We start from the raw sequence: 239,680 nt of genomic DNA on the forward strand, positions 1-239,680 counted from the left end.
CTATCTATCTATCTATCTATCTATCTATCTATCTATCTATCTATCTAGTTCTCTATCATCTAGTGTGTGTGTGTGTGTGTGTGTGTGTGTGTGTGTGTGTGTGTGTGTTGCAGAGCAGGGGGCACATGCTGTGGTCCATGTATGGAGGACAAAGGACAACTTTGCCAGAGTTGGTTCTCTCTTGGAGTTGGTTCTGCCCTGTGGGTTCCGGGGTTCCATCTCAGGTTGTCAGGCTTGGTGGCAAGTATCTTTTCTTGCTGAGCAATCTCACTGGCCCTTGTGGGGGGAAAAAAGCTTAAAAATTTAAAAGCATTTTACCCTTTTAAGAATTTTATTAACATCTTCCAATGGCAGGATATGTTGTGGGTGTGACAAGGAATTAGACAAGGAAGAGAGAAAGATACTAGAAGCCAAAACTTCAAGGTGTGGGCAGTAATATGGACCATGGGATATGCAAAGGGTGGAGAGTGGAAGTCATTGAGGAATCCCATTTCAGAATGCATGCCCTGTAACTCTGGAAGAGCTATAGTCCTTCTGTCAAAAAAAAAAATGCAGAACACTCTCAACCTTCAGAGAGAATGTCTCCAGCTAGAATCCTAACTATTGGTTGAGTAAAAAGAAATAAATAGCTAGCACTCTAGCCTTGGGAATTTGTCCTTTGCCTCTGCATTTTCCTTCATGGGTTTCCTCTACAACACCCAGGGCTCCTGGGGCTCCTTGGCTCATTGAGGGCTTTGGTCCAGTCTTGCTAGAGCACCTCCCCAGTGTTTTGGAAACAGGTGGGTCAGAATTGGCTCAAACCAACATGACTAATGAAGAACGTTACCAGGGTTTGGTCAGCTTTCTGTAGCCATGAAGACAAGAGTCATTGTCTGTCCTTGCTAAGAATCTGGCATGGGCCAAGTTTATTCTCAACACATGTTGCTAGGATTTTCATGTAGCAATCAGTAACTCGGACAATAGCTCATTCAGGGGCACCCTTGAGTGTGTTAGCTATTTATTTATTTATTTTTACTCAACCAATAGTTCATATGGACAAAAGTAAAACCAAAGTATGAAATTACCCATAGTTATAGCACCTTGAATGGCTTCTTGATTCCCTTGGAGAATGACTAACTAACAAGAAGGCCTGTGTAACTTTGTGTCTGGCCTTCTTGTTTGTTTCCCAGCCTTCGCCCTCCGTTCTCCCTGCTCTGCTCTTGGACAGCCTGGACCTTAGAAATTCAAATGTTCAACACACTCTTTTGTGCACAGGGTCTTTGCCTCAGGAAAGAGAACTTAAACTGAGCCTCTTCCTTCCTGTCAGGTAGCTCTGCCTTTCTTTCCCTTGAGGTATTTGATTTGAATACCACATAATTTAAAGATGATGTTTCTGACCTTGATTAGGCTTAATCCTAATCAAGACAGCATTCTTTAGAAAAATTTGAGGTTCCCTTTGGGGTACTAATACCAGTTGCTTTGCTAGAAATGAAAAAAAAAATAATTTTTATATGTGTGTCATATTATTGTATTGTTTCACACATATAATCTATTATGTTTAGCTCAGAATAAATAATTTGGTTTTTCTTTTGTTTGGCCTCATCCTCTTAATCCTCTTAATCCAGGCATGCACTGCTGTCCAGTACAGAATTTCTTTTCTTTTTTTTTTTTTAGTTTTTTTTTTTTTTTTGTGTGTGTGTGTGTGTGTGTGTGTGTGTGTGTGTGTGTGTGTGTGTTTCAAGACAGGGTTTCTCTGGCTGTCCTGAACTCCCTTTGTAGAGCAGGCTGGTCTCGAACTCACATAGATTTGCCTGCCTATGCCTCCTTCGTGCTGGATTAAAGGTATGTGCCACCACACCTGACTCAGAATTTATTTATGTTAGCCAAATGGGCCAATTAAGGTTTTTCTTGACATATAAATACATTTTAAAATGTGCGTATGTATATATACATATATATGACCATTATTTATCCATTAGAAGAATAAAAGAGGCTGGACAGATGACTCAGCAGTAAAGAACACTGGCTACTTTTCTAGAGAACACAGGTTTGATTCTCAGCACTCACATAGCAGCTCAGAACTATATCTAACCCCAGTTCCAGTGGGTCCAATGCCCATGTCTGACCTCTAAAGGTACCAGGTACACACAACGCACAGACATACATGTTGGCAAAACATTCATACCATAAGTTTTTTTTTTTTTTTAAAGAATGAAATAAAACTTGACATGATGAGTTTAAGGGCAGCCTGGTCTACAAAGCAGGTTCCAGACAACCAGGAACCAAGATCAACACCTCACACAGAGAAAGCTTTTCTCTAAAACCCCAGATGAACAATGACAACAACCAAAAACTTTGGCATGGTGTGGTATGCTGTAAGCCTAGCGTCCAAGAGTCTGTGGACAGCCTAGTTGTGTGATGAGAACTTGTTCACTACCCTTCAAAAATTAAAAACAAAGAAAAAATTAATAAAATCTTGTCATTTATAGCAACATGGATGGAACTGGAGGCCATGCTGTTAAGTGAAATGAGCCAGCCGGAGGAAGATAAGAACATGTGTTTTCCTTCATAGTGCAGAAGCTAAACTCATTGCCAAGTTTATTTTGTGATTCTTTGATTCCTGTGGTTGTTCTTCCTAGATTTTCAACCAGGGCAGGGACAATGTATGATGTCACTTTGCCTTTGTTTCTCCAGTTAATCAACATTTGTCAGCTATAAGATAAAGTGAATAAATGACAACATTGGATAAAGGAAAGATGAAGGCAGAAAATGAACTCCTTTTTGAGTCATTACAAAGGGAAGCATTATTTGAATATAGAAATCATTTGTTTAGGGAGAAAAGAAGGTTGACCACTACGATACCCAATTTATTCACGCAATAACACAGGACGTTTTTTTGTTTTTTGTTTTTTTTTTTTTTTTTTGTGGGGAAGAGAGGGAAAATCCCATAACCAAGCAAGCCTCACATACAAAATGATAGATGTCTATTATGTATTTTTTTCCCTTCTCTGTATTTTTCTTAATGGAAGCAAATGGAACTTTCCAAATATCACTGTATGATTGGAAAAAGTGAAGTGCTCTGTAGTGCCATTTGGGGGGGAAGGAGGGGGCAGACAGACAAGGAAAAGATTCTGAAAAGGGTTTATGTTTTCTAATGGAAATCAGATGTGGGGCTCATTTACATTGCTCCCATAGAGTGCCTCATTCTCTCCATTAGAGGTTGTGTCCACCTAGGATGTCCGGAGCCCCTCTTAGATAGGCATTCTCTTTGCACTCTGGGTTTCTTTATACCTCAGCAATTTGCCCCCTCCAGTTCACAGGAGAGCTGAAAGGACGTTCCTTTCAGGGCAAGCCTCAAGACAACTTTGAATCTGAGCCTGCCTGAGAAAGATTTCTCTTACAAGCTAAATGTTACATTTCCACTCAACAGAAAGGTACTGCTGTGTGGCCATAAAAAGCTGGCCAAAACCCTGTCACCTTTTGCAGTTAGTCATGTTATTTTTGGTTCGTGCCAACATGGAGAACAGCTGTGACTCAACAGAACCGCTGAAGCAAGAATTCGGAGTTGAAAGACCTCAGCCCCAGAAAGCACTTTTTTTCCCCCTTGTGGGTCATTACGCAATGTGCCTTGTTGCTTACCTTTCCGGGTCTTCCCTGCATACACACGAGCTGGGCTGTCATTTGGCAGATGAAATCTCTGAGTTACGTCAACATCTTCCTCCGACCCCACTACAGGCTCAGGCCGGGAGCTTTCCTTCTTGGATGTTTATTTTACGTAAGTAGTGACTGCCTTTTCAGGCTTCGAGAAAAAAAAAAAAAAAATCTGTGTTGATCTATTTCTCTCTCAAATAAACCCAAAATAGGACAGGGGTTGATTTAAATGTTTGCACCTTCCCACGTGATAATGACGGTAGCTCCGTCAACTGCTTCTATGTCTGTTTTGGCTTTCCCCGGTTGATGTTCCTAAAATGAGTCTACAAGTTTAGACCTTACCAAATGGAAAGCAGGCCTGGGCTTCAGCAGGGAATCTTTTCCTGTGTTTAGTAACGTTGTAAACATCGTTTGGATTTTTTTCTTTCATTTTACTGTTATTTACTTATGTACTGCAATGCTGGGGGTAGAACCTGGGCCTTGTGCGTGTTGGGCAAGCGCTCTACCACTGAGGTGTATCCTCGCTCCTCTCTCATTTTATTATTTTACTGCTTAAATTTGAGAAATAAATACATCGTCTTTCCCATCCAAGGGCACATGGGAGGAGGTACAGAAAAAAAAACAAAACTGTACATGTGTACTAAGTATAGTTTTTTTGTTTTGTTTTGTTTTTTATGTGTAGTGCCTGTGGATACCAGAAGAGGGTGTCAGATCCCCTGGATGTGAAGTTAACAGTTGTGAGCTGCCATGTGGGTGCTGGAAATTAAACCAGGGCCCTCTGGAAGAGCAGTAAGTGCTCTTAACCATTGAGCCATCTCTCCAACCACCTAAGTATAGTCATGTTTGTTTTTTTTTTTTTTTTTTTTTTTTTTTCCCAAGACAGGGTTTCTCTATGTAACCATGGCTGACCTTGATTCGCTTTGTAGACCAGGCTGGCCTCGAACTCGCAGTGATCCTCCTGCCTCTGCTTCTGGGAGTGCTGGGATTAAAGGTGGCGCCACCACATTTTAACATAGTTTTTTTTTTTAAGCTTAATGATTAAAGCTAAAAATTCTAAGTGGTGCTGCACGCCTGTAATTCTAGCACTGAAAGGTAGAGGCTGGAGGAGCAGCAATCCAAGGCCACCTGTGGTTTTGTAGTTCAAGGCCAGCTTGGGGCCACAAAAGACCCTATCTCTGAAAGAAAGAGAGAGAAGGGGTGGGGAGCCACACTCATTCATTGAATGGTTTACAGGGCAATACTTCTGGTTAACTTCTCTCTGGGAAAACAGAAGGAGTTTGTGTCTGGTAATTTTGCTCATTGCCACTGAGACGTCCATCCTAACATCATGGCAAGTGGAAATATGGAGCCAATCTGGACCTTTTTTTTTTTTTTTTTTTCCTGCTGCAGTTTAGTTTTTAAACGCCCTCCAAAGGCCCCTGTTCTAAAGGTTTCCAAGCCAATACACTACTGAGAGGTGGTTGGTACCTTCAAGAGGCAGAGCCCGGGGGGAGGAAGTTAGGTCATTGGGGATGCACTCTTGAAAGGGACACTGAGAGTCAAGTGTCGTGGTGTCTTGCCTGCTGGTGACCATAAGGCAAGTAGCCTTCTCCTCCATGCGCTCCTGCTATGATAGGTTGTGTTTTCAGAGGCTTGCAGCAGCAGCATGAGGCAGTTGTGGACTGGAGTCTCTGAGACCGTGAGCCAAAGTCAACCATTCAACCTTATCTGTTGATTACCTTAGGTATTTTGTCACAGTGATGGAAAACTGACCAGCACTTTTTCAGATGCAAAGGATTTTGTCCTAAAGGAAAATGTACTATATTGTGCCCTTTGGCTGTGGTAGAGAGCTACCTCTCTAAGGCACATGTGTGAATCCCTCAGGAACCCTACTCAGATCTTTACTGAAAGGGAAAGGTACTCTGCGAGGGGAATGTCTCTTTGTGGACTGGGCTAGAAACTGGTTTTTCAGCCCAGGACAGCAGCTATGTGCCCTTAATTGACACTGAAGGGACATATGTTTCCTTTCGTATTCCCCCCCACCCCCGTTTTTTTGTTTTGTTTTGAGACAGGGTTTCTCTGTGTATCCCTGGCTGTCCTGGAACTCACTCTGTAGATCAGGCTGGCTTCAAACTAAGAGAGATTCACCTGCCTCTGGCTCCCAAGTGCTGGGATTAAAGGTGTGAGCCACCATTTGCTCAGCTTGTGCTGTTGTCTTATTTAACAAATTCTCACCTCAAAAAAAAAAAAAAAAACTGAACTACAATAACAATAATAAAAAGATTTACCTTTATTTGTGTGTGCATCTGCACGTAATTTGTGTGCGCACAGAGGCCAGACGCGGGTGTCAGTTCCCTGGAGCTGGAGTTACAGGCAGCCACCAGATGGGAGTGCTGGGAACTGAAGGGTTTCAAGCACTCCTAACCACTGGGACATCTCTCCAGCCCCTGAACTGCAGTTTTTTGAGGGAGACACTGCAGAGACCTTGAAGGTTCATCACCTTATTTGTAGAGGAAGAAAGAAGCGCAGAGGGGGTCAAGGAAATTGTCTAAGGTCACATGGTGGATTCATGGCAAAACTGGGTTTGCATCTAGACTGAATATTTCCTTTGAATCACTCTGCTATTAAGAACAAATTAGTTCAAAGAAATGACTGCTCCAAAGAATTTGGATTCTTCAATCCTAAAAAAATTATTTCAATCACCAAATGTCAGGAGCTAACACTGAAACCATCTGCAAACAATAGGGATTTTGGAGTAAATGGAAACTGTGTTTATTTAAAGAAAAAAAAAAAGCTTCCTCTGCTCTTACGTGTGTAATGATTTTTAGATTATTTTTAAATTGTTGACGTTTAGTTTGGGAAAGCAATTAACCTTGAAAGACATGTTAATAAACTAAGATTTTATTTGTTGAGTTTCTTTAAACAGATGGACATCAAAATGTTATCTGTGAAAAGGATCCATTTGTTCCTGGTACATATGAGCTCAGTAAATATTTGTTGGATTATTGAATAAAAATTGCAGTGTATTTGACTGTAGAAATATTAATAAGATGTCTAAAACATGGAGTTTAGAAAAACAGCCAGTCATAAATTAGCATACCATGTGACCATCTATCTATCTTCTATCTATCTATCTATCTATCTATCTATCTATCTATCTATCTATCTATCTATCTAATTTCTTTTTTCAGACAAGGTCTACTCCAGACTGACCTGAGACTCGTTCACTCTGTAGCCCAGACTGATCTTGAGCTCATAGTAATCCTTCAGCCTCCTGAATGCTGAGCTGAGCTGAGCTTACAGGCTGAGCTATCATTACTGTCTTGATTCCTTTTATATGAAGCACAAAACCGGGCAGACTTACTCCTACTCCGACTGTTAGAAGTCAAGATACTGGCCATTCATGGGATAAGTTTCTAGAAGTTGTTAGGAGTTGCTGGATGGGGACTTGAGGGGCTATCCATGTTTTTCTTGATCTAGGTGCTGGTTATTTATGAAGATTCAGTTTGTGAAAATGTATTGAGTTTTGAGTGTCATATATATATATATATAATTTCATAATAAGAACAGAAAGAGTTAACATAAAGCTATTTAATGCTTAGGAAAAATTCCTATATCATTTACAGAATGATATCAGGGTGGGGTTTTTTACTTTCTATAAATGCTAAGCTTTTGCAGCGTTCAGGCTGTCACTGACTAGATGGAACTTGGAATGCCTCGTGGCTTTTGCAGCTCCCTCTGTAGACCCCTGACAGGTTTATCACATTTTTGACAGTTACGAAGCATGTGTTAGACATTAGGATGATACATGACAAAGCTGGGGTGCCTGTGCATGCGGGCTCTATAAACTGAAAATGCCTTGGCAGAAAATAAACCGCGGTGTCGCTCAGTTGACCTGTGCTGCCAGTTTTATGGAAGCACTTTTAGCGTGATTCACTAAACATGTGGAGGGATAACATTTCCAAATTGGCAAACTGGTTTTGGAAAGTCACATCCAAATGACCACCTATTTAGAAGGAATGTTTAGCCTTGCACATATTAATTTGTGTTCAGTAGAAGCATCAAGCCCCTTTTTAGAGGGAAATAGCTGATACCTAGATTATCAGAGGCTGAGCTGAAAACCTCTCTTGGGTAGAGGGTTTTTAAAAAATATTTATTTATTATTTATACATTATTTTGGCTGTATGTGTGCCTGTAGACCAGAAGGGGGCACCAGATCTCATTATAGATGGTTATGAGCCACCATGTGGTTGCTGGGAATTGAACTCAGGACCTTTGGAAGAACAGCCAGTGCTCTTAACCTCTGAGACATCCCTCCAGGCCTCTTGGGTAGAGTTGTATCCATTTCCTACATCATCTGTTCTCCAGAAAAGGCCAGTGTGTTTTTAAGAAGCAGACAATTTCAAAAGACTGCCAAGGAAACAGGACCTGGCGTTTTCTGAAAATGCACTGCACTTTGGAGAACTGGTTATATTTTCTTTCTTTCTTTTTTTTTTTTCCCAATGTGCACTAGTAAGGATGTTGGATCCACTGGAACTGGAGTTACAGACAGTTGTGAGCTTGGAGCTAGCTATCTTTTTAGTGTAGCCATAACAAAGGAATCCTTTTGTCTGGGAATCGTGTTCACTCAGCGTTTGATGGCCCATGTCTTGCATGAATCAACAAAAGTTAAGATGTAGGTGGGTTCACATTCCAATGGGAGGCTTTCAATAAATGGATCCAATCATTGCATAAATAAACACCCTCTCCCAAAACAGATTCCTTCTGGATCTGTCCTCAGTGGAATGTGTACACTTCAAATGGAAGTGCCTGCTCTCTGTGTTTTTGCAGGAAACAGTCAGCTGGCCTATTTCTTTTTAAGAAATGCTAATGAGTGAAAGCCAGTGCCATGTGATGTTCATAACTAGATTTATTTAGCATGTTACAGGGAACAGCCTTTGTAATATTTTCCTTCTCAATCCTCCTAGTAATTCTCTCACTACTAGTTAGGTATAATTATTCTCTCCCTAAAGGAGAAAAAAATATTAAACATTTTCTTTTAAAAAAAAAGTTTGCAAATAATTTTTATTGCAGAACATTCATTATCCCTTCCCAGCCTTCTCCCCCACCCTCCCCATGGCACTGGGGATGGACCTCAAGGTCTTAGCATATTAGGCAAATAGTCTACCCACTGAGATTTACTGCCTCTATCAACTTTTTATTTGACAGATATCTGTTGAGCATCTTCTGGGAGTCTCAGAGGATGCTGGGTTCTAGGGAGAATGCACATGGTCCTTCTTGACAATTATGAAGTTGTTTGCCAGACAGAGGGCACACAAATAATAAATACAGTGGTCTGCTGGTATCCAAAGGGAGTTGGTACGAAGACTCCCCTTAGACACCAGATCCCTCCATACACAAAAGCCTTCTGTAAAATGGTGTAGTATTTTCAGAGAACCTACACATATTCTCTGGTGTATTGAAACTATCTCTCGTGACTTATCATACCTAATACAACCTATATTGTATTGCCTAGGGAATAATGACAAGAAAGATGTCTGTACATGTTTGGTACAGATGCAGGGTTTTTCCTGAATGTTTTTGATTTGCAGGTGGTTAAATCCATAGGTGGAGGACTGACAGGTACAGGGCATGGTTAAACTATGCTAAATACTAACAGGAAAACTGAAGAGGGCACTGTGAGCAATTGTTCCTGGGGAGTTACCTAGAGTCAGGGAAAGCTTTTTGGAGAAAGTGACATAGAAGCATTAAGGCAGGGCTTGGGGTGGTAAAGAGTTTTGGTGGGGGAAAGAGGATTATTCCAGAAGGAAAAAATAGAGTGAAGAAAAAAAACCCCACAAATCAAACAGTCCCCAAAGTTGGCTACTGAGACCCTCAAGAGGTGGAAGCAGCCTAAGGATAACAAGCCCACAGTGAATGACAGGGCGTGGCAGGTTTTTGAGGGGTGAAGGTTGGTAGTGTTTTAGGAGACTGCTGGAAGAAGGGATACAACTGAGATTTCAAGACAGTCATGGCTGCTGATAGAAGAATGGGTGTTCCAGAAAGAGGAGAGGCCACGGACCAGAAAAAGAGATAGGATACAGGCAGAAGAGGAGGACCATTCAAGTCGTGAGGCAAGAGTGTTTCAAGAACAGGGATGAGGGCGTGTGTGTTAGTTCCTCTGAGGAATCTGCAGAGCTCTTGGCTTTCACAAGCTAGGGCGAATTTTGGCCTACAAGGGGGGAGGTAGAAGCCAGTCTGTATAAAGAGATAGCAGGTGCTCTTTTCCCACTCTTTCTGGGAAAAGGAAAAGATGGAGAGGATGCTTGCCCGACTGTTCTGTGCTCTGGATGTCTGTGTCCCCACTGAATATTAGAATCCCCGTTCCTGAAGTAACATATTAAGAGATGAAGCTACTTGGGAAACAGTTAGTCTCTGGGATGGTGCCCTCGTGAATCGTGTTAGTGCCTTTATGGAAGAAGCTTGTTTATCCTTTCCACCATGTGAGGACACAACAAGAACATCTATGAACCAGAAATCCCTCACCAGACACAGAATGCCCCTCTCCTTTGGAGGGAGAGTTCCGTGATGGTGGTGGCACGTGTGTGAGGAAAACGACACTCAGGAACACAGAAAAACAACAGCAACAATAACAACAAAACCAAAATACAAACACCCCTTCCCCGCCTCCCCCAAAGACCTGAGCTGTCACAACATATGGCCAGAACACACATGGAAGGAAGCCTTCGTGTGAATTCACTCTGCCTCTTTGGTAGGAGAGGCATGCCATGACTGTACTATGGGATGAGGGAGAGGGTGTGTCCTTAGTCCTGGTGTAAGAGGATGGAGGCATTTCCTCCCAGCGCTTCATCCTGGAAAGAGCAAGACAAACAGCACAAAACACAAGTATACGTGAATTTAACACGTACAGGATTAGAGCAGTCAGGAAAATATATTTGGAAGAAGAAGAAGACGCAAATAATTCCATTGCTCGAAAGTCACTGTGGGTGAGCCCACTCCTGGATTTCTCAGGTGGAGAACGTCACTAAACTGCACAACCAAACAACACAGCGAGCATTCGTAATCTTTTACAAACCTGGAATAGAATATTTCATCACCGATGAATGGGTTCTTCCATGATACCATCCCAAACATGATATCCATTTAAATGTTAGGGTTATGACAAGATGAGGGACAAAGCATAAAAAGTAGAGACTTTAAAAAGGTAAATAAATAAGGGATTATCACATCAAAGCATCCATCAGTGGACAGACCAAGTGCCACTTGCAAGTAGTCATGTTGATGGATTTCCAGGGCTTTTTTTTTTTTTTTTTTCTCTCTGAATACCGTATTTAAAAGGCAGATGGCCAAGAATCAAGAAACATCCACTCTCCTCATGGCAGTGAACTGGTTTTCTTCCTCTTATAGCTGCTTCCTTCTCCTGGTGCTAGGCTCCCAAGCTTTATTGGGGCAGAACGAGAAGATCTCGCTGGGGAACAATGATGTTCTGTGAGATTAGCTTTGTGGAACATTATTACGAGATTTTTAACTACTGTTTATTCAAGCTGGGGACTGAACACTGGGTTTGGGGTCCTCCTTCAAAGTATTAAGCATTTGATGAAGACATTGGAGGATTGAACCAAATGGACTCTTAAGCCACTAAACCTTTCTCATCTCTGTTAAGAGATGGAAGATGGGCCTTTGGAAGCACACATTTAAGTGCATAGATTTGAGAAAAAAGCCTGTAGGGTTTTACATATTGATCTTATGGAACAGAGACCAGAGTGGAATAATTAACTTGATTTCTTTTGGTTTGGATTTTTAATTTGCTTCTATTGCCGTGTGATGACTTACTCTACGATTAGCATCTTGGAACACACAGGCTTTCTATGTCATGGTTTCTGAGGGTGAAGAATCTGAGAGCATCTCAGCCGAGAGTCCTGAACTCCTCAACACATGAGTTCCCTGTCAAACTGCCAGCTCTGTTACAAACTCGTCTGCAGGCTTCATTGAGGTAGGATCCTTTCTGAGCTCCCTTGTGTGGTTGCTTGCAGGCTTTAGTTCTTCTTGGGCTGTGGGACTAAGGCTTGTTAGCCAGAGGCCCTCCTCTGTTCCTCCACTGATAGGCTCCTCCACAAGACAGTCCCTAACATGGTAGATGGTTTTCCTCAGAGCAAATGGGTGGGATGAGGGGAAGCTCTGTTTTAGTTTTGCTTTTTGTGTTTTTCGTAACCAAATCACAAGAGGAATTCCTTTCTTTGTGTTAGAGGTGACTTGCAGGAATGATGGAGATCAGCTACAGACATTTTTTTTTTTTTTTTCTGGCTGTTTAACCTCATACTTCACTGTTTCTTGTGTTTTCTCTTCAGTACCTGGTATCATTCAATAATGTGGTCTCAAGTTCTTAAAGAAAACAGATGATAGCATTATCTTTTATCTTCTGTACTAGCCCAGACAGGACAGGATGGTGAAACAGTTCATCCCAGCATGAAGAATGGCACACAGCTTAAAACTTAGGAATTACTTAATTATGGAATTTCCAGCTTAATGCTGTCTACTGTGGTTGAGGACCGCTAAGTGAAATGACAGGAGAATGTCAGAAAGGGAATAATGTACACTTTCATGTACGTAGATTTTGGTTTTAAGAGTGAGATTGTTTTTTCCTTTTTCAGTTTGCGTGTGTGCGTGACAGAGCACAATGAGGGTCGTTAGGTAACTTTGTAAAGGTTGGTACCCTCCTTCTACCCTCACATGGGCTCTAGCGATCAAACTGAGGTTGCCAGGTTTGTGTGGCAAGTGTCTTTGCCCCCTCACTGACCTGTTCTTGATTTAGATGGGATCTTAAACTTGCAGTTCTTCTGCCTCGGCCTTCTGAGGGCTGGGATTGTGGGTATCCATCACTGTGATTTAGGAAATTAGTTGAGCCTGTAAATGCCTCTAATCTGTGGACTGGTTCTGCTGCTCACTTGGGGATCCTGCTGGAATATCCCTGAGGGACCTCCGACTAAATGCCTGCAACAGAACTTCTGTTTTTGCCCTTTCCCCTAACTTATTTTACTGTAGACTTCCCCTACCACCAAGCCACCTCTCATTTTCCTGCCCTCTTCCTTGCTCTCTTTACCCCTCTGCCACCAGTTCATTGCTGAGCGTCTGGCTTTTATACTATGCACAACAGCCAATTAAATAGCTAAAAATTATGTGTTAGACCGCATTCTGCCTAGCAAAACCTTCTGGGTGCCCTCCCTCCGTCCTTTGGAAATTCCAGTCTCTCAGACTCATGTGTCCCCAGATTGTCCTTCCAAGCTTGGATCATGACTTACTGTCACTACTTACCGTACTTCCTGTCATCTGTCACCTCCAGGAGCTCCGAAGAATGCCAGGGTCCCCACCACAGTTCTCCCTGGGCCTTTGAACATCCTGTTCCTTCCCATTTGAAATTCTTTTCCTTCTGTCTCTTGCAGTGGCCAGCTCGTGCATTTACTCCAAAATTATTAGTTACATTCCTTTTGTTCAGTTATGGCCTACCCTGTGAGACTGGAAGCTGCTTAAGGAGGGAGATCAAACCTGCCTTGTTCTCAGTGGTCAACCTAGCACCAGTTACTCAGCGTGTTCATTATCAGAAGAAACAACCTTCAGCCATGCTCTAAGCCTCAGCTTAAATCTATCCCTCTCTCTGGGCAGTGGTGGCACAGGCTTTTAATCCCAGCACTGGGGAGGCAGAGGCAGGCAGGGCTCCGTGAGCTCGAGGCCAGTCTGGTCTACAGAGTGAGTTCTAGGACAGCCAGGCCTACACAGAGAAACCCTGTCTTGAAAAGCCAACAAAAAAAATTCTGCCTTTCCCACAATTTTTGTATCCAGTGAAACCTTCCCAGATTCCTCTGGGCTCACCTGGACATTTCTTGGCCTATGCACACTCACTGTAGCAGCTGCTCTGAGGTCTTGCTTGCTCTTCATCCTTGTCGTCAGCAGGCCGTATACTCATGGACCGGGGTGGTTGCCTTCTTTATGCTGTCTGGTACTGACACGTGTGTGCCTGGGGATGTTCTGAGACGGTACGTGTTCACCACCCTGCCCCAGCTGTGGGGTGAGAGGGAAGATGGCAGCTATTTTCCTGGCTCAGGCACAAAACCTGGTTCCCTGGCTCCTCTGCCAGCCTCCTCCCCCTGGGATCTGTAGTAACCTGAAGTGACATTGGCACCTCTCTGGGAAGCACTCCTTCAAGGCCTTGAGATTTTGCTGAAGGAAACATGCTCACAGCAGGGAGGACAACAGCTTTCTGGCAAAGGCTGTTCACTGAGTCTGTCCGCTCAAAGGTAAGTAGAGAAAAATGACACAGGGCAGAGGACCGACGAGGTAGTTAGACTAACAGGCTAACCCTGAGCCAGCACTTCCCTGAACTGGGGAGTGATAACATCTTCATTTTATTAGCTGAATACAAACAGCTTTTTCTTTCCCCTCAGTTCCCAGCTAAGGGCACGGGCAGATGCCACGATTCATTTAGCAGAGTGTGCCCTGTCCTGCTGGCATTGCCGGGAAGTCCTCTCTCCTGCCTGTGCCGGGGAGGCGGGGATGGAAGGCAGGTGTGAGTGTCCGTCCAGAGGGTGTGTGAAGGAATCTGCTTCCCATGCCAGGAGATTTGGTTCTGGTGAGGGATGTGAAGGAAAATTATGAGAACAAGTGTCCTATTCACAGGCTAGGAAAATAAATGTTTTACTAATCCTTAAATAACATTTTACTCTGAGGTGTATTGGCAAATTTTAGTTTTATTTCTGTAGGAAAGTCTCATTTTTAGAAGTGTGATTTGTACACATTTAGGTAGCAGAAGTGAGTGTTAAAATTAGTTTCTATCATCCTGTTGTAATGTCCGCATAGAAAGAGGGTAATGTGAGTTAAAAGTCCTGACATTCTTGTAGTGTTTACCAAATAATTCAGTAGTTGTCATCACAGACTGAAGCTTATTTTAAGCATTATAAACAGATGTGCTCATCCATGTTTTAATGTTATCTTTTTGTTAGGAGCAGAGGATGATGAAGGAGACATCCATATGTTTTCTTTCCCCACCCAAGGCCTTACCCAAGAAAATTCCATCATTGAACAAATATTTATTGAGCACCTTACTGTGTTCCAGGCACTGTTCGAAGTACTAGGAAACAACAGAGCCTATAGTCTGGGCTTAGGTGAGAGTGGGGGGAAGCGGGTTTCTTCTCTGCAAGGGTCAGGGTGGACCTTGGGAGAGACAGAGAAGGTGGCTTGCTGGTTACCTGTTCTGTTTGCTCAGTTTACTTGTTAGTAAAGTCAGTCTTACCAGCCTCCCTATAAAGATTGGGAAATCATGCCATATAAAAGCCAAACAGGTTAGTGCTCAAGCAGCCACTGGGGACCACAGCCAGCAATGAGTACACCTTTATTGCTATCAAGCCACATGGGGTTCAGTGGGGGCTTGTGGGAGAGTTCACCAAGCATTTTGAACAGCAGGGATTTCATCTTGGTGATCTGGAATTCATGCAGGTCGCAGGAGACCATGTCAAGGAGCATGACACCAACCAGAAGGACCTTCTGTTCTTTACCTGCCTGATCCCAGGTCCTGTGGTTACCACAGTCTGGGAGGGGCTAACTGTTGTACAGACAGGCTGGGGGAGGCCTGGGGAGACCAACCCTATGGATTAAACCTGGGACCACCACTGGAGACTTGCATCCAAGTCTTTGGGACTTGATTCATGGTAGCCACCCATGGATAGCATGGAGAAGATCAGCTTGTGCTTTCAGCCTGAGGAACTGGCAGGTTGCCATAATTTTTCTATCCCCCAACCCCACCCCATCCCCATAGGCAGGACAACAGAACCTAACTATTTCTGAAACCCCCTTATAACTTAGTGTCTCAGTTACTGTTCTGCTGCTGTGAAGAAACATCAAGACCAAGGCAACTTATAGAAGAAGGCATTTTGTTGGGGTTTGCTTACAGTTCCTGAAGGTGAATCCATGATCAATATAGCCGGGAGTGTAGAGGCAGGCAGGCAGGCAGGCAGGGTGCCGGAGCAGTAGCTGAGAGCTCTTATCCTATCCACAGGCAGCAAACAGAGAGAGCTAGACTGTCGGGGGGTGGGGGAGTGTTGGAGAGCCCACCACAGTGACACACCTTCTCCAACAAGCCCACAACTCCTAACCCTTCACAAACAGTCCATAAGCTGAGAACTGAATATTCAAATAGATGAGCCTATGGAGGCCAATCTCATCCAAACCACCACACTCAGCAAGAAACTCTTAGAGCTGTGAGTGCTCCCTGTGTGTATATTACACACACACACACACACACACACACACACAGACTTTTTTTTTGGCTGTCCTGGACTCACTTTGTAGACCAGGCTGGCCTCAAACTCACAGAGATATGTCTGCCTCTACCTCCCTGAGTTCTGAGATTACAGGTGTGTACTTCCAGACCTGGCTAACAGTGAAATATTTATCATTCAGTGCTTAAAAACAAACAAACAAACAAACAAACAAACAAAAAAACAGGGCTGGAGAGATGGCTCAGCGGTTAAGAGCACTGGCTGCTCTTCCAGAGGTCCTAACTTCAATTCCCAGCAACCACATGGTGGCTCACAACCATCTATAATGAGATCTAGTGTCCTCTTCTGGCATGCAGCAGAACATTGTATACATAATAAATAAATCTTTAAACAAACAAACAAACAAAACAAATACAAAACACCAACAAAAATGGGGCACAGAGCAAACTGAAGTACACTTCATCATCCTGAGTTAAAGAACCCAGCCTGAAAAGCCTGAAGAGTTTGTTATTCCAACTCTGCATGATCCTGAAAAATGCGAAACCATGAAGACAGTAAAAACAGACAAAACAACAATTTTGGCGATATTCGTGAGGGGATGAGTGGAGCACAGGAGTCCTGATGGGGAAAACCCCTGTCATGTGAGGATACGGTGGTGGGTTTCTGCCTCTGCATTTGGAGGTAGACCACCAAGAATGAGTGATGTCACTGTGGATTTTCAGTAACAACGATGTGTCAAGGTTTATCAGCTGTAACGAATGTATCACTCTTGTAGGGAGCTCAAGGGGGACTAAGGAGGGCATGTGGGAAACTTTTGTATCTTTCAGTTTTGGGGTAAACCTGAAAATACCCTACAGTTTTTTTTTTTTTAGACAAATTGACAACAGCATAGAAATCAAGCAGATGTAAAAATTACCCCACATCATCTGAATCAAGGAGTTTTCAACTAGTTGTCACAGACAAAACACTTGCGTTGTCAGTTACACATTCTGAAACAGATGAAGAGTCACAAGTCTTGGCAACAGAAAGAGTAGTTTCTCTTTTTAATTTTATACTATTGCAGAAACAAATTAAAATTTGCCAATTAGGCTGAAGGGCAGAGGGTGTGGTCAAGAGGACCAGATCTTTGGAGGTACCAGTGGAATCCATCTGTTTGGATAACCTGGAGAAACTAGGAAATGGAAATCAGTAGAACCCTAGAGACCTGTGGAACAATCATGAAAGATGTGACATTTTGTTGTCTATTCCCAGAAAGAAGAGAAATGTCTCTAATTTCCTTCTTCTTCCTCCTCTTTTTCTTCCTCTTCTCCTCCTTCTCCTCCTCCCCATCCCTTTTTCATCCCCCCTCCCTCCTTCTTTTATTCTGACAGGAACACAGGTATCCCAGATGGGCCTTGAACTCTCTGTGTAGATAAGAATGACCTTGAATTGATATTCTTCCCTCTACTCCCTGGTACTGGGTTTATAGGCTTGCATTGTCAGGTTGCTTATGTGGTTCTGGGATCAAATCCTGGGTTTTGGGTATACTTGGATAGCACTCTACTTACTTAGTTACAAACCTCGGGATCCACTTATGTCTGCATCGTTCCCACCCCCCAAGTCTGGCAATATAGCTAAGGCTAGCTTTATTTGTGATCCTTCTGTCTCAGCAGGGGTTACAGGTATATGCCATCATTCCAAACTTGCCTCCACACGTCTCAACACATGTCTGCATATTTAGGAAGCTGAGGAAAATCCCCCATAAAATAAACCCAAATAAATTCACTCAAAGACCTAATTAAACTACTGAAAACTAAAAACAGAGAGATCGTCTTGAATGAAGACAGGGAGGAACATACGTTATTTTCAGGGAAAAACCCTTGCAAGGACAATAGATAATCATCCGAAACTATGGTGGAAGCGGCACAGAATGCTGCAGATGCTGAGAGAAATGAGCTGTCTACTGTCTGTCCATGAACGTGCTGGTTAGTTTTTAAATGTCAGCTTGACACAACCTAGATTCACTCGAGCAGTCTCAGTTGAGGGGTTGCCTAGATCAGGTTGCTCTGAGGGAGACTGCCTTGACTGTTAATTGATGTAGGAGGATAAAGCCCCCTTCGGGCGGCACCATTCCCTACCCTCCGAACTGTGCAAGAGTGAAAAGAGCAAGCTGAGCAAAAGAAAAGGGGCAAGCAGACAAGATGAACACATTTGTTCCTCTCTGCTCTCCAATGGATGGGGTTTATTAGCTGCTTGAGTTTCTGCCTGACCTCTTTGAAATGATGGGGAATGAATGACCTGGAATTAGGAACCAAATTAGGCCTTTCTTCCCTGAATTGCTTCTTGTTCAGATAGTTTATCATAGCCACAGAAATGATTTCAGGGCAATAAGGGGTGGCAGAAAAACAAAGTATAGTCCCTTTTGAATGGGAGTGATCCAGGAATTTCTCATATACCTAAAGCCTTAGATGTTTGTATTTTGTCTTGGTTCCTGACAGGAACTAACTAAAGGGAGAAAGGCTTTCTTTTGGCTTGTGGTTTGAGGAGATATGGTCCATCATAGAGGAAACATGGAATGCTGTTTGTGTATTATCTACGCACACCCTCAGGCATGTTTTTAATTACCCGTAGATTAATACGTGCTGCAATGTAAATACAGGTATTGTTTAGTAGGAAATAAAGGCAAAAGAAATCTGTATATGCCTGGTGCAGATGAGATCTGGCTTTTAATATTTTGGGCCTGTGGTGGGCTGAATCTGGGGATGCAAAGCTTGCAAATAGGAGAGCCAACTGTAATTCTCAAAGGGAAACCCACAGTTTATTGCAAGCAGGCTTATCCTTAAAGAATGACTGGAGTCTCAGCATCTGTTTCGAGGTGCTGCTGGGTCAAGCCTCTCAGAGGACAACTCTGCTTGACTCCCGTCTGCAAGCATAGCAGAGTATAGTGTCAGGCTTGCTTCTCTCCCATGAGGCAGGTTTTGGGTAGGCCAGGCACTGGTTGAACCTTTCCTCCATCTCTGTTATATCTGCCCTGTCTTTATCCCTGAACGTCTTGTAAGCAGGGAGAATTTTGAATTGAAGCTTTTGTGGCTATGTTGGTGTCTCTCTCAATCTGCTAGGAGACTTGTCTCATTGGACAGTGCTCTTTTCCATTTCTACGACCTCTTCTACTCTGAGTCTCTGCTGGAGTCCCTCTCATATCCCCCCAGGAGCCTACTCTGATTTAGGTCTCAACCAAATATTGGGCCAGGCATTGTGGAAAAGTGGGGGGAAGGACCCAGAGTGATAGGAGCTTCACAAGAAGACCAACAGAGCCCACTAACCAGGGCCCAGAGGGGCTTGCTGAGACTGCAGCACCAACCAAGGACCTTGCATGGACCGGACCTATCCCCCATACAAAGATGTACCCGGTGGGCAGCTCAGGTCTCATGTGGGTTCCCTAATAAGGGGAGCAGGGATTCTATTTGGCATGAACTCTCTTGCCAGCTTTTCAATCACTTCCCCCTGGAGGGGCTGCCTGGCCAGGCCACAGGGGAAGAGGACACACTCAGCCCTGATATGACTTGATGAGCTGGGGTGGGTGGGAAGGGGGTCGACCCTATGCTGAGGAATAGGGGAGGGGTAAGAGGGAGGTGGAGGGAAAGGGTGGGACTGGGAGGTGAGGAGGGATGAGGCTAAGACCAAGATGTAAAGTGAATAAATTAATTAATTAATAAATCGATTTAAAAAGAATGACTGGAGGAAGATCATCCATGGGAAGCAAATAATAAAAGATTTGCAGACATCAGGAAGGAGGAAGGAAAACCAAAAGGAGCAGAGTTCTTGTGCACCAGAGAGTGATGTTTTTCTCACGGGTTTTAGAAATTTCGTTTGATGATGACCACGAAGGTTATACTTTTGTTACCTTTAGAGTATTACTTGTAAGAAAGTGAAATGATGAAATTCAAAAACAGGAAGGTGAAGGGGTCTAGAATCTAGCCATTCTCAACCTGTGGGTTGTGACCCATTCCGGGGCTGCCTATCAGATATCTTGCAAATCAAATATTTCCATTAAGTTCCACACAGTAGCAAAATTACAGTTACAAAGTAACAACAAAAATAATTTTGTGGTTGGGGGTCTCCCCAACATGTGGGACTGTATTAAAGGGCTGGAGCATTAGGAAGGTTGAGACCAGTGGGATACAAATGTGTGGATACAGTGAGCTACAGCTGTGCCTCCTGCACAGCTGAAGGTATTAATCACTCTTAGTAAGTGGTGTAAAGGCTTAGTGATACAGTCTGTATTGTTTTTTTTTTTTTTTTTTTCAGCAAAGGAAAAAGCAAAACCTGTCAGTTCTCAGATTAAAGCCACAGGAATACTTTTTCTCTTCTTTTTTAAAAGCTTTTATCTGGGTTTTATAAAAGTTAATCTCAGCACTTAATCACAGAAGGCTGAGACAGAAAAAGAGCTGTGAGTTTGAGGCCAGCCTGGTTTACATAGTCTGTGTCAAACCAGCCTGAGCTACAGAGTGAGACCCTGTCACAAACAAACAAACAAACAAACAAAGCAAAAACGAGCTCAGTATCCTTAAAAAGACTTTTATTTTTATTTCTTTTAAGTGTGTGTAGGTGTGTGTCTCTGCATGTAGTTACCTGAAGGTGGCCTTGGAAGCCTGAGGCGTCAGGTCACCTGGAACTCGAGTTAGAGAACACAAGTCATCTTACGTGGGTGCTGGGAACAGGGCTCAGGTCCTCTGGAGGAGCAGCAAGGGCTCTTAGTGACTGAACCACCTCTCCAGTCCCTGATATAGTTTAGACCTTTCAGAAACTGTTAACTTTCCGGTAATAAGTTCGTGTGTGGGTCTCCTGTGATTGTATTATCCTACATTATTTATACTGTATTTATCATATCCCATAAGCCAGTACGAATATAGTGTTATTAACTCTATCCTTTAATTCTATCAGCTTTCCCTTAATCCTCTCTCGCTCCCTTCCTCTCTCTCTTTCTGCTATGCTCTCCCATCCAGGATCCCACTGGAGCTTTTAATTTGTTTTGTAACTTTGAGGTGAGGTCTTGTTTGATTGTCTTGAAGTCGTGCTTGCATGGCAAACTTCTGTGTGTTCGGGGCCTATTTTGTACTCCAGGGGCCGATGTACAGCGTGGTTGCATTCTCTTTCCAGCTCCTTAGCATGACAATAACCTTTAGGGACCTTGATTTTAGCCTTCAGCAAATTTATCTATCACCCCAGGTTCTGTACAAGGAGTAGGGGTTGCAATGACTTGTTTTTGTATGAGGACAGCACATCTACTCGGCATAGGGCTCTGTCTTCAGAATCTGTCCGGACCCATGTCCTTTTCCCTGCATTCTCTGCTTCCTCCCAAGGGTTTCCGAGAGCCACTGTCCTCTCCCTCCTGATCATAAACAAGAGGTTCCTTGCTCATCTTCCTCGCCCTTCCCCCGAGAACATTCTACTCTATTCTTAGCCCAGTGGCCCAAGAGATCCTGCTCACAGTAGTTCCTGTCTGCTCAAAGCCACCCAATGACCTTTGCAGCTCACTTATTTGATGCTGTTGCTTTATTTTCAATCAAAACTTTTTTCCTGTGTACGGAAAAGTGTGTTACCATGTGCAAAATCCTCCTGTAGTTAAGAAAATTGACCTTATCTGTAAGTCTTCCTCCCAGGTGAAAAAATGAATCAACAGTCGGGGGAGCCCTGCTGGCTTGGTTCCATGCCATCGTTCCTCTCGTGATTTTTTTTCTTTTTTTGAAAGGGAGCTATTCAACTGACTTCTAGATTCATTCAACTGTGTTTGAATTTTGTAAAAACCAATGATAAGGATGTGTTCTTTCTCACCTGTATGTTGGCGAGATGTGTCTATGTGTTATGTCATCTCAATGTTTTTACTTTCACATTTATTTATTTGTGAAAGCTGACATCCTTCCCAGGATGTCCATACTCCTGCACCATGTTGGTATACTGATTTTCTGACAGAATTTTCTGCTGCTGTTCCTTCTGATGTCCCCTACTGTAGCCTCATGAGCCTTCTTGCTCTTTCTTTTTCAAGCTCGAGAGGCATATCCCTGCCATGAGGCCTTGGCACACACGGCTTCCACCACTGAAAGCCCCTCCTCAAGATACCCTCCTAAGGGGTTTCATTTACTTTACCAGGGCATCCATAAAGCCGCTTTCCTGAGCATCCATATGCTTCCAGCCCTTTCCCTGTCTACACATCCTCCATATTACTTAGCATCCAAATAAATACATGGGTCTTTGCTTGTTTGTTTTCGTTTTGATGCTGAAATATGATCCATTTGGTGGCTAAGAACAATAAACACTTTCTTCTCATGGGTCTGAGGATGTAAGGTCTGGTTCATGTGGATCCTTTCTCTGTGGAAAGATCCCAGTGTGCTGAGGACAAGAGGTTCCTGTCCTGGACTCTCATCTGTAGGCTCTGACCAGTAATCTACTTGTAAATTTGTCTGGGTTGTCGACAAGATTAGGAATCAAGGCCGGGGTTGCTCTTTACTTAGCACCTGTCAGCTGTGCTCCTAACATTCCCTAACTTGTTGCCACTTCACCTTCAAAGCTGGCGAGACTAGCCAAGTTCTCTCTTGGTCTGTTCCTTTCTATCGGTGTCTTCTCTTTTTAAGGACTCCTGTGATTATATTGGGCCCCTTGGATAACCAGGACCATCTTTAGGCCACCTGTTAAACAACTTCAACTCTATCTTCAAAGCCCCCTTTGTAACACACTTCGAAACACTGTTTTTGTAGATGTAGCACCTGGAGAAAAATTCCCAGCAAGTTTGTGGTACATAGCTGATCCCACTGTAGTTTATTTTGTCAGATTCCCCCATTGGGACTGTAGGTGGGCACAGGTCTCTGACTGGCATCTCCAATTTAGGACACTGCCCACCACATAGCAGACATTTTAATATTTGTCAAATGATTGAGTGACTTGATAGCTGGGCGTGTAGTGTTGATCTTCTTTCAAAGCTGAAAGTCAATGATATAGATTTTTATTGATCTTTCTTTCTTTTTTTTCTTTCTTTCTTTTAGACAGAAAGATGATATAGATTTTTATTGATCTTTCTTTCTTTTTTTTCTTTCTTTCTTTTAGACAGGGCTCACTGTGTGGCCCAGGCTGGTTTGGAACTCAAGACCATCCTGAACAGCCTCCCAGTGCTGGGATTGCAGCTACCTATCCTGTACCATGCCCCATGTGACTTTCCTTCTAACCTGAGTTTATTCAGTGTGGTGTTTTTGCTGGCCCCCACATGTCACCAGTATGGTTTTGCTGCTTAAGAGGATTGGTAGCACAGTATGCCATATTTTCATGTAGCCTGTTAGTAGAGACAGAGACACACTTGAAATACAGGATCATAAAATGCCAGGAAACCCAGAAGTTGACAGTTCAAGGAACCCCTGCTCTACCCAACCAAACACATGTCTAGTGCTTTCTCAGAATACACCTTCTAGGGCATACTAAACCTAGAAATGCAAATGTGGTATTGTTTGGCTCAATTTAAAGAAAAAAATGTGACTTCATTTACACAAGCCAGTTAGCCAATGAGAAACTCAGAACTGACTTAACAAACTGACTGGATTCCACTAATACTTCAGTGTTCTGTTTGGGTTCGAGGAGCTCGAGATCTGAGTGCGTGTGAAAAGTGAAATTCAACAAATAACAGATTTACTGTCTGAGTTACAGTGTGGAAAAAAAAAATCTCTGGAAACAGATTTATATATTAGTTTTTCACTTTGCCACCAGATGTCCTCCGAGTAGGAAAATGTGATGGTCTGAATGACATTTTGAAGTGTGAATGCCCAGCATTTTTGAATAGACAGTGAGGGGAGAGTATGAGGGAACGTACATGTGGCCGCAGACTTTGGGATGAGACACATATTTTGAAGTTTGCCTTACAGGTGTAGCTTTCAGAAGCAATATTTATTTAACACTCAAACATTCGCTTCTTGTACTCAGCAAACATTTACTTAACATAGTTCCTTTTCACTTAATCCCAACCTGGTATTTTTAAAATGTGAGTGAGTTATTATATTTTGGAATTAAACTCCTTCAACCTTGTGCTAATTATAATGATGAGAGTTTAGTATTTCAAGTGGAGTTCTCCAAGGACTCAAGGAGGGCAGAACTTAGGTTTTTAAACACAGCCACGTATGATAGGACTTTTTATGTTGGATTCTGAAGGCAACAACTTTCAGCTTTAGGAAAGGCAGTGAATGGAACTGATGTGATTTAATACAAAATCAAAGAGTACCCTTGTAGTGGCTTTTAAAATTTTTTTATTTTTTATAATAATTACAGTTTATTCACTTTGTATCCCAGCTGTAGTCCCTTCTCCATCCTCTTCCAATCCCACCCTCCCTCCCTCCCTCTTCTTCTCCTCTGCCCCTCCTGCAGTCCAATAATGGGGGGGTCCTCCTCCCCTTCCATCTGACCCTAGTCTATCAGGTCTCATCAGAATGGCTTCATTGTCTTCCTCTGTGGACTGGTAAGGCTGCTCCCCACTCAGGTGGAGATGATCTAAGAGCCAGCCCATGAGTTCATGTCAGAGATGGTCCCTGTTCCTATTATTTTTGTCAAGACAGGGTTTCTCCGTGTAGCCCTGGCTGTCCTGGAAATCTGTCTGTAGATCAGACTGGCCTCCAACCACTTGTAGTATATTGTTATGGATGTCATTCATGGGGAAGAACAGAGTATTTAGCATATTAAGTGAATAGGTGGTATCATTTCGAAATGAGAATATTTGGCATAGTAAATTAATAAGCAGCATCTTTTCAAATCAGAAATTATCAGGCCAAGCATGTTGCAAACATCTAATGTGCTCCGTAATATACAAGGCACAATTTTGAAAATCGGCATTTTTTGAGTATTTTCTGTGATTTACTCCGCCCCAGTGGGGATTCCCGCCCTGTCCCTAGTATCCCTGAACGTGTGGAACAAATTTGTGCTTTATGGTGAGGCCGTCTTCACTTCTTCATGAAATGGGGCAAGGGTGGGACAGACAACCTGTTCCCAGAGACTGAGGCCATCTGCATGAAATGTCAGCCAAGCAGCCAGATGTTTGCTATGGGTTGGCGCTCACATTTGGCTTCTTGACGGGAATTCCTCCTCTTTCCCCCATATGCCTGAGAGATGCTCAGAGAGAACTTAGTGAAGCCTGTCTGTGTTTACTGAGGGGGGGGGGCAGTAATATTTTGGTGTCCTGCAGGGGGCGAAGTGACTCGTGATTTTCTCCAAGCGTTCATGGATTCCAGCGAGCTCAGGGAGACCTGCTCAAGTCCCTTCAACTCCATCCTGCACCCGCTGAAATCACACGTGTGCGTGCTTTTTGTAGTCCCCCTGTCCCGAGACCTCCGGGAGATGGAGTCTCTGATGGGATGTGTCCAGGGAAGCAGGGAGTGGGAGGAACACAGATCTTGTAAGGTTCCTTTTCTCCCCTGAGCTCCAGAGAGAAGCTGTGGCCCCCATCTGAAGTCACTGCAGTTTTAGGATTATACCACTTTGTTCATCCCCACGTTCGTGTCCTATGGGGCACCCTTAGGGTTTATTTGTTCATTTGTTTATTTATTTTTCACAGGTTTCAGTGCTGTCTTTACTGCCCTTGTGACTTGAGCTTCTTTTATCCCCCATACGGCTGGCCAGACCTCTTAGAAAGAAGGTGAGGCTGCGTCTGTGCAAGAAGGACGGCCTTAGCTTGAAGCTTATGTGCCCTTGTTGGACTTCAGGCCTTCTGAGCAGAGCTCCTAGCCTCTTGGGCAGCACAGCAGCGATTCGTAGACAGAAGAAACGGTGGATGCCTTTGATTTCTCTGGCCTCCTACTCCAACTATGGATGACCTAAAATATTTTGGACCGTGTAAACTAAAACTGAAAGTAGGCGAAGTTTTTGTTTCTCAATCCTTACATTCTCGCCAAGTGAAAGACTCCAATGTTTCACGCACAGCTGCTTCTACCATCCACAGATGAGCAGGCCTCTGAGTATAGAAGAAAATGAACTCGCGTCTGTGTTGGTAGAAGGTGGTGTTGGAAGCAGTCCCAGTTTGGTTCAAGGATCGAAGCAACCTGTGTTTGGCGACCTCTTTATTATCCTGGCTGTTTTCTATACTTCCCAGGCCTCTGCCCTCATTGAGATTACCACCGTCTTGACGTTTTACCGGGCGCTCTGTAACTTACATTGTATTTCAGTACAATGCCAATTGCCAACTGACCAACTGCATTGAGAGAGCAGCAAGAACACGGGGAAGGCTTTGGTGGTGACACTAGCAGACTGGGGCCTCTCTCGTTTTTGTTTTTTTAGTTTAAGAAGCCAAATGCAGCCCAAATGAAGAGATACGTTGAAACACCCTACTGAAAACCTCCAGGCCTCTGATCTTGCTTGTCCTCCGCCCTCTCTGCAGCTAGTGTGTGTGCAGGGTGTGTCTTAACTTACAGCAGCTGCCTCTGAGAGCCACGTGTCTGCTAAACGCCTACATTCCATCAATAAGAGAAACCAAGAAGGGAAGGAGAAAACTGTCACATTATTGTCTCCTTCGGTAACGGTACGGATTAAATAGCAGTGTTTGCTTTTATTTAGCAGAGAAAAGTTTAGATGGGGGTCGCGACCAGATCTTCCTCCCCAGAAATGACCTCTTTGCCTTTCTTACCCGCCCAAGCAAACTCCTGGTGCCTCCAAGAATTCTGTGTGCTGGAAACCTACGCGCGGCGGCGGAGGCGAGGCCTCGGGAGGAGAGAGGGTGAAAGAAGGGGGTGGGCCTATGCAAATAGCCCTCAAGCGTCGCCTCTCCATTGGTCGATAGCCTGTCTGTTACCGAGGAGGGCGGGGCGTCCCCGGGCTTGAGTGCAGTACCTGAGCTAGACGCGCAGCAGAAAGCCCACGTTGGCGGTGGCCGGGAGCGCAGCGCGCAGAGGCGGGAGACTGCGAATTCCCGAGCCGACGCCGCAGCCTCCGCTCCGCGCTCGGCTCCTCTCCTTTCCCATCGCCTCGGAGAGCGGGATCCTCCGGGTACCCTAGGAGACGGCCGAGCGAGGAAAGCTCGATCCCGGCCGTCTCCACTCTGGGAGGCGCGCGGAGATTCCGAGGGGGAGCGACGGTGCCCGAGGGCGGAGGGGCACTGAGTTTCGGGCCGGAGAGAAGTTGAAGCCGGGAGGAGGAGGAGGAGATCGGCTGCTCAGGACGCGGGGTCGCCACAGCCCGGGACCCTCCGCGGAGCAGACTTCACGACCGTCCTCCAAGCCAGGAGGGGCGTGCGCAGGGATGGTGGCCGGCATCGCCCCCATCTCCTGAACTGTCGCCAGCGTCCTGCGAGGGCACAGGGCAGTGCACGCGTGCAGACGGCGAGTGACCGCGCCGTGACCCGCTCGGGGGCGCCAGCTGCAGCGCGGTCCTGCCGATTAGGGACACACCTGGCCCAAGCCGCGCGCGCGCGCCCGCCCCCGGAGACCTGCCGCCGCCCCGCCGCCGCCTCTCCTCCTCCCGGGCTCGTGCTGGTGCTGGTGCTGGTGGTGGTGGGGGCGCCACGGATGACCATGAGAGATAAGGACTGAGCACCAGGAACGGGAAAGAGAGGCCGCCGAGAGGTGGCGGGGGCCGCCCGCTCCGAGGGCCACAGCTCCGCCGCTCGACGCCTCCCGGGGCCCGCGGGGGGCCCTCCGGGCCGGGCGGGGATGCCCGGGCTGGGGCGGAGGGCGCAGTGGCTGTGCTGGTGGTGGGGGTTGCTGTGCAGCTGCGGCCCCCCGCCGCTCCGGCCGCCCCTGTCGCTCGCCTCGGCGGCCGCCTCCGCCGCCGCCGGGGGGCAGCTGCTGGGAACCGGCGGGAGCCCGGGGCGCCCGGAGCAGCCGCCGGCGCCGCCGCAGTCGTCTCCCTCGGGCTTCCTGTACCGGCGCCTCAAGACCCACGAGAAGCGGGAGATGCAGAAGGAGATCCTGTCGGTGCTGGGGCTCCCGCACAGGCCGCGGCCCCTGCACGGCCTCCCGCAGCCGCAGCCCCCCGCGCTCCCGCAGCAGCAGCAGCAGCAGCAGCAGGCGGCCCGCGAGGAGCCCCCTCCGGGGCGCTTGAAGTCCGCTCCGCTCTTCATGCTGGATCTCTACAACGCCCTGTCCGCCGCCGCCGACGACGACGAGGATGGAGCGGCCGGGGGGGACCCGCGGGGGCCCGGGCCCCACGGAGGGGCCAGCTCGTCCCGCTTCGGACAGCCGGCTCCCGGCGCCGCGCACTCCCTGAACCGCAAGGGCCTCCTGGCCCCGGGAGCCGGTGGCGGCGCGTCCCCACTGACCAGCGCGCAGGACAGCGCTTTCCTCAACGATGCCGACATGGTCATGAGCTTTGTGAACCTGGGTAAGGATTGGGGGGTTTAGGGGTCACGCGGGGGACAGGTCCCTCCTCCTCGGCCCCTCGGGGCTCAGGGTGGTGGCGGGCGGCGGCGGAGGGCGCGCGCGGCAGGGGTGCGGGGCGGCCGGCGCGCCTGCCACCTGCGCGGCCGGGTGCGCTCCGCTGCAGCCGGAGAGGGGCTGGGGCGCGCCGGGGTGCCCGAGGCTGCCTTCCTGGGGGTGGGGATGGGGCTCGGGACGCTTTGCCTGTATTCTTATTTCTGCCAAGCTCGGGCCACCCCAACTCCGTTCTGGCCCTAGGGTGGCCATCGTTAGTTCAGGTATGGCCCTCTGCTGCACTCTTTTCCCCTCTGAACTGTCCTCCTTGGCCCCCTGGACGCTTGGAGTTTCGGTGAACCCACCGTGACGATCAGGGAACCCACCGGCAGTTGGGAAGTTTTGAGAACTTGATGTGAGTGCTCTATGGGAAACTCGCGGGTCTTTGAGGAAGGAAGGCTTTGGTGGCCGAGGAAGGTCCCGCAGGACTGTGGAAGGTGTGACGGTCCCAGCCAGGCGGGGCTTGCGTCAGCGCGAGGCGAGATTCCAGCGCAACTGGGGTAATCCACCCAGTGCCTGAGCTCTCAGTGCCCTTGGCCATTGTCCCAAAAGGTTGACCCTTTAATCAAGGCTGCCCAAGCCTCTGGGGGAGAGAGAAAAGGGTGTGGGGTAGGGGCCAGGGCTGGCCGCCGAGCCCTACTGAACTCCGTTGCCAGGCAACAGAATGGAAAGTCGAGGGCGGCTAAATTGGGCTCGGCCACAAATGTTTTGTGGCAAACCCCGGACAGAGTCACGTCCCCCTCCTCCCTCCCTACCCCCCGAAGTTTTCTCTCATCTGTAAACACAAAAGGGGGTAAGGAGGACTGCCGAGTCACTGCTTCCGATCCCTGCTTGTCTTTATTCATAAACTCCGTATAGACTCGGAGGCACGTCCCCAGTGAATAGATCTGCGGAAGTAGACACACCCAGCGTGGCTGCAGCCGCTCCGCTCCTGGGTCTCTGTCCCCAGGGAGACCCATGCCTGTCCCCAGGCCCCAGAACGGTTAGCATGCGCTTGCCAGACGGAGGGCTGCAAGGCCTGTCAGAGGCTTCCTTCGTTTTTTCGAGGCAGGAGTTACAGAAATGATGACCCAGGGTTAAATACCTGAGTTCTAGGATTCTTAGTTCCGCCGGGTGGAGGCTGTGTGCAGAGGGTAGCAATCCACCGGAGCAGGAAGGTGTGGAGGCAGAATGACCAGCATCCAAGCAGCGCTGAAATCCTCCTGGGAAATTCATGAAACAGACTCTCACAGGGAGTGGAGTCTCAGGGCCTGCCAACCTGGCTACTTGCACTGCCAGGGTGGGGGGATCTGATTGGACAAGAATTCTCACAGTGTATTGGAATCGAGTTCAAGGCTGAACCATCTCCAGGGAGCATTCTAAGGAAACTGTTTCACATGCCAGTCACTAAAACTTGGTGATAATGGGGTGGTCAGGGGGCTAGAGAGCCAGTATTGCTTGTGTTGTTCTAACATGTCTGATTCTTTTGATTTCATAGGCCCCAGCCATGGCTGATCTTAGTGCCACTTTGGGCCTATAAAGTACTAGGATGCTGGGGCTGGTCCTACTCAGACCCACAGAGAGAGAGAGAGAGAGAGAGAGAATCTTGTGGGTGAGCTCAGACATCTGTGCCACCACAGTAAAGGTGTCTGAAAGAAATCATTGTGTCATATCTGGAAGAGAGAAAAGCCAAAGGCTTCTTCATGCTGTGCCACACCAGAATGACCTGCAGGCTTTTCAGAACCCCTGGCAGCACTCCATTTCAGTTCAGTCAGCACGTGGAGGTTTGGGCAGAATTCAGAATATATATATATATATATTTATATTTATAAGTGGTGCCCAATGATTCTAGGGTTCAGAAACCATTGTTTTTTGATGGTAACTGAAATATAAAGATCTGGTTTGAGGCAGATTTGTTAAGAGTGTGTGTGTGTGTGTGTGTGTGTGTGTGTGTGTGACTTCCAAATTCCTCTCTTCCCTTGCTTTTCTGACCTTCCGTGGTCTACAAGTGCACACAGTTTCCTACACACACACTGTTTGAAGGTGGTTGACAACTAATTTTGTTATGGCTATATTGTTTAGCATCCTATCTCCCTAGATATATGGTACTCCCTAACTCTCTCTCTTTCTCCCCCTCCAGAATTCTTTCCTCCTCCTTGTCCTTTTCCCTCCTTCTCTTCTATCCTGTCTTTCCTTTTAGAGACAGGGCTATGCTGTGTAGCCCAAGCTGAGATGAAGCTGGAAAACCTCCTGCCTAAAATTCCAGAGTACTGGAATTACGGGCACACGTGACCATATCTGAATTTATTTATTTATTTTATAAACGATGCTTTTAAATACAGAAAGTTCCAAGGGAGCACACCAGTATAGGACAAGTGGATTCCTAGACAGTCTGACATGGAACTGAAGGATACTCTTTGTCCCAAGCCCATTATATCCTATCATAGGGTGCCTGCAGGGAGGAGAAAACCTCTTCACAGGGAGAATCCCAGCAAGAAGCGTTACCACCTGCCAATAAAGGCAGTTGCATTCCTCTTACTCTGTGTAGCAGTGGGGAAGATGAGAATTCACCAGAGGCTAGAAGGTGATAAAATCTGATGAGCATGGCTGTGGACACAGGGAGAGTTCACCTGAAGAGAAAGGGTCTGGAAGCTCAGAAGTGTGGATGTCCTAAGGAGGCTATGAGGATTCTGCTCATTTTCCCTTTAGTGTCGACGTCATGTTGACTGATGTAGTACATCTGTAGACTCATCTGTTAAAGAACCCGTAAAAAGACAACACCGTGTTTGCACGTTATCCCTGCACTAAGAAGGTTTTACGCATTAGAAGCAGAAGGGAAAGTTACCGCCTCTGTAAACATGCCTCTTCCCTGGCACTGGAGGAAAATTTGCTCATGAAATACATTTGAAACACCCTAACTTTGTCAGCCAGCCCGACTATCAGGAAGTATGAATCAACAGGATGAGTCTCTCATAGCCTGAACGCTGGTCATTCGGTTCCACCTCATTGTTGATGTTGACTGTTTAAAATCCTGTCTTGGGAACAGGCTGGGATGTGAGGGGCTGTCTGTGTCAGCTGAGTGCCTGGGTGAGCTTGTGAACTTACATCAAATCAGGGCCACGGATGTCACCTGCTATTCATTTTTTCCTACTGCTTAAAATGTCTTGACAGTCTGCTATGTAAGCCTGCCAATTTGGTGACCTTGGAGAGATACCCTGACACATCCTTTAGGTCTTAGGTTAAAATTCCACCCTCCTCCCAAAGCCTTCTTACTTCTTAGCCTCTGCTCTACTGTCTCCTTTATCATCACAGCGCCCTGGTCCTTTCCTTCCTTGTGCTGATCACACGGAATTTCTCTCTCTGCCTATCCCTGTTTTTAAAATTGCTTACTCATTGTGTATGTAGCGTTTAGGAGGTCAGCCTTCAAAGGCTGAAACCACATGCTAGCCTCACAAAATGCTGAGACACTGAAGGCACTTCAGAAAGAGTGAACTGAGGAAAATAAACAATATCCTATATTTTAAATTCTCACTCCAATTATTTAGAAAAGGTATTCTTGGTTTTTGCTTAGTAAAATGCTTGGAGATATTTAGGACACTGAGGCATTTCATGTAAATAAATGTTTTATTAGTAGGCCTTTTAAATTCAGTTATCCACATGTGTATTAATTTGTAATATCTTTACATGTGTGAGAGTAGAAACTGCCTCTTTAAATCTCTGTACTTCAGGCTTATCCTGAATTAATAAGGTGTTGATCTCCAGATGCTAGGATTAAATGAAATAAAAAGCTCACATGCTCAGTAAGGGAATCAGTAAGTGTTAGTACAAGAAACAAGAAACTTATTGTACTAAAAATATTGGCAATCTTCTCAACAGAATTACTCTTGGGAAACATAAATTAGAAGAAAAATGGAATACTCCCTACTTGTATTTGTAACCAGAGACACTCTACTGTCTTGCTCTCATAAACAGAGGATCAGTGCTACAGTTTTTCATTTGGGATGCTTGTACTTAGAAAGATTTTTTTTTTTTTTAACAGAAAATAAATTTGTTGCCTGTAAGCTCTCCTCAGCAAAAGGCGCTGGGAGAGTGTGAAAGAGCCTGGTCCAGGGAAGAGGTAGATGTGTTCCCCGAAGAGTTTTAAATGTGAAATTCAGTGGCTTTTCAACAGAGAAGCCGAACAAAGTGTTCTTCAGCCAAGATCAAAGGGCAAGCAGATACGATTGTTTAGCGCTCAGATGGGGCTTCCTCTGGTTGTCCTTCTAAGAATGGGTATAAATCCTTTTTTAAACGTGCTGAATCATGCTTAGTTCCTCTGTTTAAGAGCTTGAATCTGATCAGAAGGCTTTCCCCGGGGCTGTGGGAATCTCTGTGGTAAGTGGAAAAAAAAAAAAAAAGGTGATGTTCAGCATTTCCTTTACAAGTCAGGATTGCGTTTCATCTGGGTGTCTTCAAGAGTCCAGCTGCTTTATGTGCTGGATTTCGTTTTCTAGTGCTAGGCATAGAAGGCAGGGCCCAACACTTGCTAAACCCGCACGCTGCCACTGAGCTCCACCCAGCCTGGGGCAGTATGGCTATGGGTGGTGGCTGTGAACAGTTGCTGTTGAGGATAGGGGAAGACACTCCAATGATAACCGCTCCATTTGTCACACCCTGAGCTTACTGGAGAAGAGTTAGGGAAGGACTTTGGAGAGTGAGTCTCCCTTCTGCTAACTTTGTCACACATCAGTCCTGCCTTCTTCCATCCAAGTCAGAAGAGGCCCTGTTATTCTACAGGATTCGTATTTTATAACTTGATGTAAAGTTATTGTTTTCTCTTTTTAAATACCATTTTCAGCTCCCCCTCCCCCCCTTGCTCTCTCTCTTTCCTGGGTTTCATCTGTTTCACCATTTGTTGGCTTCCAGCAATGGAAAGAAAGTAGGCAATATTTTAAGGGGGTGATTTTTTGTTTCTGATTAGAAGCTGCCGTGAATATCTAGTTTAAAGCAGTAGAAATCAATACAGGCGTGTGATGCTGGTAGGCAATTTACAAGGGCCCACGCAAGTAAACAGCTGTTACACATTAAGTGTCCCACCCTCCAGAGGCCGCAGTACAGCCCAACCCCTTGCTGCCAATCCAGCCCAGCTTCCCAGGCCCCAGGCTGTCACCCTGGAGCTGAGGAGGGGAGTGGCTGGGGCTGGTGTCTTTCTTTCCTGTCACTATCAAAGCACCAGTGAGTGGTGTTCTGTTGTCCCTGTCTCCCTCTCTCACCACTGAAACAGCTGACTTCACCTCATTCAGACACATGGTTCTGTCCTCAAACCCCCAGCTTCCTGTCGACACTCACCTGTGGCCCATCTCTTGTGCACCTGGAACTTGTGAGCCAGGAAACAAATGCGGTCTCACCTGGACTATGAGAAGAGTGACAGCTGGATTAAGGGGGAGAGGAGAGGAAACTACCATTTTAGTAATTTAGTCACTGAACAACCAGTGCTATCAAACTCTCAAGTGTTGGAGCACTTCAGAAATTCTCAGGGTCTAAGTTCCACCTGCTGTCTCTTTCTATTAACATTAGAAATGGACCCTGAGTTGTGGGATCTTTTTGGATTGATTGGTTGCTTGCTATTTGTTTGAGAAAAGGTCTCTCTATGGAATCCATTCTGGCCTCAAACTCTTTTGTTTTTTCCAGACAGGGTATCTCTGTGTAGCCTTGGCTGTCCTGCACTCTACACTTTGTCCTGGTCTACACTTTGTAGACCAGGCTGTCCTGGAACTCACAGAGATCCGTCTGCCTCTGCCTCTGCCTCCCTGAGTGCTAGGATCACAGGCATTCGCCACTCTGCCCAGCTAATTCTGGCCTCAAACTCTTTATTCTCCTGTTTCTGCTTCCTGATTGCTGGGAGGATTACGAGCACTTGCCACCACACCTACATAATCACACTGATGTTTATAGGTTCTTAAATTAGTTACAAGTTTTGCAGATGTTCTGTAAGATGTTTGTTTAACATAAATATATGGTCCACTATGCACCCTATGACTAAAAGTTAAGATTCACAGCATGATTTGGAAACCATTCACAACGTGTTTTTTTTTTTTTTTTTTTTTTTTTTCCTGAGGAAACATGTCTTGTAACAGATGACTGGCTCTTGAGTTTATTGAGTACCCTCGCTTGGGATTACTGGTAACTTATTGTTAAGTGAAGAATTTAGAGCTTGGAAAGCTCTCACTCGCTACCTGGTCTCCCGTGCTGGTAATTTCATTTGTTAGATTTATTCTGCAGCATTTCCTCTGTGTTGTTGATAGACGTCAAAGTTAGGAGGAAATTCCAAGAATCCATTCCTGGGGCACTGGAGCAGGAGGGCTGTGGGGCAGAGGGACTAGATGATGGAGAAATGCGAAAGACATCCTGAAGCACTCTTCCAGCTAAGTGGTGAGGGAGGCAACAATCTGGATTCTTTTCATGGCCAGTAACATTTTCTCTTGGATCTCTGCTTTTTGGAAAAAAAAAAAAAAAAGTTAAGTATGCCTATAAATGCGTCTTGTGTGGTATGCTGCAGGACTGTTGACCTCCAACAAAGAATTGTTTTCTTTCAGAAACTGAGTTGAAAACCATGCTGCCCTTAGCGACATTGTTCCCTGATAGGCACCAGGAGATCCTCTTCCTGCCCTTCCCAACTCCATTCTCCCCAGCTCAGGCCCATAATGGAATTGGTATCTAAATTACATCAGGTAATTCCTTGATGGCTCCCCACAGCCTAGTTGTGTCAAACACAATCCCAGATGCCCCTGGGTTGAAGAGTCTCCTTCTGACATTTCTGCTCTTGGTTCTGAGAGGGAGCGTGCCTTCCTGACTTTCAAGTTCAAGGCCGGCAGCATACGCCCTTGATGACCGATCCTGCTAGATAGCTTGGGCCTGCCCTCGCCCTGAACTGTCTGTGCTCCCCAGTGCCCGTTTTATGTTCAGATTGTTTTCTCATCACTGGGAGCTGTGTCTGGGAGGGGGAGAGTGGACTCAGGGCAGGCAGGGACAGTGTCCCCGCCTGGACCCACTCGGAGCTGACCTTTGCTATCTGCCGTGGTCCTGATTATCACTCTTACCACTTACCCTTTCACCTTGTCCAGAATGTGACTTCCAGCCCGAAACATCTGCGCCCGTTGATTGTTGTTCCCGTGTTTACAGTCTTGTTGGTTTCCTGTTCACGAACGTGGGCTGGGAAAAATATTCCAACTTGTGTCTCAGAAGAGGAGGAGCTTAGCTCTATCATTGGTGCAAACTGTGCAGATGAGGCCGGGGGATATTTTTACAAATTGGCTTTGCTTACTCTCCAAGACCAGTTATTTTTTTTCCCCTCCCTTTTAAAAAAGTCTGTGAATTGCATTTAAATTGTCCAAAGGCTGACTTTTTTTTCCAACTACAAAATGACAAATTTTTACTTGACTTAATTTTTCTTCCAGATTTTATTTGTACTTTCCCATATCAGAGTAAGTTAACAACAGAGGCAGTATGCTAAAAAGAAATCATTTATATAATATATAATATATGTAATATATAATATATGTAATATATATATGAGAGCAGAAATTCTCTCTGTATTCCCTGCCCCACCACTTGTACACCTCCTCAGGGACATCCCTCATCAGGAGTAGTCCATTTGTTATCACGGGGGACACAGCATCATTACCTAGCACCCACAGTTTACATTTGGGCTCACTCCTGTGGTGTACATTCTGTGAGTTTGGACAAATGTATAATGTTTGTCCACCATCCCAGCGTCACACAGAACAGCTCATTGCCCTCTATCGAGAAGCTGTCCATGTAATGGGTAAGAAAAACGCCATGGGTATATCCAAATTCAAACTATGCCTTTTGGGGATAAGAACAATAAAATAACTTTGTTGAATACTAGTTTGTCTCCACAGCCCCACCCTGGTGCTGGACAAAAACTTTTGATTGTGTATGACAAGTCGGGTCTTAGAGTGTTTTTTTACGTGTTGACAACAAATCTATCAGAAATCTTTCTTCTCTTTTTTAAAATCCAGGAGCTATCCACTCTCTCCCCCCCCCCCCCCCCCCCCCCCCCCCCCCGCATACTTTCACTGAGGTGTCTGTCACCATAGTACCTAGACAGTCCCTCAGGCAGAGAGAGATGTGAGTGATTAAATTTCTCCCTGGCTTGTGCTCTGTTTGATCCGTGCTCGGCAGGATTTGAAGGGGTAAAATAGAGAGTCCTGAAGAGTGAGCAGGAATTACTGGAATTTTATGCTTGTAAATTATTGAAATTGGTTAGGGGAGGGGGTAAATATTTTTCCTTCCTTTCTGAAAATTTATTTTAAAACAATGTGAATTTGGGATTCAAAAAATTTCTCCCTAAGCCCTCCCTCCTAACAAAACAAAACAAAACAAAACAAAACAAAACAAAACAAAACAAAACAAAACAAAACTATATTGGACATAGAGGTGAGATCACAGCCCACCTTGGGACTACTTATGCTGTAGTGAATCTAAATTAACCGAGGCTCCATACTTCCAAGGGCTTTGTAAATAATACATGGAGAAGGCTCTTTGGCCTTTAACTGTCTTCTGTGAAGAAGGGCTATACAGATTACTGGTAAATAAATGAGAAAATATGACAACACTAACACGAAACATGGCAAGTCTGAAGAGTGGCATTGAATTCACAGCAGTTTGTCCGAGGTGTGTCAGGTTGAGTATTCTCATATGAACACTCATCATAGGCAGGGGTATTTTCTAATTGAATTATAGCCAAATTACCCACCCCTTATTTCCCATTTTACCTTTCACCTGCATAGAGGAAACCTCCTTAAAGAAGGAAGTGCTTGGGGCCATGGTTGTATAGTTTGGTTCAAGGAATTCACCTGTAGTTCCCCTAACATATGGTTGAGGGTGTGTTCTGGGTGATAGGATAGATACTTGAACAAAAAGAGAAACGAAGCAAAAGATTGTGGGGGAACTGTAAAAAGGTGGCAAGGAACCTTCAGCTGAAAACAAGCAAACAAAACAGAACGATGTTTCCCTCAGAGGACCGTGGAACAGGCGCTTCGTTTTTATGGAGTTTGTAATGGGCAGGGCTCTCTTAATACCAGCCTTGGGGACTCCTATAAATTTGGCCCTTAGTTACATTCGATTCATGAAAGTTATTTGATCCCATTGTTACATAGACACACATGTGTCACTGGTATGAATGTGGTAACATTGTGACCAGGATGTAGGTGATATTTAGTGGATTTTAGTTTTTGGTCTGTGTTGCCTCTCTCCCTCTCCCCCTTCCTCCCTCCCCTCTCCACCCCCTTCTTTCTCTTGGTTTTTCCAGACAGGGTTTCTCTGTGTAGGCTTGGCTCTCTTGGGCTGAGGCTGGCCTTGAATTCAGGAAGATCTACCCGCCTCTGCCTCCCAGTGTTGGAATTACAGGTGTGAGCCACTGCCCCCTTTTCTCTTTTGAATGTATGTTCTTTCCCCATAGTGTGGTGCATTTGCCCTTGATCCAATAAGGCACGTAACATACATTTCCCTAGAGCTTTGCAAGTCACTGCCAACTATTACAGTTAAGTTGTTGGTTTCCTGAGGGTGCTAAAGGTATCTAGATAGCCTTTTTCTTACAGATTAGAAGAGCCCTTGGTAAAGACTTTGGAGAGATGAGTTTAGACTCTAGTCTCTAAAGTATCCTTTTTTATTTTTTTTCCTATCTAGTTGAAGCCACTTAATCAAATGTTTACGGTTCTTCCCTTGTCTGTATAAATATTGGGCTAGATCAGCATTTTCCAAAAAGTATTCCACAAGAGAGTCCTTCTCCAAAATGATCTGTGAAAAAAAAAGGATCGTGGAGGTACTTAATGTTCCTCCCCCTGAGATGTATGTGCCTGTCAGGGTATGAAGCTGTGACCAGGCTAACAGTGAATCAGCTTACTAATGTCATTGTTGTTGAGCCTGCTTTTGTTACATAACCCTTTCCCCATGAAAGTTCCTTTGTGTCAGACCAAAGCTACTTACTGCCATGCCCATTCCTGGCCCTTCCTAAATATTAGGTTGAGGAGGACAGAGACCCCTTGAGGCTCCATTTCCAACTGTCCCTGCCCTTCTGGGACTTTAGCTCCAAGCAGGCTTCCTTGTGGGTGACCTGTGGACTTCCTTTCCTCCTCCTGAAGGAAGTGAATACCTACTGTTGCCTGTCTGTTGGTTCCATTCTATGGTCTTAGCTTCCCCACTCCCATGCCACCATCTCTTTTTATTAGATCCCTGTATTCGTTAGGGTTTTATTGCTTTGAAGAGACACCACGACCACGACAACTCTTAAAAAGGAAAATATTTAAATGGGGCTAACTTTTAGGTTCCGAGGTTTAGTCTGTTATTGTCATGGCAAGAAACATGGTGGTATGTAGGCAGATGTGGTGCTGGAGAAGGAGCTGAGAGTTCTACATCTGGATCAGCAGGCATCAGGGTATGACTGAGATACACTTTCTCCAACAATGTCATTCCTACTTCAACTAGGCCACACCTTGACATAGCGCTCTCCCTGTGAGTCTGTGGGGGCCATTTTCTTTCACACCACCACAATCCTCCTTGATTGCTTTTCCATTGTTATTAAAAAATACCTCAAACAACTTAACAGAAGGCTATACATGCGTGTGTGCGTGCGTGTGTGTGCGTGCGTGCGTGCGTGTGTGTGTGTGTGTGTGTGTGTGTGTGTGTATTTAGCATATATTTTCAGAGGTTTTGCTCTGTGGTGACTAGACTTGTTTTGTGGCCTGTGTCCAGGAAGGCCACCCTATCAACGAGGCTATGGTAGAACAAAGCCAATTACCTTCTGATGGTAAGAAAGATGAGAAAGGCAGAGTCTAGGCTGAATGAGGGCAAGAGTTCAGGATTAAAATATACCCTTCTAAGGTATACCCTGAGACCCACTTTCTCCAATTAACCTTCATCTTTTCCAGTTTCTTCCACCTCCCAATAGTCTGCTCAGTTGTGAACCCTTCAGTTGATTAGCCCTTTGAGGTAGAGCCCTATCTATCCCACTGCTAAATATTGCTGTATTGAGGACGCTTTTCAACACAGCCTTTGGGGGGCATCCCAGGTTCTAGTTTAATAACCTTGTGTTAGTTTCTCTTACTGTAACAGACGATTTGAGATGATAAATTTCCAAAGAAAACAGGTCTATCATTGTGGAGGTTCAAATCCGCAGTCAGTTGTCTCCCTTGCCTTTGGGTCTGTGGTGAGCCCACACACCATGATGGAAGTGTGTGGTAGAAAACTATTCACCCTGTGGCCAGGACCCAAATGAGAGGATGAGGAAGGTCCTCCTAGCCCTACTAATGTTCTCCTCCCATGGACCTAAAACCTTCCCACCAGGCTCTGCCTCTTAAAGGTTTTACCATCTTCCAATGGCTCCAAGCTGAATTCTATAACCTCTAAAGCATGGGCTACTGGGAACATTTTAGTTCCAAGCTATTACACACCCTAATAGCTTTTCTTAAAAAGAAAACGTGTGTGTGTGGGGGTGGGGGGAGGTAGAGGCTTATATGTGATTTGTGTATTTCTGTCCATGAGTGTGGGCCTGCATATACCATGGCACACATATAGAGGACAGAGAATAACCCCAAGTCTCCTTGGGCCATGCCAAGCCAGGTGGATTCTGAGAACTCTGTTTTTACCCCCATCTCACCATAGGATCGACAGACTTGCAGACACGTGCTACCATATCCGGCTTTGTGTGGTATGTGGGGATCCTGATTGGGTCCTTATGCTTGCGCCTAGAACTGTTCCCACTGAGTCATCTCTCTGGCTCCCCAATGGCTCTTACAGTTCAGAAATCTTATACTAGTCTAGAACCCACCTTGTTGGAGGGTTGTTCCCTAAGGTGTTCCCCTGAAATATTCTCCCCCAAAACAGCTCTATTGAGACAAAGCCAACTTTAGCATAGAAGGTACCAGAGAAATTGTCACTACAGTCATAAAGAATAATAAGTTTTGAGCTACTCCAAGTGATTATCCACCTAAGGGCATCGAATGACCAATCCTTACACATGAGAAGTCATGCTCAAAACCCCATCATTCATCTATGCCTTTTCACTTGCTTTTGTCTAGAGCATGTTAGCTACCCATATGTGTGAAATGTGTTGAAGATGTTTGTGAATGTGTTGAAGATGGTTCTTCAGGGAACCATGGGCTTGGGTCTCCATGGGCTTGGGTCTGTGTGGGATCAAGCTGGCTTTTTACAACTGTGGTTGGCCTTAGGTCCGATATTTCACTTTTTCTATTTATGTTTGAAAATAATGATAAAAGTAGGCGCATTTCTTTTTAAAACTTGAGAACAAACATCTGGGGTACTTTGGGGTTGTTAGTGACCCTGTCAGCATCTTGTTTCTAAAGGGCTGAGTTTAAAAGATTGGATCCTGCTGGAAAACGGCACAAAGATGCTTCTATGGGTTTCTGTTTTAAATTCGGGCAATTTAGGGAGGGCACAAGTCCAAAAACTTTAAGAAAGCAGGCTCCAATCAACTCTCAACTTTCTCCTCATGCTCACCCTTCTCCAAGGGTTCTGGAAGCACAAGCAGATACTGCTGCTTTTGGTTTTTGTGAAACAATATGAATAATTGTATTTTGTTATGATCTGTTGCTTTACAGAATAACTGACACTACTTTTTATCCCATTATCTCAGTAAGGCTGAAATTTAGGCTTTATCAGTTGTGCATGCACACAGAGTAAGGCAAGAGTTTGGAAGACTCGGTAGAAAATGATACATAAGGCAATGTTAACCATCATGTCCAAATAGCATTAAGCCCTATTGTGCGCGCACGCGTGTGTCATGTGTGAATGCACAGTGCAGAGATCAGAGGTTGACTCTGAGTGTTTTCTATTGTTCTCCACCATATTTATTTATTTATTTATTTTAGAGATCAATTTCTAATTTTATTTTATTTTGTAGAGGAATTTTAATCCAGCAACATGACTGCTCTGGCAAGGGATCACATCCAGAGATCTTCTAGGTCTATGTAATATGGCTGGAACACAGACACACCCTTAGTACACACCTTTAATCCCAAACAATTAAGGTAAGGCTAGTTTATAGAAGGAAGCAGTTATGTTTGTAAGGAACCCTCTAATTGAGGGGCAGAAAAAGTGATGAATCAGAGAAAGATTTGACAGAATGAGTCAGAGATGGGATATGCCCAACTCTTACAAGTAGAGGACAGAAAAGAGAGGGTACTTAGGAGCAGTGCAGGGAGAGAGAGAGTTTTTGCTGAGAGCTTTTTACCTGGACAGTTTTACAGAGACAGATGGCAGAGAGAACAAGCTAGACACAGGTAGAGACAGAACGAGCCACAGAATGAGAAGGAGCCAGAAGATGAAGATATATTGCCAGAATTAGTTTGAGGCCAGGCAGAGCAATTCAGACAGAAGCCAAGAGAATTCGATTTGAACCAGTTTGGTGAAGAGCTTGGGCCAGAACAGCTGAGTTGAACCACTCAGAGAGAGTTCAGAAAGAGCTAGAAAGGCTTGAAAATGGCTCTCATCTGAGTAAATAAAAACACCATTTACATTATTTAAATTTTGAGGTGTTGGGGATCAAACTAAGGGCACATGCTGGTCAAGGGTTCTACCACCAAGCTATATCCCCAATTTTTTCTTTACATAGAACATATAAAGCTATGGCAATATGAACTATGCAGTGTGACAAATACCTTAGAAAATCAGTCAAAACCAATACAAAAGTTAAAATGTAGAGGATGAGTCATTTGTTAAATAATTTATTTAAAATAGCATTGAATCAGTTAACAACATAACCTGTAAAGCCTCCTCGGCAAAGTTGGCACAGGTGAATCTGGCCAGGGAGTGAGTTCTTTGGATGGAGACTTTTTTCTGGTTCTTCCTCAGATCATGGTAAATTGAATGCAGAGCTCAGTCCTGTGGTTCTTAGACGTTCCAATCCAAAAATTCACAGGATTGCAAAAGTTAAGTATTTCTGGAATGACGTTCATTTGTGGCCATTAGACATAGAGACTCATTTGTTTGTTTTTGTTTTGTTTTTCTTCCTTACAGTGTGGGATAGCCTCAACCTTACTTGTTAAGAGTTTTTCATTGAGTTTGGAGCTTGCTGTATCAGTTAGACTGGCTGGCTAGTGAGCTCTGGAGACCTACGTGTCCCTCCCCGCCACCCCGCACTCCTGGTGGTGCTGCCCTTACCTTTGACACTTGACTTTTGTCACATGGGTGCTGGAGATTTGAACTTGGGCCCTCATGTTTGGACAGTGAGCACTTTGCCAACTGAGGCAACTCTGCAGCATCATGCTTTTTGAGGAGGAGAGGGACAGAGTCTCGCTCTATAGTTAGTGCTGGCCTTGATCTCATGATCCTGATGCCTTAGACTCTCTCGTGTCGGGATTGCAGGTATGTTCTCCATGCCCGGTTCATGGATTGGTTGTAGATTTTACTTGACACCCCCACTCGCCTGCCTTTCAGGGAGGCGGCATATCCCCTGCAACCTGGTTTCTGTCCAGTTGTTTGGCTGATATTGCCTTATTGATGGCAACTAATGGCTTTCCTGAGTTCCCATCCTCTTCACAAGACCCGCTGGCCTTGGTGCTCTATTCTGTTCTGCTGTGTAGCTTGCTGCAATTTTGGACATTTCTGAAACGTAACAGAGATTCTACAAGAGCCACAGGCAGAAGAACTACATACTGGGCCCAGAGAAGGGAGGGGGGAGAGGAAGGTCATACCTGGGTGCAGGAGTGAAGAGGAGGTGCCGCTATGTCCTGTGATGGTCACTATGACCTACCATGGAGGCTGTGGCAGTCAGTGTGTCCAAAAAGCTGATGTCAGCATCAGAGAGGTCTCCTTCCTTTGCCTTGGCATGCAGATAAGTATATACTGAAGACATTCCTCACCCTTCTCTACTGACCCATCTCTTCTGGGAATAACCTAAGATGCTCCTGTGCCAGAATCATACAGTTTAGCATTTCTCATAACTGTGTTAGTACAAGGACGACATCGTTCTGTTTAGCAGATAGTAATAGCCGTGGGCCCATATTTTTTGCGAAATTCATGAAAAATTAATTACTAGAAAAGTGACAGAGAAAAGCCAAATATGAACACCAGCAAGCCTCAGTTCTGAATTATTAGATTCCATTTCTATAAAGTTATTAGTCAGATTGCCATCGAGCTGTCTACATGCTCTCCATTTCTGTCCAGATCTCAGGGGCAGGCCAGTAATGGAGAGCTAGGAATCACCACACACGCTGTGATGTGTAGCTTCTTACATTTGCCCTTGACTTGGGTGGCGAGCATGCGATTTTGCATGATAGCAAACTCCTGGCGATGATTGCCAAGTAAGGGGTGAGAACCGCAGTTTTCAGGTTTAAGTCTAATCTGCCCTCACTTCCACATCTACCCTACTGCCAGGCTCACTGTTTCAGATTCAGAAATCTCTCACTCCCATCATCTGCCCATCCTCTTTCCATTGTTTCTCAACCTCTCCAGATGAAGCCTTTATGGTCCTTGGCTTGACTTCTGCCCTGGCCTCCCTGCTGCTAATCCTTCCCTGCATCCCCGCCAGCTCAGCTTCTCTGTAGCACAGATGTGATCTGCTTCGCCCTCCAGCACCTTCATTGGATCCTTATGGTCCACTGAAGGAAGCCAAAACTCTGGCTCCCCAACGACCCCATCTGTTTCTCCTCCACTCACTGGTCTGTCTTTGCAAACACTCTCCCGTTCGCTCACCCTGCTCCGTGACGTTGCCCGCCTACAATGCACAGCTATCTGCTTTCACACTCTCAGTTCTACCCGGTTCTTTAAACCCAGCTCAGATGCCACCTTCGCCCAGAGGCATCTCTGAAGTTCCCATATCTCTATGCCAAGATTCTTTAGGAGAACTTTGGCTCCAAAAGAAAGAGGACTTTCTTAGTGCAGGGAACCACTGGATGGCAATCAAACTCAGATTCCTGCTGATGGATGAGGAGCTGGCAGCCCAGAGTTCTTGTCTCTGCCACTCATCCGTGGCATGAACTCTTCCAATTCCTTCAAGACTGACTCCTGATGACCACCCTCTAAGTTTTGTTTGTTTTGTGGTTGCTGGGAATCAAGCTCAGGGCCTCAGGCATACGAGACCAGTGGTCTATCACTGAACTAAATCGCCAGCCCTTTCCTCTGTTTCATTCCTCTTTGGCACACCTCTCTTTCGACATTCCTAGCATGGGGGTGACTGAGTTGACACCTGTGAATGCTAATTTAGAGGTTAGGCTCTCTAACAGTGCAGTGGTGTGCACCGTGCTCTTTTCTCTCTTTGCTAATAAAACCAAACTTTTGAGTGGCAAAATTATAAACTGAGAAGCACTATGTTTAGAGAGGGGAAGTGCTTGCTTGTTAGGTTCCGTGCACAGCAATTGCTATGAAAAAGAGAAGTTGCCTTCCTTTTTTTTTTTTTTTTTTTTTTTTTTTTCCTGTGTGTATATTCACTAACTTTCTACATGGTTGAAACAACGATCTCCAGGAAGAAGAAATGCTATTTTCCTTCTAACTGATATCATTATGAGTTTAGTTAAGTATTCATAGGAATCGGAGGTTGCCACCAAGACGCAGATTAAATTCCCATCTTGTGCCAGGCGGAAAGCTCTCTCTCGAGCAGGCATGGCTCCTGCAGGTGTAGATACAAATACTTATCTTGTCAGCCTCAGCTTTAGGCTCGCTTGGCTTGTGCTGTGAAGGTGTTAGACGTCCTGTTTACGTAAGGGGTTGAGGGATGACATAATGTCTATTGAAGCAGAGTCACTTAGCTCCCCACCAGGCAGCAGGGAACATTTAAAAACTGAAAGCAGATCAAAGCCTTGAGCAGGGTTGAGATGCCCCGATGGGGGGGGGGGGGAGTGTGGTCTCTTGGTTGGGTGCCTGAAACAGACGTACATTATTGCCTCAGTGTTATTTCCAGACTGTTGGTGAAATGAATCGGGCGGAGTTAGAGCTCGGAGAAGCCAATCCAGAGAGACTGCTTCAGCGAGTGTGAGGATGTCCAAATAGGTTGGGGGAAAAACAAATGTCAAATGAGAGTAAGTGCACGCAAGATGTGGTGTTTCCCTTTTTATAGGCTGTTATAAAGTGTTTAAAATTAAACAACTTTTCAGTACTTAAATTATCTCTAATGAGACAGGTAGGTCTTGAGGGGGGGGCGTTTCCCTTTTCCTTTTGTCTCACTTAACCCTTTCCTCTGTCTACGAGAGTCTGTACGGTGTAAACACGTTCATCTCTAGGACAGGCATTAGCCTTAGGATACAGAAAAAGAAGAGGGAGGGAGGGAGATGGCCTTGACTCAGTGGTAGATCCAGATGCCTTCCGCGTTTGAATTGATGGGAGTGGGGTGGAAAGAAAGCACGAAAGCAGTTTCTTTCTCATGGTTGTCAGTCCTATCTTGACTCTTTTAATTGGTTTTCGTGCCAGGCATGGGACCCAGAACTTTGTTAGCCAAGTCTGTGCTCTGCTACTGAGCTACAATCCCTGCCTATCGGGCATTTCACGCTTTTAGAATGTGTGATAACATTGAGGGAAGCTTCTGAATGGTTTGTACTCCCTCTGCCCTCTCACCCCAAATCATTAGTTTTGTGTTTTGTGTTTGATTTTTAAGTTTTTACACCCTGAAACACATGCTGATGGGTGGTGTTGCGTCATTCACAGTTTTCAAGGTTTACTTGTCTTGGCCTCTGACATACATGTGGCTTTTTCTAGCTGGCAGGCTCTTATTAGAACCATTTATCTTGTGTCTGTAGGATGCAATCTAGCCGCAGCACCCTTCAGTGTTAGAGGATGCGGGGTGGTCCCTTCTAGGACAAAAGGATCCATCATCCCTTTGACCTTTTAACCCAGTCCTGAAGAAATCAAACTGGTGCTCCACCGTGGTGCTCTATCTGCAACCCCTTCAGGCTAATTTAAATGCTCGTTCCTCATCAAAGTGCTGCCTGCTTTCATTCAGCATTCTGCTTTCACAGCACTTTAGGAGTTTCAGGTCTGGCTCACAGAAAGTTGAACTCAGGATTGAAGCCTATCCTGAGGTGCCACCTAATGAAACTGACCACACAGACCCCTGGGATAGCCCTGCTGACACTACCAAAAATAAAGTATGTCACCAGAGCATTTCACGGGCATGAGGGAGTTCTTTCCATGATTCTCTAAGGTCACCTCGAGGATATGCTTTTTCCTATTGGACGCAAACTTGTTTTACCAAACTCTTACCTAGGTGCTCTTTGTTTACTACTCCGTAATAAATTCCTGGCTTCCTTCGTAGCGACTCCTGCAAATGTGGGGCTTCCACAGTTGTTTGGAGGGACAAAATTCTGAGTTGGCGTGCATCTTTCCACTTTTCCCAGCACACACACACACACACACACACACATATGTGCTGGGGAAAAAAAAATATATATATATATACATATATATGTATTTCTCTCTCTCTCTCTCTCTCTCTCTCTCTCTGTGTGTGTGTGTGTGTGTGTGTGTGTGTGAAAAGTTTCAAGAAATGCTTTATAGCCTGGCACTTAGGTTCTACAGTCACCTGTGGCTACACCTGTCCTAATCTGTTCAGTTATGCTTCTATTCATGTCAAACCCACCCTTTACTTTTGATGCATTTTAAAATAAATTTATAGGCATCAGTATAGTGCCATGTCAGAACCGCTCCTTGTGTGTCATTAAAATTCAGTGCTTACACGGAATGCCTGTTTTTTTGTTTGCCATTTGGTGAATTTTAATATATACATACACCTGTGCAACCCATACTCTCATTAAGATACACATCGCTACCAGCATCTAGAAAGTTCCTTGAGGCCACTTGCTGTTTTGGGTGTGGCTGGTTTAAAGGGTTCCCTCAGAATTTAGGGTTTTACTTCCCTGACTCTCCCTTCCGGGGACTTTTTCTTTGTGGGGGTGGCCTGTGTATATCCTGTGGTTATTTCAGGCAGGACTGTGACTCTCCTGTTAATGAGCCATCTGGGGTCCGCCTGGGCCTGGTTTTACCCAGAAGTCAAAAGGAAAAGGAAACCCCTCCCACTCCTAAGTACCAACCCAAGGATATGACAGCTTTTGATCAGCCTCTAGAGCAGGGCTTCTCAGCCTGTGGGTGATGACCCCTTTGGGGTTCCAACGATCCTTTCACAGGGGCTCAGAGAAAACAGATATTTCCATTATGATTCATAACAGTAGCAAACGTATGGTAACAAAGTAGCAACAAAAGTAATGTTATGGTTGAGGGGTCACCATGACATGAGGAATTGTATTAAAATGCTTTTAATTTCTTTTACAGTTTGTGAGTCTAATGTCTCGTAGGATCCATGATGGTTTGACTTCAAAGTTTTCTACTTTATCCTGGTGCAAAAGCCATTCATATCTGTAGAAGTCATACTTGGGATTTTGATTTTGGATTATTAGTGGCAATGGCAGGCCTCTGCTCCTCCCCCATTTATGGTCTTAAGAGCTGACAACCTACAACTCCATAGTGTGCTGTGATGCTCAGCTGAAAGACCTGGGAGGTGGCATGTATTCAGTGCATTTTCAGCTTGTGATTTTTTTTTAAACTTAAGATATATTTATCAGATGTGTGTATCAATCATCATCAGTCAATGAGGAACGCAGTATTAGACATTGTTATGGCAAAGCTCACACTCCAGAAGATAGTAACAGTGTTTCCTAGCCAAATGGAACCACAGTTCTAGTATGAAGAGAAGATTTCTCAAGTTCATGGAGTGTCTTCTGTGTTGTATATGACAGTTTTATTCTGGTTTGTGTATTCCGATCTTACTGGGTTAGCCCTAGCTATGGTAGGGACAGATCAAGTTGAGGATGCAAAATGCAGGGAATAAATCACTGGCTTGAGAGAGGGAGGCAGAAAAGGTGAACTGACTCTGATTTCAGAAACACATGTTGGTGTTTACTGAGGTAAGATGTGCCAGGAGCATCCAGGGGGGTGTGGTTATTTACGGGGAGGTGCATGTGACAGGCTGAGTCTAGAAAAAAAAAAGATGGGTTTCTTAGATAAGGGCAAAGGGGGAAGGCTGCTTCAGGAATGCATCAGGGACCTTGGCACTGGTGATTCAGGAATGGCAAGCAGTCTCAGGGGCCTGGTTCCCAAGGTGAGCTGTTGATGGTGGTGGCATGAGGCAGGTCGGGGAGAGATTGCAGAGGCAAGCTCAGGCAAGTTGGGCGCTCTGGAAGCAAGCCTGAGCATTCAAGGTTTTGTTTTGTTGGCAGTGAGAAACTATTTACGACCCCTCAGAAAGCCTGAGAAATGGTGGCTGCGTGGCTGTGGAAGATGTTTCTGGAAGCAAAAAGGGGAGAGCCAGGAAATGGGGACATTAGCTAGGGTATTTTTGCAGTTCCCTAGGTTGCTTCCCAGATCCATCCCCAGTTTAAACTTTATTTGCGAGGTCTGATTGTGTCTTTTTGAAGTCTTAAAATCATTTGCATTTTAACTTTCTTGTTTAAAAACATTCTAAAACATTTAGAGTGTTTTAATCAAGTAGGTGAAAGCAGGTGATAAATTTGTGGCTAATACCCAGGAGACTGTAACTTGTGGAAATAGTTCTTGTTCCAGTAACTAGTATCTGTTGAGCTCTGATTAAACAGACCTGCCTTCTTGGAACTCGTCCCTTCATTTCTCCTTACTATTAAAAACACCCATTTGGGAGCTGGTTGCTTAGAATTGGCATCTGCGGTCTAGGTGCAGAGACGATTCCCATCGTGAATCTAATTGGCCCACAAGGAGACTTGAGGGATCTGGGACTCTTCCACAGGCTGCTAATTGGCTGAACTGAAGTTCAGCCTCATTTTCTGCCTGGCTTGTCCCCATCCTGTTCCCCAGCCCACACCTACCCTAGGTATGGTGAAAGCCTGGTACTGTCTCCAAGGGCTGGGATCCACCTGTTCCAGCTGAAGTAAGGTGTTGTGAAATGACAACTGAGAAGATTCATTTATACCTCCCCAATTAATCACACCTTCAATTAATCCCATGAAGGTTTTGTTTGTAGGCTGCGGTTCCCAAACCTTCATTACTATGGCATACAAAAATAAGGACAACCACATATGTAGGAAATGGTGTAGAGAAATCTAGATATTTATGTTGCCATTGACATACCTGAGAAAATCAATGTAGGGGGAGCAGAGATTTATTTTGGTTCATGCTCAGTCTTAGAGGCTTCATTCAGTGGTTGCCTGGGCTCATTGCTTTGGCTCTGAGGTAAGGCATGTCACGGCAGCTGAAGCAAGTGGCAGAGACTGCTCGCTTCACTTCATGGCCACAAGGAAGTAGAAGGAAGAAAAACAGGAAGGGACTGGTGACAGGATACAGCTTTCCCATGGCACCTTCCTAGTAGGCCTTACTTCCTGCTTTCTATCTCCTTCCAAAGATGCAGTCATGTGACTTCCAAGAAGGGATACTAAACTCAAAGCTCTCATGGTCCCATCACTTTCCAAAGCCTTGCCTCTGAACATCGCTGCAGGGAAGCAAGCTTTCAACATTTGTGTCTCTCAGCAGGACACCCCATATTCCCAACAACTGAGGTACTTGTTTCTGTAAGCAGGATTTTCAGCCTCTTTTTTTCCACTCCTGGTGTCAGTATCTGTGACTGTATTACTTTACATGGCAAAACAAATTATGATTACTCAACAGCTGACCTCAAAATCAGGGATGGTTTTTCCAAACTATCCTTCCCAGGGGTCTTATAGACAGAGGAAGACAAAAGGGTCAGGTTCCATGAAAGATGGAGAAGGCATAGGCTGTGGAAAACTATAACTTCGAGAAGCTGGGAATAGTCTTGAGCTGGCAGCTAGCAAAGACAGGGGTCACCAGGGGCTCAATAAATGAGCTAGGAAATGGATTTCCCCCCTCCCCACAGCAGCCCAGAGAGGATGGAGTACAATGATTGTCTGACCTCTTGACTTTGGTCCAGTAGACCTGTTGGGCTTCTCTCTTACAGAACTGAGAGAGGATAAATTTGTGTCACTGTGAGTTGCTAAGTTTGTGAAGGCAGCAGTGAAAAATGAGTAGTGGTGTTATCAGCACGGAGTATATTCTCTTGGCATCACTTCATTATTAGAGAAAGCTGGTAGATGTTTCTGGGTGGTGGTGGGGTGGGGTGGGGCACAGCAGTTGTTGGAGTGAAGGTGCTTGAATTAGCCTGTGCACTAGGGTTTGAATAAGCTGCTGCCATGGTCTGCTATCAGCCATGGTCAACCACCATGTTTTCAACACCAGTATTGGCTGTGAGCTCTTGGGTAGCTTCTCCTTTGATCTGTTTGCCAAGTCCTCAAAGACACCGGAAACTTGTGTCCTGAAAACTGCAGGATAAGATTTTGTTGCCAGCGATCCTGCTTTTGCAGGAACATTCCAGGAGGCATGGGCTCTGGTGACTTCATGTGCCACGTTGGCACCTAATGGTATACTATTCGGTGCTGAGAATGCCATTCTGTAACCCACGTGGGAAATGCCAAAGAGATGAACACAAAAGTCCCATGTTTTCATCTGCACCAGTACTCAGGGGCTGGATGAACATGTGGTCATTGGGAAGGTGGGGAAGAATATGATGGGCAGTGCCTTGTGCTGGGTCCAGCTGTGCTAAAATTCAGTAAGGTCATCATTATTGCCTGGAACCTGCTACTATGTTTGATTCCATTGTATCTTGTTCTTTCTGTATGTTTTTAGTCACTTTTTAGATTAGAATTTTAGTTAGCACAAAAAGAAATGATCTCGTTGTGACATTCCAATCCATAAATCATTTATTTTGCAATTTTCTGCGTCCCCCCCCCCCCCCCCCCCCCTCCTGCCTGTCGTGTCTTAATAACCAGGTCACTCCTTCCATTGCTCTGGAGGGCTCCGCCCTGCTCCTGGTGCTTCTCTTTTCGTTTTCATCCTTGCTGTGGTCCTTTCGATTACTGACTTTGAAGTTTAGCTAGGATTGCCAAATGAAAGTGATGATTATGAGATATAAAGACTAAATAAAAGCCAGGATGTGAACGTGGCTCTTAAGGTGGTGTGGCTTAAGGCGAGTTGCTTTCTCTGGCCTTCCACTTATTACCCACAGAATGGAAAATGCATGTAGTTTTCAAGGCAGCTGTCAAGACTGAAATACTGCACGTAGTCAGGAGTAATGGTGCATGCCTGTTGTGCCAACACTTACAAGGCTAAGGCAGATGGGCCCCGAGTTCAAGGTTAGTCTGGGTACACAGTGAGATCCTGCCTTAACCCCTTCACTTCCTAAAAGGAAAGATATTACATGTAGGGAGGTTATCACAAGGCATAGTGTATTTTAAGCACTCAGTAGTGGTAAAGTATTGTTAGACTTGTTTGTAACCAAGTCTTCATGCTCCTTGCCTGTTTACATTACTGAGCACATCATCATCTTGTGCTCAGGGTGGGGACGAGTCCAACAGAAAACCGGAAAACCTCAAGTGGTTCCTGTTTGTCTTAAAGTTCTGGAAGACTTACACATTTTGTAATTTCTGGAATGTGAGCAGATAATGAAAGACACTTATAAGTTCAAGGGCTATGTCAGTGTGTGTGGTAAAACAGAGCAGAATGTTTGGGCTGCCCTAGCTGTGGGTACCAGGAAGACCCTGTGAACTAGGTCAGAGGCTACAGTGGGCATAAGCCCGGGTGGAGATGTTCGCATTACTGAGCTAACTGGAGTGGAGCCACCAGGATGCGCTGCTAATGTTTGAAGAGCCAGCATGTACTGAAAACCGTTCCAGTGGCCTGGAAGTTTGGAATTCCACACTCCCACAATCCCACGGTCCTATGGCGTTCTTGCATCTTGCAGTGTCTCTATGACTGTAAGAGTGCTGCTGTGTTTTCATTCAGGATGCCTCCACCTTGGAATCAATTGAGAAGGAACTTAAAACAGTCCTGAGGCTGCCAGTGTTCCTGAATGTTCTTTTAGACGATCAGCAATCCTAGAAAGACCTGAAAAACCTCTAATACTGTTGAGTATCCCTTGTCGAGGACACTTGTAATGGCGAGTGCTTTGGACTACCCCATAAACACAGTGGGGTAGTTTGAATATATGCCCAAGTAAAAATACAAAATTTATTAGTTTTTCATACACACCTATGCACACACACTGAAGGTTGTTATTTATTTCTCTTTTTTCTTTCAAGATAGGGTCTTGATATATAACCAGACTGGCCTCAAGCTTCTAATCCCCCTGCCTCTGCCTTCCCCACATGCAGTTGCAGTATTTGAAATGATTTTTGTGTGGGGAAGCAAATTACGTGATGTACAGTTTCCCTCATATGGTCTCCTATTACTGCCTACAGGTTTTGAAATTTCAGTCTTGGTGTGCAGCTCAGTAGTAGAGAAGTTTCTAGCATGCTTTGGCTCTCCATTCAACCTTCAGTCTTTCCTGCCCTACACACACACATACACACATACACACACACACACCAAAAAATAAACACGGGGGTGGGGGGAGGGACAAAAGGGATATTGAGTTTTCAGAGTATTAATACTCAGCCCAAACCACAATTTGTATTCTCACATTGTCACATTTCAGTATAGGGGTCTAGAATTTTCTGTTCCTGTTCATCTCCTGTGTGCTTTATCTATGCAAGGCAACCACTGAGGACTCAGCGCAGCTCCGTCTTCATCGGAGTGATGTAATTCTTTTTCTTCTTTCTTCTTTCTTTTTTTTTTTAAACTTAAATAGGGGCCAGTATGCTTTTATTAATGACACACGTAATCTGACCATTTCTAGAATAGAAGGGACAAAATAGATCATTGTTTTGTTAGCGGAGATATATGGGGTTTTTTTCTTAACTTTTGACATTCTTGTACATCTCTACAATGAAATATGATCACAGGTACCCTGTATGGTGAGCTCACAGCAGCTGTGAGATCAAGCTAGCCAAAATCCCCCGTAGACAGTGTGATCCGCTGTGATGGCGATTTCTTGTGCCCTGTAGACCCCGATGCTCGGCTGCCACTGTCTGAGAAACCCGGTAGATTTTTCTAACCAGCTTTTGCCTAGCCTGCTGAAGACTGAGGCTTGCTGGATGACAAACTTCTGCCGGTTTGCAGACCTCTCCTTATCATCTGAGCTGCCTGCATCTGCCTACAAGATGGTGGATTTTGTCAGCTTGGATGGAGGCCTGCCTGGGCATGACTGAGGCCTGTCGTTACACGTGTCTCTGAGGGTGTTTCCAGAGCTGTGTCTCAGTAATGCCCCGGGAGAGGAAAGTTGCTCCGAATGTGGTGGGTAGCAGCACCCATGGGCTAGGCCCCCAAACTGAGGGAAAAGGGGGAAAGTGGGCTGAACCCCCAAGATGATCCTGTTTCCCACTTCCTGAATGCGGGTACAAATGACCAGCAGCCTCTTGCTCACGCATCCATTCTTTCCCCGCCACAGCAGACTTTGCCCCCTCAAAATGAGCCAGAATAATCCTTCTCTGAAGTTGCTTCTTGTAGGCATTTGAGTATAGCAATAAAAACCCTACAATTAATGTGCCTATCTTAACCACGTCTTATTTTTTCGGAACCTTTCCTGTTCGCTCTCATTTCTACATCTGCTTAATGTTTGTGTTACTTTCATATTGCTGTGACTCTACAATAGTCTTTCTGCATTTTCTACAGGGAAACCCCAAAGACCATGATCATTTTCAACACCCCAAGCATGCATAAAATGAAAATGAGGAAAGAGTTAGTTCAGCTCACAATCTCAGGGGCTTCAGTTCTAGTCAGTTAGCTCTTGCCTTGGGGTGTATGAGGCAGCATGTTCATCTCATGGCTACTTGGAAGTTGAAAAGAGAGGGGAAGGGGGCCAGGGGCCCAGCACTCATTATTATAAAAAGGCACACCCCATCTATGTAACTTTTTCCACTAGGCCTCACTTCTTTTTGTTGTTTAAACTTTTTATTTCAATTATTATTATTATTATTATTATTATTTTTACAAACTTTCATAAAAATTGCAAATAATCCTACCTACATACAAATTAACCAGAGTCAAAGCCTATTCATTTCCATAGGTGTCTATACAGGGATAGAAAAGGCATTTGGAACAGAAAATGTGGAGCTTCATGTTCGACTTATACTTTTACTACCAAATATGTTTGTTTTGAGACAGTATCTCCTTGGCTGTCCACTCCAGGCTGGCCTCAAACTCAGAGATCTTGTCTGCCTTTGCCCCACCATTGCTGGGATTAAAGGGGGTTATATTACCAAGCTTAGCTTCCTGTCTATTTTTTATGCATTCATCCCCCACAGAAAATACTTATGTCAAAGCCAGAAAGAATTAGAACAACACCACCTTTCTAACATCTTCACAACTCATGTCAAATACCTGCACTGAGTTTTCCCTCATCCCCTAACATGTTGCCTTTCTTGTCCTCATTCCTACATGCCACACCGTGTTGTATATGTGGATAGAGTATAACATGTGATTAAAAACAATTAAAGTATAATTGCATCATTTCCACCCTCCAACTCCTCCCACGCGCCCCTCCTCAAATTCAGGACCTTTTGTTCTTTATTTTGTTATACATATGCATGTTGAAAAAAATATATACATTTGAAAGCATACAAATACACACACACTTATAAATAAATACAATGCCGAGTTACATTAGTGTATGTATATATACATATACATATATATATATACGTGTTTCATTATCTCCTAAACCTCTGACACATGGACCTTTTGGAGAACATTTCAGATTCAAACCATAGCCACCAGTTTAAATATTTAATATGCCCTGTTCTGGTTAAATCCTGAGGAACTACTATTTGCCAGCTGCCTGGATGGGTCTCAATGATACCCATTGATTCTTGGAGAATTCGGTTTAGAGGGGAGAGAGGGGTTGCTTGCTCAGTCGAAGGACTTTCGCGCTGCAGCAGGTACCAGCACAGAAATATACTTGGTCAGGCATCAATTCAGAAATGATAAGGGCAGGATGAGGAAGCAGAGGGGTTCTGAAACTGAAAGTTGAGCTTTTTTTGAGTTTCTAAAAAGTCTCATAATGCAGTGATTGAGCTTGGGATTCCCACAGTAGCTTTTATAACAATAACTTTCTTATTTTTTTTGGACAGTTCATGTGTGTTTTACCTGCCTTTTTAAAATTTAATGAACTGTAAAATATAGTGGCCTTGACTAGGTATATTTGAGATTTTTTTTCCTGGTGGGTTCTGAAACATGAATTCTTTATTATTATTATTATTATTTTTAGTCAAAAGCCTCTTTGACTTTTCATTCCCTCATTTTAAGAATACAAAGCGAACATTCTTTATTTGAAAGATTAAAAATGGCAATTTTTAAAAAAAAAATAACTTGGCTACTGTTTCTTTTCAAGTCTGGTTTCCATGGGCATCAAATACTTTGAGGTGAAGTGTCAGGTAACCTCCTCGCTCGGCCCTGCTTCTGCCCCACTTCTGAGCTGCCCCAGGCCTGAGTTCCCTCCACCTTGCTTCTCCCCTGAGCTGCCTTCGCTGTGAGGGTGGAGGAGCCACCATGGGAAGCTGCTGGGAGCCTGGAGGAGGGCTGACGGCTCAGCTCGCAACCTACTTCTTGCTGGCTGGGAGCCAGGGCTGTGACTGTTGCTGGATTACTCTCTCCTCAGCCACATTAAGCTCCGGCCTTTGATGTAGCTGAAAGGCAGACTGGACCAAGTGGCACTGCCTCCCTCCCTCCCACTGCTCCCTAGGTGGAAGCCAACACCATAAAAATGAAGATTTTACCAAGAGCGCTTGCTGGACTGACTACCTGCAGGCTTGGCCAGTCACACTGCCAAATTGGTCAAAGAAGAGACTGGCTTGAGAACCGCAGAGTCCGTCCCTTTGGCCAAGACGCAGAGCTCAGATCAGCCTCGTGAGGCTCCCTAACTAAAATATAGTAGACACAGTGAACATTTTAATTGGAAACTTCCAACTCTCTCTCAAGAAACGAACTTCTGGCAACTTCAGCATTTCTGTACTTACCTGCCACTTCTAGAAAAAGCGCTTTTGTTTTAAATGCTGTGAGCAGAATGGCAAGTATTTCAGAGTATATGTTTGGTTGACACATATTCTTTGTCTTGCATCCTTGGGAAGGCTGGAAGGATCTGGCACTCTGGACTGCATAGATAGATTATTAAATCACGTTTACAGGTCTCTGTGGAGCAATCACAGAGCATGCTAAGGGCTTTACTGGTCACAGCATTAGGCGTGGCTTCTGTCCAGCAGGGTTACTTCAGAGACAGTTACTGAGGAGCTGGCTACCAGAAGGGACCCAGGCTTCTCCTTTGAAAGATGCAAGTTTTCTTTTCAACCCTATAAAGCTAGAGTATAATGTCAGACGTTTTTCTTGGTTACTCAAGTGAGCCTGCTTTTCAAGAGGACTCATGTGGATCCCTGAGCAGCCGACGGCAATGCAGTGACGCACGGGACTTGGTAGTGATTGAAGCACCACTTCAAACGTCACATTCATCACCTCACCTAAGGCCCCACCTCGGGCCTCAGGGTGGCCGTCATATACCCCAGCAGTTTAGACACTCCCACGCACGTAATGCTTAGCACTTGACAAAGACATTGTAAGAATCTGGGCTGGGATATTTCATAGCTTTCTGCTTTGTTGAGAAACTCTTCACCTTTCTACACCGTCTAACTCCTTGGTCAACTTCTGAAACTGAGGTCTGTGACCCCACGTGGGGTCGAGGAACTCGATGCGGGAGTCACGGAAGCGTTGACAAGGATGAAGAGTCTCTGGAAGTGCAGTAAGGATCAGCTTAACTTTAAACCAAATGTGTACCGAGACTGAGGGATCCCTGGCAGTGTCCGCCCATGTCGCCTCGCAGGACTTCACGGCAGGCCTGGTTTTGAACATACAGCGCTCCCGATGGTGTGCTGCAGGTGCCTGCCCAACATGGGCGAAGCCGCCAGAAACCTGGGCACGTAGCAGCTCACGTTCTTGGCTGCCTTCTGGCATGAGTTGCAGTGCCTTTACCGTGCACTAAGTTTTCCAGTTGTAAGGATTTAATGATAGGAAACGAAAACTTAATATTTTCCTGCCACCTATCCTCAGCATGTTCACATCAAATCAGTGCATATAGCTTTGAGGTATACTGTGTTAGAATGCTTGATTTGAAAAACTATCTGCTCTCTGTGTTGCTGACCCAGGATTCACTTAAAGAAGTGAAATCTCTTTTGGCCAGACATTAGGAAGAGTTTCCAACAGTTTCTGAAACAGCCGTAAACACATTTTTGTCGTTTTGTACCATGTGTTTATGTGAAACATCATTCTCAAATACAATCAAAATATAATTATGAAATCAAAATATTGATATTTTGACAAAAAAGCTCTGCGTTCTTTGCATTATTCAGCCAAAGAGTTCTTTATTTGAATTCTTGAGAGTTTAAAATAGCACACAAAGTATTAGATATTATTCTGGCATTTTTCAAACAAAGTATGTTTTACTACTAAAACACACCCCCCGCCATCCTCTCCCCCACCTCCCTGCTCAAGATTTAGTTTTTTATGTAAAAACAAAGGCTTCCATCTCATATGTACGCAAATTGCTTTCATCTTCTGTAAATGATAAAGGCATGTGCATACTAAAGACTTAATGTTTAATTTGTATGCCTAACCCAGTCTTAGAAGTACCAGCCCTGACCCTGAACAAGCACCTGGGTCCATTCATGGGAACGGATTCTCCGTGCCTACAAACCTTTTTTAACAGCTCTCCAAGTGCAGTTACAGCAGGCAATTGAGGCTCAACGTGAGTTTTGCTGGGTCAAGCCATGTTCAAAGCATGGCCAATCCTGGTGGACAAATCTGCAAGTAGAGCTATCTGATGTCCTGAATATGTGTGTTTTCATCATGGGATTCAATGTGAGACACCTTTACCTTCCATGGGATCACCTTGCCAGCTAGCCCTAGTTTTGTTTCGTTTTTCCTTTTAAGAGAATAGTTGAGGTACTACATAGTTTTCACACAAGGAGTGTACAGCTTCTAAAAAGTGCTTGTACTCATGGGTGAACATCGTGCTAGGAGTTGGCACAGTGGAGTAGAGGAAGCTGCCGGTGAACAAGGGCAGGCTGTGGGCATGGTTCTGCATACAGCCGTGCTTGCAGGCCTACGGTGGCTATTGGAACGCAGACTCAGAATAGCAAAACAGAATAACTACACGGGGCACAACATGTATGTTTTTCCCACTGTCCCACTTCATACTTTCTTCTCTACCGATTGGGCACTTTCTGTGGGAATAAAGGACTGCCCAGAGTGTTAACCTCTGGGCATAATAAACAGCTCCATGCAGCCCGAGAGACCAGGACAAGAGTCAGCTCTGGTGGGTGATGCAACCGAAGCAGGCAAGCGCAGACTCAGCCCCGCTTCCCGTTACAGATGGTGAGAGCACTACCGATCTAAAAGAAAAAAAATTCTTTCTGGTCCGAGTCCAAAGTAGATTTAGATATTATAAAAGCTTTCAGAGCATTTTAAGCAACAGTAATTAAAACTAGTCCAGGCCTCAGTCGGACACCTGCTATTTAATTGATCCAGTGGTCACTGGTGATTTCTGTTCTCTCTGAAGTGAGTCGCTTTGCTCCAGCTACCCACTAACCTTTTCCCAGCACTTTCTGGGATGGAGGGGATGGGACACAAGAGAAAGTATGTATATATTAGTGGTTCCTAGTTAGTGCATCTACCAAGCAGTCTTCGTGAATGAGCACAGCCTGTGGAGCTGCAGCAACTGTGCCACAGGGATCCAGTTAGAGTTACAGAATATAGAGCATTCTCCTTGCCTCCCATGTGACTGTCACTCCTTGCCATTTGTGGGTTTGTAGGAGCGTCACTTCAGCCTCCCGCTCTCTTGTCCCTGCCTTCCCTGGGCCCATTTCTATGTCTCCTTTCATAAAAGGATCTTTATGATATTGGATTAAGGGTCCATCCCCATTTTAATATGGCCTCATCTTTAACAGATTATATCAGTGAAGACACTGTTTTCAAGCCATGCCATGCTCTTATGTTCTGGAGAGGACATGAATCACAGAAGGACACTATTCAGCCCAGCACATATGGTGCCTGTGAGTTCCAGCCTCCATCTGATCCTTTGATAAGGAAACCTCTCATGCTGAAACGAGACTTGCTTCAGATACGTGTCCTGCTTCTTTTCCAGCCCTCTCCTCCCGTGTCTCCACACCCTGCCCAGTAATCGGTCAGTGCTTTCTGTATTACACAATGTACCCTAGGCTCCATCTCCCCACAGCAGGAATGTCTGATTTTTGCAGGCCCCCAGCTATCCCTGAACTTCAGAGCAGGGTGGATATCGCATCTAGCATTCCTCTCTTTTTTCTCTTCATGGCCCTTAGTCATAATTGCTGGTCGCCTCCTTAACCCCGCCAACGTAGACACTGTCAGAAGTTCACCCACGTTAGAACCCTGCCTCAGATGATGCGTACGGGGTTTTTCTTGGTGGTGCCCTCCCCAGCTCTGACTCCACTTCTAGATCAAAGCCTCAGAATAATGAATTATGCCAAATTATACTCCTGCTGGTGGAGAAGGGCACCGTTGCGCAGGAATAGAACCAGGTAGGTAAGATGCCATTTTCATGAATGGTTCATTCTCTACTGTGCCAAGGTACGGTTCAGCCTATCATAGTCTGCACAAGATCCAGACTCTGTCCCTCCTTTGTCACCCCGACCCCCTTTCCTTTTTATCTGGTGCTGGGATGAAGCCCAGGACTCCTACTACTGAGCCACACCCCAGCCCCAGGGTCTAGTGTCTTTGTGAAGTTGCTGAGAATATGGGTTCAGGCTGAGTAGCCACCACTCTTAGATAAGCAACATGCCAGTTCTGCAGGCAGAACTGTGTGAATAAATAAAGATCCCCCTGCAAGGATACGACAGCTAGCAGTCCCAGGAATAGAGTACAAATTTTGACTTAATATTCAACACCAGACACTTTCTTGAAGACTAAAGACATTCGGCCAGGAATGGTGACACACACCTTAAGTCCCAGCACTTGAGAGGCAGAGATAGGAGGATCTCTGAGTTCGAGGCCAGCCTGATCTACAGAGCAAGTTCCAGGCCAGCCAGGGCTACACAGAGAAACCCTGTCTTGAAACAAAATAAAACAAAAATGGGACAAGAACAACAACAACCAAAACCTAGAGACATTCATCCAGGCTTCTACCAGGTCCATATAGGACCTTAGTAGATCCATGTTTTAGTCCGTGTTCTTCCCTGTGTTTCTCACAGCCTGAGAGCTCTGAGAAGCCAGGGTTCTTCTTACTCCTGTTTGTATATGTCATGTCTACCACAGTGCTGGAACAGCGCCCTCAGAATTCTCTTCTGAATGGCTTAAGCGGTGCCAAGAAGGCTTGCCTTGGTTGTCTTTCTGGTGCTGGTCTGGAGACTCGAAATTTAACGAGCCAATAGACAGTCCTTGCAGTTTTGTATTCTGCTCCATGTGAGTGTGCTTGAGAGTTGTGATACCATCAAGTCAGATCAGGAGCTCAGCGTCCCTGGGAAGACAAAACCAACCGGGCCGTCTTTGAATGGCTATGAGGAGATCTATGAAGGTATGGTGAAACCAATGTGCCTGATACTGTGGGCATTTAGCACACTTTCCACTCACCGACTGTATACGAACTGAAATCCCAAGCGCACTGGTTGGCCTGGTTTTGTCGTTACGAACTGGTGGCCTAAGAGTCACCTGACATTTTGAGGTCGCACTTGCCTCATCAGTGAAGCATATACTCTTCAGGGACCTTCTGCCTCTGACCTCCGGTCTAGCTTCCGCTCTGAGTTCTAAGTAATGGATACATGTAGGACTAAACAGATTGTTCATTCTATTTTATCTTTTTTTTTTTTTTTTTTTTTTGCAGTGCTGGGGATTGGTACCGGTGGCTCAGTGTTGCTAAGTGAGCACTGTATTACCGATCTTCTTCTTTATTTTAGAGACAAGGTCTTGCTATGTTGGCCAGGATGCACCTGACTCTCTGGGCCCCGGGACATGTCTTGCCTCTGCCTCCCAAACAGCTGCCTCTGTAGGCATGTGCTCCCATCCCTGGCTCAAATCAGATTTCAGAGACTTTCATGGCAGGGGACATGTTACCTGTGTATGTTTGCAATGTCAGCATTTAGAAGAACTGCAGCAGGAGGATCTCAAATTTGAGGCCAGCCCATGCTACATTGAAAGTTTTAGGCCATCATGGGCTACATAATAAAACTGTTTCAAAAAAAGAAAATCTGAAATACTCATTTTTTTTTTTTTTTGAGATAGGGTGTTATAGGGCCTGGTACTCACTGTATAGCCCAGGCTAGCCTTGGCTTTGGGCACTCCTGCCTCAGCTTCTAAAGTGCTGGGATTTGAGATGTTCACCACACCTCTCAGCTTTCAATTAATTTTTTTTAAATGAGACCTTAAAAATATCTGGTACGATAAACTCATGACATTGAAACATAGCGTAGAAAGGTAACTTATTTTGACCCATTTCTAGAATATCCCTGTCAATCTGCACATGGATGAGAAGAAATATCAGAGAGGAAGAGCTGTTTCCACCTTGACTTTGTCGCTGGGTGGCTTTGGGCGAGTTGCCTAACTGTCCTGGACTGCGTGACTTCACATGCTGAAGGGGGGGACTGGTGGATACGATGAGAATGAAAATCAAGGCTTTGGGCATTTCAACGAGTTCTCTGGACAGTGTGGTGAAATGCTGTAAGGTCATACAGTCATGAAGCTCTGGCTAAGACTTCCAGCATTCATCACATGAAGCCTGGCACGGGGGTGAATACGTGGATCCCGGCACTGGAGAGACGGATAGGAGGATCACGTGGGCTGGCTGACCAAACAGTCTAGCCAGCTAATGAGATCCATGTTTGTGAGAGACCCTGCCTCTCAAAAAGTAAGTTAGGGGGCAATCAAGGAAGACACACATACACATACACTCGTACACAGACTTACACATGCACGCGTGCACAAATGGTTCTCTGAAGTAAATACTGCCGCCTCGTGGTGCCTCCCAGATGCCTTTGCTTTGCCCAGTGCTGCAGTGGGTAGAATGTTTTCAGTTAACTTGTCAGACAGGAGCCTCTGTATCTGTACATTTGTCTTCTCATGATTAACCTGCTCCCTGCCCAGTCTGAACAGCAATGACACATCTTGCTTGAAATGTGGATTTGCCTCACATGGAATAGAAAGCTCCAGTACGATACAGTGCTCTCTTCAAGGCTCAGACTTTGTCCTCTAATTTCGTACTTTTCTATGTAACGCTTCGACAGCACTGTCTTTGGTTGCTTATATACACAGCTGTGTCATTAGACTGTGCTGGAGTTTATGAGTCAGATTGCTGTTACCAACATGTTTATGAAATCACTTCTGAAGTCATGTATTTGCATCATGTACAACCTGTTTGACAATCAAAACATTCTGACCTTCTGCTCTTGGCTGGTCATGATAGTAAGTTTCCAGTCAAATGTTCCACCATCATTGGGCAGTGGATAGGAGGAGCACCATTTATTATCTTAGCATAGAATTCTGAGTGTATCTGTTTCTTTAAGGCTGAGGACATGTGTTATCTTGTAATGGCCTCAGTGTGGTCAATTAACAGCACAGACATTTTGCAGTACAGCTAGGGGACTGCAGATACAGGTCCAGTTATCTTTGCTATTTCATGGAATTCCCAGTTCTTGAAGAGATGATTAAATAGTAAGTTGAGCACACTGCCTGTCTGGGGCTGTCTCTCACTGTCTTAGATGTGTTTTCACACTGGCCCTTGGCCAACCTTCAGCCTCAAATGGGAGCTACTTCATTCTTGACATCTTCATAGTCAGCTTCCTGTTTCTGCAAGTCTTAGTGTCCTGTTTGTACCCCCTTCATCACCCGATTCTTATTTGTTCACTTTTCATTTGTCTGTAACGTTTTTTTTTTTTGGGGGGGGTGAGGCCTGTGTCTTGCTTAGCTTGGGTTTGTCACAGAAAGAAGCTTCTCTCTTTAGATGAGGCTGTCTATGTGTCACTGTTATTTTTCCAAGGAAACATCCAGGTCCAGCCTTTGCCTCAGTAATGAACTCTCTCACACCTGCTATTGCTAAGACATGCTGTGGTTGAGTTAAACTTTTTTGCAGTAAACATTGCCCTCCTAGAGTTTTACAGTCTATGGGGAGGGGGGGTGATAATAAATGCAAAAGAAAAATGGACGACATCATGTTCTAAAGGCTAGCTAGTAAAACAGTCAATAAATTCTACAGAAATGTAGACCTCAGTCTTGCTTCACAGCTTCCTGGCTTTTTCTAGCTCCGAGCATGGAGGCATTTGTTCTCAGGTTCTGGTGTACTTAGGAAATGCGACAGTGTGCATGTCCCACTGTGTCTGTCCACATGTTTTAAGTATTTTTCCAGTGGCCCTACAGGTTGAACATCCCCTAATCTGAAAATCAGAAATCCAAATTCTTCCAAAATCCAAAATGTTTTGAACATCCACATGGAGACACACAAGTGGAAAATTCCATACGTGGCCTGGTGTGAAAGACAGGGTCAAAACAAAGGCACACTGAAGACACTGTATAATTGTGCCTTCAGAAATGTGTATCCAGTGTACAGGAAACATCATAAATAAGTCTCCTGTGTAGACCTGGGTCTCGTTCCCTATATATACAGTCTGCAAATGTTGCAAAACTGGGAAAAATCTAAACTTGGAAATATCTCTGGTCCCAACCATTTTGGATAAGGCACACTCAACCTGTAATTTGTTGCTTGCACATCCACACAGTCACGTTTCTCCTTTAGAAGAAATAGGAAGCTGGCTGGATCTTAAGCGCTGGCTTGGTGAAGGAGCCACGTGTGACACAGGAGTACAAGCAGTTCAAGTGCACGTTGAGCTTAGGGCATCCCGGGAGCCTTCTACACTGTCATTCAGTGTGACTGTGCGGTTTAGACCCTGTATTCTGCCTGGCCCCTGAACTGCTATGACTCTGCAACATCCCACACTCTGCTCAGCAAAGACACTGAGAACCCTGCAAGCCTTGGATACACAAGTTCAATTTTCAGAAGCCTGTGTGTTGAAGTACAAACTGTGCATGAGTTTTGAACTTGGATAAAGTTTTCCAGTGTGTGTGTGTGTGTGTGTGTGTGTGTGTGTGTGTGTGTGTGGTGTGTGTGTCTGTGTTCAGTCTCTGGTGGTTGTGGCCAGTTCCAAGGGAGGGATAGCACAAAAGTATAAGATATGCTTTTATTTTACAAGAAGTCTCTTAGCATTCTTTAAAAAAAAAAAAAAACCCAAAGTTGTCAATGCCTTTAATTCCAGCATTTAGGAGGCAGAGGCTGGTGGATCTACCTCTGAGTTGGAGGCCAATCTAATCTACAGAGCAAGTTCCAGGACAGCCAAGGCTACACAGAAAAATCCTGTTTCAAAAAAAAAAAAAAAAAAAAAGGCATTAAACAAAACAAAACAAAAACCCCAAAGTTAAGCTTTTTGTTTTTGTGAAGAATCATAATCCTCTTACTGTTTTTATTTTAAAGCATTGGGGAGAAGGCGTCCTCATGGGAATCCGAAATACCAAAACCAAAAGAAAACACGAGTATTTTTCCAAACAGAGACTCCAGGGAAGCAGCCCCATTTTCTTCAGGTCCTTGCCTTTTCCCCTCATCCTTATGCCACTTGAAATGATAGAGGGTGATTGGCTTCATGCACAAAGCTCTTTGCCTCCAGGAATCATGCGTGGGCTATAAAAGCGTGGTTTGTGTTCACGGACATACATGTTCGCTCCTGCTGGGCTGTCTCCAGTGTGTGAGAAGTGGGTAGACCATCAACAGTAAACAAAGGACAGGTGTGGACGGTGACCATGGGTGTGGCCCTTGGCCCTGCTGAAAGGAAAAAAAAAAAAAAAGTCTGTCTATAGCATTTTAAGTAAATACTGCCAGATTCCTAAACACGGCAGCCTTCTGTCTGTCCGCCCTCTTTGGCTCTCGCTGATGGCAAGTTATAACCGGGCTACATAGACCAATATATTGTGTAGTCTAGAGGGGGAAATGCCAAAAGAGAAACTCAGCTGGATCAAGCCAGTGCTTTTTGTGCTCATTTCTAGGCCTGTAAACAAACAGCTGCTGAGTGAAGGCCGGTCCTCAGAAATGGTGAAAAACAGCCCTGCCCTGCCAGGGCGCTCACAGCGGGAGAGTGTTGTTCCAGGACTTCAGGGGCACCGGCAAGGCTCCACAGTCCATGTGTCTTCCCTGCCTTCCAGTGCAAGCTGGGTGTGAGCGGGGCCAGTTCTGTGTGTCCAGCTGAGGCAGATGGAGGGGTCAGAATGATGAGTGTGGAAAGGCTTTTGGGAAAAAAGAGTCTCAAATTACATCTGCCTTCTTCATTTTAAACTTTTTTTTTTTTTCATACAAGACTGCAGCTGCCTTTTTCTGGAGGTGAAGGGAGAACTTTTTCTCCTTCCTACTTACTCTCATTTTAGAATAATCTAGAATTTTGAGTAAGAAAATCATGAACCAAGCGGCTTGTGTGCGATGTCAGCCCCTGCTTAGAATAAGTTTTGGGTCTTCTGTTTCGTTCCTTTTTCTGCTGCTAAAATGTAGTATATTGTATGTTTTATGTGACATTTCTGGTATGATCTTGATAACATACAAGGATCATACTGGTAGGCTTTGTGCATTGACAGCTGGTGACCTTGGCAGGTGATGGATGGAGGCTTCCATTTTTGCCTTCATTTATTTAACAGACATTTATGAAGTACTTAATTAAAAGAGATAGTTGATTCTATGGCCTTATCTGTTCTCAGTATTTCAAAGCTTGTGTTCAATTTGAAAAACCCCGTCTTGAACGCCCTTCCCCCATTGAGTTTTGTCTTTTTTTTTTTTTGGTCATCTTCCTTTCTGTTCCCCTCTTGTGATATAATTTCTGTATGCTAACATACAGAAATGATAAGTGATGGAAAGAATACTTGGCCTGATGTGGTCATTATACCTTGTAAAATGTATTGAAACATCTCAGTGCTCTGGCGTGGACAACCCTTGAGACTTGAAGGCTTTGATATCCCTAATCATTAGTTTATTTCATCTCCACCTGCCATTGGTTAAAATAGTTGGCTGCCCTGAAGGATGCTAATGAGCTCAAGGTCGTGGGGTCATTTTCTGAAAGTTCAAGTTTCTCAGAGAAGGAGCTCTTTGTTTCTTTGACCATTCTTGTCACCTGCTGCCTCATGATGATGATGATGATGATGATGATGATGATGATGATGATGATGATGGTGGTGGTGGTGGTGGTGGTGATGAAATAGTGATTATTGCAAGGCTGGGGACAGAAATAGGACCATGTGCATGTTCATCAAAGCTTCCATCACTGAGCAATGAATGCTTTGTCCCCTTCCTTATGCAGTCAGGGTTGTGCTGTGTTGCCAGGCTGCTCTTCAACTCTTAGTCAAGCAGTTATCCATCCTTAGCCTCATGAGGAGCTAGGAGTATGTGCTTGTTCCCAAGGCCCATCTTGCCTCCTCACCTCAGGAAAGAAGAACAATGTAACAGTATTGTGCTAACACCAATATTCACCACCATAGTCTAAGGAAACACAAGACGTAGAACGTGGCCGCTCCTGGCTTGGTTCAGTTAGGTTAACTTGACGAATGCAGTCACAGGGGCCACTCGTGTCACGCCAGCCAACATGTACTTCTTACAGTGTGTTGACAGCATCTGCTAAGAACGAACATTGATTCTGGGGTTTCTCTGTTAACTCCTCAGCTTAACTTCACCTTTAGTGAAGTGGATAGCAGTTAGAACAAATTACCAGAGACTTTATGGCTAAGACACGCAAGTGTATTCCCTTTCAGTGCGGTTAGACGCGAGTTCATCAGTCTTAGCACATTAAGATCAAGGTCGCAGCAGGTTCTATCTTCCTGGAGGCCGGGGAAGAATCCATATCCCATGCATTTTTCCCACCTCCTACAAGTCACTTGTATCCCTTGGTTGGTAGTTCATGGCCCCGTTGTTTATGTTCAGAGCTAGCAGTGTAGGACTGGAGATGTAGCTTATGGGTAGAACACTCGCCTCAAATGCCTGAGGCCCACAGTTCAACCCCCATTACCAGAAAACAAAACAAAACAAAACAAAAACCAATCCCGCAGTGGGTATCTTCAAACCTCCCTGACTCTTTTCACTCTACCTTGCTCATCACATCCCCTTCGCAGACTCTCCTGTCTCTCCCTTTCCCTTGCAAGAGCCCATGTGTTAACTGGGTTCACCGGGTAACCTAGACAGTGCTGCATCTCGTCCGTCCTTCATTTAACTGGGGTGGTTTGAAGTCTGTCTGGTTTTTCTAGGTAACCTACTCACAGGTTCCAGGGACTAGGATGAAGACATCTTTGTGGAAGAAGCCCTGCCACAGTAGACTTGACATTTTTCTGGTTCCCACCACTTCTAAGGGGGGGGGGGCAGTCTTTCTGTATTTAGTATTTTAGCAAGTTTTAGAAAGACGCTGTGGAACAGAGTTCCTCAACCTTCCTAATGCTGCGGACCCCTAATCCAGCACATCATGTGGTAACCCTCAATGATAAAATTACTTTTGTTGCCATTTCATAATGTAATTTTGCTACTGTTATGAATCGTAATGTAAATGTCTAATAGGCAAATGATCTTGGACAACCCCTGTAAAAGGGTTGTTTGCTACCCAAAGAAGTTATGACCCACAGGTTGAGAAACACTGCTGTGGACTTTTTGAAATTTATATCATGTCTGTAGATTTTCTGAGTGTTTTTTTTTTTTAATCTATCCTTAATAAGTTAAATCAAATGTATTTTTAGAAATCATGAATTAGAAGATAGGTAGTCATAGGCTGATATTTATCAGGATTACCTGAATGATAAAATAAATTTAATGCATAGTTTGAAGGTATCTCCTCTATAACCTCATGGCCTAGGTAAGGACATTCTGGTCATCATTCCTTCTTCTAGGCTACTTTACTACTGTATTTCATAAATAGTTAAAAATAAGTCCAAGAAGGCTGGTCATGGTAGTACAATCTATAATGTGAGCTCTTGGTTGGTGGAGGCTGGAGGATCTACAGTTTCAAGGTTGTCTTCTGCTACATAAAGAATCTGAGGTCGGCCTGGGCTACACAAGACTGTCTCAAAAAACAAAAAGTCAAAAGAAAAATTATTATCTTCAGCTATTGTTTGGATACCACAGACTAGATAATTTCATAAGCACGAGTAGAGGCTTACTTTGCTCCCAGATCTGGAGGCTGGGAAGTTCAAGGTCAGCCATCTTGCTCCCTCATAACTTGGCAAAGGATGAAAAGAATATGGAGTATAGAGGGGACAGGCATAAACCCAACGTATTCTCTTAGGACCCCCATAATCTGATCAGCTTTCGAGGGCCCCACTTCTTAATACTTTTACTTTGGTAATTAAATTTTAACATGAGTTTTGGAGGAGACATCCCGGCCATGGCAAAAATATTCAGATAATTGGGAAAAAAAATACTGTAGGACACGAGCCAACAGGTATGGAACATCATAATATTTTGAAGATACTTCAGTGCCTCTTGTGCTTATTGTAGAAGGTAGCAAAAACATTTCAAGTAGGTCATTCATTCTGTTTGGGGAGAGTATGTCTCCGAGTTTTTAAGCTTCTTTTGGCACAGAGCAGCTTTTCCTAAACTGCCTGATCATCAGAGAACCTGGTACTTTTGCAAAATGTAGATTTCTGAGCCCCACCCTGGAGATTTGGGTCCAGTAGGTGCGGGGGTGGACGCGGAGGAAACTCAGTTCTTAGCTATTTTTCCTCCCAGATACAAAGCTGTCTTTTTCTGTATTTATTATCCTAGGTGAAAACTTAATACAGTGGGCTCATTCAGGCCAGAGACAATCCTGACTCAGGAAGTGGCTGGCAAGCCTCTTGCCCCTGGCACCGAGCCGTAGTTATTTCAGCTTCCCGATCTGATCACTGCGGCCTCCTTAAAGGCTCCACCTGAGTCTGTCTCGATGTTTGCTCTGTCCTTTGAAGCTTGGTTTCTTGCCTTTTTAGTAAGCCTCATCCTCTATTGAGAGCCGATTCCTCTTCATCAATCAGTTCCTTGTGCTGCTCAAAGAAGCCATAAAGGTAAATAGGCCTTTGGTGATGTGGCAGGTACGTGTTTGGGGACGGGAGACATTCTGAAGTGAAGTCCCTATTAGGTCTCTGCCTCTATTAATGATACTGTGACCTTCCCAAAGGTCTTTCATCTTCTTTCCTGCTCTTAAGTGGAGCAGGAGGCTAGAAGGGGCTAGAGTTGGAGGTTTGTGTTTCCCAAGGCTGATGAGGCTTCCTTGGAGTACATCTTTCTGTGGGCACCCTTACAGCCCAGCAGCACTTGTACTTGTCAAAATGGTCCCCTTTCCTACCCCTGGTTGGAAACTGAAGGGAATTCTGTTTTCTTACTTGCTGTGAGGACTCCTCCGGTCCCTGGAGGCAGAGTTGCCAAAAGTGCTATCGCCATGGCTGGTGTCCCTGATTTTTCCCCCACAAGACTTCTCTACAGGGATCCTCAAGCAACCCATCAGTTTCCCAAACCCAGCACTGGCTCCTGAGGCATTTTCTGCTGGGTCCCTTCTGGTCTGGTAAGTTGTTCTCTTCCACACTCAGCCAACGGTCCCCTCAGTTTGGCCTCCGTGTGCACCAGTGTGTCCATTTCCTGGAAACCTGGGCAGGGTTGTTGAATTTTCGGTTTGTTCAGCTTAGAGCGTGTTAAGACGGTGTGAGTACAAGGGTGTCACACATTGGACAGAGTCACTGAACTGACCGGTGTCACTTGAGTTTTACACTTCGCCTAGTCAGGCCTGACTGCCCTGGGTTCCGTTACTTTGCCACCTGCTCCTGAGCAGAGACAGGACTCCAGCCTGGATGAGGGCCCCCGGCTTTCTCAACACACGTGTACTGCATTCCATTTTGTCCTGGTCTTGTTGACTGTAGCAGTTCCTCTGGAAATGAGTCACCTCAGCCTGTCTGACATCACCTTGTCACTTCACCAGTTCACCTGTCTGGGGACCCGAGGAATCTTTCCTAGTTATTTATTCCCTCAGCAGGAATGTCGGTCACATCCCGCCTTAGTCTGAGGGATTAAAAAAAAATTCTCTGTTCCTTGAATTCCCTCTATGCTTTATTTGTATGTTTCATTGTGGTTCGTCAAACTCTGTGGTTACTTGAATACTTTTCTACCGTGTCGTACACTATAAACCCAGGAGGTCAGAGATGGAAACCTCATGGTTGTGTTGTCCAGTGTCCAGAGAAGAACACTGCCATCAGTGCACAGTGCACGGCAGCTTTCCTTGGTGCTGGGGTGGGAGTGCGCTTCGTCCCACTCACCCCAAACCAAAAGTCGCAAAGCATGCGATGCGTTAGCATGGTGGAACAGAATGCAAAGCAAACCACGAGTCCCACGAAGCTTCTGAATTAAGAATGGAGCGAGCTTAAGAGCAAAGGGATTGGGCTAGCTGGTGGGAGGGATCCAGCGGTCCTTGCTGGCTGGCAAGCTTGTTGCCCGTCAGATGGGCATCCTGAAAGCTGTTTTAAGCCAGTGGTTCCCAGAGTTCGTTGCATACTTCACTTCACGGGGCTTTAAAGAGTGTCCTGCAGTTTCCCAGCTTCAGTTTTGATGTCTGGGTGTGGGAGCTCCGCATCTTGAAGAGATTTCCAGGGGATCCTCTGTGTGCAGCGGAGCTCAGAGCCTCCCACCAGCGGTGTCTACACAGCAGATGTGCTGAGCAGTGGTTGAGCTCAACACAGGTGTGTTCAGAGGGCCTTGCCCTTATTAACCCTTTGTGGGGCGGTGCTTTCTGCATTTTCTAGGTTTTCAATTTGGAAGTTGAGAGACCTAACCAGTGCGTTCCAGACAAGCGTGGAAATATCTGCATGCTTGGTCATTCTGAGGGAGTTTTAGGATGTCAAGGAGATACAAATACTTGCAAAAGAGTTATTGATGTCAGTTGTGAATTGTGATTAGCGATTCTTTAAAGAAGCGTTGAGTTTCCTTTGATTTCTGAGGTTTATCATCGTAGATATTTAGGAAAATTTTAAGTCCCCCCCCCACTTGGTCTCTCATGTCTTCAAGGACACCACTGAAACCACCTGAAAACAGTAACTTATATATATGCAGATTTTCTACCGTAAATCATGGTTGCGCCCTGCAGTAAACCCTTACTGGTTCTCTATGAGTATCTTAGAATCTTGAGGTATAATCAGATGAATTTGTTTTACATTTTTTCCATGTTTCTTGAGTTTTGGCATGGGGTTGCATATCTATTTATGGAGTCAAAATGTGCTTGGGAGCTTTCTGCTTTGTTGTTGTTTAATGCCATGGACTAGTCTAAACAACACAATATAAGACTTATTTAAAATAGCAAAATAAGCCACATCCTGTTTTGAAGCAGTTGAGCATGCTCTGAATTGAACCATTATCTAAGTACTTATTCAGTGGTGTGAGTGCAGCTGACATCATGGTTGAATATCATGGTTGAACACTGGGTCCTGGTACTTTGTTCAAATTATATCAAGGGGCGGGGAATCCCATGAGGAGCCATGGAAACTACATGTAACAATTGATTCTTCTCTCTGGGCCTTGTGGTCCACTGAGTGAGGTTGGAGGATTCTTAGGAACTTTTTTTCCCCTTGTTTCTTTCATCTGTCATCTAGGTCCAAGACATAGGTTAGAGCTGGGGTTAAAAAAAATCCCAAAGGGAGATACTCTGGGTTGTGGATATAAATGTAAGACTTCATGTCATTACTTTCAGCTTCCTGTAGATTTTATGGTATTATCCACATTCTTTCCTAGTAATTCCCCTTTGCTTTCTGAACCTTGTTGGTTAAATGTATCCCCAAGGTGCTTGCAGACATATATACTGTGGATCCCATTCTAGATTGGATCTTTCAGAAATTCTATGTCAGGGGTTGGGGGAATGTGTGGTGGCCAAGTTACCCGAGTTGACCCCCTGTTGTGAGGGGAGCTTGGAAAACCTTGTCTTGGTGGAAATAAGTTAAAATCCATTATAGTTGTGCTGTTAAATCTTGTCTAGGATCCGTGGGGGTGCTTAAAGCCCAATGTCCTGGCCTCCCCTGCTAAGTGAATTCATCCCTGGAAAGGAGCCTTGGGCATCAGGATTTTCAGTGTGTTCTGCCAGCGTTGAGACATTGACTTCAAGCATTCCTGAGACCCAGCTGATATTCTTTGAGATGACTGACGATTCTTTGGCTCATTGGAAGATTGAGACCGAGTATAACGGAGCATGATGTGCCTTTGTGTAACATGAATGACACCGAACTTTTTCATTCTGTTCTGATTTTTATGGTACTTCATTGTCCTTTTGGATCTAATTCTACTTAAAAATCCTACTGGTCAACCATTTTAGACCTTAGCAGAGAAACAGATGTGTACCCGACAGATAGTAAATGCTCAATATACACTAATCATTGCTGGTAGATTCCAGATGTCATCCAGGCCCATCCAGCTCTCTGGGCTCGAGGCCTGATTGTGTGGGATTGTTCTTCCGTGCCCTGGAGACAGCTGCCAAGTCAGTGTTGTGGGTTCTGCTGGCCTTTGCTTCCGGGTTGTCTCCTGTACACAGCTGGCTTTGATGTACAAGCAAGCGTCCCTCCCATGCCTAGACCTTCCCCATAATTCTGTCTTTTGTAGCACTTCTGCGGTACCACTTCTTTATCCTATCCTTTTTTCGGGTGAGGAAACTGAGGCAGAGAAATTTTAGAACGTTTCCTGAGATCTGGCGGCGGGTGTGTGATGGACCAGGACACTGAGCAAAGTCACCCAGTTCTGAAATTTGCTGAGTCCTCTACCGCTACACTGTGAGTAGTCAGTTTTTCTGAAGAGGAGCCCAGCATGGGAAAGGATGTCACCTGGGGGGGGAGGGGCGGAGCAGAGCAAACAGTAGTAGCAGTCTGCAACTGAATATCCACTGGTCCTTTTTCTCACACCTCTTTTGCTGTCATGTGATCCAGGGACATGCCGCTTGGTCTGGGTTCCTGTCTCCTGCTGAGCTCGCCCCTGGGAACACCACACACTCTGTCCTCTGAGTGTGCAGAGGACTTTTTCTTTGACTCTGTGCCCAGGCGCATCTGGACCAGGCTCATCTAGCAGGACGGCTTCTAGCTAACCAAGATGACTTGCCTGTCCTCCTGGACACTCCAAGCCCAGGATCACTACCTTTCCCATTCGCAGGTAGCACTGTATTGGTTAGGGATGGTTTTCTCTGGTGAATCCATGAAAACTTGTACCATGGTTTTGAAGGTCCACAGTCTGACATTGGCCTTGGGCTTACTGGCTAATAACGGAATTACAATGACAGAAGGCAACAGACAGCTCCAGTTACATGTGGGAACTTTCCCTCCATGTAGGTGACGCTGAAACAAGCCACATTCCAAACTTAGTGCTGGCTTGTTGACATACAGTGAGGATGATAGCTAGCAGAGAGACGAAGCCCTTATGTCCTTTTGCCAATATGTCCTCTCCCTGGGCACTACTGCCACAGAGCCATATTACAAGGGGAAAGTGGTTACACAACGCAGGAAGCAGAATACTAGAGTGAGTTAGAGCCTTCAAAATCTGACTTTTGTTCTAAAGTTCTGAAGCTGTCTTCCCTTATTCTGGATAGTGCTTCAGTAGGACCTGTGTCTGAACTTACCTGTGGATCCTGCCTTTTGTTCTCCCTCCCTTCCTTCCTCCCTAATGAGACAGGGCTTCCTTGGATGGCCTACAGTCATCTAGAGCCCACACTCTTGTTTTCCACAGCTTCCCAAGTGCTGGGATTATAGGCATGAGCCACCTCGCCTGGCTTTGGGTCTTATTTTCTAAGGCCTGGTGGCTAACAGGTGACAGGAACACCCCCTTCCCCAGCTGATTACCACATTCTTAGGTTCTGTCTTTCCATGTTTTGTGAAACACTTGATCTGATTACTCCCATGCCTTGCAGGCCTGGGAGCTAATCTGTCTCTTTATGGTGGCTTAACTTGTCTTAATTGGATTCATTATGGGTTGATTTCCAAAATTTAATTTTCCAAGGGCAATTTTATCTCCAGATTCTCAGAGGAGATTTCTCCCTATAGTCCCCCATGATATAGTCAGGAAAATAATGGAAGAGAAAAACATAGAAGTACTTAGTACATTCTGTCTCCAAAGGACTTTGGCTAACTGGTGCCATTTCTGTAGTGTCTGTGTGTGAGAGCTCCCCAGTGTGCATGTAAAGCCCTGGCATGGTCCCCCCTCTCTCCTGCTTCTCTGCACACGTGTGGACACGGCCCAGGAAAACCAGGTTTATGCTTGATTGCGGTGTTTCAGGCAAAGCCGGAGGAGATCCCATATTCCAGGAGGGATTTCAGGGGGGAACGGGAGACCAGAGAACATCTGGAATCAATTGTGTTCACTCACCACAATACACTTTCCTAGAGAAGGTGGCTGGAGAAACTCCATGGGATAGCAGTAGAGTGGGGCTCACTGTAGAGAACATCCTTCAGACAGGACTGGAATAGGGAGGTTGGGAGGCCATACTGAACACCACGGAGAAGTGACACCAAAATGCAAGGAGGTAGGATGTTGGCGCTAAAACAGAGGCAAGCTCAGTTTCGTCTGCTTTACTTACAGTGTAAACCTTTTGCAAGTAAACAGGCACATGATGGCAAAAACCTCAGTCAAAGCACGAGGAGAAATACCCGAGTCCCTACTGTGAACCTGGACTACTTGGAACTTGACCTCTCTCTCACTTGATCTGTTAGCGCCCCTGGGTGCTGCTGTACCATTTAGAAGACCACAGCCCTCTGTGCTAAAGGTGTTTGTATGTGAAATGTTCCCAGCAGGCTCCTGTGTTTGAACACTTGACCTTCAGCTACTGGTGCTGTCTCGGGGGTTGTGGAACCTTGAGGAGGTAGAGCCTCACTGGATGACATGGGCTGCTGGAGGTGGGCCTTGAGGGTGATAGCCCAGCTCTGCCTTGCCTCTGTCCCTCTCTCTACTTTCTGTTGTGCTGAGTTGGTGAGGAGTGAGGGTTGCAACTTCCGCTCCCGTGGAGCTGCCTGCCACCATACCCACTCCAGCCATGTGGGACTGTATCCTCTCAAACCATGAGCCAAAATGAACATGCCTTAATTGTAGATGTGAGAGTGAGCACACACACACGTGTGTGTGTGTGTGTGTGTGTGTGTGTGTGTGTGTGTATTCGTGCGCAGACCAGAGATTGATGTTCTTCTGTATCTTCTTTTATCTCTCACTGAATCTGGAGCCGCTCATTGATTTGACTGGGCTGGCTGGCTGGCTGGCCAGTGACCTCAAGGGATTTGCCTGTTTTCATTCCCCCAGCACTAGGGTTACAGATTCCCCACCTGTGTACATTTCCAGCTTTTACGTGACTACTGGAGGCTTGTACGATGGCACTTCACCCACTGAGCCATCTCCCCAGGCCCCCTTAACTGGCTTCTTGTCCACTGTTCTGACACAGTAAGGAGAAGAGTACCCAACATAGGACTCTCCTGGAGATTCCCTAGGCTCTCAGTGGCAGAGCATGATTGGATATCTTTGACTGAAATCTTGGGTCCTTTCATTGCATCAGCAGTGAGCAGAAGGGTCAGTTTCAGCTCACGTCGTCAAGGAAGACAGACTACAGAGAGAGCAGCCAGTCTGTCTTCCTTAAGAGCAGTGTCGGGGAGGAATCTGTCCAGAGGGTGTGGGGACAGAGGGAATGTATAATGGGTGGACTCGGCTGATTCTCCCACAAGGCAGCGGATGCATTTGCTATTCTATGGATATTTTAATAATAACTTGCGGGCCGGGCTTGCCCTGGATTTTATCCTCTAGAGCAGGGATGATTCAGAGCAAGGCTGGCCCTCTTGCTGCCTGTGAGGACAGTGGCTGGTCCTTCCCTTCGATGTTGCTCCACCCCCCTGCTGTGCTTTGCATTATTCAGGCCCAGCTGCATCCAGCCTCAGCTCTTGGTGTGGTTCTCATTTCCCTACTTGGCTGTGCCTATAGACACCTTGAATTTGGAATCGCCTCAGGAGGCGGGAGCAAGGAAGGTGTGTGGGAGTGTGCATTTGCTGGTAGTGCTGTCTTCTAAGCCCAGCATGGTCTACCTGGTCCACTAGCAGCTTCTCATTTCCCTGGCTGTGCCAAAGACGATGTGTGGGCCTGGGGCCAGGGCTACAACACTGGATTCCAGATTGTCCAGCATTGTAGTAACAGTTCTTTTAAGAAAGCCACTTCTGGAATGTTGTTTTAAGGCGGTGGTTCTCAACATGTGGGTCACAACCCCTTTCACTCACATATCAGACATCCTGCATATCAGATATTTACATTACAAGTCATAACAGCAAAATTACAGTTACGATGCAGCAATGAAGATAATTTTATGGTTGGGGGTCACCACAGCATGAGGAACTGTATTAAAGGGTTGCAGTGTTAGGAAGGTTGAGAGCCACTGTTTTAGAGCATCATGATTGAGGACCATCCTCTGACACTTATCATGGCTTAATAAGCACCCAGTTACCCAAATTAATTTTTTATGATACTAGAGATCTGATCATCAAGTTTTTTGGATCTTTCTCAGCTACTATGGAGAACCAAGGGGGAGCTACTTACAGTTTTCTCGGCAATTTAATACCCTGAGATAAGAGTAAAAAGTTTTCTGGACAGTCCACAGAACTTACTAAAGAAGGGAAGGGAAAGAAACTGTGCATCAGGATAGTCAGTTCCTACCATTGCATCTTTGGGGAGTTTTTTTTAAATTATGCAATAGTAATAGAGAGAACCCCCAAACTTCAATAGTGTGCTGCCAATACAGAAATGTAAAGAGGAGATTGTAGCCTTGCCTCAAGTAATTCATGATTTATGTATGGGGGGGGGGAGTAATGCATAAGACAAATACATTCAAATTTATATATATGTATGTTTATATATAAAAATCTTTTCAAGTTGCTAGGTTAGGTTTTGGCAATGCCATCCTTGAACCCAGGGCCTCGTATGTACCAGGTAAATGCTTTGCCACTGAGCTACAACCCCATGCACGTGGTTGGGTTTTATTACCTGCATCTGCAACCTGATATAGATGAGTCAGTACATGTTGGCCCCCGAATACTTTCACTGTCTGGACTGCAAAACAAGCAGAATGCTTACTCTCACAGAACTATTTCAACCATCTCTCTGCTTCTCCCCTGCTTTCTTCCAATATGATAGCACACACAAGCTCACTCACATGCATAAACACACATACAAATATGCAAACATACAACATATAACATATATACAAGTTTATAAGAAATAAGTTTGTTTATTTTTGTTGATTTTTGATTTTTTTTTTTGAGACATGGTCTTTCTACACAGCCCTGGCTGTTCTAGAACTTACTGTGTAGACCAGGCTGGCCTTGAACTCAGAGATCCACCTTCCTTTGCCTCTTAAGAGCACCACCACACCTGGCTAAGTTTAGATTTAAAAAAGGTTTGGGATCACATGTTTAAAATAGTTGAATTCACTGTGTGGGTGAATTGGTAGCATATCCATGATTTATGGAAGCAAAGCTGAAGCTTCTTACCAGAAGAAAATCCCTCCCAGATACTGGAAACAAAAAATAGAATCTGATATTGAAGACCCTTCATTTATGCTATGGTGGGCGTCTGGGTCCTTTGTCTCCTTCAAGCCCCATTAGCACACCTGTTCTTAGCAGCAATGCATCTTAGTTTTACCTGTAGACAGAGAGGGGGCGGCAGCCAATGTAACCATTTAGCACCAGTGCCAATGTCCTGGTAGTGATGAGTAATTCTAACAAGACTCGAAAACTTGGTGGCTTTGTGGGCTGCATAGAACCCTGATGTTGTTCTCTCTCTCTCTGCTGGATGCTTGGACAACCTGAAAGAATGCAAGCATACGCATCCAAGAATTTCTTGAAATGGTTTCACAACATTCATGAGAAAGCTTAAGCAGCAGGTTGAAGGCTTGCGCAAAGCCCGGGCCAACTGGTATCTTAGGGAACATACTGGGCTCTTCCTGCTCCACAGAAGTCCCGGCTCCAACAGCTTCATTCTGTGAGTCATTTAGCAAATCCTGGCTTCAGTATAGACTGATGGAGGACAAGGTGGATCAATCTGGAGTTCCTTCTAGCTTTAGATGTTTCTGTCTGTATTTATCTTTGACTGTCGAGTCTGCTATCCTGGTGGCATGGGCTGTCTACCTCCTTCTTGGGCAGGTAAATAAGGTAGCTGCATTGCACATCGTAGGTGTGTGTGTGTGTGTGTGTGTGTGTGTGTGTGTGTGTATGTGTATGCCTGCTGAATTCAGGTTGTTTTCTGTGCCATTTCTTCTCCTTCCTCCAACTGATGACAGAAGGGTTCTTATGGAGTTCAAGTGCAGGCTGTACTTTAGCAGTGTTTAAGTTGGCATAATTCCACTGTGTTGTCCCCAAAGAATAATGTGCAGGGTGTCCTGTGTGCATCCTCCTGATCCTCAGAGCACATTTATTCCTTGTCACTGTTGTGAGATCCCTGGAAAGAACCCGCTCTATAATGAGCTCTTACCAGCATCGCTGGAGGGCCCACTTAGAATTAGGTTTACAGTATGGAATGTTGCAGTGTTTCAAGGCTGCTTGGTGCTTTTGTTCACTTGCTTATTCCTTTTTTTCCATATTCAACATGTAACTGTCATGTTTTAATTCTGGGTGTAGTGCTAGAGCTCCAGAAAGAGGCAAATCCCTGGGGCCCAAAGCTCTCACCTGTAATCCCAGCATTTGGAAGGCTGAGGTAGAAAGTCAAGAGTTCTAGGCCTGCCTAGGCTATACAGTCAGACCTTGTCTCACAAAACTAAAAAGCTGGTGGTGGGGAGGAGAACAATTGAAAAAGACTACTGCTTTTTTGTGTGGGGAAAAGACACACTCTGGGTATGGAGGGAGCCCTGCCAAGCTATTTCTGTAGCTGGATGGGGCAATGGTGAACAGCAGGGAGGAAGAGGAGTGGATGAATGTGAGACATTTAAGAGGGAAGGGGGAAGGGTGTGGTGGCAGATAAAGTTTGAAGGGGCCCGTGAGAAGGAAGTGTGGAGTCTTTCTTAAAGAGTGTGTTCTTCCCAGAGACTGGGGACCCTGGACGCCTGTGCACCAGGCCATTGAGGAAGACTGTTGTTCATGCTCACGTTGGGTTGGAAGCATCTTTGAGTCGCTGGGGTGGAGCTGTCTGTCACTATGGCATTGGTGATAGACTTCTGGAGGTCTAAAGAGCAAAGCAGGGGGAGAGAGTGGCACTTGGTGCCATCATTGTGGGCAGAAAATGGAAGCAGAGGGCATGGAGGTAAAGGCAGGGTAAGTGGGTGGAGTAGGGTGAAAGCTCAGGACCACGCCAGGACGGAGGTGGGGGATCAGGAATGCTGAAGAGGCACGTCAAGGGACAGGGAAGACGTAGTTTTCAGTATGGTAGTCAGGTTCAGCTATACAACTTGAACACCCCTTACCAGAAATATTTGGACCAGAAGTATTTTGGCTTTGGGGATTTTATGAAATTTTGGAAGACTCACATATATATATATTGGGGAACCTTGAGTGTGAGACCCAAGTCTAAACACAAAATTTAATTTGTTTATATACATTGCCCAAAGATTGTATCATAAAATAGTGTGTGTGTGTGTGTGTGTGTGTGTGTGTATACTGTATATGCATGTTCATGTGGGGATGCGTGTGCATGGAGACCAGAGATCAGCATTAGGTGTCTTCTTCAATCATTCCTCACTTTAGTTTCTGAGACAAGATCTTTCACTGAACCCATGTTTAATGGAGGTGTTGATTCAGCTATGCTGGCTGGCCACAGTTCCAGGGATTCCCGTGTGTCCCTGTCCCCCAGAACTGGGGTTAGGGCACAGCTCTGATTCTGGCGTTTATGTTAGTGCTGGGGATGTGAACTCAGGGTCTCATGCGTTCACAGTTGCACTTTACTCACTAAGCCACCTCTCAGCTCTGTGTTGCGCAGTATTTTGTTTTTTTAAAGAATGGTTCATGAAACCTAGCTTGTATACACATACGTATTTTGACTGTGACCTACCACATGGGATCAGGCATTGTCCCTTGTTATGACCTAAAAAATTCTTGATTATGGAGCATCTTTAATGTTTGGACCCAGGGCATACTACCTATATGAGAACTTTGAAAGTATGGGAACTTGACATTAGTTATGGAACTTGGCATCCTGGAGGCTATTCGGTGGTTATTGGGAGCCTTTAGTGGAGAGAGCTGGGGCAAATTGGCATGGGGTAGTGTCCTGGCTAGTCTCATGTCAAACTTGACAGAAGTTAAGAGTCATCAGAGAGGGAGCCTCAACTGAAAAAATAAGTTTCTGGTGTATCTTCTTGGATCTCTTCTGCTTAAAGCCTAAGTCCTTCTTTATTTCTTTAGTGTTGGTTTCTGTCAATAAACCTGTTACTAGAGCTCAGTGGGTCCATGTATGTGTCTGTGCTCATGTCACCTGAAGGTGATGTGTTCTTCTTATCATATGTGCTATTAGAAAATGATGCTCTTCCAGAGGACCCTAGTTCAATTCCCAACACCCACATGGCAGCTCACAACCGTCTTTAACTCTAATGTATTCCCTCACACAGGCATACACGCAGGCAAAACACCAATGCACATAAAATAAAAATAATGATTAAAAAAATGAGATTTTCCTTTTTTCTTCAAATTTGGTGACCATTTGGATCAGATGTGATGTCATACACCCTTGATCTCAGCACTCAGGAGGCAGAGGCAAGAGGAACCCTGAGTTGGAGACCAGCCTGGTCTACAAAGTGAGTTCTAGGATATCCTGGGTTACAGAGAAACCCTGTCTTGGAAAACAAAACAAAATAAAACAAAGGCTTTAAATTTATGTCTCAAACTTACGTATTTTTCCCAGAATGCCTTTTATTAAAAAAAAAAAATTATAGCTGAGCGTGGTGCCACATTGCCTGTGATCCCAGCCCTCAGGGAGGCAAAGGCAGACTGATCTCTATGAGTTTGAGGCCAGCCTGGTCTACAAAGTGAGTCCACGACAGCCATTTGTCTTGAAAAATGAAAAATAAAATAAAATAAAAAAGAAAATATTATGCTCCTAGTGACATCTACTTTTCTTTCTTTTTTTTTTTTTTTCTTTTGTAAAATCCTTCAGACTTTAACTTGCAGAACGTTCAAGTAAAAAAGATGTAGTAAGTTGCTCTTGGTTTGCACTGGAGGTCATTCCACTCCTCAGTTGGATGCTAACCCAGAGTTTTAGGAGCAGCAAGGGAAATGGGGGAGGTGTTTGGGGGGGTTGTCCCAGAACAGCTTGGCTACTTCCTACTCTGGGGTGGAAGAACTGTCACGTGATTACTTTCTTTTTCCCGGGACTCCAGGGTGTCCCGTGGAAATTGAGTGCTGGAGTGCACTCTTTACTCCAGGAAGGGGGAGCCCCCCAGGCCCTTCTCTCCACTTTGTAAGTCTAACACATATGGAATATCCCTTATCCACATGCTTGGGGCCAGATGTGCTTCAACTTCTGGGTTGTTTCCAATGCTGGAGTATTGACATCAATATAATGAGCTATCTTGGGGATGAGACCCAAGTCTAAACAGAAAATTCAATTACGTTTTGTATACACCTGATATACATAGCCTGTTAGTGATGTATGCAGTATTTTAAATAGTTCTGTGCGTGAGACAAAGTTTCACGGCGTGGAATTTTCTACTTGTGATATCATGTCAACACTCACAGCTCTGGATTTTGCAGTGTTTCAGACTAGGAATGCTCAACTGTGCTTACAAACCAAGAAACGTTGTCATGGTGACAAGAAATGTAGGTCAGTCCTAGAGAAAACCGATCCCCACCCCCATGCCAAACACCTGCCTAGGTAGCTTGAGGGGGTCAGTTGAGGTTTATGGGTGCAGCGCTGTGCCAGCTAGGTTTTTTTTTTTTTTTTTCTGGAGTGACCCTCTCTCAGCAACTATGACATAGTTGTGGTTATGACAGACAGATGTGGTTTCCCCATTGATGCTGCTGGAAGGAAAAGAGGGTACCATATCTACTCAGAAGTGACGGTGTAAACACATACACCATTGCTGACATTCATTCATTCATTCTGAAGGCTCCTGTCCTGGCTTATTTTCTCCTGTATCATAACTGGCATTCCTGCTATTAGCTGTCTCGGCGAACAAGAGGTTTTGAGTGTGTGGAGTTCAAATTGCCAGGTACTTAGAAAGATAGGTTGTCTTACTATACAGTGCCTGCCCTTTTCTGCTGGGCTAGACTGCGCCAGCGAGAGGGTCCTGCTGATTTCACACACAGAGCTGTCTTTTGCTTTCAACTCCATCTTAAGTGACTAAAGAAATAAATGGAGGCCATGGGGCAGGATGATATTCCTTTACTGTCTTCTCATGACCTACCTGGCCTACTGGTGGCAGGACTGTGAGGACAATATTAACTTTCGGTTATGTCTTTTGCCTTTCAAAAAAAAAAAAAAAAAGGCTATTTATGGAGGGGGAGGGGAGGATGTGGCTGGAAAAAAAAACAAACAAAACACTTGTACATAGAACAGCTGTTAAGCAAATCTCCACACACGGAGATCAAGAGAACGTGAAGAAATATGCCCTTCTGAGGACCCTTTTAGCAACTTGGAACCTCCTCCGGAGAATAAATACAGCCAATGCTACAAGTTTCTGGTAACTTAGTTACTGAAAAATACATCAAACTACTTAGATCCTTAAAGCTTGATTGAAAACAAACGAACCAACAATTCTGATTTCTATGGTAGTGATGTACAATGTACAGGGAGCGAAAGGAGCTGCTGGATGCGTCTTTGCTCTTTGATTACCTGTGTGCCCCCAAAGAGTGTCAAAAAAAAATGCTCAAGGCAGAAGTTGAGGCTCTCCCAGCAGAGGGATTCAGTTCTCCAGACTCCATGTGCGATGAGAAAAGATCATCAGGCTCTCCTCCCTCTTCCTCCCTGTGGCCAGCTCTGGTGGGCACAGCGACAGCGTGCCAGAGACTCACCCCTCTTGTACCCTATCAGGGACACCTGGGACAGTTTAGAGCCTGAGGAATCTTGGGTGGGCTGGGGTCTCATTGCTGAAGTCCAAAGTTCCTGTAAAGCTTCACTCACGGTCACACTCAAGAGAATTCTTGTCGTGTGGTACAGATGTTTTATAGTTTATTTCCAAACAGCTGTTTTCCCCCTCCCCCCACACCCCGTCTTTAGTCTGTTTTTCTTTTCTTTCTCTCCCTTCCCCTCCCCCACCAATAAAAATCCTTCGGGAAACCGTTCAGCTCACATCCTTGGCGAAGCGCTTCGGAGAAGCTCTCAGGTTCGCTGTCGTGGTATTCTCCCACCAGCACCTGTTACTAGGAGCCTCCACTTCAGCAGGTCACTGCCCGATGAGCCACCCCCTCCTGCAGTCTTGAGAGACAGGGTAGACATCGGTGATCACAGAGAGCTGCAGTCTTGACTGAAGAAGGTAGGAAAGCGCATGCGTGCACAAGCACGCACGCACGCACGCACGCACAGGCGTGCGGGTGATTGGTGCTGGGTTTAACAGAAGCAGTTTTTTTTTGTTTTTGTTTTCGAGACAGGGTTTTTCTCTGTAGCCCTGGCTCTCCTGGGTTTGCTTTGTGGACCAGGCTAGCCTTGAACTCACAGAGATACTCCTGCCTCTGCCTCGCTGAGTGCTAGGATTATAGGTGTTCGCCACCAAGCCCGGCAGGGAAGCAGTTTCTTAAGGGTACCCCAGTTTGGTCAGCCTTTGCCAGCAGCTAGCTGTCAGTGTCCATGACCTTTAGAGATAGGAACAGGAGGAGGAATTACAGAGCCACAGATAATCCTTAAATCTTGTTAACAGTTTTCACATCCATGGCCGGCCTAGGATCCTTTTCTCCAGAGCTGCCCTGTGGAGCTAGTTTAAACGCACCCTACACTTGTTTCCGCCCCACTAATCCTCTGCTGAAATGGTAGTGGGGGCCGGGAGGGCGGCAGAAGAACAAGTCCAATCAGGGGAGGAGAGATGGAAAAAGGTAGAGAAAAGCCTTCCTGGGAGAACTTGTCTATCAACTCTTAGAACGGGGGAAGTGTGTCTGCGTGTCCCTTCGCCGGTTAGACAAGTACAAGCTGACCATCTGTGCCGCAAACGTGCGTGGAGCAGCACCAGAATGAGTCAGCGGCCGAGACGGAGTTACACCTCGCAAGCAGCTATCAAGTATTTAGGGATGAAGTGCCGCAAAGCCACGAGAGTGAAAACAATCTATAAAGGCGGCTTTGGCCAGCTCTCAAAAATCTTAGACAGTTGCAACACAGTCCCTGGCCCCGATGCTGGATTTTTCCCATTCATGATCTTTTTTTTTTTTTTTTTTTTGACAGATGAATTGTTGCAGACTGTGAAAAAGCTCTGCAAGGAATCTGTTCTGTTTCTCTCTCCGAGCAGGGCTCTGTCTGCTTGCAGCCTTCCGGCTAGCAAACCCAGGTGCCCCTGTGCTCTGAGTCATAAGCCACTTGGCCGCTGCTCAGCCTTAGCTGCTCAGCCTAGAGAGGCCTAGGTCACACTGAGGGCCGGTGTGTGCCTGGGTTAGGCTGGAGTGAGCCCTCCGTTTGCTAAATCCTGGACACTGGTATAAGTCTTCTGGAATTTGTATTTCTTAATTCCTATGGAATGCTTATTACTTTCATTATAGCAGTAAGATTTTTTTTTTTTAACTCAGAAGCCCACAAAATGACTTGCCCTTGACATTTCCCTTCCAAAGCTAGCCTTCCTTTTTGCTGATAAGTGAGTTCACATTTGTATCTGGCAAGATTGGATTGCTGGCTGGTAGATTTTGTTACTGTTTTGTTTTATTTGTTTTTGAGACAGAAACCCACCCCGTGAGCCCAGCCTGGCCTTAACGCCCATGCCTCCTGCCTCAGCCTTCCAGTCTAGGGGTACAGATGTAAACCACTGCACCCTGCTTTTTTAGATTTTTAAAAAAGTGTTTTTGTTTTTGTTTTTTTGTTTGTTTTGTTTTCTGTACAGTGGTGTATTTGTGTATGCCTCTCTCAGTACTGGAGAAACTGAGGCAGGGGAATTCTGAGTCCCAGATTAACCGAGGCAACACGATGAGATCCCCATCTCAAAAAAGAAGTTTAAAACCAAGCCATTTTTTGACGTAATGGGCACCCAGCCTGGAATAGTTTTAAATGTATGGCTTTAGACCACATACAATAAATGTGCCCTGTTACAGAGCCCACAAACGAGTGACTGGGGTGTGATTGCGAGGATGGTCCAGTCTCCTAGAATGGGCAGTCTTTGCATACCTCTGGAACTTATTTCTTGAATCACTGGAGTAAAATGAAGGTTTTGAAATCTCTTTCCAGAGGCTTAATCAGTTAACTTTCACACCCTAAGGTATTCTTTTGCAACTGCTTTGTAGCAGCTGGCAACAGACCTCAAATTATAGCCATACCTCAAGCAAAACAAAACAAAACAAAACAAAAACTCACCCCAGGTACCCAACATTAGAAGAATCAGGTCTGTTTAGATTAGTGCTCTGTCACCGTAATGAATACTCAAAAGACAAAGCGGCACTGGCCACACTCTGGATGTTTTAGTTCATAGTTGGTTGGTTCTGTTATGTGGGGTCTGAGGTAACAGTGAGGTAAGGACCACACTGGGAAACAAAACCACGCACTTCACAGCCCAGGCTTATAAATGAGGAGTGGGGCAGGGCTGGGATCCCTAATTCTCTTTGAGGGCTTGTTCTCCTGACCCGAAGACTTCCTGCTAGGCCCTTCCTCTTAAAGAATTCACAGTCATTGCTACCATGGAGACCACAAGAGTTTTAGAGTGACACTGAAGATATGCGCCATAGCAGGGTCATAGATCAGCATCCTCAGATGGACTTCAGACAGTAAGTAACTTCCGTGTCAAAGGTGTGTGCTGTTGTATACCGATGCAAAATGGAGAAGCAATTGGCTACTTTCAGTGCATTTGTTGAACAATTATAAACCCTTTTATGTTTTTAAGCCACTAACTGAAGATTAAAGATAAGTAAACTTGGATAGTTTCAAGGTTGTATGTGACACCCCATGACCCTTAACATTGCAAATTATGGATGATGGTATAGTTAGTCTTCATTCTAGAAAAAAAAAAGGTCAGGAATGGTTATTTTGCTTTGAATTTAAATAAACATATATATATATGATACCCCAACCAACAATATTCTGTATGAAATTCTGTATTAAAATTTAATATATGTGTACATGGAAAGGGAGAGGCAGTGAGGACCTGATAGTATTTGTTCCATGGAAGAAATGATATCCCCTGACAACCCTTGTTACAGCTTATCTTTATCTCTGTTTGTTTTCAGAAGACATGCTCTGTGCTTTGTCCTTGGGAGCTCTTCCTTGGGACCGTGTTCTTAGGTTACTGTTTAGATTTAGCACTCACAACTCTCCCCGATGGATTTGTTGGCGTATCCTTGATGATTGATTGTCTATGTTTAAAGTGTCCAGTTTGATTTGATGTATTCACAAGGAAATGTTACATGAAGCATTTACCAAGGTCAAGTACCTTACCCATCACTTGACCTTCCTCCTTTTGTGTGGTCACTCACAATCTACCTTCTTAGTAGATCTCAAGAGTGTGGTACCTCTTACTAACCATTGTCACCATGGTGCGTTAGGTCAGAAGGCTTGAGCAACTGAGCACTTTACAGAGCCGAGACTTGTGCGTCCTGGTCCGCATCTCCCCTCTGTCCTGTCATCAACCAAGGTTGTTAGGGAATGTCTCCATGACGAAAAGTTCCAGGAATAGGTGTTTAGCCTTTGTGGAAGAGTTGCTCTGACCCATCTTGTGGGGAGAATGTGAGACCAACAACATGAGGGCAGAAGTTCAAAGTCTCTGCTCCCAAGGCCGCTACTTAGGGGTGTCATTATTTGAGCCCCAACACGGGAAAAGTGTTCACCTTGACACTGAACTTCTGGAAACATAGTCAACTTTTAGAAACCGCCTACACTCATGTCCGCGCCATGATGTCATTGTAAATACCTACCCCATCATGAATCCCAGCTGTGGAGGGAAAACTTCTTCACGTGTTGTGAAAGATAAAACCTCTTCTATTTGATGACTCACGAAAGGCAGCCTGTAGATGGGGAGACAGTGGAAGGGGGATGAGCCTCATGAGACCTTGGTTCACATGGATGTGTGCATTGAAACTGTGTGGATGATGTTGAGATACAGACAAGCGGACAGGATAGGATGGCAAATGCCTCTAGTCTCCTGGGAATGGGCTGCTTGCTCCTAAGCAGCCAGTTCATGTTCTGCCCACCATACATGGGGCACAGTCTTTGCTGCCTTCCTTTGGGAGACTCCTGGAGACAGCCCCTTCCTGTCCTTTTACAAATGGCCTTTCTGTCTTGTCAAGATGAAGGAGGTTCTTGGGAGCCTTTGAGCCCGAACAACCCACAGCAAGCCCATGGAATCTGGTTGCCTTGCACACTCCTCACCTGCTCAGGAACAGCACTGTGGGACTAGAGAGAATCCTGAGTGTCAGACCATATCCCTGTCTCTCTGCCCCTTCCGCTTTGTGAGAATTTATCTAACGTGTGGTGGGGAGTGCAAGTCGACAGTTACCATTTGGCGCCCATTGTGTTTCTCGGGATATCAGTAGTACAGACAGAATTGAATGGGACACAAACCACCAGCTTCTGTTCCCACCATTGCCATCAGAGAATTCTCACTGTGTCAGCCCAATCCTACCCCACCCCTGCCTGCCTCACAAATCCACCCATCTCTTTCCACTTTCATGTTCAAATACACCTGTCTGCAGATTCCTCCCCATGACTTCAAAATAAGCTTGGGTTTTTCCTTTGCAAATGCCTCTACCCAGCCTGTTTCCTCCTCTGTACTCTAGATTAGAAATCTTGTTAGCTTTTCTGCATAGGCTTGTATCTCATTTATTGAGTTTTGTATGGCTTCAGGAAGTGAGTGGCGAGGATATAATCCGTCCTTGGTCATCATTTTCTTTTTCCAGGCAAACCCACTGGTCTAAGCTTTCACACTTTGTACTCTGATCTCTTCCCACTTTGGTATAATGCTGCTGTGTCTGTTTAACAGTCCGTTTTGTAATTCTGTGCTAGGTTCTTCCCAAATAGCAAAGGAGGCTGAAAGTCAAAGCTTAGGTGGCTTCAAGGACTCAGCCTCTCGTGAGGGCCTCCTAGAGTGAGCGGTATAATGATGGTGGGAATGTGTGGGACGTGATCCGCTGGTAAGGGAAGAACTCAAAGCACAGGGAAGAAATAAAAAGACTGTCTCATTGTATTATAACTTCCTCTCAATAGGACTCGGCCATGCACTCAACTACTTCCCGCTAGGCCCCACCCCTTCCAGGTCCTTCAACCTTTCTACATTACCATGCTGAAGACCCATTTGCCAACACATTAACCTTTGGAGGAGAAACCGCCTCAGTGCCGTAGCAGTCTGCCTGGACTTTCAGGCACATAGTCCAGGCCAATCTATGCCCTTTACAAGGTCTTCTAAGATGATGTGGCTATCTAGCAGTTAATTTCATTCCTGAGCACATGCTGTAAATACCAGCACTCCCCTCCACCCTCTGGGGTCTTTGTTCTCCATGACTTTTTCTGAGTTATGCAAGTAGCTACACCTACTCTTCTGCCCCTGAATGTTGTGGGATGTTTATGTCTCCCAGGGTTCTCAGACAGGATCTGAAAACATACCGTGTGCTGTCACTTTTGAGCATAAGCTCTGCCATACTCATGTTCCCCTGCTTCGTCTGGTGCCACAGAAAGAGTGGAGGGAGATCGGTACACCCAGCCCAGCATACGCTCCATCAAAACTGCTCCCTTGGGAAAGGGTCCTGACTTCTGAACCATGTGGTTCTCTTATTATGCTCTGATGATTTCTTTGTGGTAATGGCCTACTTTGTATGACATAGACTACATAGAAGATAGTCATAGGACAAAGAGAAGAATATCAGGGGCCTGGAAAAATAAGGCATCATTTGATAATTTGTGGTAAATATGCTACAGTCACAACAGTCCAGACCGTACTGTCACTGGCAACAGAAGACAATAAAATTAGATGCAACGTTTCGGCAGCCATCACACTTATTCAAGGTCTAGGGGTGGAACAAGGACTTGGACAGGGGTTGACTGATATCACTGTGCTGTTAAAAAAGAAAAGTCATTCTCCAAATAACACCTGTTATGGTGTGAAGAATTTAACTCAGGTAAGACCTTCCCCACTCCACAGAGAAAGTTTTCTGTACCTCAAGATCACCTTACTGTCTAGGAAATTATAAGGATCTCTTCAGAAAACACATTTGCTGGTGGTTTATTGAGTAAGCTGCAAAAATAGCACAATAGTCATCATGTTAAAGGGAAAAAAGGCACATGGAACCATCTCTTCTTAGTCACTACAGATGAAGCACCTACTGTGTGCTGGGATTGGGAGACCCAGTGAGAATGAAACTTTGTCTTCACGTCTGTAACCTTCTGTGAGGAGAAGCATGGAGTTGGGAGGCTTTACTTCCTACTTGGCCTGTGATTTTGAAAGAGGCTTATGGAGTAGCTGCAGAGGTCTCCATGGAGGGACCTCAGCTCCATCTGAGGCGGTTGGTTTAGATTCTCAAACTCAGAGGTAAGTCCTAATAAAGAAAGAGTTGGTTAGGCAGACAAGTTCAAGTGTCAGTTCTCAACCTGTGGATCGCAGCCATCCATCAAAACCCATACATTTCCAATAGTTTTGGGAAGCCCCAACCATATTTTTGTTGCTGCTTTGTAACTAGATTTTCTACTGAGCAGTGTCTCAGTTGTTAAGACTATTGGAAATATGTGTTCCCTGGTGGTCGCAACCTACCAGTTGGGAAACACTGACCTAGAGGATACAGTTGGCAGGGCTAGGGGTAGGGGTATGAAGGATGACTCCCAATCACAGATCTTAAGAACTTTGATGGAGCTGATGGTGGTGGTGTACACCTTTAATCCCAGCACTTGGGAGGTAGAGGCACGTGGATCTCTGTGAATTAGAAACCAGTCTGGTCTACAGAATGAGCTCCAGGACAGCTAAGGCTACACAGAAAGACCCTGTCTCAAAAAACCAAAGGGGGGAGGGGATAAAAAACTTTGGTGGATGGGTGACTCTTAATGACTTAGAGAATGAGGGGAGACAGATTTGTGAAAGAGACAGTTTGACATATGCTAAATTAGAGGAACTTTTTTAATCCATCAGGTAGGCAACAAGAATTTTCAAGAAGGGCCACGATTAGAGTTGAGGCTTGATTGATACATAATTTAGTAAACATAAATGACATTGCCCAGAAGAGTACCTGAGATTAAAAATGAGATAAGTTACTGGGCTAGACTAAGAAGCAGGTAGGTAATGAAGTGGACCCTGGGAAGAAAAAGAAAAAGACGTGACATTCCACCAGCAAAGGCCAGTGGAGTCAATATACTGTTCTGCAGAGAGGTCTTAAAAAGCAGAGAAGAACTCCACCTGTGTTTCCAAAGAGGGAGAGAAGGGAAAAGAGAGAGGGAAGGGGAGGGAGAGGAATATAGCCATCCATCCATCCATCCATCCATCCATCCATCCATCCATCCATGGTAGCACAAGGGAGGGATATCTTGGCACAGTTAGTGAGGATGAAGCCAGAAGTAGCCATGGTGGCTGAGAAAGGTTGGTCCTGTTATAGGAAAGTCCATTTGTGGCCAAATGGTAACATGATTGTTTCTCCACTCCATTTTCCACATTGGTGCTTTAAGGCCGGCTAAATGGCATGCCCTCTTCCTTATGCACAAGAATGTTAGAGCTAAGATTAATCTTTGATGCAGCAAGATTGAACCCATCCTGCCTGGATTCTTACCAGATATAAAACAGACATTCTAGGTAGAGAAAAATCTGTATGTCTCCAGTGTCTTGATTCTTAGGAAATCAAGGTTTCCTTGTGATGAAGTCATTTTGTGTTAGAGCAAGCAATATTTAGTAAATAATGTGATTTTCCCCCGTTCATTGTTTTAGCGTAGCCAATTCTATATTGCTTAGTAATGTCAACACATGGAATTTTAGTTCTATCTCACAAGATTTAATCTGTAAGCAAACTAATACAGATTCTTAAACACAAAATTGCCATTTTCCTGTAGAACCAAATCTTTACATTTTTAAATTAGTGAAATAATGTGGGAAATAGTGGTTTTATCCAGTGGTACCAGAATCTGTCTAGACACTTGGTTCTGTCTTAAATTCATCGGCCTAGTCTTAGGCTCATAAAAAGAACCCAAAGGTTTATTTTGTTTGTTTTAATTTTTTTTTGTCATGTGTTCTGGGGTTTATTTTTGTTATTTGTCAACATAAGTATAAAATTCTGAGCGCAAGCCTCTTTATAAGTCTCACCTCTTCACAATACACTCCCAGCGTAGAAGAGCCAATCCAAAGATGAGGAGTTTTTGGTAAACCAACAGGAAATTTTGCAGTAACTACAACAAATATACATCGTCACACTCTTTGTGAGGTGACATACTGGAAATTCCAGGTAGTGCTTATTTTTGAACATATGCTCTATTTAATGTGTCCCTAAGTTCTCAGTCTCCAAAATAAATCCAGTGTGGGCAGCACCCCCTCTTCATCCACCATGCAGAACGTGGGCTGTTACAAATCCCAAGCAACCAAGTGTTATAATCATTCCAACTTTGTCTTGGCATCTAGCGCTAAGGAGTGGATATTCTAATAGGTGATGTATTTTAATCTTAATAAGCATCTAAGAATCCATTGAGTAAGAAGTTAAGGTTAGCAATTGGCCTTGGCAAACTGAGGCTTATAAATTCTGTCAATGTGAAATTGGATTGTAGTTGAGGAACAAGAGTGGGTGTTGAGAAGGAGCATAAACCACCACCCTGCAAATGGGGACATTTCATCACAAAACTGTTCTTATTGGACATTATTCACGAGTGTACCTTTGATTTATTTTTCTCCATGGGTCTGTAAATCTCTTTCTTGGATTCCAGATTGCATGAGTAGTAAGTTCCATGTGCCCAGAGATGGCTTGATCCATCTCGTAGACTTCAACTTTATTAAATACAGCAACAAAATAAATGTTAGAGACATCAACATAGAAAAAAATATTTTAGCTTCTGTGTTTTAATTTTATGTGTATTTCTTTTTTACTAATTGGCCTTCTCTGTGAGGATTAGCCTTATCACGATGCGATGGAAACTAGCACCTCATTGGAGGTGTCCATTGGCTCATCCTTTTTGTGGGGTGGGGTGGCTTTTGCTTATAATTGTGTTGTGGGTCTCCTGCTTCTATTGTTTGCTTCCCCTGAGTTAATGTGTGTGAGGAATCCTTTAGCACTTGAATCTTAGACTGTTAACTAGTTGACTTGTTTGTTTGGTTGAAGTACTGAGGAGTCCAAGACTTGGATTTACTAACGCCAAAAATCACCCTATTCTTTAACTTAAGAATTTACTAGTGCCCCAAAGCACCCTATACTTTAACCCAAGTATGTGTCACTGTAGACTTCATTATGTTTGGAGAGTCTTAACAACTGAGAGCCAAAGGCCATGCATACCTGTAGGTGAGTCATGGAATAGAATCAGTTACAAGGGCAAAAGACACTGAAGCCGAAGCAGTCTCCCAGATGACCTGGGCCACTTTCCTTACCCTAAAAAGGATGAACTGAGGCCTTATATGAAGCAAGTTCATGCAAAGCCTCACAGCCTCTTCTAGTTTGTATTGGCTGGCCACACTTCTGCACTGAGCTCTTTCTGGTATAGTGGGAATTGATGTTTCCACAAACATTCTGCATTATTGTCATAAATGAGTAAAGTGCACCAGGACTCAAATTTCCTATTCCTCAAACCAGCGACACTCTTCCCTCATCTTGAAGGTGCCTCTTGGGTGTCCCACAATCATCCGGTGGACACTGCTGCGTGTCACTGCCATGTATCACAGGACAGATTGTTCACCTGTTAATGGGAAATACTTGAAAATAGTCTTTGGATTTTGAATTATGTGTAGCATAAAGAAAATACTGCAAATGAATTCCCTTATATTCAGACTTTATAGTATCCCATGTAGGAACCAGAGGAATCTGTGCTAGGGTTGGAGGTGACTTTATTCCACAGACTCTGTGGCTAGGTGCCTGGGAAACACAGGGAAACTGGGAACGTGGTCACCAGTGGGCCCTCTTGGCAGGCAGAGGGGATTGAATCATCTCATTACCTCATTTTTAATTATTACCTCTTGACCTCATTCACTCACTCTCCCTCACCACATCATGTACTGATTTTAATTGGTCAGTAGCCGAAGAGTAACAAGCTTACTCGAACTTTCCAACACAGCTCAGGAAAACTTGGGCTACTGCGGATTTCAAGGTTTTGGATGGCAGAACCTGGCAAGGACTCCAAAGCAGGCAGAGAGGAGAGGGCGGCTTGTTCAACAGAATAACCTCATTTGAAGGCCCGAGAGCCAAGCTCATTTGCTAAAATTACTACACTCAGCTCTCAATTATGCATTTCAAGGATTATTTATGTTGAGGATTGTCAATGATCACCCTGTCACAGCCAACCAAAGCAGGGGATAGAGTCAGATGCTAAATCAGTAATTGTGTATAAAGCAGGATTCAGAGAACTGCTAATAACATGGATTATTCAACATGGAAGGCCTGTTGAAACTACTAAAGGGATTAATGTTAATTTTTTCTCTCTCTGAAAAATAGGGTTGTTTGAGTCTGGGCAATCATTATTGTGCAAATTGCCTTCCTTTTCTAAGCCTCAGAATCTTCTTTTAAGTTAGGGCAATACCATGATAAAGCTTAAGGTTTCCTCCAATGTTGACATCCTATAAATATAGGACGTTATTTTAAAAGGCCAATGGTAATGAAATAAAGTGAACATATAATCTTGACCACTGTAGCTTAATAAACAAGCAACTGTGAAGCTGGGTGTGGTGGCACATGTCTTTAATTTCAGTGCTTGGGAGGCAGAGGCAGGCGGATAGCTGTGAGTTCAAGGCCAGCCTGGACTATGGAGTGAGTTCCAGGACAGCTGAGGCTATTTCACGAGAAACCCTGTCTTGAAAAGAAACTAAATCAAAACAAGCAACTGTTATGTCAAGTTAAGTAAACAGAACAAATCTACTCTAACTTCTGCTACAGCTATACTGTTGGGTTTTTTGGGGGCGGGTTGTTATTGTTTTTGGTTATTTTGTTTTGTATTTTAAGTATCTATAGTATTTAAAATCGTGTCATCTATAATGTTTGAACTAGAAAAATCTTTGGTTTTAGTCTCCAGCCCTGTTAACAGTTGAGTTTGTTCACTTACATAGCCATTGTCTGCTTGCTTAAGGAACCAATTGCTCACTGATGAATGGTTAATGTTGAACTGTCTGGTGTTGATAAACAGTCCCGGCCTGTTTCAGTGAGACTCCTTGTGTGCTATAGTTTGGACCTTGAATATCCCCCAAAGGCCTGTGTGTTAAAGGTATGGCTCCCAGGCTGGAAGTAATGGGTAGTTTAGAAGGCAAGGTCTTAAGGTCATTAGGAGATGCATTTTGGGATAACGGGGACCTGACCCCTTCCTGTTCCTTGTTCTGCTTTTTTGTTTCTTTATATACTACCTGTCATGGCTATCTGGCAATATCCATTTGAGGCTCAAAGCAATGGGTCAACAGCAACTGCCCTTCCCCGAGCTATGAGCTCAAACAGCCCTTTTGTGATTATAAGTTCATTGTCTCAGTTACCTTATCACAGCAACAAAAAGCTGACTAAAACATGGCGCCTAATGGTGGTTTGGAAGGTTTTGTATTCCTTGCTTTTCTCTTGTTATTTGTACCAGTATACCTTCTAACCAAGAGGAGGAAAGGGCACGTGAGAGCACCTGTGTGAAAGGTTATGTTTTGTTTAAAGCTTCCACTTGGCAGGTAGCATCATCCCTCCTCATGACCTTCAGTCATAATCACATTTCCCGGAACCTCTGACCTTATATGCTCAGCTATGAAATGGGATAATCCTCTTCTTCCTTAACTTCATCTCAAGCAACAGATACAAAGATAATAGACGTGAATGCTCCTTGAAATTTTAAGGAAAGTTTAAATGTACATTTGAAAAAAAAAAAAAAAAGACTGCCTTGTAGAGCCAAATATTTCCAGTAGAAAAACTTCATACATAGTCAAGGATGCCCATAAAATGTCTCGCTTGATCTCCTGTTTCTCTATGGATAAGCTTCTGTCTCCATGGCCTGTGTGTCCTCTAATACTGAAACATCTCTCCTAGCTTGCCCAGAGGCTTGGAAGCCAGGTCTAAACCCCGTCTGGTGGCAGGCTGTCTAGTTTGACTTTATTATGCACTTTATTATTATTATTTTTTCCTCCCTCTAGAGCAGTGGTGTTCTCAACCTTCCCAATGCTGCAACCCTTAACATAGTTTCTCATGTTGTGGTGGCCTCCTCCCAACCATAAAAATTATTTTAGTTGCTACTTCATAACTGTAATAGTGCTACTGTTATGAATCCTAATATCCGTTTTCTGACAATCTTGGGTGGACCTTATGAAGAAGCCATTTGACTACCAAGGAGGTCAGGACCCACAGGTTGAGAACCCTGACCTAGGGGTTACATTTGTATATTTACTTTTAGGAATTACATTCTTTTTTTTTTTTTTTTTTAAGCATTCTATGTTACTGCATTTTCATTTCTATGTGCAGGAGCATAGTGGAAATGCTTGTTGGAGTGGCTCAATCTGTAAAGCCCCTGATCATACTCATTTATCAATAAATATCCCTTAACAAAGCAAACCGCATTCAGCCACATTTTCGAGTTTCAGTGATTCTTTAGCTGAGACAGGATCAGTCATTTTAGGGTGGCTATAAAACCAAGCAAATGGGAGAAGGCTGCAAGTCCTTGACCCTGGTTGCAGTCCACTGAGCAGGCCAGTCCTCAGATTCTGCTTCAGTTTTGTGGAAAAGGGTAAGTGCTGGCAGGTTGGAGGGAGCCGTCTGGGAGCGCTTCAGAATCAAGACTGTTCTCATCTGGCCACTTACTTCAGAAGAAGAAATGTATCACACTTCTGGAATGTAGCAATCAAGTCAAAGATGATGAAGCAAAACATTTCTAACTGGATGCTCCCTCCTGCGCTCCTGAACGATACTCTTTTGGCTGCCTAGCATTGGCTTTTTAATACAGTGTTTATTAACTCAAACCATGCCCTCTTAAAACCTTCCTGCAGAAATTTCCCAATGACTCTGTTTATTGTGTTTCTGAAGACCAGCCCTCTTATTTTTGGCATTGCCTGACACCGCTGGACAGCAACCCAGCCCTCCACCGCCGAGCAGTGACGCACTGGGAAACTCGATAGAGAAGCACCTGCGAGGAGTGACGCCGAAATTGTTCGGGCAGGCTCTACCAGGAGGAACCTGAACAAATCCCTAAGAGCAAATGCAGGTGAACAGGAAGTCCTTACGGTCTGGTCAGCACGGAGCTCTGAGATCCCTAGTGACCGAGTGCTGCGGCCCAGGACAATCGCGTGCTGCCAAGTCATACTTCCCTGCCAGCCTTGCTGTCCTCAGTGACCCCGGGGCCCCTCGCTGACACAGCGCAGGGACTGTCGGGCTCTGTCTAGATACCAGAGCAGTGTCAGAGGATATTTTCGCCTCTGAACCGAGATGTGCGCCGAACTGGAGTGGGTGTGGGCAAGGAGGGTTGACGTAGACACCTCTGCGCCCCTCTGAGTTCTGTAGAGAACCTAGGCCTGGGGCACCCGCCATGACGTGGTAAGCTTCTGAGGCGTTTCTTGACAGAAACAATCGTCTGCTTGTTGGTTATCACATCTTGTGGGATGGCGATAGTTCAATACTGAAGGCGATGAATGTGGTCAGCTTGATCTTGGTTAGGAGATCCCTTTGGCTTTGGTGACATGGAACATCCTTCACCAGCCTGAAGCTCAGAAGGTAAATCCTGCATTGGCTCCTGGACACACAAGCTATGAAGAAGTGTTTAGTGGGGAACCATTTCCCAGAACTGTAATGTAGGTGTGGCTCCAATATGAACTAGTTCATTTACTGCCCTCATTCACTTCATCCCTTTCCATCAATTGTGAAAGGAAATGCCTGCTTGTTTACTGATAATTCAGATTTAAAAGGAAAGTGTGAGAGGTGATGCTTCTGGATCGAGTGGTGAAAGAATCAGATTCCTCTGTGCTCTCAGCCTTGCTTTGCTAGTGAACAAAACAGGAATAGCCCGCAGTTCCACGTGATGGACCTCTACTTGGAGACTGGGGTAGCCCCAACTGTCATTTCCCTGCCCTGGGATCTGTTGGACATAGCTGTGACAAAGGGTTTAAGGGGTCTTGATAAGGCACCTGGAGTTAGTATCTAGGCACAGCGACTCTGGCCTGACCCTGGGAGTTAGGAGAATACTCCTTCAGCTTCTACTGTAACCTGTTGGCAACAGAGAGGAGCAAGACAGTCAGTCACTGAACCGGGAGAGAAGGGTGCTGCCACCCTCTCCATGACCCGCTTGAACAGGCCACTGAAATGGGGGAGATGGTGGCAGTGCCCTTGGGCAAACTAGAACTTTTGGTTGTCACCTGACAATCATATATTCTTCTGATTGTTCAGTGTCAGATTTTTATGCTTCCTTCATCCCAGAAACACTCCTAGGCAATGCCCTAGTTCCAGATGGCAAGACCAAGGCAGGTGAGGGGTCCATATGGAGTTCTGGCATAGAATACACCTGCTGCAGGAAGGCAGGGGCGGGCCTTAGTGTGGCCGCTTTATTGCATGGCGAGGTACCTGGGATGAATCAGAAGAGGGGCGAGGCCCACTCGCTATACTGAAGAACAAGCTTAACGTATAACTAGAATAGAGATGAAATCAATTCAGCCTGTGATGGATGCTAGGGAAGAACATGTAAGCTGAGTAGGAAACGCATAGATCTGATGGGTAACCTTCCCAAGGCTGCGACCCTTTAATACACAATTCTTCCTGTTGTGGTGACTTCCGGCCATAAAATGATCTCCTTGCTACTACTTCATAGCTGTAAGCTTGCTACCGTTACGAGTCGAGGTATAAGTATCCAGTGTTCAGGATACCTGATATGTGACCCCTGTGTTGAGGGCAAAGAGGTCATGACCCAGGGGTCTGGCCTAGGCTGAGAGATCTTGGCCAGCTCAGACACAGATGGGTCAGTGAGCGGCCAAGGGGGAGAAGAGGTAGACTAGTCGGGGAAGGGGGTGGGTGACCAGTCTGGCTATCAAGTGCGTTAACATTGTTGGGAAAGGGTCTGGGAGGTCTAACTAGGATTCTCGGAGTAGTTTGAATACAGAGGTCTGAATACGCAGTCCTAGATAACACTATCAGGTTAACGTCTCTCTGAGCTGATGCTGCACTAAAATTGAGGTCTTTGCCTTCCATCTGGGGCTCGGTATCCTTTGACTTTCATGTTCCTGTTTCTTCCCAGTATGCAAAGTAAGCTCAGCTCTTGATGTCAGAGTCTGCTCTTCCATGTTCCTCCTCAAGCCTTCACTCATTAGCTAGACCTACTGGAAACTCCCCCAACTCGCCCCACCCCTTCAGGGCTCCATTCATGTGTTCAGCCTTCTACCAGGCCTTCGCCTGCTTCTCTGTCAAGATTGATTTCTTTTCAGTACTCGCCCTTTGTAATTCAGGACATTATATTGTATTATAGTCCATTAACTTCAATCTGTATGTTTTTGAAGAACCTGTCATTTCTATTAAGAGTGGATAGAGTAGCATGCCTATTTATGTGTATGCACTGAAGGGGGACACAAAGGGGATACAAAGCTCAAACAGGAGTGATCTACTCTGGAGAAAGGGCTTGGAGGCTGACCTCCATTGGCAAACGTACTTGCTATTATTGTTCAATGTCTCTTCACATATGTGTTAAAAACAAGCGTCTGGTGACTTTGGTGTTTTCTTTGGTGTACTCAGGGCCAAAAGTTAAACTTGCAGGGCCACAACTGCTGATTTTTTTTAAAAGCTAGACCAAAATACAAGTGGAACATAATAGTCACATGATCTCAAAGTTTGATTTGTGAGGCTTTGCCCTTTCTTAGTAGTTACATTCAGTGTAGAATACATTCAATGTGTTTCATCGAATGTGGCATCTTAAACTAGATAAAATACAGCAATTAATTTCAACCTATAAGGAATCAACATAGGTGCTAGAAAGATGGCTCAGTGGTTAAGAGCCCTGTGTGCTTAACCACTGAGCCATCTTTCTAGCACCTATGTTGATGAAACACATTGAATGTTCCTCGTGGCTTGCTCAGCCTGCTTTCTTATACAACTCAAGAACTCTTGCCTAAGTTTGTCATCACCCACTGTGGCCTACACTCTGCCACATCAATCGCTAATCAAGAAAGAGCCCACAAGCTGGCCCCTGGGCCAATCTGCTGGAGACTTTTTTTTTTTTTTTTTTTTGAGGGTTTCCTCTTCCCAGATGACTCTGGCTTGTGTCAAGTAGGGAAATCTAACCAGGACATTTGCTAACCTCCACTTTGGATACTTCTTTTCTTTCATTCTTGCCACTTAGATTTAAACGAAAAGAAAGAAAGAAGCTGCCTGCATTTGTCATCATGTTAGTCAACTTTTTCTCTTAGCAACTTAAAGGCAGAGAGGTTTACTGTGGGTCATGCATGCTTCTGGACAGCACGGTCCATCGCGGTGTGGCGGCTGGAATAGCTCAGTTTGCGGCAGAGCCTGGGGAACGGGGTGCTTACGTCTCCTAGGATCAGGATGCAGAGAACTTAGGTGCAAATGAGGCCATGCTATAAGATAACCATTCAAAGGTCTGGCCCCAGAGACCTAATTCCATCAGCCATGCCTCCTGCCCTGTTAGAGCTTTGGACAGGTCCCCATAACAGAAATGAGCAAGAATCGGTGAGCATGGGTTTTGTGAGGACTGAAAAAACAAACAAACAAACAAACAAACAAAAAGCAGTGTCACTATCTGTTTCAAGAGCTTTGCAGTTTTATAAGGGCCTTTGTGGGACCATGTAAAGCAAAAATAAAACCCCACGAAGAGTATGTTGAGGGTCAGTGAGGCCATTAAATTATTCTAGCACAGAAGTCAGAAGGCCGTTAAATTCTGAAAAATACAGTGTGTAAAATGTCCCAGTGAGGCTGAGCAGGGTCAACACAGAAGGCCCATTCGAGTCTGCTTATCTCTGCTTGGGCTGACATACCACTCCAGTCACATTCAGTCTCATTACTGCTCAAGTGTGAAGGGTCCACTTGGAAAGAATGCGCCCTTTCACACACAAACACTGCTACCTCTTGAGACACGGGTCAGCAATAGGATCCAGGAGATTAGCACCAAATATTTCCACAGAGCATACTCCACGTGTTAAACCAACCAGTTGGAATCACCCTCCCACGGTGAGTGCTGCCTCTGGGTTCCTAGCATCTGGGCCTCCTGTTTCAGAGCTCCAGGCCCCTAGAGGAGGATGGCATGTATTGTAATCCAACCCAACTTGGTAAGGCCGTTCTCTCTGTTGGCGATCGCTTTGTAGGGTGGGTAGTGGGAAAGCTGTGTGTTAAACTTTCATGTCTTGTTGCCATGACTTCCAGACAGCCTGCTGCCCATAACAGCTCTCTTTGTAAACCTTTAAGGTTCTCATCCTGTGGATCTGTGGACTCTTCCCTTCCCGTACCCGGGTATTCAACTTTGAAAAGGCAGACTTCTGCCATGAGAATGCATTCTTTCGGCTTGTGATGCTCTCTGTTTCTTAGGGCCACATCCCACCTGTTGGTCCAGATAACTGGCTAAGTTACTTAAGCTACAGAAGCACAGGGAAGTGATCAGCAGACACTTTTACTGCTCTCTTCTTTCCTGAGCTGTTTCCTGCTGTGGCTTGGCTGACATTCAGTGTTTTATATCCCAGTGAAATTAATGCTTTCCACTTAAGTCTAAAATTAGTTTATCTTCTATGCGCTGAAATTGGATTACTAATTTTTTTTTTAAAGAAAAATACAGTTTTGAGTTAAAGTTCCACGTTACAAAGAGGCCAGTTCATTTTAGCACAGTGAGGAGGCAAGAAATAAAACAATTCCTCTAAGCTGGGATGAAAGTGAATTTATTAACCCTTTTGTCCAGTGTGAGTACTAATACTGAATTCCAAATGGTCTCCAGTATCATCCTTCTAAGAGGGCTCTGCCGCCTGCCTACTGGCTATCCCATCTCGGCTCTAGTCTGAACATCTCTTGATTCAGCCTGTCAGTTTTCTTTTTATGCTTAAAAATAGAAGTCGGTGAGCCAGCCAGATGGCTCGCTCAGTGGGCAAAGGTGCCTGATGTCAAGCCTGATGAACTAGTTCAATCCCCAGAGCCCACGTGGTAGAGAGAACTGACTCTCGAAACCATCCTCTGATCTTCTTCACACACTGTGCTCTTCTCAAAACTCACTAAAAACGAATAATGTGATAAAATTTTAAAATATGTTGGGTGGTAGGACACAGGAGGAAGCTGGGAGAGGATGTTTGAAAAAAAAAACATGAAAACCAGTTTATAAGCTGCATGTACACACACACACACACACACACACACACACACACATAAACACACACACACACACAGCCAAAAAAAAAAAAAAAAAAAAAAAACAAAAAACCACGGGAAAACACCCCACCTGGAAACTATAGGCTGATGAACAAAAAGCCCAATTCAGTGTGTGGTGAATCTGAATCTTCTTCCTTTGAGTTGTTGGTCACAGCTGTCTGAACGATGTCCCCAAACAATACAGGCTATGACCTTTGTTCTTGGTTGCCCATCAGACTTTATGGTAAGACCCTTTTGCTGGAGACACCACACAGTCGAGTCATAGAACATGGAGAAATCAAGCTTGTTTTGACCAAGAAGCTTCCTCATGCTGGCTAGTTTTCATAGGACAGGAAGGTATTATGTAGGCTATACTGAGGGGAAAGTCATCTACAGTTTGTGAATTGGTTGGCTATGGTAATGCCCTATATGGAAAGATACCAGTAGTTGCGATCATGGCACGAATGTTATGGAAGTAACTAGCCACATTCTGAGGAGATTTAAGGCCTGATCCACACACACGTAAAGTAAATCCGGTCAAGAACCCATGACTGAACCTGCTACAACTATTTCATTAAATGGACCTAGCATCAAACCACCCTCTAATTTCACATCTCTGTGTCCATAGATGACTGATGTTCTCAGTCCTCCTCAGAGAAGTTTCTTTGAACAGTAGACAGCAGTTAACACCGACCTGTTACAACTGGTCAGAGTGCAGAAGATAAGTGTCTGTGGAGTGCTCAGCCATAAGTGGGACATTTATATCATATTCCTTCCCCCACACAGTTTGGAGATCACCATGGAAGAGGCAGTGAAAATAACCATAAGAGCTCAAAGTCAGGGAAGACCGGGGGAAAAATAGTATGTTCTGGACATGACAGGGCTGCTTCACCAGTGAATTCATAGCAGCTGTGATCGCCTGTGTGGGACATAAAATGGAGCCAGTCAGCACTGTGGCATACAGGAAGAAGGAGCTCATCAATGACCCCCCCCCAACACTAACTGAGGAGCTGGTGACATTTGGTAGCTATTAGGGTTTTCCTTAAGGATGTTGCCTCTGCTAGAGCAGCTGTGTTCCAGTGGCTATTCCTACACCTGTGCATGTATGGACAGGAGAAATTGGATTCAGGAGGTTATTTGAAGAGAAAAAAAAAAAAGACATAAATTTAGGATTCAGTTGTGGGTAGAAGGGGTAGATCCAGGAGGAGTTAGAAGATATGACCAACATACATTATATGCATGTATGAAACTTTCAACAAATTAATGAAAGCACTATATCTGTAAAAAAATATAAACCAGTGGGGTATTGTCCTATATAGTAGCCTCCTAATCATAGTTGAGAGAGTGGTACCCTACAAAAGGCTTAACCCCGTGTTCCATCTCCAGCCTTTCAATACACACATTGACTCTCAAAGTGTGGCCTGCAGGATCAGTGTGTCCCCCGGAGGACTGGCTAAGTGTGGCTCTGGGAGAGTCAGATCTGGTCAGTCAGAGCGTTGGGTACGAGGCCCAGCTATTGGACTTTTCACTTGTCATCCGGAATGGATGCTGAGTTTGAGCTATGCTTGGTGAGTAGACCCTTGAGGAGATCTACCAAGAAAGAAGCCTGCCCCGCCCCACATCCGATACTTGAAATTTGTCTTGAAGGCTCTTGCAATAGGCAGGCATGACTGGTGGCCCCCGAGTTCCTGTGAATGATTCCAGGCTTTTCAGGTCAAAGGCAGTCTTCCTGAATATTGATCACTTACTGGTGGAGGGGAAAGGGTCTTTGAACTTTGCCGGTGAACCTAGCAGATGTCATTCATCAGGCTCTGCTCAGAATCTCTTGGGGAAATCATCCCAAATTTCTCCATTACAGTTAGCATCTCGACAATACGATTACAACTTCTGAACTGTCAGTTTTAAACTTCTCATCTGTTCTTTAGACATGGGCCACCTAACAAGGAGTGGGTGGCTTTCTCTCTTCCTTTCTAACAGTGGGCACAAAATGGATTTCAAGATCATTTTATTTGCTTCGAAAGATCAGTCTGGCTCTGATCATTTCAATTCCTGTTACTTGTCTGTGCTTTAAGGGTAGTTGAAACTTGTGGCCATCAGGAACATTGGAGATATTTTTCCTTCCTTCCTTCCTTCCTTCCTTCCTTCCTTCCTTCCTTCCTTTCCTTCTTTCTTTCTTTCTTTCTTTCTTTCTTTCTTTCTTTCTTTCTTTCTTTCTTTCTTTCTTTCTTTCTTTCTTTCTTTCTTAGTGTAGAGCTTTGGTAATGGTTCCTCTTATTTCATATGTGGGCTTATTCCATATGTGGGTATATGGCACAGAAGTGTAGCCTTTTTATGTCTCTGTTGATAAAAAAAAAATGTATGTGATTGCTTAAACATTCATCCTTTCAAAGTGTTTGTCTTGCATTTGTATAAATGGAAATTTCTGATAGCTTTCTGCAACCTGTAATGGACTTCATCTGAACAAGTGAGGAACAGATATTATATGTTTTCTTAACCATCCTTGGATCTATGGCCAGGAAAAGCTGTCATTCGAGGGTTAATGGTGTCTAGGCCTTATTTATGTTTGCGGGGTTGGGATGTGCAAAATGGGCCTCTTGCACTCAGTCCAGGCTTGTGGAAGATTAGCTGTTCTAAACAGAAATGGAAGAACAGCCCAGAAGAATTGGAAAAAGAATGCGTATCGTGGACAACAGGACCCCCCCCCCCGTGTGTGGCTGTGGTGGGACAGGAAAGGATGAGATGAGGTTTAAAAACTAAATGCAGACTCACTGCTCCTCTCCTGATTAGTGCCGGAGAACATTCAATCTGGGGGATGCCCTGGGCGGCTGACCACATTCCACCCACTGCTATCCAGCCCCCGAGAGGAGGAGGACTGGCTTGCTTACAGCTTCGAGTGCTGTTTGTTGACTTGGGTTGATAGCCCAGTGTGTGGCTGTGCTTGAACTTGGGCTGGGGAGAAAGCAGCCGTGTGGGGTTGGGTGTTCAGGAAGCCATCCAGGGAAGTCGGCATCTGTGAGACAGCAGGGTGGAGGGAGAGGATCTGATCATAGAAATATGCTCTCTTTCCACTATCCCTCGCAACAAGAGGCCTTTCAGTTCAGCATTTGTCACTGGGAAGTTGTCTGACCTCAAACTGCATACAGAGTTAGAGATTATCAGCCCACAGTTTTGAAATCATTTTAAAAATAATTGAATATATTTCTATATCCTCTCCAAATCCCCGTGCTTGTCTCTTCATTGGCGAATTGTATATACTGGTAGGGAAAATTTCTAATGGCATTAACTCAAATATAATTTATTTGGCTTACGTAAAAAGAATTATACATTTTCTTCAGGCCAAGTTTTTATTGTCTATAAACAGCAGAACAGTGGCCCTCAAAGTATAATAGCGACAAAGAATCCTAGAAACCCAAAATGTCCAGCAAATCAGGGAAGACCCAGCTCAGCATCCCAGGAAGGCTTCTATGGCCGCAGGGGCTGACGGTTAGCCAATTCCAGGAGCTTTGCCTTTTCTTGTTCTTGCTCCTCAGGTGGATAGCCTACATGCACAGAATTCTTTTTCTTCTGTTTTCCACCCTCTTTTCTCCCCTCCCTTCTTTTCCTCCCTCTCCCATCCTTCCTCCCTCTCTTTCTTTCTCTGTCTTTGTTTTACAAGATCTCACTCAGTGTCCTTACTGGCCTTAATGCTCTATTCCCTGCCTCAGGCTCCTGAGGGCTGGGATTGTAGGTGTGCACCACTGCCTAGCTCGCATGAACCTCACACCGAGGCACTGACTTGGTCTCAGACACTGTGCCGCATTTAAGGACTGTGGCCGTAAGCAAAGTGATAAGCCACCATCCCCAAGTTGCTCTCCGTATTTGTGTCTTGAACCTTCCCTCTTGTGTTACAAACTAGAAACCAGAAGTACAAAATCCAACCAGTGGATCTGTTAGTGGCCCTGGAATTGTTTGGTGGGGGCTTCATTATAGTACATAATTGCATCCTTTCTATCTTGTTCCAAGTGTTTACAGAGCATTCAAAAACACTGGTTCTCAAGATGAGGAGACTCTCAGAGTGTGAGAGAGATTACGCTCACACTGTATGAGTTCTGTGCTTCTGCAGTGAGCACTGCTTCTTGATGGTTGGATATTCGAGCGTGGTTATTCTTACACTGCAGAAGAACAGGGAAGACAACATTGTGGAGTCAGAATACTGGTGCTGACCCTGTCCCTGCTACGCTTGGACACCCAGATTGGACACTGAATCCCTTTGAGCAATGCCCCTCCCCCCTCCAGCCCCTATACACTGGAAAATGCTCATCACTGGAAGGCCTCATCATAAGCACATAGTTACCTCAGGGCAGCGCACACTTAAGAGTCAAAACAGCTGAAAACGTAATTACGAAGCACGCGCTAAATGGCGTCAAAGGTCAGTAATAAACATGATTGTTACACCATCCTTGGTTTTTGTTTGTGTGTTTGTTTGTTTTCAAAGTTCTGTCTGAGAGGACAGGCCTGTCTGAAGAAGACAGGCTATTCTTCACGCCCATTTGCTTCTGGTCCTAGAGGCTGAGAGCACTCCCCTAGATGGCATGGCATCCCCAGCCCCTTCCACAGGCATGAAGTTGGTATCGAGGGCTAGGTTCTAAGAGCAAACGTCTGACAAGGCCCATTAGGGCCACATTCAAAGTGTCAGGTTATGAAGCCATTGTCAGGGTAAAATGACGGGAGGAAGCAATCGGTGGCAGAGAAGGAAACAACGAAGCATCTTCAAGAAGAGGGTATGACTTGCAGGAATATTCTGTTGGCATGGTAACTCATTGCTATGTCCATCTTGTCCACTTGTTGTCATGGGAACTAGCCCCCTAGTGGGGCAAATGGACGTTCCCCTGAGAGAAGCTTGCAGTTAGCTGTTTCTGCCTCCCCGTCTGGCTGAACGGACTGGATTGGGGGCGGGGGTGTGTGTTAGTGACATGCTGTTCTGAAATGGGGTCTCAACCAGGGCTTGCCCTCACTGCTGTTTCCCTTGACCGTAACGCGGTATAATTTGACCCGTCTGATTCCAGGCCTCCTCGTCACTGTCTCTCAGCCGTCCCCAACCACTTTGTTAAGTTCACGCCGGCTTCTCTGCACTGGTGACAGTTCATCCTACAGCAGATACCTCTTATCTTGGAATCACCCAAATGTTCTCTTTGGGTAATGAAAGCCCCTGCTGACAAAAACGTGGTGTGTGTGTGTGTGTATGTGTGTGTGTGTGTGTGTGTACGTGTATGAGAGAGTTTTAAGCTGGACTTCTTTCATTTCCTCAAGAGATGTTGAAATTACACTTATTTACTTGTTTGTGAGGGGGCGGGGCAGAGGATTACTTACAGGTGTCCGTCATCTTCCATCAACCACATGGACCCGGGGCGTGGGACTCAGAGCATGGGTCTTGGAGGCAAGCATATTTGTCCACTGAGCCCCCTCTCTGAGATGGAAAAATATGTCTGTGAAGATGACTGTGAGAGCACAAGACGATGTCCCTCCCAGAGCCTGGCGTCCACGTGGGCGAGCGTGGAAATGTAGGTAACAGGGTGGAGAGTGCCAAAGCCAGGATGGAGTTTCCGGGTTTAATGGTAATTTGGTTGTTTTTGAGTTGGGGCCGAGTTAGAGCAAGGCTTGTCCATTTTGTATGCTTTGATAAGGTTGTGTTATAATTGGATTAAGAAAACAGGACTTTGGGGAGGGAAGGGTAAGCGAATCCATCTGCTCTCAAGACTGACGGAATATTCTCTCACATAGCTATTTTAAACTCCCAATCTTAGGGAAAGTTTCACTGGGTTTCCATAAGGAGCTCTCCATTTCGGTGCGTACAAAAGTTGGCTTAGACTTCAGATACGTTTTGAAATACGATAGCCTTTAGGCAACAGAAATTTACAAAATTAATCTATTATAAACTGGAAGAAAATAAAAGTGATTATGAGCTCTAGGTATAAAGTAATCAGAGAACTGCAATAAGGGAAAAATAGACACATACATTAGAATAGATGAAACATTAAAATCCCCTTCAGTCACAGTATAAACAGAATTAGGTGGGGATGTAGCTCAGGAGCAGAGTATTTGCCTGGCATGCAAGAGCCCCAGGGTTTAATCCTAAACCCCTCTCTGCCCTAACACATCAGCAGGATTAACCCTTTGCTGTATTTGTCGGAAGCATGGCAGACAATCAGTGCCAGGGCTCTTCTTACTTGTGCGTGCATTTGTGGGTAACTGAGGTCAATCTCCAGGGTTGTCCTCAAGACAGCCACCCACTTTTTATTGAGACAGGGTCTGGACCTGGGACCCAGGACTTGACAGTTAGGCTACGATGGATGGATGCCCAGAGAGCCAGAGAAACCCAGATCCTTCTGTCTCTGCCTCCCTGGTGCTGGGATTCTAAGCATGTGCTTACCGCACTTCACCTTTTTATGGGTGTTCTGGCAATCAAACTCAGGCCTTTTATTTTCATGTATGTGTACGGGTGTTTTTCCCTCATGTATGTCTGTGTGCCACCATGTCTCTGCAGTGCCCCTAGAGGCCACAAGAGTGTCTCCTGGAACCAGAGTTACAGGCAGCTGCGAGCCACCATGCCGGCGCTGGGAATTGAACCAGGGCCATCTGGGAAAGCAGCCAGTGCTCTTAACCACTGAGCCATCCCTCCACCCTCCAAAGAGCCCATGGAAGAAAAATGTTGAATTATATTTAAAATATTCAAAGCACTGAAAAAAAAAAAACTGAGGAGGAAATGGAAATGTTTACTGTGTGTCCTCAGCTATTAGTTGCTTCATCACTAAGTACCAAAGTTCAGAAAAGTCTTCACTTACCGTTTTAACACCCTGTCCAGATATTAGCCGCCCCTACAGGGGACTGCCCATAGGTCCCTGCTTTTCCTGGGTAACTTCTCCGTGGGAATTATATAACTATACTTCTGTGTTTTCATCAATTGCTGAGCGCAGAAAACCATCCTTAGCATGGGCTAAGGGTCTTAATGATACCCAGCTTGTCATCAACATCCCTGTTTCCAGGTTCTTACCTCTTCTCCGGTCTTTTCACTTTTTTTTTTTTTTTTTTTTAAATCAGGATGCACGGTTGGATTTGTGTAAAATAGTCCCTGTGCTCTGTGGCATGGCATGGGTTTCACCCCTTACTTATGGCGGAGTTACATCTCAGTAAACTCACTGGAAGCTGAAAAAAACAAAAAAACAAAAAACGCATGGAATGAATCCACCTCCATTAAGGAACACCCTGTCTCAGCCACAGTCAACTGGGTTGACCTGCTGATCACTGCCACTGCTCAGCAGGTCCGGAGAAGACCGTGGTAATATCACCAGCCTACGGCAGATCAACAGTCAACCTGAAAGCACAGTGTCACTGGGCTTCCTATGTGCTTTTGCATCGTCACGAAGTACAAATAAACTTAAGTTCGGATGTCCACATTTTAGAACAGAAATTATTCCCCTTCAGCTTATCTTGGGAATTCCCCAGTTGATGAGTAGGAAACAGTCGCTTGCTATTAAGTAGCGCCGCTTGGCTCCGCCCACCTTTTCTTCCACTGTCCTCTCTAGAACTCCGCCACCGCCAGCCACCAGCCACCAGAGGTTCGGGATTAAGACCCGCCGCTCTTGAGTGGTGCCTCCCCCTCGTGGTAACTCTGGGAAACTGCAGCTGTTGATGCTACCATCGTTCAGTTTGTTGTGGTTGCAGGTCTGAGGTTCCCCATTCCCTTGACGGCGCTTAATCAAAGCTCTTGTAGTCTAGAAGCCACCTATCTCCCACACCAACTAGCCCCCTCTTCCTCGGAGCCATTCAGCACGCCTGGAGTCAGCACGAGCTTTCAGTTGCTGTGACCAAGGTGGCAAAGAAAAGCAACTTAAAAGGAAAAGAAGTTGGAGGGTTTAGTCCATGGTCAGTTGGCTCTGTTGCGTTTATACCAGTGGCAGTGGCAGAGTGTCATGGTATGGGGACAGAAGGTAGAGCAGACTGCACCCCTGAAGTGGCTGAGAAGGAAAGAGAAAAGTCCAGAGTCCCAGAATGCCTTTCGGGGGCACGTTCCCAAGTGACCGAACTTCCTCCCGCTACAGCCCACATGCTAAGGGTTCTGGCGCCTCTTGAGACTGGAGAATAGGCCTTGGAAGCTTAGTCCTTTTCGGGGATCCAGCAATGCACAGCACAGTGGGACAAAACTCTGGACCCTTAAAGGGCTCCTCAGATTAGATTGGGCCCAAGTGAATAACTCACTCCCACCATGGTTAACTCAAAATGTACTTGTGAGTAATCTTGATGTGTTTGTTTGTTTTTCAAGACAGGGGTTCTCTGTGTAGCCTTGGCTGCCCTGGACTGTCTTTGTAGACCAGGCTGGCCTCGAACTCACAGAGATCCGTCTTCCTCTGTCTCCCCAAGTGCTGGGATTGAAGGCTTCTGCCACTATGTCTGGCTAAATTTTGGCGTTTCTTGTTTGTTTGTTTGTTTGTTTTTGTTGTTTGGGGGGAGGGTTGATGAGCAATCTTCATCATAACTTGAACACCCCCTTCGTCTACCTTCATCAGAGCGTGATACCAGCGCTTACACTAAGAAACCTTAGGTGGGGGGCGGCAGCTCTGGGAATTTGTTTAATGAAGCCAGAGCCCCCAAACTATCAGTTTTCCTTCAACCTTAAGACTGTATTTATGATCTTCTCCACTTTGGTCTTTATCACTCACTAGTGAGGCTTTCTGTATCCTCCTTAGCATCTAGCGTGAACTGAAAAAGGAAGTCTAGATCCCATCATAGGAATACCAACAAAATGAAAGACCAAACCAGTATCTTTTCTTCAAAACCCACCAGGCCTGTAGAGGTGCTTGCCAAGGAGAGTGACCTGGGTGAAATCCAGGACATTCACTAGCTTCCGGGGTCCTTATTTCTATTTCAGGGTTGTTTCCCTTCTACTTAAGATGTGCATGTTCGCTTTATTTTTATCCTTCATCCCCATCTCTGAATTCTTCACTAACGACATGAATTCTCTCTCTCCCTCTCTCTCTCTGCTGTTCTCTTTTCTTCCCTGTATCTTACTCTTTATCAGGCTCTCGCAGGGAGATGTGGTCCAAGAGGTAGGAGGCCCATATACTAGGTTAGCTCAGTCCCCAAACTGAGGATGCCATTTGACCTCTTGGCATTGTTGTTTCCTTGCTGGTGACTCATGGCTCATGTTTGTTCTTGGTAGAAAATGGGCTTATCTATGTCTTTCAAAATAATTATATTGTGTGACGTCAAGCTCCTGAGTCACCTACTAAATTGCTCTTTTCTTGCAAGGGTCCCTTCTCTCTCTGTCTCTTTCTCTCCCTCTCTCTCTCTTTCTCTCTCTCTCTCTCTCTCTCTCTCTCTCTCTCTCTCTCTCTCTCTCCCTCGACCACCACAAGAGCTCACAGGGCTTAACCAAGGACTCAGTCCTGGTTTCTAGCATTGAACTGTGAGAGGTATGGGCTCCCAGCCTCCACCAAGAACTTTAGAATAAAACCTGTGGGCTCAACTCAGATATACAGGCCCTGCCGCAGATAGACTTCAGGAACCAGGGGAAGTTTGTCACCAGCTGGGGTGAAGTGGGAGCTATGAGAAATGAATCCAAACATGTAGAGCCCGTCACTCCGCGGGGCACATAGCAAGTGTTCTGTCTAGGGCACGCTGTCCCTGTAGCTGGTGGCCGTGCTCAGCCATAATCTTGGTTGAACTGGCTTTAATGAAAATATTGTGAAGATTAAAATGATCCCAGGACTCATGAGGAGGATTACAGTTTAGATTGGTGCGTGTGTGTGTGTGTGTGTGTGTGTGTGTGTGTGTGGTGTGGTGTTGCTGGGAATTGTAGCATTTCAGGCTCTACCATTGAGTTATATCTCCTGGCTCCAAAATATTAAAGATGGAGGAAAGAAAATGGCTTAATGGTCCTATTATAACTTAGAGTGAGTGCTGAATGGGGCAATGCATTGGATATCAAGGTTTTCCTTTGTCTCTGGTTGGTGGACTTCCTAACATAATCCCTGCGTCCAAATATAGAACAAGAGGAAATAAGAACACAGCAGAGCTGCAGAAATACTAGTGCAGACCGGAAACCAAATCGTTGGCAGAGACAACTTGCTAATCTCTTGCGCACCACACCGGTGCGCTTTAAATTAGGCCCTGACTCTGACGCTTGAGTGTGGGTTATACTTCTGTGGCAGACTGTCTTGGTCAGTCGGTGGCCTGCAGAGGCCGGCCCTCTAGATGTGGAAGCCAGCAGTTGACCAGACGGAGAGTTTCGAGAAAGGCCATGAGGACATTCACGCTCCATTCAGGAAGAGTGAGAGCAGCTCTTCCCCCTGACTCTGAAGACGTACAGGCTGCGAGTAGAGGAGCCAGTACCAAGGTGTGTGTGATTATACAACCCATGTACCAGCTCCTGGAGGGACCAGTCAGTCTCAGGGCACTCTGCCATTGAGTCACCGAGGGAGCAGACGAAGTGAAAGCAGAAGCCGAGAGAAAGCTCCCCTCCAGGTGGGACACTTCTCAGTGAAAGAACCAGCGTGACTGTCTTTTACACCGGGGCATCAGAATGTGAGATATCAAATGTCTCCGTGAGGCCCATGGGTTAGACTTGCTCCACAGGCTGGCGCTGCGAGAGTGATGGAGCCTTTAACAGTGACATAAGTGGGAAAGACTGCATGTCACTGTGGACAGTGCCCTCAAAGGGGACATGGCGTCCAGCTCCTCTGTTCTCTTTCCTCCCTACCATCAAGTAAGCATTCCTTTTCGTGTTTCACCTTGCCACGTGGCCAATCAGTCATGCTCAGAAACCTCCAAAACAGTGAGCTAAGGAAACCTTTTTTCTTTATAAGTTGATTATTCCAGGAATGTTGTTATTGGGATGGAAAGCTATCATGCTCTAGAATGGTGTATAAGCAAAACCTACTATTTCTGACGTGGCCCTGTGGATGCTTGCTCTTCTTATTAGGACAAACTTCAATCCCTAATGCTCGAGTCCTTCAGTTAACCAGGAGTATCAATTCTTCTTGACATTGCTTTAAAAAGGAGATGAATCAAAAAAAAAAAAAAAAGAGGCAAAGAGATATAAGCCCCAATTCTTCATCACATTTTGACTCTGGGGAAAACCAACTTTCTGACTTCATCAAGAAAACAATGCTGTGAGGGCGCACACAGATGTTTATGTGTGTGCAGTTGAGAATGTGTGAGCTCATGTCCTAGAGAATATATACATGTGCATGCGTGTAGAAGTGTTGGCTACCTTTTTGTGTGTGTGCCGGAGTTTCTCACTGGCCTGGAACTTGCCAGGTATGCTAGGCTAGCTGGTCAGTGAGCCCCTGGGATCTGGTGGCCTTCATTTCCCCAGGACTGGGTTGACAAGTGTATGCCACCACCTCCAGCTCTTTGTTTTATTTCCAGATGCTGAACTCAAAGCAAAGCTTAGTAATGACTGGGCCATCCCCACACACGGCCCAAAAGCCTGGCTTGTGAGTGCCACAATTGTAACATGTCCTCACACGTGTGAACTGGCTCCTTCTGTGTGTTCTTCTGTGTGATTTGAGAGGCGTCAGGTGTGTGCTCACATCTGTCTCCAGGTCCTCTGGGGCTCAGCATCAATCACTTCTTCCTTTTTTAGTGAGTGTTAATGTCGTGTCCCGAGGATACTCAGTTGTTAGTGAGTAATGAGATTATGTACCCATAAAGACAGCAAGCTGCTTGTTTTAAATCTGGAGTGAGAGTTCCGATAATGTGCGCATTTTCTTGTAACCTTCATCTAAGCGGATTGTTGGAGTCGCCCCGTCATTGTGGAAATGGGATGCTGGGATTCACTTTGGGGGACCATCCTCCTCAGCCTCCTCATATTGCAAAGTGAAGAAATGGGGATCTGGAAATGAGATGCCCAATGTCCGCCGGCCTGGCTACCCCCATGTGGCCTCCAGTGTGGGGCAACTGTGCTTTGGGTCTAACAGGTGGATAAACTCAGCGTGTGTCCCCATGCCCACATGGTATAATTGCACTGCTTCCTTGAAGACTTTTAAAAAGCATAAAATAGACCAAATCCATGGCCGAGACAGTTTTGTTCTGCTGATTTTTCTCATAATTTACAAAGAATTTCAGTAGATCAAAAACAAGGCAAAAATGTACAAATTAGAGCCAGGGAAACATTCCAGACCTCCTAATCTGTGCCGGGAGTATAAAAGAACGTTCTTCAAACATTCCTTTTTTCACAGAACACATGAAAGAGTCTCCACGCTGTGCTTGCTGTATACCCGTGGGACATTTGTTTTATTTTGACAAGGTCTCCCTCTGTATAGCCAAGGCTATCCCTGAAGTCAAAGCAGCCTTCTGGGTTCAGCCTCAGTGAGCGGTAGGACAGAGCACCCCCACCCCAAGTCGCTGGGTGAAGTGAACCGGAGATAAAAATAGGTTTTATTATCTTTAATACTCCCCCATGGAAACATGTTATTTAACTCAGTATCACAACTCGTGACATATTTTCAGCCCTTCTCATTCAGATTTGGAAAGCTCCTCCCAACCTGAGCCCGCTGACAGCTGCATGTCAGGGCTCCCTTTTATGGGAGTCTACTTTGTTAGCTTGCACAGCTTGCAAAGATTCCTCTCTGGTAGAGGGCATTTGACCACAAACCAGCTCCAAAGGGAGGCGCTGGTCTCAGGCACAACCTACCAGAATACTGGCTCCAGCCGAAGGGCCTCATTCAGCGCATGGAACTCTGGGTCCCTGCTCCATCACCTTTCTGTAGAGCAGGCAGAGAATGCAAGTGCATGCCTGTGATCACCTATTTGGGAGGCTGAGGTAAGAGGACAAGTAATTCAAGGCCAGGCGCAGCCAGCTTAGTAAGACCCTCTGCTCACAATGAATGGATGGAAAATGAAAGTGTAGAGGGGGTCTCTTACAGATTCCTCGCCTATCGCACGTGAGGTCCTGGGATTAGTCTCTGGTGACATGGGGTTGGTTAGTAGTTTGGATCTGTGGCTCTAGAAGCTTCAGGTCAAAGTCTGTTTGCCACCCAGAAGCCAGGAAGCAGAGCAAGAAACAAGTGGGGTCCCGGCTCGTCTTCCACAGGTGCCGCCACCCAATAATGATCAGCCTCCCCCCATTAAGCCTCTCTTTAATGTTTCATCATTTCCCTCCAGTGCCATGGTCTGGTGACACATGGGTCCTTAGCAGTGGTAAAATAGGAGCAAGGTCATCAGGATCTGGGGAAAGGACACCCTTTTTGTGAGCTGCTGGTGACCTTTTATCATCATGAAATCAGCAAGACTGTGTTTGTAGACTCCAAGATGGATTGTGGGAACTGGCTGGAGAAGAGAAGCTTCTCAGCTTTGGCATGAGAAGGAGGCTTGGATCCCAGGCATGAGTGAGCACAAGTGTGAGTTTGTGGTGGCACACCCATGTCACCTCTAACCCAGGTCTCTTCAGAGTCTAAGGTTTCATCACAGCAGGCATCCTGTGGCAGTGGTGAGGCCACCTCAGGCTGCCTGCATTCGTCCAGCCTGTGTCCGGGAAGCCAGCAGGATGACTCGTCACCTGTGCCTGATTTTAAGCCATTCTTGAGAGGCATCTGGAGGACAGGAGCCTGACACACATGTGCGATGGTCACATTCCTCACAGTTGAGCTGGCCGGAGGGCATCACCATCAATTTATGTACGAGGTCTTAGGGACTGTGCGTCTGTTAATAGTCTATTGGATCCAGAAAACAGGGGTTTACGTTTGAACTTGGTAAACTCTGAAGTAAGTAGAGGTAGGGAGAGCAGGGAAGGAGGGAAGTAGAGAGAGAGAGAAAAAACACACAGAGAAAGAGAGGGACACACACACACACAGACACAGACATACACAGAGACACACAGACACACAGAAAGAAGCTGGTGAGACCCTAGGTCCTTCTGAAAGGCGCCAGTGAGCCCATACATGGGGACCAACACTCTTCTGAAGCCCTTGGCTACTGTCTTTAGTTTCCTGCCCCCATCCCAAAATTCTCCCAAAGTTTGGCAAGTCAGTGAAAAAAGTCTTCTTCTCCCAAGTGCTGTTTTCCATCTTCCAGCTGCAGTTGAGGTGATCCTGTGAGTTTTCGAGCAGAAACACAAGCCTGAGGTTTTGTTTTTCATGTAGCTGCTTTTGTACAGTGAACAATCTTCTCATCAGCTGGAAAGAGGCATTACAACTATGTCCCTGGCCATCCGAGTATTCAACCAATTAAGGAAGAAAAGTAAGAGGTAGTGAAATCAGGGCCATCGATGGTCCGTTTAAATGACGCTTGTCTAATTTTTTTGTTTTTAAATAACACATGTATCTTATTACAAACAGAATCTATTTGTTGTGAATCATTTACAAAGTACAGACAACAACAGAAGACAAAGGCTCCATTCTAAATAAATGGAATTTTATTGTATATTCTTTCGTGTGTGGATTTTAATGTGTGTATGCACACCGATGGCACTATAGAACTATTTGTAGTTCTGTAGATACAGTAAACCCCAGTGTCTGAGGGTTTGCACTGAGGGAGTCAATCAGATAAGGAAACAAGGGGGTGTTGTGGTGTATAGCTCCCATCCAACACTCAAAAGGTAGAGGCAGGAGGATCAGGAGTTCAAGGCCAGCCTTGGCAACATTGGGAGTTTTAGCGCAGCCTGGACTCCATGAGACCTTGTCTCAGGAATCATGAATGAATGAATTAAAAAAAAAAAAAAGAAAAAGAAAAGAAAAATTTGAAAACACTCATTCTCTACTGAACACGTGTAGTCATTTATATAGAGTTTGTGTTAGATTCAGCATTAAAATTAACCTAGAGATGATTTCAGACATTTATTAGTTTATTGTGGTTCTGGGAATTGTGAAAACAAGGCAACCAATCAACCACTAGGCTATATTCCCAGTCCTGGTACTACTTTACATAAGAGACCTGGATGTACATAGATTCTGGTGTCTAGAAGAGATGTTCTAGAACACCCCAGGATGGGGAGAGACAACTATAGACACTTTCCCGGTATCTCCCATGGCCTTGGATGTGTCCCTGTCTCTAATGTAAGAAGGAAGCTCTCACCTGGAGATAATAGGGCAGTCAGTCCCTGTCAGTTTGTGGTAGGCCTGGAAGCCTTTGGAAGTAACATGACTTCAGTTTTGGTTGCCTACCGCACAGCTCTTGGGGGAAGAGCTTTTCTTGTCTTCCTTGTGGCCATAAGCTGGCTTCGTTTCTCTCCTGCAGAAAGCTCTTCCAGATGGCAGCTGTTCTAGGTCTCTTTTTGCTCTGGAGTCTGGGAACCCTGAGCCCCTCTGCATAGTTCCAATGGATCACAGGTAGGGCCAGTCTGCTGAGGCAGGACCAAAGTAGTCACGCCCAGAGGCAGCAGGCAAAGAGCGACCGAAGGTTGGTGCCTCTAGCCCTGGAATTGTTCCTTGACTTCTTCCCAAACACGTTTGTTGCACAGAAGAGAATCTGGCTGGCTCCAGGCTCCTTCTCCCATCGATTGCTTATTTTCCAGGGAAATCTCAGACTCCTTTTTTGTTGTGTTGTATTCTGTTTGAGACAAGAGATTGCTTTATAGCCCAGGTTGGCCTTGAATTTGGAGAAATAGGACTCTTTGCTGCTGGGATTATGGGCCTGGAGCCCACGTCTGACCTAACTGACAATTCCTAGGCAGATGCGGTTCATGCGTTGGCGTGCCTTACTTCCACCTAGATCTGGTAGTTCGAGCCCCAAACGCGTGAGCTGTGGAGCCCTGTGTTCTGACTTCCTTGTTCCCGCTAGGGATGCTTTCTGATCTGGGTAGGAGAGCTAAAACTTGCCTCTCCGATCCTTGCTCTGTGATGAGATTGCTTTGTTGTGAGCTGACATTGTCTTCTGAACTCTCAGGTATACTGATAGCTGCCCGAGGGCTCTGGAGGATAGTAATTTCTATACATGCTTAGGGGCAAGGTCCTAAGTCCTCACGTGGCCTTGAATAAGTTACTCCCCTCTTTAAAAGTCAGTTTTCCCAATGATGCCGTCAGCACAGTGATATGACCACGGCGTGTGTGATTATCACGAGGACACGGTACACACATTACCCAAGCTCTCTGTGTATGGTCCGTGTTCTGAGACAAGATCTGTCTGACACAGATCGCATTAGAAAAGAATATGTGATGGGATTCAGACTGTCACAGGAGGAAAGCTGCTGGGGATGAGATTAGCATAAAATACTGCTTGGGGACAGGGGACTGGCCGAGTATTGTCCTGGGCTCTGGAAATGGGTGGCGCTTTCCCCTTCTCTGTCTTTGTGTAAATTGCTTTATGGGTTGGGTCAGGTCTTAATGTTTTACCCCAGATCCCAGCCTGTGGTGGGCTTGGTCTGTTTCTGTGGGCTTTAGTTCCATTCTGGGTGCTTGTATGGAAACACCTTCCTGCTCCCTGTAGCCAGTGCTGGGGTCTGTCCCATCCCCCGACCGGCCACCATACCACACCCCGCACTCCTTGTCATTATCCATCCAATCCTGTAGATCACCCTCTGGTCTGCTTCCCACCATGCTGGGAGCAGCAGTACAAAGTGAAGTCTATGGTACAAAGGACCCACCCGGAGATTGGTGTGACGTTCAAAAGTACAAGTTTCAGCGATCATGGTGCCAGGCTCTGCGGCCTTGTTGATTCGATGGAATCTTAAGCCATAGTAACAAGTCCCTCAGGCACTTCATTCATTCCACTAACCACAGGGCCGATCGGGTCCCAGCCTCTCTCCCTCCCCTCCCTCCCTTTCTGGCAGTGGTCCATTTTAAGGGTTCCAAGACTGAAATTACATATCACAGCCAACCTGCTCAGCATTCTCTTGTGCCCCGACTGTTGCCTCTTTAGTCTCCCAGGTCCCTAGCCATTTTTTTTTTCTTTTTCCACACAAAACATTCTACATCGAGAGGGGCTGCTGCCGCCACTGTAATGTGTCTCTTAAAAAAAAGTTCAGATTCGTTTTATTTGTGTTTATGGGCGCGTATGTTTGTCTATGTGCATATGCATGTTCATAAGTATGTGGGTGCCCTTGAAGGCCGGAAGAGGGTTTCTACCCACCCCCACCCTGCCCCGGAGCTGGGGTTACAAGGCAGTTGTGAGTAGTCAAGTGTGGTTTCTGGGAATCGAACCCCAGACCTCCACAAGAGCAGCACGGCCTCATGACCACTGAGTGTCCCTGCTGCCCAGTGAAGAGTCTTGGCTGGCATTTCCCTGAACATCTGTGGGACTCACCTGCAGGAGGTGACGCTGATCAAGTGTCACCTCCACTGCGTTCCAAGATGGGTGGAGAAGATGAGAGTCATGCATACCTTCCATTTCTGCAGGCCTGTGCTCCATGCCTCCCCAGACGTGTCTGCGAGCATTATCTCATTTAATCCACTCCAGGAGGCAAGTGAGGCCTCTTCTTGGCAGTTGAAGGTGAAAAAAAAAAAGTCTTCAACAAATTGTTGCCTAGCAACCGCGTTTCACAAACAATTCTGTACTTAGGTGTAGATGTGTACCACACAAACAAGAAGTGATGACGATCTTGATGCCCTTGTGGTTGGCTAGAGATAGATCTGGACCCACTGACAGGCCCGGAGCGTCTTTCCAGAACACGTTCCCGTGGGCCAGTGAACAGCAGAGAATCTCTCCCTCTGGCCACTGGGAAGTTTCTAGAAAGTTCTCCCTCTATCCTACTTTCTCTGACTGGGAGGGGGCGGGCTGGGTTGCCGTAGAATATTGGACGTCATCGCAAGGACACTGGGGATGAGTCTGTGGGAAGCCTTGACTGCATGCTCAACTGAATGACGGGGCACCATTCAGTCCATTTGTGGTATCGTTAAAAAGCCCAGTGATGGCCTTCGAGTCTATTTGCTGTTCAGACGTGAGCAATGTGGACTGTGACTTGAGACCGCAAAGCTGGATAGTTAGCACCGCTGGCAGGTAATAAGTGCTCAGTAAACGTTTGTTGGTTTGATGAGTTCTGGTTGAGTGTGGAGTGGCGGCCTGTCCCAGAGCAGGCTGACAGCGCTGCTTTCCCACGTTGAGTCATGGCTCACTTGCAGGTGGGATTAGTTACCAAGGAAACTGGGAGGGAGAAGATGAAGGAGGAAGGCACTTAACTGAGACTATGCCGTTGACTCACCACCCATGGAGGTGGGTGATGCCTCGCTAGGATCTCCAGTCATCACCATTGGGGCACCCAGCCTGTTGCATCCTGACAAAGAAAAGACTCAATCCGTTTTTGCCCCCTGGGTTTCCCTTTGGCCGGATAGCTGCCCGTTGGCCGGTAACTTCTAAAACTTGAGTGATTTGAAGACAAAGTGTTTTTCCAGGGTGTGCCTTGAAGGGCATATAGCTTCATCAGCCAACTAGCAGAGGTTCCTTTTGTGATTAAATGGCAGCCTGTCCACAAAAATATTCCCCAGCTTTAGTTTGTTGTTGTTTGTTTGTTTCTACTGGCGTTTGGTTTGAGGCCGTAAACACAATGGTAAAACAACAACAACAACAAAAAAAAATCACACAGTCCTTCCAGAATCTAATTTTGCGCCATATTTCCTGATTTAGCTCTGCCTGAATGAGGTCTCCAACACAGAAAGGAGGCAGAAAGCAGATGCAGGCGTTGAGACTACACTCTTTACATTCAGCAACATCTGGAGATGGCGGACCATACAGTTGTCAGGTCATACTCCCCTGTCTCTCTGTCTGTCTCTTTCTCTCTGTCTCTCTCTCTCTCTCTTCCCCCTGGGTGGGTTGGTTTCTCCTTGGCTCAAAAGTGCTTTAAATAATTGGACCGTTCCTCAGGCAGGTCCTTCCATCCCAGTCAGATCCTTTGCGGCATAGGCTCCATGACTGCTTTCTTGTGTTCTCCTCCATCTTGGTCAGCTCTTTCCCAGCTGTTTTCTTGGGTGCAGCAGAGCTCTGGCTACTGTGTCTACCAGCACCTCTCCTCAGCCTAGGCTTGGGTCCTCCGACAGCAAGTTGTCATTTGTGGTTTGTTCTGTCCTGGGTTCTTGATGGCTTCTGGGCATTTGAAGGTTCTGAGAGGAGACTATCAGTTGCTCATTGCTTCATTGCTTTGGTGGAAGAACTGGTGGGGAATGCAAATGGTCGGAGATGGTTTGCGTAAGCGACCGACGATACCTTTTGTGGATACTGCACACCCCTCCTTGGTGTGCGCTCCTTGACATCCTTCCACAACCCTCCCTTTCGTCTCACCTCCATCGTCTCTTACCCTTTCATATCAGTGCTGGGGGTGGTACTCAGGCCTTCCACGAGCAAGGCAAGTGCTCTGCCGCTGAGCCACCTGATCCCACCAGCCCCACCTGTTTTCTTTCCACTCTGTGAACCTTGATTCTTTATTATATACGGGCTCTGGGGAGGCTGGAGTGCTCGTCTCAAGAAATCTCAGGTCAGAAGTCAAGGCAGTGATGCTCGCCGCTCTCTACCCATCTTTACTGCTCACTTCTTTCCCAAACCTTCGGAAATGCCTACTGGCTGATCTCATCAGCCTGGGATCTGAAACCCTGTGACTTGGCCAGGGGTGAGTGGGGGGGGGGGGAGCCACCCACCCCGAGGACCCTCTCCTCCTGCGAGGACCTGCTGTGTTCCTGGGAAAACAGAATGTGAAGGGAAGCCGGTTAGCTTGGACCTGGCCCGGAGGCAAATCAGTCACTTCACACGGAGATCTTCTGTCCATTGTGTTCTCAGGAAAACCAAGTGAATCACCAGAGCGAAGAATGTGCCGTCTGGTGCGGCCACAGTAATAAAGTATAATGTTTTGAATTAGAGGAGGGAGGGAGAAACGGAGAAACCTTTGGCTGGTCACTTTGTTGTTCCCATTACTTCCCTCCCCTCCCCTCAGATATATGCTTGGATAAGAATTTTTCTTCTCCAGCCTGCTTTTTCCTAGGCTCAATCCTGAAGTGACATGACAAAGCCACGTTAGACATGGAAATTATTGAGGAGCAGCAGATCCAATAGTCACATTTCATCAAAGGCCCCACGAAGCAGAGACGAGGCACTATGAGAGAGCACGCCTCCAACTCAGCCCAGGACGTGTTTTCCTTGCCCCGCTTGCTAATTAGTAAATCAAAACCAAATGAAAAATATAAATAAGAGCATGCTACAAATCTGTCACACTCGAAAGGTTCCCAGATTAATTTGTCTTCCTGGCTTTATGCTAGTCATCATTGTCACCCTTGTATGAGGGAAAGTGCCCCCAGATGCCTTGGTAGCTTGGCATCTCTGGGGGGCCTTACGAATAGAACAGCTTTAAAATAGCATTGTTCCGGTAAGGGTTACCTGGTTAGCTCAGAAGCTACGGGTTCTCTTTAGAGCAAGACGGAAGCGACAAGACACGATTTTTCTGTCTTTCGGCTTTCTAGGGTGTTTTCTGTCTTGTTTGCTTCAAGTCGTATAGTCACATGCTTGGCCCTGGTGGGTTTGTAAGACCTTGGCAACATGGGGACTGTTACCTTTTCAAGTACACTTAGAATCCAACAGGGCTGAATAGAGGCAACTTAGCTGCGGCTTGGGAGGGAGAGAGAAGCCCTGTTGCCTTTGTTGTAAGCTTTCCTGTTCTCTCAGAGTGTTGGGAGGAACCTTTTGGTAAGTTTTTGCAGGGGTTTGGGATCCGAGTTTTGTCTATTAAAGGAACTGATAGCTCTGTTCTGTTTGTGTGCAGATGGCACAGCTGTACTACGGAGCTATTTGCACCCCCGAGGTGGTTAGACCCTCATTATATGGTGCCAAGCCTTGGCCTTTCCTCTGACTAGGAAGCCTTCCAGTGTGTGACCTTGCTGGCTCACGGGACCTCAGCAGCTCCTCGCAGGTAGCAGCACGCACTTGTCCAGTGAGGGGACAGCGCCCCTGAAGTCAGCAGATCTATACTTCTCAAACACTGGCTGACCTGGCAGCAGCAAAGTCACACAGTGGAAGATTTCCTAGTCACACTAAAGGCCAAGGCTTGGCACCCCATGATGAGGGTCTTAACATGGCTATGTGTTGATGCCTTGGGGTTCTAAACCCAAGAATGAAAAGACACCACGGTGTGGGGGCGGATGCAAATAGCTCCCTAGCCTAGCCTGCTGGGAACTGGGCAAGGGGTGGGGTCGGGGGAGCCCCTTGAGCCAGAGGAAACACAAAGCAGAACTCCCTCTCCTCACCCGCCTCACCTTTGGGACATGCCTGTGTTTTCTTTTTCATTTGCCACTGTCCCGAGTGTTACAGAGATGAAGCATGAGGAGGGCTGTGGCATGAGCCAGGTGGCTCTGGCTGGGGAAATGGGGTCGCCTCACAGGCTAGACTGCCCTGCGCCAACCACATGCGGTTGAGGTTGGAAAGGATCATGAGAACGGATTCTGTGCCCACATCCCTGTGGTTGGCACACCGGGTGCTGTGCCATGGATTATAATAGGTTATCTGATGCGGTGTAATTTGATAGGAATATGAACCTTGGTGACCCTGGGAACTGAAGCAGGAGACTGGCCTCTTGGTTACTTTTTTCTTTTCTTTTCTTTCTTTTTTTTTTTTTTTTTTTTTTTTTTACTTTTAAAACTTGAATGTTTCATTGAACCAAACAGCTCCATTGTCATAGTTAAGCCCACTGTGACGAAAGCTAGGATTTAATTTATTTCTAGGGGGTGGGGAGGAGGTTGTTGGTTTTCTTCCTTTCTGCCACCCAGTTTGAAAAAAGGTTGCCCAAACCAACACAGTTCAACTCTTAATTATTCAGGAGATGATTTTCCATTTTGGAGGTTTTTACTTGTCCTCCCCTCCATGTTTTCCTGGATGCAGTGAAATGTGTTGGTCGGATAAGCAGATGTTAACCCAATCCCTGCTGGTGGGGACGCTGATAAACAAGGCTCACAACAAAAGGAACGACAGCATCTCCTTGTGCCCAGAGGAGTGGTCAGCGTCTATAGATTATGTTTCGCAACAAAATCTCTTATCACTTCTTCTACCCCACCTCAACCAGCAGCCCTCTTCACCAAAAGAATGAACACGGGGAAATCCACTGAAACGGACTTTGGATGCCATAGTCCAATACATGATAAAATAACATAGCACTGTCTAGATTTCTATGGCCACCCAGAGAGACAGCAAACAGTTAAGCCACTTGAACCCAGCTAGAAAGAAATGCCTCAGAATCTCACACCATCAGCCTACCCTATCTTCTTCACACTGGGCTACTGGCTTTCAAAAGAACACACAAAAGCCATTTGATGAGGTCTCCTGGCTTGTTAACTCTGCCAGAGTTTTCTCTGGCAAGAAGAGCCCTCTCTTGTCTTTGCTCAGTCTCCAGCCTCCACCTCACCCTTCCCCAGATGCTGATCAGGGAGGGAGATTGTGTCCGGGTTTTTGAGTATCAGTCTGCAGCATCGATCCAGTTAACCGTCCCCCACTTTCTTCTGTGACTCCTCCAGATTAACCCCATTTCTGTCAACGCTTCTGTCAATACTTACGGTGACCCTGCTGTGTGCTGGCCACCAAGACCGGCACATAACGTTGACAGTCTGCACCGGACTTCCCGACTTCTTTCCTCTTGGTTGCGTTGTGCAGTTGACGGTACACTGAGATAGGCAATGAATGCGGGACTACCATTTCGTCAGTTTTATTTTGGGGAGATGAAATTTCCTGGAGTCGCTAAAAGTTGAAGTGTATGATATCAGTGTCCTAAATGCTAACAAATCATTTACTTGAAATTGGTTTGTTTTACATCACATAAATTTCACAATGATTTTTTTTTAAATGGAAGAGAAAGAAATAAGGAGTGGGTCGGAAATCTATGAATGAAGGATGCGATGTAGAAATTCATTCGCCCCTCCCATGCATGGTGACCTGTGCTACCGCTTGACCATAATCGAAATAACTTTATTGGATTGATTTCCTTTTTTTTTTTTTTTTTTTTTTTTGTCTTATAAAACTTAGCATGCTTGGAGTTTGGATCCTGAAGCAAAATAAGTACTGGTTAGCTGGGGCTACAGGATTGCAGCTTTAAAATTAGCCGCCTTGGGCAGGTGTGCTGTCCACCTCTTCCAGCCAAGTGACTTTCTTCTAGAACTAACCCTGGATCTCAGGGGGAAAGCTCGCTAGGGCAGAGGTCAGACGCCTGGCTTCCATTCTCACTCCACATTGCCCCTGAGCATGTTCCAGGGCCCAGGGCACAATGCTCAGTCATAGCTTATGCATTTGTTACTCCTGAGCTCCCAATGCTCAGCCCTCCCTCTCTTGGAGGCTTGGAGCGCACACGCATGGAGCTTGCCCTGTGAGCTTACAGGGCAGCAGATAATGGCCATTCATACAAGGAAGGGACCCGCTGCTGCTGATCCCCATGGGAGGCATTATGGGAACTTAGAGTAGAGGGCACCAAAACCACTGGGGTTAGGCAAGGTGAGGGAAGGCAGCTGTCACTATAACATGCGCCAAAGGTGATGCGCATGCAAAGAGGAAAGGTTCGTTTGGCTGTGGTTCATCTACCTGTGTTTGAGCAACTGTCTATGAGCACTTGGCTCTGCCACTTTTACACCTATGCTAAGGCAGCTTTTCATTGGCAGAATCACAAGGAGAATACAGTTGCTCACCTCATGGGTGTGAAAGAGGACATGGAATCCTGTGATGTCCTGAATATTATGAAATGTTCCCTGGAGGCTCATATTTTGAGTGCTTGGTCCTAGGGTAGTGGTCCTCTTCTGGGAGGTTCTGGAAACTTTGGGAAGTAGGACCTTGCTGAAGGAAGTAGGTCATTGGAAACGTTATGTCGTGGCCTTTCCGGTCTCCCTTTCTCTGCTCTCCGGCCACCATGCTGTGAAATGCTTTGTGTCACCACACCCTTCCTGCCATGATGGACAGATGCCTCTGAGATGGTGAGCTGCAATAAATACTTTTCCTCCTTCTGTCATGGTGATGAGAAAAGTAACCGATACAGATTTCATTCTCTTCAAGGCCAGACACACAGTGACTTAAGACTTCCTGTTGGTCCATGTCTTAATAGTTCCATTGCCATCCAGTAATATGATATTTGTACTATGCTGTAGGCCAAGACTTTAGCATATGGACTTTTGGGGTGCACATAAGATCTAAATTGTAGCAGAATGCTTGCCAATAGGAGGAATTGAATGTTGAAGGAAGAGTTAAGGATTTAGTTATTCTGTCTAATTGTGTGTGTGTGTGTGTATCTGGAGACATGTGTGCCTGGGAGCAAACACACCCTTTCAGGAAGAACAGCCCGGAGGGATGAGCATAAAGAGAATGGCTGAAGTTGTAAATGTTAGGGGCCTTTGGCCTTTGATTCCCGTTGATTGTATTGGTGGTGGTAGTCTTTGTTCTACCTCACTTACGTAGTACTGCTTTGTAAATGCTTTTTTTTAAAGCTGTTTCTTAAAAACAAACAAACAAACAAACAAACAAAAAACCAAAAAAACAATATCCTTGAGATTTGAGAGGGATGTGTCCCAAATGTTTCCCAAACATTTCCGAGCAATTTCTTTCCCAAAAGTAGAAACTGGAAAGATAAGACTTCAAAATACGGAAGTTTTCGGAGCAGATAATCTGTTGGCCCCCTGCTTGAAATACTGTCAGATCCAAGATAAAGAGAAGCAAAGTAGGCCTGAGACACTCAGGTCAGGGGTTTGGGGATGCTCCTTAGTGCGCCTGAGAGTCGGGCGTGGTTCCCATGAAAAGAGTACACATACAGGCCAGGTTTCTCCAGGCCAGCACTCCTGCAGAGCCGAGACCTGCTCAGGCTGAAGCCAGGGTCAGGAAGTGGCTGAGGGTCACACAGCAAGGTGGGACTCCCGGGAAATAAAGTGGTTCCGAGAGCAAAACTATGGAAACATCAACTTGAACATTCACAGCGAAATTTTAACCAAAAGTTTGGAAACCCCAAAACACACAAGGAGGCACACTACCAAAGTGGAGATTGGCAGAGGAATTGAGGAGGACCCCCGCCCCCATTTGGAGATGGACCCCAGGTTAGCTAGAGATGACGAGAACTATATCCATCACACTGTAGGACACTTGAAAGGACTGGACTGACCCAACAAGGATGACAAGTAAAGCTATTAGAAACGAAAAGGGGCGTGTATGCAACAAGACCAGGGAGTATTGGTTAATTTCCAAGCATCCGTAAAGAAACCATCCACTCCGCCTACAAGAAGATTCAAAACAAAGCAAACAAAAGCCTCAGAGCATCCGCGAGAGGAAGTCTGTCATTCGTCTAGCTGTCGTTTTTGAAGAGGCAATAAAGAGAACGAAGCAGAGGCTTAAAGCTGAGAGAAAAGGCTTTTTGTCGAGAACTGTTAGAAACTAGGAACCTACAGGCGCACACACCACTGTGTCGTTTCTCGGAGATAAAAGAAGAGCGCACTTGGAAGGCATGCTCAGTGAGAGCCAGGGCCCAGAAGGGGCCTCCGCCGAGACCAGGCCTGGGAAAAGGAACTGCTTGTGTGACACAATGAGTCCAGGCTCATCCTCCCCCCCCCCCCGTTCCTCATGCTGTCCAGCATGGCTCTGCTGTGGAAGTGGGAGGTGAGGGAGAGTGTCTGCTTTTCTTCTTAGGTTGTTCTATCTGTTTTGACCAAATATGTGGATTTTTTTTTTTTTTAAATCACTTGTGGAAAAAAAAAATGCCTACTGTGCACATTGGGTTTCACTAAATGTGGCCTGGCTGCTTTATCTGGTCCACTTGCAAGTGGGCAAAGGATGTAGTTTTCTGATATTAACAGTACCCTGAGTTGCTGATACACGGTTTGTTGAATGCCAAATGTGCTTCCTGATGGGAGCTGAGATCCGCTCGTTTTCCTAGCGAGACACAAATCGTTGGAGCTGCCAAGCACGTTCCATTAATACCTATTTGGGGTGTGAAAGTGGTTGTGAAATGCGATAGGTGACCTGATGACTTGGTGAGGGTAGCTCACTCACCACGGTGCCTGCCTGCCTTGCGTGCACAAGGCCCCGAGTTCTGCTCCCAGCAGCACACAAGCTGGGTCCAGCGGCACACACCTGTGATCCTAGCGCTTGGGAGGTAAAGGCAGGAGGACCAGAAGTTCAAGGTCGTGCTCTGGTATTTTCCATCTTTGGGGCCAGCCTGGGCTGCATCGTACCCTGTCTCAAAACAACAATCATAATAACGACACTAATAATAAATAGCTTGGGTTGCCTCCACCATTAGTGACTATGTAGATACTAAACGCTTGCTCTAAGCCGTGTGCTCTCTCTCCCTGTGTGTGTGTAAACAGGTGTGTGCAAGCACACTTATTTGCTAAACCATTCCTACCAACACATCGGAACAGAAAGATAGCCCAAGGAAGTGCTTTTGTGACAGCAGAGCCATCTGGACCTGTGTGTCGGTGGTAGGCGTGTGAATCTGCGCGCAGGGTTCAGTGCCACGGCACCGATTACATGCCCACCTAAATACGTGCTATAGATACTTGGTGAAATCAGAACAGATGTAGATCCGATTCTAGTGGGCTGTATCAGCGTCACTGTGCCAGAAGGGTGGCACCACTGAGCCAAAGCTTGCTCAGTCCCTTGCTCAGAAGGGACCTCTCTAGTAATTTTGGAGCCTCAAGCCCCCAAGTCAAGTCATCATTTAACATAAAAACTTAAAGTTTAAAGAACTATTTGAAAAACAGCCAGGAAAAAAAAATGAATTCTTTTTATCTAGGAGATCCAAGAACGTTCATATTTATAAATATTTGGTGGGAATAGGGACGGCAGCTTAGTTAGTAGAGTTTATGTAGTACATAGGGAGCCCTGAGTTCCAGCCCCAGCATTTTATAAACTGAATGTGGTGGCACACATCTGTAAGGCCAACACCAGACCAGTGAGAGTGGGAAGACCAGCAGTTCAAGATAACCCTTGGTTATGTAGTGAGTTCAAGACCACCTAGGCTTTAGGAGACCCCCATCCCTAAGTAAGCTAATAACTGTCTGATGAACTTCCATGTCAAGCCCTTCACCTCCCTGTCATTAAAAGTGAGTTAGAAAGTGCAATTTGGTGTCCGTTTTACTAGTCAAGGTTTTTTGCTATGTAAGTCAAAAGGCTGACACCATCACAGCCCTTAGACAACAGGAATGTCCTTGTTCCCTAAAATTGTTAACTATGCTGTCTTACACAAATTTGCTTACATTAGTCAACAAAATGAACTAAAGTTGCTTTTCCTTTTTAAGAATTTTAGTCTGGTATATAACTATCAGCAGAAACATGAAGCATCTGGAAAATGAGCATTTGGGTGGGGATTGCTGAAATTGCTTTGACTAATCTAGACAGAATTACCCAGGAAGTCAGTCGAGTTAGTGAGGGAGAAGTGTGTGTGTGTGTGTGTGTGTGTATGTGTGTTTTATTTTGTTTTTGTTTTTTGAGACAGGGTTTCTCTGTGTAGCCATTGCTATCTTGGACTCGCTTTGTAGACCAGAATTGCATTGAACTCACAGAGCTCCGCCCGCCTCTGCCTCCCTGAGTTGCTGGAATTACAGGAGGGTGCCACTGCTCCCGGCCTGTAGTTGTATAGTAAGCAGATTTTTCTGTTGTCTTTCTTCATTTTCACTTCCTTTTCTCTCTGAGCGTTTCGTTGAAATAAGCAGTCTCTTTATTTTTCTCCAGGCAATTTTTTACATGTGTGTGCATGTGCAGGTACACGTGTGTGGGGAAGCAGTGAAGAGGCGTGGAGGTACAGGGATGGGTAGATGCCTGAAGGCCAGAGGACATCCTTGGGAGTCATTCTTTGCTGTATAAGACTGGGCCTTCCACTGACCTAGATCTTTCCAATTAGGATAGGCTGGTTGACCAGTTAGCCCCAGAAATGTACCTGGCTTCATTGCCTCAGCTTTGAGATTATAGACCCAAGACACCATGCCCAGCTGAGACCAGCCAGGACTGTCAGGGAAAGGGTAACGGGGGCAGGGTGGGAGGGACATGGGAGCCACCCTCCAGCATGGGGCCTAATCTGTGGGAACCGAGGAGTCTGTTTGGGCCCCTTGTAGTTGTGAAGCAAGCACTGCACCAGCTCAGATTTCTTCTTTGCCCCTCTCTAGATAATCTCAACAGATATAATTCAGACACAGATGCCTTTTGGAAAAATAGCCATATTAAAGTATCTTTTTATAATCAAATTAAGCAACAGTGAGAAGAAAAACAACATTTAATGAGACCAGTGAAGAAAGGGGAAATGGGGAATTTATAATAGTTAGGAAATTATTTATTTAAGACAGTAGGGCCCCAGGTCTGTGAGCCACAGGTCTCACTAAAATACACTAACTAAACAAACAAACAGCATAAAGATAAAAAACAAAAACAAAAAACAACCCAAGGTAGTCAGTCAGCTCCTGAGGTATGCCACTCAGGGTTGTCCTCTGGCCTTCACATGTGAGCACACAGGCCCCTACACACACACACACACAATCAGGCATGTACACACAAACCTTCCCTCAAAAAACCACCAGGATGAGACATTCTCCAGGTGATCTGCCAGAACTCTGAGAAGCAGGTCAGGTCCAGGAAGAGAGGGCTCAATCCCAGCCGAATCCAAGAGCGTACTGTGAGAGAGGGTGTCACCAGACCTTCCCAGAACACAACTGCAGAAATGCCAAATGATGTCGGCTGTGGTGGACTATACCTGTGAGCCCAGCACTCAGCAAGCCAGAAGCAAAGGGATCGCTCACCTGAGCTTGAGGCTAGCCTGGGCTATATGTTAGATCCAGTGATGTCTAGCATGGGTCTCCCGCCCCTGTGACTCTTCTGACTTAGCCCCTAGCACAGCACTGAAAATGAGAGTCATCTTCTCCATGATTTTAAAGGCAGCAGTTCTCACGTTGCCATTCATGTCCTTAGCTCTATTTTTTTTTTTTTTAACTTGGGCTAATGGAGTTCCTCTTATGTCTGGTTAACCAGCTTAAAAAAAAAAGACTCAATAGACAAAACAACCAATTGAAAAGGAAGCACTCAACTGGGACCTCCACTTCTATTAGGCCAAATACAGAATTTTTTGAAATGTTTGAGAAAACTTGATGGATTAGTTATCCCAGGAGAGTAAAGAATGTTTTAATTTAGCTGGGTATGATTATGTGATAAATATAATGTCTCCCTTTAGCAGGTTATTTTTATTGCGGTAAAAATGTACATAGCCTAAATCCGTTGTTTTTATAGATGTATCAGTTTTAATTGAATTTTATTTTATGAACACTAGTGCGAAGGTATCAGATCCCCTGGACTTGGCTATGAGCTGCCATGTGGGTACTGGGAATTGAACCCCGGTCCTTTGGAAGAGCAGACAGTGCTCTTAACCACTGAGTCATCTCTCCAGCCCCAGATGTATCTGTCTTTATGTTTTAATGTGTTTAAGCTCTTGCTGGCCTGTTTGTATGTGCAACATATGCATGCATGGTGTCTGCAGCGGGCAGAGGTGGCCTAAGTTCCCCTGGAACTGGGATCACAGGTGGCTGTGAACTGCCTGATGGGTGCCGGGAACCAAACCCAGGCTCTCTGCAAGAGCAGCGAGCGCTTTAACTGCTGAGACATCTCCCCAGCCCTGTAAGTGAGAACCTCTGGGTATGCAGCTGTACAGTATCAAGTGGATTCATATTGCTCTGTATTCATCCTCAGAACATTTTCATCTTCCAAACTGAGCCTCTACTCACTCACCACTAATTTCCAGTTTCCCTGCCCTCAGCTCCTGGCAACAGGATTCTCCTCTCTGTCTCTGACTTTGACCTAAGATACCATGTAAATGTAGCCACGTACTGTGTATCCATTTGTGTCTGGTTTATTTCACTTAGCACAATGCCTCAAGATCACCGATACCATAGTATGTGTGAGAAGATTCTTCCCCCTGTAAGACTGAAGACTATTTTATTGAGGTCACACACCATATTTTGTACATTGCGGGACGCTTGCCTGGCTTTTGGCTCTTGACTGTTAGAAACCTCACTTCTATGCCGTGGCCATAATGACTGGTCCTGTGGTAAGTCCACAGTGAGCATGCTGAATTGCTGTTCTTCACAGCAGCGTACCACATCTTATGTAGAGTTCACTTTCTCCACACCTATGCCAGCTCTTGTAAGGACTATCCCATGTTTTTAAACAGAGCCATTTATGGTAAGGATGAAGAAGAGAGTGTGACCAGTCAGCAGGACCCGCCAACTCTTGTAAGGAAACGCCCGTGTCTTTTGGTAGACCCATCTGAAGCAGGTGGCCATCTTGCAGGGACCACCCGCACTCTCACTGTGAACATGCCTGTTCTTTATTCCTAAGTGCCTTCTCAAGTCTCCACCCAGACTTTAAGAGAAAAATAACTTCAAGGGGAAAAGGGAAGAGCGATACCCTCTGAATTACAGTGATTCACACGAATGGAGCGGAAGTATTTGTTTTTAAGAGGCAAGGTGTGGTAGGCGTGCTGTTCATGATATGGGCCACTGTGGGGCGGAGGCAGGGTTGGGCCGGGCTGGAGTGCAGTGGCACTGGTCACATTCTAGGGTTAGATTGGTTCTTCCTTGCCCTGTTTTAGGGCCTGCCTCCACAAGCTGCAGGAGGCAGCTGTCCTTAAAGCTGTCATTTTTGTCCCTAGGGTGAGGATGGGTCTTTTATTGTGGCCCAAGATCCAGGGCTGGTCTGAAATCTAAGCAGGTAGAATCTGAGGCAAACAGAATGAAGTGAGTTTTGTAAACCAAATTTGTTCCATTCAAAGGATAGAATTAATTCTGTTTTTCAGTAGTGTTCTTTGTGTCTTATTTGGTGTTAAAACAAATATACTGTTGTAGAAATGGGACAGCTGAAAGAATGTGGCGCGTTGTTTTGTTTTCACTGACCTTACAAAGGGCAAACAGAAAGAGTCGGTGACCTCGTACAAGGTTTAAAAAAAAAAGAACAACTAACTCTTTAACTGGTCCTTGAAGTAAAAATTCTAGGAATGATTGCCTAGGAGGACGCAGCACTGTTTTACCATAGAGGACAAGAATGTGATGGCATAAGTGCCCTTTGGGGAGGATACACCATTCTGAAAGACAAAGCTAAATTACCACAGATATTAATTGGCACTGTCGAGGGACTCAGCAAAGCCCGTTCTGAATCGTGCTCACAAGGCTGGATTCTCAAATAACTGCCTGTGCTCGTCACTGCAGTTACTGTGCGAGTTTGCATGATGCACTGGGCTGTGACAGATAGATGCCTCACCTGATCTCAGGAAATGTCATCCCCATTCAGCTGCTGGATGCTGTAACCCAAGCACACTGTAGACACCACCCAAGAAACACAAAGGGAAGCTGAGATTTCACACCCACACTTAGAGGTTTATTTTGGCTCCGGGATTAAGAAAGGACACAGTCCACACTGGCAGCAGGACTATGAGATGGCGCAGGCAACTGGTGACATCACACCCGAAGTTAGGAAGCAGGAAGTAGACAGGAAGTAGGACGAGGCTAAGAAACTTTAAAGTCCAGCCCCAGGGACACACTTCCTCCAGTGAGTCTCCACATCCTTCCAAAGCAGTGCCTGAGATGAAGGTCATGCCTGGAAACACAGGAGCCTGAGGGGGACGCTGGGCGCTCAAACTGTGCTGTTGTCAGGTCTTCAGATGTGCGTGGAGGCAGCAACCTAAGTGTGTTTATGTCATATGTCCCTGTAAGCCATCAGCAAGCACACTGTGCAAAATGATAGCAGAGAAACGCGAAGGAAGGTAGGACCACCCATGCTATGGTACAGCTGTAGGGGGGAGGTGAAAGATGCAGGCAATAGTCAGAGGTCCTCGGGGTCGTAGAGACTGAATCTCCTCTGAAGAGGATAAAAGAATGTTTGATGTGTCCGAGAAGGGAAAGTGTCCCTAGAGGGCAAGGGGTGTGAATTCACGTCGCAATAAAGTAATGCCTTCTCGTTTCTAGGATCCTTCTTTTTGTATGTGTGAGAGAATTTGCTAGATGCTTTACTCTTCCCCCCCCTTTTTTTTGTTTCTGTTTTGAGTTGAGCATTTGGCTTATACTGTGTATGTGCATGTGTGTGTATGTGTGTGTGTGTATGCATGTGGGTGTGTATATGCACAAGTGTACATGTGTAAGGAGACCAGTGATCAACCTTAGGTATTTGCCTTCATTGTCTCTCACCTTATTATTTTGAGGCAGGGTCTCTCACTGAACCCTAAACAGGCTGGCCTGGAAGTACCAGGAGTCCTCTAGTCTCTGCCTCCCACCCCACTCTCACAAGTGCTAGGGTGTAAAAAGATGCACACCCCCTCACTTAATATGTGGGTGCTGGGGGCCAGGCTTAAGTCCTCCTGCTTGTGCTTTGTCAACTGAGTCATCTCTCTCCATGCTGTTCTTGAAGTTTTGATCCCCTAGCCTCTTCCTCCTGGTTACATGCGTGCACCACCTGCCCATGTCAGGGCTCTTTCTTATGCCTGTGCAGTGCCTCCCACTATTGGACAGTCTTCAGACTTAAGAATCACATGTAACCTCCCCTTCCTAGTAGGATCAGATTTCCCTTCCTCCTCCTTCCTCTTGTAGTTCCTCCTCCTCCTCCTCCTCCTTCTTCTCTTCCCATTTTCTTTTCCTTGAGTTATTTGCCTGTTACTGTTAAACAAATCTCCAAAAACGTAGTATCAGAAAACAATAATGTACTGTGATTGAAATGACTGGGTTCAACAAGATGCTTCTTCCTCAGGGCTTCTGTGTCAGGTAATGGCTGTGGCTGGATGTATCCACAGCTCCAGTGAACTGGATGTCCTAGATGGCTTCCTCAACTGAGCAGAACATGGCTACCTGCCTGTAAGCCCAGTCCTGACAGTGGCAGGATCAGTAATTCAAGGCCAGCCTAGTAGACATAGTGAGTTCAAGGCAAGTTTGGGCTGCGTAAGAACTTGATTCCAAAAACAAAACTCTTTAGCTGGAGAGATAGATGGCTCAGCAGTTAAGGAAGTGCTGCTCTTGAGAGGAGCCAGGTTCAATGTCCAGCACTCACATTAGGTGGCTCAAAGCCACTCAGGGAATATGATGCTGTCTTCTGGCGCTCTCTGGTACTGTATGAACATTTTATACATACAGTGACATACACACACTCTCTCTCAACAAAGAATTTTTTTTTTTTTAATTTTTTGAGACACGGTTTCTCTGTGTAGTCCTGGTTGTCCTGGAACTTGCTTTGTAGACCAGGCTGGCCTCAAACTCAGAGATCCACCTGCCTCTGTCTCCTGGGTGCTGGGATTAAATAAACAAACCTTTAAAGAGCCCTCAAAACTAAAAATAAACAAATGTGGTGTGGCTAGACAGTTCTCCGGATTTTCTTTTCCTCTCCATCATTTCTATTCCTCTCTTCTTCCCCCATACCTCCATGCACTTCTGCCCTAACCTGGACTTCCTCATAACAGGGACATTTCCGGATGAGAGACTTCTTTCACAGTAGTTGTCTTTCTCCCACAGGCGTCTGAGGAAGCCCAAAGCCTACAACAGCATAGGAAGTGCTTCAATTTCCCATGTGTCCCAGTCCACAGCCAAAAGCAGGTTACAGATTTAGTAACCTTGTTGAGAATGGTGATCCACATTTCCCATTTATTGAAAATTGTTTCTGTCCCTCTACTTCTTGCAACTAAAATATCTTACTTTCATGTATTTCATTTCATGTACACATTTTTTTTTCTGTTCCTAGTAAGAGATGGAAAGAATTCTGTGAAGAATTCTTATGCATATTCTAAGGAATCTTTAAGAAACCCATCTTCATTTAGCTATATTAAAATTAAGACTCCTAAAGGTCCCATAGAAAGGACATGTTACTTTTTTTTTTTTTTTAAAGAAAATCTCTTCAAGAAATCAGATCTGATTCATTTTTAACCAACAATGATAATGTATCAACTTTAGAAGGCGGATCAGCTTTAGAGAAAGGTAATCTACCTTCTGTGTGGCCGTCCTGGTGTGAACCCTTCAACAATCTTGCTTTTCATTCTCAGTCACTGACTAGCAAGCCTGCCACCACACTGGGGACACGCCATTATCTCCTTTCTGCTCAGACCTCATTTGACTCTTACTGAAGCCAAAGCTTTTTCCAGAAAGAAAGAAAAAAAGAGGGGACAGACTCTTAAGGCCACTTGCTGCTCCTGCAGAGAGGAAAATCTACGTTTGATTTCCATTACTCACATGGTGGCATCTGGAACCCCTGAAAGTCTCTGTCAATGTCATTTCCAAAAGATTACTTTATCTAATTAAAATTTTTTTCAGTTATTTTTGTATGTATGGGTATTTCGCCTGCATGCAAGTCTGTGTCATAGTTCCAGAGACTCTCATGCCCTCTTCTGACCTTTGAGGATGCCAGGTATGCACATGGCCACATACATACATGCAGGCAAAGCATTTATACACATTTAAAGATTTTATTTTTTTAAGTTTTTTAATTGAGAAAGGAAACAAATAGCCCAAATCTAAAGGATTGGTCACATAACTGTATGATCATTTAAAAAAAAACTTTATTGAATTCCATGCAGACATAAGTAATCTAATTTTCCTTAGTTTGGGAGGACACTGTTGAGTACCTCTTTCCTTCCAGAGGGGCACTAGGCTGGTTTTTGTTTGTTGGTTTGATTGTTGGTTTGTATCACGATGCCAAATCTCCAAAGCTTTCCTCCGGGGATGACAGAAAACAACAGGTGTGGGAGTAAATGGGAAGTTAGAGGTGGCCACCAGTTTGGCTTTTGGTTTCTTCCCTCTAACCCCTACAAAAGCTACCTTATGAAAGATGAATTGGTTCTTGCAATTTCTTTGGGCTGGTCATTAAAAAACTAAAAGGCTGGAGAGATGGCTCAGCATTTAAGAGCACTTACTGCTCTTCCAGAGGACTTGAGTTGGGTTCCTAGCCCCCAGGTTGGGCAGCTCCCAAAAGCCTGTAACTCCAGCTCTTAGGGATCCATTGTTCTTCTCTGGACTCTGAAGACGCCTTCACTCAAGTGTAGATGCGCTCATATGGATACACATGTGTACATGTAACTAAAAATAAAAGTAATTTTTTTATAAAACAAACTAAAAAGGCTGGGCGTGGTGGTACACGCTTGCAATCCCGGCTCTCAGAACTCGGAAGCAGAGGCGTTATTGCAAATCCCAGGCTAGCCTGAGCTACATGGCAAGACTGTCTCAAAACACAGTAGAAACAAACTAGTCCATCCCCACCTCCCTAGGAATAGCTCTTTACTCAGAACAACAACAAAAATCCCAGAGTTTTGGCAACAGTCATGCTCTCTGGCAATGACTGTGAACTAAGCATCAGGGTCTGATGCCGTGTCTCTCACCCAGGAATAAATACAGACCGTTGAAAGCCAACTCCAATAAACAATAGCCAGCAACTGCAAATTTCTTTTGCCTTTGCCTGTATGCAGGAGAAAAAAAAAAAAAAGTCAAATATTTTCTTGTCTGGCTTCTTTTGCAACGTAACAGAAAAAGGGACCTGGGCTGATGGTGCGCCACAGATCTCCTCTTTGCCCTCTGTAGCAGACAAACCCTTTCACACCTCACATACCTGACAGGTCCTCATTGCAACACAGCGTGACCGGGCAGTCGCTGTGCTGCTCACTGGCTCTGAAAATCGAATTCATCACACAGAATTTAACTTATGTGCCCTCTTGTGGACTTTCTCAACAGTCCTCTCTACTCTTTCCTTCTGACCTCAGGCAACCACATCGACTCTTTGCTTCTGGGAGTTTGACTTTCATAGATGCCACATAGGCATGAGATCAGCCAGCTTTGTCGTTCCCGGTCTGGCTTATTTCATTTAACACCAAACCTTTCAGGTCCATCTGTGTGCCACAGATAGCAGAAAGTCATTTAAGTGTTTATATGCTTCATTTCCTTTATGCATTCATCCACAGGAGGGAAACTAGATCCAGGTAGTGTGTGTGTGTGTGTGTGTGTGTGTGTGTGTGTGTGTGTGTGTGTGCGTGCTTGAGGTGTATGTATGTGTGTATGTATACATGTGTGTCTGTTTCATTCCCCTCTAATTTTTGTTTTATGTAAGCCATTCATAACAAGTGACACGGTTGATTTTTCATTCATTCCTTTTATCCTGCTTAGGATCTTCTGTCAAATTTGAAAAGGCTCCAGTGGCTTTCTGGAGCACAGGGCCTCTCCCTTTACTCTTCAGCCCTTGTTTCCATTAGGAGGGGGCTCATCCTCTATGCGGCATTACCCTAGACTCTTCAACAAAAGTCCACGGACACCAGGCTCCAATGGACAGTTCCAAACCCATGGTCACAAAACAAAGAGACACAGATGTGGCAAAGGGACCTGGCTGTGTTGATATGAGGAAGGGAGATGAGAGGGTTGGGTAAGAACAAGAATGCATTATATACTTATACAGAAATCTCAAATAAATGTAATGTTCTACAGATATTTCCATGGGACAGCCAGCAAAACGTGGAGACCCCTGGAATGTCAAGACAGGGGACAGGCCAAGACACGTGCTGCTTTTCTTCCACTCATGTCTCAGCTTCCAAGTTCAGCTCAGGCCTCCCCCTTTTCGTGTCAGCTATCGATGCTGACACATAATAAGTGGAAAAGCAACAGGGAGGAAGAGGCTAGAAGGGTCAGATAGGTCATCAGCATATATTAATCCTACATAATGATGGATTTCATGATGACCTTTCATCTAGTCTGATCATGTTAGTCTCTCATTATTTTCATGCCCCCCCCCCGCTTCCACTAATCTCCTTTCCAGCTGTCCCTACTACTTTCCTATTTGTTTGTTTTTCACCCAATGAACTATCACTAGGGTTTCTTGGTTATGTAGGGACATGAGCAACAGGTTATCTATAGGAACATAGACATCTCACTAGTAGAAGATGATGTCTCCCGCTCTTCCAGCAGCTGTTAACCGCCTGTAGACCCTTGGAGCAGGGTATGTTTGTGGGGGTGGGTATGTGTGTTTGAGTGTGTGTGTGGTGAGGTGAGTGTATAAAACTCCTTCCATGACAAGATGTTCATGGGCCGAATCCTGTGTGGGTCTTAGGCCCGCTGTCATAGTGCAACCACAAGTCATACCCGAGACACAGCGTTCCACAACATCCCGCCTTGTCCTTGGGCCCTTACCTTCTGCCCTCGCCTCCGCAGCGCTCGCTGAGCCTTGGAAGTGGTGGTGGACACAGATGCCCCACTTGTGCTGGACACTCGGTAGCCACTTATCCACCAGACTTGCAGAAGACCTGACTCTCTGGGGTTCCCACTCCCCACTACACAAAGAAGTTTCTACCCAAAGCTGAGGGCAGCACTGACTCCTTATTTATAAACATAAGATATTTAGAAGGTAGCCTAACAGGCACAGCGTCTGTATTTTCTTTTTAAATCCCAGTTTCTGAACCAAAAAGGAAGGATTTCAATCCCTGCCCGCCAGGCAATTCAGCCAGCATTCCCTCAGCCCGTTGGTCTCACTCATCCCCCACCCCAACCCCCCTGCTGGTAACTGATAATCTGTGATGTCAAACTGGGGACCATGCCGCCTAGCCAAGTAACAATAGTTGTCAATCTCTCTTGTTTAATCCTATAGTGGAGTACGACAAGGAGTTCTCCCCTCGCCAGCAGCACCACAAAGAGTTCAAGTTCAACTTATCCCAGATCCCCGAGGGTGAGGCGGTGACGGCTGCAGAGTTCCGCGTCTACAAGGACTGTGTTGTGGGGAGCTTTAAAAACCAAACTTTTCTTATCAGCGTTTATCAAGTCTTACAGGAGCATCCGCACAGGTATGAAGGCTCAAGGAAGCCCAAAGGTGGGGCCCACTCCCTGCTTCTCACCCTCTCTCCTCATATGACCTCAGGTGTCTTCTGAAAGGTGTCCCGGAGGTCAGGGGCCATTGAACATGAAGAGCTGGTGTTCTGAAGGGTAACTAGCAGGGTGTTTTCGTAGCAAGTTGACTTTTCAAATAGCTGTCTTTTCCTAAACAAGCCCTTAAGTAGTTCTTCGTAAGTATCCTTAGTGACCAGCCAAACTCTGATTTATTGGGCTAAACTGTTTACGGTTATCATTTGCTCCCCACTTTTGATGATGTGCGAGTGACGAAAATTAATGCACACATCAAAATGATGGAATAGCGCTTACAAGAGATCGCATATACAAACACACTACCATTTGGATACAGGAAATGATGAATTGCTTTTTTCTGTATGTTAGAATTATTTTTTTTTCTAAGATGAGTTCAGACTGATTGATGGGGGGTGGGGAATCTGCAATAAAGTACATTCATAGTGCCTCCTAGCAATAAAGAAAAACTGCCCCAGCATCTTTCTGAGCGTGGTAAGGCAAAGGACTAGGTAGTAAGCATTTAGTTCAAGTCTGTATTAACAGAAAGGGAACCAACCAGTATGAATTATGTTGAACAGTTGGGCCTCTATTTAGCATACACTCAGAGAGAACAGAATACAGGAGGTGGATATTGAAGGCAGCTTAAGCCACTGATAATGCTTACAGCGGTTAGAAAGCATATGCAAAGAGAAGCATGAAAGATGGACAATGCCTAGGGAAGGAGAGCCCACACTCAGACCTAAGACAGTTCTCTTTGTTTTCTGTTGGTTTGGCTGTTTGTTTGCTTGGTTTGAGCAGGTTGCCATGTAGCTCAGGCTGTCCTTGAACTTGCAGTCCTCCAACTTCTGCCTCCTGAGTCCTGGGGTTACACAAAACAAGCCCATTATCTTCTTTGCTTTCAACTCTAACCTGCCTGGGAAAACTATTAACTTTCCAGTAGGTTCCAGAGACTCTAGGTTGACCCTCGGTTTCTTCTGGACATTTGGATCTGTTGTGGCAAGCATGCTCGCTGAGATGCCAAAGAACAGGAGCCAGCCCCGGGGAAGGGTGGTTTTAGCTTTGAAAGCACTGCAGTTTCTGGCAACTGGGCAGTCTCCAGTCCATCCAGGGAAGCTCCACTGGAGGGAATCTCTGTATGCCCCAGGAGGGAGCTGAGAAAGTGCCTGTGGGTGGCTGTGGGGCTGGAGGAGGGAGCTGAGAGACAAAGAAAGCTCAGAGTTTTAGAGCTCCAACACAGGAAGGGGGATGCTTAGGAGGGCTTAAGGAAGAGACAGAGCAGGCAAGAAGACAAGGAAAAGGTCATAGGTAGTCACCACAGGCAGGACTGCAGTGGCTAGAGGAAGGTGAGAGACTGAAGCTTTTGGGAAAAGAGAGATGGATACGTGTCTTTAAAGATGTGCCCATATGAGCAGAGAGAAATAACCAGATAATTGTAGCAGGCCAGAGCTCTGAGCACCCAGGTGGATGCCTGAGAAGGGTGTTAACAGCTCTAAGAGCTAGGAGAGACTTATGGAGTTGATGAGGAGAGTAGCAGGTGGAGGGAGGAAGTAGGATATGAACTGAACTCTAGAATTTGGAATCAAATTTGATAGATGGCAAAAGCCAGCAGAAACAAATGGTCTGTGCGTACCGTAGGAGAGTCGTTTATGCCATTTGTGGGTTTCAGCACCAGATGAATGAAAAAAGAAAAGGAGGACATGGCTGCTCCTAGGTATGGGCTGAGGTGAAGACTTATTGTAGATAAGGGGGTGGGGGGGAGCATAGCCAGAGTCATAGACATCTGTAAGAGTCTAGGGTGAACATGGCCAGACTGAGCTGGGCCAAGTGAAGAGAGTTGGAAAGGGGGAACAAAAGAGGAGCCACAAATCAAAAATTCTGGCCTGGGCCAAAAGACTGGTATAGCCAAAATGGCTAAGTTATATAGGGGCTGGAGGTTGGGGGGAAGCCCAACCTAGTATCTGGGCTGGAGAGTTCCAGGTAAGGGGGGGCAGAGCATGCCAGCCAGGAAGACCCTATAACAAGTAGGGACTGAGAGCTTCTGGGAGAGCCTGACCATCAGCATCAGCCTTCATATGTTAACAGACATCTCAACCATTTCTCCTGGGTTTGAGACCAGCACATGCCAGACACTTTGAACACGTCATGGTGCTGACACACTACACTAAAGCTTTAGGTTAGGTCTTAGCTGGTACAATTACACAATGAGTGAAATTCAGCCATTGGGGTATGGTGATAAGGAACCAGAATTTCAGGACAAGGAAGTTTCCCGGTGTCTGCATGTCTCTCTTAAATACAAGTGCATCTGGTAGCTTTACGGTAGAGAGCTTGTTTAGGAGGCAAAATCTCTCCTTTCTAGATATTTATCTTTTGATGCACTAGAACAAATTGGCATTCAGTGGGTCTTTGGCTCTGTCTTAGGCTTTGGCTTTTCAGTCTGCCCAACTGGATATCTCGTTTTCCTTCTCTCTGAGAATGGCTGGAAGGTACTTTTTGGGCTCTCAAGTCTGCGTGAAATCCATGATTTTCCCTGTCCTACAAGAAAAGACGTAACGAAAAGGTTAGGCTGGAAGTATAGCGACCGTGGAATTTTTCAAAAGCTTTTTTATCTTAAAGAGGGAGCTAGCAGAAGCTCCGTGTGAGGTTCATACTGCATTCTAGCCAGAAAGGAACAGCTGCCACGGGCTCAGGATGGTGGTGACATCCTTCCTTGGGGCCAGCCGTGAGGCTGGAAAGCAGAAACCAGAATGCTCTCAGCCTTGGATGGCTCTCTTATATCGATTCGTCTTCTAGGATGTGAGCTTTTGGCAATTGGGTGTGTTTGCTTTGTGTGCATAGGAGAAAGAGAATACTAGGAAAGTTGGGGAGACTTTCATGCTTTTGAAGGGATCCAGGTTGGCTGGGGGAGGTTTTCTTATCTGTGGGCCAGAAGCCCGGGCCTCCCGCTACTTCCAAATGTTCTTACAGAGGCCTCCAGACTTAGCTGCAGGGTTCCTTCTGTGGAGGGTTTGACCTCCCCATCTGTACCATCTTGGGGTGTCTTGGCTGAACACGCTTTTCTGAGCATAGAGGAAACTTATTTATCTAATCTGTGCTGAAGTACAGTTTGTAGCATTTGCTGTGTTCACTTAATTTAACAAATGTTTGCGTTACAAAACAGTTGGCCTCCTTGAAGGAGGGACGTTGGGTTTCTAAATGCTAACTCAGAACATGAGCTAAAGGGCCGAAGGAATGGTGTGTTGAGTCTCCCGATGTAAAACGCGCAGCCAGGAGAGCTGATTGGGAGGTTCCAAAAGCCTCCAAGAGGTCAAGTGTTTCTGTGACTTGTAAATAATCGGAACAGGTAAGTTTACAACAGCAATTGGTTTCTTACGTAAAGGGTACTTATTAGAGAAACATGGTCCTTGACCCAAAGTCTGAGAAGGAATCTTGAGATGGCATGTGCATGAGTCAAGGAAAGACTTGAAGCAGCCTGTAGATCACACAAGAGCAACTCGATTACTTCCGCTAAGTCCAAGGCATACAGGATGCACTTTGTAAGTTAGTTCTTTGGAAGTTTTCTCAGTGGTGGGCTGGCAAGATGGTTCAGCTGGTAAAGGTGCTCACCCATAGGCCTGGTGTCCTGATTTCTATCCCCAGGACCCACATAAAGGTGGGCCGAGAGTACCAGCTCCACAGAGTTGTCTTCTCACCGCTATTCGCACGCCATGGCACATAGACACATTATGCACATAGTAAGAATTACTCAGTAGTCTTGAGAATGTTTATATTTTAAGATGAATTTGATAGGGTGTGGCTCAGTATAGAGCATCTGCTGGGTTACAGTCCCAGCACCTAAAAAGGAGAGAGTAGGTGAGAGGGACGAATGGGTCTGGGAGGAGTTAGGGGAAGGAATATAATCAAGATACACAGGATGTGTCTTAGTCACAGTTCTGTTGCTGTGAAGAGACACCATGACCAAGGCAGCTCTTATAAAAGAAAGCATTTAACTGAGGGCTTGCTTATAGTTTCAGGGGTTTAGTTATTATCACTATAGTGGGGGGCATGGCTGCAGGCAGGCAGGCAGGTGTGGGACTAAGAGCTTACACCCTGATCCACAGGCAGAGTGGGCAGAATGAGAGACACTGGGCAGAGCACAGGCTTTTGCAACCTCAAAGCCCAGGCCACACCTACTGCAACAAGGCCCTACCTCCTGATCCTTCTAATCTGTCTCAAACAGCTCACCAAACTGGGGATTAAGCATTCACATATAGGAGCCTGTGGGGCCTATTCTCATTCAGATCACATTACATGTGCATAAAATTCTCAGGGAATTAATAAAATGAGAACACGAATTAGTACTGTAAACCAATACATTCTTACAGTAATGCTGATATAAATTTGCATTGTATATAAAATTAACAGTTTGGAAAAAGCCTTTCCTTCATACCCTCTCATAGATGAGGCAGATGTCACATCTGAGAGAATAAAGCATGGCACGTTTAAATTTTGCGGAGGCTAAATCACACTGAAACTACTGTTTGTGGTATTTTCTAAAATTACCCTGATGACATGGGAGCATCCCTAAACTAGTATAAGCAAGAAGTACCCAGGGGAGGTCAGCACCACCCATCCTTTTATACATATATATATCCTTTAAATAATTTATTTTTATTTAATTTAATATTAATTGAATTTTAATTTATTTAATTTAATATTTAATTTATTTATTTTTATTACAATTTATTCACTTTGTATCCCAGCTGTAGCCCCCTCCATCATCCCCTCCCAATCCCGCCCTCCCTCCCTTTTCTCCTCCCATGCCCCTCCCCTATCCACTGAGAGAGGATGATGTCCTCCTCCCCTTCTATCTGACCCTAGCCTATCAGATCTCATCGGGAGTGGCTGCATTGTCTCCCTCTGTGGCCTGTTAAGGCTGCACCCCCTTCAGGGGGAGGTGATCAAAGAGCCACCCACTGAGTTCATGTCAGAGACACCCCTTTTCCCCTTACGAGGGAACCCACTTGGAGACTGAGCTGCCATGGGCTAGGTCTGTGCAGGGGTTCTAGGTTATCTCCACAGTCCTTTATGGCATGCCCCATACCGCCATCTTCTGAGCTCAGATGCAGGCATCACAAGGATGTTCCAATCTGTTTCCATTGGTGGAAGAGCATGTCTGTTAGAATTCAGGTTTTCCTGCAGAAAACCTTTTCATACTTCAATTGCTCTCTTGACCAACCGTGGCCCATCAAGATAGAGAGGAGGTAAGAGAAGGAGCAGGAAGACTAGGATAAAGTTATGTCTCCATCTGTACTCTCAAGGATCACTCCTGTCCGCTTACCTCTTCACTGTGACCCTCTGTGTGGTGTGCACAGCAGCCGTCTCCAGGCTTGGAGTGCACTTACAGGCTGCTCTGCATTCCCCTTGCCCTCCCATCCCCATGCAGAGCAGCAAGATGGTACTGTGTTGCTTTCCACACACATGGCTCCTTTCTAGCACATCTGTGTTACTTACTTTTTTCATCACGGTGACCAAGTTTATCTATGAAAGAGCAGCTTAGGGAAGAAGGGATTTAGTTTAGCCCACAGGGTCATGGCCAGGAAGGCATGGTGACTTAATCTGTGGTAGGAACTGGGGTACATATCATTATTTTTTATACATGGAGAAGCAGAGGGGGACTATGGCGGGAACCAGGACCAGGCAATAACTCATAAGCCCACCTACTTCTTCAAGCCAGTTCTCACCTCTTAAAGGTTCCACAACCTCCCAGACCACCACCAGCAGCTGGGGACCAACTATTCAAACACAAGTCTATGGAGGTATTTTACATTCAAAACATAAGTAGCATCTTTAGATAGACCAGGCAATGTTGCAGCCTTTAAAGAATGTCATTTTTGCCTACAGTTCTTATTATTCAGTGAACTTTGTGTTCCTGAAAGTCCAAGACATTCTTGTGAGAGCCGGTCAGAAGTTATGACAGAGCTGTTTCCTTTCTGAGGTGTGGCCATTCAGTGTGTGAGTCAGCCATCTTGCCTCTGCTGGTTCTGACATTCCAAGCCCTCCCTGTTTGACAATCATGTTGTTTGGCAGTGACAACCCATTCTCTTTAACTATGGTCCTCTTTCTTTACTACATTATATCATATAGTTTTGGGGGGAAGACATTTAAAGTGAGAATCGGTAAATTTAAAGTGCATTTTTTTTCTGGCACAAGTAGCATCAAAGTGTGCGTATGTGTGGGGGAAGGGGAAGGAAGAGAGAGAGAATACATACATGTGTGGTATATGAGTTTGTGGATAGAGAGGGCTTAATAGAAGCCAAAGAAGGGTGTCAGGTATCCTTCTCGCTCACTCTCCACCTTACTCCTTTGAGGCGGGGTCTCTCCTAAAACCTAGAAATCACAAATTCTTGCAAAGCTAATATCCAGCAAGTCTCAGAAATCTTATCATCACCATACATAGCTCTGGGGTGACAGAGGTATGAGAGAGAGAGAGAGAGAGAGAGAGAGAGAGAGAGAGAGAATGAGAGACCATGCTCAGCTTGTTACATAAGTCCTGGGGTTCTCATGGACGTAACTCGGGTCCTGGTGGTTTCACAGCTGAGTCATCTCTCCAATCCTGACACTGAATTTTACATTCTAATGGTAAGTAGTCGTGTATTGTGTGTGTGCAATTGGTTTTGCATCCATCTAGAACGGCAGTTGGTTGAGTTTTGCTGGCTTGGAAGTCCAATGGAATTTTGAAATCTGCCTATACACTAATCTTGGGGTGGGTGAATGAGAGATTTACTATTTTGCCGTTAAGGACGATTGTTATAAATGTTTTTATAGAACACTCAAACTAGGACAGACATGGTGGCACATGCCTTTAATCCCAGCACCCAGGAGGCAGAGGGAGGCAGATCTCTGTGAGTTCAAGGCCTGCCTGGTCTACAAAGCAAGTCCAGAACAGCCAGGGCTCATTACACAGAAAAACCCTGTCTTGAAAAATCTAGGAGCAGAGGCAGCCACTCCTGGATTCATCCCTTCAATAACTCTTTATAAAAAACAAACAAACAAATAAAAAACACTCAAACAAAGTAGACTAAAGAAATTATCCTCTAAATTTCCTAAAAAGTTTTTTGTTTATGTTTTCTAAGATTAGGAGTTGATGTGACTATACACACACACACACACACACACACACACACACACACACACATTTCTGATTTGATAGGATTATGTGATTTTTTTTAACCTTTCCTACTATCAACACATTAAATTATTTTCAAATATTGAAGCAATTTTAGACCTTGGAACAAGTTCCATTTGTGATTTGTTATTTTTAAACAAGCTTGGATTCAGAAACTAGGTCTGGATCACCTCTGGGTCTATTTCCATAGTCTTTTTAGTCTCTTGATTGCTCTCCATTTGGTTTTATTTCCTGACATGCCTTACATCTTCTTAAATTTTGTGCATAATGTAATAAAAGCAGCCATAGACATTGTTGCTTTCTTGTAGACTGGACCTTCTTCTGGAAGTCAGAGACAGTGCAAACAGAGTATTTATCCTTTTGTCAGAGATGAGGCTGGGCTTCCGGTTTGCTAAGGCTCATCTGTTTCTGGTTTCCTCCTCCTCTTGCAGCTTAGCCCCCTGGAGGTTTCAGCTGAGGCTAGGATGCTTACCCGAGGCCCTCATCCTTGGTGGGCTCTGAACTCTCATATTTAACTCCCCAGCGTTTCGAAACTGCCAAAAATCTTCTTTGTCTCTGAAGCTTCTCAACAACTTCTTTCTGCTTGTTTTCTCAGCTTCCTACCCCATGCATACACAGCTTAATATTTGGCAAGTATCTCAAATGAAAATATTAGTGTTCATGGCAGCCAGGACTTAAAGAAGAAAACTGAACCCCAAACCCTACGAGGGCACATTTACATGTTCAGTTGTAGGCAGGCTGCTTCCTGTGAGGCCTTCCTCTTTCTTGTCCTAGCTACCTTCAACCCATCGTCATCGTCATCATCATCGAACTCTCATTTTTATCCTTAGCTGTTATGCCAAGCCACTGCTTTCTACATCGGTGTGTTGATTGTAGGAATTCACAAGCGCTCTGAAATGCAAGTCAGCAAACACCTCACCTCAGGGCCCTGCCCCACTCTGTGGTCTTGAGTTTGATACGTCATGTGTTGCCTCCTTTCCTGCTCTGAGGTGATTTCAAACCGGCTTGAATTTGTAAACACAGTCCTTCTGGGCTTTGTTGTTTATTTTCTTTCGTTCTGTGTTTTTTTGTTTGTTTTGGAGAGGAGGTGTGTTAGTCTGACAGAAGTCTGCACCATCTCAGGCGACCAGCATCTTAACTAGGACTTTAATTTGGAAGTCTCGTAATGAATCCCCCACAAATATTGTTACTTGTGTTACTAACCAAACATATAAAGAGATCCAAGTTCAGTAGCCGATCCAGCTCCAGGATCCAGGACAGGCGTTTCTCTAGAACAGCATTACTCATAGATAGATGGACAGTGTTGCTATGAAATGCTGTTGGCTTCTCAGTGAAGGTAAAACTCAACCCTCTTAGGAACCTGAGACACTTTCTTTTCTAAAAAAGAAGGGCGAATTTGAGAAAACCAGGATGGAAAGTCGGTTTTGGTGTTTGTGGAGAAGAAAGCCTTTTATCATGGTCCCTGGCCACGCCACGTTCAGTTTTCTACCTGGCTTTCACAGCTCAGTCAGTGTGGGCTTCAGGCGAGTGATAAACCTTTTAGTATTTGTTCTTTCTCTGCTTGAAAAGGGGGCAATTTGAGGCATCCACAGCTTGGGGTATGTAGCTAGCTGGCTTGGTCTTCCTGGTTAAGTACACCTCCTTTCTCCTCAGAATGTTCTCTGCTAAAGTGCAAAACCAAGCTTGAGAAGTTCCCAAGCCTCGCTTGACGTCTTATGATCTGCTTGTAAGGCACAGTGCAGAATTAAAGTTATAAAAGTGTTGTGTACATTCAGAAGAACGCAGAGGTGTTCCATGTTGGCTGGAAGTCGGGGTGTGTGGTGGGAGAGCACAGCAAGTCTCTGGAAACTGCTTATGTACTCAGCTTAAGTAAGATGGGCAAACGGGTTCCTGTTTCTGTTCACTGTGGCTTATGCATTATTTATTACTAGAAACTGATTGCTTTTGATTGCATGCTTCTCCATGCATGTTCAGAGGCAGGCTACATTAGTGGTTAGGATTAGTTTATGAAACATCTTCCCCCACACACAATCATATTAGCAGTATTTTAACTGTTTGATTTCCCTACATTGGACAAAGATGTAGAAATGTAGGGTTGGAGAGTTAAAATGGGTACAGTTTAGGTATATGCTTATTCAAAGGTACAGGGATTCTCCATCCTCTTTGCATTTGTGATGAGGGCAGGCTGGAATAGACTCTAGGACACTAGATCATTGTTTTGTTTAGTGGCTGAAGAAGCCCTGCCATACAGAACGGAATCAGTTGCCTTCATACCTCTCCCTGCCTTCTCCAACACAACTTCTCTGGACTTGATCTTTCTATGACTCTGCTTGTAGGCCTAACTTGAGAACCCATCCATAATACAACCAAACATTAGCTCCTGGCCCAGCCTCCAGATGATTTTCTCTATTTCTGAAAGGAGAGGAAGACAGATGTCTTGAGAGCAGGTGGCCTCCAAGCTTGTGTCTACTAAGCAGGCAAGGGAGAATGGAAGTATTTAAAGAAGAGGTGCTATGCTTTGAGCCTTGCCTCATGGAGTGTTCTCCCGGACCAGTAGTATCTGGGTCTCTCTCAAGCCTGGTGAATACACACCTGCTCAGGTCCCATCTGGGTCCACTGAGGCTGACTCTTTCTGGCGAGGGGTCATAGTCTGCTGCAGGCTTCCCTGGAAGATACATGGAAGATGGTTACAGCATGTGCTGTTGGCTGCATGACCATAATAACCAAGGAACTTAAACCATTGCCAAATCTGTGCTGGTGCTAGCCCTATTCTCCTATCAGGGTGCTCAGGAGAACCAATGTGGAGGAGCTTTGGAAACAGTCACAGGGCATATGCCAATAGCATTTTCTGTTTGTGTTCTGACAGCAAAGTGGTTTGTACTGGGTAAAGATGAAAGGGTGCCTGCGGAAATTTACAGCCTCTTAGAATATGATAGTCATCAAGGTGAAATCCTAGCACAACCAACTGCTACAAAGTCAGTTATAACAACTAATTTATGAATTTATTCATCACTGCTAAAAGCTGTGTATATGCAGAGCAATAATAATGCATCCTGTTTTCTAGTACTCTTATTTTCAAACTTACAATTCCCTTTCTACCTTTCTAGAGGCAAAAATTTAAATATGAACCTTACATAAAGAAAAACTTGAGCTGGGTGCATGCCTTAATCCCAGAACTTGGGAAGGTAGAGGCAGTGAGATGTCTGAGTCTTAGGGCAGCCTGGTCTACAGAGTGAGTTCCAGGACAGCCAAGGCTACACAGAGAAACCCTATGTAAACCTCAAACAAACAAACAAACAAACAAACAAACAAAAACCCCTACATTATCAAGAACATTTTTTAACCTAATAAAATGGGTTATGGCAAACACAGCTGTTTCTGACAGAGCACCATGACCTTGGGTACAGTCTGTCAGGAGGACTGATCATCAGGCGCCTCCTGCCCTTCTCCAGAATGAATGAAGAAAAGGCCCACAGTATGATACCCAGTGGAGCAGTAGCAACCTGGAAGGCACCTTGAAGCTGAGTCACATGGGACCACATGGAGACAGTTGTGCCCACCAACCGGAGCCCTCCCGGTCTCAGGGAGCCATGCCAGTTGTTCAACTTTAATTCCAGTGTAATTTTTTAAAAAAATTTTAAGGTCTCTTCAGTCAGGCTTGTTGATTGGTTAAAAACTTCACCTTCCAGGGTTATCAGGCTGAGGAAAATCACACCCTAGATTGGAAACACAAGACATCACTCTGTCTTTGCAGGAGGAAGCCTTGATCATCACACAAAATGGCGTCTGTGTGGTGGTGTGGTGGCGTAGAGAAAAACAGTCAACAGGTGCCTGAGCCCATTTCACTCCAGCTCTGCCAAAGTGTGGTTAGGAGGACCAGAGGCACCCTCTTTGATTTGGGGGGCTTCTACTTTCTCAGTGCTCGGGTTGTAACCCCTGTGCGTGCTGGGTAAGAGACTCATCACAGGGAGAGCTTTACGCCTCCTCGGGGGAGGCTACGCTTTTCAGAGGAGACAGTTGACAAAGAAGGCCACAACAAAGAAGGCCATGAGTCACTGAAGAAATGAATAGATGTGGGTCCAAGAGGAAGTGCATGAGGGAGTTCCTAGATGCTTTGAGGTTGTGCTTTAGACTGTAATTCCTTTGTAAAAATCCTGGTGCACTGACTGTGTAAACAGGTTTTTCTTGGTCCGTTTTGTTTCACTGTAACAAAATATGGGAGGCTGGCATTTTACAGAGAACAGAGATTTCTTAGTTCTGGAGGATGGGTGGTCCAAGATCAGGGAGCCACAGCTGGTGAGGACCCTATGTCATCCCAGCATGGAAAGTAGAAAGGAAAGAGTGCGTGCATGGGGGGAAGAGGGAGAGAGAGTGTGGGGAACCTCATGCTCTCACCAGGAACCTCCTCAGGTGATAGGGATATCCTCCATTCACGAGGGAAGAGCCCTCACAGCTTAGTCACACCCTAAAGACCCATGGCAGCACTGCTGCCCTGGGCAGCAAGTCCCCGAGCTGTGACTTTGGAGGGGCACCTTCAGACCTTAAGGGTTGTTTGTGATGCCATCCCACTGAGCACAGTGTTCCCTTGAATGGGAGGAACAGAGCAGAGTCAGGAAGGCCTTGGGGTTCCAGCACAGCTAGCCATACCCGAGCGCCTCTCTGCCTGTGCCTCTCTGCCCCCCGGCCAGTGTGTGAGGCCAGCTCGTGATTTCTAACCCCATTGCTGCCCCTTTTCTGTGTGCAGCTGACTCTGATCTTCAAACTCACTAGGTCTTGATCCCTTACTTTATTTGAGCCCTTGCTCGGTATTTTCAGCCTGTGCCGAGGACATTTTTAGACTCTTTTTTTTATAGATGGGAATGGAGGCCATGAAGAATGAGCCTCCAGTGCTCAAGCCGAGAACTGCTGTGAGAAATTCCTCATGATGGAACATTCCAGATGAGCTTCTTGACAAGGACATGTAAATATGTGGCCATCTTTGTCAATGAGCTATGGTCAAACCCTACAAACAACCCACCGCCTCCAAAGCAATGGTTTTCATTTCTGGTTCACCTGAACCTTTCCACCTGCCACAACCTCTTCTGTGGGGGAGGTAGGAGGTGCGGTGTGGGCGTCTGTGTGGAAATCAGAGGGTAACCTTGGGTGTCAGTTCTTACCATTTACTTTAAGACAATGTATCTTATTTGACGCTTCTTAGACCAGACTGGCAAATAGTTGGAGGCCAGGCTGGTCTACATAGTGAGATCCAGGCCAACTAGAGCTATATAGTGAAGACCTGTCACACACACACACACACACACACACACACACACACACACACACACACACACACTCACACTCCAGCATCCTGTGGAACCACTGTGTTTGTTTATTTCTTTATCTCGTTTAGTCCTGTGACTATAAGTCCGTGTGCTAAGTTACTTCTTGTTATGGTTTGAACATGAAATGGTCACCACAGTCTGCAGTGTTACACACTTGGCCTCTAACTGGTGGTGGCATTTTGGGAGGTGGTGAGGCCTAGCTAGAGTGTACCTTGGGGTATATTCCAGGGGGTATATTGTCCTTCTCTCTACTCTCCTCCTCCCTCCATGTCTCCCTTCCTTCTTCTCTATTTCCCTCCCTCTATGTCTTTATTCCTCCCTCCTTCACCCTCAAAGAGACGGCATCAAAGTAAATATCCCTCCCCTATGGCATGCGCCTGCCATCAGGGTGTTCCAACTAAGCCCATGGGTCCAACCCCTTGTGGACTGAACCATCTTAACTCCCAGGCAAAAGTAATCCTCGCTCTTTAAGTCATGTCCATCAAGCATTTTTGTCACAGGCACAAGAAAGGGAAATGACTGCTGTTCCTTACAGAGGATGGAGGTGCGCTAAAGTCAAGGTCCCCTCTCCCACCTTGAACCAGTAGCTCTTGGACTGCATCTGCTTAGCCAGTCTCATGAGCACTGAGAACTGCCGTGAGCTTCATTATAGTGAGCAAGGGGTACCACAGAAACAGCCATATATTCTGGGTGCCCAAGATAACTGCAGTAGTCATGACAGAAACCCAGCCCCCGACTTCCAGTTAATGACCATAAACTGTTTTCCCAGGGGTTCTGTTGCTATGATGAAGCACCATGACCAAAGCAACTTGAGGAAAGGGTTGAGCCATCTTACACTTCCACATCACTGTTCTTCACTGAAGGAAGTAGAAAAAGGAACCCACACAGGTCAGGAACCTGGAGGCAGGAGCTGGTGCAAAGGCCATGGAGGGGTGCTGCTTACTGGCTTGCTCCTTGTGGCTTGCTCAGCCTGCTTTCTTACAGAACCCAGGGCCACCAGCCCAGGGGTGTGAATCAGTAATTAAGAAAGTGTCCTTCAGGCTTGACTGCAGTCCGGTTCTTATGGAGACGTTCTCCCAGCTGAGGCTCCCTACTCTCTGATGATCCTAATTTGTGTCAAGTTGACATACATCTAGCCAGTACAACCATATAAACTTAATTTTTTCCACATTGTAATAATTAATCCTTCTCACCAGCCTTTTTCCATTGTTGCCCCAAATTTTACTCTCTTCCAGATCCATGGATTTTGCTTTCCTCTTTCATTCCTTCCCTTCTCTTCCTCCCTTTTCTGTTTCCCATCTCCACATTAGACAATGATGTTTAGTTCTTCGGTTACAGGCGTGAACCACCATGCTTGCTTGGCTCCCCACTCTTTCTCATGAACCCCACTCTTGAGAAGTAAAACATAAGCTGATTCCAATTACGTGTGCCAGCCTTGCCATACCCACGCTGCATCTGTCTGCATCCTTCCTGCACTTCCTTACGTATCAAGTGCCTGCTCCATAACTGAAGCTCTATAGTTAACAACTGACCCCCGTCAGGAGCTCTCTGTGCGTGGACATATACATTCTGCCTCTGACCTTGAACCTCTCCCTGGATCTTAGTTTTGGGGGGTGCCGGCCAAAGTCTGCCCCTAACGTGACTATGGCCTCAGCTTGCTTTGGGACTGGGGCTGTTCCCTCACCCCCCGCAGAGCTGTTCATACCGTCTGTGTTATTTCTGGATGAGGGTCCCCTGTGACCTTGCAGCGTGGACCTTCTGTCTCTCTGCATCTCAACTTCAAAGCGTTGGACTCACAGTCCCTCTTGCTGTTTTCCATGAACACCCCTCAGCTCACTGCTCAAAGTTGTTGCCCCAGTCACGGGGGGCTAGGCTGTCCACAGGGAATGTGACACATCCTCGCGGGGGAGAGCTCGAAGGGGGACAAGCTGGAGGACGCCCCCGCAGACTGCCAGGCAGCTGAGTAAACTCCCCATCACTCTACCTAGTGTTTATGCTTGGGAACGATGACAATAGCATTCCCGTCTCACTCCAAGCTGCCCTGGGAAGCAGAAAAAAAAAAAGTATATTTCCCACCTCAGAACCTAAGATTCTAAACTCAGATGTTGCACTGGCCTCAAAAAATGCTGGTGAACGAGGAGTGAGCTTTTCCTCGTTGATCGCAGGTTGTCTCTAGAAATAATCCCCAAAGGCGGTCTGTCACTAGGGAGCACTTTCTGAATTGGAGCTGAGCCCCTTCCTTTGTTCATTCACTAAATCCTCACACATGGTTCTCTTTCATCTTGGCTACATGATCCTGACCCCATAACCTCGTGTCTGAGACTCAGTTTCCCAGCTGGGAATGCAGATAACCATACCCCAGCAGTCATGGTTACTGTAACAATGAAGTAAAGCAAGGTAGGAGAGAATACTTTGTAAATGTACACTCTTAGAATTTGATGCTTATTTTAAACTAGTGAAGGTTGAAAATCATTTGTGTAAACCACATGGAACCAAAAGTGTTGCCAGTGTGTGTTTTCGGTATGTATGTGTGTGTTAATTTGCATATATGATGAAATCTCTTGGGAGTGGCTTCTAGGTCTAAATGCAGAATTTATTTTTGATTTGTATATATCTTACACACCTAGCCTGATGGTATTTACAGAGATTGATGCAAGAGACACCTAACTTTTATAAATTATTTGGATCCTGATTTAATCTAGTTTTATATATGCCTCCCACTTTTCAGGGTTCACTAGCCATAATTAAGCTATTAACCAATAAACAGCATCACAAACAAAACAATGCACTAATGAAAATGAACTAAATATTGAAGCAAATGAGATACTTGCAAGTCTACCTTAATTCAAAGAAAGATTTGGTGTGGGAAGCAGTAGCTCTTGGTGAATTTAAGGAGCGCCATGAGAGCTCATGTTCTGTGTCTTTCCCATTTCTACTGTGTTTGCATTCTATGTGGTGTCATTCACACAGAGCTGTGGCGGGTCACACAGATGGGTCTGGTCTGACTCCACAGTGGGGATGAGCTGCAGGACGGCAGGTGATTCCCCGTGCCATTTTTTCTTCCTTTCTTCCTTTCAGAGACTCTGACCTATTTCTGTTGGACACCCGTGTCGTGTGGGCGTCGGAGGAAGGCTGGCTGGAATTTGACATCACGGCCACCAGCAATCTGTGGGTGGTGACACCGCAGCACAACATGGGACTCCAGCTGAGTGTGGTGACGAGGGACGGTGAGTTGTGACTTGCACACCGCCAGCATCTGCCCCACGGTCACTTTCATTCATTTCCTCCGTCGCTGATGTGGTGGGACCATTGTTTGCAGCCCAGTCCTTGGCGCCAGGATGACCTTGTTTACTACTTCCTGGTGGCCGTATGGAAAAGCAAAACCTTTCTCCTAGCAAGGACTTGGAAGAAGGCTCAGGCCATGTCCCCCATGAGACTAACAATGGGAGGAGAGCTTCCCCTCGCTGAGCCAGGTGGGAGACCCTGAGAGGAAGGCAGGAAGCTGGGACTGTACAGCTCAGTGAGGGAGCACTCGCCTAGCACGAGTGCCTGGGCTCTCCCCAGCACCACAGGAAGAGAGGGGAAGGAAAGGGAGAGCATGGGAAGAAGAAAGGAGGGCAGCCCTTGAATCTGACTGTCCAGAGATTTTTGTCAAGGGGCCCTTGAGGAAATGTCCCTTCCTGACTGGCTCCCAGCTTCTGGTCCTGCCCACCCAATTGCTCCACGGATGGGGGGAGAGAGGGCCAGAAAGGAGGTGTGAATACTGATGGAGTAGGAGCACCAGAAACCAGTGCGCCCCTTGGGGGGAGGGTGATCGTGTGCTTTGGGAGGCACACCTTGAGTCTGCCTGTGTAAGGGGAGCCAGCCAGGGTGGGAGAACGCGGGAGAACGCATGGGGCCTTGTTCCCACTCTCCACTACTTTACTAGTACGTGAAAGAATAGAAAGAGTCACCTCCTCACAGAGCTCTGAGACTAAGATTCTGTGGAGTAAAGAGAGGTGGGCTTTGGTTTGCCTTAAAGGGCTTCACGTCAACCCCCGTGCGGCGGGCCTGGTGGGCAGAGACGGTCCTTACGACAAGCAGCCCTTCATGGTGGCCTTCTTCAAGGTGAGCGAGGTCCACGTGCGTACCACCAGGTCAGCCTCCAGTCGGCGTCGGCAGCAGAGCCGCAACCGCTCCACCCCGTCGCAGGATATGTCCCGGGGCTCCAGCGCGTCAGGTGAGTGTGGCTGGAGCCTTGGTTCCCATCAGGACAAGGGCACCCACGGCCCCGGATGCTAGACAGCTTGTGCTCAGCAGATGCAGTGGCTAGCGGGGGTCCTAGGAATGGTCATGATGGCCCAGTCACAGCTACCTGCCTGGTGTGCCAGGACCCTCGGCGTAGGCTCCAAGCATTACGTTCCCACCACCTCCTGGTTCAGACAAGCATCTTTCCGTTGGAAGAGATTTCCGCAGCTCTTTTTTCCCCCCTTCTCACAACATGATGGGAACACCCCCAATCACTTTAAGTTTTTAGATTTATTTTTATTTTATTCATGAACAGGTTGCCTGCATGTCTATATGTGTGTCCCGTGCTTACCTGGTGCCCATGTGTCTGTGTGTGCCATGCTCATGCCTGGTGCCCACGTAGAGATGTGTGGCATGTTCATATCTGGTGCCCACAGAGGTTAGAAGACGTGTTAGGTCCTCTGGAACCAGGTACGGACAGTTGTGAGCCACCATGTGGCTGTCAGGAACCAACCCTGGGCCCACTGCTTGTGGCTAGAAGTTTTCAGATGTTTCTTTTCTTAGGATTCGGTGATACTTAAATATGTACATAATGAGATTTCTGGGGAACAAGACCTATATCTAATGACAACATTAATTTATACTCCTTATTTACCTTACATATAGCTGTATGTTCATTTTATACAATATTTTTAGTGCATGTTGGTTTGACCAACAACCATCAACTGAGGTTTAAGCTTTGGTGCATTTCAGACTTGGGGGGCTAAATTTGCACGAAGCGGTGTATATCTGTGTACTATGGACTTGTATTTACCAAGACTCCTGGCTGGTAGTGATAGTCAGAGCCTTTAGAGGATTTTATTGGATTTAGTGGATTTTGTTGGCTCATTCAACTGGGAAGTTCAGGGTTTCTTGCTTCAGCTTGGTTGGACTGTTGGGAACAGATTGTACTAGACCGTTGTTTTCTGTGTTTCTTGTTGGGGGAATCCTCAAGAAGGCAGTCAACCTGTGATAGGGGTACTCGTGGGGTAACCTTGGCAACCTCATCTTCAAACACAGAGTTCTCTCCCTTTCTGGCGTTAGCAGGAGCCAGACCTTGAAGTTCGGTGGACTGGTTTGCTCCATGTGCCCAGCCCTCATCATTTTGCTGCCTAGGAAGCACTCTCCTTGGCCAAGCCTGCATTGGGCATTTAGTTCCATTCTGGACAAGCATGTCCAAAGGGCTCGAGAGAGGAACCAGCCCCCCGGTGCGTGGGGGTGAATTCCAACTTTCTGAAGAGAACTGGGAGGGTGTGGAAGCTCCTGGTGCAAGGGCGTTCATAGCTGTTGATGGTACTGAATTCAACCGCCACCGTTCCTCATGCCAGCGCAAGTGCTCCCGAGTCCTGCCCGCCTGCTGTGAGATACTCTGTCAGAACTTTCCTCCTTGCAGGCTTGTGACTTTGGAGAACTCTTCCTAGCGGGTGTGAGCTTCAGTCTACCCCTCTGTGTGGTGAGGGGGCAGAATACCTCGCTGATTGTTAGGAAGTAGGTGCTTGGAGCCTGGGACCTGCAGGAAGTGAAATAACTCCTAGGGGATGTGCTCATTACAACTGTCATTTTTGGTGCCTGGGAAGAATGAGCACAGCTTCTCAGAGCACCCCACTTTTCTCTGAGAAGTGTCTCCTAGATTTAACGCTGTGACTTACTAAGCCTCCTCTTAGGCCAGTGACTTGGATGTGACACTTGTGTCCCCACCACCCCATGTGATAGGACATTTTGCTTCCCCTTGTCCCGGTGTTTCTTAGAAGCACCACACAGCATGGGCGTTCCTGTATTTACCAACAGAAACAGTAGGGACTGAGGCCTTAACAGAATAAAGAATAAAATGGAATGCCTGCCCTGTTCTCCCCCCCTCCCCCAGGCTGTCTGCTGAATTCAATTAATAGTCTTCATTCTCCTCGGGGGCCTGGTGGTGGACTCAGACAGTGGGAGACTTCGGTTGGGAACTGTGGCCAGGCCGGTCACTCGGGCCTCAGACTGTGGAGGCATCGTTTGCAATGCTGATTGCTTCTTACAATTATAATTTCACTTGATTGATTCAACACTCACCCTGCCCGCCAAATATATAGACCAGTTCTCTTTAATTAAGAAAATATGTCGTCTCCAATTACTTTTTTCTAAGTCTCTTTCGACATCGTTTTCTTTCAATCTGATGAGTTAAAATTAATTACGGATATTAAAGCGCCCTAATTTGTAATGAGGTCCGAGGGTTCCTGCTGTCCCTTGGTCTCCCACTCCACCTCCCAACTCAGTCCCTCTAGTTTGCTTTGCTCCCAGGGCAAAGGAATCCATGCCAAATCCCTCTGGCCTGGCATATTTAAAACCCTCAAGGAAGCATGGAGATGAAGGGGCCTCTCGTCTCACTGTCTTCCCAGATCCTCCAGTGAGATGAGAAGCGACTCTCATGCAGCCCCTCAGAGCTCTGCTTCATGCGCTTGGCTCCTTTTTCTCTTAATGGAAATGGACATGCAGAGGGCCAGATTTCTACCCAAGAAAAGATTTCTAGGGTTGGAGATGCGGCTCAGTTGGGTAGAGCACCTGCTTAGCCTGCCCTGGGTTTGATCAGTATAAACTGGGCATGGTATCCCATGTCCATGATCCTAACATCCGAGAACTGGAGGCAGGAGGATCAGAAGTTCAAGGTCATTCTTGCCCTACTACGTAGAGAGCTAGATGCCAGGACCATAAGATGCGGCATAAAACTCTCTCAGAGTCAATACATAAAAACCCTAAAGCCAACGAACTAGCAAACCACAGGAAACTAAGAAAGAAAAAAAAAAGAGAAAGAGATTTTCGGAAATATGGCCCCTGCTTAGACAATGGATATCTGTCTCTTTAGGCTTCCCTTCTAAGCTCCTGAGGAGGCCAGAGATGGCCAGGCCCTAGTGAGCTAAATCATCCTGAGGAAAGGTGCTGTCTGCAATGTGACTTGAGCCACTCCCCACTGTAAGCCTTTCCAGAGATTGAAGGAAGAGATTGCTGTTCTTTGGCGGCCCATTTCTTCCATAGTGCACTCCCAGGGCACTGACACTTCTTCCCGAAGGGGCCCTGTCTAGAAGAAGCCCACCAGGGACACCTTGCACCTGAGTAAAGCTGTTAGCGTCATTCATCAAATCATCTGTCATCAGAGTGAAACATGACGAGGGACTATTTTAGGGACGGAGCCGTGGATTCTTGAGAAGGCCAGACACCGCATGGAAGTGGCCAAGAGCCCACCCACAGCCTCTGGGTCCCCGAAGCCCACGCCGACCTGCCCTAACATCTGCACCTGACTTCAGGCTGGACTCTGCAGACATGGGCTTCAGGCTTGTGGGGGGGCCTCCCTGCATGGTGTCCACGTGCCCAGGCTTCTCCACAGCTGTCCTCTCCACAGGAACGGCGGACATTGGCCAAGCTGTGCCTCTCCCATGGGCTTGTACAGCCTCAGGACCTGTCCTTATTGTTTTCACACCTGTTCGACAGCGCTGGGCCAAGCTGCTCCATGTAGCCCAGGGGGGAGTCTCATGAATCTGGCGATTGTTTTTCGGCCCCTGTTCTTGTGGGCTCCAAGCCCCTGCCCCTCGATCCTTCAGCTATAGTCTGAAGTCTCTGCTGGCTGCCATTCTCCCTTCTCTTATAATATTTCTCTTGGCCTCTGGTGTTTTGTCTTGTGGGGGACTGTGTGTGATACCACTCTGCCAATTCATGGTCAGGTCAGTGAACGGATGGCCCTGACGGATGACTTCCTTTGGTAATTGTAGGTTCTGCTCCAGCTACTTTTTCAAGACCGCCTGTGGCCCAGCTGGGGGAAGAGAGGGCCATTCATACCATTTCAACTCAGCTAGGGTGTGTGATGCTGTGACTTTGAACTGCTCTCTGTTTTATCAGATGATCGCTGGAACTGTGGCTGTTAGGCAACCGCTTTACTGAGCTGTAGCTCAGTCTTTGCAGTCACCTTTACCAGCTGATAGGAAACGGCAGTTGTCTCTTGTTTCTGCCTATGAAACAGCAAGCCCCGAGGACTCTGGCATCCTTGGGTATGACTGCCATTGCTCTATTGCTACCTGTGAATAGACTGTCCTTCCATCTCTTTCCCACCTACCTGCTCATGCATCTCAAGACCTGTCGGGAAAGTGTGGTTTCCCACGTGCTGTTTCATATCCCCAGTTCCTTACATTTCCCACTGGGGTCCGTGAAGTATGCATCAGGCACAAGAGAAGTAGCCAGAACGCATGACTTAGAAAGCATGTCTTCAATTACTTTATTACAGCGTGTGATCCTTTGCTGTAGCATTCAGGGACCTTCAGTTGCAGACTGGTGGGGGGGGGGTCTCATCTCACAGTGTTCCTGGTGCTTAATCTTCTCTGGCTGCTGTGGGCGGAGGGTGCAGATGTTGAGCGGGTCAACCTACCACGAGACTCATGGTTCAAAAGAAGCCATGACCCGGGTCTGAAAATGCCAACGTTCTGCTTTTTCAAAGAAAGCAGGGATTGTACTTTGTCATTTTGAGCCTAAGTTAAAGTTCTAGAGCCCGAGCTTGGATTCTAGATGCCTCAGCTAAGAACAAGGCTTGGTCAGAGCGTATCAAATGAAATAAAATCTTAATCTTTTATAGATGCGCCAGACTAGGTGTGGGCTAGTGACTCCGAAGCTGGAATTATTTCAAAACCCCTATCATGCCTGGCTTTTACTATCCGGTCGCTTTAGAATAATAGTTGTCTGGGAGTGTGACAGGCTAGGAAGTTCCCTTCTGCCTCCTCCTAGTTCTCCCTTGTGATGGTCAGCAATGGGAAAACCTGGTCCAAAAATTCCAGAACTGAAACACTTCACCTAAAACCCTCCGAGCACCCTGTCAGCACTCAAAAACTTTTTTTTTACTTGTATCAAAGAAGTTCAACTTAGGAAAGCTGATGGAATTATTCCAAAATCTGGGCAGAGGGAACCTCAAAATCTGAAACATGTTCTTCCGGTCTGGTCAGAATCAAACGTTTTGATTCTCAACCTCCATAAATCAGAACAAGCAGGTGTAAGATGCCCAGTAAGTTAGTTAGTGATCACCGACCACAGGGAGGGTCCGGGAGCCAGGAGACACCTCATTCAAGAAGTGGCAGAGTGAGGAAGTTGTGGGGTGCTCATGGAGTCTCAGTGTTTATGGGAAACCTTGTCTATTTTTAAGGCATGTAGTTGAGAGGAGATCAAAGCCATCACATATTGATGAGGCGGTATGGGTGTAACCCGGGAGCCCTAGAACTGCACAGGACTCCTGCCTTCCTGTGGCCTCTAGTTACAGACAGAAAGCCAAGCCCTTCTGGGGCCTGTTAAGTGGTTCCTGAAACCAAAACTCTGAACCCCAGTGGATTCCCTGCACTCGTCCTAACGGGGCAACACAAGGAGCTGGTCTCTCCTGCTTCCTCCTCAGTGGCATGTTGTTCTACAGGCAGGGAGAGTAGGAGCGAGAGACTTTTTCTTTTTGGAATAAGATGAGGCTTGGAAGCCCAGAGACAAGGTAAGGACAGCTAGACTTCTGAACACAGGTGTCACCTTAATAACTACTGCTTTGTTTTTGCCCTTGTCATTTGAGGAGAAAGGAGGATAAGAGTAGGTGTGCCCTCTTTAAAAGAAGGGGGAGGAGGAAGTGGAGCAGGAGAAAGAGAGAGAATGAATTGACAGACAGACAGACAGACAGAAACGCAGGTCATGAGGCTTGGCAACAAGTGCCTTACTTGCTGAGCCATCTCACTGGCCCTGCCTTCCTGTTTGTTTGTTTTTTAAATTATCATTTATTATAATTTATTCAGTTTGTATCCCAGCTGTGGCCCCCTCCCTTGTCTCCTCCCAATCCCACCCTCCTCCCCCTATGCCTCTCCCCTAGTCCACTGATAGGGGAGGTCCTCCTCCCCTTCTATCTGACTCTAGCCTATCAGGTCTCATCAGGACTGGCTGCATTGTTTTCCTCTGTGGCCTGGTAAGGCTGCAGCCCACAGGGGGTGGTGATCAGAGAGCAGACCACTGAGTTCATTCTAGAGAAAGTCCCTGCTCCCCTTTATTAGGGACCCCACTTGGAGACTGAGTCAATGGGCTACATCTGAGCTGGGATTTTAGGTTCTCTCCATGTATTGTTCTTGGTTGGGATATCATTTTCTTCAGGGCCCCCAGGGCTCAATTTTTATGGCTCTGTTGGTCTCCTTTTGGAGCTCCTGTCCCCTCCAGGTCTTTCTATCTCCCCCTTCTTTCCTAAGATTTCCTGCACTCTGCCCAAAGTTTGGCTATGAGTCTCAGCCCCTGCTTCAATACCTCGATCAGCAGTCTTTCAGAGGCCTTCTGTGGTAGGCTCCTGTCCTGCTCCCTGTCTTCTCCTGCTTCCACTGTCTATCACGTTTGTCCTTCTGAATGAGGATTGAGCATCTTCCCTATGGTCTTCCTTGTTGCTTGGCTTCTTTAGATGTACAGATTTTAGTATGTTTATCCTATATTATATGTCTAATAACCACTTGTGAGTGCGTATATACCATGTGTGTCTTTCTGCTTCTGGGATACCTCACTCAGGATGATCTTTTCTAGTTCCCACCATTTGCCTGCAAATGTCATGATTTCCTTGTTTTTAATAGCTGAGTAGTATTCCATTATGTAAGTGTACCACAATTTCTGTATCCATTCCTCCATTGATGGACATCTAGGTTGTTTCCAGATTCTGGCTATTACGAATAGAGCTGCTACAGACATTGTTGAGCAAATGTCCTTGTATAGTTGAGCACATTTTGGATATATGCCTAGGAGTGGTATAGCTGGATCTTGTGGTAGCGCTATTCCCAATTTTCTGAGAAAGCACCGGATTGATTGTACAGGCAGAGAACCATATGGGTGATGGAGGGCCAGGTTTTGGCTTGCTTTGTTAAGCTTATAATAGCCAGTTATTCTTGAAGATACCAGGTGTTCATGGGAGCATGTCCCTGGGCTCCCTTGGCATCCTGAGGACCAAAGTGAGACTTTGGCTCTATTTAGAGCAATGGTGTCCCTGCCTCTGATCCTCCAAGGCAGCACCTGTGGCTCTCCTGTGCTTCGACCCACCTGGGCAGCATGGCACTTGTTCCTGGTGGTTCTGACCTGGGGTCTGGATGGAGCTTTCAGTGCCAGGGCTGGTGATTCCCCAGATTTGTGTATAGGATGCCCATGAGTCAAACACTGTGTCCGTGGGCCCTGTCACCGGCCTTGAGGCGGTTGTGGCCCTGCGTTTTCATGGTTTTGTTTTTGCCTCTAACTCTGTACCTCCCCCTTTCTCTGCCCCATTTGGGCAAAGCTGCACTTTTTTCTTTTCTCCCACTTAAGTGGGTATGTTCATATTAAATTTTAGCTGCATACTTTTTTTTTAAACCTGGCCTTCCTCAGACCCCTCCTGTAAACAGATATAAAGGGTGGCTGGGGTAAGAGGGTGGTTTTTTTCAGCCGTCTGTCAATCTGTAAAAGCAAAACACATGAAAAAATTGGGTCAGCATCGTCATTCCACGTGGAACCCAGGGCACCCACCCCTGAGCTACAGAAACAAGCGTTCCAAAGGTCAGTGACCTCTGCAAATATTTATACGCTTTTTGCCAGCCCTCACCATGGAACTATAAGGAAACACAAGCTTGGCCGGAGAGTATCTGTAGGAAAGGAAACAGAAGGATTGAATTCCTGCTTTTCCTCTCTCTGGCCCCAGTCCTTAATAACAAAAACGTCAATGTCTGGCCGTAAAAGAAATAGCTTCTCTTTCCAGAGAGTTCTGTGCTGAGCGCTGCGGGAGTCAGATCCACAGGCAGCTGGGATGGCTGGAAAGTTTGAGATGACTATGTCATCTTGGGTCTGTCATAGGAAACTAGGAATCTAGGGCTGAAGGAGCTGTCCCTGTCTGTGTTCTGACAATAGTTTTCAAAGACTGACCCAGGTGGCCTTTAGTTCAGTTTTAACATGAGCCAACTCATTCAAGCAAGGTCCTCACTAGGAATGCCCACACTATTTCAGACTCTCCCCAAGGCGAGATCTCCAGCAGGCCACCCACACTTGTGTCTGGCCTTCCTACAAGTTGAGGAGTCTCTGTGCCCATTCCTCAATGTTTCGTAATTTTCTCCAGAAGGCTCTGAATTTATGATTGTCATTTGGTTATAGACTCAGGAATGGCCAAATCAGAGATCTAGAACAAGGTGGAGTGGGGCCTGGGGCCTTGGAGTTTCTGGAGTTTCTCTCCAGGTGCACCATCCTCTCTCCCACAGCCTCAGAAGGTACACATACCTAGAAATGCCACTGAGCCTCATGGCCCTGGGTTTCTGTGTGGTTGCTCTGTCCATTCAGTGTTGCTATGATGAAATATCTGAGTCTGAGTACGTCTAAGGAAAAGCTTATTTTAGCTCATGGTTTGGAAGCTGAAAAGTTTGGCCAGCTACATTTGATAAAGACCTCAGGAAGTGCCATGGTGTAGAAGACAGCCTCATGTTGGATCCAAGGACAGAAAATGGGACATATAAAAGACAGTAAACATGGGGTGGCCCTGCTTTATAAGAATCCACTGTCAAGGTGACTGATCTAGTCACTAGAAAGCCATATGCCATCTGGGGAGGTGGTGCGTGCCCGTGACATCATTACCGCCTACGAGGCCACTGTAGTTCCACCCGCAGAACTGTTATACCGAGAACAAGGTTGCCGGCGCAGAAACCTTAGAGCAACATACCATGTATGAGCCATAGAGTATGGGATTTTGTTGCTGTGCAAAAGCCAATTATCAGTTACACGATTAAACCCAATCTCCAGAGCTGAGGCAGGCCCAGAGCTCTAATCTTACCATGTGCTAGGTTTTTTTCTGGTGACCAGCACCCATGTTGACGCTCTCTGGGAGCCCACAAGGACGCACATACTTGTGGGTGTGTGGTGGGGTCAACAAAGACACTTCTACCAGGAAATTCTAAGGGCTTTCTATGCTCTCGGCTAGGAAATAGAGATAAAAACCAGATAATATATTCTGGCTGGCCCAGAATTCACTATGAAGCCCCGGCTGGCTTTGAACTCATGGCAAGTGCTCCTGCCTCAAATTGCCCAGGTTCCTAACTGCTGGAATTGCAGGTGTGCGCTACCATGCTTGACCACATACATACATTCATTGTTATCTCACACGGCTCCTAGCTGCCTGAACTCTGAAAATATTTAGATATCTCTGCATTTTACAGGTAGCCACTGATTAAACATTGATCTAAAAGACTTTGAAGGAAGTTTGGGGAAAACACAAGCCAGCATTAGTTAAATAGGGCCATTCCAGATGAGACCCTAGGTAGGGGATCACCATTGACAAGGACATGGGGAAACTAGGGCCTTGGAATCTTCAAGAGCCTGGGCCCATACACCAACTGGCAAGAAAGAGAGATTAGAGGCTCAAAGGAAAGTGAGGTGGGCCTATGACTGTCTATAAAACTGTAGATTAGTGGGATTATTCTTATGCCATTCAATACTCGAATGCATATTTTTGTTAATTTTATCATCAGTCTGTTTAACAACCTTTCTTTAATCTGTTACTTCTGAGATTTTTTTTGTATTTAATATACTCTAATTTCACCAGATTTTGACATCACAGGGATTTATTTATTCTGATTGGGATTCATCATGCTTTATTTAAAGATGGTTCTCTCTTTTACTTCTAGGAAATTCTCAGAGCCTTTAGGTCTCCAAATATCCCTTGCCCCCATCACTGTTGTCAGGGACTCCTCCTGGAAGTATGTTGGCTTATTTTTTTTTTTAATTCTTATTCTGTCTTCTATGTGTCTTTGTAGATAGTCATATTTTTGACCACTTAAATTTGAAGAGGTTTCTTTAAATAAATGGTCTGATTCTTCTCTCTTAAGTTATATCCAATCTGGTGCGTAAGTCTTCCATTCTATTTCCAATGCTTATTGTTTTCATGAAGTTCTACTTGTTTCTCCTTTTTTTTTCATTACCTGTCTTTTCATATCTGCCCCATTCTTTTGCCATCATGTTCTCGCTTTAGTATTTCCTGCGTTTCCATCATTTACTCTTCCTGTGTAGCCTTCACTAGAGCTGACTCCGACCTATAACTGCTTATCTCAAGTGGACTTAAGACCACAGGTCGGGAGGAGGTTCTTCGAGGCCAGGTGGGGGTCGGGGTGGAGTGGATGTGAGTAAACTTAGAATCAGTAACTACTTGACCAACATCTCTCTTCCCAGGTCACTAGCCTCAGTTGACACTGTTTCTTTACAAAATTACGAGCCCTGCACACCTTCTTATTTGAGGTTGGGAATTCCAAGAGTTAAAGTGTGTCATTCCAGTTCAAATCCACCTGTTAGATAACTCATTGTTTTGTATTGACTGACAAGGGCAGGGGTGGCGTATGTTGTGTATCTCTTAACCATATCAGGGGAAGACTCTTTTTTCCCAAACTGTCTCCTTGTCCTCCTCTCCTTTTCTGACCTCTTCTACCTAACAAACACACCCATGTGTCTTTTAAAGCCATAGCTCTGGACTCTAAACCCTTTGAAGACTCACTTCAGCCTCCAGTAAAAAAGTCCACATCATTGTTATCATTCCGAGTCACTCATTTTCCCAACGTTATCTCCCAACTCTTTGTATGTCCACCAATTCATCCCTACAGAACTATTCTTCCCCCCATTGTTCCTTCTATAATAAGCCTCAGCGACACTGATCCGTGACCCTTGCCTGTGGCGTCTGTATTCTGAGTTGTGCCTGAGTTACTTGAGTACATTCCTCACACACCCATTGGAGTCTCTGGGTTCTTGGAGGACACGGCTTTAAGGGAGTCACCTCTCTACTCCCCTGGCATCAGGGAGAAGATGTGCATGTCGCACAAAAGCTGCCCTGGTGGGCTGAAATGAATCAAGGTGCTCCCAGGCCTCCTGAAGAGGCTGTCAGCTGAGCCAGTGGCTCCTCAACTGCACATTTTCAGGGAAACTGCTGACTTTGGAATGATGGTGGTAGGGCACAGATAAAGGGCTCAATGTATAAAGGGGCCCATGAACAGGAGAACACGGTCTCACAGTCCACTTCCCCCCATTCCGCAGCCTCCGGGTTGGCCCGTGACCGTAACACTTCTTCAGGGTATTCTTTCGGGCCCAGAGCTATCTGCAAAACCCCACGCCATGTCTGTGCAGTCCACACTTGGAATACAGCGACTCCTGCCTGTCACAGTCGCCTGTTAACGACTGTGTGTCGTCTCTTCGGGCCAGTGGAGATGTCAGTGCACCCACCTGCAGACCCTGCGGGGAGCAGATTCCACGAGGCACATCTGTTGTTTAAAGGTGTCCGTTACATCAACAGGGTGCCCAAAGCAGACCCCAGAATGCATAAAGTGGAGTGTGGCCTAAAGCTCCGCGACCATGCTAACTCACTGCCAACTCTCTCTCACTCTCACCTCATTCTTCCAAAGCCTAAGAGAATTTATTTTTTGAATACTTAGACAGCTTTGATTTTGAAACAAGATTAAAAAAAAAAAAACAAAAACAAACCCCTAATGATTTCCCTTCTCCAGTGGTGCTAAGTTTAGGCAAACAACTGGGAACTCAACAGAGCTGTTGGGGGACCATGTGTGTCAACAGGGGCCTGGTCCATAGTTGTCCTGAGCCTCAGACAGCATCTGGCATGTGTGAGAGGAAGACTCTCAATCTAAGTTTTTAACTGAAGGAACAAGGGAGTTCACGAATGTATCTTTTTGTCTCCTCCAACAGACTACAACAGCAGCGAATTAAAAACAGCCTGCAAAAAGCATGAGCTTTACGTGAGCTTCCAGGACCTGGGATGGCAGGTGAGTTCTCAGGACAGGGAGGGCAGAGGGCCTTAATGGGTACCTTGTTCTTACCTCACGGATGGCTGCTATCAGTTTCTGGAATGAGTTGATTCCATGGGAACCCAAGGAGCCCTCAAACGCTCAGGCTGTGGGAGTTAAGGCAGGAAAACCTGGCCTGCTGATAGAGGAAGCGCCTCCTTGCTCCTTTATGGCCTTCCAGGGTTTTCTGACCCCTCACACTCAAGGCCTGCTTCTCTTTTAGCTCATCTTCCAGAGTCCAAGAGCATGTATTTATTTGGACATTTAACTTTTATTTTGAAACAGGATTAAAAAAAAATTGATGATTAAGTTCTCCCGTAGCTCTAAATTGGCTCACCCACTCTACCAAGTCCAACTAGATATGATCAGAAGGTAATAGTTTCTCAGTACGTAGGTAGCATCACTTTGACAGGAGCATAATGGGCTCCTCCAGAGGATCCTTTGGGTCCAAGTGCACACAACAGACCCTGACTTACAATGTTTGAACTGCCCGTTTCCCGGCTGTACGGTGATGTAGGAGCAGTATGCGCTCAGCAGATACAGTGCTCCGAGTTTTAAGGTTGTGTCTCTCGGCTACAGTCTCCTCTCTTCATCCGTGAACACGCTGGGTGGCAGCGGCAAGCTGCGGTCCGCAGTCAGACCCACAGCGCCCTGTGCTAAGCTAGGATGCTAAGTCTGTTAGGAGTATTGTGGGCATTTCAACTGGCATCTAAAGGGGATGCAACCCGGTCCTAAGCCAGCCGCCAGCTCAATTTCAGACCTAACAGGTCCGTAGCAGCTAAGCCATATGAGCCTATGGGGAGACTGAAGGCTCCAGGGTCAGGCTGGCCAGATGCATACTGGAGCTTCACCTGAACGTGAACCTGGGTGATTACCGAACCTCCCGCATGTCCCCGTACTGTGCCCCAGGAACAGTGCCTTCTCTTGGGGCCACCGAGACTGCAGATGGTGTAAGGGTGCCTGAACTTTCATCGCTTCCTTTTGCTTCCTCTCAAGGACTGGATCATCGCGCCCAAAGGCTACGCTGCCAACTACTGTGACGGGGAGTGCTCCTTCCCGCTCAATGCGCACATGAACGCCACCAACCACGCCATCGTGCAGACCCTGGTGAGCGCTCTCACTTGGCTGTTAAGCGGGCTCAGGCCCAGATCAGCTGTCCTTTCTAACAGTGCCCTCCCATGCTTCTATCCCGGAACAGGTTCACCTCATGAATCCCGAGTACGTCCCCAAACCGTGCTGTGCACCAACTAAGCTGAATGCCATCTCGGTTCTGTACTTTGACGATAACTCCAACGTCATCTTGAAGAAATACAGGAACATGGTTGTGAGAGCGTGTGGATGCCATTAAGTTGGAGCTAGCTGCAGGGGTGATTTTGCCCTGGATTCCTAACTACATCTGCCTTAAAACCCACAAACAAGCACAGTGCTGCAGGGCGCTGATGCTCCGGAATCGTCTCTCGCTGGTGCCTTAGCCCAACGAGGACTTTTTGCCGATGACTTCCCCAGTTCACACCTGAGCAGTTGCTGGTCTGTAAGAAGCTGCAATGCTTGCAGTACAGGCTGGAGAAATGCAGACACAATGCTCAGCTCCCCCAGTCCCACCCAGATTAGCTTTAGCTTTTAGATCTAGCTGTTTGGGGTGTAAGCGGAGAATAATCTTGAAGGAATATTAACTATCCCCAGTCGAAAGACCAGATGGGTCCGTAGCAGCTTCGCAGGGAGATGCTGCAGGTGACAGCTGGAGGGAGGCGAAAGCTCTGTCAGATTCCATCCCCAGCAAGGCCAGCTCACACAGGACCTGCAGCCTGGCCATCGGCAGGCTTTGAGGAGGTGCCTTTTGTATGCTGCTGCAGTTCCATGTTTTGTGTTGATGCTTGGTGGTATGAAAATGTACTGTATTCGGTCCAAACAAACTGTAGCATCTCCACACCCTCCCCCTCCCGTAACAGCTGAATTCTCAACTAGAACCCAAAGCAGATGGACTGTACTTTGTGGCCGGGCCATGAGGCACCTGCAGCAGCCTTCATTTAAACCATGCACCAGCACAGTGCGATCCTGCATCCTTAGGCAGACTGGTCCCGCAGGCACGCTAGCGTCAGGAGCGCTGGCTCCAGCAAACGCTGCTCTCTGCTTTCTGCACAGTAGCATTCCATGGCTCAGGGCTACAGCAGAAACCCACAGAGGAGACCCTGCCCCTTAAGAATGGGTTTGTTGAGGTGAGCGCCCTGTTTGTGAACCAAAACCACAACTTCCTCTTGTAGAAAGTTAAGACTCAGATTAAATCTTAGGATATTTTTTAAATGTCTTTTTCACAATCATGTACTGGGAAGCCAATTTCATACTAAACTGATTAAATAATACATTTACAATCTGTAACTGTTTGTATTTACAGCTTTTTTGTAAATAGAAAGTATAATTTATTGTCTATTTTATATCCATTTTGCTGTAACATTTAAACAAAAACCAGACTTTTTTTTTTTTTCTTAAAAAAAAGTTTATTTAGAAAGTATAAACCAATTGTACCACTTGAGTTTTCTTTTAATACAAGACTCATGATGCAAAGCTGAAGCCACTGTGAGCTGGGCTGGTAGAGCTGGTTCGAGGACAGCTGTGACCCACACATGATTCATAATAAATGTCTGTAACAGGGGCTGGCGGGGTGCCTTTGCTCCTGCTGCTCAGGAAGTAGATGTGGTCTTGTTTCCAGTCTCCTTACCACACATTTTATGCCAGGTGTTGACTTCACCCTGCTCATGGGAGGTGGGTGAAGGGTCTGGGCACAAGGTGGTTCTGAGGACAAGTAGCTCAATGGTGACAGAGGCATGGCCCCAGCTGCATCTCTGCAGGGGTGAGAGCAGCAGCGTCTACCAACCGGGACAGCAGGAACTGGAAGGAAGCTAGTGTGCCATCCAAGCCTGGGATACCTGGGCAAGGGCAGCCCTGCTGACTGCAGTCTTTGGTCTTGAGGTCAAATGAATCCCACTGCTCACACATTATTAGAAGGATGGTCAGGCTCCTTGAAGGTGGACGTCATGGAGCAAGCTGCTAAAAGGGACTGCTTAGGAAGAGAATCAGAAGCTGTTTCTAGGAAGGCCTGAGTGGAGTGGAAGAGTCTCCCTGGTCCTTGGACCTGAGAAAGCCTATCAGGTGCTTTTGCCTGGGGGGGCAAATAGGATGGCGAGAACCCACCCTCTCACTTTCTGCAGAAGGCATCTATGTGTCCCACCCTATGCAAAGCAGACAAGAGGCTCCTTTGAACAGCATGAATATTCTGGGCACACATCAGAAGTACCATTTGTTAATGCTTCTCCAGTTGAGAGGTAAGCCATAACAACCAGGAACCCAACAGTGGCTATGAAGGGAGCTTCAAAGCTCCGTGGACAGAAATCTCCACACTATGGACCTCCACGTTATGGAGTCAATTGTGACCTCAGATCAGGGGGACATCAACAGTGCCACAGGCCACCTTTCCAGAACTCAGGCAATTAAAAAAACAAACAAACAAAAAAAACCAAAAACTGCTTCTGGATGATGGGCTCCCTACATCCACCAGGAGCCAACAGAGCTGAGCAATTTTGGTTTTCCTTGACTACAGTAGCAAAGGAACCCAATTTAATCTAGTCGAGAGAAGGTTAGAGGATGGTTTGCCACTGAAAATATTTGCTTGGCCCAGGGACCAGGAGCTATGACTAGAGAAGCTTAAGGTCCACAGTGTGTGGTGGCTGGGGAAGCACACAGGAAGCTACACAGCTCGATACATTCGCTTTCTGATTAACCACAGTGGAGACGCGCATGTCCGTGAGACGTCACTGTTATGCACTAGTGCATAAGGCTTCAACGGGGGTTTCTATAGTTCATCCTTCGCCTGGCGCAGAACAAAGCTGTGTAAAGAGTCAAGGTCTCTACCTCCATTGTGCTCACCCACTTTTTCACCTCCTCGGAAAAGCAGCAACGTGGGATAGCCTCGTACCTTTAAAAGAGAAAAAGAGAGTGCTTTAAATTACACTAAAGAGATGGTTTGGTCAGTAAAGCACAACACAAGTAGGAGGACTTGAAGCTGGATTTCCAGCACCCATGTTTAAAAAAAGAAAGAAAACAGGCCCCGCGAGCTCATCTGTGATTTCAGTGCTGTGGGGTTGAGACTGGAGGATCCCAGGGCTCACTGAGCAGCCAGCCTAGCCCATCAGTGAGTTCCCAGTTCAATGAAAGATCCAATCTCAAGAACTAAGGTGGATGATGACTAAGACATCTGATGTCAACCTTTGAGAGCTCACAGACATGTGCACACAGAGCAACAACAACAAAAGCTGCTGTCAGTCAGGCTGGGAAATTCTGTGGCTAACGTCAGTGGTAGTTTCACTGGGGATGCATGAGGCCCTGGTTCCATGCCCAGCCCCACACATATGAAAGGCAAACTATAAATGGCACGCACATAGCCTATAACATCGAATGATGAGGTCACAACAGATTGGCTCTCCAAGGGTGGGGGTAGAATCACAATTTCTTTCAGCTTCACCCTTCACAATACATGTTCACAATGGAAGGCTGAACTCTTGGGTGGTTAGGACAAGGCAGCTGCTGGGCTGTGGGCAGGCAGGGCCCTGGAGGGCCACTCTCAATGGCTGGCATCTCAGGATAGTACAGCCAGAACCCCGAGCCCCACTCTGAAAGGCCAGCCTTTTTCTCTGCTTCAGTGTCCTTTGTTTCTCAAAAGGCACAACTCAAGAAACGAGCCACTCTCTAGGGAGACCTGAATAAACTCATTCCATGATGCCAAGTGACAGTGCCCTGGGGCGCTGACCCGAATCTTCAGCCCCTCTCCCCAGGCGTATTTTCCCCCGAGATTCTCACCGAGTACTTGCTGCAGATGTTCCGCTCAGCTGTGCAGTCTACTTCTGCGATGGTGACTTGTGCCAAGCCAGGGAATTCCTTTTTGGAGAGCTCTTCCCAGGTAGGAGCCAGATTCTTGCAGTGGCCACACCTAGAAGAGAACAGGGGCAGCTGTACTGAGACGCGGGACAGGGTGAGTCTGTTCCGCCCACATGGTAGTCACCGTGACCTCAAATCCATAACCACCACCAGCTACTCCCACTTGAGGACACATAGGCCCTTCCTCTCCTGGGAAGGAATTGACAGAGGTGAGCAGGTTTGCAAAGATGGATTTTAAGCCCACGTCCAGAGCGTGGTGAGTGGAGCTGACACATGGAATCACTGGGGGAGCAGAGGTGAACTGGACACCCGTGCAAGGACAGCTTAGACTGGACGGCCTGGGTGGAGATGCCTTGATGTTTCAGCCACATCAAAGAGGCCACAACAAAGTTAGGTTCAAATCTTCCCTTCTGTCCTGACACACTTTCTGCCTTTCCCACTACAAGAGGGTCTTCTTTTTCTCACTCCATCTGCACAGCCTTGGGGGTTTTATAAATAAAATATAATTTCAATCGGGTAGCATTTCTTCTTTGTTGTTGCTTTTCTTTGTAGCCCAGGCCAGCCATGGACTCAGTCCTCTTGCCTTAGCTGCCCTGGTGTTAGGATTTCAGGCACGAGTCACAAGTCAGGTCCTCATGAACAGTACAGCCGAGTGCAGAAGCTGGTGAGGGTAACACAGCAACCTCTGTGTATTTGGGCTGACCGTCTAATAATGCTCCTCTATGTGCTCTGCTTGCTCAGTGGACCGTTGCACTCATGAAGACAAAGTGTTGCCGCGATTTTAGGGCTCAGGGAACTGCGATTCAGGGCCATCAAAGGACGCCCAGAGCCACAACCATTCATGGAACCCATCGACTCCTGTGCCAGGCTATCTAGGTCTGTTTGCTCTCCATCCACTCAGATTCTGGTCCCTGAGGACCACACAGCAGGAAGGCTCAGGTAGGTAACTAGGTCATGTACTAAATGGCTCTACGAGAAAGCTGAGCTCTCCTGAGTGTTTCTACGCCTGTCACAATTCACTTCCATTTCTGTTTGTGCCTAAGTAGAATGAGCTTTAAAGTAAGTTTGTGTCTTTCTCTATAAAAGAAGTGTTGCTGGACAAGGTCCAGAGGCATCATTTACTGCAGGATGGCCTGTTTGTAAACGGGACTCTTGCCCACTCGGCTGAGAAACATGCTGTGACAGGGCACTGGCACAGTTGTCTCAGCAGCTACTTACCATGGAGCATAGAACTTGATGAAGGTTATTCCTTGCGCAACAGTGTCCTCGAAGTTCTTCTCGGAGAGTGCCAACACAGTGCCCTTCAGGGAAGGAAGGTTGATTTAAACACACCGATTAAGGCGGGAGAGCAGGAAGAGAGGATCTGGCCAGAGCAGGCCACAAGTGACATGCAGGGCAGCCAGATCTCCTGATGGGCAGAGACGCTGGCACAAGGCCCAGGGAGGCCCAGGGTACCATGCCCAGGAGCTGCTGGGGGAGGGGGTGCGCAGGACGTGACCTTCACAGACCGCACAGCCCTCTGTTCTGCCCATGACCAGACTAGGGGCTTCAGGGACCGTCCCCTGGGGCTCTGCAGTGTGGACCAGGCCTGCAGCCCAACTCTGGGTCTGCATGGACTCACATGCCACTTTTCTCTCCTGCCCTGCCTCTCTTCAAGCATGTACCTCCTCTAGTCAGCGGGAACCTAGCAGCATCGACGTAGTAGGAGGCTTTTACGACACCCACAGCAATGGGCTTCTATATCTGCTGACGTGCAGAATACGTAAGGGTGTGGACCAACTCAGGCTGGAGGATTTCATGCAGGCATCATTTCAAAACAGTTCTCCCTGGACAGCTCACGGGATCTCATCTGCACTTCTCTAAAAGTTCAGCAGCCCTCCCAGAGTGGCACTGTGGCGCATTCATCACAGTCCGGGCCTCCAACGGTACACTGACCTAAGCGGGGCCACTACAAACACGACCATCCATCCTCTGTCCAGAATAAGCAGCATGCTCTCTGAAAGGCCAGATCAGAGGTGGAAAACTGTTATAAATAGCCGTGGTGTGTGACAGCAGCGCTTGCAGTGTGTAATTACCCTGTTAGGGATGGCACACAGACTCCCCTAACGTTTGTATGTGGTCACACTTCATAAGCCAAAACTCCGGGCTATCCCTGACCAGTAGGAGTCCATGTAAGGAATGGGTCCCAGAGCTTGGGGAAGCCTATTGCTGCCTGACCAGGAGACAGGGCCAGCTAACACCACTGACTTCTCCAATTTCCAAAGACCTGGGTTTTCTTGACTGATGGCTCCAGGGAGTCTTAACCCTCTGTGTACATAGCGGGCATTCAGTGAGGTACTCAGAGTCACTGCCCTCATCCCAGGGGACAGGGCATGCCCAAAAAGCCTGCCTGTGGCTCCTGTGGCCCAGTGCCTCCCCGTCAAAGGAAGAGCTCAGCAGTGAGGGTTCAAGTAACAACGTGCATGCAGGTATACACTGGCACCCGCAGGGTGCTGGTGCTGGGGACCTCCTATTCCCGAGTTCAGGGTCTGCTCCCGCGAAATGACCGGGCATGTGGATAAGATATGCACACAACCTCCCGTATGCTTTAACTGGTAGCTATCACTCAGTGTGGCCTTCCAGCCCTGAGCTGAGTCCTGTGCTGATGATCCACTGTTTCGTTTCTACCCTCTCATGCACAGAGCCTGGAAACCAGCCCCAGGCAACCAAAGGTACCACTGCCCACTCGCCACTTCTTACCTGTGTTTGATCTGCCACCACTGGCCAGAGACTCCAGAAATCTGAGCCACCTTGGACCCCTCCTCTTCCCTCACCCAGGCCCCACAACCGTCCTCACTGTGGTGGGGTCCTTAGGCGCCCCTCCTCCTGCCCCACTGTCTCGCCTTTACCACGGTCTCCTTGTCATCCAGCACGCAATACAACAGTGTTCCCTCTTACGCCAGCAGCTGCAAGTCCTCCTCCTGAAGCTGACCTGCTCAAAACTGCTAGGGCTCCACACTCAAGGCTCCTATCCCTCCCCACTCTCAGGCACCCCACTGCAGCACTGGAGCAGGCTCCTCTCAGAGCCTTCCTGCCAGGCTGTGGTCCAGCTCTGAACACAACAGCAGATTCTTCAGGCTGGATCTGGCTCCCATGCGCCCCCCTCTGGCAACGTTTGAACTGCTGATTCTGCAAACACTTGCTCATTTCTCTTCTCTCTAGGCTTACTTCTCCAGGCTTGTCACAGTGCCACGACACCTGCTCATATATTTTCTCATTGTTTCCTCCAGAGACCCAGCACCTTTCACAGCCCGGGAAACCGTTACAAAGTTTCTGCGTTTGTTTGTTCCTGGCAGCCCACTGCAGTGCCTAGACTCTGCCTAAGGCTTGACAAATGCAAAACTAAGTCTAAAACCCAAGATCCCTTGAGGCTGGAGAAATGGCTCAGTAGTTAAGAGTGCATGCTGCTCTTGCAGAGGACCCAAGTTGTTTCCCAGCACCCATCCATGCTCACAACTGTCTTTAATGCCTGGTCTGGGGGATCAGATGCCTCTGGTCCCTGCAGGTACCTGCACATACACCACACCCCCACCTACACACAGAATTAAATATAAACCTTAACACCCAAGACCCTTGGACGGAGGCTGCCTAAACAGATTAAATATTCTTCAATCTGGCCACCCAATTTTCTGCATAGCCCTTCCTACTGCAGATCTCCCAGGCCCCCTTGAAACAGGGTCAAAGTAAAATGACAGCAGCCAGCTCTGGAGGAACCAGAAATGGGCAGCAAAAAAGGCTCATGCCAAACTTTTACCTTTATCATTCCCAAGCAACTAGAGCCAGAAGGACAGACCCTGGGGCCTTTGACACCACTCTGCCTTCGCTCAGGATTTTCTCACATCTACCTCAGGTTTTCTCAAAAGAAACCTCTGCTGACCCTGGCCATGAGAAGCACTCAATAAAAGACAAGAAATCACCTTGCACTGAGAAGACTGTAGGTAGGCGGGACCATCTTCCCTCCATTCTGTCAAACACCCACCTTGTCACCTGTGTGCTCGGCCGCCAGCACAGGGACCTCTGAAGGCTCAACAGTCTCTGGAGCCGCCTCTGGACCCTGCAGCTGTGACTCCACATAGTCCCTCAGTGACTCCAAGTCCCGCTTTCCCTTGTACTGATCCACCTGTCCAAGATACAGGGATGCCGTCAGCATTCTCAGCCGCATGCCTTGCCATCGCAGCTGTCCGGTTACGCAGGCCCCCATCAGGCCTCCCAGCTCCAGCCGTGTGTCTCTTGTGATATTTGCCTGCTCCAGCTTAGATGGGAAATAGATTTAACAACACTCTTCTCCCCCACGCTACACATCATCAGAGTCTAAAGTAGGGGCTTTCATCCATCCTACTTCCTCGAGAATTCTGAGATGCTGACCATGGACAAGGCATGGAATAGGGCAGAGAGAGAAAACCCCACCAGGAGCAAGCATTCATACCAGAACATGGGCCTGCACAGGTGTCTAAGCCCAGTGAAAACCCAAGCTACCAAAAATGCCTCGGAACAGTTTGACAGGTATCAGTTTTCTTCATCAGTTAAGGGAAATACACGCATTGTATTCCACTCTACACACTCCTCCAACAGGTGACAGTGGCCATTCCCTGCCCCTAGAAACTCCCAGCAACTCAGCCACGATGGCCGGTGGAAGGATTATCCCCACACAGCACACGGGAGCTGAGGACATACCTTCTTGCCATCTCGAAACCAGAGCAGAGTGGGATAGCCTCGGACCTGGTTCTCCGAGCAGAGTCCATAGTGCTGCGTGCAGTCAACCTGAAAACAGCACAGTAAAGCACCAGTCTGTCTCTTCATGGTCTTGTAAATGCTATTATCAGACAGTTTGTACTTTAAAAAAGTTTTAATCCAGATTCCATAGCATCCTTGGCAGCAATCTTCAAGTTTTAGAAAGACTTTGCCTAGAAGCCACCCACAAATACACCCATGCTGAGGAGACACGGTGAGGTCTGTCTTGAGAGAGGAGATTTATCTGAACTCAACTGAAAATGGCCCCACCTGGCACCTGGGAAGGTTCTGAGCTAGGCTGCTGAGAGTAGGACACCCCCTAGGCAGCTCCCAATGCCATGGAAACCTACTGTCACTCGTAGTTACAGACTCAAATCCAGGCTGGGGACACAGCAAATGCTTAGCACGCACAGGTCCCTGCAGTTTGCTAACCATGCATACCACCCCCTCACCCCCGACACCCGAGTGGGAGCAGAGTAGTCTGTGTTTAATAAGAACATTTGTAAGTGTAGCACTCCAGCTTGTCCAAGTAAGAATTAAAGCAGCTATTTATTTTGGTGGGAACTAAACCCAGGGCTCTGTCATATGAGGCAAGCGCTGCTGAGCTACGTTCTCTGCCCTTTTGCTAACATACTGTTATTTTGGGATAGGGTCTCAGTAAGTTGTGGCAGCTGGCCTTGAATTTGTGCTCCTCATGCCTCAAAGTCCAGAACAGCTGAGATTAAGAGACCTGTACCATTGGCCTGGCTCAGATTACTTCATGTAAATCAAAACTCTGCTTGCCTGATATTTTCACAAGCATTTTTTTTTTTTAAATTTCTAAGAGCATTAAAATTAGCCAAGCAGAACTAAGCTGGTTTTCACTGTGTCAACAGAGTAGGCTATAAGACTGCAGCAAGAGCCATTAAAGTATTAAAATGAAGTCCAGGAAGCTTCTCGCTAGGACTGCGAGGGGCACAAGCACTCTCCAAGGTCCTGTCTGAAGTAGCTCCAAGTGCCCAGCCATAAAGGCCCCTCAGTGCCTGTTTCTGCTCATGCCTGCTTCTGCTCAGAGCCTCTACTGAATAAAATCACCTCCCATTAAAACAATGTGAACTCACAAAACAATGTGAAGTAAGTATACCAAGATGGGGCAAGACAGAATGCAAGATGATGTATTTCCACACAGTGGTCAATGGCTGAAATAATCCGTACATTCGCCATTAACTAAGAATCAGTAACAGAACACGGCACTGAAAGCATAGCAGGCAAAAAGAGAAAATCCATACAAGTCACAGTGAGAATTACAATTTACTCAGCCCCCACCCCCCGGGCCAAACTCAACAGCAAACTCTCATCTTCCTGACGACATACGAGGGGCAACCAACCAGGGCCAGCCTGCTAGCTCTACCCAACCCCAGGCTTCTGCTTCTGACCATCAAACCCCAGACACACGGCAGCAAACAAGGCCTATGGTAAGCGGAAGAGGGAGACTTTCACTGGGGGAATTTCATAAAGAGCGAGCGTCCAGTGGGTACCGGAAAGCCGATGAGACTAACCGTGCCCAGACACCCAGGAGCTGTTCTGACAGTTCCAGAAACCCTGGACACAAAGATGCTGTTACACATTCCTTCTGGCTTCTCTGTGTGGACTGCCAGAAGGAACTGTGGCTAAAGTGCATGGTGGGCCTCGCCAGGAGGAAGGGTCTGCTGTGAGCCTGTGTGAGTACAGAACACAGGACCCTTTACGAAAGCTACTGGCTGAGCTCCATGGACCTCAGTGAACATTCTACAAGGCTCTACCCCCTTATCTTCGCACAGCTCCAGGGCTGCCAATTCAGAACTGGCCATCCCTTCAGAATAAATTGGCCAGGGCCATAATTCATCTCCAGGCTGTGGAAAAGCCAGCAGGCTCCAAAACCAGGCTGCCATCTGTGAGGGTGACATGAATTGTCAAGTGGCACGCTAACTGGAATTAATAAATCAAGTTTGCGACTTTGCACGAGGAATGAATAGCAGGCCACTCTGCTAATTAATCCAGCCCAAAGCAGACTGTTTCCAGTTTAACAAGGGCTTGCACTTACCTTGCCAATCTTGACAGTTTCGGAATGTTCGAGGCCCAGAGCCAGCTGCTCCCAGGTTGGAGCCAGAGCTTTGCAGTGACCACACCACGGAGCGAAGAACTTGATAAAGTGGTTGCCTGTAGCAAAGGCCAAGCAGAGAGGAAGAGGAAAGAACCACTTTACACCACAGGACCAGATGCTCAACTGAACGAAGAATACAGCTTTGTTCCCTGGCTTATGGATCTCAAGTCCTTCTGGTAAAAAGGGACTTTGACAGCACATGTTTATCTCTGAGTAACTCAGAATCAAATCTGTCATCTTTGAAAAGTAACAGAAAACTAACTCAGACAGGGAAAACTGGCAGAATGGAAAGCATTGTACATTTGCCCTGCCTCTTTTACCACCCTAACGCTGCCAAGTGATAAATGAGGTTAGCACCAACAAATCTGATGAGGGAGGGACCAGACAGTGGCCATCAGTGCCACGCCAATCACAGATGACAGACATTCTAAGTCGCCAGCAGCCACAGGGACCCCAGCAGCCCCAAAAGCATACATGGGAAAACCCAAAGCAAGGAAATGTGTGAATCCACCAGAGGTTTGATGAACAGGTCCAGACTGTGGGGGATTCCTCAGGTCCACAAGCCATTTGTGTTCCAGCAAACAACATGGAAAAAATGCTGGGACCATGCAGATCAAAAGAGCTTTACACAGACACCCTCAGCCTTCAGTGAGTAAAAAAAAAAATTAAAAATGCATTTAAGATCCATAAAATCCAACATAAACTTGAAGTAAAAAAAAAAAAAGGCATTAAAGAACCCCTGCTCGGGTATAGCCCATGGTAGCTCAGTATCCAAGTGGGTTTCCCTAGTAAGGGGAACAGGAACTATTTCTGACATGAACTCAAGGACTGGCTCCTTTACCTCCTCCCGCCCCTGAGGGAGGAACAGCCTTGCTAGGCCTCAGAGGAGGACACTGTAGCTAGTACTGAAGATACCAGATAAGCTAGGGTCAGATGGAAGGGGAGGAGGACCTCCCCTAGCAGTGGACTTGGAAAGGGACAGGGAGGAGATGAGGGAGGGAGGGAGGGTGGGATTGGGAGGGAATGAGGGAGGGGGCTATGGCTAGGATACAAAGTAAATAACCTATGATTAATATTTAAAAAAATAAAAATTAAAAAAGGCATTAAACTGAACTGTCATATGATGGATGACCAAACGAAGTCTAGTATTTACCAATGCACACCTGAGCTATGAAGCCACAAGGAAAAGGTATAGGTTCTACACACGGGGCGAGGGCCTCTGGGGAGGGAACAGGAGAGGGGTCCGGGATGTGGGTTTATTTGGATAGTTGTCATGGAAAACTGTCTTAAAACTCACTAAGCCCTGATTTTGCTTTCTGTACTTATATATTTTGACAAAAAACAAACAAACAATGAACAAACAAGCAAGCAAACAAAACCCAGAAGATTTTTTTTTTTTTTTAAATAACCCTCCTGGCTAATTAAAAAAGAAAAATATCAAGTCTTTACAACATTATAATCTGGGCACCGAGATTTTTATCTGGTTGTTCTGTTCTACATTAGGCTGACAGCAGCCCCAAATCAGGAGAGAGCCCCAATGAACACTGGACAGTGGCCACAGTGTATGACGGTGGCCTGCCAGCCTGATGGCTAAGGCGATGGCAATAACGCCTTTCAGGGAAATAGTGATTCAATTATTTGACATTATGAGAAACTTATCTTCGAGGCTGAAAACGTCTCTATGCAGAAGACATGCAGAGTGCTGACCTGGGCAGCAGGATGCAAACTGAATTCCCAGAATTCAGCAGCTCTGATGGGAAGCCAGCAAGAGCAGGAAGACACAGCTGCCTTTCGAGGAAAGAGCTCCAGTGAGCCCCAGAACACCACCATATGGGGTCTGCAGAGTGTGTCCCCAGGAGACATCTGCTCTGGGTGGGGCTTGGCTGGCCTGTAGGGGAGTGTCTAGGACAAGAGATTTGGGTGCAATATTCTACACAGAGCCTGAGTCAGTCTGACTTCCCAGTAGACCACATAACTCATTCTAATAGCAATGGAAGACACCATGATAAAGCATTTGAGTAACACAGATGGTGAGAAGACCTGGCTCTGGGCAGGCACAGGCTTCAGGGCCAGATATAGTTCTAAGTCCTTTTTCACTGTGTATGCAACCCAGTCTTCTAGGAGAGGGGGGCTCCTCTCCATGGCAGCACTTGATAATGCAGCCAGCAAGGAACCTGTGTTTGCTTTCTAGCCATGTGTGGTTGAGCCAACTTCTGAAACACGTCCATGTGTTAACAAAGGGAGGTTTGTGTTTTATTCACAGTGGAGACAGTAGGCAGATACTTAGAAGACCAAGTCCAAAAAGTGAGTATAAAGAACACCTAATTTGATTCATAGTTTTAACAGTCCTACTACACTGTTCAAACAAGTAAGAAATGTGCTTGTTTCTGCTGCCAGCCAGTAAACACATGAATACTATTAATAAACTTTCTTATCCAAGGGTGTTGTGTGCACCTAGTGTTCACAGCTTGAGTGGAGGTTTAGGCCAGGCACGTCTACATGGATGAAAAAGGAGGAAATCTATTACCTACGGCAGGCTTCATTCTGCAGCAGTCCAAATGCTGCTGGTGAGACATGAGATGCAACTAAACACTGCAACGAGCCTTCACACAGCAAGAGGAAAAGCCAGCCAGGGCCACGGTCACCAGTTCCAGCCTTACCTTGAGAAACATGCAGCTCAAAGTTGTTGGCTGAGAGCTCATACAAGCCCTGCTTGAGCTCAGGGGCTCTGGGCGGCTCTGCTTCCGGTGCTGGTGTCTGATAGAAAGAAGCAGAGCCATAATGAGGGGAGTTTGTCCTTGAGGATGCAGAGGCACAGAGGAGGCCCTGTCCTTGTGCAGAACAGTCCAAAATGTCTGTCTGCCCTCACCTGTCTACCTCACTGTGCTGGACAAGGCCAGACAGGAAGTCACGCCCGCCAAGCACTCTGGATGCTTTATCAAGCCTACCCTACAGGACTGAACTTCAGGGCAGTTGTCTCCATCCCAAACTCAATCAAACAAAGAAACAGGCTGAAGCCTGAATACCCTAAACCATGCCCTCTTCCTGGACCTGATCTGAGATCCCCACAGTATTCACCATAAATTTCCTGCTCTATACAGGAAGGAGCAAAAAGGCAAGACTCGAGGTGAAATCACAATGGAGCAGGTCCTGATCCATTCCTAACATGGGCAGGGAGAACCCAGGGAAGAAAAGCTACCAGAAACTGACAGATAGGTCAGTGATAAGAACCAAGAACCCAACAAGCAACAGGAAGCACAGAAAGGGATGGGGTAGGTCTTGTGATCTAAACCTTAAGAAGGAATTCACATAAGAAGCTTGTGCAAGGAGTGCACAGCCTTGCAAAGGATCTCTGCCAGCCCTTACTGTAGGTGACACATCCTAGGAGCCCATGCTTGGAGTCATGGCTAGAACCAAGCCCTGTATCTACTTCATTTCCCGAGTATGCATGCCCGTGACAGTTTAATTTGTAAGTGAAGCACAATGAGAGACTTAATAACAACTAATGATAAAATAAAAATCACAACAATATACTGTAATAAAAGCTGTTTGGAACCTGTGGATTGGAGAGAGCCCTGAGCAACTCTGGCCCCCTTCCCATCACATCTGACAGGAGGCCCAGGCAGCCAAAGCCACTTCCTATCTGTGAACACTGAGACTGAGCTCCAGGAGCCACAGCCCATGCCCAGAGCCATGACACCAAGCCAGGCACCACAGGCGAGAGAGGCCCAGACAGCCTCACCAGGCAGCGTATGCCAGGGAGGACCAAAGGTCATCCCAAGAAGGTTTGGTGGATGGTAAATGGCTCAGTGTAATAAGCAGATGTTTTCGCCAACAGGAGCGTACAGCAAACTATAAAGAACCTGAGAAGGACCTTCAAGGTGTGGGAGACAGAGAGACTGCAGTTTGATGTGTTTGAAGGAGAAATGAGCCTGGAGGCAGCGACTGGAACTTAGTGCAGCTCCAGTGCAAGGCAGCAGACACACAGTAGACTGTGACCTTTATGGACGCTATCTGCTTTGAAGAGGTCCTCACAATTATGATAGAATTTCTAGAAGAGTGAGTGTGGGGAAAAGGAGAAGGGACGGAGAGCTCACAACACTAGCCCTAGCACAGGTGAAGGTTCCCACTCTACTGCATATGTAGAGTCCACTAAACACATAATTCCAACAGCAGAGAGGAGTGGTGTGTGTGTGTGTGTGTGTGTGTGTGTGTGTTGTGGTGTGTATGTGTACAAGTATTAACAATCAGGTTCAGCAAAGCAAGGTTACTTCAGTGGGACAGAATACACAAGTCTACAATTCTACAAGGCCTCTTCACCAAAGACAGCCAAGAGAGGTTGGCAGTGACGAAGACAAGGAAAACTAAGCAGGTAAGAGCAAGGTCAGCAAGGAGCTCATCATAAGTGTCACTGCCAATTCATTTGCTAACACCGATGCCCAGAGAACCCACCACAAGATGCCAGAGACAAAAACGGCGTTTCTCCGGCTGAGAACCTGTCTGCTCCCAAGGCCGAGCAGGGAAAGGCTGAGTAAATACCGACTCACCATTTCTACCAACATCCAGTTTAGTCATTCAGCAACAACAAGCAAATATAAAATACCAGCAATAAGGGACGAGCAAGGCGGCTGGAGAGATGGCCAGCGGTTGCGTGTGTGGTGTTCTTCCAGGGGACCAGAGTCTGGACTCCAACACTCACTCATGCAGCTCACCGCCACCAGCTCCAGGGGCGCCAACGGTCTCTCCTGACCTCCAAGGCAACTGCACTGATGTGCACATACCTCCACACAGGCGCATGCACGTACACAATGAAAAATAGAAGTAAATAAACTTTTACGAAAGAAATGAACGCCCCCATGCTTACTCTATGGTCCCTGACCACATACGCCAGAACCCTCTGAGGCCTATGCAGCACAAACACTTTAGTATATTGACTTTTTAGTGATGACAAACACTGCTTTAAAAATCCTGGTTTTTCTCAATACATCTTTAAATGTTTTTAAATTCCTTTATATCTAGTCAAGCTGAGATGTTTAAGAACTTCATTCTTAATTTAAATAAAAGTTTATATTCTAGTGTGCTTCCTGTTGCTGTAATAAACACCATGACCAAAAACTAACTTGGAGAGGAAAGGATTTATGGCTTATACTTCACATTACAGTCCAACACGAAGAGAAGTCAGGACAGAACTGGTGCAGAGGCCATGCAGGACCGATGCTTCCTGGCTTGCTCAGCCTGCTTTCTTACACAACCCCCTCACCCTCCCCAGAGGTGGCACTGCCCCTCGGTGAGGGCACTGGGCCCTCCCATATCAAGCATCAGCCAAGAAAATGCCCTACAGACTTGCCTGCAGGACAATCTTATGAAAGCATTTTCTCAGTTAAAATTTCTCTTCTCAGATTATCTCTAGCTTCTGCCAAGTTGACAAAACAACCAGTCGCGACAATGTCTGTATTACAAATGCAGCATCCCCAACCCCAACCCCAAATACTCCCCAATCTGGATTTTTTTAAGTCCCAGCAGGCACCACTACGGAGAACCCAGTGTCCTCATGTCACAGGCTGAAGTTAGAAGATGGCCACACTAAAAACATCGTACAAATATGATGTCCTGGGCAAACATTACTGAATTCCATCCGTAGGCTTGGAGCCCATCCCTAAGCCATCTCTCTCATTACATCTACATGAATGTTTCAAAATATAATCCCCCAACTCCCACACTCAGCAAAAGGACACACAGTCACAAATAAATACATGTAATTTTGACATAATAATAAGAACATGAATAATCTATAGGAAGACTGCACATTTGGAACTGGAGTATGGTTCCGGGATAGAGCTGCCTTGAGTCAAGGCCCTTGATTTAATTTATAGAACCTAAAAAAGAAAAAAAAAGTGCAATTTAAACTTTCCACAAGAAAGCACTGTCACTCATTCTTTCTGGAAGTCAGCTGGAGTTCCGGCTGCTCAAAGACCCTGAACACAAAGCTTAGGTGACTGGCTCTAGGATGCCAAGGGGAGACTCCCAGCAGCCATCTCTCCCCTATACTGAGGATGAAAGACCCTTAAGACGTCCACGCTGAGCCTGGCTAGCGCAGCGCACTCCTAGCCTGTACTTCCCAACGGGGAGGCAGGCTTCCCCGTCCATCTACTCTACACCAGCTGCAGGGCAAGGCTGCCCTAGAAGAATGCCTCTTTATTGTAAGGTTTATTTTAAAAGTCTTTTTTTTTTTTTTTTTTGAGACAATTACCTCCTATTTAAAACTTTTCTCCCTGGATTCACACCTACCCCTCCAAAAACGGACCACTTTCATAGAGAAAACAAGGCTGTTTCAATCTATATGGACCCCCTCCCTGCCCCATCCTGGCAGCTTTCCAGCATGACAAAGATGCAAATTCTCCCAGAAGCCTGTGGCTTCCAGATACCTAAAATGAATGTAGTCTTCAGGCAGCTCCTCACCACCACGGATACAGTAGTGGAGGTTTTAAATGTGAGGCATCGAAGCACTAAAGAAGGAGCCGGGTTTCTAATGAACTGGGACATCCACAGAGTAAAGGGCACAGCTGAAGAGTCACACACGACCTTGAAGATGGCACCAATGAGAAATGGAGCTCAAACCAAGTGCTGTGATCAGAGGAAGCCACAGACCACCTTTCACGCGAGCGGAGCTCCGACACCGTATGATACAGCAGCCTCAATGAGCTTGCACAACTCAACTGCAGTTGTACTCAGATCTCCTGATGCTCCTGACAGTCAGCAGAGATGTGAAACAAGAGAATGCTGTCTACTTTTCCAGTCCCACCAACATTACACCATAAGCCATTAAAGTCCACTCCAGTGTTATCTAACCAGCCACATACAGAAGGATACTGAGGAAATCATGTGTGATCACTATGATTTAGAACAAAATGAAGATTTCCGTATCAGCCTTGTAAGTAACACTCTTACAGTGTTCTGGTGGCACCTGTACACAGAGATGCAGGAAGACACAGGAGCAATTACTAAGGGTTTTACATTATTAGTAAAGCCAGCTGGGGCCTGGAAAGCTGAGGACCAAGAAGCAAAGGAGAGAGACACTATGGACAGCCAGTGGTAGCAAGCCCAGATAAGCTGTGGGAGCTGGAGAATCAGGAGAAAGCATTGGCTCAAACGGGAGATTCTGGGATGAGCCTGGTCCTGACCCCAGGTGGTCAAAGACAGCCACTGGTACAAGCGCATGGGTGCTTATTTCAGTTCATGAGAGGGTGACATAGCAGCTATGCTACAAAGCGAAAACGACATGTCTGTGAGACTGTTCTGAAATATTTACAAATGACACTCCCTGGGATGGACGCAGGAGGGATCGGGGGAAGGGGAGGTTAAAGGCTGGCAAGACAGTGAAAAGTGTACTTTTGTACATGTTTGAATATTACCAGCCAGTTCTAATATTACCAGTCAGCTCTAAGAAAGGTGCTTAAACAGAAGTGGACTCTAGAGCCTGTGAGAGGCTCCCCAGCAGCCTGCTAGTCCTGCACGAGAATGGAGTAGAGAAAACCCCCAAGCAATCTGAGATGACACCACTGGCTGCCAAGAGCAGCCACCGCGTGGTGCTCTGCTATACGCAAAGGACAGCTGCAGCTTCAGGAAATAATTCAGGGCGATGACAGGCAGGAAAGCAGATAAGTGCTGTGGGTGGCCTCCATGACAAAGCCACCTGAAACTGCCCCCAAGAACTATGATTGGCCTTACTCCTAGACAACACAGAACCGAGCAGAAAGACTAAAAATCTACTAAAAACCCACTGAAAGTCAAACATTCATCTAAAAATTAACAGAACTCTAAGGAAATCACAGTGAACTACTAAGGGAAAAAGTAGGCAAAGGAAAGGTAAAGTGACTGAGCGGAAACAGAGCAGAGATGTAAGTGGTGGCAAACACCCATAAGCCCAGCTGGAGACGCAATGAGACAAGTTCAAGGCCAGCCTGGGCCACACACTCGAAGAACACAGTAAACAAGAAGACCAACCTTAAAAACAGAACTATTATGACTATTATGACTATTAAGACTATTAAGACTATTATGAGGAATTTGTATGTGGTTCTTGACCAAGGAAACCAAGAATAGTTCTTCAGGGGATCTATGTGATGGACTGCCCGTTCTAAACCATGGGTGGGGAAAACCTGCAGTTGTCCTGACAATGGGACATACCCCACAGAAGAGCCCAATGTGGAAATTCATCATCTGCGTTGATGATTCCCGTTTACTCAGTATCTTGTACTTAAGAGAACACGCTTGGGATGCTGTGTTTTTTGTTGTTTGTTTGTTTGTTTACCTGTGTACAGATTTAAACTCATTCTGTCAGCCAGACGTGGTACAGGTAGAAGGGGTCTATTTACAACTTTTAAAAAACTTCAGCTTCGGTGTTTCACCTCTCTGGTGGCTGCACGGGGAGGGGGAGGGGACACTCACGGCCGGCTCCTCGTTCAGTGTCTGCAGCATCCAGCTCTCCAGCGTCTCGAAGTCTCTAGGACCCTGGTACTTCACTGCTTCTTGGCCAGGCTTAAAAAACTTCAGGCTGAAAGGACAACAGCGGATCAGAAAGCACACCCGTTTGGAGTGGAAAAGCCGCTCGCTGTGGAGAGTGAAACAGCAATGAGGCTGCCTGGGGATGCGGCCGGCCACCTAGCTACCATGTCGCGGGAGACAACACGTGCGTGTGATCTTACATTTTCACACGTATCTGACGTTATTCCAGGAAAATGCGGCCGGGGTGAAGACTGATGCATGACTGAGTTAACCCGGCCGTCAGTGCTTCTTCCCCAGGCCTCTCCTGGTTAGTCCTCCTTATCGTTCCTGGCCTCAGGCTTCTGTTCGCCCTCACTGTTCCCGCTGCCTGAGGGTCTCTTAGGCTGCAGCAGACAAAACACTGTTCCGCAGTAGGGATATCTCCAGGCCACCATCGCAGATGGATAACCAGCCACTGATGGGTTGCTGAGGGCACCTGAGCTGCTATCTACTCACACCCCTCCATCCACTCCAGTCCCCTCATCTTTGCTTGCATCCCCACAGAGCAAGACTCTTTTCTATTCACTGGCCTCTGCGCAAACTGCAGAGTTGGGGAAACAATTCCTTTGATGGTGAGTGAAAGACACCAGCAGAAGATGAATTTCACATACTCTGGTCCTGGATCATTGCCCTCATAACATGCCTTAGAAGAAACTTCACAGAAGTTGTCAAGACTATGCTAAGACACGTAGCTCCTGTCAGAAGACAGGGAAATGTCGATGAGGCCATGGCTTACCTAAAAACCCTCCAACACCTCCCGGTCATGATTGGGATTTTGAGAGTTGATACAATGTTCAGAAACAGACTTTTAAGTTGGGATGTGCACAACTGAGATGTAGATGGAGTGTCACAGGCAGTGCGGGCTGCAGTGACAGACCACGACTGGCCTAGCAGCCCATCAAGCACAGAAATTCATTTCCTATGTTTCTGGAGACTAACGTCCACATTCACAGTGTAACACATCCATGTCTACAATGGCTTTCTGATTCCCCGGTGGCACCCTGTCCCTGTGTCCTCATGTGCAGGAAAGCCAAGAGAGCTCCCTGGCGCCCCTTCATAACGCCCACCTCCTAATACCAACACACTTCGAGTTAGACTGTCATGGTGTTTTCTAAAACACTAACATTCGGCCCATTCACAAACAGCCTTTAAATAAAGGCTTTAAAACAGAAGACTTAAAAATGAAGTTCCGTGGCCATACAGGGAAACCAGACTATATGGTAGTAGTCCAAAGGCTGAGGCAGGAGGACAGCAAATCTGAGGCAAGCCCAGGACACACAGTAAAATCCTGTCTTGAGAAGAAGTGAGGATGCTGCTCAGCAGCAGAGTGTTTGCTTAGTTCACACAAGACACTAGCTCCATCTGCAACAGCAGAAAAGAAAGGAAAAAGAGCACACTGGCTAGATTTGGCGGTGAGGAGGGTATACTGGCCTTCTGGAGAACATATGAGCATATGTTCTGCTTCCTCTGGAGCTCAGAGACAATGATCCTCAACTTACAGAAGGGCTGCGTCCTCACAAACCTTCCTGAGCTAAAATAACAGTAAGATGAAAACAATCACTTGGCAAACATCCTATCCAGCTTGAGAGTGCTTGGAACGCATACCTGAACCTCAGATGTATAATATGACCTGACACTACATCTCCTGTCCCTTACTACGCTGCACACAGGGAGCGGAGTGGCTGTATGGGGTTGCTTCTGCAGGATCTGAAGTCCAACTATCAGGAAGTTGAGACCATCAAAACAAGGAAGAGCTAACGTCTATGTAGATTAGCTGCTACACTGCACCTCCAATGAAGGACATAGGAAAGCAAGCCATGGAGGCTCACACTCACAGTCCCAGCACTTTGGGGCCTGAGGCAGGTAAACCTTAAGCACAAGACTTGAGAATAGACTTCTGGGTAATCTTGCCAATACAGTGAGTACCTTTCTGAAAAGAAAAAAACTACCCACCAGCAAAACTAAAGTCTATATTATACGGTGAAATAAATCCAAAGTCTAAGCAAGCTAAAGTACACTGTCACTCTTAGAAGACTATACACACATACACATACACCACTGGGCCTCCTGCAGCTCTGGCAAGGAATGTCAGGGTCACAGAGACCTGGAAGCTGGAAGCTCTACATTCCTCTCCCTCCCCACACCAAAGTGCAGGAAACATATGGATTCTCAAAATACCAGAAAGAACCAGGGCTTAAAAGCATTTTGATGTTTCTTTGCTAAACTTAAAATATAAGATCTGGCCTGTCCCCACCCCTGGGGGGGGAGTTTTTTTTGTTTTTTTTTTTTCTTAATTTGGTATACAAATCTCTTGTTGGATAAAAAAATCTTTTCAAGCTGCTTAAGTCTGAGACTGTTCCTTAGTTAAGCGGAAAGAGCCCAAGGAGAGCTGGAGAGCTGTTTATACACCCTCACATTCACCTACAGCCTCAACTTAACTCTCAATTCAAAGATGTGAAGGAGTTGACAGAGAGAAGGCTACTGGACCCCAGTTCAGCCCTCAATTTTTCTACTACAAGCTTTCCATAGACATGTGTGTCTCTTGGTGATCGATCTCTTCCTGGGAAGCTACAGAGAAAAAATAAATAAAAATTCCCCATTTGGTTGTTAATCTGTATAGGCTGTGACAAAGTATACCAGGCTGTAACAAAGTATACCATAACTGATGTGCTAGGGGTTTGATTGTGACCTCCAAAACAGAGCTAATCAAAGCCTAACCAACCTAAGGTTGTGGCCTCACTCAGAACCAGGCCTTCACAGAGGTCAAGGAAGGGAAATTTGAACACACAGATACACAGTCCAAGGATGTGAAGAGTTGGTGCTAAGAGTTGGATCTAGTCATCAAAGGTGTGTTCTCTGCTTCAGGGCTGCTGGGCGGTGGTGCAGCTTTTAAGAAGGGGGCCTAGTGGGAGATCTCGGTCATTCTGGGAGTGTGCTCTTGGAGACTTTATTGAGATATCAGGCTCGCTTCCCCATCCCGTTTTCTCTTTCTGTTTCTTGACTGACAATAAGTACTCTTATCATACAGCTATGACCACATGCTACCCTGCTGCAAGCCCAAAAGCAACAGGACCCAACTGACCATAGACTAAACCAGGCAAAACTGTCAATCAAACCTTTCTTCTTGTAAGAAAGGAGTTGAGACAAAGTTTCACTTTGGTTCAGACTGGCCAGGAAATTACTATATAACCTTTCTTCCAAGCATCTTGAGAATTCTGCAACAGTGACAGAAAACTGAGACATCAGCAAACCATGAGAAGCCAAGAGAAGAAAGTGGCACAGAAGGATTTCCAAAGCAGGTTTCAGAAGGAATTTGGCCTTCACAATACCTCTAGCCTCCAGAACTGTGAAAAAATTGCTTTCTATTGTTTTCAGCTGCAGGAGATGAATACAAATGTTATCCCCACTCAGCCCAGACCCTGTCCAGCATTTCCTATCAAACAACAATTTCTCGTTGCTCAAAGAGCAGCCCTTAAACACTTTCCTGAACATAGTCAGCTACCTTTAGGGCTATGGAAGTACACGTGGCCTCCCTCTCCAATCCTGCACTCCATTTAAATGTGCCAGCAGGAAAATACTGTTTTTAAAGCCTGTGTTCTGATACAAATCCCAAGCCTGGGCACCTATAGTCATCTTCTGATTGAGGCTTTGCAACAAGTGTTTGCAATGGAGTTATTTCAAAGCAAGAAAAGCATGCACAGGTAAAGCCCTGCCTGCCTCAATGCATCCTCGTAGGCAACACTCTTGGCTCTTGCACTCTGTAAAAACCAAACCCAAACAGAAACTCGCTCTTGTGTGCTTCTGCAAGCCCCTGATCAACATGGAAATCCCTCTCAGACCACATTCACTATACCTGAGCTTATTTTCCTCTGCTGTAACAACACAAACCAATGTCTGGTCTATTTGGGGGAACTAGATATTCTGAATGAAAGTCAGGACACAAAATACAAGGTGCATCTTTAAATTGGTCAGTGGCATCCATGGAGTGCTGACGTAACTGTACAGAACACCTCCAACTACAACCACATAGTACCCTGATAAACATCTGAAAGGTTAGCTTTGTCAACATGACACAATCTAGAACCATTACTGAGTGACTGTCTAGAGTAGGCTGTGTGTGTGTGTGTGTATGTGGTGGTGGGGCTGTCTTGATTACACTGAGATGGTAAAACACACTCACTACAGCTGACACCATTCCCTAGGCCGAGGCTCTTGAACTACTCTGTAACCCGGCTGAGCACAAGCACGCATGCGCTCTCCCTCTGTCCTAACTGTGAGGATGACCAGCTGCTTCAACTTCTCTCCACCTTGACTTCCCCACAATGGCAGCCTGTAACCTGGCAACCTAGAGCTCAAGTGAACTCTTTCTCCTCTCATCTGTTTTAGTTAGGGTAGTCTATCACAGCAACATGAAACAAACTAAGACAGCTTCCCTCTCAGTAGCACCTGTCCTCAGCCCATTATGACCCCAGTTTCAGCCTCCCCGTGGCACGTTTTGTATGGCTGGCACTGTAAAGAGAAAGGGGGCACAGCCAGCCCATCTCTACTGTCCCTGTATCCAGGAAGCACCAGGCTTTCAAAAAGAGTATCTTCCCTCATACTTACCAACATTGTCTCTAGAGTGTTCCAAATGAACCACGCAGAATTTATTTCATTCATTCATTCCAGGGATGGAGTCTAGAGCCTTGAGCTACATGGCCAGCCCCATCGTTCACTTTCAAGACAACGGTGTGCAATACACGGCAGTTAGTGCCGTTTATAAGGTACACATGCTAGGACATTTTTTTCTGACTTGAAACAGGCTTGAACTATGGCACTTACATCGGTAAGCAATCACTAAAACCCAAGAGTCCTTTGTGGAAATGCTAAACCTCAAATGCCAGTCCTTTGTGGAAATGCTAAACCTCAAATGTAGAGCTGATGGGAAAGCAAGGTGGCTGGCTGGTTAGCATCCTTACACTTAGCGGTTAAGTGACGTGGACAGTGCTGCATAGTTCCAGATGGCAGAGCTGGAGTCCACTGTGGCCTCCACACCCCAAAGTGCAGGGCTTCCTCCACTTTTCCTTGTCGCCACTAAGGAGCAGAGAGTTCAGATTCCATACTTAAATCCAGGCCCTGTTATGAATTACAGGGATTTGATTTGGCACCCCAACTATAACAAATACTCATGAGTTGAAGTAGCCAACTGTTTGCCGGCCTGTGGAACAGCATAATCCTCTTTGGTAAACTGCCTTTTCCTCTCACAGTGGCCACATGGTCTGAACAGGGATACTGTTGTCTACAAGATCTTGCGTCTGTACCACAGTGGCTGGTTTTGGATGACTCCACCAGACAGGGTCCCTCAGCCATGGGCCCAAGTCCTCCCTCAGGAAGAGAGAGAGAGAGAGACTGGGATGAAAAGTTCAGTTACCTCAAAGCAGATACAGTAGAAGCAACTCCAAGACCTCTTGGCTTCTTTGATTATCCATGGGGCTTACCCACAGCCTGCTTTAATTTGATGGTCCCCATCCAAATCTAAAGTGTAACTCCCACTGCAAGGTGCTGAGACATGGACACAAGGCAGGACCCTTATGAACCAGTTAGGATTAGAGAAGATCATACTGTAGGGAGCCCATGACTACATTGGTGATTTTATATGAAGAGACCCAAAGAAGCAATAATCAAGGGCGCTGTCAAGCTATGTGAGGCCCGGTGCTACCTCAGGTCTCTGCTGAGCAAGAATTCTACCAGCAAAGAAGGCTTTCACCACATGGAACCCATAAACCTTGACCCTCCAGAACTGGGGGCTGAATACAGCTTTACTCCTGTGTAAATTATCCGGTCTGCAATGTAATTACAACAACAGAGTTAAGTCAATTTGTCAGTCAGCTTGACCATCAGCTAAGAAAGAGAAATAATGTATTTTGACTCCCTGTTTTGGACAGTTGGGCCCATGAGATACTTGGATTTGTTGCCTTTGGTCTGTGCCACAGTAGAACCTAACAGGCACTTCGCCTCACAGCAGACAAGAAACAAACAAAGCAGGGCTGAGATCACAGTATCCATTTCAAGGACTCAATTTCAGGGAGCTACCACCCACCTGGCCCAACCTCCTAAATGGTCTATAAGCTCCCCAGAGCCCCATGGTCTACGGGGCAAGCCTTTAATACGTGAGTTTGGGGGGCATTCATCCAGATTATAACAGAGTCATAATTTGTATCATAAAACCAAGTACATGTTTATCAAGGGAATCAGTGGCCACTTGTGAGACTTGTTGTACTCTGGTTTGTCCCCTTCCTTTACAGAAACAAACCTGGTAGCAGTTGCAGGGGTTGTAGCTTTGGGAAATATTTTTAATCAGTGAGAAGAAACAGAAGAACTGCAGCAGTGGTCACAGTTCAAACAAGAAGGTCAAACCAAAAGTGATTACACAGCCTGAGGACGCTGTGTAAAGCCTATGTGAGCGATCATCAGGGGCTGGATCTCAGGCAGCCAGAACCCACTACTGCCCCGCAAATGCTCACTTTCCCATCAACGGGAAAAGCCAACAGTAATTAAGGCTTTTCTCGTACAAAATACAAAAGGTGTCTACAATAAACAATGTTCAATGTAATCTTGTCCTAATAACAGGGACCACCTGCTTGCACTCTGCTCCTCAGCTCTATGACAGAAGTTCCTGGAAGCTGAGCTTGGACATTCCTTGGCCACAGATGGCAGACACACAAATGTGGAAACCCAGCACAAAGATGCATGCATTCTCTTCCTTCCTACTTACGTGGGGTATCCTCGAACACCCTGGGCGGAGCACACGTCGGAGTCAGCCGTGCAGTCCACTTTGGCTACGTAGACCTTGGCGTCCTCCATGCTGTTATACTTGTCTCCCAGGTCATTCCAAGTTGGCTGCAGCCGCTGGCAGTGTCCACACCTACAGTGAGGCCAAAGGAAGAGCACACTGAGGCCCAGTTCCCAGGGGTCCAGATTACTTAGGCTTCTCCAGCAAGCCATTAACTCCCCACCCTCTTTTCTCTGCAGCAGATGGATAGCTTGTGATGACACCACTCTCCACATTAATTTAAATTCAGCAGGCTACTGTCCCAAGTACCCAGGTATAATTTTTTTTGACCTTTATGTCAGACCCTACCTGGCTTCTAATTGGTCTCTGGGTACAACTGCAGACAGTATTTCAGTTTCCTGAAAATTATAGCTCACTGCCCGAAACTCCACCTGGCTGATTTCTATTCACCCGTCAGATCTAGTCTGTGCATCACTTCCTCCAAGAAGTCTTCCTTAGCTCTTGGGCTACTTGGCATCCGTTCTCTTCTCTTCCTCCTTTGCTGGAAGTCTCCCCTACACTCCCAACCAATTAGCACTCTGTTGTTATTTACGAGGACAGTTCTCCTCCACTACACAACCAAATGGATGGATCGGCTTTGCACCTTTTCCAATCAGAAGCCTTAAAATTAATACGTTTCAATTCCTTATTTATTTAAGCAGGTCTTGTGCGTCCCAGTGTGGCTTTGAGCTCGCTATGGAGCTGAGTACAGCCCTGAACTTCTGACTTTCTTACCTTCACCTTCCAAGTGCTGAGACTGTGTGTGCGCAGTGCTGGAGATCAACCCGGGGCCTTGGGCATGCTGGGCAGCCACTGTGCCACCCAAGTTTTACCCCCCAGTGCTCCACACGAAGTACTGCTGCTGCAGAGTTTGTGGTAACCCAAACTTCTACAGCTGGTCCACTCAAATGTCTGGTGTTGACTGGGTGAGTTTGGTCACATACAAACATTTGAAAGTCGCCTACATTTAAAGCAATGCCAGCAGGACTGTGGCTTCTTGCCTCTCCGCACAGTGCTCTGCAACATCAGACTCTCCCTCGTCACAGGATCTGAAGGGCGGGGCTGACCTTCATCTCCCATTCTCCTCTGCATGCTGTACCACACTTGAGTTCTGAATGAGTGCAATCCCACGGCATTAAGGCACGGGACTGTTTTTCCTTTCTTCTCTCATGAGCAAGTTATTCGTGTTTATGATGTGACTACTTGCTACACTGCCTTCTGAAGGGATTGTTTAAAAAATATATCCACTTCCAGAAGTGATAGGCACTGACAATGGTGAGTTCTTTCTCAAACACATTCTCAGTATAATCTATGGGATTATATTATATTATGCTTTGGACCTGACCTCCAAAGCAGACATCTAAAGGTGGCACTGGAAACTCAGCTTAAAGAGAACCTGTCTTCCTTGCAGGGCTTTCCTGGGCAGCTAAGACAAATCCCTATTTTATAAAGGTCTAAATAAAATCGGACTAGAGAGGGCTCAGCATTTAAGAGCACTTGCCTCTCTTTCAGAGGACCCAGCGCCCACATTAGACAGGTCCCAACTGCCTGTAGCTCCGGTTCTATGGAATCTGACACCCTCTTCTGGCCTCCTGAGGGACCCACATGCACAGCCCACAAATGCATAGGAATATACATGTGCACATAAATAAAAATAAAATACATAAACAAATAAAAGCCTAAAACACAGCATCATACCCTTCTGTCTGAAAGATCATCAGTATTCTTTTAACGTATTCGGTCTAAGTGCCAAGAAAGCAAGCACTGTCCCGTCCGAATACTCAGTGTACACTAAGCACTTGGCAACGTAAGCAGAATGAATGGGGTGAGAACCACACAGGCAAACTGTACTTGAGGATTTAACTTCCGTGAATTCAGCAAAGTGAGTGCAGGAAGGTCAGGTGGGTTGGGAAAGAAAGGATAGCAAGAACAAAAACCCAAGACCCAAAGGCCCCTTAAGTATGTACACAATGGGACACTTGGACTTGCTGCTCCCCAGCTGGCCCACGCTCCTGTCTGCCCCTTGTGGCATCTGGTGCTTAATCAAAGAAAGCAGGATTGGGTCCTACTGGAGGTTAAGGGGCCCCATGATGAGATGATGAGATGCTGCTGGGAGACAGTGGGGTGGACTGCCCCAAGGGACTCTCAAGGGCTGTCCTGACATTTAGGGAATTTGATCTGATGCGCTCATTTTAGGGCTGTACCCATGCTCTGCTTCCTTGAAAGGGTTCTTGTGAAAACAACACAAGATCTGAAAAGGTAAAGATTTACTCCTCCGTACCCCAAACTAAACTGACCATCTGGGGCCATCACTAAGCAGGCACGGCTCTCTGCGCCCAGGAACAGAGATGGAGCCACTGGCTCTATCTAGCTGGCATTACTGGTTTGGAGCATCATGGAAACAGCACCGTGGAGACAGCCAGCTGCATTCAGAAGGTGGCCAGGGGCCAAATGACAGAGCAAAAGCACCTAACCTTAACCTTGACCCCACTGTCCCCAGGTTCAGTGTGATCCAATAACTGGCACTAGAGACACCATGACCTGATGCTGGCACAAAACCAACAGCAGGACAGTCCTGCAGCCACCAAGCTTGGAACAAATACACATGTCAATGTTGCCAATACACAGTGTCCCTGCCCCCGCATCACACGTGGGCATCTAACCTTTCAGACACCCAAACTGAGAAAGAAGTGGGCCCAGTGTATTCTACCTCGAGTTCCATATTGTTCTTAAAAGCCTAATTTTGAAGTCTTAGCACTCCACCGGCTGAGACAAAATAATAACACTAATTCATGAGTTCAAGGTCAATTTGGCTACACAGAGAAATCTTGTCTCAACCTCCCCTCAAATAACAAAAAAACCTCACCTTCAATGGCCACGGTGGGCACCCACATGTCTCTAATGTTTTTAGCAAGAAGCAAACAACTAAAGACGTACTCTAGGGAGCAGCATCGGCCTAATGTCTATAAGTGAAAAAAGCCACACAGTGAAAAAAGAACCTATGTGATGCCTCCTACCCTGACAGGCCAAGACGAGCTGGCTATTTATTGGAAATATTCCAAACGTAAAACACCCCCATCAGCACAGCAGCGAGCTTAACTCTGCCTGCATGTCAATTTTTCTCATAAGACTAAAAACCCACAGATTTATTTATTCCACTGAAATTGGCCCCAATTAAGTCCTGTGGTGTACTTAACTGGAATCACTACTCTGCGACTACTCGGCAAGGGGTAACTATTAACACTGGCGGTTACAGGCTACGAGTCTCTCTCCTTGTTCTACAGATTCAAGTCGGCTGTTTACAATGTAAAACAATGTATTCCGTTCCTGCACTCTTAATAGGCAATGGCTGTGAGCCACGCTGACCCCCAAAAGTTAATTTAACACTAAATGAAATTTAATGCAGTAATCGCCCACTATAGGGTTCAGAGCAAAAGTTTCTCCCACTTTGGAAGGCACAATCCCTGAATAAATTGGATTCCGCAGACACAATTTTTCTTAACTGCTTAACCCCCTTTCGTTAATGAGGGCCCTACTGAGCAAGGGGAAAGAGTTCTTCGCTCAGCAATAAACACATCCAGCACAGCCCACATCGAGAGCCTGCGCTCTAAATACCGCTTTCTGCTGTGAACCGGAGAACTTCTTTCTCTGAGCATCTAGGCCCCAGCAGGAAAGTCCTGCTATGTCTAGAACAATTCCTAGGGCAGACAGAGTTCTTTTTCAGAAAGCGGCGGGGTGCACCAGAAAGCTCCAACCGAAGAATGGAAGCACGAAGGCACGACTTTTACGAAGAACTGTTCTACCTCAGTTTCCAAATGACCGGGTCCCAGAGGAGCAAAGAGTAGGAGGTGGCAGAGGACAGGCTTGAGTTAAAGGCCTTGAGAACACACTCACAGGCACTCCAGTGTGCAGCGGGACTCTAGACCTGGCATTACACAGGGCTCCCGGGGGGTGGGGAGGAGGAGGGACCCCCCCCCCCCAACCGAGGCTATCCCTTCCCACCCTGGACACACTCATCGGGAAATCACATCTTGGGAGGGTCTTAGCCCATTACTGAAGGGCCAGCAGGGAGGCTCCAGGGCACGTGGACGCCGGGCTCCCACCGCGTCCGGCCAGCACAGGAAGTTTGGGGAGCTGGGCAGGGGACTGAGCAGGGGATGCCTGGACTCCAGCAGCTTGGCGGGGAGGAGAGGCCTTTCCGGGTCTCCCCTCAGGGCCCGCCCTTCCCCGCTCTCCGCCAGGCGGCCAGCGCCACGTCAGCGCCAAGGCCCCGAGCGCGGCCCACGCCCCCGGCACAGCCAGCGCGGCCCCGCGGCCGCCCCCGCTCCCCGGATCCCCAGCCCGGGGTCCCGCCGGCCTGTAGGAGCTGCAGTTACCAGGGCGCGAAGAACATGACGAAGTGCGCGGCGCTCTGGATCCCGTGCGTGAACATGTCGGCCGTGTACAGGTGCTTGGCGTGCGGGTCTTGCTCGGCCCCGCCGTCCGCCTCCGCCTCCTGGGCCCGGGCCCCCCTGCGAGCGCCGAGCAGCAGCAGGAGCGTGGCCAGGGCCGGCAGCCCGGCCAGCGGCGGGAGGAGACGACCTGGGCGCGGGGGCATCGCGGCGGAGCTGGCGAGCTCTCGCCCGGGCCGCGGGTCCCCTCCGCGGCGCCGCCTCCCGCCCCGGCTCCTCCCACCACCGCATGGCCACGCCTCCACCTCAAAGCCACGCCCCTGGGTCACGCCCCCCGGCCTGCGGGCGCTTTGGAGAGGGCTCAGGAAAGGGGTCCAACTTGCTGCGTTCTGCTGAAAGCCCCCAGGAAGAGGTTACTTAGATCCTGGGGTCCTTCGTGCAGGACCTCCAGCGCCATCCCAGTCCAGTTCCTGTCCCTCCCGCGGAGCTTCTTCACCTCCCCAATGCCCTCAGTAGTCTTTCCCCGTCAGGAACGAAGAGGCCAAGCCATGAAGCCAAGGAGTAGTGGCTAATCACACACCAAAAAGACCCCTGAGATTTCAGGACCAAGTTGAGCTGCTGTCAGCAGAAAGGAAGAAATTGAGCAAAAGTGCCTGGGGTTTGCACTTGTATGAGTCAGATTCTTAGCCAGAGCTGAACTGCGATTTGAGGGCTTGGCCTCAGGTGGTGTGAGGAAAGCTCTTCCCAAGGAATGGATACCCACCCTTGCCTTCACTTGGGCTGAAAAGGAAGGGTAGTCAGAGCAGGCCCTCCTTCCAGCCCTGGCTGGTATCCTGGGTGTCCTAACTCACCCTGGTTACAGAAGGGAATGCCAACAGCTGCTGTGGGTTAACGGGCCTTGCAGACGGCTGAGAGCTGTTGCCTGGGCTGAGATGTGTTAACTCAGCTGGTAAAAGAATCTTACGGCAGGGCTGGGAGCTTGGATTGCCACCTGCCGTAAGATTCTTTTTTGCAGCTAAATTAGGGAGAGTGACAAAACCAGTAAACACTTGAGAGGGTTCCCAGAGCTACATTCCATGCCGAAAGAAATTGACATTACAAGAAGTGTATATGGTGATCTTTTAGTGGGAAAAAGAAACTGACAGTTTAAGAACTGTATATGGTGATCTTTTATTAGGACTTCTCAGGAGCACTTCTGAGAATCACCTGATCTTCATGAGCCTCAGCCTCCCTAAACTGAAAGCCTTTATGCCTGGGTAGGCAATGGGGGAAAGCCCCATCATCTTTAACTATTCTCGTCTTAGTTTCAGCTATCTGAAAACGTTTAACCATGTTTTGCCAAAACACCAACCTCCTGAAACACCTATTCTCGGGAGATTTATGGGCTTGCTTGCTCTCTCTTCCTTTGTGTCCTCACCTTCTTAGTAAGGACACTTCAACCACGCACTTCCTCGCACTTTCCTAACCACAGCAGGCTTAAACTTGCCCGTCACAGAAACATTCCGTGAGCGTCCTTTGCTCCCATAATTTTGACTATGGTAGTTTGTTGCTCAACCGTAGACCGGCACACCAACCCTGCCTGGTGGCCTTGGCAGATGGACTATCACGGAAATGCCTTGGTCTGCCATTCAAGGCCCCCTGTGACGTTCACCACCACGCACCCTGTCCCATGAAACTTGCTGGTGACTAGAATTCCAAGGATTCTGTCCAGTGATCTGTAATGGTCAAGCCTGAAGCTTTATGCTCCTTAGTACCTCATACTGCTCAAGTTCTCTCACTAAGCTGCTGAGAAATCCCAACAGAAGATGGCCATACTCAATGTTCATAATATCAACTCCTTTTCCATTGGCAAAGAGCACTGGTCAAGACCTCTTTGGGGTTGCATATCAGAAATTAACATTACGATTCATGACAGTAGCTAAATTACAGTTCTGAAATAGCAATAAAGATAATTTTATGGTTGGGGGTCACCACACCTTGAGGGACTGCGTTAAAGGGTCACAGCATTGGAAGCTGAGAACCGCTAGCCTAGAGCATAGCTCTTGGAACCCTCCTGAGCACTGGCTGATGGCTGAACCACAGGCCTGGAATCCTCCTGGGCACTGGCTGATGCTTGTATGACTCCCGAGTTGCTTGGGAGTTGAGACAGAAGACAGATGCCTTCCTTTACCAAATTGCTCCCTTCTGTCTACAGAACTTCAGCTCCCATTATATTGAGTCTCCTGAGTGTGGCCTGTCTGCTCTTTTAGTTTTTGCCATTCTTCCAGCACACTCCCTTCATTTCACTGAAGACCACACTTCCTTCCAGTGGACAGACTTTCCAACCACTCTCTCCTGTCTTCATTCCTGGTGACTTTGGCATCTAGCTGGATAGCACATTGACATTTTCCTTTGTAACTCCTTCAGAGAAGGAAATCCAGAGTGTTGACCATTTCCAATATCTGATTAAAGGGGCTATGGTTTGGGGTCCTGAATATCACCTCTGTAGGGTCATGTGTTGGCAATCCGTCCCCAGAATGGTGTTAATGGAAGGTGGTGGAGCTTTAAGAGGTGAGAGTAGGAGTGGGAGGTTTTAAGATCACTAGAGGAATATCTTCAAAGGAAGTGGTGGGACCCCCTACCTCTCGTTCCCTGGCTTCTGAGGTGAGAGGGTGTATTCTACCATGAGGTGGTATCTCACCATAGGCCTAAAAGCCCGGACACGACTGATCATCTAAGCCTGTGAATCAGAATCTTTTCCCTCTTTTTATATCTTGGGTATTTATTGCAGTGGCAGGGAGCAGATTAACACCCCACCCCTCTGACAATGAACACTCCATTCTCTTCATCTCACTGGGTCTCTCTGCAGTCACTCTACCGGAGTCTGCCATCTTTTCAGTTGCTCTGATCTGCTTTTCTATTCACTACTCCTTGGTCCTCAGGGCCCCTCTCCATGGTAATTTCTCAGGGTTTTGCCTCCTACTCACCTTCTGTCCCCACTCGCTCTCTTGGAGACCTCATTCATTCCCATAGCTGTACACAATTCCCATGCAGACAACAGCGCAAGCCTTTCACCAAGAAGTACTTGGGTGACTCCAGAAGGAAAAATACTCCTGCACTATGTGCCTCTGACACCTCACCCTTTCCAGGCTCTTTAACAGAACTTTAGTGCCTGTTGTATCATTTCCTTTCTGGGGCAGACGGTGCTTAGTGTATGAGCTCTGTGGGGTGAGGGTTGTGGGGAAGATGTCTGATGCCCAGCAGGTATTTATGAGATGAATAAATGAGAACTCCTATTTGTCTACTCTCAGAGGCTGATGTTTTTGAGAAAGTATCCCGGATAAACAAGCAGTAGGCATGTGGCCATTACTGAACAAAGAAGTCCTGGCATGCTATCCTTCTAACTGCACGTCTTGAGCCTTCCGTGGGGTTTTTGGTAGCAGCAGCCCATCCATAGTGTTTGTGATGAAGCCCCCCTAGTTACAAAGCTTTCTGTGTCCTGGGGTGTTCTGTGAGAATTGGCTCAGGAGGAATCGCTCCCAAACAGGAGAAATGACAGCGCTGAGGTTCCACCTCCTCACAATGCCACGTACTCCTAAAATAGCACTCTGAAGAGAGGACCCCACAAAAAGCTCAGAAACTGAAATGCCGCCACTTGATCTAGTTTAACAGGTGCATCCTGAGTTGGGCTTAAAAATGCTACTTTTAAGCAGGGACTGAAAGTAAACACATCTGGTTGTTCTAACTTTGTCAGAGCATCATCAAAGGTGCCTCTAAAGATGGAAAATGTTCTTTTTTTTTTTAAATCAACTTTCATATTTGCTTACAGATGCATATGGAGAGGAGGTCAAAGAGTAGATTATTGTCATCATCAGAAAAAGAAATCTAAAGAACAAAGCAATTTCTCAGCCTGGAATCACTCAGGGAAATAGTGCTATTTTCAGTGTTTTAAAATGGCGCACAGAACTTAATATTTACCCATTACCCACAGAAGCTCTTGGACAACACAGCCTTCTGAATAGTTAATAAGTACAGACAAACACAGTATAACATAATAGATTCGGGACTCTAATGGAAGAGAAAAGTGTTTGAAATCCATATGGGATCGTTGTGGGCAGTGAGGAGGGGATAAAGAAAGTTTCTCTGTTCACAATGGACTGTGAGCACTGAGGTCTATCTTGCCCGGCAAGGCCCACACAAGCCTGGCTACCTCCCTGGCTACCACTTCTGTGAGTCTGTACTGATGCTGGCTCTTCTTCCCACCCACCATCTCTCAGCTCTTCGGACGGTGTCACAGAGGGTCCTCTGTCTTCCTTCCACAAAGCCACTGCACACAGAGTCAGCCCACAAGCTCACCGACCATCACATGGATTCTTCCACTGGCCTTGCCAGCCATTGTTGATGGCCATCTCCATGGGTCTGCAATGTCCTGGTCTGACAGACAGACACAGTTCTCTCGTGGTGCATAGGAGACAGCATTAAAGGGCTGGCTGCCTAAATCCCAGAAGACTATTCCAAACTCAGAATCTAGAAAAATGGTTTGACTAACATGGTAGTTCTCCACTCTGGCTGCCCTGGAATTGCTTGGGTCTAGAAAACAATATGGATGCCCTGTCCCAAGTCCCAAGGCTGAGAAACACTGAGATTTGGTGGTGCTGCCTCTGGTGCTCTTGGAAGGTTATGGCTCGACCAAGAAGCACCTGAGAATAGGTATTTTCTTAATAGGTATTTTCTTAGATTCAAAACATGTTTGGTGAATACTGAGTTTATTCCCAAAAAATATTTAAAATTTATTTTTTATTCTCTCTCTGTGTGTGCCATAGTGTGCATTTGAAGGTCATGGGACAGTTTGGGGGACTTGATTCTCTTCTTCCACCATGGTTCTGGGTATCAGACTCAGGCAAGAGCTTTAAGTGGCTGAGCCATTTCCCCAGCCCAAGAGGTCACGTGCTTGCCTTACATATGAAGGCTATGAAGGCTACATATGTAGCCTATGTCCATACATATGAAAGTGGGGAGGAAGAGAGCGTGGAATGACAGAGGGAGAGAAGCATTTTATTGGTGGTAAAAGTAAAGGGCAAGTAGGGAAGGGGGCATTAAAGGTTGGGGTTCAGGATGACAGGGTTTGGAGTTGTAAGAGAAGAAGGGAAGAAGAGCATTTGGAGAATGAACACTTCAGCTCAAAGAACAGCCACTGTAGAGAGCTCTGAATAGACTGAATGGAGGGGCAAGTATTACTAGAGGTAGTGAGGGGTCAAGGGCATAGGATTTGGCAGTTGGCAGTGTGAACTCGGCGTCCAGGACTGAAGGGATGTCCTTAGAGGACTGTTAGCCGAGTCATGATGTGGTCTGGCTCCCCCGTCAATGTCATCACTAGGGCAGCTGTCAGGTGACTGGTGAGGAGGCTGTCACAGTTGTGCCACAGGTGACGAGAGTTGGGTCCCAAAGCTGTTTTGATGTAGCTGCCAACAGGGTTGCTGAATGAGCAGATGTAGCCAAGAGCTGTGAGACAGAGAGGGAATCCGGTGACTCGCTGGGTTTGGTTACAGTGACCAGTTGTCATCAGTGGAAATACAAAAAGGATGGGTGTCAGTCACTCAGCACCGAGCACAAAAACTGGACGCGTGCAGATTTGTAAAGTGGGAACGCACATCTTCCAGTTCGAGAAAGAGGCGTGTGGCAGGTCGTTTGAGAATCATTAGGGTGGAGATGGCATTTAAAGCTGTGAGTTGGGGTGAGATCACTGCTGGAGTCTGAGACGCACAAGGGTCAAGCTGGAGGGGGTCTCTCACTGTTTCAGGACCAGCAGATGAGGAGAAGACTGACTAGGAGCAACCAGGAAGTTAGGAGGAAGGCCTGATCTCTGTTGTCCAAATGGAGACACAAATAGAATAGCAAGGAAGCTGTGAGCAGCTGTTTCAAATCTACTTGCAGATCTTGCTGTTCCGTGAATAGTCCCAGCTCATGCCTAGTGACTTGGTTTTGTTGATTACAACTTGAAGAAGACTATTGATTTGAACTGGGTTCTGACACAGGGCAAACAGCCCAAACCAACAGAGCAGTTAGCCACAGTGACTAAGCTTTGGTTGCTGGAGGCCCTGGAGCCAGTGATCTAATTAAGCTGTAATCGCTGACTGATTGGCTGATTAAGCTGTAGCCAGGGAAGCCTGTGCCTCATTTTTGTTTTCCTGTACGTGCTGTACGGTGACATTGTCAGCTGAAGCTGCCAGTGTCTGCTGGCTGCCTTGTTGGTGGATCATTCTTGTTTTGCATAGTTTGAATAAACTCTCCTAGTATGGTGTCATTCTCTCTCTCACACACACACATTATTTGGCCGACTTAAATTATGTAGTCAGAACCAAGCATCTGAGAGGTACAGGCAAGAAGATCAGGAATTCAAGGTCACCCTTAGCTACATATCAAGTTTGATGATAGCCTGGGCTGCATGAAACCCTGTTACCAATAAAGAAGACTAACAAACAAACAAACAAAACCCTGCTAGGTTTATTTAGTCTGAGGAAGGGTCTCTTGGAACAGTTTGGACAACACTCTGACAGGCCATCCTGTAAAAGCACCCTGGATTAGGCAATGTGTAGGTCAATGGGGACCTCGAGAATAGTAGCTTCAGGAGGTGTGATAAAAATCTAATAGCAGCTTTGAGAGGAATGGGAGGCAGTAAGGGTTCATGGCACTTTCAAAAACTTGCCTTGTTAAGCAAAAGAAAGTGAGGAGATCAAGGGGGTTTCCTTAACATGAAGGAAAAGTCAAGCCACTTGATTTTGCATCACAAAGATGATGACCCGAAACTGAATGAGTGTACAGGGATGTCACCAGGTGAATAGGAGGTAAGTCCAGCTCTCCACTGAGGGTGCATGGTTGCCTGGGATGTGAGCAGTGGGTAAGCACAGATCCAGAGAGATGGTGGATGATGGTCTGGGGAGCTTGCATCTGTCTTCCCTGTGTCCACTTTCCTGCTTTAATGGGAAACACTGTCTGGAGTGAAAACTGAAGGTGGAAGAAGTATCTGAGGTTTGGGAGGGCAGAGAAAGTCTGAAATGGAGGACTGGAAATGAATGAGGCAGAGAATGGATCAGAGTAATTTAACATTCTTGCTGGGTGGGTTTGAGGGTTCACTTGAGGCCATTGTGAAATGCCAGGTTATGTTCTACTGTACTGTTCATCCCCAGAGTATACAGAGAGATGGATTTGTCCATCTTGTGACAGGGCCAAGTGGAGCAGCAGAGGCAGAGAGGCAACAGGGTGAATGTATGAGAAGAGAGATAATACTGGACTATGTAATTTAAGTCCGCCAAATAATGTGATTGATGGATGTCTTAGAAATTGTAATACTCAGCCATGAACATAGACTGTGTGAGTTCATTGCCTCTTTGATCTGTTAGTAACTTTCAGTGAATCACCTGCCTATTCGCTTTCTGAGACATCATATTCTATGTGCATTAGTCAGCTTCCTTCTATGACAAGTGCTTAAAGTAAGTTAATTATAAAAGGTAAGCTTTGTTTTGGCTGTCTGCCAGCTTTTGGCTTTGGGCCTGAAGTGACACACGTCATGATATCATGGCAGGAGCATTTGCTAGAGCAATGCCACTCACCTCATGGCTGGGAAGCGAAGAAGGTAAAGGGAGGGGCTGGCAGCCTCTTTGTGTGCACACCCTTGAGGACCTAAGAACCTGCCGTCTCTGTTCCTTAGTTTTGTCCAGCTCCCAATGGATGTGCAGGAGGGGAACTGAGGCATTGACATGTGGACTACAGGGGACAATTAAAACCTCAACTACATGGCTGGGGGATTGGCCCAGTTACTTAAATACTCACCATACTAGCGTGAGGCCTCAGTTCCAACCCCTAGCACCCATTTATGAAGGACATGGTGGCATGGGCCAGTAATTACAGCCCTGGGGAGGAAGAGATTAGAGGAACCCTGGAGTTCACTGGCCAACTAGTCTTGACAAATTGGAGGAAGTCAGCATTCAATAAGAGACCTTATCTCCAATAAATGATCATGATATGATGATGATGTGCACAGTGACCAAAGAAGACACTCAACGTTAACCTCAGGCCTCGGCATGTACATACACACATTCATGAATGTGTAGATACAAACATGCCATGTACACATTTGAATTTGAATTCTGTGCAATAAACATATCTTCGTACCACTTTTGTAATTTTAACTTTAAAGATGATTTTCTTGCTGTTGTTTGTCATTAGGTATTTTAAATTTAAGTAAGTATATCATTGGGCATTGTGGTGCATTCTTATAATCCCAGCACATGGAAGGTTTAGGCAGAAACATCAGGAGTTCAAGGGCAGCCTGGGCTATATAAGACTCTTGAGACACAGAGAGGGAGAGAGACAGAAACAGAGAGAGAGAGACAGACAGACAGACACAAAGAGAGGGGGGAATTAATAAATAACAGCAACAAATACAACTACGCATCAAATTCAAGGGGTAGGTTTCAAGCCTTTGTGCGGCAAGATCCTATTAATAAATATTAGGCTGATTTTTGGAAGCAATGATCATTAAAACATTCTATTATTTGACTATAATGGGAACTTAGAAGAATTTTGGCTTCTTTCTTTTACTTTCTGCATTCTTTGAATTGATGATTAACAAAACAGCTCTTTTCACAGAGATCAGCCTGCTTTTATTCTCTGGTTTGCATTTAGTTTTATAAAGAATATGTTCCGACTCGTTTTCATATTATACAGTATCTCCCCCTCAAATAGTTTTCTATATAGATAATATAATTGGACTCTTACTCACCTTAAAAGGTTCAAGAACATTATTGATGTCTACCAACTTAAGGAGTAGAACACTCCCAAATTAAGACCTCTGTGGAACATCTTTGAATAGGTTTGTTTTATTTCCGATCATCCACTCTCTCCACCTCTCTAGTCTGTGTTTTGGACAACATGTGTTTTCAAGATATCGTCTTATGCTATTGCAAAGCTGTGTGCTTGTCACTAACCTGCTGCAGCCAGGGACAGGACATCCTTACAGGCCATAAGTGGCCAAAAGCAGGGGACTGCTTTCAGATAGGAAGAGACAAAGAAAGCCTGGCGGCCCAGGGTAGCAGTCCCCCGCCTGCCACTCACTGGGTTCTAGTCCCCAGCCTACCACCTACTGTGTATAGTACCCAGACTAGCACCCACTGTGTACAGCACCCAGACTAGCACCCACTGTGTACAGCACCCAGACTAGCACCCACTGTGTACCAGTACCCAAGGCCCCTAAATTAGCACTTGCCTCACTTGCTTCACCGAGGAGAACAGAGGAAGCCAGCCTTCCTGAATGAGATACCTCAGGACCCAAGTGACTCGTTTGGGTTGAGCCTTGAAGGCCATGCCTCCTGGAGAGGAGAGCAAAACGTGGGCTATCACAGGAAGCTCGTTCCTAAATCAGGATGGCACCTTGAACATCTGGAGGACCAAGACTGAGGCAATTTCAGGCAGGTTTATTTTTTTCCTCTCCCTCTCTCTCAAGACTATTCCCAGCACATTCTACAAGTATTCTTGAGGCATATGAGAAAGGTGTGTGTGTGGACGGGGTAGTCCAAGTTAACGAGAAGTGTCCTGTAGTTCTATGAGCATATAAGTCAGCCCTCCATCTCATTTATGAAGGTTTGAGTCTATGGAGCTGGTGAGACAATACAGTGAGAAAGGTCTGCTGCCGAGCCTGGACACCTAAGTTCAGGCTCTAAGTGGGGGAAGGAGAGAACAATTCTCAGAAGCTGTTCTCTGACTTCCACGCAAATGTCATGGCATGTGCGCTGTACCCACACAACACACACACACACACACACGAGAGAGAGAGAGAGAGAGAGAGAGAGAGAGAGAGAGAGAGAGTTGGTTCTATGTACCTTCTTTGGGAATTCGCTGCCGTCCTCAGTTTACATTTTGAGCACTTACTGAGTTTGCTATTACCTTCCCCACCCTGCTCTCACGCATTTGGGTACACACCCACTTGCACCCACAGGCCAGAGGAGGCCTTCAGGCCTCCTCCTCTGCCACCGCCCATTGAACCTGGAGCTTGCTGAGTTTCCTCTAGACCAGCAGCCAGCAGGCCCCAGCAGCCTTCCCGTCTCTGCCGCGCCCCCAACACTGCAGTGACAGGTGCATGGTAATGTCACAGCTTTTCAGGTGTGTGCTGAAGATCTGTCCACGTGCTCGCACAGCAAGGGCTCCTACCCACTGAGCCATCTCAGCTCTCGGACTTCAATATGCATATAAAATCACATGGAGAGCTTGATACTTTTCAGATTCTTATTTAGTGGGTCTGAGACTATGCCTGGGATTGTGTGTGTACATGCGTGTGTGTTTTACTTTTTAAAAGTTAACTGAATTTGTTCTTTGGAAATTTCATATACGTTCATTGTCTGTTCTGATTGCTCTCACTCCCACCCTTTCATCTTCCTCCCTCCTGTCCTGGCCTCCTCTCCTCTTCTCTACTCTCCTCTTCTCTTCTCTTTCCCACATTCACGTGCTTGTGTTCTGTGTCCCCTCTGGGTTTGACCACAGTTGTCTCTGTGACCTCAGGATTGGATCTATTCATCGGAGCCTGGTGATTTTACCAGTGTCTACACAACTGAAGACAACGGCGCCCCCTTCCCAAAGTCTATCAGGAACAAACAGTTCAACCGTGAGGGGTAGGGGCCCATGAACCTGCCCACCCTTGGTGACTTGCTAGTGAGAGGGCCTGTCTTGTACGAGTGCAGCACCAATCACCTGAGAAACCAAGTTCATGACTACATGATCCCTGGCATTTCCAAGAAGCCCCAGGTGGCAGGATTTTGGTGTACTCTGGAGCAGTTTGAGTGGCTCCAGATTGCATCTCTTACCATCCTTCCCACCATGAAGACTCCATAGGTGCATATGCACAGCCCCCCCCACCCCCCGCCGGTCTCACTGAATTGAATTTCTCGGAGTTTCTCTGCTCTGATAGGTGAAGGACACGGAACTCTTTAAGGAATTTGGGATCACAAGTTCTTCCCCCTCAACATTGCTTCTTTGCCTTTTGCACTATATTGTAAAAATCTGGGTGCCTCTGTTGCTCCCAGATCAGCCTGTTTCCTTCTACCCCTCCCTGTACGGAACTTCCTCCAGAGCATGGATGATGCTATTTATTGATATGTTTATATTTATACACATGTTTCTGAAGTTTAGCCAGAGTGTGCTCTGTCCTTCAATGTCTTGATTTTGCTGGACTATTTATTATTTGCTGGAGATTTAGATTTCTAGAAAACTTTGTCTTGAATTATTTTATTCTATTGGGGTTTTTTGTTTTGTTTTGTTTTGAGGCAGGGTTTCTCTGCATAGCCCTGGCTATCCTGGAACTAACACCATAGACCAGGCTGCCCTTGAACTCAGAGGAGTGTTGTGTCTGCATGTAAGTCTGCACAGCATGTGCATGCCATACCTGTGGAGGACAGAAGACAACATAGGACCCTCTGGAACTGGGGTTACAGTTGGTTGTGAGTTGCCATTGGGTGCTGGAAATAAAACATGGAGCAGCTAGTGCTCTTAACTGCTGAGCCATCTCCTCAGCTCCTGGAAATTTTATTGCTTTAAATCTTGCTTCCCCGGGTAGGGAGATGACGCAGAGAGTAAGGACACATGCTGCTGCTAAGGCTGACTGCCTGAGTTTGATTCCCCAGGATGAGGTGGAAAAAGAGAGCCCTCTCCCACAAGTTGTCTGCTGGCTACCACATGTGCACCCACACACAGAGAAATAAACAAATAACTAAGTACATGTTTAAAAATAATCTTTTTTCCCCCCATTTGTTCTAGTGGCTTTAAAAAAGATATCAGATAGTCTGGGAGATGGCTCAGTGGGTAAAGACACTTGCCAGTGAGCCTGAGAACCTATATTTGATCCTCAGACCCACTTGATGCAACATGAAAATTGACTTCTTCAAGTTGCCCTGTGACTCTGTGGCTACGGCCCACATACACACTGCGTGCAATAGTCACATAAACAGTGGGCAAATAAAATAATTAAAAATATTAACTATACATACATTGGTTCTCCATTGCATGACTGTAGGAACTCTCATATTCTCTTATCCTTTTTGCATTATGGGGTGTGTTTTGCTGGATTGTGTGTGTGCGCATGCGCGTGCGTGTGTCACTTCTCCAAATGGAGGCTGTCTTCTCCATTACTGAAATCATTCTTGGCAAGGTCGATTCTCTTCTTTGCTGCTTTTAATGCTTTTTGTAGACTTGCTGTTATCTGACTGGTTCAATACCCCATTTATTTCCCTTTGTGGTCTGCTTCCTTTTCAACTCACTCCTCTGCAGTCACCTACAATCTATCATATTTCATGGGGGAGCTTTTCCTTGTATGTTATTGAGATTTAAAATGTTGTTTGTAATTCATTGATCAGCCAAGAGCCTTCTCTGGCTAACACAGTGAGTGATCAGGTCTGAGTACAGCAGAGAGCATTTGAGCCACAGCTCTATTGATGAAAGAACTCTGTCCCTGTGATTTCTCCTGTGTTTACTCTGTGGGCCAACAGGCTTGTGGCCATGCCTGCTCCTCAGCCCAGTCTCCCTACATATATGTTATTGTTTGATGAAGACGTTTTTGTTAGACCACTGCTCTAGTTTGCTTCTTTGTTGCCGTGATAAATCACAAAACAAAATTAGATAGAGAAAAGGGTTCATTTGGGTTATAGGTTATAGTCAGTCTATTATCAGGTGACACCATGGCAGGAATTCAAGGCAGGAACCTCGAGGCAGGAACTGAAGCAGAAACCAAGGAGGAGTGCTGCTTACTGGCTTGCTTCCCCTGGCTGCTCAGCCTGCTTTTTCATACAGCCCAGGACAACCTCCCACAGTTGGCTGGTCCCTCCTACATCAGTTAGCAATCTAGAAAACGTCCAGCAGACATGCTCATAGGCTCTCTCTCCTCAGGTGTGCCAAGTTGATAGCCAAAATGAGCCATCACAACCACTATCCAGGGATGCTGTTCTCATGACCAACTGCTCCATGTTCAACACGGTGGTTCCTCCACATTCTCCAGTCCAGTTTTACCAGGCAATCACCATCACTTTTACCACCATTTTCCCCCTAATTACAATCATGGATTTCTGTACACAGCACTGACCCCACAGCAGGGGACCCTCGAGTTCATACACGTAAACTGCTCACATCACTTCCTGAGTGTCTTCATCTATGGAGGTTGCTGTAACAAAATACCACATGCCGAGTGGCTTATCAACCATAGTAATGCTTTGCTTAAAGTTCTGGAAAAGCTGAAAGTCCAAAATCACAGTGTCTTAATATTCAGTGTCCGGGGATGACCCACTGCCTGGATCATAGGCGTCACCTCCCTGTATCACCTCCCTGTGACAGAAGGGGCAGGTAGCCTTCTAAAACTCCTTTTGTAAAGAATCCACCTTAATTCATGAAAAGCCAACCCCAGTTAAACAGCCACCCCCCCCCAAGGCCCAGGCACCTTAAAACAGCTTGTTGGCTTTAGCAAAAACATTTTGAGGGGACTTAGCTAGGGGCACAGGGTCCCTTTCATGAACAACCCTCTTCTCTGGAACCCAGGTCTCTAGGTCCAGACTCCCTGGAATTCACAGTTTTATCCCTTGGCCCACTGCTGCTGATTTGACGACTTTTTCACCTTTTTGTGAAAACGGATGTTCTCCCCAGTTTTATATTGCTTAGGGTACAGATTTGGATTTGGTGGGGGAAGGAGTGGTTTGATGCAGATTACATCCCTGAGCATTTGTAGTCAGCAAGGGCATCAAGGTTTCTGGTGCCGTGATGACTACAGGGTTCTGTTCATGTTGTTTTTTTGGGGTTTTCTTGTGTTGTTGTTGCTTTTAAACAACATGGCCCTTCCAAATAGCACACGCTGAAACGGAAACATTAGCGTTTTCAGACTCCTTTATTCCACTTTAATCCACCGTGGGTTACAAATTAAACATCATCCGCACAATTAGAGAAAATCTATTTGCAGATTTTTTTTTAATTAAGTTAGGAAATTCAGCCTTAGAGAGATAGCTCAGAAATTAAGAGCACCTGTTGCCCTTGCAGAGGACCTGAGTTCAGTTTATAGATTCTACTTCGGGCAGCGCACAGTCATCTGTAACTGCAGCTGCAACTGAGGGTCCAACGCCCTCTTCTGGCCTCCTGAGGTAACCACACACACGTGACATAACCACACACATACACACACACAAACATAAAAGAAAAATAAAACTTTAGCTAAATTAGTTCAAGCAAACGTTAACAGTTTCCTCCTGCAATATGGCTACCTCAGCTTCTGTCATGCGTTATTTTATAAATATGCTTTTAGAAACATTTAGAAATATCATTTAGCCTACCAATTTGCACTAAAATTGGCATACATCTTTAAAAAAACAAAACTTGAAAAAATTTCTCAGGGCTGTGCATCCAAATGTCTAATAAAGCAGCAGTTTGTTCTCCGAATTTCCAAAGAAGTTATATCTATATCAATATCTGTCTATCAGATAGGTACGTAGATAGGTAAATAGACAGACAGACGGATAGATAGATAGATAGATAGATAGATAGATAGATAGATAGATAATGTTCACTGTACGTATTTCATTGAGGGAACATATTCAGTCTTCCTTTGTCTGAGCCAAAATGTCTGGCAGTGAAATTCTAAAGTTGTTTATTAACAGAGCTGTTAGGGAAAACTGAAAGAAAAACTAAACTTTAAAATCCTACACAAATACATGCTCCCTTTTCTCTTCAATTATTGGTATAATTATATTTCCATGGAAACAAGATCTCATGTGAAGAATTTCTCAGTTGGTTAATGTGCTGTCTTAATCATTGTTCTGTTGCTGAGAAGAGATGCCATGACCAAGGCAACTCTTACAAAGGGAAGCATTTAATTGGATCTTGCTTACAGTTTCTGAGGCTTAGTCTGTTATCAGGTGGGGAGCTTGGCAGTGTGCAGGCAGGTGCTGAAGCAGTAGCTGAGAGCTACCTCCTGATCCACAGGCAGAAGAGGCAGAGACCGGGCCTAGCATGGGCTTTTGAAACCTCAAATCTCACCCCTAGTGACACACTTCCTCCAACAAGGCCACACCTCCTAATCCTTTCAAATAGTTCTCCCTGGTGACTAAGCATTCAAATAGATGAGCCTATGGGGACCATTCTTATTCAAACCACCACATTTCACTTCCTGGTGACCATAGCTATATCATGGGCCTACTATAAAAGCACCAGGGCCTGAGTTTGGCACCCAATCACCCATATGAACGCTGGGTACTATGGTAACATCTCTAATCCCAAGTGATGAAGAGACAGGTGGATTCGACCTGTCTAACTAATCAGTGAGCTCCAGGTTCAGTGAGAGACCCCGCCTGAAAAAAAAAAAATAAGATGGAGCAGTAACTGAGGAAGACACCTGACACTGATTTCTGCTCCACATGTTCACACACATACACACACACACACACACACACACACACAATTTGGGTTCATATTTAATCTCTTCTGGGTTTGTCTACCTACTCCTTTACCTTCTGAGTTTTTTATTTCTTTTGGCTGACAGTTCCAGGGTACACAGTGCATCACAGCAGGGAAGTCCTGGTAGCAGGATCTTGAGACAGCTGGTCACATTACATCCACTTTTAGAAAGCAGAGGCCCGTGGTTACTACTGCTCGGCTCAACTTCTCCTTTTTATTCATCCTGGGAGTCTAGGGAACACCATTGCCTACCGAGGGTGGGTCTTCTGATTTAAATTAATGTGATCCAAAGAATCCCTCACAGGCATATCCAGAAAGCTTGCTTTTCTAGGTGGTTTTGGAACTCGCCAGGTTGACAGTGAATCTTTACCATCACAGACCCTGTTAAAACTGCTTGTATAACTGGAGAGCTGCAAAATCGTGTGCCTTTGCACCAACATTCTAGGTCTTGAGTGTCTGGTATTTGCTCAGTTGTGCCTCCTTGGTTGGTGTTTAAATAAACACAGATGATTCCATAGAGTCACCCATGAAAGCCAGACATAATATAAAATACATCAAGCACATGTAATGGTGCACGCACCTCAATGATGTAATGAAGACTTCTTCTACGGGATTAAGAAGTCTCCTCTTTTTATGAACACGATGCCATGATTCCTGTTGTCCAGCCAAACCCTGGTATCCACTGGCTTCTCTCCCCCTAACCAGGAAGTGTGGCATGGCAGCCATATGTAGACTAAGTTTCTGGGTACAGCCAGGAAGCTTCTGGGGACCCCAGCAGAGAGAGGTGCATGTCACCAGAATTGGTCACTCACATCTGTGACACTGAGGCTTACAAGTGTGGAATTTCTGACTTACAGGTTGGCTCTGCCAAAGGCTTGCTGGCAGAGGTTTTTGACTGCAAAACAGGAGTGCTAATGAGGCCCTCAAATGGATTTTTTTTTTAATGCCCCACACTCTAGAAACTTCTGTTGGTAGAAGGGAAGGAAGAAATCCACTCTTTCCCTATGGAGGAAAAGTGTTTCTACTGTTCTGAGCTTGTCCCTCTTGGAAGACTCTAGGAGCTGGTTTTTAAATACAAAAACAGTTAGTGATAGAATTTTGCCTTAGGGGTCTGAAGCCAAACCCACGTGGGACTGTCCCTGGGAGTCTTGAGTGGTCCTTCCTAGTCAGAGAGCTATAATTCTGCCTGGGCAGGCTGAGTGGGTCTAGGCTCAGAGCCCTGGGCTGTTGAACATGCTGTCTATAATAGTTAGGCTCAGCAGGAGCCTAATTTCCAGGAAGGTAGATGAAGGGAACTCAAGTAACTGAATCGATGCAAATGCAAGAGGTTTATTCAAGGCATCATGGGATGAGGCTGCCCTCCAAACCAGCAAGGAATAGCCCCAAGAGACAAAAGCCTGGGGGTTTTAAAGAAAAAGTGGGGAAGCTGGGGGGGGGGTTGCAAGCTTGATAGTCCACAATTGGGTGAAGAGGTGAAGAGGGTGGTTGACTTTTAAAATGATTGGTCTATTTTTAGGCACCAAGTCCATCTAGTCCTGCCCCAATCTGGGTGGGGGAGCTGTGACCATCTGGACCGGTTGCCAAGCAACTCTATCTTGTACTGCAGATCTGGACATTCCTCTGTAGTGGGATGGAGACCTTTGGCACTCCTTTGCAAAGGTGTGGGTCTTGTCTTAATTCACCCACTTCTCCTATCATCCTTCTGCTTTCTGGAAAAGTACTGGGAGAACTTAGTCTAATATGGGGTATAGAATTCATAAAGAAACCTGTAAAGTTAACTTGTTCCTTTCATCATGAGCTTCAGCACCAAGGACCTCAGAATGTGGCTGTCTGAAGACAGGGCCATGGAAGAGGAAAGCAAGCTAAAGTGAGGCCATTTGTAGTCTTTATATTAAGAAGGTGTAAGATACAAATACACACAGAAGAAAAGAGGACAAGGAAGAAGATGCCTTCCATAATCCAAGGATAAACGCTTCAGGAGGAATGCATTCTGGCTTTACTTCTAGTTTCCAGTGTCTGATAAAAATATTTTCCTGATGTCACCCTCCCTAGATTATGATACTTTATCACGAAGACCTCATCAAAGTAATCCACCATTTCCCTTGGTGATACAGACCCCCAAGATAGGCTGCTATTTTGGAAGCATCGATTCCCAGAATGAATGATTGGTGATACCACAGGTTGGGACTATTGATACACAGCTCTGTGAAGGAAGTGTCTTTTACCATCACCCTCCTTTTCTCCTTCACCTACTCCTCTGTCTCCTCTTTTTTTTTTCTCTATCTCCTCTTCCTCTTCCATCTCATGTATCCCAGGCTGGCCACAAACTACATAACTGGGAATGACCTTCAACTTCAAATCCTTAAATTCTGGGATTAGAGTTGTGCACCATCACACCCATTTTATACAATGCTGGGGATTTAACCCAGGGGTACCTGTGTGTGCTGGGCAGGCACTGCCCCAACGGAGCCAAATCCCCAGCTCTTTCTGAGTTTTCTTAAAGCAACAAAAGATAATGGATGAACTGGAAAGAAAGCTAAGAGAGCTCCAGCCACTGTTCTGTCTAGGAAGAAGGACCTCCTGGTCTCCACATGACTACCAAGGCGCAACTCTTTTAGTGTTTATAGAATAAAGGAAGCAATGTTTTTTCAACTCACTTTCAGGCATATCTAATCTTTTCCCATCCACCCTTGGAACATCTAAGCCTATTTCCAACACCAGGACGCTGTTTTGGTTTGCTCTGTGTTTTGGCTACTTTTCTGTTGCAGGGCTAAAATACGACCGAGAACAACTTATAGACAGCAGAGTTTAATTTGGCTAACAGCTCCAGAGGGAAAGTCCATAACGTCGGGGGGGGGGGGTGGTGGCAGCAGGTGGCTGGAGCAGGCAGCTGGCTGGTCACCTTTGTCAGCACACCAGGAAACGGACATAAAACTGAACTGGGGTGAGGCTATGCACCCTCAATGCCCACCCCAAGGGATGTACCTGGTCTACCAAGGTTTCCTGCCAAACCCCATCCGTAAACTTCCACAAACTGCCATCCACTGGGGAGCAAGCATTCAAATACAAAAAACTATAAGAGACACTTCTTCAAACTCCCACACCCTGGTACATAAAAGCGCTTTTGCATTTGTTACACTTATTTGATGGGCTCTGGGCTATTGCAAAAGACACTCAAGGTTTTCAGATCCTGACAGTAGCTACTCATAAATGTTACCTTCAGACTACAAAACATGTGATGGTCCCGCTCTTGATTCTCAACAATACGCCTGTTCCCCAAGCCCAGCCAGACCTCAGGGACCAGGAGTAGGTTAGCATGGCAATGAGGCTTTTGCTGGCTGTAGGAATACAGGCGCAGCAGGCACAGGAACCATGACAGGAATCCGGGCCTGATCCAGGTCCCCACCGAGTTCCTGAACTTTCTCCAAGCTCACTTGCTGCAGCCACACTCTCCCATTTAAAACTTTGATATTGCTCTTAAAAGGCCAAACCAATTAGTATGTGCCTGCAGGATTCAACCGGGCGCCCAGCAAATATGTTTTATTTTCACAGCTGTGCTCACATGCTTACACGATGCTGTTTCAAGGGAGATGGCATGACATAATGTTGGTGACAGCACAATTGTTATCCTGCTCAGGAGAAGAATGTGGTGATTGCAATGGAAAGGTGCGGCTTTCGCCTGAAAGCCGGAACCCCATTTCCAGCCGTCATCGCAACCTCTGAGCAGGGCTGGGAGTGGAAATAATGATGTCATCTTGCCGCCCACCGGTGCTTTGGGTTTGACAGCCCAGAAGATGGCTTATACTCGGAGGAGCACGACTCCTCGGAGGAGCATGACAGGTTTTGGGTATTTGAAAGGAAGTGTATTCGTAAAATGTTATTCTGTTCCCTGTTTTCTCTTTTGGTTTGGCAACTACTGCCACGGTAAGATTATAGCTGCGACAAGGAGCCATTAGCTTCCCAGGGAGCCATGGCCAACAGCTCCCCCTGTGTGGGAATCGGATGAGTCTCAGGTCCCCTTCTAATTAGGGCTTTCACAACTTGGGGCTCTGGAGACAAAGGATTAAATTATATGTGGTACTCTATGTCTCTCCTTCTGCAGTTTTCTCTAGTATAATGCCAGTCTCCGGGGCTTTTCAGTGTGGCTGCTCAGTGTGCTCAAGTTGTTACGGGTCATAAAGAGTATTTCCGGCCTGCATCTGCTCCTGTGTGTTTGGGGGATGCTGAGCATGTTTCTCTAGGCTCCGGTTCTTTTCGGTGAAAAAGACATGTGCTTCAGCATCCCCTAGAACATGTATTAAGGAACTATTTTTACCAGAAACCCTAAACGTGGAGATAAAAGGAAAACAAACAAACAAACAAACAAAAAAAAAAAAAAAACCCACAGAAGCAGCTATCTGCACCAAACCTATAAACACCCCTGGACACAAATGAGGCTTTGGAAGGAAAAAAAAAAAAAATCTGTGTACACTCTCTTTTTACTCAGAGCTTAGTCTAGCCTAGGCAGGAATCAACAGAAAACCTTTTTAGTTCTTTAGTTATTAGTTTCCTTATTCTCAATTCAATGCGTGTTTGTATGTGTGTGTGTGTATTTACAACCTGTTTGTTCAACCACCAAGATGCGGAATTTAAACATTACCAACCCTCATGGCTGAGCCCTTCGGAAGAGTAAGGCCTGTCTGCTACAGCGCCCCCTGTGGTGAAGAAGACGCCCAACATAATCAGAACCGACCAGGACTGTGTGTGTGCCTCATCAAGCTGTTTAACGGGTTGTGAGCGCGACTTCTTCACACCCATTAGCTGTCACAGGAAAGCAGAACAGCACAGTTTGTTTCTTAGGAAGGAGAAGGGCTCATCAGTCTTGAACACAGTCCTCTCTTTCTCCCCACTGGCTTGCTGTCCGGTTGTCATCCTGCTCATTATCAAGCTAATGTAATTTGCATTAACTTGATGAGGGCGTGTATTCCCTACGGGCTGTGAGCATGGCTTCCATTCTTAAAATCCTGTCAGCATCTCTATTCAGAGATCATGTATTCTACTGACTTACGCCCTCTAAAAAAGTATGAGAGCTGAAATGCTTAGATTTCCCTTGACTAATCTTCAAAAGGAGCCCCTGATGAGAGTATTTGTTTTATTCATGAATTTAATGTTCGCGTTCCAGTAAATCATTTTTATATGGAAGTTCCATAGAGATATGGAGGAAAATTTTGACAGTGAACAGAGCTTTGTTTAGTGTATTATGTAGCACAGTTCCAGTATACAGGTGGTGAGAAGGGTTAATAAAAGAATAAGACTAGATGCACAGTCACTTAGGTCTCTTAGACCATCAAATAGGCTTGTTGAAAATATGAGAAAAGCTCTACTTCAGATATTTTTAGATTCTAGAATAATAGAGGGTTGTGGACCTTTTTTTTTTTTTCCAGGAGAAAAACAACTGATTTTTTTTTTAAACATTCAATTTCTATAAGTAATTAAAAAAAAAGATTCCTCTTAAAAATATGATAGTGCAACTTCTCTTAAAATTATTCACATTTAGACATATATTCTTCAACTTTCTCCCCCCTCCCCATCCTTTTATCCCAGCCCCCAACTCCAGTAGGCACTCCCTGGGCAGCCACATACTACTTCAGCCAGGGAAACATACAGGCTGACTGAGGCTCTCCACTCTTCCTCTTCTCCTCCAAATCCAATCCCCCAGTCTCACCTCAGCTCTGGTGCACCTTCTGTGGCCTCTCCTCACTCTCTACCACCATTCCTAGAGAACTAAGCACATCCTCGATGGCACCTCCTGCTTTCCTCCCTGCTGTGGACTCCTTCAGCTCCTCCCCTTCTAGCCCACTCCCATCCCTAAGGGTCAACTCCCAATACCTAGAAGTCTTCTTACCCAGAATCCTATTGGCCACACCTGGAGTATCCTAGAAGAACTCTCTACCAGGCAACACACAGCTGCCACAGAAGCAGAGAAACCAGGAACAAAACACATGCTCAACAACGACAAACCAGATATCAACACCTAGACTTGTAACCATCCCAGACTCAGGTGCCTAGATGTCAGAATAAAAACACTAAGACAACAGGACAGCAAGTCTCCACTAGAGCCCAGCAACCCTTCCACAGTAAGCCCTGAGCATGTCAACATATTTGAAGCACAAGATTTTAAAAGTAGCCTTTATGAATATGATAGAGGTCTTTAAAGAGGAGACAAATAAATCCCTTAAAGAAATCTATAAAAATCACAAACAGTGGAAGGAAATGAATAAAACTGTTCAAGACCTGAAATATAATCAACAAAGAAAACCCAAACTAAAGAAAATCTGGAAACGAAAGATTTAGGAAGTCAACAGAAATCTCCAATGAAAGCCTCACCAACAGAGTATAGAGATAGAAGACAAAAATCTCAGGTAATGAAGACACAACAGGAGAAATGGGTACCTCAGTCAAAGAAAATGTTAAGCCTTAAAAAATCCAGACACAAACATCCAGGAAATCTGGGACACTATGAAAAGACCAGAGTTACAATAATAGAATGGAGGAAGGAGAAGAAACACAAGTCAAAGGCACAGAAAATATTTTCAACAAAATCATAGAAGAAATTTTCCCTAACCCAAAGAAGGTACAAGAAGCATAAAGAACAAATAGACTGTCCCAGAAAAGAAATTATTCATGATATATAATAATTAAAACATTAAACATCCAGAAGAAGGAAAAAATATTAAAAGATGCAAAGGGGGAAAAGCAAACAAGTAAAGCCAAATCTTTTAGAATAACACTTGACTTCTCAATGGAAACTCTAAACTCCAACAGGGCCTGCACAGATGTTCTATAGACTCTAAGAGACCACATATGCCAGCCCAGACTACTATAACCAACAAAACTTACATTCACAATAGGTGGAGGGAAAAAGACATTCCATGAGTTAAGCAGTATTTATCTACAAAGCCAGCCCTGCACCTTCAAATTGATGTAATTAGCCACACCTAAGAAAACACAAGGAATAAATAATTTCCGACCAGTAATGGAGAAGGTGGGGAGACCCATATACTACAACATCAAAATAACGGTAATCGACCAACACTGCTCACTGATAACACTCAACATCAATTCAAAGACACGGAGTAATACACAGTTTCACAGAAGCCACAGAAACGGTGTGAAACCGGGGTCCATTCTTCTGCTGCATCCATGAAACATAGCTTAATATCAATGATAGTTATCACCTCAGGCTAAAGGGATGGAAAAAGATAATTCAAGAAAATGGGCCCAAGAAGAAAGCAGGTGTAGCCCTTTTAATATCTGGCAAAATAAACTTCAAAACAAAACTATTCAAAACAGATAGGAAAAGACACTACATACTCATCAAAAAACAATCCACCAAGAGGACAATGCAATTTTTTTAATTAATTTTTTTGAGACAGGATCTCTCTACAGAGCTCTGGGTGTCCTGCAACTCCACATGTAGATCAGGCTGGCCTCAAACCTCAGAGATTCATCTGCCTCTACCTGCTGAATGCTGGGATTAAAGGCATGTGCCACCATACCCAATGACAATGCAGTTATTAATATCTATGCACTAAACAAAAGAGCACCAGTATTGTAAAAGAAACACTACGGCAGCTTAAATCACATATTGATCCTCAAACACTAAGGTTGGGTGACTTCAGTAACCCACTCTCACCAACAGATAGGTCGTCCAGACAAAAACTACACAGAGAAATGCTGGAACTAACTGACATGAGAAACCAAAATGACCTAGTAGCTATTTAGAGAAAATTTCACACAAACACAGAAAAGTAACTTCTTTTCAGTAACTCATGGAACTTTCTGCAAAATTGACCACATACTCAGACACAGAGCAAGTTTCAACAGTTACAAGAAATTTGCAATAACAACCTGCATTTTACCTAACCACCATGGATTAAAGCTGCCTATGAGCAAAAGAAACACAAAATGCTTGCAAACTCATGGAAATGAAACAACTCTCTGCTAAATGAAAAATGGGTCAAGACAGAAATTAAAGATTTTCTAAATTTGAATAAGAATGAAAACATAACATATCCAAACTTATAGGACACAATGAAAACAGCTCTAAGAAACACGTTCATGGCACTAAGTGCCTACATAAAAAAATAAAATAGAAATAAAACATTGGCGAGATCTCATACTAGTAACCTAACAGCCCACCTGAAAGCTCTAGAACGGAAGAACTCACACCCAAGAGGAGTAGATGGCAAGAAAAAAAATCAAACTCTGGGCTGAAATCAGTAAAATAGAAACAACAACAAAAACAACGAAACAGTTATAAGAATCAATGAAATGAAGAGTTGGTTTGTCAGGTCTCAAAGAAGCCAGGGACAAGGCTCACTCGGTACCTCTGGTTCCTCTCAGCCCTTCTAACCCTGCCCCTCACCCTAAACCTTTCCAGCTCAGGGTCTTTCCTTCCCTTCCCCCAGCCTCTGATCCCTATATAACTCAACCATTTTTGCTATGTGTTCTCTTGGCCTCTTGGCCGATTTGTCCACAGCTCCTCTCTTGGTCCACTTGCCTCTCTTTCTTTTCTTTTCTTCTCTCACTCTCCCCTCGTCTCTTCTCTCATGGCCCATCCTATTCTGCTGGCCATGTTTAGTCTAGACTCTTTAAGATACCTCTGACCAGATTCTCCTTCATATCTACAATATAACCCTTCTCCTCAACCATACCTAAGAGTAATCACGTCTTCATTTTTCATTCATGTCTTTTTTTTTTTAGAAAATCAATAATATTGACAAACCCTTAACCAAATAAGCTAAAAGGTGGAGAAATATCCAAATTAATAAAATTAAAGAAGGCGGTGGGTGGAGGGAAGGGAAAACAGACACTGAGGAAATCCAAAGAATCATAAAGACATACTTTCAGCCTCTAATCTACAAAATTGGAAATTCTAAAATAAATGAATAATATATACAATAATATGTACAACTTAGCAAAGTTAAATCAAAATCAAATAAGCAATTTAAACAGACCTATAACACCTGCTGAAAGTAGAACACGTAATTAAGTCTCTGAACCAAAAAAGGCCCAGGGCCAGACGGTTTTAGCACAAAATTCTACCAGACTTTTAAAGAAGAGTTAATGCCAATACGCCTCAAATTATTCCACAAAACAGAAACAGAAGGAACATTGCCCAATTTGTTTTATGAGGCCACAGTTACCCTGATACCTAAACCACATAAAGGTCTAACAAAGAAAGAAAAGTACAGACCAATTTTCCTTGTGAACATGGACACAAAAACTCTCAATAAAATACCTACAAACCAAATGCAAGAAAAAGTGGTTAGCTGAACCTTTACACTGTTATCTCCTGTCACAATCTTTCTATTATACAAGTGGACTGAGAAAGAAACCAGGACAATGATGCCTTTCACAGCAGCCTCAAATAATGTCAACTGTCTTGGGGTAACTCAAACCAAGCAAGTGAAAGACGTGTACCGTAAAAACTTTAAGGCATTAAAGAAAGAAATTGAAGACAGTACTTTGAGACCAAAACAGGAACAAGAACAATAAACCTTGCACATTAATGGGAGACTAAAACAGGAAAAATATACCTTACAGATTAAGAGCATGTTTAACTGTTTGCAGTAAAAAATAAGTTCCCAATTGTCTTATGTTTGTTTGACCCATCTGCACCAGATGTGCTTGCTCACTTGTGTGTGGGAGGCATGGCGACCAGTATGAAGGCAGGAATTACATCAGGGTACATGACTGCCCCTGATCAGATCTGACGGGACACACAGTGACCTTGTGGGGTTGCCTTTTTAAGCCCCTGCAAGGCAGGAAGCATGGCCATTTTCTGGGACTCCAGAGATGGACCTGGCCAGTATTTAATTAAATTTGCTTCAAATGTGGCTTTAAATTGTGGTAGGGGTCTTACTCTCAATGATGGGATTAACAATACCAGACGATGGAAAGATCTCCCATGCTCACGGGTCAGTAGGATTAATATAGTAAAAATGGCCATCCTACCAAAAGCATTGTACAGATTCAAAGCATTCCCAACCAAAATGACAACACAATTCTTCACAATCTTGAAAGGTCAGTTTTCAGCTTCATTGGAAACACACACACACACACACACACACACACACACACACACACACACACATGATAGCTAAAATGATCCTGATGAAGGTATCACCATCCCAACCTCAAATTGTACCATAGAGCTATAGTAATAAAAACCACATGGTATTGGTACAAAAACAGACACACTGATGAATGGAATTGAACTAAAGACCCAGATGTAAATCCACATACCCATAGACACCTGATTTTTTGACAAAGAAACCAGAAATATATACTGAAGAAAAAAAAAAAAAAGACAGCATCTTCAACAAATGGTGAAGGTCATACCGCATGGCTGCATGTAGAAGAACACAAGTAAATCCATACTTATCACCATGCATAAAATTCAACTCCAAATGGATCAAAGGTCTCAATATACAGCCAGATACACTGGATAAGAGAAAAAGTGGGGAGTAGCCTTGGACTCATTGGTCCAGGAAAAGATGTTTCTGAACAGAATACCATTAGTACAGACACTAAGGTCAACAATTAATAAATGGGACCTCGTGAAACTGAAAAGCTTCTGCATGGCAAAACCATCATCATTTGGACAGAGTAAAAGCCTACAGAATGGGTAAAGATTTTTACCTACTATATGTCTATTAGAGGGATGATATCCAAAATTTATAAAGAACCCAAAAACTGGATCTCAAGAAGGCAAATAAGCCAATCAAAAATGGGGTACAGATCTAAACAAAGAAGTCTCAAAACAGGAAACTCAAATGGCTGAGAAACATTTAAAGAAATGTTCAACACCCTTAGTCATCAAGGAAGTGCAAATCAAAATTACTTTTGAGATTTCATCTTACACCTGTCAGAATGGCCAAGATCAATAACACGAATGACAGTTCATGCTGCTGAGCATGTGGAGCAAGAGGAGCACTCATCTATTGCTGGTGGGAGTGCAAACTTGTGCAGCCACTGTGGAAATCAGTGTGGCCATTCCTCAGGAAGATGGGAATTGATCTACCTCACGACTGAACTATACCACTCTTGGGCATATACTCAAAGGACACTTCATCCTCCCAAAGAGACATTTGCTCAACAATCTAGATAGCACTCAATGAATAAATGAAAAGAGAAAATGGAGCATATTCACATAATATTACTCAGGCATTAAAAAATGAAATAATGAAATTTATAGGTTAATAGGTGGAACTAGAAAAAGTCATCCTGAGTGAGGTAACCCAGACTCAGACAGACAAACATGGTATGTAGTTCTTTATATGTGGATATTAGCTGTTAATTCAGCGATAGGTAAGCTATAGAACCACAGCAGTTATGTATAAAGTAAGGACTAGGAGGAACAGTTAGACCCAGGAAAGGGAAATAGAGTAGATAGTTGTGGATGAATGTGTGTTGTGGGGCTACAATGGGAGGATGAAGCAGGGCGTGGGTGGAAAGATGGGGAAGAAAGAGGGAATATGAGAAGAGACAGATAAAATTAAGGGCCATTTGAGAGGTGGTATATAAACTTGATATAACAGAAACTTCCTAAAATATAGACATATAGGAAGGTGACCTGGTTGAAATTGTCTAATAACAGGAGAAAACAGAGCTCCAACTGGACAACTCTTGTTGCCAGATGAAGCTTCCAGTACCAGGATTGGGTAACACCTAATTATATGTTGTCCAAAGGGGTCCATGGGAGCCCTCAAAGAACCCAAGCTGTTGCCAAGACTACAGGTTGTTCTTTACCAATGGATGTCAAGGCCCTATTCCTGAAGCCAACACCTACAGAACTCACCAAACATGGAGAAGTCAAGCTGAGGCCTATATAGAGCCTTTACTCCTATGGGCTAGTGTTCTTGGTACCTGAAGGTTCTACGCATGCTACCAAAGGAGAAACACAAACAGCAACCCTGCTGCAAACCCTTCGATCTACTCTGGTGTCCTGCCTGCAAGGTATGTTAGTGCTATTGTGGTACAAAGCTTGTGGGAGTGATCAACCAAATCTGATTTGACTTAAGACACACTCCATGAGATGGAATCCATACCTGACACTACTTGGGCAACCAAGGACCCGAGACTAGATAGCCAGGGACCAAGGATAAAACCAAAGAAAGAGGCCTTCTAAACATAACAGGACCAATGCACTTACAAACTCACAGAGACTAAGGCAGAGTGCACAGGGCCTGCAAGGGCCTGTACCAGATGGGGTCCTAGATCTGAAAGGAGAAATGGACACATGCCCCCATCCCTAACCCAAAAGCTATCTCCAATTGATAACAGCTTACAAATGAAGATTCAGTTTTCTCCATATGAGTCTTACTAGGGAAAGTAACTACTCTTAAAGTAGACTGAATAACCAGCAGTAGACGGCCAACAGAAAATGAACTCAATGGCTTCTTTGGAAGTTTCTTGTCTCATAGTGTTGTGCCAGGACCCTTCCTTCCTTCTTTCCTTCTTTCCTTCTTTCCTTCTTTCCTTCCTTCCTTCCTTCTTTCCTTCCTTCTTCTTCTTTCTTTTCTTTCTCTTTCCTCCTTCCTTATCTTATCTTTTTATTTGTTTTTCTATTTTTTTTTTTTTTTTTTACCCTACAGGCACATTATGACTTCCAGCTTTGTGTCTATAGGATTCCCGAGTATGTGAACCAGTAGGTCTCTGCACCCATATCTACTTTCTTGTGTTTTCTTGGGCTCTTTTCCTCCTGTTTGTTTTGTCCTCTTCCAGTGTTTATTTTTGTTTTATCATATTTTATCTTACTATTATCTCTTAGAAGCCTATTCATTTTCTAATTACAGACAGAAAGGTGGAAAATCCAGATTAGATAGAAGGGTAGGAGGAGAGGAGCTGGGAGGCATAGAGGGAGGAGAACCCAAGATCAGTATATATTATGTGAAAAAAAAATCCATTTTCAATAAAAGAAAAAAATATGCATATTCAATTCTATATAGAAATAAAAGAAAATAAATTATTAATATTTAATTCATCCTCATTGCTTAAACTTTCAACAGGAAGGATAAAGCAGACATCCTGATGACCCTCCTCACCTAGGTCACCCCATGTCTTCAGCCTTCTGAAAGCTGCAAGCCCATACCAGACTACAAAGCAACACTTCACAAGGCCTTGACAGAAGCCTACCTTCCCTCTACTTCACCTTTAGACCTCATTAACATGTTCATGGAGGCATGAAGGGAAACTGAATTAGCTCCTGTATTTAGATGTAAAATTCAAAGTCAATCATATCCAAATTCTTGCCACATATGATGGAGCCTACAAGCAAAAACAGAGATGAGACTAGAACCCCTCCCCACAGACACTCAACACTCATTCTCCATGTTTCTACTGCCATGAATTGAATCCCATCATGTGCAAATCCCCAAACCATTTTGTTTTTCTACAAAACATATAATCATTTTCCTGTAAACTCAGGGTGTCTACTTACTCAACCATACAGGCATAACAACTATTTACATAACATTTGCTTAGTATTACGTATCATAAGTAATCAGAGATGAAGTCTGTAGAAAAGTGCGTTTTAGTAGCCATGGGATCCTGGCATCAATCCTCATGGAGAGTAGGGGCTAAAGTTGCCAAAAATTGATCAGGGATTCTCACCGTTTGCAGAATACCATCTGAATTCCTAACTCCTTCCTTCTGCCTCATTCTTTCTTTTACCACTACCAGCCTCATTCAATCCCTCCCAGGACGTGGTGATTCTTGGTTCCCTCACAGGGGCAACATCCTCTGTGTGGCCTTCTGTCTGTACCTCCAAAGCCCCACTCATGTGTGGCCAGTTCCATTTGTGAGCCTCAGATATTTACTCCAGGAGTGGACTCGGTTTTCTAACCTCCCTAGTTAGGAAAATGCTTTTTGGTCTCTCTAAGTGTGGATCTTCTCTTTGCTCCCTGAGAATATTTACTACACGATCACCTAGAAATTATCCAGATTGTTGTGACGGTCACTTTCCTTATAAAATTGTAGGTATATTCTAACATGTGATAAGATTGGGGCAATAAAAACCATGGCCAAAAAAAAAAAAAATAGTGGAAACCTGTTTGAAAAGTAGCATCGATATTTATAACTCAAGGTACAGTTTTGAGACTTAAAATATAATACCATGGTTGCTATCCCCCTGGGCTTAGCTAAATCTACAGAAGCTGGAAAAATGCCCTCTTTAAGTTAAACTCATGATTTTATTTCCACCTTAAGCCACAAGCTTATTATCAAATGTTACTGCATACCATGAAGTATTGATGGTATCCAATGTTTAGCTTCAAGTATATAATCACATAAGAAAATATTACTAACTGCCTCTAACTGAGCACCTTTGTCTTATATACATTGATTCAGGAAGCGCAGTCTGAATGAGTAATACAATATGGGGCACAATAAGACTCTTGTAACCACAGGAGGACCAAGTAATTCTGTGACCTCGTGACCTCGTCCCCACTTTCTAACGCAGCGCCTGCCTAGTGCGGGTGATAAAGAGCACTTCATCTGAGCCTGAGCCTGCAAACAATAAGAGGCATCATTACCAGTCGTTTCCTAGTTAACTCCTTTCAGAAGAACTGATAAGAGAGACCAATAGTTTGCTTTAAATTGTTTATAGCTTGAAAAATAGATTAGTGGATTATTTGCTGTCAATGCTGAAAACCTCCAGAGAGCTGGTGGTGAATACAGATGCCTCAAGATACCCCAGCCAATGAGGGAGTAAGACATAATGACATCTCTGCCCATTGGCAGGCTATGTCCACCTCTCCTAATAACCTCTCTTGATAATTCTTCAGCCACATGTCTCAGAACTTGGATGGATAGTGTGATGATAGGAAGGGGCTATGGAAAAAAAAAAAAAACGCATCATGGATTTTTAACTTATAAAATCTTCACTGTGCATTCAGACTCATAAAAGTTTATAGAATTCATTTGTTTGAGCAGGAATAACAACAATTGCAACACCTTCCCCGGTGTTACCGGGAGCCCAGAGAAGTGCCCCATGATTTTTCTAGGATCATGGTAAATTTGGGAGCTCAAAATCGGAAGCCACTGAAGGGACAGGCCAAGAGGAGCTTGGTAGTTTTCCATAGCTATAACAAATGCCTGAGATAACAGACTTTAGAAGACAAAAGGTTTGCTTTGGCTCACAGTTTGAGAGGTTTCGGTCCACACGGTTGGTTGGCACTGTTGTTTTGGGGTTTGTGGTGAGACAGTACATCACAGAAGTAAGCAGATGTGATGGCTACTTCATTGAAGATCCAAACATAACAGAGTGGAAGAGGCTGAACTCCCGTAGTCCGCCCTTCAGAACACGATCCTGATGGCCTGAGACTTCACACCAGGCCGTACCTCACCTCTTAAAGTTATTACCACACCCCAAAGCACCGCTTTGGGGAGCAAGGCTTTGCGAGCATTCCAGATCCAAGCACAGCAAGAAGCCAGCCATGCGGTTCACTATATTTCACCTACAAATACTGTCCATGTCACAGAAGATCAGGTAATCATGAAGTTCTATGGGTGCAAGCTCTGGAAGAACAGGAAGTGCTCTTGACCATGGGCCCTTCTCTCCAGCCCAAAGATCTATGTTCCTGTAGAAAATATCTATTTAGAGTCCCCTCTTTAAAGTGCCTAGAATTAATTTATACGTGAAATTACAAATATGCTAGAACAACCAGAAATAAAGCTTCAGGTGCTTATTTGCTGTTCATTTATAACACCAAGAGAAAGAAGTCTGATATTTCATTTTTAGAGCATGGTTTTGGTAGTGCTGGGGTTCACACCCAATGCATTGTGGGTGCTAGGCAAGAGCTCCACTGACCATCCTTTTCCCCTTTGCTGAGATAAGACATAGCTCAGACTGGCCATGACTTTGTTATGTAGCCTAGGCTGGCCTTGAAACTCATGATTCTCCTTTAGTCTCAGAGTTCCAGGATTGCAGGCACACACCAACTCCTCTGAATGAAATTTCATATATTGGGGAAGGGGCTTCTTGTAGAATTGTGTGAAAATAACTGAATTTCATTTGACCTCAGCTTATTGTTTTCCCCCCAAAAGAGCTTTTATCAAACTCAATACAAACTAAAAATTCTCTATATTATAAATTTTCAGAAGGCAGGAATGATTTCTCATTGGCCCTTGTATTCTTTGATTTAATGAACTCCATACTGATTTAATGAACAGGTTGGCAAATGTTTAAATATATTTTATACAATCTTTAAAATTCTTTTATTGTATAGAATTAAACTATTATTATTATTACTATTATATACCTTCACCCACATTAAGAAACAATTTCTCTTGACAGAACTGTAGAAGTTGGGCAAAGAAGCCTGTGTTCACAGTGGAGTATTACTCAAACATAAAAAAGAAAGGAAATCTGTAATTTGCAACCCATAGATACTGATGTCACCTTTACAATAAGCCTAAAAAAAGAATTAAACCTGGAGAAACAGGAAAATTACCAAGAAATGAAGGTGGACAAAACAAGAGATTTGGTTCAAGGGTATACACTGTATTGATGAGTAATTTCTGCTAACTGAATATTCCGTGGGTAATCATAATTAATCATAATGTGTTGTATATTAAAAACTTACTCAATTTATATTTGCAGTATTCTTATTACTCCCCCAACAGGTAACTATACCAAGTTATGGATATGTCAATGCCAAACTGTGTGCTTGGAAGAGGAACACTTTTTGTTGTCTATCATGTCTCAATAGGCTTGGTCAAGGAGAGATCAGAGTTAGAAAGCAGCTTCTTTGGACTGGTTTCTTTCTCTAGGGCCAACAATCTGGTTTGGTAACAGAGCTGTAAATGATGTAGTGAATCGGCCAAAGAGAATGCTGTGGCCACAGGGTAGACATGTTCCTTCCTCTCATCCAAGAGAACCTCCTTGAGAGGAACCAGCCTCCTCTGACCCCTCAGCACCATGCAGTTGTCAGCCAATCACGCACTTTTGCTATTGTCTCTCAGCTTGGGTGAGGGCAGATATGGCCAGTGGGAAGTAAGTGGGGAAGCCGTCTTGTACAAGGAGAGGACAGGGCTACTTTTGCCCTCTTTTTTTGTTAATGATAAAAGCTGGGTGGGGTGAGGCTTATGGCTCTGTGTAAAGAATTTCCATGCCAACACTGCCAGGCGGTTCTTGGATTTGCTATCTTTTCACATAGGCAAGCTGTTCCCTGCTTGCAAAAGAGCACACTTGAGTGGAAGCTGCCAGCTGCAATCCTGGGGAGGTTTAAGAGTGCCACTCAGGCAGGTAGTGATCACCTGCTGTGCTTCCAAGGCCGCTGCTACAGCAAATACTCCCCACTGCAAGCTGAGGAGCAGAGCACGGACCGTAAAGTACATTCAGATTGCTACTAAGTGTTAACCATCCAGGGAAGATTGCTACTAAGTGTTAATCATCCAGGGAGTTGTTTCTCCCCTAAGAAAACATTGACATTTGACATCTGGCTCTTATGATGTACACGTGGCTCACTTCCTGGAGAGGGGAGCGAGTACACAGTGAGTCACCAGGCCACACCTCAGTGTTCTTACCTAGGCTGCCAGTCAGGGATGGACACCATTGCAGACTTCAGCTCTGCAAGTAGTGCCATTGAGAGGAAGAAAGCTTAGAGTGTCTAGAGAAGGTGGGAGCGTTTTTTTATATTAACTCAGATTTGGTCTGTTTTCTCTGAGAGGAGTTTAGCACTTGAGTAAATGATAGCACAAAAATGAGCTTCGCACCCTGAAGGGCAACTATGCTAGGCAGGACCAACAACACTCTAAACAGAGAAACAGGGCCCCTGCCGTTGGTTATCAGACTGTTGAGACCATGAACCCAATGAATTTGGAGATTTAATCAGGAGTTTCATGCTGGGGGTGGGAGGGAGGACTGAAGCTGGCTGTCTGCTGGAAGGACCTTGTCTCCTGAAGGAGATTTCACACTGTTCCCACACTGTCCTCAGCCCACCGTGCAGAAGAGACGGGCTGACACACCATGGGCAGGTCCACTCCTTGACCAGGACTGCTTACTATGTCTACCTCTTGCCCTCTACTTAAACCTAAATAAACCTCATGTCAGGGCCCAGAAAGCGGACACGGGGATAGAAGGGGTTCCTATTCCAAATGTGATCACACTGAGGAAGTCATTTTCTGCCTTTCACTAAATTCTTGGAATGCAAGAGACAGGTGGCTGAGCCTAGCCTGTTAAAGTGCCAGAGCAGGTAGAGTGGATGGGGAAAGCAGGGCTGATGGGCAAAGAGGCCCAAGGCTTTGACTGTAACCACTCTGGGAACTAAGGGCCCAACATACCACCAACCTGCTTTAGACGCCTTCTCTGGCTTCTTATAGTTCACATTCTTTTCTGTTGTTATGGTTTCCTTACTAACAGGATAGGGATTCCTTAGAATTTCCTATTAAAAAATTTTTAAATATAAAGGGAAGGAAATTACCCTTTGTTTTAGATAATGCATAAAATGTGCTCCTAAAGTCCACAGAGGTCTTAAGAGGCTAGAAATGAAAAATATTGAGAATATACACTGGACACAGTTAATAAAGACTATAACCAGCCATATAAAGTAATTGTAAAATATAGTCATTCCTCAAAGCTTTCTTATGAGACTTTATTTTTAAAGTACATTTAAGTGTGTGTGTGTGTATATGTGTGTGTGTGTTTAGAAAACCTTTGGAAGTTGGTTCCTCCTTCCACCTTGTAAGTCCCAGGGATTAAACTCAGGTGATCAGGACTGGGGACAAGGACTTTTAGCCACTATCTTCAAAGTTTTATTAACTTCATTTTACCAGTGAAAACACAGATTTGAGAAGCTTTGGTTGACGTTTCATAATCAGTCATAAAGTTCCAGTCGTTACGAACTGGTATGAGTCTCTTTTAGTTGTTTGTAAAGTGAACTGGCTTTCAGTTCACTCAACAATGAATGACTACACTATGCCAATGAAAGAAAGACGAGGTCCTGCCTATCTTGCTTTCCTCCTGCTTAGTGAGTGCCCCATTAACTTTGAACTTGCCTCCCCTGGCACCACTGAACTCTCTAGTACCTATGTGGTGGTTTGAATGAGAAATGTCCCCTATAGACTCACATATTTGGACAGTTGGTCCCTAGTTATTATCCTGTTTGGAAGGAGTATAGGGAGTTTCAGCCTTGCTGGAAGAAACATGTCACCAAATCAACACACTTAAATCTTGTTTTCTACCCTACACTCACATTTAGTTTGTGGTCAGTCACTTCAGGGCTAAATTAGAACAATAACTGTATAATTCAGGGTAATGGAATGGAGAGGCTGGGAACATTTTTCTCTCTGAGTTGGTGACTGTCAACTGTGACTGAGATGTTGTCGCAATTGGCGTTTCTATTGCTGTGAAGAGACATCATGACCGTGGCAACTCTGATAAGGGACAACATTTCATTGGGGTTGGTTTACAGCTTCAGAGGTTTAGTCTGTTGTCATCATGGCGAGGAGCATGGCAGTGTGCAAGCTGCCATGCTTGCTTCTCAGCTAGGGAAGGAGCTGAGAAGTCTACTTCTTGATTCACAGGCAGTAGAAGGAGGTTGTGTGCCACACTGGGCATAGCTTGACCATATGAGACCTCAAAGCCCACCCTCACAGTGACACACTTCCTCCAATAAGGCCACACCTACTCCAACAAGGCCACACCGCCTAATAGTGCCACCCTCTATAGGCCTATGGGGGCCAATTATGTTCAAACGACCACAGATGTATTTAAGGAATGCAAAAGACAGAGTCCCTATACAGTGAGGGAACTGAGAGCAATATGAGAACCCTGATGGGGAGGAGAGTTGGAACTATGAAGAAAAGCCTCTTTGAGAGGTTTGGAGACAAGTTGACTACACATTTATAAGAGAGTGACATGGGTTGGGATGGTGAAGGAATGTGCTTTGGAGGCTCGTCTCTGTAAGAGTGATCAGTCATGCCAAGTCAACATTTTAAGAACTCTGTGAAGTAACCAAGGAACTGTGAACTAGCAAACATTTGTTTTAAGAAAAAAATGCTTAAAAATTTGAGTCGAAACAGTAAACCTTAAGGTGTTTTAATTTGCTCCATACCATTACTTTTTGCTGTTCTCTATGGTCACCTTGAAAATGAAAACCCTATATTCTCAGTGAAAGTGTCACAAGAAGCCCCTATAGGATGAACAGACTAGGGTCCCTCCAAGATACATTCCTAGATAACAGTCATTATGTGACCTCTGTGACATTCTGTCTCAGGGGGCTTGTTTGTATTTGACTCAAATGCCAAATGAGGAAAGCCTTCCTAACCTTTAGTGAAGTAGCTGGTGGCTGCTACTGAGGCTGCCTGAAGAATGACAACAGTTGGAGAGAGAGCAAGGTGACGAAAAAAGTCAAAGCTAGAGAATGAGATGTCAGTGGAGATCTGAAAATTTCTGGGAAAATTCTGGGACTCTAGAAGGATGGGCACAAGCTTAGGAAAAACTCAAGATGGCCCTTGCCTCTCAATATGACCAGATTTGCACAAGCAAGAAGAACAGGCAGAGTGTTGAAGGCATGTCACAGCCTGTAGAGACTACAAAGACTGGGAGAATTAGTGGCTCCAGGTGCTTAAGGAAATCTTTCTAACCTTTAGTTGATAAAGGTAACAAATGAAGAGTGACTACAGTGGCCAGACAGAACAAAAAATATGCATTTGACGGAATACAATCACTGCATGACAAAAATATTAATTATTTTTTCTCATTGTGACCATATATATGACAGGAAGGTAGTTCTAATTCTTTCATTTTTTTTTCATTTTTGGTGGTATATAAGTGCATAAAAATATATTCAATATTAAAAGTATAAAATCTAGCACGGGGCTCCACAGCTTCAAAACGGCTATTCTAACTGCATACAATTAATTATAAAATATTTATACAGTAAAGTTTCAATATTTAAAAATTGTTTGAGGATGCTGGGCATAGAATTGCATACCTTTAATTTCAGTACCAAGAAGGCAGAGACAAGTGGATTTCTGTGAGCTCAAGGCCATTCATCTACAAGGTCAGCTCCAGGCCAGTCGTGGCTACATAACAGAGATGGCTGTCATAAAGAAAAAATGTTTTAGAGGAAAAACATCACATCTAAGAACTAAATAAAAGCTGAGACTGTTGTTAAACAAAATATAAAATATCAATAAAGAGACAGGAAACATATAGCAAGTATCTGAACAGCCATTCTGAATTCGAAAATTCCATTAACCAATGAAGGAAAATGATTAGACCCCCCATAGACTTCGGACATCAAATATAACTACATGTGAATGTGAGCATCAGAAGGAACAGAAGAAAGAATAAGTGAAAAGGTAATGGATAAAAAGTCTGCAAATTTAACACAAAACTTTTATATGTGAAGTTTAAAAAGTGCTATGTAAGATAAACTCAAAGAGATTATCATTATGAACACACCAGACTCAAACTGTTGCTTGAAGCCAAAGAGAGAAACTTAAAAGTACCAAAAGAGAAGTGGCCTTTCTTGTGGACAAGTAATTCTCAGATCTTTCATGTCATATTTAAAATGCTGAAAGAAAAATAGCTATCAAAATAAGAATTCTATACCCAGCAAAGCTATCATTAGAAATGAAGGCGATTGGCATATTCCCTAGAAAGTGAGAGGCATATCACTGGCGGAACTTGTCTACAAAAAATAATTTTGCAACTGTCAAGATGGTTGAGGTAAAGATGCTTGCCACCAGGCTTGGCAACCTGAGCTTTATCTTCAGACCCATGAGGTAGAGGAAAAAGAACCAAATCCCACAAGTTGTCGTCTGACCTCCCTGCACAAACCCCACAATAAACAAATAAATGTAATAAAAACTTAAGAAATAGCTAGGCATGGTGGTGCATGCCTGTAATCCCAGCACTCAGGGAGACAGTGGCAGACGGATCTCTGTGAGTGTGAGGCCAGCCTGGTCTACAAAATGAGTCCAGGACAACCAAGGCTACACAGAGAAAGCCTGTCCAAAAAAAACAAAAACAAAAAAAAAACAAAACAAACAAACAAAAAAAAACACTTAAGAAATAATTTGGAAATTGAGAATCGTCTAGGATCACTCAAAGTGATAGCTGGCAGTAGCTCAAACACAATTCTGCAAAGAACAAAAGACCAGCAAAGAGAACTACATAGATAATATGACTGTTACACAGTAAAAATCAGTATAGTAAAGATATTTTTGTAACTATTTTCCTTTCCTTTTATTTAAAGGTTACCCCACTGAGAAATTATATATATATATATATATATATATATATATATATATATATATATATGTATATGTATATGTATATACACACACATATTAGATATGTATATTACACATTATATATGCATATATACACATTTGTATTGAGAAGCATATAACAGATAAAGATGTAAGGTACATGAAAACAATAGGAGAGCAAGAACAGTGGAGCAAGAGTAAAGTTCTTATATACTATTGTGATTTAATTGGAATTTTTTTTTAATTTCTTTAATATATATATTAGTGTTCTGTCTTCATGCACACCAGAAGAGGAAATCAAATCCTATCACAGATGGTTTTGAGCCACCGTGTGTTTGCTAGGAATTGAACTCAGGACCTCTGGAAGAGCAGCGAGTGTACTTAGCTGCTGAGTTATCTCTATGATAGTCTCATAAATTAAGAGAACAGCAATCTTCAGGAAAATAACTAAGGAAATAACTAAAATATGTAGGTAGAAATGATGAGAAATTAACACAAAAGAAAAGTAATAAAGAAGAAATAGAGGAACAAAAAGCACGCAAAGCACATATATATATGACTACAATATGGAAAACAGATGGAAATCAGTATATCTCAGTCTGACTATACTAGAAGTTACATTGGATATAAGTTTAGAAATACTTCAATGAAATGCAGAGATTTGGCAAAAACATATGAAAACGAAAGCGTAATGTTTAGATTCAAAGGTATAAATAGGCCGCAACTAAAAGGATGAAAAATTTATGATGCAAACAATAAATGAAAGAAAACAGCATCAGAGAGACTACTTTCAGATAGAGTAAACTGTAATTAAAAGCTTGTTTCAGGATAGAGATAAAAGGATCAAGGTGTCAAAACTATGATAATTAGGAACATGAATGTACCTAACAAGAGATACAAAAAGCTGAAGCGGAAGCTTGCGGAGCGGGAAGGAGAAATAGACATTCCCACGTTAGCAGCTGGAGACCCCGACAGTCCACTTTCACATTCATTAACTCATTAAGCTGTGGTGCCAGAAGCTGAACCTCATGGCCTGTGACAAGTTAGAAAAGAGTTTCCCTTCTGAGCCACACCCTCAATCCTAGCCTACCTTAAACAATGGACAAAACAAAGAGACCGAAGGTCAGTTATTATACAGATGATTCAAATGACTTTAAACGCCAGATCTAACCGGTGTTAATATAATACTCCACCCAATAACAACAGAATATACATTCTTATCAAGTGCAGATAAGTTTATCCCTGTAAATAGTATTATACCATAAATGAATCTCAATAAATGAAGAGTATTGAAATTATCAAAGTGTGTTCTTCTACAATGATACAGTGAAATTAGTGATCGGTAGCAGAAGGAATTTGGTAAGTTTAAACTATACAAATGTTAAGTAGCATGATCCCAAAATAATCTATGTTCTAAAAATTATAAGGGAAATGAGGTAATTCTTTAAGATAAATTAAAACTACATTTTATGAGGTGCATAAACTCCATGGATAATTACATGTCTAGATAAAATGAACAAACAACTAGAAAAGCAGAAACTACTAAAACTGACAAGCAGTATAAAACCCAAATATGTTTCTAACAGATAGGAAGATCAGGCAAAAACAATCATAACTAGGGTTAGTAACAACTACCCACAGAGAGGGAGAGGCGTGGGTGCTTCCCTAGTGAAACAACACCAGCCTGAAAGTGTTCCTGGAAAATTAGATGGAGATACTTCCTGGATCTTGTTGAGACCAGAATTACACTAGTTCTAAACTGACAGATCCCGCTGTTAAAGGAACTATGTATTTCCTAGGAGTATGAGTGCAAAATCCTCCCAAAAGATTTGTACCCCAAATCCAGCAAGATGCAACTGCATTATACACCATGAGGAAGCAGGGTTTATGTCAGTAATGAAAATCATCTGGGAACAGTAGCATAGGAAGGACAATGCCCACACATTCCCCTCTCCAGATCCAGAACAGGAACTCAGCAAATGACAACCTCTTTTTCTGACAATGGCATTCAACAGCTAGGAGTAGATGAGAATCCCTGGGATCTGCTAATACCAGCTACAAGGAAACCCTGTGGCAAGTATTATCATATACAGAGAGAGTGAAAGCTGCTCTGAGGTCAGGAACCCAACATGATACCTGCTCTTACCTCCACATAACATGGAACAGGGGTACTGATGGGCCAATTCGAGAGGAAACCCAAATAAATGCCGCCATCCATCTTAAAACATAAGACGTAAAACAAAGAGTGTGGAAGGGAGCCTTTCATCCATGCAGAAACCTAAGTGTGTATAGAAGCGTCTATAATAACTGCACAGTGAAAACAAATGCTCAGCAGCTAATGAAGTGTGTGTGTGTGTGTGTGTGTGTGTGTGTGTGTGTGTGTGTGTGTGTGTGT

The 239,680-nt window shown here is 45.5% G+C and overlaps 2 protein-coding genes across 2 annotated transcripts; one reads left to right on the forward strand and one right to left on the reverse strand.

Annotated features, from left to right (window-relative positions):
• Nucleotides 1-26,746: 26,746 nt before the first annotated feature.
• Nucleotides 26,747-170,474, forward strand: Bmp6 (bone morphogenetic protein 6). The gene is made up of 7 exons (XM_055595092.1): nt 26,747-28,196; nt 139,196-139,388; nt 155,011-155,159; nt 155,954-156,151; nt 167,899-167,975; nt 168,993-169,103; nt 169,195-170,474. Exons 1-7 carry the CDS (start codon nt 27,527-27,529, stop codon nt 169,342-169,344), a joined length of 1,548 nt encoding a protein of 515 aa, XP_055451067.1. The 5' UTR covers nt 26,747-27,526; the 3' UTR covers nt 169,345-170,474.
• Txndc5 (thioredoxin domain containing 5) lies at nt 170,466-199,833 on the reverse strand. The gene is made up of 10 exons (XM_055595093.1): nt 199,549-199,833; nt 195,116-195,265; nt 188,266-188,371; nt 182,478-182,574; nt 179,758-179,873; nt 177,639-177,725; nt 176,944-177,084; nt 174,144-174,226; nt 172,848-172,977; nt 170,466-171,966 (listed from the first exon to the last, which is right to left on the reverse strand). Exons 1-10 carry the CDS (start codon nt 199,767-199,769, stop codon nt 171,844-171,846), a joined length of 1,254 nt encoding a protein of 417 aa, XP_055451068.1. The 5' UTR covers nt 199,770-199,833; the 3' UTR covers nt 170,466-171,843.
• Between the last annotated feature and the right edge of the window lie 39,847 nt (nt 199,834-239,680).

The sequence above is a fragment of the Psammomys obesus genome, unplaced genomic scaffold (genome assembly GCF_907164565.1).
Source record: "Psammomys obesus unplaced genomic scaffold, mPsaObe1.curated_primary_1811, whole genome shotgun sequence".
In the NCBI taxonomy this organism is placed as follows: Eukaryota; Metazoa; Chordata; class Mammalia; order Rodentia; family Muridae; genus Psammomys; species Psammomys obesus.

Excerpts from the sequence above, each read along its gene's own strand:
- Bmp6 (XM_055595092.1), top strand. The coding sequence starts at position 27,527 with ATGCCCGGGCTGGGGCGGAGGGCGCAGTGGCTGTGCTGGTGGTGGGGG. Across the intron at positions 139,389-155,010 it reads TTACAGGAGCATCCGCACAG|AGACTCTGACCTATTTCTGT; the intron begins GTATGAAGGCTC and ends TCTTCCTTTCAG. Across the intron at positions 167,976-168,992 it reads TCCAGGACCTGGGATGGCAG|GACTGGATCATCGCGCCCAA; the intron begins GTGAGTTCTCAG and ends CTTCCTCTCAAG.
- Txndc5 (XM_055595093.1), bottom strand. The coding sequence starts at position 199,769 with ATGCCCCCGCGCCCAGGTCGTCTCCTCCCGCCGCTGGCCGGGCTGCCG. Across the intron at positions 195,266-199,548 it reads GTCATGTTCTTCGCGCCCTG|GTGTGGACACTGCCAGCGGC; the intron begins GTAACTGCAGCT and ends GCCTCACTGTAG. Across the intron at positions 188,372-195,115 it reads GGTGTTCGAGGATACCCCAC|CCTGAAGTTTTTTAAGCCTG; the intron begins GTAAGTAGGAAG and ends TTGTCCTTTCAG.